We start from the raw sequence: 288,358 nt of genomic DNA, 5'->3' as shown, positions 1-288,358 counted from the left end.
GTGCCCAGTTCGTCCTTGAACACTAACTCATGGTTCATCAGCACTTCTTGCAGTGCCTCTGTACTGTCCTCCATTTTATTCATTGCCTGCCAGTCCACACTCAACTCACTGATCCACCCTCGCCCTAACAGGTTTGGCCCTGACCCTGCTACCACTAACACCATAAGCTCTTTGGTGACTCCTTTGTGTTCCACTTGTACTTCGGCCGCCCCCAAAATGTCCACCTTCTGTCCTGTGTAGGTTTTGAGACTAATGGGGCATGTACCTAACTCTGGTACTTTTGCTTCCCCCCATAGCTTGGCGTACTCAGTCTGCGACATTATGGTTACACTACATCTGGTGTCAATCTCAAACTTTACTTGACCTCCGTTCACTATCAAATACTGAGTGAGAGGGGGTACGTTGGGCCTTGAAGTGTCTATACTGTATATAGTGAAAACCTCCTCACTAGACTCACTAGACTCTTCCTCCTCTTGTATGTAATTTGCCCGCTTTGTGTACTTCTCCCTTCTCCCTTTAGCATGCTTTGCCCCTTTAGCACTGCTTCTCTCACTCACTGCCCTTTTACAGACTTTCTTTAAGTGCCCTATTTTTCCACAATTGTGGCACTTTGTCTTTGCAAACCTGCAGTCCTTTGCATAATGGCTCATCCCGCCACATCGGTAGCAATCCCCAACCCCGACTGGTGGACTTTTCGCGCCAGCTTCCATCTTGAAAACAGCTCCTCCCACTGGTTTACTCCATTTCTCCTTGCTCATACTGTTTAAGTCCTTAATGTCCTTGTTAGCCGTCTCCATGGCTTGTGCTTTTTTAAGTGCCGTCTCAAACGTTAATCCTTCTTCTGACAGCAACCTTTGCTGTATACTGTCGTCATTAACTCCGCATACTAGTCTGTCCCTTAACATGACTGTGAGCGCATTTCCAAAATTACAGTCCTGTGCGAGCTTCCGAAACTCCTCCACATACTCAGTAACGCTTTCTTCCGGCCTCCTAATCCTCGAATTGAATTTCCATCTCTGTACTATTTCACTAGGTTTCAGATTGAAATGATTCTTTAGTAGACTCACCAACTCGTCAAAAGATTTTTCTCCTGGCCGCTCCGGGCTCAGCAGATTCCTCATCCGTGTATAGGTTTGCGCTCCCACACAACTCAGTAAAATGGCCCTTTTCTTTTCAGCACTGTCCACCTCGTTTGCCATAAAGATATGGCCCAGTATTTCACAATACTCCTCCCAAGACTACGACTTGCTGTCAAAAGGTGCCACGGAGCCTACCGTTCCTGCCATCCTTGGAGTCTGGTCACTTCAGCCAAAAAATCAAACTCCGTTTCGACTCCCGCGGCCTAGCCTCGTGCTTTTCTGACTAGTTTGCTAACCAACCCGAGCACCTCTTCCGAATACTCCAAAACTCTTCCGTCCTTTATTCTCGTCGCCATATGTGGTATCTTGAGGTAGCCATAGATGGAGACAGACACAGGTTAACTCCTTAACATGGTTTAATCAACACTTGCACATAAAAGCTTCTGCCATGAGGCAGCAAAAACAAAGAGTACAACCAGTACAGATCAGACTTAACTCAGGAGAGCAATTGCCACAGCACCACCTGGTGGATCAGGTTACTCATAACCTCCCAGGTTACTACAATGAACAAAATAAGCAACCACCTGCACAGAACCATAAAGGTTGCCTGCTTCCCCGGAAGCTCCCAGGTGCTTTCATTTAAATATCTTTCCCATCTTATTCAAAGAGGAATGAAGAGCTAGGGATACCAAGGCTACCCTTTGTAGCCATGGCTTATGATAATCAAATACCACCTATAGACAGAAGCAGAGCACAGGTACAACAAAGCTCACGATAATACCAGAATTATTATCAAACATTTCATTAGGATCATGAAGCATCACTTCACATGTCTAGATCCACAAGATTTCACGATAATTACAGATGAAAAAATTATTTGGCTCTTTTTAATTCATCCATTCAGAGAGTCATAGTCATAGAGTCATAGTGGGGTAAAAATTCAGTTGTTTGCACCTCCCGTTAGCACATTAAGAGGGCGCTAATGGGGCGCAAAGCAACTAGTGCCCGGGCGCGGCGATGTTTGCGCCACTCGCGAAATTAACTAGACAGGGGAGCACGGTGGCATAGTGGTTAGCACTGTTGCCTCACAGCGCCAGGGACCTGGGTTCAAATCTGGCCTCGGGCGACTGTCTGTGTGGAGTTTGCACATTCTCCCTGTGTCTGCGTGGGTTTCCTCCGGGTGCTCTGGTTTCCTCCCACAGTCCAAAGATGTGCGGGTTAGGTTGATTTGGCTATGATAAATTGACCCTTAGTGTGAGGAGATTAAATACGTGGGGTTACGGGGATAGGGTGGGATATGTGTCGGTGCAGGCTCGATGGGCCGAAATGGCCTCTATCTGCATTGGTGATTCTGTGATTTTGCGGCGACGCTAAACTCTATCGCCACGATCTCCTGCGCCGGCAGATTGTGACGTCAGTCGAGTGCGCAGCGCCCCGTTAGTGCCCTGGATCAGATATTGAGTGGCGCCCCCTGCCTTACCACCTGCCGCTAGCAACGACAGGTTGAGGGGAGCATTATGCTGTCAGAAAGGGACTAGAGGAGCGCTATTTAAAGGCGACCGCTTCGTGCCTTTTTTTGTTGGTGACATTTTTGTACCACTCATTCTGAGAGAGAGAGAGAGAGAGAGACTTCTGGAGAGATTCAATGCTGTGTGAAGGAGTTTTGAGTACTGAGCAGCACCTTGCAGGTTTATTTTGATTTGCCCTTCCTTGCTTCGCCAGCAGTCTGAGGTAACGCCTCGCTCCTCGGCCTTTGCGCCTTAAGACAGGTGTGAAGTGCCTGATTTAGTGCTCCAATCACCTCCAGGGGCGATAAAAGCCAAGTTTGCTGTCGAAGACGATAATTAGCGCCAGGCGCGAAACTTTGTGCACGGCCGATAATGGAGCCCTAAATGGCGAATTTTTCCCCCATAGAGTCATACGGCACAGAAGGAGGCCATTGAGCCCAGCGAGTCCATGCCGGCTCTCTGTAGAACAATCCAGAGATCCTAACATTCAGCTGTTAGAGCATCCAATTCAATTGTTCCTTAAATGATTTCCAGGTTTTTGCCTTCACTACTCTATCTGAAAGATTGCCATTGCTTTTATGTGCTCAAAACTGTACTATGTAACTATGGTCTAAGGTGTGAACAAGTTCAACATTACCTCCTTGCTTTGCATCCTATGCCTCTAGATGTAAAATCAAGGATTCCATTCGCCTTTTCATGGCCTTATCTACTTGTGGTGCCACACTTAATGACTTGAGTCCTTGCACACCAAGCTACTTCTGCTTTTCCACTTCATTTTAAATCTTCCAATTTAAGGTGTACTCCCTTCTTCTATTCTTGTTTGCAAAATATTTTGGCCCAGATATTCTGGTCAGCAGTGAAGTGACTGCGCGCGCCGCTGACCTTGAAGAAAGCTGCCCACAAACATATAGCGGGCTCTGTAGCGTCGATTTTACCTTTCCCAACATTAATTAAGTTCTGGCTCCATCTACAGGGGATCTCTAGCGTTCAGCAAAAGTGATGTCATCAAGCAGGCTAAGTAGCCAATCACATTGAACAATTCTCAAAGACAGCAAGCCAGGAAGTAAAAAGCAGGTTTTATCATTCATTTTTTAATAATTTGACAGAAAGCAAAATAAAGATTGGGACATACACAGGGATTAAGGCAGAAGCTGAAATATCATAAACAAACTTTGAAAAAATAAAATAATTTTTTTTTAATTATTTTAAAAATCTATGGAATTGTTGTCATGGAATGGAGAAAATAACACTTCACAAATATAAAATTAGTTTTTCAGGGCCAGAGAGGTTGTTCAACATTGATCATAACTTAGTACGCTGTTAAAAACTCAGTTACTCCTCATTCAACAAGGCTTAATTTTTTCGGGGTTTTTTACAGCCAGAATAGAGCGTAAAAAGTGGAAGATCACATCACTTCAAGTGATTTCTATTTGATTTTCAGCTGCGAGGACTGCAACTGGAGCAGGGTATCACTGACAGCAACTTCGGGAATTCTACGTTTTAAAGCATATGTGCAGACTCCAGAAGTTGCTATCAGTTTTACAGAGTAATGACAGCGAATGCTGACAGTTTCACCATCACTACAACCACAAATTCCGAGCCATTACTTCACACTTCCCTTCATTGAACTGCATCTGCCACTGATCTGCCTGTTCATCGAGCTTACCTATGTTCTCCTGCAGTCTTTCATAGTCGCACCAGTCACTGAAAGTAAGCATGCAGGTGCAGCAGGTGGTTAAGAAGGCAAATGGTATGTTGGCCTTCATAGCGAGAGGATTCGAGTACAGGAACAAAGATGTCTTGCTGCAGTTGTACAGGGCCTTGGTGAGACCACACCTGCAGTTTTGGTCGCCTTATCTGAGGAAGGATGTTCTTGCCATGGAGGGAGTGCAGCGAAGATTCACCAGGCTGACACCTGGGATGGCAGGAATGACGTATGAGGAGAGATTGGGTCGATTGGGATTATACTCGCTGGAGTTTAGAAGAATGAGAGGGGATCTCATTGAAACTTATAAAATTCTAACAGGACTAGACAGACTAGATGCAGGAAGGATGTTCCCGATGGTGGGGGAGTCCAGAACCAGGGGTCACAGTCTAAGGATAAGGGGTAAGACATTTCGGACAGAGATGAGGAGGAATTTCTTCACCCAGAGAGTGGTGAACCTGTAGCATTCTCTACCACACAAGGCAGTTGAGGCCAATTCATTAAATATATTCAAGAAGGAGTTAGATATATTTCTTAAGGTTAAAGAGATCAAGGGATATGGGGAGAAGGCAGGGACAGGGTACTGAGTTTGGATGATCAGCCATGATCTCATTGAATGGCGGAACAGGCTCGAGGGGCTGAATGGCCTACTCCTGCTCCTATCTTCTATGTTTCTATGTCCTCATCACAATTTAGTATCATCAGCAAATTTAATATTGTTCCCTCGATTCCTAAGTCCAGTTAATTTCAGTATATAATGGCCTGGAACTTGCAGATGGAGGCTTACCGCCTGTGTACGCCTCTGAACCACAAGAAAACTTCGTACTTACCTTGTGTCTCCGGAGCTTCGGACTCTTGCATAAGCCTGCGTAAAGGCCCACGCATCCCAGGGGCGCATACGGTTTGCAAGCGTCCCTGTGATCATGTGGGCCAGGCCAACCAATGACAAAGGGGGATTGCTATTACACTTATAGGGATTCTATTTATGAATGGAATCCCCATAAGCATAATAGAAATCACCCAATAAATACAATTTCACAACACTGAAATAAAAATAAATGATCACAGGTTCAAAATTAGTTAAAATACTCTTTAAAATAAAAAATTTATTTTTTGAAAAATAAATTTAAACATTTTTAAAGGGGACAAAAATAACCTAAACTAATTTTAAATGTAAGTGAATGTTTAAATCATTTAAAAAATGTTATTTTAATATTTATTTTAACCCTTACACTGGTAAAAGTAGGCCATACGCCTGCTTTTACCAGGCGTAAGGGTTTTGTGGGTGTTCACTGGGCAGTAGTTGGGCAAATAGCCCAACTTTGTGCCAGCGGAAGTGAATTCACAGCAAATGCATACGATCTGTCAAGGAGAAACTAGACAGGTTGCAAGTTCCGGGTTTTCGTGCATGCGCATCACATACAGGAACCCGGAACTTGTGAGGCACTTACAACAGTGTGCGCTGTCATGGGCCCCATAAAATCTGGTCCATTAAATACAACAGCCCTGTGGATCCAGACTCACTGAATTTCCGATCAGAGGTTTCCTGTGTGTGGATGCCTCCAATCGGAAAAAATCTACACACTTACCTGCCGGCTCCGTAGGTCCCGAGACTTGCGATCTTGGGCCACTGCTCTACGAAATGGGTAGCGGCCCAGGTATCCCAGGGGCGCAGGTGGTTTGCAAGTGTCCCTGGGATCACGTGGGCCATGGGGAACCAATCAAAGAAGGGAATCCCCATTTACACTTTTGACAGATCTCTAAGCATAGATCTGTCAAAAGTATGAATGGGGATCACTTAAAAAACAGTTAAACATTAAATAACTTTTTTTAAATCATGTACTTAAAATTAGTTAAAATTACATTAAATTCAATATTTTAAACAAAAATTTAATTTTTTGAAAAAAGTAATTAATGTTTTTTACGGAGCTAAAAATAAACTTACCTTTTTTAAAAGTATTTTTAAATTATAAATGAGTGAAAATGTTTTATTTTTTTAAACTCTTATGCTGGTAAAAGCAGGCCTTACGCTTTTATCAGGCGTAAGATATTTTAAAGGTTTTCTGCGGCGGAAGTTGTGCAGAAAGCGGAACTCTCCACCCGCAGAGGCCCTTCTCCCGGGCAGGTGGATGAGCTGTCAAGAGGATTCTTGACAGATCGGAAGTGCCGGGTTTTAGCGCATGCACTTTGCATGCCTGTAACCGGCACTTGCAAGGCCCCTACGGGTGTGTACACACCTCGTACGCACCCGTGGGGGTCGGAAAATCCAGCCTACTATCTTTCTATTCCTACAAACTTTCATTCTACCTTTTATTTTATGCCCTCCAACTATCTGCCTATCAATGAGTAGGGCAAAAAGGAAGTGTCAGACTAGCTTAGTTGGTAACATCTGAGTCAGAGGGTTGTAAATTCAAAGCTCAGTGCAGAATATGAGCACATAATCTAGCCTTACACTTCAGCACAGTACTGTGGGGGTGCTACATTGTAGGAGGTGCTGTCTTTCGAATGAAATGTTTAACCAAGGCATGTTTGTCTGTTCACATTGATGTAAAAGATCCCATGGTACTTTTTCAAAGAAGAGCATGAAGTTCTCTTTGTCCTGGTTACCATTCATCCCTCAACCAACACCACCAAAGCAGATTAATTTTCATCTCATTTCCATTTGAGGGAACTTGCTGTGTGCAATTTGGCTGCCACGTTTGCCTACAGAACAAAATGATTACACTTCAAAAGTAATTTATTGGCTGTAAAGCACTTTGAGATATCCTGAGGATTTGAAGGGTGCTACATAAATGCAAGTTGTCTTTTCTTCTAACTCTTTGGTCACATCCTCTAATTCCACGTGCCATAAGTTATGTCATTAGTTATGTGGTACCTTATCAAATGCTTCTTAAAAATTTATATAAACCACATCCAGTGTGTTTCCCTTATCTATCTCCTTTATTTCTTTGAAGAATTCTATCAAATTGATCAAATCTGATCTGCCGTTTAGAAATCTATACTGACTGGCCCTAATTAATTCATGATTCTCCAAGTGCTTAGTAATTGCATCCTGTATTATAGACTTTAAAACTGGGGTTTTTCCATTTCTACACTCGCCAGCCTGTGATTATCTGCCCAGTAAAGTGAATGGGTAGAGAATCATTGGCTGGTGAGTACAGAGGCATCAATTCCCGGGAAAGTAATTAACCAACAACTGAAGCAAGACTAACAGGTCTATAATTCTCATAAATTAAACAGTCTAAGAACTTGATTGCCCCGCATGTTGTAAGCACAAATACTTTTTACTCTTAAGCAATAGTACTTACATATTTCTCTAAACACAGAACACGTACCAGTCATATTACAGTTTCTCTAACTTAAGACATTTAGAAGAGCTTGGGCTCCGAGGAGGTGATCTGTAAAACAGAATAGGTTCACCCCATTGTAATTTTCTTCTACATACCAGTTGCTAAATAACTCCTGGACTTGTGCACAGACAAAATTACAGACCAAAAACCTGTGCCAATAGGAGTAAAACAGAGGAAACTCCAAAATCATGTTGAATGGAGCCAAGCTAAGGCTGGCAATGTGCCCACATATAACTCTCTTCAATGTCCACTGAGAACGTACACACTTATTTTCACTGTTCTTTTTTAATCCAATTTACATATTTAGCTTTAGGCTCCTAACAGTCAAAAGGGAAAAAAACACTCATTTTTGAAGAGTAAGCTAATTTGTTTTCATTTGTTCACTGTCAACGAGAAGGGGAACATTGGATCCTTAGAGCTTTCTAACTAAATAAATAGTTAAATTAAAGCCTGTAGTCTGTAAAGAAAGATGTTTCTGAATATTAGAATGCATGTTGTTTTTCACAGAGAATTTTCGAGGATTTTATTCCAGCTGCCACTTCCCTTTCTTCTAACTGCGCCTAACATGAGATATGGAATTACCGCTGATATTAGGGTTGCTGTTTAAAAGCTGGCTAACAAGCTTTAAGACTTTCAGTTGCGGACTTCATACTGACTTGACAGCAGTTCATAAAACAAGCAAAAGCCTAATTAGAATCAATGGGAATCAGGGTGGTAGCACCAGACGGCATCAACCATATTCTGAGCAGTGAAATCAGCACTAGCATTGGCTTTGATCCTAATGGAGCTGCAAACATGGACCCCAGCTGATGCACTTCTCAATTTTATTTTATCAAACATATTGGTATTAACAAAAACAGACATTACCACAGAGATTTACCTTCTGCTTTTCGAAGCACAAATCCACAGTGGGATAAGATACTATGGAGCAGTTATTCTACAAGGGAATAAATAAGAATGGAATAAAAATGAGGCGAAAATAAGAAACAGGACTTGATCCAACAGTAAGCAATCAGTTTACCTAATTTTGGACAAAAGCTTCTCTTCTCCTCTCTTTGCATCATCAAGATTATAAACTCCTTAAGAGTCCTGCACGCTATTGTCTTGCTTCACTTCCTACTTTCCACACTTTACCATAGTAGGATTAACAATTAGGTAAGCAATGCTTGTGTATAGTTCTTTTATTAACAAAACATGCTCATTGAAGGTGGTCTTCTTCTTCTTAGGCAGTCCCTTGGAACCGAGGATGACTTGCTTCCACATTAAAAATGAGTTCTCAGGTGACTGATGAGTCCAAAGCGGGACCTACAGTCTCTGTCACAGGTGGGGCAGACGGTGGTTGAGGGGGTGGGTGGGTGGGGTGCTTGGGTTGACATGCGCTCCTTGCGCTGCTTGCGCTTGGCTTCCGCTTGCTCCCGGCGAAGAGACTCGAGGTGTTTGGCACCTTCTCGGATGCTTCTGCTCCACTTTGTGCGGTCCTGGGCCAGGGATTCCCAGGTGTCAGTGGGGATGCTGCACTTTTTCAAGGAGGATTTGAGGGTGTCCTTGAAGCGTTTCCTCTGCCCACCTGGGGCTCTCTTGTCATGCCAGAGCTCCGAGTAGAGCGCTTATTTTGGGAGTCTCATATCGGGCATGCGGACGATGTGACCCGTCCATCGGAGCTGATCGAGCGTGTTCAAAGCTTCAATGCTGGGGATGTTGTCCTGAGCGAGAACACTGACGTTGGTGCGCCTATCTGTAGGGGGGCATCTTTTCTGGGGTTTATGGTAATTTACCTGGTCAGCAGCCTTTGCCTGCACTGTGACCAATTCCAATCTTTTACCTGGTTTACGGTAATTCACCTGGTCAGGCAGACTTTTGCCACTGCACCTTTGACCAATCCCAAACAGCGGTTTTGAATCGCTAAACCCCACCTTCCAGTTCTAACTGGAGGAACTTATAATTAATGATATATTAAAAACGGACAACTGGTCTGGATGTGAGAAAGTCAAACTTTATTAAACTAAAGAAAACTACACCACACCATTACAGTAATCACTGTAAAATTGCTTAAAAGGGGGAAGGCAGATGGCAAAAATGAGGGATAAATGGCTACAATGTTAATTAAACAATCTTAGCAATTTCCCTTAAATTCCCAGCCCTCTAACTCCTTACTAGATTGCCTTGCTGAGGAGTCAGAAACCTGCTCACCTGTGGTCCAAAGAGAGAAGAGCTCACCTGCTGTCCCAGGAAAATAAGAGAGAGAGAGAGCTTCTGAGAAGCTATCTTTATATCCTGTGAGCTCCTGCTGTTTTGGCACTGAAGAGGTCTGTGTGCAAATTCATGCCGAAAAGTTCGAATACACAAGAGAAAGGCCCTGATTGGCTGATTCAAACAGGCTATTTCCCAGTGGCCAAACTGCTTCCTTTGTCTGGAATGGGTTTTGAATAAAGCTTGGAGTGGTTTGAATGTGTCTACATTCTGGGGCCGAAATGTTCCCGCCCACATGCAGAGTTCATTTGGCTAAAACAAAAGGGACCCAACTGCCCTATTGTCTGAGTAATGGGTGATTCAAACCCATTCAATTCTTAAACTGTTCCTTTCAAAAGTCTCTTCCGTGGTTTAGGTGTGTCCCATTGTCTGCTGGGCTTTGAATGGAGTTGGATTACTATGTAAACAGAAACCCATTCATTGTGGTCACTGAAACTGCAGTCTCAAGTGGTTTAATCCCTTATGTCAACATCCTGCAGTTTCTTGTAAACAAACATTGCCTCTGTAGGGAAGGGAAACTCCCTGGTTTTGACTGACACAATCTGACTGCCACTGCTTGATCCTCCCACTTTTCACAGATATCCACGAGCTGCTTTCCAAGCCCCATTGTCCCTGCCATGCTTTTCTGACGGCCATTTTTTAAACCCCTTTGCAATTTACCAAACTCAAGGGAACAATTTTATTAATAAAAATGTACTGTCTTAAAGTGTGCAAATTTTTCCACTAAGTTCTTCGATTCCGGTGTTGTCCACGTGCTGCCCTGCCAATGAGCTTTTCAATGCAACCCTTTTCAGTTCTGGGTATGTTTTAAAACATTGTCTAACCCAGAGACAATTTAAATTCCATGAATCTTCGTCCATGATGTAGATTAATATCTCCAGTATCTTCGGGGCTGAAGGATTTTGCGAACCCCTACATTCCCCACTTTGTATACTACCAACTTGCTTGTAGCATCCATTTGAAGAAAGTGAGCAAAACTTTCTGACCCCCGACAAACAACCATCCCCTGTATTTACCTATAGCTACCTACCACTGATCCCCCGACCCGTCCATTCCCCTCAAATTTGAGAAAAACCGTGGTACAGTAGGCATCTACAGATACATCAACTACAAAATGTTGCAACAAGGGGTCTCATACCTCTGCACCACTTGTTACATTATAACATATTACAAAATGTTGCAATCTTGGTTATACAATGTAATCAAAATGATCCCAAGCACGGAGAGGGTCCTACGCCTCTGCACAGCTTGGAACTGTACAACAAAATACAAGAATCTCCATTAAACATATGAAACAAAATGCTGAAATAAACCCCGACCATCACGTGCCAATGATGGGTCATGAAATTTGAGTGGGTATTGCTCCTCCCACCTGGGAAATGTTCCTTCCAGCCCCCTTTAATGGTCTCAAACTTTTAAAACATGCAGAATGGATTTTACAGAACAGTCTGCTCCGCCAGCCCCGAGCCGTTCCCTTGTCCCTTTGTGGAGGCGGGGTACCCCTCACGTTATACAGACCGAGACCGGGGAGTATGGGATCGCGACTCCCAGTCCCTCCCCCTCCCGTCTTCCCTCGACTGGCTGCAGAAAATGATGGGTGCCTGTGTGGCGGCTCTCACTGGCCCCACACTCAAACTTGGATCCCAGGTCCGGCCACCCACTCATCCTCCCCAGCCACACTTACACTCTAACTTTGCCCGTGGGCCCCCGGGTGAGTTCCTCCCTTCCCCGAATGCACCCACGCGACTCTTGGGACTCCCTCTCCCCTTTAGAATCTTTCCCGGGCCATCACCACCCACTCCCGGGGAACGCATCCCTATCTGCCAAGGCGCCCGCGCTTCCCCACCATGACTCCTCAATAGTGAGGTCTCCCACAAGTGAACTTCGGTCAGGATAGTGCTGGGTTGGGGGCCGTGCCTCACCCAGCTGGGGCCATCTCTTCCGTGGAGGATGATTAGGCAAGTTCCTCCGGGCCCTGTCCAGTTTCTCCCGAAGGTCGCTGCGGGGTCTGCTCCTGGATTCGTCCAGTGGCGAGGTGATCCCCAACAGTCTGTGTCTTCATTCGATGCCCAGCTCGGGCTGGGCGAACAGGGCTGCTCCTTGGTCCACTCTCCTGTAAAAAGAACTTAAAAGGACATGCAGCCAGGTCTGTCACTGACCTGCTGCCTTAGGTGGAGACATGGTCGGGTCCCTCGACCTCGGACCAAAGTACAAGCATTTGGCACACTTATAAACTTAAACTTTATACTTAAAGTTACATTCTAAACTTACAATTTACTCCTTAAAAGCAAGCTACAAACATTGGTTACTTAACACAAAGCTATAATACAAATGCCACCCATCTCCGGATGGCCAGGCTAATCTCTGGTGTCAGTGTTGCAGATTACTGTTGCCTGCAGTGAAGCTGGACTGCCTCCTGCTTCTTGTCCCTGGCAGCTTATGGCTGCTAGTTGGGGACCTCTGTGGCCTGTTTCCTCCTGGGCTCGGGAGATTGCTCTTTGTGGCAGGTACCCTGGTGACCATCTTTCCTTGGGCTTGCGGACCTGCTGAGACCTTCTGAGGGGCGTCTCTGTGGGGGAAACTTTGGCTGACGGACCCTGAGCCTGGGTCACAGCCCTAGCTGGCTGGGAACCTTCTCCCCCTGGTGCAAACAGCCCAGACTGTATAATGTACCTGGCAGCCTTCCGGTACTCCGGGTTTGTCTCCTTTTCCCGACCCACTCCTGTACTGGGGGCAGGTATCCCCTCACCACCCGCTGCTGATGGCTGAAAATCTTCCTCTCCAGGTCCAAAACCTGGTACTGTCTCCCCTGCAAGAGGAATTGCTATCCCTTCCTCCCCAGGGTCCCACACCATAGGGGGAATCACTCTAGAAGTGGGCTGGGAAGCTTGTCCCTTTAAACAGGCGACAGCACCTGCGCGAACCTCCTCCCTGGAGTCCCACGGCAGAGGCTGTGAAGCCTCTGTCTTCAAACAGGTGACTGCGCCTGCGCAGGGAAACCGAAGAGGAGCCGCTGTGGTCCCGCAGGCAACTGCACCTGCACGAACCTCCTCCCCGGAGTCCCTCGGCAGAGGCTGTGAAGCCTCTGCCTTCAAGCAGGCGACTGCGCCTGCGCACACCTCCTCCCTGGAGTCCAACGGCAGAGGCTGTGAAGCCTCTGTCTTCAAACAGGCGATTGCGCCTGCACAGGGAAACTGTGAAAGAGCCGCTGTGGTCCCGCAGGCAACTGCGCCTGCGTGAGCAATCTCTTCGCCGGGCTGGGGAACCGCTACACTATCACAGGCAACCGTGCCTGCGCGTTTGATTTCTCTGAAAAGGGTAGGAAGAACTGCTGGGTCTTCCAAGCAGGCTACTGCGCCTGCGCATATAGACTGAGAAGCAGGGATCTTTAAATGGCCGACTGCGCCTGCGCAAACCTGGTGTTGGGAATCCTCTCCCTTCAGGTGCACGACTGCGCCTGCACGAACCTGTTGTTCAGAAGACTGGGGGATTCCTGTCTCCAGATCAGCGACTGCGCATGCGCGGGCAGTCTCCAAGCGATCTTCTGTGAATGAACTGGCAGCAGCCTGCTGATTTCTACTCTCAGGCTGCTGTTTCTCTGTTTCTGAGCCAAATAACTGGTTCAAATTTAAACTTTGACCAAAACTTAGGTCCCACTGGGGTGGGGAAGTGTCCCAATTGGTGGGCCAGACAACTTTTCCCTTGGAACAAGCCACAGTGCCTGTCTTTACAGCCTGTGAACTTGAACTTGTATGTTCAGATTTATACAATTTACCTGATTTTCCCTGTGTCCCATCCCTGCCTGTAATCGCTGCCACTGGCCCGGACTCATATGGGTCCCAGAAAGTGCCTGTACGTGCACCCTCCTTGGCCAGCTTACCGGCCAGTCATTGTGGGGAGGCAGAGGTGGGCAAGGGGGCTGCAGCACCACTGATGGCTGCTACCTTCCCCTGACTTGCCCTGAGGAAAGATTGTATCGACTCCATGACGGACTCGATTGTACCGGGAGGAGTTTCTGTCTCTTCGTTTTGAGTTGGGGCTGCGGGGGTCCTGGCTTTATCATCTCTCCCAGGCTTTTTACAATCCCTGCACCAATGGCCCTCCTCCCCGCACCTGTAACAAGTGACCTTGTTCTGGGAGGGATGGCTCCCCTCCTGGCGCCACTCTTTCTTATATTGAGCCCCAGGTTTGACCTCGTGGACCTTACCCTTTTGCTGGGGGGTCTCACTATTCCTACCGTTCCTATATGCTGCCGTGAGCTGCCGGATTACAGTCTCTTCGGTTGCTAGGGGGTCTCGGGGGTCAAACCAAGTATCAGCCTTTGCTTTTATCTGGGGCAGGCAATTGTACACCAGGCAACGAAGCCATTGGATCCGCTGCTGCTGGTTCAGTTGTGCCCTATTTTGTCCCCCTGTACACGCGCTGTTGTAGACTGGCCACAGCCTGTCTGCAAATGCCTGTGGGGTCTCCCCTTCCTTCTGCAGTGTTTTCCCTATGCGATCGAACGGATTGCCGTCGTTCGCACCCATGGCTTCCAGTATTTCCTCCTTTAGGTCCTCAAAACCTTTCTGCCCTCTCTTAGCCTCATCTGAAAGGGTCTGATAGAGCGTACTATCTACAGAGAAAAGCAACATTTTGGCTTTCTCTTCCTCATCACAGCTGTTAACACAGGCTGCCTGTTCTGTCCCCTGGAAGTGCACTGAGGGGTCTCCCTTTTCAGAGAGCAGGGGAATATGTTTCACCAGGCCTCTGAGCTGTTGGGCATCATAGGCCACCAGATAGGTATGCTGAACAGCCCCTGGGTCATTATCATTTACGGGCGGACCATACCTCCGTTGTCGGAGGGGGTACACTTGTCCTGGTCCCCGCCTACCTAGCGGGACCTGCTGGCGTTCTCCTACCACCCCATTGTCCACCCCTTCTTGTTGCCAGAGCTCCTCAAAACTCGGAGCTGTGGGCTGCTGTCTTGGGATCTCTAATTCCCTAGCCAGCTTTTCCCTGGGTGTTGCCTGTGGGGCTGTTTTGCTTAGGTTGCCAGTAAATTCTGGCTGACCTGCCTTCAGGCTGATCAGACAAATCATCCCCTTTGCTCTTTTTAAAGCCATGTTAAGGCTTTCTATCTCTGCCCTACAGGGGCCATGATCTGCTTCCTCAAACCTTTGGTCGCAGGCCAGCTTATAAGCTGCCTTTACCTCCCTAACCATTTCCTCCTGCTCTGTTACTTCTGAGGTGAGGTGGGCATTCTCTTCCCGCAGTCTTATCTCGTTACTCCTTGCTTCTGTAAACTGGCACTTTAGGAACTCTATCTTGTGCCTCGCATGGCTTTTTCCCTCGCTAGCTTCTTGGGTGAGGTGTGCGTTTTTCTCCTGTAGCCTCATCTCACTGTCCCTAGCCTCTGTGACTTCCTGCACAAGGCGCTCTATCTCTGCCTGGCATTTTGTGACCTCTAGTGTGAGGCGTGCATTCTCTTCCCGCACCCTCATCCCACTATCTCTGGCCTCATCTACCTCCGCCTGGCATTTTCCAAGCTCGGACTCCCGATTCTCGGCATCTTTAACCTGGCCACCTATACTATAATAGGTCAGCTTACACACTGCCGCTACCTTCCGCAGGACTGCACACAGACTGAGAGCAAGAAAAGCAACAGCTGATGCTTTCTCCAGATCCAGACCACCTATCATATCAAAAACTGCCTCCAGTCCTGCCGCAGTCGCCAATTTGTAGGGGGCATCTTTTCTGGGGTTTATGGTAATTTACCTGGTCAGCAGCCTTTACCTGCACTGTGACCAATTCCAATCTTTTACCTGGTTTACGGTAATTCACCTGGTCAGGCAGCCTTTTGCTACTGCACCTTTGGCCAATCCCAAACAGCGGTTTCGAATCGCTAAACCCCACCTTCCAGTTCTAACTGGAGGAACTTATAATTAATGATATATTAAAAATGGACAACTGGTCTGGATGTGAGAAAGTCAAACTTTATTAAACTAAAGAAAACTACACCACACCATTACAGTAATCACTGTAAAATTGCTTAAATAGGGGAAGGCAGAGGGCAAAAACGAGGGATAAATGGCTACAATGTTAATTGAACAATCTTAGCAATTTCCCTTAAATTCCCAGCCCTCTAACTCCTTACTAGATTGCCTTGCTGAGGAGTCAGAAACCTGCTCACCTGTGGTCCAAAGAGAGAAGAGCTCACCTGCTGTCCCAGGAAAATAAGAGAGAGAGAGAGCTTCTGAGAAGCTATCTTTATATCCTGCGAGCTCCTGCTGTTTTGGCACTGAAGAGGTCTGTGTGCAAATTCGCGCCGAAAAGTTCGAATACACAAGAGAAAGGCCCTGATTGGCTGATTCAAACAGGCTATTTCCCAGTGGCCAAACTGCTTCCTTTGTCTGGAATGGGTTTTGAATAAAGCTTGGAGTGGTTTGAATGTGTCTTCATTCTGGGGCCAAAATGTTCCTGCCCACATTCATTTGGCTAAAACAAAAGGGACCCAACTGCCCTATTGTCTGAGTAATGGGTGATTCAAACCCATTCAATTCTTAAACTGTTCCTTTCAAAAGTCTCTTCCGTGGTTTAGGTGTGTCCCATTGTCTGCTGGGCTTTGAATGGAGTTGGATTACTATGTAAACAGAAACCCATTCATTGTGGTCACTGAAACTGCAGTCTCAAGTGGTTTAATCCCTTATGTCAACATCCTGCAGTTTCTTGTAAACAAACATTGCCTCTGTAGGGAAGGGAAACTCCCTGGTTTTGATTGACACAATCTGACTGCCACTGCTTGATCCTCCCACTTTTCACAGACATCCACGAGCTGCTTTCCAAGCCCCATTGTCCCTGCCATACTTTTCTGACGGCCATTTTTTAAACCCCTTTGCAATTTACCAAACTCAAGGGAACAATTTTATTAATAAAAATGTACTGTCTTAAAGTGTGCAAATTTTTCCACGAAGTTCCTCGATTCCGGTGTTGTCCACGTGCTGCCCTGCCAATGAGCTTTTCAATGCAGCCTTTTTCAGTTCTGGGTATGTTTTAAAACATTGTCCAACCCAGAGACAATTTAAATTCCACGAGTCTTCGTCCATGATGTAGATTAATATCTCCAGTATCTTCGGGGCTGAGGGATTTTGCGAACCCCTACATATCCTGCCAATGAATTTGCAGGATCTTGCGAAGGCAGCGTTGGTGGTACCTCTCCAGTGCTTTGAGGTGCCTGCTGTACATGGTCCATGTCTCTGAGGCATACAGCAGGGCGGGTATCACTGCTGCTCTGTAGACCATGAGCTTAGTGTTGGGTTTGAGGTCCTGGTCTTCTGACGGAAGGCTGCACTGGCACACTGAAGGCGGTGTTGGACTTCGTCATCAACGTCTGCCCTTGTTGACAGTAGGCTCCCGAGGTATGGAAAGTGGTCCATGTTGTCCAAGGCCTTGTCATGGATTTTGATAATCGGGGGGCAGTACTGTGTGGCAGGGGCAGGTTGGTGGAGGACCTTTGTCTTACGGATGTTTAGTGTAAGGCCCATGCTCTCGTATGCTTCGGTGAAGGTGTTGACGATGGTTTTGTGTTCGACCTCTGAGTGAGTGCAGACGCAAGCGTCGTCTGCATACTGTAATTTGACGACAGAGGATGGGATGACCTTGGATCTGGACTGGAGGTGACGGAGCTTGAACAGTTGCCCGTTTTTTCCGTAAATTAGCTCCACTCCAGCGGAGAGCTTACTGAGGATGAGATGGAGCATTGCAACAAGGAAAATCGAGAACAGCGTTGGTGCGATGACACAGCCTTGCTTGACCCTGGTTTGTACGGGTCTGTGGTGGAACCATTGGTCAGGATGACAGCTTGCATGTCGTCGTGAAGCAGGCGGAGGATGGTGACAAACTTTTGAGGGCAGCTGAATTTGAGGAGGACACTCCATAATCCCTCACGGCTGTCAGTGTCAAAGGCCTTTGTGAGATCAAAGAAGGCTATGTACAGTGGTTGGTGCTGTTCCCTGCATTTCTCTTGTAATTGATGTGCGGTGAAGATCATGTCCATTGTGCCCCTTAGTGGGCGGAATCCGCATTGCGACTCAGGGAGGAGCTCTTCGGCCACCGGGAGAAGGCGATTGAGGAGGATTCTTGTGATGAGTTTCCCTGTAGCAGACAGCAGGGAAACTCCTCAGTAATCACCGCAATCGGACTTGTCACCTTTCCTGAAGATGGTCACAATTACGCTGTCTCTGAGGCCCCTGACATGCTCTCCTCCTTCCAGATAAGAGAAATGAGTTCATGAATTCGCCACAGTAGTGCCTCAGCGGGGATTCTATCTGATCCTGAGGCCTTGTTGTTTTTCAGTTGTCAGATGGCCTTTTTAACCTCATGCCGGGCTGGGGTTGTGCTGAGATGGCGGCGGGTAGCATGTTGCGGGATGGAGTTGAGGACACTCGCGTCGAAGACACAGTCTCAGTTAAGGAGATCTTTGAAGTGCTCTTTCCAGCAGGCACTGACTGCCTCTCTGTCCTTGATGAATACCTCTCCGTTCTTGGCCCGCAGTGGGGTAGGACCTTAGGTGCTTGTGCCATAGATGGTCTTGACATCGCTAAAGAATCCACGCACGTCGTGGTTGTCAGCTAGTTGCTGGATCTCCTGCGATTTCTCCACCCACCATCTGTTCTTTAGGTCGCGAGTTTGTTGTTGGACCTCGGCCTTCAAGCATCTGTAGAGCTGTTTTCTTGCTCTCGAGTTCTGTTGCTGTTTCCAGATCAGGAATGCCTTGTGCTTGCGACTTATTAGCTCCTGGATCTCCTGGTTGTTCTCGTCGAACCAGTCTTGGTGTTTCCTGGTCGAGTGACCGAGCATCTCTTCACAGGTGCTGATTATGGAAGCCTTGAGTGCAGACCAGGCGCTGTGGACACTCTGTGTCTCTGAATTACTGGGAGTCGTCAGGTTGTTTGTGAGGTACAGGCTGAATAGGGCCTTCTTAGCGGGGTCTTTGAGTGCTCCAGCGTTGATTTTCCTGTGGCATTGTTTCTGTTGCCGCCGCTGTTTTGGGCTACATTGATGGAGATGACAGAGCAGATTAGGCAGTGGTCGGTCCAGCAGTCGTCAGCTCCTGTCATGGCGCGGGTGATGCGGACATCACTCGGATGATGACGTAGCCTAGCAGATGCCAGTGCTTGGAGCGAGGGTGCTGCCATGAAGCCTTGTACTTGTCTCTCTGACGGAACAAGGCGTTGGTTATGACAAGGCCATGTTCTAAGCATTTCGACAGGAGGAGGGTACCGTTGGAGTTGGCTTTCCCTACCCCCTCTCTGCCGATCACACCTCCCCAGAGGTCTGTGTCCTTTCCAACTCTGGCGTTAAAGTCGCCAAGGAGGATCAGCTTGTCGCCCATTGGGACTTGGGACAGGGATTGTTCAAGGCTGCAGTAGAATTCCTCTTTGATCTTGTCTGTGGCTTCCAGTGTTGGGGCGTACGCACTGATGACCGCAGCACACTGGTTCCGGGTTAGGGTGAGCCGAAGAGTCATGAGCTGCTCGTTTATACCGCTAGGATAGTCTCTGAGATGCCCAACTAGTTCATTTTTTATGGCGAAGCCTACCTCATGGAGGTGGCGTTCTTCTTCAGGTTTGCCTTTCCAGAAGAAGGTGTAGCCACCACCTTGCTCCTTGAGCTGGCCTTACCCTGCCCGCCGAGTCTCACTTAGGACGGCGATGTCAATGTCGAAATGTCTGAACTCCCGGGCAACGATAGCAGTATGGCGGTCCGGGTTGTCACTGTTGGGGTTGTCCATGAGGGTCCTGACATTCCAGGTCCCGAACTTCACTTTAAATGGTGGAAGATGCCTGTGCATGAATTCTTTTAATGCGGGCTGGCCGTTGCACACCAGCTACCACACGGGCTTGACAGAGCAAGGTCTTGGTCCAATCACAAGGGGATCCAAGATGATTGGAGACCAGGCTCTGCTACAACGGCCTAGCACACACACAAACATAATGCTACTGTCCTCCTCCCTCCTTCCCACAGGTCCTCTCTGCCTGGGTTTTGTAGGATGCATTGTGGTCCTCCCGACCTCGCTGTTGGCCCATGCCGCACCTTCCCTGGGCCCCGACCCCGCTGCTGGTCCACGCTGCACCACTCCTGGGCCTTGACCTCGCTGCTGGGCCCCGGCCTCACTCCTGGGTCCCGGCCTCGGACATGAATGATGTTGTCTCTCACAGGATCAAATTAGCACTGATATTCTCGCGATCGCTGGCCCCGAGTTCCACTCAAAATCCACTAGTCACTAGATCACTAGTCTAGTGGAGAAGCGTAGTCTTGATGGCAGAGGCATCTGGGAATTTGGGAGCTAAGTTTAAGTGAAGAGCCAGTGCTCACTGAGAACAAAGAACAGGCATGGTCGGGGGATGGGCAGTGGGTTCAGGTAACTTTAACCTTGCAGCTTGACCTTGCAGTTAGAGATAAAATGCACCCACTATTAGAGCCGGGGAACTTAATCAGCAGAAGAGAGGAGACTGGGGGGGAAAGAGCAAAGGGTGGCAACGGATAACCAAGGATGGCAAAGGAGCTCCCTAGGGAGCTGCCAGCCCAGGAGCCATCTTGTTCAAACTCCCTGCTATGTACCAGATCATGGCAGACTCACTGACCACTGCAATTTTTGCATTACTGAGACTTTTCAACACTCTAATGACCATGAGTTTCATAATTGTGATAAATCCATGTCGTGAGACAGGGACTTGAAGAGACGATATCGTAGAATTAGCACGAGTACTTTATTAACAAACAGAGTAACAAACATCATGCCTGCATCCTGGCATTTCACCTTTGCTGACCTTGACAGGAAGCAAACCTCTGACCTTAACAGGAAGCAAACCTCTGACCGTAGCAGCAGCATTGGCTACAGCACCACCTGGTGGATAACCTTAATCATAACATCCCAGATTACTATATCCCTCCTCCCTTAAGATTTCAGTGTGAATTTCTTAACAAACAACCATTCCTGAGGGTCACATAAGGAGTCTCCATTCATCATGTTCCATACTTGACGAATCTAGCAGTTCAGTATCAATCTCTCTGGTGGCTTGCGACTCCTTTGTGAACGTCTGACATTAAAGTCCCTGCTTGTTTGTGGTGAAGCCACCAGCTGCTCCTGAGCAGTGCTCAGAGTATCTGACTCTGCAACGATGGTTTCCTCTTGACGAATAGGTTCCTGTGGAATTGGCTCTGACCCTGGTGGTGGCACCACAGATGCACTTGGATAACTGGGGGCAACCCTGTCTTCAGTCATTGCATCTGGAACCTTCATTTCAATTTCCCCTTGTCTGGGAAGTATCTGATCTACATGTCTGCGTACTACCCTACCATCTCCCAACATGACCTTGTATGATACTGGATCTGTCATTGAGTCTATGAAGCCAGGAATCCACTTGGGTCCATAACTAAAATTCCTGGTAAGGACCGCATCTCCTTCTCCAAAACTTTGGCTCTTTGTTCTTTTGTCATGGTTCTCTTTTTGTTTGTTTTGCCTGTTTTCCATTTTCCTTTTTAGTTCTGGGTGGACAAGGTCAAGAGTGGAGCGTAGTCTATGACCTAATAACATCTCAGCAGGAGAGAGTCTTGTGGTGGATTGAGGTGTTATTCTGTAGCTGAACAGAACCCATGACACTTTGGCTGCTAAACTCCCTTCTGCACTTTTTTTCATCATCTCCTTAAATGTTTGTACGGCTCTCTCCGCAAGTCCATTCGAGGACGGATGATATGGAGCCGAGGTCACCTGCACTGTGCCATTTTTTCTCAAGAACTCTTTTGTCTCTGTACTCACAAAACAAGTGGCATTGTCACTCACTATGATCTCTGGTAGCCCTTGATTACTGAAGCTCCGATGCAGGCAGTCTATAGTAGTAGTGGCGGAAGCAGAATTTACAGGATAAACATCCATCCATTTGGAATGTGCATCAATGATTATGAGGAACATCTTCCCCATGAATGGACCCGCATAATCTAAGTGCAATCTTCTCCATGGTTTATCCGGCCACTCCCAGGGGTGTAGAGGAGCCGCTGCTGGTGCCTTCCGGTGTTCCTGACAAGTGTTGCATGTCCTGACTAGATTTTCTATCTCCTCATCTAGCTTTGGCCACCACAAGTAACTCCTAGCCAAGGCTGTCATACGCGAGACCCCAGGATGACACTGATGTAGTTGCTCTAGGATAGACTGTCGTGCTGGCTGTGGAATAATCACTCGTGCTCCCCACAACACGCAACCATCCTGCACACTCAGCTCTGTTTTCCTGACACTGTAGGGTGTGAAGTCAGCCCCTTCCGGATGCTGTGGCCATCCCCTCACCACATATTCTCGAACTATAGGAAGTATTGGATCCTTACCTGTCCATGTTCTTACTTGCTCTGCAGTCACAAGTGCCGTGTCAGTGTCCTCCAACATCAAAACTCTGTCCTCTGGAGCTGCACGGATAGGTGTGCCTGGCAGTGGAAGACGGCTCAAGGCATCTGCGTTCCCATGGTACTTGCCTGCCTTGTAGACGATGACCTACTCATATGCCCTCAATGTCACTGCCCACCTCTGGATCTGGGGTGACACCATCTGTGGAACTGCTTTCATTTCATTGAAAAGAGAGAGAAGAGGTTTATGATCGGTGCATATGGTGAACTTCCTGCCATATATGTACTTGTGGAACCTCTGTAACCCAAACATTACTGCTAACCCCTCTTTGTCTAACTGGGAGTAGTTTTTTTCCGCTGGTGTTAGAGTTTGGGACATAAACCCTATTGGTCTTTCAGTTCCATTTTCCATGCAGTGTGAAAGAATTGCCCCCACCCCATAAGGTGAAGCGTCACAAGAGAGAATGATGTCTTTCTCTGCATTGTAGTGAACCAGCACATCTAACGACAGCATCAGTTTCTTGGACTGTTCAAGTGAAACCCCCTGCTCCTCTCCCCACTGCCACTGTGTCTCCTTGCGCAGTAGTTTGTGAAGAGGTGCTAACACAGTTGACAAGTTTGGTAAAAACCTGTTATAATAGTTCAGCAGTCCCAGGTAAGCTTTTAACTCAGCCACATTTGTAGGAGCAGGGTCATCCTGCAGTGCTTGTACCTTCTTCTTGAGTGGATGGAGCCCGGTGGCGTCCACTCTGTGTCCCAGGAACACTGCCTCATTCCCCAGGAAAGTGCACTTACTCCTCTTGAGCCGGAACCCTGCCCTCTCCAATCTCTGTAGTACCTCTCTCAGAGTGCTCAGATGCTCCTGGTCGGTTCTTCCCATCACCAGAATGTTATCCAGATAGATGGAAACATGTGGAATCCCTTGCAGTACACCTTCGATTGTCCTCTGGAAGATAGCTGGACTAGATGAGACACCAAACGGTAAGCGGTTATATGTAAACAAGCCCTTGTGTGTATTTATGGTGACATACTTCTTTGATTCGTCATCCAGTGTAATCTGCAAGTAGGCATGACTCATATCCAACTTTGTGAATTTCTTTCCTCCAGCCAGGTTTGCAAAGAGATCCTCTGTTTTGGGAATCGGATACTGCTCTAGTTTGGACACCCGATTGACTGTCAATTTATAGTCTCCACAGAGTCTTACCAAATTGTCCGGTTTTAAAACAGGTACTATGGGAGCTGCCCATTCCGAACATTTCACTGGCTCCAGTATGTTCTCTCTCAATAGATGGTCAAGCTCAGCCTCTACCTTTGGCTTCATGGCATAAGGCACAGGTCGTTGTTTAAAAAACCTTGGCGGTGCCTCCTTTTCTACATAAATCTTAGCTGGGGGGCCATTAAATGTGCCAAATTCCTCCTTGAACACATTCTCATGTTCACTCAACACTTCTTGCAAAGTCAACTGTTTGCCCGCATCTATTTGATGTACTGCTCCCCAGTCTAATTTAAGTTCTTTTATCCAGCCCCGACCTAACAGGTTTGGTCCGGTACCCGATACTATAACTACAGGAAGCTGTTTCACTGTGTCCCTGTGTTGCACAGTTACATTAGCTGTACCTAATGTCGCTACTCGTTCACCTGTATATGTTTTAAGATGCAGGGAGCAAGGCTTTAACTCTGGAACTTTTGCACGGTTCCACAATTTTGAGTACTCTGCCTTGTTCATTATGGTCACGCCGCACCCTGTATCCACTTCAAAGTTCACCTTAGAGTCATTTACTGTCAGTTGCAATGTGATCGGAGCCACTTTTGGAATGTTCTCTAACATGCTATACATTATGAACATGTCCTCTTCTTCCTCAGCTTCCCTGCTGATGTGGTGTGCTCCATGTTTTTTCACTTCTCGCCCTTGGTTTTGCTGTCCTCCTCCTTTTGGTTTGGATTCCTCCACAGGTGATTTCGCCCTGCAAGTTCGTTTTATGTGTCCTTGTTTCCCACACTTGTAGCACTTTTCCTCCAGAAACCGGCATTCACTCGCCAGGTGACCGCCCTTGCATCTATAAAATGCCTTCACATGCTCACGTTGTGGTTTCTGACACATGTTCAACTTGTGCACAACAACCTGACCTGCAACTTGCATAGCATTAGCTCTGTCTGAACCCTGCATTTCTTTTACATCTCGGTTCACTGTCTCTATGGCTTGAGCAAGTTCCAATGCTTTTTCATAAGTAAGCCCAGTCTCGGATAATAATCTACGCTGCATTCGGTCATCCATAATTCCGCAAACTAGCCTATCTCGCAGCATTTCCTTCAGGTTGTTCCCATAATTGCAATCTTGTGCTAATTTACGCAACACTGCTACATAGTCCATTACGCTCTCTTCCTCTTTCCTGTTCCTTGAATTAAACTTGAACTGCTGTACAATCTCACTAGGTTTAGGGTTGAAATGTTCTTTTAGCAAAGCCACTAATTCAACAAATGATTTGTCTCCAGGCTTTTCAGGACTGAGCAGATTCTTCATCAAACTGTAGGTTTGGCTTCCCACTGAACTAAGCAGAATGGCTTTCCTTTTTCCGGCATCATTCATTTCATTTGCTTCAAAAAAATAACCCAACACTTCACAGTATTCCTCCCAGGTTTGTGCTTGACTATCAAAAGCGGAAACCGTTCCTACCGTGGCAGCCATGCTCTCTTCCAACTGGTAGCTAACTTTAGCTTGTGATTTTGTGTTTAAAATGTCCTGGCAGACTTCGCTTCTTAATCCAAGGTCCTTTTTACCTCGTCGCCAAATGTGATAAATCCATGTAGTGAGACAAGGACTCGAAGAGGCGATATCGTAGAATTAGCACGAGTACTTTATTAACAAACAGAGTAACAAACACCATGCCTGCATCCTGGCATTTCACCTTTGCTGACCTTGACAGGAAGCAAACCTCTGACCTTAACAGGAAGCAAACCTCTGACCTTAGCAGCAGCATTGGCTACAGCACCACCTGGTGGATAACCTTAATCATAACATCCCAGATTACTATAATAATGGAATCTGATTATACGGGTGGCACTCTTTACTCTGCTCACCTGTTCAGTTCAATTCCATTCCGTTAGATGGAAGCCCGTTGGTTGAACATAAATTTGGAAAGGCTCGTTGAAGGTAGTGTAGCTGTGCTCTCGCTCTCCTTTAGTACTGCTGTGTAGTATTATTATCAACATGTCAAAAGACCTGTACTATGTATAGGCCAATTTACTGTGGTGCATTGTGCTGATTGTTTTCACTGTAGAATGTAAACTCAATTATAAAACGAATAATAAAATGAAAGTAAATATCAGTGCTGAGTGCAGTGTGATTCTACAGATGCAGTGCCACACAATGCTATTACCAACTGTGCATCGGTAATTTGGTGAATTCACAGTAACAAACACATAGTTATTATCATTATGAGTACATCAGAAAGATCTCTCTAAGAGATTATCACCTGGAACTTCTGTTTCCTGCCATAACTGTTGAAATATCAGCAGTATTCCTGGAGAAATGGAGTAAACCGCCTCTTACACAATTTCTCAGCATTTTCTCTGATCGACCGCTGAAGTTATGACAGAGATGGAAATTCTCCCTCTATAGACATTAAACAAATCCTATATGTTTTTATTTAAATTCCCTGGACATTGATGACTGCAGTCTTCTAAACTTTGCCTAAATGCCAATCAAAAAATGCATTTTAATTTTAGAAGTTATGAAGAAAAATGATTAGAACAAAGTGACAATATTTTTTTTATCTTTGCTAACTTTCTGTGTTAAACAAATAAAGATTAGTATGGCATCATTAAAATTAGATTCCACTGGAACCACAAGTATTATTATTTTTTTCTGGAAATTGTGCAGCTAATAACTTTGATATTAATTCAAAAAGATTGAATATATGCATAGAAATGTCAGCTTTTCACCCCCTCTGTGTAACCATCCTACATTTCTATTCACATGCAGACAACTGAGTCTCACAGAAATCCCTGTGCAAAAATCCTTTGGGAATCAAACATCCATTTTTAAAGGATTAAAAAAAAGAAAAATAAGTAGAATTATTCATTCTCAGAGAAAGTGTGTTCATTATGAAAAGATAAAAGAAGGGATCTGTCTCTTTGTATTTTTCAGACTGATGGGATTATGTCAATGTAGACAATGTCAGCTTAATGGATTAAGTAAGAACATATCTTACAATTCTCTCCTGATACGTGTTCTGATGATAATACCACATTGATCTATAAATTACATAGATCTGCAGATCAGATTTTTGGATGTAAGAGCTCGCTTTGTCCTAACTGATAGATTCTTGTGGCAAATCTAATTGTATCTTATCTGGTGGCCAAAATTAAAACTATTCCAAAGTACAGTGCAGGTAAGTGAAAATAAAGAAGTGAAGTGAACAAGGCCCCACAATGGAAACCCAACTCATCAGCACACTTCACTAATATAGTCAGTCTCCGTAAAAGGTAACTCCGGACTCAATATCGAGTTCAACAATTTCAGATCATAACCTCGGCCCCTATCATAGTTTTATATATTTCTTATCCACACTTTTGGTTTGTGGCTTTTCCTTTTTTTTTCTCTCTCCCACATGGCAGCTGTCTTTCATTCTGCCAGCACATTTCACACTTCATCTAGAGCCATCCTTTGTCTATTTACTTGTCCTATTACCATCTCATCTCTTGCCTTGAATATCTCTTAATGTCTCCTCACCCCTCCCAGACCTTCCCTTTTGTTCATTCATCCCCTCCCCCATTTCCCAGCCCCCTAACTTACTTCTTAACCTGTTTCATTTCTTGCTTTTTTTCTCAGTCCTGACGAAGGGTCTTCGACCTGAAACATTGACTCTGTTTCCCTCTCCACGGATGTTGCCTGGCCTGCTGAGTTTTTCCAGCATTTTCTGTTGTTATTCTGTAAAAAGTAATCTTTCCTTACTTCAACTATAAATTTGTAAACCTTTTATTTTTGATTAACCAATATAGAATTAAACTTACACTGATATTAATGAGAGGGAACAAAATGAGTTCTTATTTAAATAAACTTATATATGCTTTATTCTCACATAGTGCAATTAAATTATACAGACAGAACATGATAAACTGCCTTGTGAGCCATCATATGGTGAAATTTCATAGATTTCCCTGACGACAGAAGCTGCTGTTTTTTTATTCAGTTTTCCCCCCTCTTTCAGCTATAGCTGCAGCAAGCCAGGTGAACCAGTCTATTAGTGAGCCTCCTGATTGACACACTCCCGGACAATTCTATCTGTTTCTATCTGCCATAAATAATCTCACCATTAGTCTTCCTTTCAGTTTTCCACTTATTGCCTTTCTACCAGACATGTCTAGTTCTCAGCAATGCTTTTAAATGCACTGGAATGGCCTGGGCAACCTCTCTTTTTTGAACACAACAGCAAAATACTGCGGATGCTGGAAATCTGAAATAACAACAGAAAATGCTGGAAATACTCAGCAGGCCAGGCAACATCTGTGGAGAGAGAAGCAGAGTTAATGTTTTAGGTCTGGGACCCTTCATCAGAACTGGAAAAAGCTGGAGATGTAACAGATATTAAGCAGGTGCAGAGACAGCGGGGGGGGGGGGGGCGGTGGGGTGGTTTAGGAGGGGAGGAAGGAATTGAAAGAAAATCCTGTACTTTTGTAAGAGGCAGGAAAGATAAAATGTTGCAAATGGGAGTGACAAAAATCATACAGCATGAAAAATAGGGGCAGGGATAATTATCTGAAATTGTTGAAATCGATGTTGAGTCCGGCAGGCTGTAAAGTGCCTAATCAACAGACGAGGTGCTGTTCCTCGAGCTTACGTTGAGCTTCATTGGAACAATGTAATAGGCCGAGGACAGAGAGATCAGAGCGGGAGTGAAGCGGTGAATTAAAGTGACAGGCGACTGGAAACTCAGGGTCAACCTTACGGACTGACTTACGCAAAGCGGTCACCCAATCTGCGTTTGGTCTCCCCAATGTAGAGGAGACCGCATCGTGAGCAGCAATTACAGTATATTAAATTGCAATAAGTACAAGTAAATCGCTGTTTCCCCTGGAAGAGGTGTTTGGGGCCCTGGACAGTGGGAAGGGAGGAGGTAAAAGGGCATGTGTTGCATCTCCTACGCTTGCACGGGAAGGTGCCAGGCGAAGGAGAAGGGCTGTTAGGGGTGATTGAGGAGTGGACCAGGGTGTCGTGGAGGGAGCGGTCCCTTCGGAATGCTGAAAGGGGAGGTGAGGGGAAGATACATAGAAACATAGAAGATAGGAGCCGGAGTAGGCCATTCGGCCCCTCGCGCCTGCTCCGCCATTCAATGAGATCATGGCTGATCATCCAAATTCAGTACCCTGTCCCTGCTTTCTCCCCATATCCCTTGACCCCTTTAGCCTTAAGAAATATATCCAACTCCTTCTTGAATATATTTAATGAATTGGCCTCTACTGCCTTCTGTGGTAGAGAATTCCACTGGTTCACCACTCTCTGGGTGAAGAAATTCCTCCTCATCTCTGTCCTAAATGGCTTACCCCTTATCCTTAGACTGTGACCCCTAATTCTGGACTCCCCGGCCATTGGGAACATCCTTCCTGCATCTAGTCTGTCCAGTCCTGTTAGGATTTTATAAGTTTCAATGAGATCCTCTCTCATTCTTCTAAACTCCAGCGAGTATAAGCCCAATTGACCCAATCTCTCCTCATACATCATTCCTGCTATCCCAGGTATCAGCCTGGTGAATCTTCGCTGCAATCCCTCCATGGCAAGAACATCCTTCCTCAGATAAGGTGACCAGAACTGCATACAATACTCAAGGTGTGGTCTCACCAACGCCCTGTACAACTGTAACAAGACATCCTTGTTCTTGTACTCGAATCCTCTCACTATGAAGGCCAACATACCATTTGCCTTCTTAACCGCCTGCTGCACCTACATGCTTACCTTCAGCGACTGGTGCACACGGACACCCAGGTCTCATTGCACTTCCCCTTCTCCCAATCTATTGCCATTCAGATAATAATCTGCCTTCCTGTTTTTGCCACCAAAGTGGATAATCTCACATTCATCCACATTATACTGCATTTGCCATGCATTTGCCCAATCACCCAACCTGTCCAAATAATACTGGATTTTCTCGGCATCCTTCTCACAGCACACACGCTCACCCAGCGGACCCTTCGGAATGCTGAAAGGGGAGGTGAGGGGAAGATGTTCTGGCTTGGGCCGATAAGTGGCAGGTAACATTCGTGCCGTACAAGTGCCAGGCAATGACTATCTCCAACAAGCGAGGGTCTAACCACCACCCCTTGACATTCAATGGCATTACCATCACCGAATCCCCCACCATCAACATCTGGGGGTCACCATTGACCAGAAACTTAACTGGACCAGACACATAAATACTGTGGCAACACGAGCAGGTCAGAGGCTAGGTATTCTGCGGCGAGTGTCTCACCTCCTGACTCCCCAAAGCCTCTCTACCATCTACAAGGCACAAGTTAGGAGTGTGATGAAATACTCTCCACTTGCCTGAATTAGTGCAGCTCCAACAACACTCAAGAAGCTTGACACCATCCAGGACAAAGCAGCCCGCTTGATTGGCACCCCTTCCAGCACCTTAAACATTCACTCCCTCCACCACCGGCGTACCGTGGCTGCAGTGTGTACCATCTACAAGATGCACTGCAGCAACTCACCAAGGCTTCTTCGGCAGCACCTCCCAAACCCGCGACCTCTACCACCTAGAAGGACAAGGGCAGCAGATGTGTGGGAACACCACCACTTCCAAGTTCCCCTTCAAGTCACACACCATCCTGACTTGGAAGTATATCGCCGATCCTTCATTGTCGGTGGTTCAAAATCCTGGAACTCCCTCCCTTACAGCACTGTGGGAGTACTTTCACCACATGGACTGCAGCGGTTCAAGAAGGCGGCTCACCACCTTCTCAAGGGCAATTAGGGATGGGCACTAAATGCTGGCCTTGCCAGCAACGCCCACATCCCACAAACGAATAAAAAAATGTTATTCCTCTGCTACCCTTTCCTAGCTTACTTCATACGTGCAAAGGAGCTCTTAAACCAGTGGCTACTGTGGAGAGGAATCTTCTGCAAAAGATTCTTATAACTGCTGAACACACAGAGATTTCACGGGTCAGAACAAAGATGAACATTTTATGCACAGCTCTTGCATATGGATGTAAATAAGCGAGGAAGCTAAATTTTCTTTTACATCATTTTTATATTCTTGCCAGTGTTTGTGTGCCAAAAGGAAAACAGACATCTTTTGTTCTGTGTTCCCTAGCTTGTCCCAGTTGATTAGTTTTTAATTATGCAAAGGATAGTAATGGTGATTGGATCCTGCATAGATATACCCATACTGCTAATGAGGAGTACAAGCTAACAAAGGAAATAGATGAAATGATGGGAGAGTAACAGAGAGATACCTGCATGATTACTGGAGACCAATCAGTTCTAATGGCAGTAATTATAACACAGTCTGCCACTTATTCCTCAGCCTTCCATGTTGACACAATTCTAATATCAGATGCAGTGAAAAGTTGAAGGGGGAAAAAAAAAGTCTGATTCTAGCAATGAAACCGGGGGTCTTAAAAATTGACAACTGATTTTAAAAATGTACGAAATTTGAATTCCTTTCCCATTCACTCCAAGTGGGATCAAGGAAATCCTCCTTGCTTTAATGTGGTCTTTCTGTTCCTTTGGACAGCATCCAGTACTTATCAAGCGTTCCTGTATTGCAGACTATCAAAGATTAAACACCGGGGAGAAATTCCCCTCGAGTGCCATTTGGGGGGCTAAGTCAAAAATGTTTGAAAAGTTAGCACCAGGCATTAATCTTTTCAAACATTTGAGAAATTCCCATTTTTTTGCTCCAAGAGGGAAGTGAACGCTAAATCAAGTGCTCCACTTGCCCCTTGGAGCGCAAGAGGTGGGGAATGTCTGATCCGGGGCGATGTGCTCAGCAGCGCCATGTGTGGCCACGCGTGGCACTGCCGCGTTGCAGGGGCTCTTCCCTCAATTAAAGGGAAGGGCTCCCCGCTGCGAGCACTGCCGTTTTTTTGGCATCTGCTGGAGCGGGTGCGGGAGTGCCGCGCGATCAGCCTGGCACTCAGAATTACTTTTTTAAATCGCCGATTTTTTTCATCTCGGCCGGCCAGCACGTCTTTAAGTTGCGCCTCGCGAGCGGCCAGCCTCACTGTTCGTGACCCCTGCAGCAATCGGTAACATCGCCTGGCGCTGCTGTGGGGCGTGAGGGGTGAATTTTTCTCCCGTGGTGCTACCAGGGCGCTGCACCCGGAGATGATGTCATGATCTCCAGGCGCAGAAGATCGGGGTGGTAATCGGTAGCGCCGCAGCTAACCTCCTGCGGATTTCACGGGAGGCGCTGTTATCGCCTCGGGGCAGGGGGACGAAAAGCCATTTGCACCCCATTAACGCCTCCCCCAAGAGTGTGGCCACCAGGACCCAGCTTGAGAGTGAAAGAAAACCTGCTCGTTCCAACATATCTCTGGGAAATGTTAAAAAAAGAGATAGCTGGAAATCGTAAGCAAAATTAATTTTCATCTCTTAGATGTAATAGTTTAGCTGGAATGAGCAGGTTTTCTTTCAGTCTCAAGCTGGACCCTGGTGGCCACTCTTTGTCTTTGATAGTCTGCAATACAGGAACACCTGACAAGTGCTGGATGCTGTCAAAAAGAACAAAAATACCACATTAAAGCAAGAAGGATTTCCTTGTTCCCACTTGTTGTGAATGGGGAAGGAATTCAAATGGTAAACCATAAGTTGCCACACTGTAAACCTTTGAACCTTTAAACCTTACACAGCAGCCTGGGGAAACCTTTCTATAAGATTACTGTGTCCACTAGTTTAAATAAGGTGTTAACTAATTTACTTTAAATAGATTAACACTGCTGTTAAAATAGTGAGCAAAGTAATTTCATTCAAACGTATTAAGCACACGTTAATATTGAACAGTTTAATTCCTCGGCTACATTCTATAGAGCAGAAAATCATACAAAGACAGTAAGTCCACAGCGAGGAATGAATTTGAAGACTGAGATAAGAAATGGTTTGTTTTCTATCTATATTACTGAAACTTAGCAGAACAGAATGTGACGTGAAAGCACAGAGAAATGTTAATAGAAAATAACATGATGGGGCGGGTGGTGAAAGAGAGAAAATCGAAAATACTGTATTGTTGATAGAAGGAATGATTGAAAGTGGACTAGGGGTAATATAGCCCAGTTGAGAATGTTGACATTGCCAAGGCTGACATTTACAAGAATGTACACAGAAAGCATAGTGTTATGGTGCTGAGGGATCTCATTTGCTGCAGGAATTGCAGTTCAGAACAAGGCTCAGAATGCATGGTGTGGTGACAATAACCCCTGCTCCAGTGTGGTTGTATGGTTCACCTTAATGCTCCTGCTTTAGAGCTCAGTTGTTTGAAATCAACCTTGCTTTATTCATTGAGAGTTGAGCTTGGTAAAAAGCAGTATTGCCAACCTAATCACCTCACAAATCAATGGACAAACTCTTAAAAATCATGGCCCAGAAATTCGGGTATCCACGGGTGAGTACGCACGGGGTACTCACCCGTAGGCCCAATGGAAGTGCCGGTTTCCTGCATGCACTGCACATGTGCGGGAAACCGACACTTCCGTTCCCCTGAAATCAGGGGTTCAGAGGTCAAACGTGTGCGCGGGAGAGGCTGTGCGTGCGCATCGAACTTCGTTTTTTTTTTACAGGTTTTCCCGGGAAGGTAAGCCTGCAGAATTTAGAAATGTAAAAAGCAGGCGTAAGGCCTGCTTTTTACAAGGTAAGTGGTGAATTAATTAAAATTAAAACATTTTTTCCACAGGTTTATTATTTTTAAATACTTTAAAGCAAGGTAAGTTTATTTTTAGCCCCGTTAGAAAATAAAATTATTTCATAGTTATTTCATTTAATTTATAGTTTATTTAAAAAATGTGATTTTTTAAACATTTATTTGAAGATTTAGTGATGTTTTGTAAGAAGAAAGGGCCCGTAGTATTTCTAAGTTTGACAGCACTTCCTGTCAGACTTATGAATGGAGCATTCCCTGCTCCGATTGGCTGCCCATGGCCCACGTGATCCCAGGGGACGCTTCAAACTAACTGCGCCCCTGGGATACGCAAGCACTGCGCGCCGGCAGCTGGACCAGGCCCCGGATCGGAATTCCACGGGGGCCCACAGCTCAACAGCCGGCGTGCTAGGTAAGTGCAGATCGGGGGCTTGCACCCGCGGGAAGCTCCCGACCCGAATTTCTGGGCCCATGAGATTTAGTGTAGAAATCATGAGTTGCTATTTTCTTCGAATCTAAACCAATATAGATTGACAGTTGGTATATGAACCTCATTAGTGGCTTTAATTAATCGCTAAGAGGTCACAGCTCTTTACAGAGACTATATTTATTGCATCCGAAAAAGCTTTACAAAAAACGTTTTAAAAATCTTACCTGTTACCACCACGTTGCTATGTTTGAGTACTCCTCTTGCGCCTCGGATGGTTGATTTTTCAGTATCAGGAAAGTGCAAAATGATTCTACTCTAAACATAAATTGAAACTTTGTAATGCCTGGATTTTCACCTGAGAGAAAAAACACAAGATTTCGCTGTTAAATCGCGAGTTGGGTTAAATTTAAATTAAAAATTGCATATTTCACAATGAATTCACGAGAGTTGGCATTAATGTAAAAGGCTACTCTCAATGAGAATATCTTCCTCTAACTTGGGATCATTTGGAGGTGAACATGGCAACGAAGGGACTATTATATCATCTAAAACAATGGCCCAGATTTTGCAGTTAGCAGTGCTTGTCGCTGACCTCGAAGAAAGCTGCCCACAAGGCGGGCTCTGTGGCATTGATTTGCCCCATTCTGACATCAGTTTCAATTTGGCACCATGTATAGTGGAGCTGTGGTGTCCAGGAACAGTGAAGTCATCAGGCAGGCTGAGCAGCCAATCAGATTGAAGAATTCTCACAGACAGCAAACCAGGAAGTAAAAAGCACTGATTAATCATTTTACAGAGAGTGAAATAAAGATTGGGACATACACATGGGATTAAGTTAGAAGCTGAAATATCATAAACAAACCTTAAAAAAATTTTTTTTTAATTATTTTAAAATTTATGGAATTTTTATCATGGAATGGAGGGAATGACACTCCACACTTATAAAATTAGTTTTTCAGGGCTACAGAGGTTGTTCAGCAGTAATTATGACTTAATATGCCGTTAAAAACTCAGTTACACCTCAGTCAACAAGGTTTAACTTTTTCAATGGTATTTACAGTGAGATTAGTGTGTAAAAAGTTGAAGTTCCCCCTGTCAAATCACTGATTCTGTGTTGATTGCATCGGCAAAGACTGCAACAGCGCAACCTGTGGAGGAGCAGGGTATTATTGACAGAAACCTCCGGATTTCTGCATTTAACTGCGCATTTGCGGATGCCAGAAGTTGCTGTCAGTTTTATGCAGTAATGACGGCAAGTGCTGACAGTTTCGCTATCATTACAACCACAAATTCCTGGCCAATATGTACCTAATGGAAAAGGTACAAAGAAAAGCAAAATAATTTGGATACTGCAGGAAAGAAAGGAAAGCAAGTTATAAGGTAACTTTAGCCCTGAAATCCCATGGGCATTCTCCCAGTCTCCCATGGTGCTCTGGTAGAAAACTCACAGCACCCCAGGGAAATGGCATTAATGGCCATTAACACCATATTCCTGGGGTTCCTCTGCCCTCCTGCCAGAGTTACAGCAGAAGACCAGGTGAAATCCCACAGAATTTCAGGGCTCTTACGTTAAAGTAGAAACATTTAGAGATAGGAGAGAGCGGAGTCCTGAAAGTACTAAAAGGAATTCCTGGAAAGATCTGAAGGGTCTGTGCAGTTAGTTGCATATATATAAAAAAAGAAAGACTTGCATTTATATAACACCTTTCATGACCTCAGAACGTCCCAAAGCGCTTTACAGCCAATGAGTACTTTTGAAGTGTAGTCACTGTTGTAATGTAGGAAACACGGCAGCCAATTTGTGCACAGCAAGCTCCCACAAGCAGCAATGTGATAATGACCAGAAAATCTGTTTGGTGATGTTGAGTGAGGGATAAATATTGGCCAGGATACCATGATCAGTTCCATGATTCACACCTGGATTTTGGCCTTAAGACTTTTCCCATTAAATAAGGTGGATTAGCTATTAAAAGCAATGCCATGTGTTCCAATAAAGTGCATAATGTTCCTTTGTAAGTCAGAACCTGCACTTTAAGGTGTCACAACACATAACTGTAAAGCAATTCATTGTTTAAAATGGTGAGTTTTATATTATAGTTACCACATCAATTCGGTCTTACTTTCTAACATTTCACCTCATTATTCACATTGGGGAGAATTTTAACCTAAATAAAATGTGGGTTTGGAGCGTAGGGGTAGTTAAATTGTTAAAAATCAGAATCCCATCCTGAACCTGTCTCCAACCCACCCACTTCCAGTTTTAACGGAGGCGGGACGGGATGCGGGACGGGGGCAGGCAGCCAATCCACTGCCAGGAGGCGGGACATCAATTTAAATATTATAATGAGGCTGGAAGCCTCTTCTTCAACCTCTATTTTGTCTTTAACTGTAGTTGGTTGGGTTCTACACACCTCGTAAAACCCAGCAGTTACAGCAATGCAAGGACTGCTGAATCCAGGAGATAATTACCTTTACACCTACCCCCGGACCCAGGGTCCCTATTTAACCCACCCTCCGCATTCAGAGACCTCATCCCACGAGCTCCCCGATTACCACCAGCCCCCCACTGCTCCTCTGGCCTTCTCCGTGCTCCTCTTGGCCCCGATCTTCTGCAAACCCCCCCTTGCTCCTCCAGCTGCCACCCTTCCCTCGGTAATCCTCAACCCACTCCCCGATCTTCCTCGCACCCCCCCCCGATGATCCTCGCACTCTCACACAGTAATCCTCGCACCCGGCCCCCAATGATCCTCACCCCCCCCTTTGTTCCTCGCACCGCCCCCCCCCCGATGATCCTTGCACTCTCACACAGTAATCCTCACACCCGGCCCCCAATGATCCTCACCCCCCCACCTTTGTTCCTCACCACCCCCGCCCCCCCAATGATCCTCACACTCTCACACAGTGATCCTTGCACCCGGCCCCCGATCTTCATTTTCCTCGCACCCGCCCCCGATCCTGAGCACCTCCCGTGCTCCTCCGGCCGACCCGTTCCCCCCACCATCCCTTCTTCTCTCCTCTGTGTGGCCCAGTGCCACAGGCCTACCCGCCCGCAGCCAGCCAGCCTCTCCATCTGACTGGCCGCGGGTGGGAAACTGAGGCTTCAGATGCAAATCAGGCCCTGACGTTAAATCTGGCAGGGCCTGCGGGAAACCCATTCGCCCAGGTTTCCCGACCACATCGGAGCCCCCTGCCTCCAACCCACCGTCCCCATTAATATCCAGCCCAATTGAATTAGTAAACTTCTTAGAACACTGTCTTCTTAACACTTAGAAATCATTTATTTTCAATATTAAAATCAATAAAGTGATGCTTAATAATGGATGTAAATGAAAAACAACATCTCAATAAAGCAAGTGACAACTCTGTTACCCTTTCACCCCCTCCCACCCTTTGCTATTGTGGATGTCTTTTAAAATTCAAAGCAGCAAATCAGCTGCTAATATTAAGCCAAACTAATTGACCAGAATCAGGTACAAATGTTTCATGCATGTGACTCTTGTAAAGTCTAATCACCTGTAAGATTGGGCTCACTGATCCTACTTCTACAATTTAAATAATAGCAAATTCTAATAAATTCAGCCTTCAAAGTGATAAACTCATGGACCACATCCCAGTGCTTAAATACCATAGGGTCAATGTCCCATTTTAATTTTAATCTTAACATACAACCATGTGGAAAATGGCAATCCGGGCATTAGGTTCTTTTGGGCTGTGTGTGCTAGTTTGAAATTTATGATGTAGCTTTAACATAACAGTAGTGGGGAGAAATTGGGCTCTGTAGTGCCCGTTTTTAAAGTCGTTACACAACCTCCTAATGCTTGGAAATGGCGTCCGAGATGCGCGTGCAAACTTCTGATGGGAAATGCACAGGACGGCATCTTGGTAAAGGGGTTTGCAGCGCCACCAGTGACCGCCAGCAACATGCAGAGCAGGCACATTATGAAGTCAATCAGTGAGCAACACTGATTTGTCACCACGCTGCCATTTTTGAACTCCATGCTCCAGCCTATGCCCTGTCTTAACCTCACACAGCTGAACACGGCATTAAATGGCATGAAGGACCCCCCACCGGTGCTACTTAAAGGGATCATGAACTACTTACAGGTTAGTTGCTAGATTATATCTTCTGGCTGCTGGTGAGTTTTTGGAGGTTTTCTCTACTTGCCTATGGTTTCAGTAGTCTACAGGGAGTGGTCTGGCTGGTGCTGAACTACTTTTTTGTTGATTTAAAAGCTTGTGCTGAAACAAGTTGCTTCCAGGCATGGGTGGCCTGGTAGACCTTTCTCTTGGAATTGAGCATGACTGGGGGAATGAAGAGAGGCCACGCAGAGCAGGACAAGCTGCTAGAAGAGGGAGGTGGAGGAGGGTGAAGGGCTTTCAGCAGGAGGCCATCTCCTACCTCAACTTCAGCGAGGACAGATGCTTGAGATGTCTTCGCTTCACTAAAATGGTCATGACTGAAATTTGCCAACTGCTGCAGCCACAACTGCAAAATCTGTTGGTAGAAAAGATTTAGTGGGAGAAACTGGCTAACCCCGAAATCAGGCGTGGAGATCGTGTTACGCAATTAACTCACGCCTGTTCATTGCTGCTTTATATGATTGTTGTGTGCAGCCAGTGCTACCCGCATTGTTCATCGGCTGCATGCATCAGCAGGGGGCCCGATATCATGAGTGGCTATCGCTACTTAAAGGCAGCCTGCACCTCTTAAAGGGAAGGTGGCTGCAAAAGACCAATAACATCTATTAAGCAAATTTCTAGAGTGGTTTGGCAATTATCTTTGTGCTCAGTTGCCTCACTAGCCAACAGATGTTTGTGCCAATCACTGCTGGCAGTCCAGCAAGATTCTCCCACAATTTCAAGTTTGGATATCAGAGACTCATTTTAGTTATCTCTATTTAACTTACTGTGAAGACCATAAATTATTCTTCCACCCCAACCCTTGCAAATAACAGTAAGTGAAATATTTTACAATGCAAATAATGTAACTGTGACACTACTATATACATCACTAGCTGGGGGTGCCCGGCGGTGCCGAGACTTTTTTGAGGGCATGTTGTTGTTGGAAGAGAGAGAGAGAGCGACTGGGGGGAAGAGAGAGCGACTGGGGGGAAGAGAGAGCGCGACTGGGGGGAAGAGAGAGAGTGACTGGGGAGAAGAGAGAGAGCGACTGGGGGAAGAGAGAGAGCGGTTGGGGGAAGAGAGAGAGCGACTGGGGAGAAGAGAGAGAGCAACTGGGGGGGAAGAGAGAGCGCGACTGGGGGGAAGAGAGAGCGCGACTGTGGGGGAAGAGAGAGCGACTGGGGGGGAAGAGAGAGAGCGACTGGGGGGAAGAGAGAGAGCGACTGGGGGGGGAAGGGGGAGGAAGGGGAAGGGGGAGGAAGGGGAAGGGGAGGAAGGGGGAGGAAGGGGAAGGGGAGGAAGGGGAAGGTGGAGTGGGGAGGAAGGGGAGGGGGGGAGGAAGGGGAGTGGGGGGAGGAAGGGGGGAGGAAGGGGAGGGGGAAGGGGGGGAGGAAGGGGAGGGGGAGGACGGGGAGGAGGGGAGGGTGTGGAGGAAGGGAAGGGAGGGGAGGGGGAGGAAGGGGAGGAGGGGAGGGGAGATGGGGGGTAGGGGAGGAGGAGGGGAGGAGGGGGGAGGGGAGGAGAGGGGGGAGAGGAAGGGGAGGAAGGGAGGGGGAGGAGGGGGAGGAGGGGAGTGGGGGAGGGGAGGGGGGAGGAGGGGGTGAGGGGAGGGGGAGGGAGGGGAGGAGGAGGAGAGGGAGAGGAGGGGGAAGGAGAGAGTGAGGGAAGGAGGAAGAAACCGGGCAGCCCAGACTAAAGCTGGAACCGTTGTTCCCCACATTGAAGTGCCGCCATGATCAAAGATGGCGCCAGGAGGAAATTGTCGTGCCGCCAGGATCAAATATGGCACTGTTGTTTCCCCACATTGAAGTGCTGCCATGATCAAAGATGGCGGCGAGCGATCTGGTAGGTGCTGACTGGGAGTGTGTGAGAGAGTGAGAGAGGTCAGGCGTGGCTGGGCAGGAGAGGCCCAGGCTTTGAGGCCTAGGCTTTGAGGCCTTACAAAAACGGGAAAAGGTAGGAAAAAGAATCATCAGGTTAGAGAAAATAATTACAAATGAATGAACTTTTTTTAAAAACAGTTTAATAAAAGCAATTTTTTTTTGCTGGAAATGTAGATTTGAAAAGAAACACGCAGAAAGCGGGAAAAAGAATGGAAGCAAGATGGCGGCTACTCACCTCCATTCAGAACGATAAGGCCCGCCCACACACACACTGATTGGTCAATCGTCCTGTCACCGAAGTGTAGGATTGGTCAATCGTCCTGTCGCTTGACTCTAGGAGGGCCCGCCCACACGCGCGACGAACCCGCCCCCGCCACGCAGCGATTGGTCGACCGTCGGGTCGCTCGACCGTACGATTGGTCGACCTTAATGTCACTCTATGCTGTGACTCTATGCTAATGAGTGGATAATGAGCGGAATTTTGAACGCTTTTTGGATACTGCGGCCGCAATTTTTGTTTCGCCGAAACGTAAATACGCTTATGACCGTTCCGGAATCGTAAGCTTTCTTTTGATGTAACGCACGTGTAGGTACGCTCTATAACTTTAGAGTGTATAGCCGGACAGACACACCGAAGGACAGACAGATAGACAGACAGATAGACAGACAGACAGACAGACAGATGTATCCTTTTATATATATAGAGATAGATATGCATATCATATACCACATAAGATTAGAAATTTAGGTCACTGTTTGGCGGTTTAATGAAGATCTTATATGTGAGTAATATACACAGAGATGTCAGGGAGAGTAAGGCCTAGAAATTCAGTGGCGCCCCGTTTGGCGCTACTCGAGGCGCCCCGCATCCCTCTAGGGGCGCTGGAACTCAATATTGCTGCGCAACGTGCCACAGCGCCACACGCTGCGGCACGGCGCGCTGCGGTACTGCAGCCCTTCCTCCCCTTCTTAAAAGATCACGAGTGCCAGCAAAAGAGCCCGGCACCGAGGAGAAGTGCCGGGCTCTTGGAACACAGCCGGCACTCCGTGGGGGGGGCCTCAGGAGGCCGGGGACGGCTGCGCGGAGAGGTGCTGGCAGGCGGCCAGCAAAAAAAATGGCCGCCCTGCACCTCAGTGCCTCTACCACCGCAGGTAGGCCCCCCTGAACTGGTCGCAAATAGCGACCGGCATTAAAGCAGGGGGCGCAACTAAATTTTGCGATCGGGGCGGTAGCGGGGCGCTGCGCACACCGATGACATCATCAGTGGCGGTGCAGTGCTAACGGCTAGCGCCGCCATTAGCGTACCGGTAAATTTAGCGGGAGGCGTGGCCAGTGGTGTCCAACCCACTAAGTGCCCTCTCAAGGTGCTAACGGGTGGCGCAGCCCACTGAATTTCTAGGCCTAAGACTTTAAAGGGATCTTTTGGAGCTAGTACATGCATGCATTAAAATCAAAGGTCCTGATAGTCTGAGCCCTATAATCCACTACCGGAACAGTGGTGGGATGGGACTCTGCCCACCCTACAGTTCCAACAGGGGCATCGAACAGCTCTGTCCTAGATGGTGCCAAGTTCCTTGAGTGCTGTTGTAGCTGCACCCATCCAGGCAGGTGGTGACTAATCCATCACATTCCTGCCTTGAGCCATATAGATGGTTGTGGGGTCAGGAGATGAGCCATGGTGTTGATCTGGCTGGTCCATTTCAGTCGGTGGTGACAATCAAGAGGTGGGGACTCGGCGACGGTAATGCCGTTTCTGGTCAAGGGGAGCATGCGGCCCTTTCTCTTGTTTGAGATGGCCACTAATTAGCACTTATGTGGTGTGAATGTTATCTGCTACATGTTTGCCCATGCCTGGATATTATCCAGATCCTGCTGTAGGCCAGCACGGTGTGGTAAACCACTGTATTGTATATTGCCACCTCTGGGTGGCGCTGTGTATGGAGGCATGCCTCAGCTGACTCCACCCACCACTGTGTGGGTTTCGTTCAGACTTGTTCAGTCACTCACGAAGAAGCATGGTCTCTTCTTAGCTAATAAAAGCCTTATTCATCTCTTCTTTCGACTCATCATCTCTTCTTCGACTCATCACCTTTTATGAAGTAATTGATAAGCGTATCAATTTTATTAGCTAAAAGTTAAATGGCGACACCTGAGGAGCAACAACAGCAACGGATACAGCAGACATTGCTGAGAGCCCTCAGACCACCACGCCTGGACCTCGACCCTCAAGATGTGGGTGCATCAGCCAAGTTTGAACACTGGCTGAGCTGCTTTGAATCCTTCCTCGCAATCTCACAGGTTACAGAGGAGGATCACAAACTGAAAATTTTGACCGCCCAGGTGAGCCATCAAGTATATATGCTAATCCGGGACTCTAATACGTACGTGGCGGCCCTCGAGCTACTAAAAGGGCAATATACGCGCCCAGTGAACACAATTTACGCCCGACACCTCTTGGGATCCCGCAGGCAGCAACCGGGAGAATCGGTAGGGGCATTTGCACGGGCGCTACTGGCACTCTGCAGAGACTGCGATTGTAAAGCGGTAACGGCTGTGGAGCACGCGCAGGGACTCGCCTGTGATGCCTTCGTCAGGGGCCTCCAGTCAGACCACACCCGGCAGAGACTGCTAGAAAGCAAGGAACCCGACCTGAAGACGGCCATTGCCCTTGCACTCTCGTTAGAGGAGGCCCACCGAAACCTCGAGGCATACCCCCGTAACGGCGCCGAGACATGGCAATCGAAACCGTGGGACACGGGACCGCCGCCCCCGGCACCAACCGCTGCAGCGACCCAACCGAGACAGCAGCCTCCGGTAAGAACTGCTTCGATGCCCAGTAACCAGGCCCAAAAATGCTATTTCTGTGGCCAGTTAAAACATCCCAGAGCGCACTGCCCAGCTAAGACAGCTACCTGCTCGGGCTGCGGGAAGAAAGGCCATTACGCTAACGCCTGCAAGGGGAAGCCAGCCAGCAGCGCAGCGTGCGGGCCGTGGGAGCAGCCATCTTATCCGCCATTTTGTGTACCCCCGGCCGCATGGCATCCGCCGCCATCGTATCCAACGCACTCAACCGCCATTTCGTCACCGGAACCGACCACCGTCTCGGCGGATGACTATAGTGACTCACTAAGCCACATACTGGCCTCCGTGACGCTGGATCAAGCCCTCCCTCACCATCTATCCAGCTCCATGATGGATATCGCGGTAAACGGCCGCGCCACCAGTTGCCTGATCGACAGCGGGAGCACAGAGAGTTTCGTCCACCCCGACACGGTACGTAGCCACTCCCTCACGATTCTGCCAACGCACCATCGCATTTCTATGGCGTCCAAGTCCCAGTCAATGGACATCAGCGGCTACTGTGTGGTGACCCTGTCAGTAGGGGGCACTGAATATAAAAAATTTAAACTGCTAGTCCTGCCCCGTCTTTGCGCTGCCGTCCTGCTAGGGTTGGATTTTCAGTGCCACCTTAAGAGTGTCACACTAGCATACGGTGGACCCCTCCCCCCACTCACAGTCTGCAACCAACAACTTTTAAATCGCCCGCTGCAAACCACCTGCAGCCTTTCCACATTAAAAGTCCCCCCGCCTCCCCTGTTCGCTAACCTCACCCGCGACTGTAAACCCATCGCTACCAAAAGCAGGCGGTACAGTGCCGGGGACAGAGCTTTTATCAGCTCTGAGGTGGAGCGGCTCTTGAAGGAGGGCATTATCGAAGGTAGCACTAGCCCTTGGCGAGCCCAGGTTGTAGTCGTTAAAACCACTGCAAAACGCCGCATGGTAATCGACTACAGCCAAACCATAAACCGGTACACCCAGCTGGACGCGTACCCCCTCCCTCGCATATCTGATATGGTCAATCAGATTGCGCAATACAAAGTATTCTCCACCATCGACCTTAAGTCAGCGTACCACCAGCTGCCCATCCGCCATGAGGACCGCCAGTATACTGCCTTCGAGGCAAACGGCCGCCTCTACCACTTCCTTAGGGTCCCCTTCGGCGTCACCAACGGGGTTTCGGTCTTCCAAAGGGAGATGGACCGAATGGTTGACCAGAACGCGCTGCGGGCAACCTTCCCCTATTTGGATAACGTCACCATCTGCGGCCACGACCAGCAGGACCACGACGTTAATCTAGCAAATTTCCTCCGTACGGCCCAACGGCTGAACCTAACGTACAATAAGGAAAAATGTATGTTTCACACCAAGCGCCTGGCCATCCTCAGCTGCGTGGTGGAGAACGGAGTCATCGGGCCCGACCCCGACAGAATGCGCCCCCTAATGGAGCTACCCCTTCCCCACTGCCAAAAAGCACTGAAGAGATGCCTGGGGTTTTTCTCCTACTACGCCCAGTGGGTGCCCCTCTATGCAGACAAAGCCAGGCCCCTCATCAAAGCCACCTCCTTCCCCCTGACACCAGAGGCGTGTGCAGCCTTCACTCTTATCAAGAACGATATCGCGAAGGCCGCAATGCACGCGGTGGATGAGTCCATCCCCTTCCAAGTGGAGAGCGATGCCTCCGACTTCGCCCTAGCCGCGACCCTTAACCAGGCGGGCAGACCCGTGGCCTTTTTCTCAAGGACCCTCCAGGGCCCCGAGACGAGACACTCCTCCGTCGAAAAGGAGGCCCAGGCTATTGTAGAAGCGGTGCGTCACTGGAGGCATTACCTGGCCGGGAAACGATTTACCCTGCTCACTGACCAGCGTTCAGTAGCTTTTATGTTTAATAATAAGCAGAGGGGTAAAATCAAGAACGACAAGATCTTGAGGTGGAGAATCGAACTCTCCACCTACAATTATGATATCTTGTATCGGCCAGGGAAACTCAATGAGCCCCCAGATGCCCTATCACGTGGTACATGCGCCAACGCGCAGAGTGATAGGCTGCAGTCCCTCCACAATGACCTCTGCCACCCGGGGGTCACCAGGTTTTTCCATTTTATCAAATCCCGTAACCTGCCCTACTCCATCGAGGAGGTCAGGACCATGACCAAGAGCTGCCAAATCTGCGCCGAGTGCAAACCGCACTTCTATAGGCCGGACAGAGCAAGCCTGATCAAGGCCACCCGCCCCTTCGAACGCCTGAGCGTCGATTTTAAAGGGCCCCTCCCCTCCGCTGACCGCAATGTGTACTTCCTCAACATAGTTGATGAGTACTCCCGTTTCCCCTTTGCCATCCCTTGCCCAGACATGACCAGTACCACGGTCATCAAGTGTCTGAATGACATCTTCGCTCTGTTTGGGTTCCCCAGCTATATACATAGCGACAGGGGCTCATCGTTCATGAGCGACGAACTTCGGCAGTACCTGCTAACAAGAGGTATCGCCACGAGCAGGACCACCAGTTACAACCCCCGGGGGAACGGCCAGGTGGAAAGGGAGAACGCGACGGTTTGGAAGGCAGTCCTCTTAGCACTAAAATCTAAGGGCCTTCCGACCTCCCGCTGGCAGGAGGTCCTCCCTGCAGCGCTCCACTCCATTCGGTCACTGCTTTGTACTGCCACTAATGCGACCCCTCATGAGAAAATGTTCGTTTTCCCCCGGAAGTCTACATCGGGAACCTCGCTACCGGCATGGTTGACTTCTCCTGGGCCCGTCCTACTGCGGAGGCACGTGAGGACGCATAAAACGGACCCCCTGGTCGAGCGGGTGCACCTCCTACACGCCAACCCCCAGTATGCCTGGGTGACATACCCAGACGGGCGGGAGGACACAGTCTCCATACGAGATCTCGCACCCTCGGGTACCCCTGAATTACCACCGTTATCCCCCTTACCACCGTTATCCCCCTTACCACTGTTATCCCCCACCACCCCTCCCAACCCAACCCTTGCAGACGGCATGCCAAAGCCCCAGGAATCTTCGCCAACCACCCAGACACCAGACCCGACGTCGGATGCTGTAACACCACCGCCGCCACCACGACGATCAGGACGTCAGACAAGGCCTCCTGATAGACTTAACTTGTAGTACCCTTCACCCCGCCGGACTTCACATTAAACAAGGGGTGAATGTGGTAAACCACTGTATTGTATATTGCCACCTCTGGGTGGCGCTGTGTATGGAGGCATGCCTCAGCTGACTCCACCCACCACTGTGTGGGTTTCGTTCAGACTTGTTCAGTCACTCACGAAGAAGCATGGTCTCTTCTTAGCTAATAAAAGCCTTATTCATCTCTTCTTTCGACTCATCATCTCTTCTTCGACTCATCACCTTTTATGAAGTAATTGATAAGCGTATCACACGGGCTGCTTTATTATCAGAGGAGTTGTGAATGGAGCCGAATGCTGTGGAATTGACAGCAAACAAACGGACTCCTGAACTTATGACAACCCAATCCTGCATCAACTATAACAAATGTGGTTGCCCTGGTGAACAGGCCATTAACTAATTGCCTTATGCAAGAATGGACAGCAAAATGACTGGCCTGCAGCAGTCACTTGTTGGCCCTTGGAATGTTCCAGTGGTCTGGAAATGAAGCATTTTAAGTGACTTTCTGAGCACAATAATCATTATCCTGGTTCTTGAGGAAGTTGGAAGATCTCCCTATTAGAAGGAGCAATGCTCTTCCAGGGCTTCTCAGCTGACCCACAGCCTTCCTGCACATGAATGCAGGGTGGTCTTCTGAGTCTATGGGCTCGATTTTCCCAGCCCCGAGGAGGCGGGTTTGGAGGCGTGCAAGTTGTTAAAATCGCCAAAACTGGCAGGCGGGCCCGTTCCCGCCTCCACCCCGCTTCCGAGCAATTTTCCCAAGTGCGTGTTTTCTGACCTGCTTTCCATCCCACCTCCAAGCAGCGGGATAGGCCCTTACGGCCATTAACAACCACTTAATTGCCTCTATAATCCCATTTTGAGAGGCCTTTCCGATTTTAACACATTTCCCCCATCCTACACACTTACTCTGGAACACGCCAGGTAATCCTGGTGACCTCACTAGTGGATTGCTTATGAACAGCTGCAGCTCCACCATTACAAAGGAGTTTTCACCAATCATCATTTGCAGGTGGCAGAACTTTGTTGTTTCAGGTCTGGGGGAACTTTTAGCAGCCATACTCAGTGTTGTGGAAGTTTGGAGCCTGACACCCATCTCCAGTGTGACCTCCTTGGAAACCCCTCTCCCCACCTTGACTAAACGCTTCCTCAACTGAGGCATATACCAGAGGCATGGCGACCATTTAATTCCTTTCCTCCTGGACATCAGATTCGGATGAAGGCCAGCCACGGCAGCAGCAGAACCATGAACTACAGCAGCACCAACAGCAGGAGCATCAACAGGAGCACCAAGCTGCTAGTCACCCACCTGAAGATGCACAGGCCAGAAGGCACCAGCGCGCGACCACATTGCTGCCCGGGATGCAAGGGACGCACTCATCCTGGCCAGATTTGCTTAGCCTGCACAATCAAACACTTTAGTCTTGCTCCTTCTTACCAGATCATCGACAATGGAAAAGAACCTACGGAGTCCTATCACTCTGACCATCATTCTAATAATCGCAAGGCTCCCTAAGCCCTCAATGTGAAAGTCCCATTTGCGAAATGATACAGGCCACAACGTCAACAGTTTGCCATCAAAACACTTTATAATACAATCACGATGATGGCTGGTCCAAAAACAAAACAACACAGCACCCAAATGACTACCCTTGTGACTACTTGTGCTTTATCTTCCTCTTACGCGTGCTCCTACGTGGTGCTTCAGTAAGCTTCGCAAAATTTCCACATTTCCCCCAAAGTTATTAGTAAAAGGGACCCTGCATGGACATTTTTAAAAAAGGGTACCCAAAGATGGCGTCCGCACCTCGTGACCAAAAGCCTGCAAGATTTTAAAAGCTTGGACTCTGTGGCAGCACAAGCAGCTTTTGGGGAAATCGAAACCTAAAATGCAGTTTCTGTGAAAAAGGACTTTGTATTTTGGAAAACAGTCACAGGACTTTGAATATGCATTAAGCCAGATCGTAGACAGAGCAAAACCAGTTAGGCCTATACTTGAGGCCATCAAGTTGTCTGCATAAATAATCGGAAACAGCTTAAGGAAGCCATCGAGGCTGGACAGGCCGATTAGGATGCATTAATAACAATACAGCTCAGACATCAGGCCATTAGGTGCAATAAACGGCCATCTAAAAACAGTTAGTTTAGCTTGCTACAATCATTTAAACTAGCCCGCCAAAATTGGAACAATGAACTAACCTGATTTGGCGCGCAGATAAGGGTTTTCGTAAAGAGTATAGCTGCAGGCCCCGGGTAGCAATCTCTCTCTGCTCTCTTGCTCGCTTGCTCTTGCCCTTGTCCCTGCTCTCGTGGCTCCAGCCTCTTGGGCTGCCGCTCGTACTCGTGCCCTGGCCTCATCGCGGGTTCTCTCCTCGCTCCCCGTAGCAGATTTTCAGTAACCAATTACACCATACCAATCACGGGGCAGGGGAATGAGACCCAAGTCCATCGCCATCCAGGATGCCCAGGCCGCAAAAGGGGCGAGACGAAAGTGAGTAGGCAGTTCAGGACTTGTATAGTAACCAAACGAGACAAGACGTAAGGAGACGAAGAAGACAGTAACAACTCGATAAGGGCAGAGCAGGGCAGCGAAAGACATATTGATGAAGCCAAGCGTCTAGTTATAAGCTGGTGCTTGGTGAGACGAACATTCCTTGTTGAACACTGCGAAAACGCAGGTGGCCACGCCACGACGAATAGACTGGCGTTCTTAAGCTTGGGTAGGAAAATCTAGGCAATTAAAACTGCCAACTGCCCTATAGGCACAACGTTGCCGCCGCCGACTGCCCGAGGGAGAAGAAGAGGGGAACCCACCGTGATGAGACGGCGACGGCAGCGGAGGGGAAGAAGGTGTGTCGCAGCAGCAGATCCAGCACCGCGCCCCTGAAGACCACATGGCAACGGGGTACCTAGAAGGACCAAAGACCAGACCTCAAAACTCACACTCGTTAACAGTTGGCTTTTTCTTTGGATTGGTGAGCATGAATTCTGGCCCCTCATGGCTTAATCTAGTTAGGTATAGGGGGTGGGATAAGGATAAGGGGATTGTTAAGATAGTTTGCTTCCCCTCGATGTGCTGTGTGTTCCCCATTCCCTGTATAAGTATAGTCATTTTGTATTTGCCTGTATTGTTATACTAGTAGCTTCTCATAAGACTGTGTTAATTTCTGTTTTAATAAAATCTTAGTTTTCTTACATCCAAACCACCTGTCTACTCGAGTCTTTCTGTATCGCTGCCTGTACCTAAGTCCGGTGTCTAAAACCCAGGGGCATGGGAGTGATTCGAACTGCTCACAAACCATCAGGGGCATAATTGACTGGGCGCACGCGCCACACCCAACCACCCCCTACACTTCCCCTGTGGCTTCAGCAGATGTGGAGGCCCCTTGCTCGTTCTCTTGCTGCTCCTGTCTCAACATCTTTGGCGGGCATCCTCTGGGATGGCGAACCTGTGCGGGCTCGCCAACAGTCTGCTGCTCCTACGGCTGTACAGGGGCTGAGATGGCCATCTCATTTGGGTGAGGACTCTGACCGAGGGCTTTGCTGTGGCATGGTTGTGTGAGCGCTTGGAGAGGAGCCCCCACTTCCTTGTTGTCTGCCACCAACATCCCTCTCATGGGTCAGCCCTACTTCAGAGGTAGCAAGTGGCTTGATAGCACCTTGCTGCACTGCAGGGGGATCATGAGGACCCATTTCTGCACTGGAAGTCCTACTCCAGAGGACTTGCATGAAGGTCTGCTTTTTTTGCCCAATAGCTGACCATCGCTCCTCAAGAGATGTCATTCTATTCTGAACAATGACCATGTTTTCAATACCCTTGAGACGAAGCTCCTCCATGGACCATGGAAAGAGTGAGTGTAGTAAATGCATAGCATAGATGCTTAGAAGGAGACAAAGGGCCCTCCCTGTGTGTTGTAAGTTGCTGTCATGGCATCACAGTGATAGAAAGTGTGAGGGCTGCATGGTCGAAAAGTTAAGTGAATGTGACCATAGAGAGAGAGGGAATGGGTAAGGGTGCAGGGATGTAAGTGTCAAGTGGGATCTGGAGGAAGAGGTTGGCAAAGCAGAGTGCTGGTGAGGAGAGGCGATGGGGATCAGATTGAGGGTGATGGGAAAGTCATACTCACTTTTCCGGTGCGGAGAAGGTCATGAAACCTCTTCCTGCATTGTAGTCAGGTTCTGCGGCTCATTGAAATGGAGTTGACAACCTGGGCCACTTGTAGCCACACCACTTTTGTCTGCTGGGGTGGCTTTTTTCTCCCTGAGGAAGGGAACAGCACCTCCTTATTACAGCTGACTCCATACGCCAGAGCTTGGAGGGAGCGTTCATCAAACCGAGGAGCACAGTTTTGCTTGATCATTGACATTTTCCACAATTCAACTCCTTCATATAAATTGCAGAGCCTTTGCAGTCTCCAGAAGAATCAAGGCTGCTTGCAGGCCTTAAATCCAACAGCATTGATGACGTCATCAGAGGCGACTTTCTGTATGAAAAGACGAATTGGGCCAGTGGTTCCCACACACAGGAAATCAATTGGCCAATTAGGGGAAAATCGCACTTTTTCAACACTTCACTTAGGAGTCGGGATCCTGACACGATTTCCACCTGACACGCCCCAGCCCGCCCACACTGACAAAATCCAGCCCTATACTTGCTGGTAGCTGTAATGTCCGTGTGTAATTGAGACACGGACTGCAGAAGTTGGTTATAACAGGTGTTTACTGAATGGAGACAAAACTGGAACTACTATACAAAGTTACTTCACAGGCTTATATACAGGGGTGGTCACTACTGGTACTGCAGTATACAGGGGCTGCAGAATATAGTTCCTTCTTCAAGGTACATACACTACAATTCCTCCCCTTTTAGCTAAACAGTACATAACATTCGATTAATAATTAAATAACATATTTACAATTACAGTTGCTATATACATTAGCTGAAGTTAATCAATTATAAATTCAGTCTTTGAGGAGGCTTCCTGATTCTGTCCGGATAACGCCCCTTTGGGGTATCAGGTTCTTCTGGCAAAGTTGATTCGGGATCAACGTCGTTGTTTGGTTCGTCTGCTTCCAATATCACCGATTCTGAGGTAGATGCAATTGGTACTTCGGTTTCATCACCAGGTGTATAGGATCGTGGTGTAGATTTGACATTTTCCAGTGACTCTAGAATCTGGTCAGCATGGCGTCTTACAATGCTCTCTCCAATGTCCACGGTATACATTAAAGGTCCTTGCTGTGTGCAGATCGTTCCTGGCTGCCATTTCTCTGTGCGGTAGTCCCGGGCCAAAACTGGTTGACCTATCTTGAAACTCCTGGTCGGCCTTTCATTCATATTCTGAAACTGCCTGTTTTCCACATCTCTTCTGATGTTTGGCTTAACCAAATCCAAGCGGCATCTTAGTCTTCGATTGAAGAACATCATGGCTGGAGTTTGGTTGGTAACCGCATGTGTCGCATTCCGGTAGACAAACAAAAAGTTATCCACCTTGTGTTGTAGGGGTATGTCTTCATTACACATTGCCTTGATAGCCTTCTTGAATGTTTGAACGAACTTCTCAGCCAATCCATTGGTGGCTGGATGATATGGGGCGGATGATTAATGCTTAACACCATTGTTCTTTAAGAACCTCCGGAACTCTTCAGACACAAACTGTGGTCCATTGTCGGAGCAAATCTGTTCAGGCAGCCCATTTTTGGCAAATATGGTTCGTAAGACTGTGATAGTTTTTTCTGTGGTGGTTGAGGATATTTTTATTACCTCTGGCCACTTCGAATGTGCATCCACCGCAATTAAAAACATCGAGTCCATAAATGGACCAGCAAAATCAATGTGTACCCTTTGCCATGGAGATGAGGGCCACTCCCATGGATGTAGAGGGGCTTGTGGTGGGGCATTTTGGACCTTCTGGCATCCTGTACAGCTCTTGGTCATCTCTTCGATTTCTCTATCGATTCCCGGCCACCACACAAACGCTCTGGCTAAGTTTTACATTTTTACCCCTCCCAGATGAGCCTCATGAAGCTCATTGAGCACTCTATCCTTCAATTTGGGTGGAATTACTACTCTGGATCCACACATCAAGGTTCCTCGGCACACTGACAGCTGTTCTCTTCTCGGCGAGAATGCTGGCAACAGTGGTTCGCCATGTGCTGGCCATCCCTTCACCATTAAATCATAGACCCTGGAGAGTGTCGGGTTATTTCGTGTTTCCTTTTCTATGTTTGCATTCGTCACAGGTAGACATTCGACTATGGTCGAGTGGAATATTTCCACAGGATCCACTGCAGGTGCTTCTTCCACCGTCGGCAACGGTAGGCGCGACAATCCATCAGCATTCCCATGCTGTTTAGTTCCTTTGTACTCTATGTCATATTGGTGTGCCCCTAGGAAAAGGGACCACCTCTGTAGCCGTTGTGCTGTCATTATCGGGACGCCCTTCTTAGGGTTGAAAATGGAGACAAGAGGTTGATGATCAGTTTGTAGAGTAAATTTCTGTCCGTGCAGGTAGTGATTGAATTTCTTCACCCCCCACACCAGGCTGAGGGCCTCTCTGTCAATCTGGGCGTAGTTACGCTCGGCTGAAGTTAACGAGCGTGACGCAAAAGCTATCGGCCTCTCTGAACCATCAAGGAATTTATGTGACAGTACCGCTCCAACGCCGTAGGGAGACACATCGCACACCAGTGTTATCGTTAGTGATGGGTTGTAGTGAGCCAATACTTCTCTTGAAGTGATCAGATCTTTACACTTCTGAAAGGCCCGCTTACATTCATCGCTCCATTTCCATGCTACTCCAGTTTGTAGCAGGGCGTTCAGTGGGTGCAGAATTGTGGACAAATTCGGCAAAAACTTATGGTAGTAATTCACCAATCCGAGGAATGACCTCAGTTGCGACACATTTTCAGGCGCTACAGCCTTAACTACCGCTTCAATTTTGTCTGGGGACTTATGTAACCCCTCTTCATCAATCACGTGGCCACAATACGATATTTGTTTCTTTAAAAACTCGCACTTGGGGCGATTGGCTCGTAGCCCATGTTCTCTTAGTCTAGTGAGCACCTGCTCTAGGTTGGCAAGGTGTTCACTGTCATTTTCACCTGTCACTAGGATGTCGTCCAAGTAACACTGAGTCCCCGGAATCCCTTGCAGGACTTGTTCCATCGCTCTTTGCCATATAGCCGGAGCTGATGCTACTCCGAATACCAGTCAATTATACTGGTAAAGACCTTTGTGAGTGTTTCTTGTGAGATATTTCCTAGAGGATTCTTCAACCTCCATCTGCAAATATGCTTGCGCTAGGTCAATTTTTGTAAAACGTTTCCCTCCAGATAGTGAGGCGAAAATATCTTCTATCCTCGGAAGAGGATACTGTACTGTGTGAAGGACTGGGTTCACAGTCACCTTGAAGTCCCCACAGATGCGAACCTTCCTTGGCTCCTCAGACTTATTGTTTAATGTTTTCTTCATGACAGTAATGATGGGTGTCGCCCACTTGCTCCAGTCTACCTTAGATAACACACCTGCATTCTCCAGATTCTCCAGCTCTGCCTCGATGGCTGGGCGAATTGCATACGGTACTGGTCTTGCTTTGAAAAACTTGGGAATTGCATTCTCTTCTATTTTTATCGAGGCGGTTACGCCTTTAAGAGTTCCCGGTCCTTGTTGAAATACCTCTTTAGCGTTAGCTAAGATTTTTGACAATCGTCCAGGTGTGACGTCGTCATCCTTTTTACCAGCCACAGTTAGTGCCTGAATGGAGTGCCAGTCTAAACTTATCTTTCTGAACCATTCACGTCCCAATAACGGTGGTCCACCATCTTGCAGTCTGTTCAGATACAATTTCTGTATTTCCTTGCCGTTGTATTCGACAGGCACCCTTATTTTCCCTCTGGGGTATACTTTCTGCCCCGTATATGTCTTCAAGACAATGGATGTGTCTTTCAAGGGTATGTGTGAGAATAGCCGCTCGTAGTCTCGTCGATTCATGACGGTCAGGGCTGATCCTGTATCCAATTCCATTTTGACTTGGATCCCTGCTATCATGAGGGTGACCCAAATGGTTCGGTGATCCTCTTTTGCGATTACGTTGTGTAGTTTGAGACAGCTTAGTCTCTTGTTCTCGGATTCACTATCGCTCTTCTGGTCTTCGGAACTACTTTCCATCATCTTTTGTACTTTCCTGTACTTTTCCTTAGTAGTCTTTTTGTTGTCGTTAGTCTTCTTCCTGGACCTGCAAACTCATGCAATGTGTCCCATCTTTCCGCATTGCCTGCATGTTTTGTCCTTGAACCAGCAGTCCTTCTGGTCATGGGTTGTTCTGCCGCAGCGATAACATTTTTCAAATCCCCGTGTCATTTCATGGGTGCCGTATTCCTGTGGCTTTTGCTGTATTTCCGCAGCTCCCCTTGCTGCTGCTTCGTACGATACTGCCACGCTGAAAGCCTTATCTAGCGTCAGCTCTTTATCTGAGAGTAACCTCTTCTGGGTTCCTTCACTCAGGAGTCCACAGACAAATTTGTCCCGTAGGGTATCTGCCAGTCCTGCTCCGAACTGGCAGTGCTTTGATAGCTGGCATAGTTCCGTAAGGTAATCAGCATTGCTCTCATCTTTATGCTGATTTCTCTTGTGGAATTTAAATCTTTCTGCTATCAGCAGCGGTGCAGGATTTAGGTGTTCCTGTAGGATATCAACAATTTCGTTAAAACTCTTCTCCATCGGTTTGACTGGAGTGATCAGGTTCTGCAATAGGCCATACGTTCTTGCGCCCATTAAGTTTAGTAGTACCGATGCCTTTTTCTCATCGGCGACTTCATTTGCCTTGCAATATACTTCGACTCTTTCCACGTACGTGCTCCAGTCTTCTATTTCATTATCGATGGCAGTGATATTGCCAGTCTTCGGCATCTTGGAGATCTAAGATGGCGTCTCCCACGCTTTGCCTTCTTCCCCGATTGAACAAAATGGCGCCTCCCGCGTTTTGCCTGCTTCCCCGCTGGATTAAGATGGCGCCTCCCACGCTTTCTGTCTTTTCCGCTGCTGCCAACGCTGTTGCTGGCGTTTTTATGCCTTGATGGCGACACCCTATGGTCTTCGCGCGCTTCCCCCCGCGCTGCTGCCAACGCTGCTCTCCGCGGTCCCCGTGGCAAACTGCAGCTCCTCGCGGCTTTCTGCGCTTCTAATTTCCTTTTCTTTTATTTTAATTACTGGTCCATCATCAGAGCAGACCCTATGGGACACTTTCCTCCCTCTTCTCGGGTCTGTACACTGCCCGGCTTCGTAGCACCGGCTGCGCCCTGTTTGCTCCACCCTCTCTCTCTCTCTCCTCTTCCCGACAACGCTGCTCGGCCCCGTTGAAAAGCCACCCGATCGAGCTCTAGCCCGCTGCAGCCCAGGAAGGATCAGTGTACTACCTGCCACCAGCCCGATTAGCTGGAACACCATAGACTGGAGAACCAAGCCCAGCTCTCAACAGCCTCTCCTGCAAATCTTTGAATTCGATGAATCAGAGGGCGGTTGCCCACGGTCGACGCCCGTTTCTTCTGTTTGTTTTTTCTTTTTGGATTTCTTCCTTCTGGCTTCGACCTCTAATAACTTCGCTTCAGGGATGGATCCCCGTGAGGTGGTGCAGAACTGTAGGTAAGTTTGGATCTGTTCATCGTCAATGTAATGTCCATGTGTAATTGAGACACGGACTGCAGAAGTTGGTTATAACAGGTGTTTACTGAATGGAGACAAAACTGGAACTACTGTACAAAGTTACTGCACAGGCTTATATACAGGGGTGGTCACTACTGGTACTGCAGTATACAGGGGCTGCAGAATAAGAACATAAGAACATAAGAAATAGGAGCAGGAGTAGGCCAATCGGCCCCTCGAGCCTGCTCCGCCATTCAATAAGATCATGGCTGATCTGATCCTAATCGCCAATCCACTATCACATAACCATCTCCTGAATCTAACAGAATTTGACACACGAAATAGGAGCAGGATCAGGCTATACGGCCCCTGGGCCCGCTCTGCTACCCACAGGGCCATGATCGATCCGAACCTAGACTCATGTCCAAATTCCTGCCCGCTCCCCATAACCCTTAATTCCCTTTACTTCTAGGAAACTGTCTATTTCTGTTTTAAATTTATGTAATGATGTAGCTTCTACAGCTTTTTGGGGCAGCATATTCCATGGACCTACCACCCTCTGAGTGAAGTAGTTCCTCCTCATCTCAGTTTTGAAAGAGCAGCCCCTTATTCTAAGACTATGCCCCCTAGTTCTAGTTTCACCCATCATCGGGAACATCTTCCCCGCATCCACCCGATCCAACCCCTTCACAACCTTATATGTTTCAATAAGATCGCCTCTCATTCTTCTGAACTCCAATGAGTAGAGTCCCAATCTACTCAACCTCTCCTCATATGTCCATCCCCTCATCCCCGGGATTAACCGAGTGAACCTTCTTTGTACTGACTCGAGAGCAAGTATGTCCTTTCTTAAGTATGGACACCAAAACTGTACGCAGTATTCCAGGTGCGGTCTCACCAATACCTTGTACAACTGAAGCAATACCTCCCTATTTTCATATTCTATCCCCCTAGCAATGAAAGGCAACATTCCATTGGCCTTCTTAATCACTTGCTGTACCTGCATACTAACCTTTTGAGTTTCGTGCACCAGGACCCCCAGATCCCTTTGTACTTCAGTATTTTCCAGTTTCTTGCCATTAAGATAATAACTTGCTCTACGATTTTTCCTGCCAAAGTGCATAACCTCACACTTTCCAGTATTGTATTCCATCTGCCAAATCTCTGCCCACTTACTTAGCCTGTCTATGTCCCCTTGCAGGTTTTTTATGTCCTCCTCACTCACTACTTTCCCTCCCATCTTAGTATCATCTGCAAACTTTGATATGTTACACTCGGTCCCCTCCTCCAAATTGTTAATATAGATTGTAAAGAGTTGGGGACCCAGCACTGACCCCTGCGGAACACCACTAGTTACTGATTGCCAGTCTGAGAATGAACCATTTATCCCAACTCTCTGCCTTCTGTTAGATAGCCAATCCTCTATCCATGCCAGGATATTACCCCCAATCCCGTGATTTTTTATCTTAAGCAATAATCTTTTGTGTGGCACCTTGTCAAATGCCTTTTGGAAGTCTAAATACACTACGTCCACTGGTTCCCCTTTATCCACCCTATATGTTACTTCCTCAAAGAACTCCAGCAAATTTGTCAAACATGACTTCCCCTTCATAAAACCATGCTGACTTTGTCCTATTAAATTATGATTATCCAAATGTCCTGTTACTGTCTCCTTAATAATGGACTCCAAAATTTTACCTACCACAGATGTTAGGCTAACCGGTCTATAGTTTCCAGCCTTCTGTCTACTGCCCTTTTTAAATAAGGGTGTTACATTAGCAGTTTTCCAGTCTGCCGGGACCTTTGCCGAGTCCAGGGAGTTTTGGAAAATTATTACCAATGCATCCACAATCCCTACCGCCACTTCCCTCAAGACCCTAGGATGTAAGCCATCAGGTCCAGGTGATTTATCCGCCTTGAGTCCCATTATTTTACCGAGTACCACTTCCTTAGTGATTTTGATCGTGTTTAGCTCCTCCCCCCCTTAACCCCCTGTTTGTCCAGTGTTGGGATATTCTTAGTGTCTTCTACTGTAAAGACTGATACAAAATATTCATTCAGTGTTTTTGCCATCTCCATATTTCCCACCATTAATTTCCCAGTCTCATCCTCTAAGGGACCAACATTTACTTTAGCCACCCTTTTTCTTTTTATATAACTATAAAAACTCTTACTACCTGTTTTTATATTTTTTGCTAATTTACTTTCATAATCTATCTTCCCTTTCTTAATCAATCTTTTTGTTATTTTTTGCTGTCTTTTAAAGTTTTCCCAATCCTCTATCCTCCCACTAGATTTGGCTGCCTTATATGCCCTTGTTTTTAGTCGAATACTATCCTTAATTTCTTTACTTAGCCACGGATGGCTGTCTTTTCTTTTACACCCTTTTCTTCTCAGTGGAATATATATTTTTTGGAAGTTGTAAAATAACTCCTTAAATGTACACCACTGATCATGTATCGTCTTACCCTTTAATCTATTTTCCCAATCCACTCTACTCAATTCCGCTCTCATACCTTCATAGTCTCCTTTATTCAAGGAGTTCCTTCTTCAAGGTACATACACTACAGTAGCTGGGTATCTTCCAGAGGGTCTGGATCTCCTGCAATGTTGCCTTATAAGCCTAGCATCCCAACTTCTCAGCTGTTCCTCCCCAAACAAAAAACAGTCTCAAGGGAATATTCCAAATGCAAATGCTACATAAAACCTCTCCAAAGTGAAGTTATGACACTGTTCACATTTAAGAATCTAGCATTACCCTTTCATAGTTGCTGATCTAAGTTAAAACATCTGGAAAGCCTTTTCTTTATTGCAGATATCAATGGAGCATGTGGCAGCTCCATTACAGTCTGTGACTGTTCTGCTCCCAGAGAAGTGGCCCAGGACAAGTCGGTACCTCCTTATTGGAAGCACAGACTACACCCTTTCAAACCCCTGGGGATAGATTTGAGAGAGCACTGTATTCCAGCTCTCAGACACTTGGGGCTGGGTTACAGGAGGCACTGAACCCAAATGCGATCTCACTGATGACCTCTGCCACTGACCCCACGTAAGAGGCCTTTTAAGGTAAGCTTTGTTTACTTTCCTCGTGGGACGTGGAGGAGCTGGGCTGCTCTTTTAGGCCCCACAAGGAAAGTGTAGGCCTCCCCTGCCGTGGGCTCCCCTCACTTCCCTCCTGCGAGACCCTCCTGGAACTCCTTTCCCCACATCTGCATGCTGGTGGGCAGCCATGGGCCACATGATTTTCTGCAAATGGATACAAGGAACCTGAATGAATGAATTGATATATTAGAATGAGCACTTAGTTTGAACTTTAAATCGGAAATGATTTTTTTTCAACCGTTTCACCTTAATTCCTAAAAACTTTTCAATTCTAACCACCTTAACATAAGATAAAATGTATAGCGAGAAGGACAAATGTCCCTCTGAGTAGATATACTGTCATTTTCTAAGCATTATCATTAGTTTCACTATATCCTGGCTGCACTCCTGAGCTAAGGTTTTCCTCATCTATATTTATTTTGTGCTCTTGTGAGTCAGAAAGATGTTTCTTTTTTTTATTTGCAATGTTTTCCATCCTTAGGGTCTACTCATGGAATAGGAATCAGTCCATCTCTCACAATGTGAGCTATGTATTTGTTTCCCTGGCTGTAATGGCCAGCTGATTAGTCGAAGAGAGGGTATGGGTCCCATACGTGGTGGTGTAGAGGTGAAAGTGCATTCATATTCCACAATAGTGTAGCTGCAGCAAGTGTATCTAGGTTATGTTATGGCCTCTGGAGGCTCTCATATTGATCTGTAGCACTGGAATCAGATCATTGTTTTTAACTTTGCAAAACTTAAATTTTACAAGCTCCAAAATGAAAACTGTAAAACCAAACATCATAAGATGGGGGCAGTGAGAGAGAGAAAGAAAGAGAGAGGGAGGGACTGGAATTCCAGGTAATCAACCAAAAACAGGGACTTCAACTTCTTCCAGACAAACACCAAATGTGGGTATGTATGTAGAACAATTTGTATGCACTAATAACTGGGAACAATAGTATATGAGTCAGCAATGCAACAGCACATCACCTTTTGCCTCTCTACATTTTACACAAAGCGTTATCAATTTGATTTTTATACCCAACGTCAGTCTCCCTTCTCGCCTTCTCTTCCCCAGAGGTGAGAGGAGCCACAAGTCTACCGTTCCATAGCTTCAAAATCATTACATTTCAGTTTCTGACAGAACCTTAGAGTTAAGCAAGATCACAACTGGTATGGTAACTAAGCTAAAAGGGTCAACAATACTTGCTTGTCTTTTTCTGGGACAAAGGGGCGTGAGGACAAAGTATTCTAACCATCAGAGCTTTCCTCAGGCCACAAAGCTTTAACAATCTGCCCTGACCCTTATAGGGTCATGAGGCTTAGCCCGCGATTTTGCTGGCTTTGGCGGGTCCGTGGCGGGTGACGTCGGTGGTGGGTCCTGGCACCACTGCTGTCTCCATCCCAGCCTCTGAAATGAATTTCCCTAGATTGGGCTTGTTAAGCCCGCCCAGCGCGTTTGTCGGCCTATTAGAGGAAGCGGGTATGGTGACGTCATCTGATGACACGTCATCAGCCAGTTTCCTTATAGGGACCATGGCCAACTTTATTTTGTCATTTGTACTGTCAGTGTTCTACAGCATTGACGTGCTGCAAACACTGACAATAACTGCACAAAGGTGCACGGCTGCACCCAGGCTCTGCCATGACTTCCTCCACATGCTTATGGAGGGAGTCACAGCACGCAGGGAGGTCATCATCCTTTCCCATGGGTGGAAGAGACCTCCCAAGTAGATCAACACAGCCTGGTTGCACATGCAGAGGAGGGCACAAGCAGGGATGTGGTCAGGAGGATCTGGGTGCAATGCCACAAACGTTTCAATGATCTCAGTAGATCGCGAAACATTAGATCAAAGCCACACTCAACCTGATCCTGCTGTGCCTCTCATCACATCCTCATCACTCTGCCTTCTCTACCCTACTCTTGCACATCCTTACTCACACCAACTTACCTTGCACCTCTACCCATCCCTCTCTATCTACATTATCACATCCCCATTTCACTAGCCACCCCTCACACTCACTCTCATCCTAGTGCAATCATACCAACTAACAGTAAAAAGGGTGTTTTATGCAATATTCAGGTAAGGTTTCTGTTAATGTGATGTCAAACATTGAAACCTTTATTTTCAACACTTTGCATTCTTGGACAGATTTGTGTGCAGCTTTAGAAGTGGCTTAGTGGGTTGCAGTGAATGGGGAGACATAACGATGCCCCCACAATGGTCATGAGTGTGAAAGGAATGGCTTGGGCATTGTAGGGATGCTTTATGGTGTTGGTGTGGGGTGGTGCCAACCTGGCGTCAAGTGTACAGTGTCAAGTGAAGTAAATCTGGCCATGGTGAGGCCATCCCTGGCCTCCCGGGCAGTAATGTGGTTGGGTGCTGATGCCCTGTGCAGCATCAGTTGATTGCAGAGAAGGTTGGTGGTGTTGTTGGTGCTGCTGGTGTGCCTAGTGCTGCTGGTGTTGGGGCTGATAATGGTGGGATTCTGAGGACCAAGGTGAAAGAGTATAAAAGGCATCCATGCTGATGGAATAGCTGGCAGGACAAGTAGGGATGACAGAAGCGATCTGTCAATGGTGAGAGAGGTAATGAGGTCAGACTGAATGGAGACTTGTGTAAAGACTTGCAGCATGGTGAATCTGTTGTGGAAATGTAATGAGGAAGTGTTTGTGGCTGAGGGATGATATCTCTGTAGAGCTTTTATTGTACATTTGAAGCTGTCAACTCAACAGCTGATTCAATAACCACTGAACTCCCACCTCAGCTTGACAGACGTGGTCCACGACCAGCGTGGACCCCATGGCTGAGCTGCCAAATGCAGAAGGTGAGCTGAAATTCATTCTTAAGTGGCTCTAAACAAGCCACTAATGACCTGAATTGGGTCCCCCGCTGTGAACCCACTGGTGCGTGTCGGGTCTGCTTAGCACTGACAGACTCGACATCGGGGAAAGGTGTATGGCAGCAGGTTCACAGCGGGGTCCCGAACCTGCTGGGAAAAAAAAATACTTTCCCAACCGACCCGCCATCGATCATGCCTGCTGACCCCCCGGAAAATGCAGCCCTAATTGTTAAACTGTTAACAATAGTTGTATGTTCTTGCACTGATAACTTCATGAACAGTATGGGGGTAGTTTTACAATCTGCATTGTGTGACACAAGAGGGTAATTGTACGAGTCTGAGCTGCTTGGCACATGGACATCATTTTAGCTGTGTCTGCTTACTGATACTCAAGTATAATGTTACGAGACTGTGCTGCTGGCGGGTGAGGCTATAAAGAAACTGCGGCCGATTTATCTGTTCCTGCACCTGGGTGTATTGGATCACCAGGGCACAGTGAATAGAGGAAACTTGCATGGGAGGCTCACATGCCCATAAGGGAGTCTGACAGATTTTCCATCCATTATTTTAAATAAACAGAAAATTGGGTGGGCTGCTTCACAGCTGTCCAGTCCTGACTGCCCAATTTTCTTCTAAGTGCTGCACTAATAGACTCACACGCAGAAACAGGAAAATCTACCTTACTGTGAGGCAAACTGGATTCTTCCCAAGTGTTTGTAAATTATTCTCTTCCCACTACCAATTCTTTTCTTTAGTGTCAGCTGTGGCTCAGGTGGGTAGCACCCTCACACTCAGAGTCATGAAGGTTGTAGGTTCAAGTCCCACTCCAGAGACTTGAGCACAAAAATCTAGGCTGACACTCCAGTGCAGTACTCAGGGAGTACTGCACTGTCAGCAGGGGCTGTCTTTCAGATCAGGCGTTAAACCGAGGACCTGTCTGCTCTCTCAGGTGGATGTAAAAGATCCCATGGCACTATTTTGAAGAAGAGCAGGGGAGTTATCCTCGGTGTCATAGCCAATATTTATCCCTCAATCACAAAAAAACAGATTATCTGGTCATTTTCACATTGCTGTTTGTGGGAGCTTGCTGTGCACACATTGCCTGCTGCATTTGCTACATTACAACAGTGACTACACTTCAAAAAAAAATGTAATGCACTTTGGGATGTCCGGTGGTTATGAAAGGTGCTATATAAATGCAAGTCTTTCGTTCTTTCTTTAAGCTCCCTTCCCCCACCAAACAACACCATGATGAGTTAAAGCGAGCTCAGTTAAATGCTCCTGGAATTTTCAAAACATCTTGTGGTGCATGAACATTCAGGTGGCATCTTAAAATCCTCTGCACAAATGTCAAACTATTTTATATTCCTTTGCGCTCAAGTGATTTTAAGAAACTGCCTTTACACATCCCATTGGGACGAATCTGTTATAGAACAGACCACACAAGATTCAGAACCTCAGTGTGCAATTTGGCAATCTAACTGAAGGAGAGTTGGACAAGATGTTTCTTAACCTTAAAAGAGCATGACAAGAAGTTGAATACTTGTTAGTGTTCACTTTCAAAGCTGCACATCCTGAAAATGAAAGATCAAAATTTGAGAAGCTTTGCCAAATGATACCACCACTGCTTTGTAATATTAACCAAGAGTTTATTTTCTATCTATTAGGAAAAAGAGAACCACACAGAAACAAATTTTCAGATGAACTACTTTTTTTTAATTTGTTCATTGGGCAATGCAGTTATTGCCCATCCTTAGTTGTACTCAGAAGGTAGTGTTGGAGCTTCACCGACCACTGCTGCAATCCTTGTGGTGACAGTGCTCAGAGCGGCTGCAGAGCATTTTGGAAGGGGAGGGTGAACAGCCAGTTGTCGTGGTGCATATAGGTACCAACGATATAGGTAAAAAACAGGATGAGGTCCTAAAAGCTGAATATCGGGAGTTAGGAGGTAAATTAAAAAATAGGAACTCAAAGGTAGTAATCTCAGGATTGCTACTAGTGCCACGTGCTAGTCAGAGTAGAAATAGAAGGATATTTCAGATGAATACGTGGCTAGAGGAATGGTGCAAGGGGGAAGGATTCAAATTCCTGGGACATTGGAACCGGTTCTAAAAGGTCTAAGTGTGTTAAAAAAACAAGCCTGAAGGCTTTGTGTCTTAATACAAGGAGCATTCACAATAAGGTGGATGGATTAGCAGCGCAAATAGAGGTAAATGAATATGATATGACTGTTTATGAGAGTTTGGGATGTCCGGTGGTTATGAAAGGTGTTATATAAATGCAAGTCTTTTGTTTCTTTAAGCTCCCTTCCCCCACCAAACAACACCATGATGAGTTAAAGTGAGCTCAGTTAAATGCTCCTGGAATTTTCAAAACATCTTGTGGTGCATGAACATTCAGGTGGCATCTTAAAATCCTCTGCACAAATGTCAAACTATTTTATATTTCTTTGCGCTCAAGTGACGGAAACATGGCTCCAGGGGGAACAAGGCTGGGAACTCAACATCCAGGGGTATTAAATTTTCAGGAAAGATAGGCAAAAAGGAAAAAGAGGGGATTAACACAATTGTAAGGAAAGATATTAGCTCTGATGATGTGGAATCTGTATGGGTAGAACTGAGAAATACCAAAGGACAGAAAATGTTAGTGGGAGTGGTGTATAGACCCCTAAACAGTAATGCAGAGGTTGGGGGTGGCATTAAAAGGGAAATTAGAGAAGCGTGCAATAAGGGCACAGCAGTCATCATGGGTGACTTTAATCTACATATAGATTGGGCTAACCAAATTAGTAACAATAATGTGGAGGAGGAATTCCTGGAGTGTATACAGGATGGTTTCCTGGACCAATGTGTCGAGGAACCAACTAGGGATCAGGCCATCTTAGAATGGGTATTATGCAATGAGAAAGGATCAATTAGCAATCTTGTTGTGCGAGGCCCCTTGGGTCGGAGCGATCATAATATGATAGAATTTTTCATTAAGATGGAGAGTGAAGTTGTTGATTCAGAGACTAAGGTCCTGAATTTAAATAAAGGGAACTATGATGGTATGAGACGTGAGTTGGGTAGGATTGATTGGGTAATGTCACTCAAAGGGTTGACAGTGGATAGGCAATGGCAAACATTCAAAGATCACATGGATGAACTACAGAATTTGTTTATCCCAGTTTGGCATAAAAATAAATCAAAAAAGGTGACTCAACCATGGCTAACAAGGGAAATTAGGGATAACATAAGATCCAAAGAGAGGACATATAAATTGGCCAAAAAAAGCAGCAAACCTGAGGATTGGGAGCAGTTTAGGATTCAGCAAAGGAGGACAAAGGGATTAATTAAGAGGTGGAAAATAGATTATGAAAGTAAGCTTGCAGGGAACATAAAAACTGACTGTAAAAGCTTTTATAGATATGTGAAGAGAAAAAGATTGGTAAAGTCAAGCGTAGGTCCCTTACAGTCAGAATCAGGGGAATTTATAATGGGGAACAAAGAAATGGTTGACCAATTAAATACATATTTTGGTTCTGTCTTCACAAAGGAGGACACAAATAACCCCCCAGAGAGGTTGGGGAACATAGGGTCTAATGAGAGAGAGGAACTGAAAGAAATCAGTATTTGTAGGGAAATGGTGTTGGGGAAGTTGACGCGATTGAAGGCCGATAAATCCCCAGGGCCTGATAATCTACATCCTAGGGTACTTAAGGAAGTGGCCCTGGAGATAGTAGATGCATTGCTGGTCATCTTCCAGAATTCGATAGACTCTGGAACAGTACCCATGGATTGGAGGGTAGCTAATGTAACCCCACTATTCAAAAAAGGTGGTAGAGAAAAAGCGGGGAATTATAGACCGGTAAGCCTGACATCGGTAGTGGGGAAAATGCTAGAGTCCATTATAAAAGATGTAATAGCAGAGCACTTGGAAAGCAGTGACAGGATCAGACAAAGTCAACATGAATTTACAAAAGGTAAATCGTGCTTGACTAATCTACTGGAATTTTTTGAGGATGTAACTGGTAAAATAGATAAGGGAGAACCAGTGGATGTGGTGTGATGTAAGAAAAAGGAGACTTACCATCAAGTAACTTTAAAGTAAGCTTTAAGTAACTTATAAACACACTATATACACAAGAGAGGTCTTTACCACGCCTCTGGTAGAAGCCTCTTACAATACTGAACAGACCAGTATTTATACCAGTCCAACAGGAAGTGACATGACAGGAAGTGAGGTATGTACACAGTTCATAGTTCATAGTTCACAGGAAGTGATGACATAACTTCCCGGAAGTTATCATTTTTATCACATTCTTCCCTCCTGCAGGATTAGGAGGCTGTGGTCTACCTTTTGGTCCGCAGCCGCCGAACAAGGAAGAGTCGCACCCGTTTGGATTCCCGTCGTAGAGGGTCGCTGGTCCGCTTACATGCGATTGGCCATTGGTCAGAGTCTGTGTGGCCTGGATTGCCCTGTGAAGGGTCGGGGAGATCATGGCTTCGAGTACGAGCCCCAATAGGTTCAAAGTCGGACTGCCTCTGTTCAGAGGGAAGTGCAGAGCTGGTCTGTGGCGGATCAGTACTTTCATGCGCGGTACTGGGAGGGTCGCAACCTTGAGCACGGGGTTCTACCGGCACCAAGCTAGTTGGTGTCCGATCAGGATCCTGGAGAGGGGTACCCGATAGGTCCCAAGAGTTTCCTGGTGAAATGCCATCACCCGATGTCCCACTAGGTCCTGGTGGGCAGGGAGCCAGATCCCGTAATGATACGGTAGATTCTCGGCCGTCGGAATATCGTATGTTTGCATAGGTGGGGTTGGCATCGGTTAGTTCGACCTCGTCTACAAGAGGGTCATTTTTAGACGTCCGAACGTATCTTCGGAGTAATACAGGTCCAGGAGTAGTTAGCCATGACGGGAGTGATGTCCCATGAGATGAGCGACGCTGGAATCCAAAGAACCGCTCATGAGGTGTAGTATTTGTGGCTGTAGAAAGCAGGGACCGTATAGAGTGCAATGCATCCGGAAGCACTGTTTCCCATTGCTGGTCTGGTAGGCTCCGAGATCTTAAAGCGAGACGTATGGAATTCCAGATGATACCGTTATACCTCTCTACCTGCCCATTTCCGATGGGATGGTATGGTGTTGTTTTGCTTGTAGCAATTCCCCGTTCTGAGAGGTAGTCCTTGAGTTCCCTTGACATAAAGGATGGACCCCGATCTGAGTGAATATAAGCCGGCATGCCACAGAGAGAAAATACCTGCTCAAGGCAGCAGATTACTGTGGACGCCAGCATATTGGAGCAGGGGAAGGCAAACGGAAAACGTGAATATTCGTCGATCATGGTGAGCAAATATGTGTTCCGAGTTGAAGAGGGCACTGGGCCCTTAAAATCGATGCTAAGTCGTTGCATCGGTTGGGTTGCATGTATGAGTATACCATCTGAGGGGCGGAAGAACTGAGGTTTTAATTCCGCACAAAGCCGGCATTCTGAGCATATTTTCTTTACATCTCCAGTGGAAAAAGGGAGATTCCGTGATCGTACGAAATGTAGCATGCGCGTAACGCCAGGATGACACAAACCATTGTGGACATCCATGAGAGTGGAGGATGACATAGTGGAGCAGAATGCCCGTGTGAGGGTGTCCGGGGCCACATTCTCCTTGCCAGGCCGATAGAGAATGGTATAACCAAAAGAGGCCAGTTCCATCCTCCAAAGTTGTATTTTATTATTCTTAATTTTGGTTCGTTTTCGATTATCGAGCATGAAGGCGACTGATCGTTGGTCCGTGATCAATGTAAAGTGCTGGCGAGCTAGAAAATGGTTCCACTTCCGTACTGCCTCTATGATGGCTGTGGCTTCTTTCTCAACCGGAGGATAATGTAGCTCGGCACCTTGTAAGGTCCTGGACATAAATGCTACAGGACGACCTTCCTGATTCAGAGTAGCCGAGATCGCCACCTCCGAGGCATCACATTCAACCACGAAAGGGAGATTCTCATCAATGGACTGAAGAGCCGCTTTCTCCAACTGTTTTTTGAGAAGGTTAAAGGCTGCAACAGCCGCTGTTCCCAGTGGAAATGATCTAGCATGCAGCAAGGGTTGGATTTTGTCCGAAAAATGAGGAATCCATTTAGCGTAGTATGCAAACAGACCGAGAGCCCGACGTAAAGAAGCCGGATTCTTAGGTGACGGGAGCTCTTGGAGCAGGCGAAGTCTTTCTGGGTCTGGCTTAATGATACCATTGCCTACGCAGTAGCCAAGGATGTTGATGGTCGGTTGCGACTCAACAGATTTGGATTCATTCAGGGTCAAATTACGGCGATGGAGGGCATCCCGAAATTTTTGGAGGTTGGAGTCGTGTTCCTGTTGATCGTGACCTGCAATGGTAATGTTATCAAGATAGGGAAAAGTGTCCCTTAGGTTTTCCTGCTTAACCAGGCCATCCATTGCCCGTTGAAAGACAGCCACTCCATTAGTAACCCCGAATGGGAGGCGACGAAATTGGTACAGCCGTCCATTAGCCTCAAAGGCTGTGTACTGCTTATCTGAGACCTTCAAGGGTAACTGATGATAGGCACTTTTTAAATCGTAAGTTGAGAACACTTTGTATTCGGCCAGTTTATTAACCATATCATCAATGCGTGGCAATGGGTAGGCGTCCAAGTCGGTATATTGATTGATGGTTTGCGAATAATCGATGCATAGTCGCTGTTTGTGAGGTTTTAGAGGGTTCTTGACAATGACGACTTGAGCCCGCCAGAGCGACGAACATGGTTCAATGATATCCTCTGCTAGAAGTCGAGAGATTTCAGCCGCAATAAAAGATTGGTCTTCCTGATTAAAGCGCCGCAATTTCGTTATTATTGGTTGGCATTGAGGCGGAATACTGGCAAATAATGAGGGTTCATCAAGTGAAGCTGCTGATAATGCACAAAATGGTAATTTAGATGGTATATTAGAAATAGTAAGTCCGGGTTTGGATCCACCAAACTCAATGGTGAGTTTCTTATGCTGTTTTTGGAAGTCCAGCCCTAAGAGGAGATCACTACATAAGTCTTTGAGCACCGAAAGTCGGGTGGAGGGATACATACAACCATGAAGTGTCATATCAACAACACAAAAGCCGGAGATTCTGGTATTAAGTGATGACTGGGCCATCGCAATTGCCTGGTCCGATGGGAAGACATGTAGTTTCAATTTCGCAACAATCTGTTCCTTAATGAAACTATCAGTACTTCCTGAGTCAATTAAGGCATCTAAGGTATGCCCTTTAATTGAAATTTTTGTGGCTGCCTGAGACAGGTTCTGTGGGCAAGCAGCTGTAATTGGTGTCGTTGCACAGAGAGTGGCTAAAACTCTCGGTGTGCTTCTTCGGGAGAGAGCTCGAGAGGAAGCTTGATAGGTCCTAGCTGGAGCATCTTGATAGGCCCTAATTGGGGCAGTTCGGTAGGCCTTAGCTGGATTGGCCCTCGTAGAGGCCCTTGATAGGCAAACTTTAGCAAAGTGTCCTTTTTTCCGCAATAACTGCAGATTGCATTGCGAGCAGGGCAGGTTTTCCTAGGGTGAAAAGCATCTCCACAAAAGAAGCATTCCTTCCTAGATTGCCAAGAGGCTGCTAAAGTGGGGTCGTCCTCCTCTTCTTCATCAGAATTATCAGAATTAGATTCCCCCATGATAGGGTTCACCTGAGACCGCTTGAATTGTCTGGTTGCAGCTACAGCAGCTGATCGAGATCTGGGCAGCTGATAGAGGTCTGCATTTCTCTTTGCCAAATCCAGTGAACAAGCTAGGTCAAAAGCTTTTTGTAGCTCAAGTGTTTTACTTTCTAGTAGACGCTGGCGTATAAATGGAGAGGCAATCCCGCAGATGAAAGCATCACGAATCATTTCTTGGCGGTACAGCTCAGCTGAGGCTGCCTGAAAGTTAAAATCTACGCTGAGCCTGCGAAGTTCTTGCAGGAATTCGTCAATTGATTCCCCTGGCCCTTGTCGGGCTGTGGCCAGTAGATGTCTAGCATAGACCTCATTTGGGGTCTTCGCATACAGTTTCTTAAGTGCCCGAATCACCTCTTCGTAATTATCCCAGTCATCAACATATTCGAACACTTTTGGGGCCACATAATTGACAAGTATCTTCAATTTAGCAGGAGCATCTGCTTTACATTCATCCAGAAAATTCTCAAAAGTACGATACCAATGCTTCCATACCCTGCCAGCTGCTGGTGTATTCGGGTCCAAGTCCAGACGAATAGGTCTAAGGATTTTCTCCATGATGGGTGGTTCCCTGGATCCTTAACTTCTGAGTTTGTCTGAAGGTTTAGTATTTGTCAGTGTAAATACTAAGTTACTTAAATTGATGTAAGAAAAAGGAGACTTACCATCAAGTAATTTTAAAGTAAGCTTTAAGTAACTTATAAACACACTATATACACAAGAGAGGTCTTTACCATGCCTCTGGTAGAAGCCTCTTACAATACTGAACAGACCAGTATTTATACCAGTCCAACAGGAAGTGACATGACAGGAAGTGAGGTATGTACACAGTTCATAGTTCATAGTTCACAGGAAGTGATGACATAACTTCCCGGAAGTTAATCATTTTTATCACATGGTGTATTTGGACTTTCAGAAGGCTTTCGATAAGGTCCCGCATAAGAGATTAGCGTGCAAAATGAAGGCACATGGGATTGGGGGCAAGGTATTGACTTGGATAGAGAACTGGTTGGCAGATAGAAAGCAAAGAGTTGGAATAAACGGGTCGTTTTCCGAGTGGCAGGCAGTGACTAGTGGGGTACCGCAAGGATCGGTCCTAGGACCCCAGCTGTTCACAATATATATTAATGATCTGGACGAGGGAATTGGATGTAATATCTCCAAATTTGCAGACGACACAAAGCTGGGTGGGAGGGTATGCTGTGAGGATGATGTCGTGAAACTCCAGTACGATTTGGACAGGTTTGGTGATTGGGCAGAAACATGGCAAATGCACTATAATGTGGATAAATGTGAGGTTATCCACTTTGGTGGCAAAAACAGGAAGGCAGATTATTATTTGAATGGCAATAGATTGGGAGGAGGGGAAGTGCAACGAGACCTGGGTGTTCTTGTGCACCAGTCGCTGAAGGTAAGCATGCAGGTGCAGCAGGCGGTTAAGAAGGCAAATGGTAGGTTGGCCTTCGTAGCAAGAGGGTTCGAGTACAGGAACAAGGATGTCTTGCTGCAGTTGTACAGGGCCTTGGTGAGACCGCACCTTGAGTATTGTGTGCAGTTTTGTTCGCCTTATCTGAGGAAGGGTATTCTTGCCATGGAAGGAGTGCAGCGAAGATTCACCAGGTTGATACCTGGGATGGCAGGAATGACGTATGAGGAGAGATTGTGTCGATTGGGCTTATACTCACTGGAATTTAGAAGATTGAGAGGGGATCTCATCGAAACCTATAAAATTCTGTCAGGCCTGGACAGGCTAGATGCAGGGAGGATGTTCCGATGGCCGGGGAGTCCAGAACCAGGGCTCATTTAAGACTGAGCTGAGGAGGAATTTCTTCACCCAGAGAGTGGTGAACCTGTGGAATTCCTGCCACAGAAGGCAGTGGAGGCCAGTTTATTAAATATATTCAAGAAGGAGTTGGATATATTTCTTAAGGCTAAAGGGATCAAGGGATATGGGTAGAAGGCAGGGACAGGGTACTGAATTTGGATGATCAGCCATGATCTCATTGAATGGTGGAGCAAGCTCGAGGGGCTGAATGGCCTACTCCTGCTCCTATCTTCTATGTTTCTATGTTTCTATGTTCTGGGGGAGGTGGGACCAGTACAAACTGGACAGTTTGCAACTGGGCAGGACCGGGACCAATGTCCTAGGGGGAGTGTTTGCTAGTGCTCTGGGGGAGGGTTTAAACTAAAATGGCAGGGGGTTGGGAACCTGAGCAGGGAGACAGAGGAAAGGGGAACAAGGATAGAAGCAAAAGACAGGAAGGAGAAAAGCAAAGGTGGCAGTCAGAGAAATCAAGGGTTTAAATCAAACATGGCCACAGTAAATAATAATTCTAAAATGTCTAAGAGTGTTAAAAAAAAAAGCCTGAAGGCTTTGGCCTAGAAATTGGGTTGGGGCGCCAAAGTGGCGCAAAAGTCGCCTGAGTGCAGGATTTAGGGCAGCGATCGGAGTAATACCGATTGCCAGAAATTCAGTTTCAGTGCCCCTCGAGGGACACGGGGCGAGGCTTGAGGTGCTCCGCATCCTTCTTAGGGCGCTGAAACTGATTAGCGCAGCGCAACGTGCCGCAGTGCCACACGCTGCGGCACGGCACGCTGCGGTACTGCAGGCCTTCCTCCCACTGTTAAGGGGGAGGTGCCTGCAACAGTGCGAGCCCCGATCGCGGGTGCCGGCAAAAGAGCCCGGCACCAAGGAGAAGTGCCGGGCTCTCGGGAAACAGCCGGCAATGCCGCGGGGGGCGGGGGGTTAGGAGGCCGGGGACGGAGGTGCTGGCAGGCGGCCGCCGAAAAAGCGGCCGCCCCGCACCTCCACCTTAACTTGCGCCGCTGCCGGCACAGTAAGGCCCCGTGAACCGGGCGCGAGTAGCGAATGGCGCAACTGCGGCGTTTGCTACCAAATATCGTGAACAGGGCATGAATGGGGCGCTGCGCACACCGATGATGTCATCGGTGGTGGAGCAGCGCAACAGGCTAACGCCACCATTAGCGCCCCACCTGAATATCGCGGGAGGCGCAGCCAGTGGCGCTACAGCCACTGCCTGCCTCTTTAGGCGCTAACAGGTGGCGCTACTCACCCAATTTATCCCCCTATGTGTCTTAATGCGAGGAGCATTCATAATAAGGTGGATGAATTAGCTGCGCAAATAGAGGTAAACGGATATGATATGATTGGGATTACGGAAACCTGGCTCCAGGGTGACCAAGGCTGGGAACTCAACATCCAGGGGTATTCAATATTCAGGAAAGGCAGGCAAAAAGGAAAAGGAGGTGGGGTAGCATTGCTGGTTAAAGAGGGGATTAACACAATTGTAAGGAAGCATATTAGCTCTGATGATGTGGAATCTGTATGGGCAGAGCTGAGAAATAACAAGGGGCAGAAAACGTTAGTGGATTGGTATGCAGACCCCCAAACAGTAATGTGGAGGTTGGGGATGGCGTTAAATGGGAAATTAGAGACACGTGCAATAAGGGCACAGCAGTTATCATGGGTGACTTTAATCTACATATAGATTGGGCTAACCGAATTAGTAACAATACTGTGGAGGAGGAATTCCTGGAGTGTATACAGGATGGTTTCCTGGACCAATATGTTGAGGAACCAACTGGAGGCCAGGCCATCTTAGGCTGGGTATTATGTAATGAGAAAGGATTAATTAGCAATCTTGTGCGAGGCCCCTTGGAGCAGAGCGATCATAATATGATAGTGTGGCAAAGCCATCAAGAGACTCTTGCAGTAATGTATATAATTGCCTTTAACAGGGGCTTGTTACCTTTAAGTGTTTGCTCTGTATAAACAGCGCGGGCTCGGTAAAATGGTGATGCAGCGCGATGACATCATCACGCAGGTCACGTGACGTTCCCAACAGCGGGAAATGTGATGACGTCATGACGTCAGAGGGGAGAGGCGTTCCCCCTCTGTCCTCGTGGAACCAGTTGGTGTACAGACCTGTATAGAGTTTCTCCTGCGTTTTTATTTGTAACTTTTACTAATGCATTAAACCACGTTTGGTTAACTGCTAGTTTCAGTCTCAGTACTTTCGTTAGGAGTTCAAACACTCCTACATTGGTGACCCCGAATCCTCGTGGACGTTCTTCGCAGCGGAAACGGAACGCAGGGCCATGATGGAAGCCAACGCAGTGGCTTTGAAGTTCCCCCAATTTTGGGAACAACAGGCGGCCTCCTGGTTCGTACAAGCGGAGGCGCAGTTCGAGCTCCGCAATGTCGTGCAGGATCAGACCTGTTATCATTACGTGATCTCCGCACTCGACAGCTCGACAGCGTCGAGGATCATCAGCCTACTGGAGAACCCCCCGGCCACCCACAAGTATGTCGCCATTAAGGCACGGCTAATGCAGGTATTCGGCCTTACGAAGGCAGAGCGTGCACGCCGCCTACTCACGCTGCCCGGGTTAGGAGACTCCAAACCATCGGAGTTGATGAGCCAGATGCTCACACGCCTGGGGTCTGAACCGCAATGTTTCCTGTTCCGCGAACTGTTCCTCAGTCAACTGCCCGAACAGGTGCAGGCGGCCCTCGCCAGATCGGATGCCGGGGACTGCATAGCGCTCGCCGAAGAGGCGGATAAAATATACGCGGCCCGACAAAAATACTGCGCCGTCGTGAGACGTCCCGCCCCAAAGGGCCCTGCCTCGACGCCTCCAACAAGCGGTTTCTGTTATTACCACACTCGGTTTGGCGTGAAGGCCAGAAACTGCCGTCCGCCTTGCAGTTTCGTGCCCAAAACACCGAACAAGCAACTGCGCGTCAAGAACACCGACTCCGGGGCGTGCCCCGTGGCCACGATGGCAATCGGCGATTCCGGGAAACTACTTTATTTAACCGACTCCATCTTGGGCCGTCGTTTTTTGTGCGACACAGGGGCGCAGTGCAGCATCCTTCTCACGTCAGTCCTCGACCTTCGGTCCGGCAGGTGTGGTTCTCCCCTCCAAGCTGCCAACGGGGGTGCGATTCGTACTTGCGGGACACGGCGGGTCCAGGTCTGCTTCAGTGGCCAACGCTTTATATGGGACTTCATCACCGCCAAAATTTCACAGGCACTCCTAGGCGCCGACCTTTTATGCGCCAACGGCCTGTTCGTTGATTTTAAAAATCGTCGGCTCGTTCACGCCGCCACGTTCGACTGTATTCCCTGTGTGCGTGGCACGGTCGCACCGCACTCGGTCTCTGCGCTCGGCCACCCCCCGACATTTTCTCCCGCCTCCTCGGGGACTTTCCAGCGCTAATTAAGCCCACCTTCTCGGCTTCGACCACCAAACATAGGGTGGAGCACCATATAACGATGACCGGCTCTCCCGTCTATGCCAGGGCACGGCGGCTAGAGCCCAGTAAACTCGCGGCTGCTAAGGCGGAGTTCGCCGCCATGGAAAAGTTGGGGATTATTCGCCGGTCGAATCGTCCCTGGTCCTCGCCTCTCCACATCGTCCCTAAGCCCGGGGGTGGATGGTGGCCCTGCGGCGACTACCGCCGCCTCAATGATGTCACGACCCCCGACCGGTACCCCATACCGCACATACCGGATTTCTCCGCACACTTGGCGGGGAATTCGATCTTCTCCAAGATTGACCTCGTCCGTGGGTACCATCAGGTACTGGTGCATCCCCAGGACGTCCAAAAGACAGCGGTCATCACCCCTTTTGGCCTGTTTGAGTTCCTCCGCATGCCTTTAAGACTTAAAAATGCGATGCAGGCATTCCAATGCCTAATGGATTCAGTGCTGCAGGATCTCAAATTTTTGTTCGTCTATCTGGATGACATACTGATCGCCAGCACCACAAAGGAGGACCATCTCAAGCATCTGCGCATTCTCTTTCGTCGCCTTCAGCAGCACGGCCTCATTGTCAACCCAGCCAAATGCCAGTTCGGCCTGCAGCAAATCGACTTCTTAGGCCACCGCATCACTTCAGAGGGGGCAATGCCGCTTCGGGCTAAGGTGGAGGTGATCGCCGCATTCCCGCGGCCACAGTCCGTGAAGGCACTCCAGGAGTTCCTGGGTATGGTAAATTTTTACCATCGTTTTGTTCCCAGGGCTGCACAGCTCATGCGGCCGCTCTACGAGGCCCTCAGAGGGAAGCCGGGAAAGGAGCCCGTAGTTTGGACGCCGGAAATGGACCGCGCTTTCAGGGACATGAAGACCGCCCTCGCGAATGCGACAATGTTGGCACACTCCCTGCCAGGAGCCACCATCGCTCTCACGACTGACGCCTTGGACTACGCCATAGGGGCCGTCCAAGAGCAATGGGTTGACAGCACGTGGCAACCACTGGCGTTTTTTAGCCGCCAGCTGCGACGGCACGAACGCCAGTACAGTACCTTTGACAGGGAGCTGTTGCCGTTGTTTTTGGCCATTCGCCATTTTCATTTTCTGCTCGAAGGGCGCCACTTCACTGCGTTTGTCGACCACCAACCGCTGACATTCGCGATGGCCAAGACTGCCGAACCGTGGACGGTTCAACAGCAGCGACGGCTTACATTTATTTCTGAATTTACCACCGACATCCGGCACATGGCTGGCAAGGACAACGCGGTAGCGGATTGCCTTTCCCGCGCCACCATCCAAGCCGTGCAGTTGGGGATTGATTATGCGAGACTGGCGGCCGACCAAGCTGCCGACCCGGACACTCAAGCCTTTCGTTCTGACTCCGCCAGCCTTCAACCGAAGGATGTGCCGTTCCATTCAGCGGTCACCACTTTACTCTGTGACGCCTCCTTGGGAGACCCCCGTCTGATTGTTCCGTCCACCTGGCGTCGGAAAGTTTTCGACGCCATACACGGACTTTCGCATCCTGGTGTGAGGGCAGGAAGCCTGACATCGGTAGTGGGGAAAATGCTAGAGTCCATTATAAAAGATGTAATAGCAGAGCACTTGGAAAACAGTGACAGGATCGGACAAAGTCAACATGGATTTACAAAAGGTAAATCGTGCTTGACTAATCTACTGGAATTTTTTGAGGATGTAACTGGTAGAATAGATAAGGGAGAACCAGTGGATGTGGTGTATTTGGACTTTCAGAAGGCTTTTGATAAGGTCCCGCATAAGAGTTCAGCGTGTAAAGTTAAGGCACATGGGATTAGGGGCAAGGTACTGACTTGGGTAGAGAACTGGTTGGCAGACAGGAAGCAAAGAGTTGGAATAAATGGGTCTTTTTCCGAGTGGCAGGCAGTGACTAGTGGGGTACCGCAGGGATCGGTCCTAGGACCCCAGCTATTCACAATATATATTAATGATCTAGACGAGGGAACTAGATGTAATATCTCCAAGTTTGCAGATGACACAAAGCTGGGTGGGTGTGTGTGCGGCGAGGAGGATGCCGAGAAACTCAGTATGATTTGGACAGGTTGGGTGATTGGGCAGATACATGGCAGATGCAGCATAATGTGGATAAATGCGAGGTTATCCACTTTGGTGGCAAAAACAGGAAGGCAGATTATTATCTGAACGGTAATAGATTGGGAGAAGGGGAAGTGCAACGAGACCTGGGTGTCCTTGTGCACCAGTCACTGAAGGTAAGCATGCAGGTGCAGCAGGCGGTTAAGAAGGCAAATGGTATGTTGGCCTTCGTAGTGAGAGGGTTCGAGTACAGGAACAAGGATGTGTTGCTGCAGTTGTACAGGGCCTTGGTGAGACCACACCTTGAGTAATGTGTGCAGTTTTTGTCATCTTATCTGAGGAAGGATGTTCTTGCCATGGAGGGAGTGCAGCGAAGATTCACCAGACTGATACCTGGGATGGCAGGAATGACGTATGAGGAGAGGTTGGGTCGATTGGCTTATATTCGCTGGAGTTTAGAAGAATGAGAGGGGATCTCATTGAAACTTATAAAATTCTAACAGGACTAGACAGGCTAGATGCAGGAAGGATGTTTCCGATGGCGGGGGTGGCCAGAACCAGGGGTCACAGTCTAAAGATAAGGGGTAAGCCATTTAGGACAGAGATGAGGAGGAATTTCTTCACCCAGAGAGTGGTGAACCTGTGGAATTCTCTACCACTGAAGGCAGTTGAGGCCAATTCATTAAATATATTCAAGATGGAGTTAGATATATTTCTTAAGGCTAAAGGGATCAAGGGATATGGAGAGAAGGCAGGGACAGGGTACTGAGTTTGAATGATCAGCCATGATCTCATTGAATGGTGGAGCAGGCTCGAGGGGCCGAATGGCCTGCTCCTGCTCCTCTCTTCTATGTTTCTATGTTATGTTTGCCGCAATGGCGTTAAGTGGGGAATTTCAAGATTTTGACCCAGCAATGATGAAAGAATGGCAGTATATGTCCAATTCAGATGTTTGTGACTTGAAGGGGGACTTGGAGTTGATGGTATTCCCATGACATTGTTGCTCTTCTCCTTCTCACTGGTAGAGGTTGCAGGACTGGGAGGTGCTGTTGAAGTAAGTTTGGTGAGCTTCTGCAGTGCATCCTCTAGCTGGTGTATACTACGGCCACAGTGCAGTGCTGGTGGAGGGCTTGGAGATTGAGTCCAGTGACAGGTGCCAATCAAACACTGATCTAATAACTGTATCTCAAGATTTTAAGTCTAAATAATGCACACAAGGCTCAGCTTTGCCTTTATTCTGCCCTTAGTTCTAATCATGGAAGGTAAGTAGTTACAGCTCTGATCAAGTGAAATCGGAGAGCTGCAAAGTGAAAATTGCATCCATATCACTGTGAGAGGGCAATGAGCAAGGCTTCCAAATAGGGAAAATCATGCACCTAATGTTTTGACACACGTCGTCCAGTAGGGATTGCTGGATTTGGAATCAGGAACATGAATGCTGTTTGAGTTTCCGCTCTTTAATCTAGAGTACTTTAATTGTTACCCCGACAATACGCTGACTGAGATCTGCTAACTAAGCACAGTCCAAGTATTGAATCTGGTACTTTTCCAGTCTGAATGGCTCAGCTACTCACTGGTCTCAATAAGCTAAGCCATTAGAGAGCTTCTATCTGGCATAAAAGTTTTAAAAATCCCACTCTACTAAGTGCGGTGGCATACACACCTGAAAGCTCAGGACCAGCTTTCCGAGTGTGACTCAAGCTTCACGGTCAACAAAGTTAACAACAGCTGTTACATTATAACAGTGTGAAAGACCATAATGCCCAGCATAACATCTTGAGAATAAGGCAGTTTATCTCTGAGTCTCATCACCTTTCGACTGCAACAGGACATAGAAAGGTTAGCAAAATGGGCAGACAAGTGGCAGATGGAATTTAATGAGAAGTGTGAGGATACAGGGGGGATGTGAGGGGAAACTTTTTTATGCAGTGAGTGGTGAGGACCTGGAACTCGCTGCCGATGGAAGTGGCTTCACTCAATGTTTTCAAGGGGAGACTGGATAGGCACTTGAGGGAAATAAACTTGCAGGATTGTAGGGATAGAGCGGGGGAATGGGACTGGCTGGATTGCTCTACAGAGAGCCAGCACGGTTTTGATGGGCCGAATGGCCTCCTTCTGTGCCGTTATGACTCTATGACCTTCACCTTCTTGTCTGTATATCTCTGAATATCCACCAAAATTAAAAAGGTACTGGCCAAATAAAGCACTATTTGTGTGTCTGAGTCTATCAACTATTGCTTCAACGCAATTAACATTTTCCTGATAACATTTTGTTTGTATGTGAAGTGCATTGATGGTGTCTGGTACTCACACAAACACTACTACTTGTTACAATAGCAAAATACTGCGGATGCTGGAAATCTGAAATAACAGAAAATGCTGGAAACACTCAGCAGGCCAGGCAGCATCCGTGGAGAGAGAACCAGAGTTAACATTTCAGGTCTGTGACCCTTCGTCAGAACTGGAAAAAGTTAGAGATGTAACAGGTTTTAAGAAGAGAAGTGGAACTACAACTTGTTATTTGGATTTGGCACATGTCTACAGTGTGTTGATTACTGGATCTTTAATTTGAAACCAAAACCAATGCTCTTTCTGACAACATCAAGTATATTACAAAGAAACAGACAGCATTCTCTGCTTTGAAGTGATTCATTCTCATGGGAGTACAGAAAAATAAAATAAAAATGACAGGGTACAGCAAATTCATTATTAAAGACCATCTTTTTCAATATTTGCCAGTGCAGCAGAAATCTATATTTGGCTCTTGTCCAAAGATTTTCAAACATACCGTGACTGCCTTAGTGCCTTCAAACTGAAAACAAAGGAAATAATTTTAGCAAACAGAAAACCTTCTACAATAAATCATCCTTTAGCTTTTAGCTCAGGGCAGGTAATGAGTATCCTCCTTGGCTATGACAAAACTGTAGATTAAGCTATGCATTTTCTTATAGATAAACAACTTAACTGTATTGGAGTTTTGTATATAATATCACCAGTTCTTTTGCTACTGGATCCTGCAGACCGTGGGATACATTGCATAACTTATTTCGAATAAATGTGACACCTGAATTAACAATCTACAATATCAGGGATATTAATAAATATTGCAATGACTAGTCAACATCAAACCTTAAATCATATCCACAACAGAATCAGAGATATACTTGAATGGTTCCTTATTTTACTTTTAATTACTAAAGATAACAAACCAAAAATAATTTGCTGTTACTTTAAGATGCTAATTCACTTTATTCTGGTCTTAGTTTATCTGCCTAATGAATGATGTTGTTTATAAATAAATCTGCACGTTACACAGAATGGCTGCCTAAGGTGCAACATAGTTTTCTTTGGCATGAATAATACACCTGTGGAGTGAAGTGATCATGCTCAAAAATGATAGAAAAATAAATCATTTGTTTTAACTGTGCAACTGTAAAAGTTAGGCTTACAAAAAAATGGAACGTTTACTCAATTTCACCCTATTATGCTGCATCAAGCAATGTAGGATTGGAAGTATTTATGAGAGTGTTGCAAATTACATAGAATTACGTAGAATATAAAACACAGAAACAGGTCATTTGGTCCAACTAGTCTGTGCTGGAGTTTATACTCCACACGAATCTCTTCCCATTCCACCTCATCTCAGCCTTTCAGCATTTCTTTCTATTCCCTTTTCTCTCATGTATTCATCTACTTTCCTTTTGAAAGCATCTAACCTATTTACCTCAACCACTTCCTGTGGTAGTGAGTTCCACATTCTAAACACTCTGGGCAAGATTTTCATTGGGCCATGGAGGTGGGATTAAAGGCATGTGGGGGGTTAAAATCTCAAAATCAGGGGGCATGAACCCATCCCGTCTCTATGCCAGTTTCAAAGGAGGCGGATACCCGACCTGTGCTGGGAGCCGCCTCCCCGAGGCGGGAAGGGGATTAGTGCCAATTAACTGCCTGTTAACAGGTAGTTAACAGGCAGTTTTTAGCCTAATCCCTATTTTTATTCCTGAAGTGTGGGATTCCCGACGGCTCCAAACCACGCTAAGTTAGCAAGGTGGACCGTCGGGCTGAAGGGCTTGGAGGGTTCCAAATGTCTGTTGTTCAGGTGAGTGATGGGTGCATGACTGCAGAGGTAAGTGTGTTTGGTGTGTGTAAAGTGTTTAAAGAAGTTTTACTTACATTTTCTTACCTTTACAGCCTTCCTTCCTTTAGGTCTCGGGAGTCCCTCATCTCACCGGCACAAAAAGCAGAATGGCTGCGAGCTGTCAAAAATTGCAGCATTCAGCTTTCTGTTCTGGAGAGATCTCTAAATCAGCTTGAGTGGAAGGAATTAACTTGGAGTAAAGATTGTCAGTGTTTGACAGCTTCAAAGAGCTGTCAAACGCTGATATTTTATCTGTCAAACGCACTTGACAGATGAAATGTCAATCTGTGACATCACCTGTTGCCGGGTGGCCCTTAATTGGCCTGCTGAGCCTGCTGGGCGGGCTCAACAAGGTCAATCAAGTGAAAATCGTGTGGGTTGGCCACAACTCGATGGAGACGGGACTACAACCCTGAAAGTTGTAGTCCTGCCTCCTACATGCCTCCAGTATTAAAATCCAGCCCTCTGAGTAAAGAAATGTCTCCTTATTTCCCTATTGGATTTATTAGTAACTATCTTGTGTTTATGGCCCTTAGTTTTGGATTCTCCCACAAGTGGAAACATTCTCTCCATACCTACCCTGTCCAACCTATTCCTAATTTTAAAGACCTCTATCAGATCTCCACTAAGTCTTCTCATTTCTAAAGAAAAAAGCCCCAACCTGTTCAATCTTTTCCAATAGCTGTAATCTCTCAGTTCTGCTACCAGCCTTGTAAATCTTTTTTGCACTTTCTCCAGTGTTTCTCTGTCCTTTTTATAGTATGGAGACCAGAACTGTGCACAGTGCTCCAAGTGTGGCCTGACCAGGGTTCCATACAAGTTTAACACAACTTCACTACTTTTGAATTCTATTCCCCTAGAAATAAATCCCAGTACTTTGTTAGCATTTTTAATTGCTTTGCTGACCTGCGATGTTGCTTTTAATGATGTGTTCACCTGTATCCTTAGATCCCTTTGCTCCTTCACCCCTTTTAGTTTCTTATTTTCTAAGGTATAGGTGCTGTTTCTGTTTTTTCCTACCAAAGTGCATCACCTTACACTTATCTATTTTAAAGTTCATTTGCCACTTAACTGCTCAGTGTACAAGTTTTCTAATGTCTTCTTGTATTATGTTGCATTCTTCCTCAGTGTTAGTTATATCCTCCAGTTTGGTATCATCTGCACATGTTGATATTGAGTTACTTACTCCTGAGTCCAAATCATGAATGTAAATTATGAATAACAGTGGTCCCACCACTGATCCTTATGGAACATCCCTTTCTATTTTCCTCCAATCTGAATAACTACCCTTTATCCATACTTTCTGCTTTTTTATTGACAATTTGCTATCCATTTAACTATTTGTCCCCTGACTCCACATGCCCTACCATGTGGTACCTTATCAAAGGCGCTTTGAAAATCCAAGTATATGACATCTACTACATTACCCTTGTCTACTCTTTCCATTAGCTCTTCAAAGAATTCTATCAGGTTAGTTAAGCATGACTTAGCCTTTTGGAATCCTATTTTTTATTATATTTTTTGTCTCTAGATGCTCTTCTATCATTTCTTTTAGTATAGATTCCAGTATCTTTCCTATCACTGACATTAAGTTGACTGGTCTGTTGTCCCCAGGTTTTGATATAGCTCCTTTTTCTATATAGGAACAACATTAGCTGTCCACCAGTTCTCTGGCACTAATCCCTCTTCTATGGAACTTTTATATATATATACTAGCTGAAGTGCCCGGCGGTGCCGAGGCTTTTTCGAGGGCATGTTGTTGTTGGAAGAGAGAGAGAGAGCGACTGGGGGGAAGAGAGAGAGCGACTGGGGGGAAGAGAGAGAGCGACTGGGGGGAAGAGAGAGAGTGACAGGGGGGAAGGAGAGAGAGAGAGAGAGACTTGGGGGAAGGAGAGAGCGAGAGAGAGACTGGGGGAAGGAGAGAGCGAGAGACTGGGGGGAAAGGAGAGAGCGAGAGACTGGGGGGGAAGGAGAGAGAGGGGGGAAGGAGAGAAAGAGAGAGAGGGAAGGAGAAGGAGACAGAGAGGGGGAAGGTGAGAGTGAGGGAAGGGGCTGGACTCAGAGCCCGGTGGGTGAAGGGCGGCCGCCATTTTGTGAGGTCGGCGGGATGGTTGAGACCGCGGGGAAGGGCTTGGACTTAGAGCCCAGCTGCGGTGACCGTGGGTTATATTGCGATGACCGTGTTATAGGACAATGAAGCCAGCTACCCTCTGACCAGAGGAATCAGGAGCAACTTTCTTAAGGCTTTTAATCTGCGATTTAATAATTTCAAAATACTGTTACTTGTTCCACATTTAAATTTTAAGTAGTTTAAAATACTTCTAACATTGAATATAATTCTGGTTAATATTTGGGATCCAGGGTGTAGTTAGTAATGCTTGAAGTCTTACATTGCAGCTTCTGACTGCCTGTGTGAAGCAGAAACTCAGACATAGTTTGATGCTGAATCTTTGCTGGTTGTTCGAATGATGCCAATAAATCTGTATCCGTTTCTGTGACTTTTTCTTAATTAGGAAATGCCCCTAATTGATGAAACGCCGACTCCCTCCTACCTCTTCCCCCCACCTCCCACCTCTTCCCCCCCTCCTACCTCTTCCCCCCCCTCCCCTCCTACCTCTTCCCCCCCTCCCCCTCCTACCTCTTCCCCCCCTCCTACCTCTTCACCCCCCCTCCCCCTCCTACCTCTTCCCCCCCCCTCCCCCTCCTACTTCTTCCCCCCTCCCCCTCCTACCTCTTCCCCCCTCCCCCTCTTCCGCCCCCTCCCCCCCACCTCTTCCCCCCCTCCCCCTCCCACCTCTTCCCCCCCCTCCCCCTCGTACCTCTTCCCCCCTCCCCTTCCTACCTCTTCCCCCCTCCCCCTCCTACCTCTTCCCCCCTCCCCCTCCTACCTCTTCCCCCCTCCCCTCCTACCTCTTCCCCCCTCCCCCTCCTACCTCTTCCCCCCTCCCCTCCCTCCCTCTCCCCTCCCCTCCTCCCTCTCCCCCTCCTCCCCTCTCCCCTCCCCTCCTCCCTCTCCCCCTCCTCCCCTCTCCCCTCCCCTCCTCCCTCTCCCCCTCCCTCTCCCCCTCCTCCTCCCTCTCACCACCTCCCTACCCCCTCCTCCTCCCTCTCACCACCTCCCTACCCCCTTCCTCCCTCTCCCCCTCCTCCCCCCTCTCTCTCCCCCCTCTCCCTCTCCCCTGACCGAGCCCTCATCCCCCGCTCCAATCCCTCTTTCCGCCCCGGGGCCCGGGCCTCGGCACCTGGATGAACGCGTTCCCTTGGACGCTTTTGGCGGCCTCGGCCGTCACCCTGATGCCGTTGGCCGAGGTGAACACCTGCAAAGACATGGCCCAGCCAAGTCCAGCGCCCCGGTCAGCTCGAGGTCCGCAGCCGCTGTTCGGCCACAGGCCACCAAGCACCCGAGCCCAGCGCCGGCGATGTGCCCGCCCCACGCACTGACATGGCCCCCGCCCTCCCGAGCTGGCTTGAAGAGCGCCGATTGCGGCTGTGAGGGACGGCCGGCGGGCCCCGGTTGCCGGGGTAACCCTTCCCGCTCTCCAAGCCCCGCCCGAGATCAGCACTCCCGAGAGCCCCACCCGAGCCGAGCGGGGGAACAGAGAGAGACGCCGCGTCTCAGCTGCTCCTGCTGCGCGCGCACCCTTTACTAAGGGAGCGGCGCTCGGCTGAGGCCCGCCCCTGCAGCCTTCACAAAGATGGCGGCGATCGGGGCCCGCTTGTTGACTGGAGCCGGGAGGTGCCTAGCTCGGGCGTGGGTGTGGAGGAGAGGCCGAGGCTTCGAGGCCTACCTGGAAAAACTGGGAAAGGTAGGAAAATTAATGAGATTAGATAAAAGATTTAGAAAGTAATTAACTTTTATTAAAAACAATATGTGTTTTAAAAGCAACGTTTTTTTGCAAGACGCAGAAAGCGGGAAAAAGAAAGGAAAAGTTTGGAATCTAGATGGCGGCGACTCACCTCGGTTCAGAACGATAAGGCCCGCCCACACACGCACCGATTGGTCGACCGTCAAGTCACCAAAGCGTAGGATTGGTCAATCATCCCGTCACTTGACCGTAGGAGGGCCTGGCCGCACGCGCCAGGAACCCGGTGTACGATTGGTCGACCTCGAGGTCACTCTGTCACTAATGAGCGGATAATGAGATGCTAATGAGCGGAATTTTGAATGTTTTTCGGATACCGCGGGCGCGATTTTTGTCCGGCCGAAACGTAAATACGCTTACGACCGTTTCGGAAAGGTAAGCTTTCTTTCGACGTAATGCACGCGTAGGTATGCTCTATAGCTTTCGAGCATATAGCCGGACAGACGCACACGTGAGGACAGACAGACAGAAGGACAGACAGACAGAAGCACAGACAGATAGACAGACAGACAGAACGATCCGTTTATATATATAGATACTAGCTGGAGTGCCCGGCGGTGCCGAGGCTTTTTCGAGGGCATTTTGTTGTTGGAAGAGAGAGAGAGAGTGTCTGGGGGGAAGAGAGAGAGCGACTGGGGGGAAGAGAGAGAGCGACTGGGGGGAAGAGAGAGAGCGACTGGGGGGAAGAGAGAGAGCGACTGGAGGGAAGAGAGAGAGCGACTGGGGGGAAGAGAGAGAGCAACGGGGGGGAAGAGAGAGAGCGACTGGGGGGAAGAGAGAGAGCGACTGGGGGGAAGAGAGAGAGCGACTGGGGGGAAGGAGAGAGAGAGAGACTTGGGGGAAGGAGAGAGCGAGAGAGAGACTGGGGGAAGGAGAGAGCGAGAGGCTGGGGGGAAGGAGAGAGCGAGAGACTGGGGGGGAAGGAGAGAGAGAGGGGGAAGGAGAGAAAGAGAGAGAGGGAAGGAGAGAGAGACAGAGAGGGGGAAGGTGAGAGTGAGAGAAGGGGCCTGGACTCAGAGCCCGGTAGGTGAACAGCGGCCGCCATTTTTGTGAGGTCGGCGGGACGGTTGAGACCGCGGGAAAGGGCTTGGACTTAGAGCCCAGCCGCGGTGACCGTGGGTTATATTGCGATGACCGTGTTATAGGACAATGAAGCCAGCTACCCTCTGACCGAGGAATCAGGAGCCACTTTCTTAAGGCTTTTAATCTGCGATTTAATAATTTCAAAATATTGTTACTTGTTCCACATTTAAATTTTATGTAGTTTAAAATACTTCTAACATTGAATATAATTCTGGTTAATATTTGGGATCCAGGGTGTAGTTAGTAATGCTTGAAGTCTTACGTTGCAGCTTCTGACCGCCTGTGTGAAGCAGAAACTCAGACATAGTTTGATGCTGAATCTTTGCTGGTTGTTCGAATGATGCCAATAAATCTGTATCCGTTTCTGTGACTTTTTCGTAATTAGGAAATGCCCCTAATTGATGAAACGCCGACTCCCTCCTACCTCTTCCCCCCCTCCCACCTCTTCCCCCCCTCCCCCTCCTACCTCTTCCACCCCTCCCCCATCTACATCTTCCCCCCCCTGCCCCTCCTACCTCTCCCCCCCCTACCTCTTCCCCCCTCCTACCTCTTCCCCCCCTCCCCCTCCCTCCCCCTCCTACCTCTTCCTCCCCCCCTCCCCCTCCTACCTCTTCCCCCCCTCCCCCCCTCTTCCCCTCCCACCTCTTCCCCCCCTCCCACCACTTCCCCCCCTCCCCCTCCTACCGCTTCCCCCCCACCTCTTTCCCCCCTCCCCCTCCTACCTCTTCCCCCTCCCCCTCCTACCTCTTCCCCCACCACTCCTACCTCTTCCCCCCCTCCCCCTCCTACCGCTTCCCCCCCTCCCCCTCCTACCTCTTCCCCCCTCCCCTCCTCCCTCTCCCCCACCCTCTCCCCCTCCTCCTCCCTCTCACCACCTCCCTACCCCCCTCCTCCTCCCTCTCACCACCTCCCTACCCCCTTCCTCCCTCTCCCCCTCCTCCCCCCTCTCTCTCCCCCCTCTCCCTCTCCCCTGCCCGAGCCCTCATCCCCCGCTCCAATCCCTCTTTCCGCCCCGGGGCCTGGGCCCTCGGCACCTGGATGAACGCGTTCCCTTGGACGCTTTTGGTGGCCTCGGCCGTCACCCTGATGCCGCTGGCTGAGGCGAACACCCGCAAAGACATGGCCCAGCCGAGTCCAGCGCCCCGGTCAGCTCAAGGTCCGCAGCCGCTGTTCGGACCGCCAGGCCACAAAGCACCCGAGCCAGCACCGGCGATGGCTCCACGGAGCTCCGTGCCCGCCCCACGCACTGACATGGCCCCGCCCTCCCGAGCTGGCTTGAAGAGCGCCAATTGCGGCTGTGAGAGATGGCTGGCGGGCCCGGTTGCCAGGGTAACGCTTCCCGCTCTCCAAGCCCCCGCCCGAGATCAGCTCTCCCGAGAGCCCTGCCCGAGCCGAGCGGGGAACAGAGAGAGACGCCGTGTCTCAGCTGCTCCTGCTGTGCGCGCACCCTTTACTAAGGTAGCGGCGCTCGGCTGAGGCCCGCCCCCTCCAGCCTTCACAAAGATGGCGGCGATCGGGGGCCACTTGTTGACTGGGGCCGGGAGATGCCTAGCTCGGGCGTGGGTGCGGAGGAGAGGCCGAGGCTTCGAGGCCTACCTGGAAAAACGGGGAAAGGTAGGAAAATTAATGAGATTAGATAAAAGATTTAGAAAGTAATTAACTTTTTTAAAAAACAATATGGCCTAGAAATTCAGTTGCGTTCACCAGCCATTAACGCCATAAGAGGGGTATATTTCCAGCGCTAGGCACTTAGCGCCCGGGTGCAGGCGATCTGCGCCCGCCTACGCCCAAATTCAGTAGACATTTAGCGCCGGCGCAAAGTGTTTGTGCCCGCTCAGCTGCGCGCGCAGCTTATGATGTCATTTCGTCGTGCAACGCTGTTTGTGCGCCCCAAAACCAGAAATTCAGTGGTGCCCGCCCAATGTGGGCGTGGCGCTGTTAAGAACTGTGAAGTGGAACGCAACAGAGGCCCTGTGGGCCTCGGGGAGCGCTAATTAAAGGGCACTTACACTGACCTATAAAGCCCAGCCATTTTGCTGCAATGACTTTACTGCTTTGGATTTCTGGACAGAGACCAAGGAACAGAGCTTACTGATTTGGGACAACATAGGAGAGGTATTTTTGGCTTCTGGCCAGAGCTTTGACATTTGAATCATTGTGATTTCACTGTTTGCAAGTTTATTATGGGGGCTGTATTGGGTTCCAACCCTCAGTTGCAGCATTATGTGCGAAGGGCTCGCAGACGCTGTGTGAGAGGGGCAGCCATGCCTAGACGCAGAGGGGCCATCAGGCATCGGCAACGTAGGCCTTACCCACTCAGGCAATACCGGCAGCAGGTGTCCTATCTCACCATGACTGCGGCGCATTGTGTTAAGAGGCTGCGCTTCAGAAGGGAGGTGGTTGCAGAGATCTGCCAGCTGCTTCACAGAGATCTGCATCCACAGCTGATGTGCAGGACGTCTCTCTCGGTGGAAGTGAAGGTCACGGTGGCTCTGAACTTTTATGCAAGCGGCTCCTTCCAAGCCGTTGCTGGGGACATAGTGAACATCTCCCAGTTCGCCGCGCATCGCTGCATCCGGCAGGTCACCGATGCACTTTTCACGAGGAGACACCAATTCATCTCCTTCCCCATGACCCTAGAGAGGCAGGAGCAGCGTGCAGTCGGATTTGGCAGGATCGCGGACTTCCCCATGGTGCAGGGCGCCATTGACTGCACACATGTGGCTATGCGGGCACCTATCGACAATGCCGAGGATTACCGCAACCGGAAGGGCTACCATTCCCTCAATGTACAGCTGGTGTGTGACCACAGGCAGCGCATCCTAGCTGTCAATGCCCGCTTTCCAGGAAGCAGCCACGATGCATTTATCCTGCGCCAGACTACTGTGGCTGACATGTTCGAGGCACAGCCTCCACCAAGGGGATGGCTTATTGGGGACAAGGGCTACCCTTTGTGTACATGGCTCATGACCCCGCTCCACGCGCCCAGGACCCCAGCGGAGGAGGCATACAACGAAAGCCAACAAGCCACAAGAAACATCATAGAGCAAACGATTGGCGTCCTCAAGCAACGGTTCCGCTGCCTGGATCGTTCCGGCGGATCTCTACAGTATTCGCCGGATAGAGTCTCCCAGTTCGTCGTCTGTGCTGCATGCTGCACAACCTGGCTATCCGCAGGACTCAGGCACTGCCACCTGACATTGCACCACCACCTCAGGAGGACGAGCAGGAGGATCATGAGGAGGAGGAGGAGGAGGAGGAGGAGTACCAGCCCAGGAGGGAGCCACAAGGTCCAAGGGCCGTCCGCCGGCGGCTTATTGAACGACACTTCTAGGCCCCCTGTCAGGGAATGGCCTGTGGCAATGAACGCACCTGAATGCAGCCGCTCCGCAAGCCCTCAGCCGGTTAACGCAACAACCACTTGAAACATGACACCTGGACATGCTGAATAAATAAAAAGCTTTATTTTACAAACTCAGGGCCCTTCCCACATGAAACAGAAAAACAGACGAGACCCCCAAAAAACAGTCAAAAACATCTGTCACCCCCACAACCTGGGGAGGAATAACAAAACTTGCCCATCCAATTGGCCTTCATCATCGGCCTTACAAAAATAAGCCCCCCCCTCCACAACACAAACACCCCCATAAAAACAAAAAATGCCTTCATCTTCGGCCTTACCAAAATAAGCCCCCCCCAGAACACAAACACCCCCATATAAAAAAAAACGCTATCACCCCACTCTACTGGGTGTGCCGAGAGGGCGAGTCCTTATGCAGGCTTCTCTGGCCCCTGCCCGACCTGCTGCTCCGCCTCAACCTGGGCCCTGTGGGTGTGGCAAGGCTGGGGGAAGGCTCATGAGGGCCACAATGCGTGACGGCAGATGCCCTTGGGGATCGGCCTAGACGAGGCCCGGCCCAGGAGGGGCCGGCTGCTGACTGCTGCAGCTGTGGCTGGCCAGCATCAGTCTCAGCAGCAGCTCGTCGCACCTTGGCTGGGGGAGTGGCAGTGTCGGCTGCACCAATGGGGGCAAGCGGGCTGATGCCAGGCGCGCGCTGTTCGCCAGAGACACTGGCACTCGGCCGGGCTGGCAGTGCAGCAAGCGCAGCAATCTGGTGGAGGCCAGACCGCTGTGCTGCAGCAGGGCGGCGGGTGCCCTGGCGATGCCTCCGTGCCACAGCGAGTGTGGCAGAAGTGAGTGCCCGAACTGCCCTGGTATGTGCCCGCATCAGATCTGCCAGTGTCTGGACGGCACCACTCATGGACTCGCGACTCGCGTCCTGCGCTGCCGCGAGTTGCTGGACACCCCTGTCCTGCGCTGCCACGAGTTGCTGGACACCCCTGTCCTGCACTGCCGCGAGTTGCTGGACACCCCTGTCGTGTGCTGCCGCGAGCTGCTCGACCCCCCTGGCCTGTGATTCCCCGAAAGCAACCACACTATGAGCCAGGGACTCAATGGCCTGAGGCAACTGTCCCACAACCCCCATGAACTCCTTGTGGCGCCGCTCCGACGCCGCGGACATCTCATCAAGGAGGCGCACCTCCTGGGCGAGGACCGTCTCCGGACTGGAGGGCGGACTCTCCCTCTGGGGAGAAGGCCGCCGAGCTGCCCGACCCTTCCCGTGTGCCTCGACCCCACTGGGTCCAGGAACTGCCCTCCCCTGCAACACTTCCCCCCTCTGGGGAGAAGGCCGCCGTGCTGCCCGACCCTTCCCGCGTGCCTCGACCCCACTGGGCCCAGGAGCTACACCCCCCTGCAACACTTCCCCCTGCCTCTCCTCCAGGCCAGACGTCTCCCCTCCATTGCCATCCCCTGGCGCGGATGAGGGTTCCCCCGATGTGCCGCCTTCCTCCTGGTCCTCGTCGTCCTCCTCCTCCAAGGGCCTGGCACTCTGAGCTTCAGGGACCACCTCCTCCTCACCAGCTGAAAGCAGGAAGGCACAAGAGTAGCTTTAGAGTGAGGACAGGGCGTCAGCGAGGGAGGCATGAGTGGTGGCATTATGCGCATTGGTCGGACAGTGGGAAAGGATGTAGATCTGAAGCGCAAGGGCAATGAGAGAGGTCCAACCGGTGCCACGCATGAGTCGAGCCACGCTCTCCTCCAGCTCACTGAGCGCCTGGTACTGGGGACGGCCTCCCCCGGTGGCAGACTGGCTCCTCAAATTCCGCGCCAGCTTGGCCTGCAAGAGAAAGGACGGCCTCTAAGTACAGTGTGGTGCCCTGTTGCTGTGTGCACTGCCTCCCATGGTCGAATAGCTTGGCCAGTGTGGTGCCCTGTTGCTGTGTGCACTGCCTCCCATGGTCGAATAGCTTGGCCAGTGTGGTGCCCTGTTGCTGTGTGCACTGCCTCCCATGGTCGAATAGCTTGGCCAGTGTGGTGCCCTGTTGCTGTGTGCACTGCCTCCCATGGTCGAATAGCTTGGCCAGTGTGTTAAGTGCAGAAAGTGCTATTGATGATCATGCCAGTGCCATTGCTGCGGGAGGAGGGCTGCCCATTCGTCCTTTGAGGTCCCTTTGCCCATAATGTGAGGTGCAGATGCAAGGATGAGGAGGACACTGGAAAGGGTACTCACCTTCACCATCCGAGTGAGGAGTGAGGTCGTTGTACTTCTTGCGGCATTGGTCCGCACTCCTGGGGACATCGCTGGTGGATGACACCCTGTGGGCGATTTTCTTCCAGGCTCTTCTGTACTGCCTCCTGGGAGCCTTCTTGCCACTGTCCGGGCACAAGATCTCTCTTTTCTTTTCCACACCATTAACCAGCACCCTCAAAGCATGCTGGGAGAAGCGCTGCGCTCGTTCACGGGCCTTCTCCATGGCTTCAGGCGCTATTTGGGTCCACCAGCAGTGTTGAGGCCTAGCTGCAGGGCTCCACTATGCAGGGCGTGGCAGCAGTCAAAGTCGACCCTTCCCCCTTTAAGAGCTGGCCGGCGTCAGGGTGTCTGCTGTCAATCAAAACATGACCGCACCTGCGCTGCGCCCAGCCTCGGCGTTATCAGTCCGCATCGCCGGCTTAGCGCCTGAAGATAGCAGTGCAACGCCAGTTTCAGCGCTCGTCCAAACTCTTGGCCAAATCTACTGAATTTCGGCGAAGTGGCCTACACTTTCCGGCGGGCGCTAACTTTAGCGACCGCCCGACTTTACCGCCCCAAAAGTGGCCAGACTGAATTTCTAGGCCTATGTGTTTTAAAAGCAACGTTTTTTTGAAAGACGCAGAAAGCGGGAAAAAGAAAGGAAAAGTTTGGAATCAAGATGGCGGCGACTCACCTCGGTTCAGAACGATAAGGCCCGCCCACACACACACCGATTGGTTGACCGTCAGGTCACCAAAGCGTAGGATTGGTCAATCGTCCCGTCACTCGACCGTAGGAGGGCCCGGCCGCACGCGCCAGCAACCCGGCGTACGATTGGTCGACCTCGAGGTCACACTGTCACTAATGAGCGGATAATGAGATGCTAATGAGCGGAATTTTGAACCTTTTTCGGATACCGCGGGCGTAATTTTTGTCCGGCCGAAACGTAAATACGCTTCCGACCGTTTCAGAAAGGTAAGCTTTCTTTCGACGTAACGCACGCGTAGGTACGCTCTATAACTTTCGAGCACATAGCCAGACAGACGCACACGTGAGGACAGACAGACAGAAGGACAGACAGACAGAAGGACAGACAGATAGATAGACAGACAGAACGATCCGTTTATATATATAGATATATTTATAAAGTAGTGCCTCCACTACCTCTTCCCTTGTTTCCTTGAGTATGCTTGGGTGCATACCATCTGGACCTGGGGTTTTAGTGTTAGCTAATTTGTAAATTAATTTTACCTTTTCTCTCCCAACTGTATTAATATTCTTCTTCAGCTCATCCTCTAGTGAAGTGTCTGTTTCGTTATTTTCTGTAATAAAAACTGAGGCAAAGTAGTTATTCAATACTTCTGTCATTTCTCTGTCATTACCTGTGAGTTTACCTGTGAAATAGGCAACCAATTTTATATTGTCCACACATATTGCTTTTAAGTCATACAAAAATAAATCTTCCCATGTATTTTATGTAATTTATTTATTATATAATAAGCTGTAATTTATATTTCTAAAACAATCTTCTGTTGTTGTGCAATAACAGCGACAAGTTGTGTTCACCTTTCAACTTTCAAAGTTCTGCACAGACCCATAGCTGTTGCACATTTGCTGCCATGTTCAATAGCATGTTCTAAGAATTGAAGGAATATTAAAGGGCACCATCTTTGGCTGTCTTCCTGAAAAATAATATTGTACACATTATTCTTTGTACTTGCAGGCACTTAACCTAATGATGTGAATCATATTGAAATGCATCGCTGCATCATCTGGCTTGTTTTCCCACATCAAAAAATGATTAGAATGATTTCATGAAGCCAGCACTCCTATAAGAACATATTTGTCCACTCAATGCACGTAACTTTTATTTTAACGGTACAGTCTGCTCTATTTCAGTAAGAAATATTTCAGTAATGTAATCACACCAGTAATCAAATTATTCAAATGAAAATTAACATAACAATATTTAAAGCATTCATTTTAAGTTCCCTATTCTGCTATTTAAACAGAGGAATTAATCCATTTAAACTAGTGGACAAAGAAATTCCATACATACAGGTTAAGCAGTCATGCATTGATCTCACAGAATGTAATTTCAAGGTCATGGTCATTTGAGAAGTTTTTTGAATCTGTTGAGCAGAAATCTACCTTTTATCACAGCATATTTTCAACACAATTGAGACACAGTTTTTTCTGTGCTCTGTGGTATTATTCGGGTACTCAGCTGTTGACTTATTGCTTTGCAGTGTTTGTCCTACATAGGTTTCCTCTGAGCTTCCTCATTATAAAAGAAACATGGCTATTAACCAATATGCCTGGTGCCAGTCCCTGAGCTGGTGCCTACTACGGTCAGATCGAGCGATGTTGCATCTTCAGGAAGGCTGGCCTCTTCCTGAAGTGGCTCAGGGGCCTCAACATTTTCAGCACCTGAAATGAAAGAGTGGATCAAGGGTTAGTTTTTAGTGTGAAGGGAGAGCAGAGAGAGATGAGTGGCTGATTAAAGCATCTGCAGTTTGTCCTGCAGAGTGTGTAAGCTGAGATAGAAGTAAGAGGGAAAAAGAGGATAAGTTGTGAAGATATCCTATGTGGTGTCTCCTCCAGCATTGCCACTCACCACAGCCATGACCTCCACCCTGTCCTTGATGGCCAGAGGGGAAAGGGTGTGGAGGTGTGCTCGATCTCCTGTGGTCACAGCCCCCTGCAGCAAGTTGTAAGAATTCTCCTGTGAGAAGGAGGGTGCCTTGTGAGGTGCTTTGAGAATGTTTCTTTCATGGCTGAATAGTTTGCATGGAAAATGTGAGGTGTGAGGAAGTGAGGGTTGCAATAATGTTGAGAGTTGGAGGTGCAGAGTGTGTGAGTAGGAAGCTAAGGAGGTGGAGTGAAGTGTGGTGCAGTGATTGCAGGAAGGTGAAGTGCAGCGGGGGAAGGGGAGTATTGTGAGTAGTGAGGCTGCAGGTGGTGGAGGTGTGAGGAGTGAGTAATTGAGGTGAGAGGTAAGATTCTTACCTTGACAACTCTGGTGAAGTCATTGAGCTTTTTTGTGAATTGCAGCCATGTCCTGGGAACTAAGCTTCTGGTATTACCCTCTTCTGCAATCTTTTCCCACTAGCGACAGAGGTGTTGCCTCTTGGGCTTTCTGGCCCAAAGCGCAGGTAGTGCAGGCTGCATGCCTGACCCATTGTAATGAGCTGGCAGCACCAATTTCACATGGCTCCTGCAGCCGCGTGAACAGGTGCATGCAATGCATGGCCTGCCTCCTGCGCGCTCGTTTCTGGGCGTGATTGAATTTCTATGCCATTTATTTTTAAATAACTGGCTATATATTCTATGAGGGAGCATTTAGTCGCTACACAATCAACTCCTAAATTTCGTAAATTTCTTTGACAAACCTAATATAACTGATGAGTTGTAATTGTAATTTGACCAGATCATCCTATTAGATGCAGAGGTAATTAGTAATTTATAGCACTAACAGACTTTGATTCCTAAGGCTCTGTATTTAATTAATGAGTCCTGCACAAAATTAAATGGGTAATTAAATTCACCACTGTGTCTCAGTAGTACAGACTTCTAGACACAGGTAATCGGGACAGAAACCTTCTCCAGGATATCTTGGTGGATGTAGCTGCTTTTCATTTTGTTTACAGTTTCACTATTAGATTCCTGTTTTATAACAGGTACTTTATAGTTTTCAGAAGCATCAAAGAAAACACTGTACTCAACAGTCAACTTAAATTATTTTTATTAATTTACTAAATAAAAAGCATCACTGTGTAATGGTATTAGGGCTCATAGGGGTGACTAGGTGTGTGGATGAGGGTAGTGCAGTTGATGTAGTCTACATGGACTTCAGTAAGGCTTTTGACAAAGTCCCACATGGGAGACTGGTCAAGTAGGTAAGAGCCCATGGGATCCAGGGCAATTTGGCACATTGGATCCAAAATTGGCTTAGTAGCAGGAGGCAGAGGGTGATGGTCAAAGGTTGTTTTTGTGACTGGAAGCCTGTGTCCAGTGGTGTACCGCAGGGATCGGTGCTGGGCCCTTTGCTGTTTGTAGTGTATATTAATGATTTAGATATGAATGAAGGAGGTATGATCAGTAAGTTCGCAGATGACACGAAAATTGGTGGAGTGGTAAATAGCGAGGAGGGAAGCCTCAGGCTACAGGACAATATAGATGGGTTGATCAGATGGGCAGAACAGTGGCAAATGGAATTTAACCCTGAAAAGTGTGAGGTGATGCATTTTGGGAGGACTAACAAGGCAAGGGAATACACAATGAATGGTAGGATCCTAGGAAGGACAAAGGATCAGAGGGACCTTGGTGTGCATGTACATAGATCCCTGAAGGCAGCAGGACAGGTAGGTAAGGTGGTTAAAAAGGCATATGGGATACCTGCCTTCATTAGCCGAGGCATAGAATTTAAGAGCAGGGAGGTTATGATGGAGTTGTACAAAATGCTAGTTAGGCCACAGCTGGATTACTGTGTGCAGTTCTGGTCACCACACTATAGGAAGGATGTGATTACATTGGAGAGGGTGCAGAGGAGATTCACCAGGATGTTACCTGGGCTGGAGCGCTTCAGCTATGAAGAGAGACTGGCCAGGCTGGGGTTGTTTTCCTTAGAGCAGAGAAGGCTGAGGGGGGACCTGATTGAGGTGTACAAAATTATGAGGGGCATAGATAGGGTAGATAGAAAGGAACTTTTCCTCTTAGTAGAGGGGTCAATAACCAGGGGGCATAGTTTCAAGGTAAGGGGCAGGAGGTTTAGAGGGGATTTGAGGAAAAACATTTTCACCCAGAGGGTGGTTGGAATCTGGAACTCACTGCCTGAAAGGATGGTAGAGGCAGGAACACTCACAACATTCAAGAAGCATTTAGATGAGCACTTGAAACGCCAAAGCATACAAGGCTATGGACCAAGTGCTGGAAAATGGGATTAGAATAGACAGGGCTTGATGGCCGGCACAGACACTATGGGCCGAAGGGTCTCTTTCTGTGCTGTATAACTCTATGGGCTGGATTTTCATTCAGGTGCGGGTTGGTGTCGTGTAATCCGCATTTTTTGTTATCCACATGAATCTAATTCGATGTGGGAGATTGATGCTATTTTAACTAAATTGTCCAATTGAGTTCCAGCGTGTGGGAACCCATGGCAAATGAGTTTCTCCAGTCTGAAAGTCGCCTCCGATGATGTCATCATTGCTGCTGCATTTAAGGTCTGCAAGAAGCCTTGCTTCTTCTGCAGACTGCCAACCTTTTGGCATTTGCTGATACACTGAGCTGGAAGCAGAATGGTCAGAGAAAGACTGAGGTCTGCACCCCATTTCGACGACGTTGCCTTGCAGGCTTTAGTGGAGTGAGCGAGAGCTCAGAAGGAGGTGCTCTTCCCTTCATCAATGAGGAAGAAGCCTCCCCAGCAGACAAAGGCTGCATGGCTGCTAGTGGCAGAGGAGGTCAACTCCTTATCGGCTACCCGCAGAACCTGGATACAGTGCAGGAAGAGATTTCATGACCTTCAGCGCACTGGAAAAGTGAGTATGAATTTCCCATCACTCTCAATCTGATCCCCATTGCCTTTCCTCACCAGCACTCAGCTTTAGCAATCTCTTCCTCCACATCCCACTTGACACTGACATCCATGCACCCTTACCCATTCTCTCTCTCTCTATGGTCACATTCACCTAACTATTCGACTATGCAGCCCTCACACTCCCTATCACTCTGATGCTATGAAAACAACTGACAACACACAGGGAGGGCCTTTGGTCTTGCCACCTCACTCCATCTTTTTCTCCTTCTAAGCATCTATGCTATGGATTCTCTACACACACTCCTTCATTCTCACTCAACCTCCACCTGTCTCCCTCATTGCAGGAAAAGAGAGCTCACAATAAAAGAGAACGAGCGAGGACAGGAGGAGGGCCACCATCAGTAGCCCACCTCACCCCCTGGGAGGAGGCGGTCCTGGAGATCATAGGAGTGGAGGACGATGCGCATGTGGGGGACGGACAGACGGGTGAAACACAGCAAACTGGTGAGAGAATAGTTTTCCATCGCTCTCATTGATCTTGCATGTAACCTTGGCATCACATCTCTGACTCTTTCCTTTACTCCCCCACAGGACCATCGCAAGCACTCGTCAACACTAGCCAGGAGGAGCAGGCTGAGCCTCCAGACTCCTCAGAGGAAACTGCAACCTCTGAGGGCGCAGCGTCAGCAGAATTCAGCGCACCCAGCACCAGCACAGACACTCACACCACGGTGGGACCTTCGGGACATAGAGTAGTGTTGTCACCTGGTGTATCACAGCTCATAAGTGAGCATCAGCAGATTGTGGAGACAGGGGCAGCAGTGGAGACTCCTAGTTGGAGGGTGCAGGACTCTGCCAGCTCGGCTCAGCTGCATGTCGACCCTCTGCCTCTGGGTCCATCCACAGTATCAGCGGTGATCGCACTCCCGGAAAAGCTGCAGGGGTCTCTGACAGGTTTTGTCTCCAGGGTCGCTGCAAGTGTGGAGCGAATAGAGGAGTCCATAGCGAACATGAGCAGAGCTTTTGTGGAGTCATTGGCGCATGAACGCATCACCACGGAAAGGATGACTACCTCCGTGGAAAGGATGGCTACAGTAGACGAGAGGATGGCTACGGCCAGGGAGGATCTAAGTTGCCAGAGTGTTGAAAACATGTTGAGTGTTCAGAATAGACTGACATCTCTGGAGGAGCGATGGTCAGCTATTGAACAGAGAAACCTGCTGAAGCCACAGGGGAAGCACCACGTAGGAACACGCGTAAGAGAAAGATACTGCACAAATAGTCACAAGGGTAGTCACTTGGGTGAAATTTGATGTTTTATGTGTAAAAGCCATCATATGAGTCATATACATAAAAACTCTGATGGCTACTGCTGTAGTGGTGTGTGTCATTTCGCGAATGGGACTTCCACATTGAGGGCTTAGGATTACTTGCAATTGTCAGTATGGTGGTCAAATTGCTAGGAATCAGTTCGTTCGTGGCCATTGTCGATGCTCAGGTAAGAAGATGCGAGGCAAAAGTGCTTGAGTGATTAGGCTAAGCAAATCTGGCCAAGATGAGTGCTTTCCTTGTATCCCGGGCAGCTATGTTCTCACGTACTGTTGCCGCTGGTTGATGGGCCTCTGCAGGATGTTCATTTTCGCTCTCCTCCTCCTCCTCCTCCTCCTCATCTGAGGAGGATATGTGAGGAGCCACTTGGTCCTCAGGAATCGGCAAGCCATGACGCCGTGACATGTTGTGAAGTGCACAGCAAACCACGACGATTCTGGAGACCCTGGCTGCTGAGTACTGCAGGGCTCCACCTGATCTATCCAGGCATCTGAAGCGCATCCTCAGCAAACCGATGGTCTGCTCGATTATGGCTCTGGTGGACATGTGGCTGGAGTTGTAGCTCTCCTCAGCTTCATTGGATGGTCTCCTCAACAGCGTCATTAGCCACGTCCTCAGGGGATAGCCCTTGTCTCCAAGTAGCCATCCATTAAGTTGGTCTGGTGGACTGAATAGTGGAGGCACACTAGACTGATGCAGTATGAAGGAGTCATGGCAACTGCCAGGGTACTTGGCGCAAACATGCAAAATTTCCTTCTTGTGGTCACACACCAGCTGAACGTTAAGGGAGTGGAAGCCCTTGCGATTGACAAAAATACCTGGATTGCGATGGGGTGCCTTAAGGGCCACATGTGTGCAGTCAACGATGCCCTGCACCCTTGGAAAGCCTGCCAGATGAGCTAATCCAACCGCACGCGCCGTGACACTTGCTCGATCCTTGGTGAAGTGGATGTGATTGTGCGCAGGGGCAAAGAGAGCATCGGTTACCTGCGTGATGCAAGTGTGTGCGGCCGCCTGGGAGATGCCGCTGTTGTCTGCTGCTGATCCCTGGAATTAGCCTGAGGCAAAAAAGTTGAGTGTGGTGGTGACTTTGACGGCCACTGGTAAGGGTTGTCCACCTGGTCCTCTGGCCTGCAGGTCTTGTTGCAGCATTGCGCAGACGTCACCCCCCTACCTCTCGCGAAAGTCGGAGCCGCCTTTGGCATTGCTGCTCAGACATGTTGAGATAGCTGACCCTGTGTCTGTAGGCTCTGTTTGGGGGGTATCTCCTGTGCCGATAGGCTTCCATGCGCTGGCCCCTTCTGGCCTGTGCACCTTCAGGTGGGTGAGCAGCAACTTGGCGCGCCTGTTGTTGCTGCTGCTGTTGGGGCTGCTGTTGTTGTTGCTGCTGTTGTTCGGCCTCATCTAATATCCAGAAGGGAAGGAAATAAATGGCTCCCATGCTTCTGGTAGATGCCTCAGTTGAGGAAGCGCTCAGTGAAGGTGGCGAGAGGGGTTTCCCAGGAGGTCACACTGGAGATGGGTGTCAGACTCCAAACTTCCACAGCTGTGGTTATGCCTTCTAAAAGTTCCCCCAGACATGAGACTACAAAGTCCTGCCACCTGCAAATGATGGCTGATCAAATCTCCTCTTTAATGTTTGATCTGCAGATGATAGTCAGCAATCCAATTGTGCTCCCACCAGGTTTCACCGTCGTGTTTCAGAACAGGCGTGTTTCACATGGGAAAAGGGTTAAAATCACAATAGCCATTCAAAATAGCATTATAGAGGCAATTTAATGCTTGTTAAGGGCCCTAACGGCCTATCCCGCCTCTTGGAGGTGGGACGGAGACGGGACCATCAGACACGAATTTTTGAAAATTGCATGGAGGCGGGATGGAAGTGCGGTCGGGCCCGCCCGCCTGATTTTGTAATTTTAACCACCCGCACACCTCCAATCCCACCTCCACGGCCCAATGAAAATCCTGCCCTATGACTCTATGGGCTGGATTTTCATTGAGGAGTCGGGTAGGAGGCGGGACTACAACTTTTGGGGTTGTACTCCAGCCTCCATCGAGTTGTGGCCAATCCATGCGATCTTGACTTGATTGACCTTGTTGAGCCCACCCAGTGGGCTCAGCAGGCCAATTAAGGGCCACCCGGCAACAGGTGACGTCACAGGTTGACATTTCATCTGTCAAGACCTTTTGACAGATGAAATATCAGCGTTTCACAGCTGTTTGAAGCTGTCAAACACTGACAGTCTGTACTCCAGGTTAATTCCTTCCTCTCAGGATGATTTAGAGATCTCCCTGGAACAGAAAGCAGAGGCTGCAGATTTTGACAGCTGGCGGCCATTCTGCTTTCTGTGCCGGTGAGATGAGGGACTCCCGAGACCTGAAGGAAGGAAGGCTCTAATGGTAAGTAAAGGTTAGTAGAACTGCTTTCAACACTTTACACACATCAAACACACTTACCTCTGCACTCATGCAACCACCACTCACCTGTACGCCGGACACCTCGAACACCTCCAAGCCCTTCAACCCGACGGCCCGCCTCGCTAACTTGGCGTGGTTTGGAACTGTCGGGAATCCCACATTTCAACAATAAAAATAGGGATTAGGCTAAAAACTGCCTGTTAACTACCTGTTAACAGGCAGTTAATTGGCACTAATCCCCTTCCCGCCTCAGGGAGGCGGGTCCCAGTGCGGGGCGGGTACCCGCCTCCTTTGAAAATAGCACGGAGGCGGGTTGGGGGCGGGATGGGGTCGGGACCCCCAATTTCGGGATTTTAAACCCCCACATGCTTCCAATCCCGACTCCACGGCCCAATGAAAATCCAGCCCTATGACTCTATGAGGGAAAAATTCAGTATCGCCCCGTTTGGGGCGCCATTTTCGGCCGTGCGCAAAGTTTAGCACCTGGCGCTAATTATCGTCTCCGCTGGCAAACTTGGCTTTTATCGCCCCTGGAGGTGATTGGAGCGCTAAATCAGGCGCTTCACACCTGTCTTAAGGCGCAAAGGCCAAGGAGCGAGGCGCTAACTCACAGCGCTGGTGAAGCTCATGTGATGTCAGTCAGCAATGGAACACAGACACACTGGCACCATCCAATTCTTAAAGCGGAATTCTGACGAATGGTCATCGAACTGAAACATTAACTCTGTTTCTCTCTTCACAGATGCTGCTTGACCTGCTGAGTTTCTCCTGCATTTTCTGTATTTATCTTAAAGGGGAGGGTTGATCTTGGTCTCCATCCACATCCTGCTCATTGCAGCCTCGAATCTCGGCCTGAATCTCGGCCTGGAGACACCTGTACATCAAATCTGTTGGAAAGAACAACGGAGAGAGCCAGGGAAAGAGCTCAGAGTGCAGCCCCCACAGTCTCTTCTAAATCGATACAAGGAAGGGCAAATCAAAATCAACCTGCAAAGTGCTGCTCAGTACCCAAAACTCCTTCACACAGCGTTGAACCTCTCCAGAAGTCTCTCTCTCTCTCTCTCAGAATGCGTGGTGCAAAAATGTCACCAATAAAAAAAGGCAGGAAGCGGTCGCCTTTAAATAGCGCTCCCCCAGTCCCTTCCTGACTGCAAAACGCTCCCCTCAACCTGTCGTTGCTAGCGGCAGGCGGTAAGGCAGGGGGCGCCACTCAATATCCAATCCGGGGCGCTACCAGGGCGTTGCGCACTCGACTGACGTCACGATCTGCCGGCGCAGGAAATCGTGGCGGTAATGTTTAGCGCCGCCGCAAAATGTCTAGTTAATTTCACGAGCGGCGCAAACATCGCCGCACCCAAACGCTAGTTGCTTTGCGCCTCATTAGCGCCCTCTTAAGGTGCTAATGGGAGGCGCAGACAACTGAATTTCTCCCCCTATGAGTTTCTGAGTTAAATTAATAAAACCTGTGAAAACACCAAGAATTATGGGGTCAAAAACAAACAAAATATTCTTACCAGGAGCTTGCGATAATTCCAGCAGTCTGACTTTAGAAACTGCACAAAGAAACACGTCACTATGAGGTTCTCAGTCATTCTTTTACCTGGTTAAACTTTCTTAAACCACATTTGATCCTCATGGACCTTTGCTTTGAAACAAAATAAATTTTGGTAAAAATAAAAAAAAATAAAAGCAGAACAAAATTACTGCCAAATCCAACACAAAAACTGGGGAAAAAAAACGAACTAGTTCAGAACAACATGGTTGGGTACAAGATTCCAGGCATCATCCGAAGGAAGGTTAAATATGGAACCACAATGAGGGAAAGTGGTTGTAGAATGAAGCGTCCATATTCGGAAAATAAGCCATCTACTTTTCCCATCTTTTGATCAGGCTGCTGGATGAAACATCCTGTGATAGTGAAGGGCTTATATATAGGGTTGGGCCTGTTGTTTAAGATGGATGCTTCTTTCTGCTGTGATCGGATTGGCAATAAGAACATCCTCCACCAGGACAGCCTGAGGGCGCTCCACTTCTTCCTTGAACAGAGGCCCAACCAGTCCCCATCCACCACCACCCTCCTCCACCTGGCTGAACTTGTTCTCACATTGAACAACTTCTCCTTTGACTCCACTCACTTCCTCCAAATCAGAGGTGTTGCTATGGGAACCCGCATGGGTCCTAACTATGCTTGCCTATTCATGGGATCTGTGGAACATTCTTTGTTCCAGTCCTACCCGGGTCCCCTCCCTCACCTCTTTTTCCGGTACATTGATGACTGTATCGGTGCCGTTTCCTGCTCTCGCCCTGAACTAAAAAATTTAATTCACTTTGCTTCCAATTTCCACCCTCACCTTCACATGGTCCATCTCCAACACTTCCCTTCCTCGACTTCTCTGTCTCCATTTCTGGGGATAGGTTATTGACAAACATTTACTATAAGCCCACAGACTCCCACAGCTACCTGGACTACATTTTCTCCCACCCTGCTTCCTGTAAGGACTTTATTCAATTCTCCCAGTTTCTCCGTCTCCATCGCATCTGCTCTGACGTTGCCACCTTCCTTACTAGTGCTTCCGACATGTCTTCCTTTTTCCTCAATCAAGAATTCCCCTCTACCGTGGTTGACACGACCCTCGACTGTGTCCGTTCTATTTCCTGCACTTCTGCTCTCACCCCTTCCCCTCCCTCCCATGACCACGATTGGGTTTGTCTTGTCCTCACCTTTCACCCCACCAGCCTCCACATTCGACTTATCATCTTCTGCCATTTCCACCACCTCCAGTGTGATCCCACCACCAAACAAATCTTCCCCTCCCCTCCCCTTTCAGCATTCCAAAGAGACTGCTCCCTCCGCCACACACTGGTCCACTCCTCAATCACCCCCAACAGCCCTTCCCCTTCCCACATCACCTTCCCGTCCAAGTGCAGGAGATGCAACACCTGCCCTTTTACCTCCTCCCTTCCCACTGTCCAGGGCCCCAAACACTCCTTCCAGGTGAAACAGTGATTTACTTGTACTTCTTGCAATCTGTATTCGCTGCTCACGATGTGGTCTCCTCCAAATTGGGGTGACAAAACGCAGATTGGGTGACTGCTTTGCGGAACACTTCCATTCAGTTCCGTAAGCATGACCCTGAGCTTCCGGTCGCCTGTCACTTTAATTCTCTGCTCCACTCCCACTCTGACCTCTCGGTCCTCGGCCTCTTACACTGTTCCAACGAAGCTCAACATAAGCTCGAGGAACAGCACCTCATCTTTCGATTAGACACTTTACAGCCTTCTGGACTCAACATCAAGTTCAACAATTTCAGACCATAACCTCGGCCCCTATTTTTTTTCACATGGCAGCTGTTGATGATTCTGCCATTCCCATTTACACCTCCTCTAGACTCATCTTTTGTTTCTTAACTTGTCCCATTACCATCTCCATTTGCCTTGCGCCATCATCCCTTTTGTCTTTTAATCTCTCCTGCCTTCCATCCTATCACAGACCTTCCCTTTTGTTCTTTCCTCCCCTCCCCCCTTTCCCTGCCCCTGCACTTGCTTAAAAATCTGTTACATCTTTATCTTTTTCCAGTTCTGATGAAGGATCATCGACCTGAAACATTAACTCTGTTTCTCTCTCCACAGATGCTGCCTGACCTGCTGAGTATTTCCAGCATTTTCTGTTTTTATTTCAGTTTTCCAGCATCCACAGTATTTTGCTTTTGCTTCAAGATTAATGGGTTCAGCTTGCTTTAAAGTTATTCACCATTAATGGAGGCTATTTCCCTTCTTCCTATAACTAGCATTACTGACAGGATGTCTGAAATATTATGGGTAGAAATTGGGCCTTGTAGCACATGTATTGAGGGTGTAAAATGAGCGCAATGAGGGTCCATTTTGAAGGCCAATGTCCTGCGCTCTAATTACACCTAAAAGACATTTGTCACAATATTGAGATGGGCCATTTTTCAGGTGTCCCTGGCGGCTGCTAAAACATGCCTTACATATGTAAATAAGTGGCCCAATGCCTGTTTTAGGCCTCCTTGCAGATATTGGTACTGGGCTTGCTCCACTCAAGATTCTTCAGCAGCCGCTGTGGCCTAAGCAGCACTCGCCAAAGGTATTTTTTTTTAATAATAATTTTCTGAAAATGTTGCTGTAGAACCAGATGGATCAGGAGAGCTTCCCCGCTTCCATAACACTTGCAATCAGCCCTCCCGCATTGCCGCTCCACTCCTCCTCTCAGGACTTACCTTAGGGCTGCTGCCGGTGAGTCAAGCAGCCTGACATTCATCTAATCAAAATGGCGCGCTGCCGGTGCCTTCGTAGGCAAAGAATGTACATGAGGCTCGAGGCCCAATTTTGGGTCAGACTTGGGCCTCCCGGTTCGGGCCCGTGGTGATGGTGTGGCGCTGGTTACGCACTCGAAAGCGTGTCATAACCAAACATTTCCCCATGGGAGTTTTTAAAACTACTTATTGCGGTGAAGATTTGGTTTGTACGTCCTAATTAAACAAAAAACAAAATCATAAAAAGACGAATGACAACTTTGGAAATTGAATATCTCAGAGTACTATGAATGTAAAATGTGCTCTAACTCCATTAAGATAATGAAGTCAGTTGTTTGAAATGTGACAGCAATAAAACTCATTTTCAGAATCCTTATCAAATTTAGTGGCTTGTCTAATGAACTGTGCTGTGAGATATTGGCCCAGAAATTAGGTTCGGGGGCTTGCCGCGCATGCAAGCCCCCGATGTGCACTTACCCGGCGCGCCGACAGCTGATGCCTGGGCCTGCTTGGGATTCCTGTCACTGGCCCGGTTCAGCTGTCGGCGCACTGTGCTTGCCTGATCCAGCGGCGTAGTTAGTTCGATGTGCCGGCTGGGATCAGGTGAGCACTGGACAGCCAATCAGGGGAGGGAAAACTTCAGTCATGAGTTTGATAGTAAGAACTGTCAAACTCATGAAAACTACGGGCGCCTAAAACACTACTTAAACTTTAAATAAAATTTTAAAAAACATCCCACTAATTAAATGAACTATAAATAACTTTAAAAAACTATTTTAAACAATTAATCACATTTTTGAAAAAAATAATTATTTAAGAAATCGGGTCTAAAAATACACTTACCTTACTGTAAAGTCCTTAAAAACAATAAAGCTGTGGAAAAAATGTCATAATTTTAAATGATAGGCCACTTACCTTAAAGAATCAAGTCCTTACGTCTCCTTTTCACATTTCTAAAAAGTTGAGGCCCTTACACACGGGCAAACCTGTCAAAAAGAAGGAAGTTCAACACGTGCGCGCAGAGTCCTGCGCGCACGCGTTGGACCTCTGAACCCCTTGGAGGAAATGCTGGTTTCCCGCGCATGCGCTGTGCATGCTGAAATCCGGCACTTCCAACGTGCCCACGCGTGAGTACCCCGTCCGTACTCACGCGTTGGGATCGGAATTACTGGACCTCTGTGTTTATGAGTGAAAATTTGACATATTGCAGGGTACGCATCTGCCTATCGCTGTCAGTAATATGTCAGAAATCCTATGCAAGCTATTGAGAGGAGCTGTTTTGAATCATTAATAGAAGGCTAGAAGTGAGTCTATATCATAGAACTAAAATGTATTCCATTTCCTTAAAATACTTACAAAATGACATATATTTAAACCATTACGGCACAGATCACCACCTGACATGTTTCATTTGAAGAGGCATGACCTGGCACACATGGCATGTTGTTTTACTTTATTCTGTCTCTCCTGATTAAATTATACAGACATTTCCTATGACAGAAATACCTCTACACATCTTCTTGGGGATGAATGCAGTAGGTGTTTTAATTGCTATGGGCTGATTTTAACTTGTTAAGATTGGCATTAACTGGGTGGGAACTGCCTCAAAATGGAGTTGTTAATCCCAATGCCTTGCCCACTGCCATTTTTATAGGGGGCTACCTCTGGGCAGCCAAAGTGTCTGCCTGCTTCAGGTGGTAGCCCCTTTTAATATGCAAGTTGGGGTCCTATGACGTACATAGGGCCGCCCAATATTGCGCCGACCTGAATCTAGCGAACGGAATCAGAATGCCTTTTTGGGGTGGGCAGCTCAACGGCTCTTTTTCAAAATAGTTCTGCACTCTGCCGCCCAACAGTTAAAATCGAGCCCGTAGATTAGACGGTCAATCTGCAAAGACCAAAAAGGGACAATGAAAACTCAACTTAGGTCATTCTAGTAATTGAGATGGAAAATCATAGAACAAAAAAGGTGGTGTTGCATTTTCTTACACCGTCAACTATAAGCCATTCAATTACTTAATATAAAATCATCCTTCATTCATTCTACATGAAACGTAGATTTGACATTGACATTACAACAGTAACATTACATTAATGTTTCCAACATTACAACAGTGTCTACACTTCAAACATACTTCATTGGCTGTAAAGCAATTTGGGATGTCCTGAGGTTGTGAAAGGTTCTATATAAATGCAAGTCTTTCTTTCTTTGTTTCTTGCCAACATTGAGTCTGAACTTCTTAACTACCTTGAGATAATTTATTATAGACTGTAACTCATATTGAATTCCATCCCGGCATTTTGGAGGTGCTCTGTGCCACTCTGCAGTTATTCCACCTTAGATTAGGTTTGACTGGAATTTTAGTGCTAATAGTTGACAGTTCTCTTGTTGCTTAATCCTAGCTACAATGTGTATTATAGAGGGTCGTAATCCAAATGTCCACTAAAGCAGTACAGTGGCTTCACTGTGGACATTGTGGGGCATCCTTTCAGAGAAAGAAAGTTGCAAATATCGCTCATTGGATTACTTGATTCCATAGTTTCATTGCATGTTCCTTTAACACTAGTGGAAAAAAATGACCAATTTAGCTCAAATGAACTTAAATCTGCCAATTATTTGATAGTTAACTCCTATGCCATCACATTAAGGCAAAAGGGTCACAGCTGAGGAAAGTGGGTTGAAACTTGAGTGGTCACAAAGGGGCGGAAGGAAGTAACACCCGTCAAGTCAAAGCTCCATCCCAGGAGGAAATGTGTCAAATGCCATGCATGTTTTCCATCTGCGTTTGAAATGGGAATAGAAAACTGGCTTGAAAAGAAGAAAAAGAAGACACGAGAGAAAGGAATCAGCAAACAATTGTTTAATCAGATAACCAGATATATTTTGTAAGTACATTAATACTATTGGAGTATTTTCAATATACCTGTATAGATATAAAAGTGCAGTTAACTTTTGTAGGGATTTCGCAATAATTTCGAGATTTCCTACAGTTCTGAAGATTGAATTTTGATTAAAGAATACCTGGGTAATATACCTTTAAAAATCCAGGAATCAAAATGGCTGCCAGACCGCATGGCAGAAGACAAAAGGACTTGAAAAGGCAGCCTGCCGTGTCTGTGAAAAAAAAAGGTTCAATGGAGCAGTCAAACTGCCAATCAAGGCAGTTCAGGGAGTTCCCCTCCCTGCAGCAGACAATTGATGTGTTTATAGAAACTGCTACAATGTTTACACAAAGGATTACTACGGTTTCAGTCTGACCACAAGGACAATGACTTTTGTTTACACTACTCAAGCAATCAAGGAAATAGACATGCTTTTTTTTCAAACCACGGCAGCTTTATTCAAAAGCCCATCACAGACAATGAGGACACATTTAAACTGCAGCTTTATTCAAAAGCCCATCACAGACAATGAGGACACATTTATACTGAAAAAAAATCAGTTTAAACGAATGGGTGATTCATCTAAACCCATTACAAGACAATGAGGACAGTTTGGATCCTTTTTGTTTAGCCCAGATACATCCGGATTTGGGCGGGCCCCAAATGGGGTATAAAAGATAGCTTCTCAGAAGCCTCTCTCTCTCTGTGGCCTCGCCTCCGTGCTCTCTACAACGTGGGAGCCTGCCTAAAGGAGTGGAACACCAGCAGTTTACTTTTAAAATACTGGGGTGTTTTTACTTCGGGGCAGTGAAGATCAAAGATCGCAGGGCACGGAGCAGGTGTTCTTCATTGGTGAGCATATATTTTTCTGGCCCATTACAAGGCAACTTAGAATAGGTATGGGGTGGGAATTAAGTGGGAATTTTGTTAGAACTGTGATTTTAGTTGATTTTCCCTCATTGTGTCTGTTCTCTCCTCCCCTATTTATGTAACAGTGTTGCACTAGCAGATAAGGCTGTAGTGAACACTGAGAGTAGCTGTACTAAAGTGCTGTTTTTAAGTAAAAGCCACTAAGCAAAGGTGCTGTAGTGAGCAAGGTGTTTCTATATTAAAAGTGCTATTAAAAAGGGGGTTGCAATAAGCAGAGAAGTGCTTCAGTGGACACTAAGGGTTCTGTATTAAAGTGCTGTTTTTAAGTAAAAGCCACTAAGCAAAGGTGCTGTATTGAGCAAGGTGTTTCTATATTAAAAGTGCAATTAAAAGGGTGTTGCACTAAGCAGAGAAGTGCTTCAGTGGACACTAAGGGTTCTGTATTAAAGTGCTTTTTTTTTAAGTAAAAGCCACTAAGCAAAGGTGCTGTAGTGAGCAAGGTGTTTCTATATTTAAAAGTGCTGTATATTTAAATAAAGGAGTGTTGCACTGAGCAAAGAGCGCTCTAGTGGACACTAAGTGTACTGTGTTGAGTAAAAGTGCTGTATCGAGCATAGGAGTGTTGTATTGTTTATTTTTAAGTTGTTTCTTTCTTTTTGTCTCAATAAATACTGGTCTGTTTTGCACCCAAACCACGAGTCACGTTTCCTGTCTACATCGCTACCAAATAAGTCCAGCGGTCAGAACCAGGAATAGGGGAGTGCTTCGAAACCGCACGGGGGTCCCTGGAGCAGCTCAGAGGCTTCTGACTGGCCAGAGACAATAACCCCAACCCCGCTGTTAATTCCTACAAAATGGCAACCACAGCAGGACATCGGCAACGGTGTGTGATGTAGCAGACGGTGCTTTGAGTCTGGAGAGAGCAGCAGTTATTGGATTTCTTTTTATCCCACTGGTTTGTTTGTGGTTAGGTTCCCGCAGGCTTGGGGAGGTTACCCGCAGGCTTAGGGAAGCCAGAGCAGAGAGTTGGGACAGGGAAAGGGAGGTCGAAGAATACCAGGCCAAGGTAGAGCGCCTGGTAGTTCAGTTTAGTGAGGGCAAAAGCCACATGAGGCACGGGTCAGAGTACCTGAAGTGCCTAGTGGCAGAGGCCAAGAACAATGAGATGAGGGTGTGGGAGGAGAACGCTCACCTCATACAAGAAATAAAAGAGCAGGAGGAGTAGGTTAGGGAAGTAAAGGCAGCATATAAGCTGGCCTGCGAGCAGGGGTTTGAGGAAACAGATCATGGCCCCTGTAGGGCAGAGATAGAAAGCCTGAAGATGGCTTTAAGGAGGGCCAAGGGGATGATATGTCTGATCAGCCCGAAGGCAGGTCTGAGCTTTCAGGAGCTCTGGCAGCAAAAGGGGATGGAGGATAAGGTGGTAGAGACAGGAATTTCCCCCCCCCCCTGGGTTGAGTCACTATTGGAGGCAGTGCAGTCTCTTCTGACTGGCCAGGGGAGCGTAGTGACCCAATCTGCCCCATCCCACTCCCAGCAATGGCCAGAGCCAGCGCAGCCTGTTGACCTGTGTCCCCGCGAAAATGCTGAGGGGTGCAGCCCCTATGTTGAGATGGGGGTGGAGATGGTGCAGGGGAGATATTCAGTGGACACTGGAGCCTCCAGCACGGTGGTCCACTCGGAAGACCTGACCAATTCACCCCGGTCTAATGGGGTCCCATCTATCTTAATGGGATCCACAGGGAAACAGGCAGCTGGGAGTGAACCTGAGAATAGAAATCCCCAGCCCACAGCAGGTACAAGTTCACAGGCTGCACAGGCAGGTGCTGTGGCTTGTGTTAGGGGAGGAGCTATTCATGATTTTGAACAGGATTACTGGCAGGCAGCCAGTTATATCAAACAATGCGGGTTGTTTAAGCAGGGGACAGGGGACCAGGCAGCTGGGATTGTAGAAGCTCCCCAGCACTCACCCCGAGCAATTCCCCCTCTCTTGTGGGACTCTGGGGAGGAGCCTGAACCAGGTTTTAGACCTGAAGGAGAAGGCTCTCAGCCACCGGCAGCCGGTGGCAAGGGATTGCCTGTCCCCAGCCTAGGTTTGGGAAGGGAGGGACCCAAAGGAGGAGGTCCCCAGCCAGCAGGGAGTGTGACCCGAGCTAAGGGTCTGCTCGCCAGGGTAGCCCCACTGGCAACACTCCCTAGGAGATCTCTTTGGGTACCCCAGCCCAAGAAAGTATGGTCACCCACTTTCCAGTGGAGCATGCGGTCTCCCGAGTCAGGGAGAGGCCAAAAGGCAGAGGTCCCCAACTAGCAGCCATAAGCTGTGAGGGACTAGAAGCTGGAATCAGTCCAGCCATGCCACAGGGAGCAGCCTGTGGTAGCCCAACCAGGGATTAAGCTGGCCGCCCGGAGATGGGCGGCGCTTGTATATAGCTTTGTTCAAGTAGTGTGTATAAGGTTAAGGTAGAACGTGTGTTAAGGTAGAACGTGTTAATTTTAATTTTTATATTGCAATTAATATTAGTGTATAAGTTTTAAGTATGGTACCGTCCCAGAATTGTATTGTGGATCAAGGTCAGGGGACCTGATTACACCCCCCCCTCCCGAGTCAGGGGACCTGGCGAGATGTTGTTTTTTTAAAGTTTTTTTCAGAGTTCCGGAAGGCACAGAGGACCAGCGTGTCGAGGAGTGCTCAAGGAAGGAGCACTCCCAGCCCACGAAGAAAGGGGTCTGCAGGAAGCGAATGCCCACAACATTTAAACTGTTACTGATAATCCCATTAAGATTAAGAATTTAATTTTACTGCTTGTTTGGAGTTAAGGGAACAAATTGCATATGCCTAGGAATTGTTGTGTTTGCATTGTGAAAATTTTAAATACATTTCTGGCTGGAGAATAGTGCCATTTAATAAAGTGCCAGGCAATTGCAATGTAGTAAAAAGAAGGGGAAGCTCATTGTCTTCCATGTGTATTTTCAGCAGATATGTTGGCTGGGTGACATTCCCATTAAAGATGTTGTATCATGTTAAAATTATGTTACAAGTGGTGCAGGGGCATCGGACCCCTCCATGCTTGAGTTACTGTGAATATAAGTGGTGCAGGGGCATTGGCCCCTCCGTGTATGGATTATTTAATTAATTTTGGTTTTCTGTCGATAGATGCCTACCGTACTGCGATTCTCTCTGGGCAGGGGAGATGGAGGTGTCGGGGATCAAAGATAGATTTAGATAAGTAAAAGGGAAGGTTGTTTGTGGGGGGTCAGAAATTATTGCTCACCTTTGGCCAGGATACTACAAGCAAGTTTTAGTATCTGATGGGGGACTGTAGGGATTTCGCAATAATTTTGAGATTTCCTACAGTTCCGAAGATTGAATTTTGATTAAAGAATACCTGGGTAATATACCTTTAAAGATCCAGGGATCAAAATGGCCACCAGACCGCATGGCAGAAGACAAAAAGGACTTGAAAAGGCAGCCTGCTGTGTCTGTGAAAAAAAAGGTTCAATGGAGCAGTCAAACTGCCAATCAAGGCAGTTCAGGGAGTTGCCCTCCCTGCAGCAGACAATTGATGTGTTTACAGAAACTGCTACAATGTTTACGCAAAGGATTACTGCGGTTTCAGTCTGACCACAAGGACAATGACTTTTGTTTACACTACTCAAGCAATCAAGGAAATAGACATGCTTTTTTTCAAACCACGGCAGCTTTATTCAAAAGCTCATCACAGACAATGAGGACACATTTAAACTGCAGCTTTATTCAAAAGCCCATCACAGACAATGAGGACACATTTAAACTGAAAAAAACCCAGTTTAAACGAATGGGTGATTCATCCAAACCCATTACAAGACAATGGGGACAGTTTGGATCCCTTTTGTTTAGCCCAGATACATCCGGGATTGGGCGGGCCCCAAATGGGGTATAAAAGATAGCTTCTCAGAAGCCTCTCACTCTCTGTGGCCTCGCCTCCATGCCCTCTACAACGTGGGAGCCTGCCTAAAGGAGTGGAACACCAGCAGTTTACTTTTAAAATACTGGGGTGTTTTTACTTCGGGGCAGTGAAGATCAAAGATCGCAGGGCATGGAGCAGGTATTCTTCATTGGTGAGCATATATTTTTCTGGCCCATTACAAGGCAACTTAGAATAGTATAGGGGTGGGAATTAAGTGGGAATTTTGTTAGAACAGTGATTTTAGTCGATTTTCCCTCGTTGTGTCCATTCTCTCCTCCCCTATATATGTAACAGTGTTGCACTAGCAGATAAGGCTGTAGTGAACACTGAGAGTAGCTGTACTAAAGTGCTGTTTTTAAGTAAAAGCCACTAAGCAAAGGTGCTGTAGTGAGCAAGGTGTTTCTATATTAAAAGTGCTATTAAAAAGGGTGTTGCACTAAGCAGAGAACTGCTTCAGTGGACACTAAGGGCTCTGTATTAAAGTGCTGTTTTTAAGTAAAAGCCACTAAGCAAAGGTGCTGTAGTGAGCAAGGTGTTTCTAGATTAAAAGTGCTATTAAAAGGGTGTTGCACTGAGTAGAGAAGTGCTTCAGTGGACACTAAGGGTTCTGTATTAAAGTGCTTTTTTTTAAGTAAAAGCCACTAAGCAAAGGTGCTGTAGTGAGCAAGGTGTTTCTATATTTAAAAGTGCTGTATTTAAATAAAGGAGTGTTGCACTGAGCAAAGAGCGCTCTAGTGGACATTAAGGGCTGGATTTACCTAAGCCCCTGGAGTCGGGTTGGAGGCGTGCGGGCGATAAAAATCGGAGATCCGGGGGTCCTGACCCCATCCCGCCTCCAACCCGCCTCCATGTCAATTTCATAGGAGTCGGGTTGCCAACAAGTGCTGGAACCCGACTCCCAGAGGTGGGAAGGGATTAAAGGCAATTAAACTGCCTGTTAACAGGTAGTTAACAGGTAGTTTTTTGCCTATTCGCGATTTTTATTGCTGGTTTGTGGGCTTCCTGACAGCTCCAAACCACGAAAAGTTTTTGAGGCGGGACATGGGTCTGAGGTCTTGGAGGGATCGAGATGCCCAGTGTTCAGGTGAGTGAGGGGTGCAGGAGTGCAAAGGTAAGTGTTTTGCAAGTGTTTAAAGTGTTTAAATAAGTTTAACTTACTTTTACTTACCTTTACAGGAGTCCTGCATTCCGGTGTCGGGAGTCGGCTGCAAGAACCACAGAAGCTCCGATTTAAAAAAAAAAATCAGCTTCTTTGTTTCTACAGCAAAATGATTTTAAAGTTATCCTGAAAAAGGACTGAGGCTGAATTAGCAGTTTTTCAGTGCTTGACAGCTTCAAACAGCTGTTAAACACTGATATTTCATCTGCCAAAAGCTTTTGACAGATGAAATGTCAATCTCTGACGTCACCTGTTGCCGGTTGGCCCTTAATTGGCCTGCTGAGCCCACAGGGCGGGCTCAACAAGGTCAATCAGAGGAAAATCCAGTGGGTTGGCCACATCTCCATGGAGGCGGGACAACAAGCCCGAATGTGGGTTTCCCACCTTCAACCCGCCCCCGTAGCAAAATCCAGCCCTAAGTGTACTGCGTTGAGTAAAAGTGCTGTATCGAGCATAGGAGTGTTGTATTGTTTATTTTTAAGTTGTTTCTTTCTTTTTGTCTCAATAAATACTGGTCTGTTTTGCACCCAAACCACGAGTCACGTTTTCTGTCTACATCGCTACCAAATAAGTCCGGCGGTCAGAACCAGGAATAGGGGAGCGTTTTGAAACCGCATGGGGGTCCCTGGAGCAGCTCAGAGGCTTCTGACTGGCCAGAGACAATAGCCCCAGCCCTTCACTATAATTAAACTTGCTCTACTCTTAAATTTGATGTGGTTTTTAAGTAGTTTTCTGTGTTTTTTCTGATCTTCATCAAAGATTAACCTGGACACATTTGTGAATCTTTATAGTTCTGGTACTCAGTTGATGGAAAGTGGCTCTTGGGAGCTGGTTTTCAGCAGATCATAGGTAATTTTTTCAAAATTGCTCCTAACTCCAAAATAGGTGGTGGAATCCAGGTGGCACAGAAAACAAGGTAAGTGAATTATCTTAAAGTTTTATTTTAGAAACAAAACAGATGCAAAAAAATGAAAGATTATAATAGAAAAAGTAAAGAAAAAAAAAACGGTGAGCAGTGTAAAGTGGTCACAATTTTTTATTTTTGTTTAAAAAAATAGAGGGTGAATTGCTGCTGTTGAGGTGTTTAACAATATATGAACACTTTTTGAATGCTGCTATATATAGAACCACAGCTATTCTTTCGCATATGTGATTATTTCAGTGTTTCAGGGTTAGTCGTACTGCATTTCAACAGCGCTATTGATGTCATTTTAGGTTTCATTTTTGCAACACAACCAGTGAGCTGAAAAACTACAAAAAATGTAGCAGGACATTTATCAAGGAATTTTCCTGAGATCATCAGTAAAATGGTGGCCGAGACTTCCGACTGTTTACGTGATCCCGCTGGTACCTGATCACATTTTCCTGAGGGCAGGTTGCATAAACTTGGCTTGTATTCCCTTAAGTTTAGAACATAAAAGAACATAAGAAATAGGAGCAGGAGTAGGCCATTTGACCCCCCGAGCCTGCTCTGCCATTTATTTGGCTTCAACTCCACTTTCCTGCCCGCTTCCCATAACCTTTGACTCCCCTGTTGCTCAAAAATCTCGCTATCTCAGCCTTGAATATATTCAATGACTCAGCTTTCACAGCTCTCTGGGGTAAAGAATTCCAAAGATTCATGACCCTCTGAGAGAAGAAATTCCTCCTCATCTCCGTCTTAAATGGGTGACCCCTTATTCTGAGACTATGACCCCTCGTTCTATATTCCCTGACTAGGGGAAACATCCTCTCTGTATCTACCCTGTTCAACCCCCTCAGAATCTTATATGTTTCAATAAGATCACCTTTCATTCTTCTAAACTCCAACGAGTATAGGCCCAACCTGCTCAACCTTTCCTCATAAGACAACCCTTCCATCCCAGGAATCAACCCAGTGAACCTTCTCTGAACTGCCTCTAATGCAAGTATATCCCTCCTTCAATAAGGGGACCAAAACTGTACGCAGTACTCCAGGTGTGGTCTCACCTGCACCCTATACAGTTGTTGCAAGACTTCCCTACTTTTATACTCTATCCCCCTTGAAATAAAGGCCAACATTCCATTTGCCTTCCTAATTTCTTGCTGCACCTGCATGTTAACTTTTTGTGTTTCATGTACGAGGACACCCAAATCCTGCTGTACTGCCGCATTCTGCAGTTTTTCTCCATTTAAATAATATTTTTATTTTCTATTCTTCCTACCAAAGTGGATAACTTCACATTTTCCCACATTATACTACATCTGCCAAATTCTTGCCCACTCACTTAACCTGTCTATATCCCTCTGCAGACTCTTTGGGCAGGATTTTCATTGAGCCGTGGAGGTGGGCTTGGAGGCGTGTGGGGGGTTAAAATCGCAAAAACTAGCGTGCGGGACCCCCCCTGCCTGGTTCCCGACTCCGAGCAATTTTAACTCGGGCGTGTCTGATGACCCCGACTTCGTCCCGCATCCAACAGGCGGGACTGGTAATTAAGGCCAAGCTTAATCACCACTAAATGGCCTCTATAATCCTATTTTAAAAGGCCCTTGCAAATTTAACCCTTTTCCCACGTGAAACACGCCTGGTGGGAAAAACAAATGTGAAACCTGGTGGGAGCACTATTGGATTGCTGACTACCAACTGCAGGTCAACCATTAAAGAGGAGATTTGATCAGCCATCATTTGCAGGTGGCAGGACTTAGTGGTCTCAGGTCTGGGGCAACTTTTAGAAGGCTTAAACACACCTGTGGAAGGTTGGAGCCTCACACCCATCTCCAGTGTGACCTCCTGGGAAACCCTTCTCGTCACCTTCACTCAGCGCTCCCTCAACGGAGGCATATGCCAGAAGCATGGGAGTCATTTTTTTCCTTCCCATCTGGGCGTTAGAGGAGCTCGAGCATCAGCCGTGGCAGCAGCAGAACCAGGAACAACAGCAGCACCAGCAACAGCAGCAGCAGCAGGAGCACCAGGCTGCTGCTCACCCACCTGAAGCTGCACAGGCCAGAAGGGGCCAGCGGCTGGAACCCCGTCGGCGCAGGAGATAACCCCCAAACAGGGGCTACAGACGCAGGGTCAGCTATCTCAACATGAGCAGCAGTGCCAAAGGCGGCTCCGACTTTCGCGAGAGGTAGTGACTGACATCTGCGCAATGCTACAGCAAGACCTGCTGCCCAGAAGATCAAGTGGACAAGCATTACCAGTGGCCGTCAAAGTCAACACCGCACTCAAATTTTTGCCTCAGGCTCATTCCAGTGATCAGCAGCAGACATCAGCGGCATCTCCCAGGCGGCCGCACACACTTGCATCACGCAGGTAACCGATGCCCTCTTTGCCCTCGCGCCAAATCACATCCATTTCACCAAGGATCGAGCAAGAGTCACGGCACGAGCAGTTGGATTAGTTCACCTGGCAGGCTTTCCAAGTGTGCAGGGTGTTGTTGACTGCACACATGTTGCCCTTAAGGCACCCCATCGTAATCCAGGTATTTTTGTCAACCGCAAGGGCTTCCAGTCCCTTAACGTTCAGCTGGTGTGTGACCACAAGAAGGAAATTTTGCATGTTTGTGCCATGTACCCTGGCAGTTGCCATGACTCCTTCATATTACGCCAGTCTAGTGTGCCTCCGCTATTCAGTCCACCAGACCAACTTAACGGATGACTACTTGGAGACAAGGGCTATCCCCTGAGGATGTGGCTAATGACGTCATTGAGGAGACCATCCAACAAAGCTGAGGAGAGCTACAACTCCAGCCACATGTCCACCAGAGCCATAATCGAGCAAACCATCGGTTTGCTGAAGATGCACTTCCGATGCCTGGATAGATCAGGTGGAGCCCTGCAGTACTCAGCAGCCAGTGTCTCCAGAATCGTCATGGTTTGCTGTGCACTTCACAATATGGCACAGCGTCGTGGCTTGCAGATTCCGGAGGACCAAGTGGCTCCTCACATATCCTCCTCAGATGAGGAGGAGGAGGAGGAGGCCGAAAATGAACATCCTGCAGAGGCCCATCAACCAGCGGCAGCATTACGCGAGAATGTTGCTGCCTGGGATGCAAGGAATGCAAACATCCTGGCCAGATTTGCTTAGCCTAGTCAAATAAACACTTTTGAATCGCAGCTTCTTACCAGAGCATTGGCAATGGCCAAGAACCAGAGGATTCCTAGCACTCTGACCACCATACTGACTGTTGCAAGTATGCCTAAGCCCTCAATGTGGAAGTCCCACTAGCGAAATGACAGACGATAACGTTTATTTCGAGAATTTAAGTGAAGGGTAAATTTAATTTTTTGAAGTAAGTTTAATTTATTAAAGTAAATTAAACTGTTGGGGAGTTTAAACCGGAAGTAGAATCCGGGTTTAAAAAGGGGTAGGTCGAGTGCGGCAGCATGAGTGCGGTCGGCGTTGAGTGTAAGCGAGAGTTTGGTAAGTGAGAAAAGTTATTTAAGTTTATTTAGAGAATTTAAGTGAAGGGAAAATTTAATGTTTTGAAGTAAGTTTAATTTATTAAAGTAAATTAAATTGTTGGGGAGTTTGAACCGGAAGTAGAATCCGGGATTAAAAAGGGGCAGGCCGAGTGCGGCAGCGCGAGTGCAGTCGGCGTTGAGTGTAAGCGAGAGTTTGGTAAGTGAGAGAGTTCGGGCAAGTGGGAGGGGAGGGGGTGTTTTTGCCCTGTTTTGTTTCCCACTCTCAGGCTTAGCCAGCACTGCGGAAGCGGAGCAGCGAGACGAATCAACCTAACAGGCCCCACAGACAGCATTCAAAAGGGAGGTAGGTGATCAGCTGGTTGGTAGGTCCTCTTCCTTCTCTTTTATACCTTTATAAGTTGGTAAGTACTATTAAATAGTGGTGTGATATTATCATCTATATCGGGGCAGAGGGTCTTCATAACTAATAATAAGAAATTTAATTAATTATACAGAATGGGTGAGCAGGTGATGTGTTACTGCTGCAAAATGTGGGATCCGGTGGACCCCATTGAGGCTCACGGTGATTATATTTGTGACAAGTGTCTGCTGCTGGAGGAACTCCGGCTCCGTGTTGATGTGCTTGAGGCCGAGCTTCAGACACAGCGACACATCAGGGAGGAGGAGAAGTAGCTGGACTCTATGTTTCAGGAGGTAGTCACACCTATGAAATTAATTAATTCAGATGTAGTCCGTGGTCAGGGACAGGATGGTGTGGCTATGAGTGAGGTAGGTACGGGGATCCAGGAGGTAGTGTTGGAGTGAGCTGCAGCCCTTGCGCTTGTCAAACAGGTTTGACGTTCTTACTCCCTGTGGGGGCAGGAGCGGGGACTGCAGGGAGGATGAGCAACCTGGCCACAGCACTGTGGAACAGGGTGCCCTTCAAGAGGGGGGAGTAAATAGAAATGTTGTAGTGGTAGGGGATAGTATCATTAGGGGGATAGCTAGGGTTATCTGCAGTTGAGAGCGGGAGTCCCGATGGCTGTGTTGCCTGCCCAGTGCCAGGGTTAAGGACATCTCTTCTGGGCTGGAGAGAAACTTGGAGTGGGAGGGGGAGGATCCAGTTGTCGTGGTCCATGTTGGTACCAATGACGTTGATAGGACAAGGAAGAAGGTTCTGTTAAAGGAGTATCAGCAGCTAGGGGTCAAATTAAAAAACAGAACCTCAAGGGTAATAATCCCTACCTGAGCCACGAGCGAATTTGGCTAGGATAAATAAAATTAGAGAGTTAAATGCGTGGCTCAAAGACTGGTGTGGGAAAAATGGGTTTTGCTTCTTGGGACACTGGCACCAGTACTGGGACAGGAGAGAGCTGTTCCGTTGGGACGGACTTCACTTGGCCAGTGCTGGGACTAGAATCCTGGCGAATCATATAACTAGGGCTGTAGAGAGGGCTTTAAACTAATTAGTGGGGGGGAGGTTTCTAGAGAGCAAATAATAAAAATGACAATGGAGAAGGTCATAGACCTAGGTAGCAGTGGGGGAATTAAAAAACCAGAGAGTGTCAGGAAGGGACAGAGTGTATGGAGTAAAAGGTAAAGTAGTAAAAGGGGAAAAAGCAGGAACTAAGTGTCACAAAACGTATTTGAAAGTTCTTTATCTGAATGCACATAGCATTCGTAACAAAATGGATGAGTTAATGGCACAAATAACTACATATGGGTATGATCTTGTGGCCATTACAGAAACATGGCTGCAGGGTGACCATGACTGGGAATTAAACATATGAGGGTATTTAACAGTCAGGAAGGACAGGCAGGAAGGAAGGGGAGGTGGGGTGGCTATGTTAATAAAGGAAGGAATCACTGCAATACAGAGAAATGATATTGGGTCAAAGGATCAGGATGATGAAACAGTTTGGGTGGAGATAAGGAATAATAAGGGGAAAAAACACTAGTGGGCGTAGTCTATAGGCCTCCTAACAGTTGCAACTCTGTTGGACGGAGTATTAATCAGGAAATAGTTGGGGCTTGTAATAAGGGAACAGCTATAATTATGGGGGATTTTAACTTTCATATTAACTGGGCAGATCAAATTGGGCAGGGCAGCCTTGAGGAAGAGTTCATTGAGTGTATTAGGTATGCGTTTCTTGAGCAGTATGTAACTGAACCGACCAGGGGGCAAGCAACCTTAGATTTGGTCCTGTGTAATGAGACAGGATTAATTAAAATTGTCCTAGTAAAGGATCCCCTTGGAATGAGTGACCATAACATGGTTGAATTCCATATTCAATTAGAGGGTGAGAAGGTTGGATCTCAAACAAACGTACTGAGCTTGAATAAAGGAGACTATGAAGGTATGAGAGCAGAATTGATTAGTGTGGATTGGGAAAATAGATTAAAGGGTAAGACAGTACATGATCAGTGGTGTACATTCAAGGAGTTATTTTACAACTTTCAAAAAAAATATATTCCACTGAGGAAAAAAGGGTGTAAAAGAAAAGACAGCCATCTGTGGCTAAGTAAAGTAATAAAGGATAGTATCTGACTAAAAACAAGGGCATATATGGTAGCCAAATCTAGTAGGAGGATAGAACATTGGGAAGTCTTTAAAAGACAGCAAAAAATAACTAAAAGGTTGATTAAGAAAGGGAAGATAGATTGTGAAAGTAAATTAGCAAAAAATATAAAAACAGATAGCAAGAGTTTCTATAGTTATATAAAAAGAAAAAGGGTGGCTAAAGTAAATTTTGGTCCCTTAGAGGATGAGACCTGGAAATTAATGGTGGGAAACATGGAGATGGCAAAAACGCTGAACAAATATTTTGTATCAGTCTTTACAGTAGAGGACACTAAGAATATCCCAACACTGGACAAACAGGGGGCTATGGGGGGGAGGAGCTAAATACGATTAAAATCACTAAGGAAGTGGTACTCGGTAAAATAATGGGACTCAAGGCGGATAAATCCCCTGGACCTGATGGTTTACATCCTAGGGTCTTGAGGGAAGTGACGGTAGGGATTGTGGATGCATTGGTAATAATTTTCCAAAACTCCCTGGACTCAGCAAAGGTCCCGGCAGATTGGAAAACTGCTAATGTAACACCCTTATTTAAAAAGGGTAGTAGACAAAAGGCTGGAAACTATAGACCAGTTAGCCTAACATCTGTGGTTGGTAAAATTTTAGAGTCCATTATTAAGGAGATAGTAACGGGACATTTGAATAAACATAATTTAATAGGACAAAGTCAGTATGGTTTTACAATGGGGAAGTCATGTTTGACAAATTTGTTTGAGTTCTTTGAGGACGTAACATACAGGGTGGATAAAGGGGAACCAGTGGACGTAATGTATTTAGACTTCCAAAAGGCATTTGACAAGGTGCCACACAAAAGATTATTGCTCAAGATAAAAAATCACGGGATTGGGGGTAATATTCTGGCATGGGTGGAGGATTGGCTATCGAACAGAAAGCAGAGAGTTGGGATAAATGGTTCATTCTCAGACTGGCAATCAGCAACTAGTGGTGTTCCGCAGGAGTCAGTGCTGGGACCCCAACTCTTTACAATCTATATCAACGATTTGGAGGAAGGGACCGAGTGTAACATATCAAAGTTTGCAGATGATACAAAGATGGGAGGGAAAGTAGTGAGTCAGGAAGACAAAAACAACCTGCAAAGGGACATAGACAGGCTAAGTAAGTGGGCAGAGATTTGGCAGATGGAATATAATACTGGAAAGTGTGAGGTTATGCACTTTGGCATGAAAAATCACAGAGCACGTTATTGGCCCAGAAATTAGGTTCGGGGGCTTGCCGCGCGTGCAAGCCCCCGATGTGCACTCACCCAGCGTGCCAACATCTGAAGCCTGGGCCTGCTTGGAATTCCTGTCACTGGCCCGGTCCAGATGTCAGCGCGCTGTGCTTACCTGATCCAGCGGCGTAGTTAGTTCAATGTGCCGGCTGGGATCAGGTGAGCCCTGTGCAACCAATCAGGGGAGGGGGAACTTCATTCATGAGTTTGATAGTAAGAACTGTCAAACTCATGAAAAGTACGGGCGCCCAAAAGACTAGTTTAACTTTAAATAAAATTTTAAAAAACATCCCAATAATTAAATAAACTATAAATAACTAAAAAACTATTATAAACAATTAATCAAATTTTTGAAAAAAATATTTTTTTAAAAATCGGGTCTAAAACTACACTTACCTTACTGTAAAGTCCTTAAAAACAATAAAGCTGTGGAAAAAATGTTATAATTTTAAGTAATAGACCACTTACCTTAAAGAATGAAGTCCTTACGTCTCCTTTTTACATTCGTTAAAAGGAGAGGCCCTTACACACACGCAAACCTGTGGAAAAAAAGGAATTTCAGCGCGCACGCGCAGACTCCTGCGCGCATGCGTTCGTCCTCTAAACCCCTTGGTTCAGAGGACAGGAAATGCCGGTTTTCCGCGCAAGCGCTGTGCATGCTGAAAACCGGCACTTCCATCGGGCCCACGCATGAGTACCCCGTCCGTACTCACGCGTTGGGCCCGGAATTACTGGGCCATTATCTTAATGGTAAGAAACTGGAAAGTACTGCAGTACAAAGGGATTTGGGGATCCTGGTGCACGAAACACAAAAAGTTAGTATGCAGGAGCATGAGGTGATCAAGAAGGCCAATGGAATGTTGGCTTTTATTGCTAGGGGGATGGAATATAAAAGCAGGGAGGTATTGCTGCAGTTGTACAAGGTATTGGTGAGACCACACCTAGAATACTGCATACAGTTTTGGTGTCCATACTTAAGAAAAGGCATACTTGCTCTCGAGGCAGTACAAAGAAGGTTCACTCGGTTAATTCCGGGGATGAGGGGGTTGACATATGAGGAGAGGTTGAATAGATTGGGACTCTACTCATTGGAGTTCAGAAGAATGAGAGGCGATCTTATTGAAACATATAAGATTTTGAAGGGGCTTGATCGGGTGGATGTGGTGAGGATGTTCCCAATGATGGGTGAAACTAGAACTAGGGGGCATAATCTTAGAATAAGGGGCTGCTCTTTCAAAACTGAGATGAGGAGAAACTTCTTCATTCAGAGGGTGGTAGGTCTGTGGAATTTGCTGCCCCAGAGAGCTGTGGAAGCTACATCATTAAATAAATTTAAAACAGAAATAGACAGTTTCCTAGAAGTAAGGGGAATTAGGGGTTATGGGGAGCGGGTAGGAAATCGGACATGAGGCTAGGTTCGGATCGGTCATGGCCCTGTGGGTGGCGGAGTGGGCCCAGGGGCCGTGTAGCCTGGTCCTGCTCCTACTTCTTGTGTTCTAATTCTGTGTTAGATTTCAGGAGATGGTTCTATTCACAGGGATTAGTGGAGACCTCGGGAACAGGTTGCCAGCTAAGAGTCCTTCAAGAGTAAATTGGGCCTGTTCCTGGCTGGGGTGGAGATCACCTCTTACAGAAGGTAAGTACTGCAGGAAATACAGGGACAGAGTGATCACCTGGACGAGTTTCGATCGCCTAGATGGGTCGGAGAGGAATTTCCCAGTTTTTTTTCTCCCAAATTGGTCATTGGGTTTTATATCTGGTTTTTCACCTCTCCCGGGAGATCACATGGGTTCGGGTGGGATGGAGAGTGAAAGTAGATTTGAGGTTAGGATCAGATCAGCCATGATCTTATTGAATGGCGGAGCAGGCTCGAGGGGCCGATTGGCCTAATCCTGCTCCTATTTCTTATGTTTTTATGTTCTTATGATACAACTGCAACATTTGCCATCAGAAATTTTACATACATTAACGAATTGATGGCATTTTTGCAGTAAACACACAATTGCACCCAAGTGACTACCCTTGTGACGAATTTTCCTCTTACGCGTGCTCCTACATGGTGCCTCCCCTGTGGCTTCAGCAGATGTGGAGGCCCCTTGCTCACTTTGCTGCTGCTCCTGTCTCGACACCTTTGGCAGGCGTCCTCTGGGGTGGCGAGCCTGTGAGGGCTTGTCAACAGTCTGCTGCTCCTGTGGCAGTGCAGGGGTTGAGACGCCTATCTTACTTGGGTGTGGAATCTGGTGGGGCTCTGACCGAGGGCTCTGCAGTGGCATGGAAGTGTGAGCGCTAGGAGAGGAGCTTCCACTTCCTTGAGGTCTGCCACCAACCTCCCTCTCAAGGGTCAGGTCCCCCTCAGCGCCTGCAAGTGGCTGTAGAGCACCTTGCTGCACATCAGGGGGGCCATGGGGACCCATATTTGCAATGGCAGTCCTACTCAGAAGGACTTCCATGAAGGTCTGGTTTCCCTGTTCAATAGATGCCCATCGCTCCTCAACATAGACATAGAAACATAGAAGATAGGAGCAGGAGTAGGCCATTCGGCCCTTCGAGCCTGCTCCGCCATTCAACGAGATCATGGCTGATCATCCAAACCCTAGCACCCGGTCCCTACACCGACAGCCATCCCACACAAGCCCTATCCCCGTAACCCCGTAACCCCACGTATTTAATCCCCCCTAGCACTAAAGGCCAATTTTTTTATCATGGCCAATCAACCTAACCCGCACATCTTTGGAATGTGGGAGAAAACCGGAGCACCCGGAGAAAACCCACGCAAACACGGGGAGAATGTGCAAACTCCACACAGACAGTCACCCGAGGCCGGATTTGAACCCGGGTCTCTGGCGCTGTGAGGCAACAGTGCTAATCACTATGCCACCGTGCTGCCCTCTAGAGATGTCATTCTATTCTGAACAATGACCATGTCTTCCATACCCTGGCGACTAAGCTCCTCCATGGCCGTAGCCATCCTCTCCTCTACTGTAGCCATCCTCTCCCCTATGGTAGCCATCCTTTCCACGGAGGCTGCCATCCTTTCCGTGGTGATGCGTTCATGCACCAATGACTCCACAAAGGCTCTGGTCATGTTCGCTATGGACTCCTCCATTCGCTCCATACTCGCAGCGACCCTAGAGACAAAACCTGCCAGAGACTCCTGCATCTGTTCCTGGAGTTCCATCACCGCTGATCCCAGAGACAGAAGGTCAACATGCTGCTGAGCCGAGCTGGCAGAGGCCTGCGCCCTCCGACTAGGACTCTCCACTGCTGTCCCTGTCTCCAAAATCTGCTGATGCTCACTTGTGAGCTGTGATACACCAGGTGACAACACTACTCTATGTCCTGAAGGTCCCACCGAGGTGTGAGTGTCTGCGCTGGTGTTGGGTGCGCAGATTTCTGGTGACGCTGCGCCCTCAGAGATTGCAGCTTCCTCTGAGGAGTCTGGCTGCTCAGCCTCTTCTTCCTGGCTAGGGGGAACGGATGCTTGTGATGGCCCTGTGGGGGAGTAAAGGAAAGAGTCAGAGATGTGCTGCCAAGGCTACATGCACATTGCTTTTTGCATATGCTCATATGTCCATCTGTTAGAGCTTCACAATCATTATCAGTGACTCATGCAATGTCAAAGAGAGATGGGAAACTTTTCTGTCACCAGCTTGCTGTGTTACACCCGTCTGTCCGTCCCCCACATGCGCATCATCCTCCAGTTCCACTATTTCCAGTGCCGCCTCCTCCCAGGGGGTCAGGTGGACTATAGAGGCTGTCCCTTCTCCTGTCCTCGCTTGCTCTCTTTTGTTGTGAGCTCTCTTTTCCTGCAATGAGGGAGACAAGTGGAGGTTGAGTGAGAATGAAGGAGTGAGTGTAGAGATTGCATAGCATACATACTTAGAAGGAGACAAAGATGGAGTGAGGTGGCAAGACCAAGGGCCCTCCCTGTGTGTTGTCAGTTGTTTTCATAGCATCAGAGTGATAGGGAGTGAGGGGTGCATAGTCGAATAGTTATGTGAATGTGAGCACAGAGAGAGATGGAATGGATAAGGGTGCATGGATGTCAGTGTCAAGTGGGATGTGGAGGAAGAGATTGCTAAAGCTGAGTGCTGGTGAGGAAAGGCAATGGGGGTCAGATTGAGGGTGATGGGAAATTCATACTCACTTTTCCAGTGCGCTGAAGGTCATGAAATCTTTTCCGGCACTGTATCCATGTTCGCCGTGTGACTCCCAAAGAGTTGACCTCCTCAGCTACCTGCATCCACACTGCGTTAGTCTGCTTGGGAGGCCTCTTCCTCCCTGAGGAAAGGAAGAGCACCTCCCTGTTGACCCTAGCCCCATCCACCAATGCCTGCAGGGCCACCTCGTCGAAACGAGGAGCTGATCTGTGCCTCCCGCTTGTCATCTTACCTGCAGGTCCCTCTGACACCAAATGGAGAAAGCTTGGAAGCCTGCAGAAGAAGCAAGGCTTGCTGTGGACCTTAAATGCAGCAGCAATGATGACATCATCGGAGGGGAGTTTCAGTCATGAAAAACCCATTTGCAAAGGCTTCCCACACGTTGGAAATCAATTGGCCACTTAAGCTAAAATTGCATCAATCTCCCACATCCATTTAGATTCATGTGGGAAACATGAAATTCGGATAACACGACACCATCCCGCACCTGAGTTAAAATCCTACCTTTTATGTCCTCCTCACAACTTGCTTTTCCACCTTTCTTTGTATATTCTGCAAATTTGGCTACAATACACTTGCTTGCTTCATCCAAGTCATTAATATAGATTAAAAATAGTTCAGGCCTCAGCACAGATCCCTGCGGCACCCCACTAGTTACAGATTGCCATCCTGAAAATGACCCATTTATCCCGACTCTCTGTTTTCTGTTAGTTAGCCAATCCTCTATTCAATCTAATATATTACCCCCAACACCATGAGCTCTTATCTTATGCAATAACCTTTTATGTGGCACCTTGTTGAATGCCTTTTGGAAATCCAATTGGGGGAGATTTTAAACTAAGATGGCAGGGGGTTGGGAACCTGAGCAGGGGGACATAGGAAAGGGAAACAAGGATAAAAGCAAAAGAAAGGAAGGAGAAAAACAAAAGTGGCAGTCAGAGAAATCAACGGTTTAAATCAAACATGGCCACAGTACATAATAATTCTAATAGGTCTAAGAGCGTTAAAAAAATAAGCATGAAGGCTTTGTGTCTTAATGCGAGGAGCATTCGTAATAAGGTGGATGAATTGGCTGCGCAAATAGAGGTAAACGAATATGATTTGGTTGGGATTACGGAAACATGGCTCAAGGATGGCCAAGGCTGGGAACTCAACATCCAGGGGTATTCGATATTCAGGAAAGATAGGCAAAAAGGAAAGGGAGGTGGGGTAGAATTACTGGTTAAAGAAGGGACTAACACAATTGTAAGGAAGGATATTAGCTCTGATGATGTGGAATCTGTATGGGTAGAATTGAGAAATACCAAGGGGCAGAAAACATTAGTGGGAGTGGTATATAGACCTCCAAACAGTAAGGCGGAGGTGGGGGATGGCATTAAAAGGGAAATTAAAGAAGCGTGCAATAAGGGCACAGCAGTTATCATGGGTGACTTTAATCTACATATAGATTGGGCTAACCAAATTAGAAACAATACTGTGGAGGAGGAATTCCTGGAGTGTTTACGGGATGGTTTCCTGGGCCAATATGTCGAGGAACCAACTAGAGATCAGGCCATCTTAGACTGGGTATTATGTAACAAGAAAGGATTAATTAGCAATCTTGTTGTACGAGGCCCCTTGGTCGGAGCGATCATAATATGATCAAATTCTTCATTAAGATGGAGAATGAAATAGTTGACTCAGAGACTAGGGTCCTAAATTTAAATAAAGGAAACTACGATGGTCTGAGGCTCGAGTTGGGTAGGATTGATTGGGGAATGTCACTCAAAGGGTTGACGGTGGATAGGCAATGGCAAACATTCAAAGACCTCATGGATGAACTACAGAAAATGTTCATCCCAGTTTGGCACAAAAATAAAACAAAAAAGGTGACTCAACCGTGGCTAACAAGGGAAATTAGGGATAGCATAAGATCCAAGGAGAGGACATATAAATTGGCCAGAAAAAGCAATAATCCTGAGGATTGGGAGCAATTTGGGATTCAACAAAGGAGGACAAAGGGATTAATTAAGATGGGGAAAATAGAATATGAGAGTAAGCTTGCAGGGAACATAAAAACTGACTGTAAAAGCTTTTATAGATATGTGAAGAGAAAAAGATTGGTGAAGTCAAGCATAGGTCCCTTGCAGTCAGAATCAGGGGAATTTATAATGGGGAACAAAGAAATGGCAGACCAACTAAATACATATTTTGGTTCTGTCTTCAGAAAGGAGGACACAAATAACCTCCCAGAGATGCCGGGGAACATAGGGTCTGATGAAAGGGAGGAACTGAAAGAAATCAGTATTTGTAGGGAAATGGTGTTAGGGAAATTGATGGGATTGATTGGCTGATAAATTCCCAGGGCCTGATGGCCTACATCCTAAGGTACTTAAGGAAGTGGCCCTACAAATAGTAGATGCATTGCTGATCATCTTCCAACATTCGATGGAATCTGGAACAGTACCCATGGATTGGAGGGTAGCTAATGTTACCCCACTATTCAAAAAAGGTGGTAGAGAGAAAACGGGGAATTACAGACCGGTAAGCCTGACATCGGTGGTGGGGAAAATGCTGGAGTCCATCAGAAAAGATGTAATAGCAGAGCACTTGGAAAACAGTGACAGGATCGGACAAAGTCAACATGGATTCACAAAAGGTAAATTGTGCTTGACTAATCTACTGGAATTTTTTGAGGATGTAATTGGCAAAATAGATAAGGGAGAACCAGTGGATGTGGTGTATCTGGACTTTCAGAAGGCCTTCGATAAGGTCCCACATTAGAGATTAGCATGTAATGTTAAGGCACATGGGATTGGGTGCAAGGTATAGACTTGGTAGAGAACTGGTTGGCAGACAGAAAGCAAACAGTTGGAATAAAGGGGTCCTTTTCCGAATGGCAGGCAGTTACTAGTGGGGTACCGCAGGGATCGATCCCAGCTATTCACAATATATATTAATGATCTAGACAAGGGAACTAGATATAATATCTCCAAATTTGCAGGTGACACAAAGCTGGGTGGGTGGGCGTGTGTGTTGTGAGGAGGATGTCGAGAAACTCCAGGATGATTTGGACATGTTGGGTGATTGGGCAGAAACATGGCAGATGCAATATAACGTGGATAAATGTGAAGTTGTCCACTTTGGTCGCAAAAACAGGAAGGCAGATTATTATCTAAATGACAATAGATTGGGAGAAGGGGAAGTGCAACGAGACCTGGGTGTCCTTGTGCACCAGTCACTGAAGGTAAGCATGCAGGTGCAGCAGGCGGTTAAGAAGGCAAATGGTATGTTGGCCTTCGTAGCGAGAGGGTTTGAGTACAGGAACAAGGATATCTTGCTGCAGTTGTACAGGGCCTTGGTGAGACCACATCTTGAGTATTGTGTGCAGTTTTGTTTGCCTTATCTGAGGAACGATGTTCTTGCCATGGAAGGAGTTCAGTGAAGATTCACCAGGCTGATACCTGGGATGGCAGGAATGACGTATGAGGAGAGATTGGGTCGATTGAGCTTGTACTCGCTAGAGTTTAGAAGAATGAGAGGGGATCTCATTGAAACTTATAAAATTCTGACAGGACTGGAGAGACTAGATGCAGGAAGGATGTTCCCGATGGTCGGGGGTCCAGAACCAGGGGACACAGTCTAAGGATAAAGGGTAGGCCATTTAGGACAGAAATGAGGAGGAATTTCTTCACCCAGAGAGTGGTGAACCTGTGGAACTCTCTACCACAGAAGGTGGTGGAGGCCAGTTCATTGAATATATTCAAGAAGGAGTTGGATATATTTCTTAAGGCTAGGGGGATCAAGGGGTATGGGGAGAAAGCAGGGACCGGGTACTGAATTTGGATGATCAGCCATGATCGCATTGAATGGCGGAGCAGGCTCAAGGGGCCGAATGGCCTACTCCTGCTCCTATCTTCTATATTTCTATGTTTCTATCCAAATACACTACATCTACTGGTTCCCCTTTATCCACTCTGCTCATTACCTCCTCAAAGAACTCTAATAAATTTGTCAAACATGATTTCCCTTTCATAAAACCATGTTGACTCTGTTTGATTGTATTATGATTTTCTAAGTGCCCTGCTACTACTTCCTTAATAATGGATTCAAGCATTTTGCCAATGACAGATGTTAGGCTAACTGGCCTATAGGTTCCTGCTTTCTGTCTCCCTCCTTTTTTGAATAAGGGCATTACATTTGCGGTTTTCCAATCTGCAGGGACTTTTCCAGAGTCAAGGGAATTTTGGAAGATTACAACCAATGCATCCATTATCTCTATAGCCACTTATTTTAAGACCCTCGGATGCAGACCATCAGGTCCAGGGGACTTGTCAGCCTTTAGTCCCATTAGTTTGCCTAGCACTTTTCTCTAGTGATAGTGATTGTTTTAAGTTCCTCCCTCCCTTTTGCCCCTTGATTTTCTGCTATTGCTGGGATGTTTTTAGTGTCCTCTACTGTGAAGACGGATACAAAATATTTGTTCAATGCCTCTGCCATTTTCTTGTTTTCCATTATTATTTCCCCAGTCTTGTTCTCTAAGGGACCAATGTTTATTTTAGCTACTCTCTTCCTTTTTATATACTTGTAGAAGCTCTTACTGTCAGTTTTTATATTTCTTGCTAGTTTACTCTCATAAGCTATTTTCTCCCTCTTTATTATTTTTTTAGTCATCCTTTGCTGGTTTCTAAAATTTTCCCAATCTTCTGGCCTACAACTAATCTTTGCAACATTGTACGGTTGAAGGATTGAGGTGCTTAAAATGATAAAGGGATTCAATAGTGTAGATGCATTGGGCCCATGCCAGTTTTGTAGCCAGCTCTAATTTAAATGAATCTGGCACCAAATGTGCTCCCTTTAGGTAGCTCGTCGATCTAGCGGGTGGGAGATATGGACGGGTGGCTGATTTCAAAGACTCAAATACCCACAGGTGGCAACAGTAAAAATGAGTGCCTGTTTTCCGCCGGGTTGTCAGGGAATAAAATCGGCCCTAAAATATCCTCCCACAGGTAGTATTAGCGCAGTTTATGAATAAGCAGTTGCATTGAAAGCTAATGTAGCCTTCACCATCAGTGAACATTGTCACAGAAGAGCACATAAACTGTACAAAGCTGTTTTTGTACTCATCGGATAAATCCAGGTCACAGAAGCCAGCAGCATATTTTTTAAACTCTCATTCAGAGTATTAACATAACAGCTGCACGCGGGTGAGAAGAACCATTTGATTTCTCACAGAATAATCAGTTTACTAAATATTGAGTGGTATTCATATAATTAAATTGGATCTTAAATTGGCAAAATACTGATTTTCCTATTATGTTGCATTTTGGGGTTACCACCAATTCACATGAAGCAATGGATTTATTGACACATGCGCTTAAAGGCAACATCAATAAATGAAAGCAAGGTATTTCTTCCACACTGTAAGCTTTAAATTATTACAATTATAGTTAATTGCATGTTATAATGACCTTCTTTCTCTTGTACTTGACATGCATATATTAAAATCATTTGGCAGACATTTACAAAAGTATAATTCTGCACCACAAGCTGGCAAAAATCCCCACTTCTTTTTATAGAAGTCACTAATGGATGTTTTATGATCAGTTAACTAGCTCAATCTATTATGAATTAATTTGGGCTAGCAAGCAACTATGACAGAAAAGCACTTAAGGATTTTTCAGATGTGTAGTCAGTAATTTTATCAAAAGTAGCCACCAATTAGCACTTGGTTAGAGCCACAGAGGCAAGGGTAAGCAATCTTCTTATTAAATGTTTTAATTTATCCAATTGTCTTGAATGAAACATCCAACTACTGGTGATCTATTGAGTGGCCTTCCAATTGCTGTCACTCTAGTTATGGATTATGCACTTCATCCCTTTTTATTACTTTAATCTCTGGCAATGTAGTTGGGATTTCAGTTCCATGCCCATCTTTATCGCAACTGCCAGTTTAAATCCCTACAATCAGTTTTGCACCCCTCCCATATCATCAAAATGGCACTAACCAAAGTTGCAAATACGATATCTGGGACTGTGATTTTGGTGGATAATCTCTCTTCATTCTCCTTGACCTCTCTGCAGCCTTTGACGATCAACTGCACCTTTCCTCCCTTGGCCACATCAATGGGACTGCCCTGGCTTGCTTTCACTCTTGCCCATTATACATTTCACCTGTTTTTTGTTTCCACTGAATTCAATGTAAATGAAAATTGGGAGTGGTAAGTAACGGGTAGCTGATCCAATATTTCCCATTTTATTCTATCACCCAAAATTAAGATTACGCCATTAGATTCTTATTCTAAATGGTTTGAAGTGGTTCCGATGTCATCAACAGGCAATTGACGTATTACGATATTTATTTGCCCAATATGGAATGGTGTGTCTCATGTTAGAACATAAGTGTAATGATATGCAGTAACATGTCATTCTAGAATGGTACACTAGGTGTAGCTGCATGTTTTAGTAGTGAGCTACATCTATATGGGTTGCCTTGTTTAACACGAGGCACTGGTCGAGAGAGTCAACATGGCTACTGTATGCAAGTCAACATGGCTGAATAAATGACTAACAAGCTAGCTGTTCATAATAAAAACGTCTATTTATTTATGAACATAACATGGTACAAGGAGTGGTAATATCTGCTGAATATTGCGAAACGCGACATGGAGAATTTGAAGCCAACGGAGGGTTTGAAACTCACGGGGAATGTCGACTGCAATTGGCGGACTTTCAAACAACAATTCAAATTCTACATTGCCTCCATCGGGTTCGGTACGAAGCCAGACGCAAGGAAAATAGTGTTGCTGCTCACGGTTGCAGGCCAGCAGGTGATAGAGGCATTTAATACATTTGTATTTGATCAAGAGGAGGACAGAGAAAAAATGGACGACGTGCTAAAGAAGTTTGATACACATTGTTCTCCCAAAAAGAATGAGACCCATGAGAGGTACGTGTTCCGTTCACGGACACAGCAGCAAAATGAGACTTTTGATAGCTTTGTGACCGATCTGAAACTGAAAGCACAGACATGTAATTTCTCTGAACTGAAATCATCCATGATTCGTGACCAGATTGTGTTTGGTATTCATGATAAAAAGGTCAGGGGACGTCTGTTGAGAGAAACCAAACTAACATTGGAGGATGCTGTGAAAATATGCCATGCCAGTGAGCTAGCTCAGCAGCATGCAAAGACTTTCAGTGAAATTAATAATGGTGTGACTGTAGTGAGTGACAGTGCAGCTGTCGGTGCTATGTCCTGCAAGGGGAAGAAACATGGGCAGAACAGGAATGCAAAGCAATCGGAGGATGGAACTTTCAATTGTAAACGCTGTGGTTACCAGCACCAGTCAAGAAAATGCCCAGCATTTGGGAAAATGTGCACAAAATATAATGGAAAGGATCACTTTGCCAAACAATGCTTTTCAAAAGTAAAAACAAAGAAAGATCATAACGTTAACGCAGTAAAAGAGGACACTGATTTAAGTGAGACATTTTTTGTAGGAGTGGTGTCATGTGACAATATAGAAAAGCATACAGAAAATGTGCAGCCCTCAGGAATGGACAATGCTGAACATAAACTTAATGCAGTAAAAGAGGACAAATGGATGATGCCACTGCAGGTAAATGACGCATTAGTTACATTGAAACTAGACACTGGGGCAAAAGCAAACTTAATCAGTATGAGTGATATTAAAAATATGAAAGAAAAGCCCAAAATACAGAAAAAGTCAGTACTACTGAAGAACTATAATGGACAGAAAATAGATAGCTTAGGTGTATGCAGACTTAAAGTGACAGTCAAAGACAAAGTGCATCATCTCATGTTTTCTGTTGTGGCTGAAGGACTTGATTCACTACTAGGTGACAAAGCTTGTGAGGGCGTAGAACTGGTCAAGAGAGTCTACTGTATAAACTGTGCCATAAGCAGACCAGATGACTCAGTGGATTCTGTAGTGAGCAATTTCCAGGATGTGTTCAAAGGATTTGGAGTTCTACCATTCACTTACAAGATCCAGCTAAAGGAGGATGCTCAGCCAGTGGTACATGCTCCACGGAGAGTTCCAGAACCCCTGCGTGACCAGCTCAAGAAAGAACTGGACAGAATGACCACACTAGGAGTCATCAGGGAAGTCGAAGAGCCAACAGACTGGGTTAACTCCATGGTATGTGTAAAGAAAAAGAACAATGATCTAAGAGTATGCATGGATCCAAAGGACTTAAATGCAAACATAAAATGTGAACACTACCAGATTCCCAAGCGAGAAGAAATCATCAGTGAAATGTAAGGTGCCAGATACTTCACAAAGCTCGATGCCTCACAAGGATTTTGGCAACTAAAACTGGATGAAGAGAGCACCAAATATTATACCTTAAACACATCATTTGGCAGGTATTGTTTCCTCAGAATGCCTTTCGGGATAATATCTGCATCTGAAATCTTTCATAGAGTGATGGAACACATAATTGAAGGTCTGGAAGGAGTTCGGGTCTATGTTGATGACATCATCATCTGGGGCTCCACACTGAAAGAACACAATGAGAGACTGACTAAAGTGCTACAGAGCATATGCCGGAATGGACTGAAGCTCAACAAAGCCAAGTGTCAGTTTGGCGTCCGGGAAGTCACTTTCCTAGGAGATAATCTATCTGGTAAAGGAATAGAGCCAGATATGGAAAAAGTAAATGCCATACTCAACATGCCCCGACCCACTGACAAAAAAGGAGTGCTCGCATCATGGGGATGATAAACTTCATTGGAAAGTTCATTCCTAACTTGTCAGCCAAGACAGCCTGTCTGCAAGACCTGCTACATAAAACAAATTAGTTCGCATGGACAGAAAGACATGAACAAGAGTGGATGAACCTCAAAACAGTGCTGACAACCACACCTGTACTCACCTTCTTTGGCCCAACAAAGAGAATCAAAGTGTCAACGGATGCATTAAAAGATGGCCTAGGCGCGGTCTTGCTACAAGCAGAGGGTGAAGATTGGAAGCCTGTTGCCTATGCCTCCAGGTCTATGACTGATTCTGAGTGTCGATATGCCCAGATTGAAAAGGAATGTCTAGGCTTGGTAGTTGGACTAGAAAAGTTCCATGGCTACACATATGGACTTCCCACCTTCACATTTGAGACAGACCACTGCCCATTGATTGCCATCATAAAAAAAAACCTGAATGAGATGTCTCCAAGGATTCAACGACTTATGATGAAGCTGCAAAGATATGACTTTGAACTGATCTACACACCAGGCAAACACATAGTGTTAGGAGATGCACTATCCCGAGCACCCATAATGAGTCATGTGAGCTCTACGTGGATGTTCATGTGAGTATGGTCACTGCTGCGCTGCCCGTGTCAGACACAAAATCAAAGCAAATAGCAGAAGAAACAGTAAAAGATACAGTGTTACAAACAGTAATAGAGAACATTCATCATGGTTGGCCAAAAGGTTCCTGTCCAAAGTACTATCACATCAGGTCAGAGTTGAGTGTTGCAAGTGGACTATTACTAAGACAGAACAGAATAGTCATTCCACAGGCTCTACGTCGAGACATGCTCAAAAGGATTCATGAGAGGCACCTCGGAATTGAAAAATGCAAAAGGAGAGCAAGAGACACTGTTTATTGGCCTGGCATAAATAAGGACATTGAGAACATGATAGGCAAATGTGAGACATGTCAGAAACACCAAAACAAACAAGTAAAGGAACCAACGATAGTAGCTGACTTACCAACAGCACCATGGCAAAAGGTTGGTATGGACCTTTTTCATTTGAATGGTAAAGACTATCTATTAGTGATTGACTAACTATCCTGAGATGGCGCTGCTCTCAAGCACATCAGCAAGCAGTGTCATAATGCAGGTTAAATCCATCTTCGCTAGGCATGGGATTCCCAGGATTGCTGTTAGCGACAATGGTCCGTGCTTCAACTGTAAGGAGTGGCAACAGTTTGCAGCACATTATGACTTTCAGCACATCATATCCAGTCCTCTGTATGCTCAGTCGAATGGTAAGGCAGAGAAAGGTGTTCAAGTTCTCAAACAGCGACTGAAGAAAGCAACAGAAAGCAAGTCTGATCCTTATCTCGCCCTGCTGAGCTACCGAGCCTCCTCTTTAGACTGTGGTTCTTCACCTGCTGAACTCCTAATGGGTCGCAAGTTGCGCACCACGCTACCCTGCTGTGCAAAAGAAAAGCAGAGTAAGGAACTGAGACAGAGACTTCAACTGTTAAAGCTGAAACAGAAATCACACTATGACAAGTCATCCAAAACTATGAAACCATTGATAAGGGATGATGTTGTCAGGATTGAGGATCCAGATGCATGGAAAAGGAAAGCTACAGTTCTTGAGGAAGTAGGACCAAGGTCATACACTGTTAGAACTGAGGAAGGACAGATTCTCAGGAGGAACCGCCGTTCCCTCCTGAAAACACAAGAAACTATCCAAGAGCAAATCGATGACAATGCCGCAACTGAATCTTGTCACTCACCACCAGAACAATCTAACACAAACACACATACAGGCTCTCATGCAAACACATCAGACTTACCTGTGCTGAGAAGATCCACACGTAAAGTAAAAAAGCCTGATAGACTTAATCTTTGAGTACAAAGAAAACTATAATAAAAGAATGAAAAGCTTAGAGTTCATAAAGTAAAGCTTTGAAGATGTGTTGACTGTTGTGAAGATGATTTTTTTTTAAATGTTTGTGTCGTTATGTAAAAAAAAAACAAGTTCATTCGAAGGGTTATAGAGCACTAACAAAAGTGTTACTGATATCATCTTTATCGTTTTTCTTGAAAGTTGATTGATATTGATTTTGTTTAACCTCAAAGGAAGGGGGATGTAATGATATGCAGTAACATGTCATTCTAGAATGGTACACTAGGTGTAGCTGCATGTTTTAGTAGTGAGCTACATCTATATGGGTTGACTTGTTTAACACAAGGCACTGGTCGAGAGAGTCAACATGGCTACTGTATACAAGTCAACATGGCTGAATAAATGACTAGCACAAGCTAGCTGTTCATAATAAAAATGTCTATTTATTTATGAACATAACAATAAGAACGTAAGAAATAGGAGCAGGAGTAGGCCATTCAGCCCCTCGAGCCTACTCCACCATTCAATAAGTTCGTGACTGATCTTTTACCTCATCTCCATTTTCCTGAACTATCCTCATATCCCTTGATTCCCTTAATATTCGAATATCTATCGACCTCTGTCTTGAATATACTCAACGACTGAGCCTCCACAGCCCCCTGGGGTAGAGAATTCCAAAGATTCACCACCCTCTGATGAAGAAATTTCTCCTCATCTCCTCAATCCTAAATGGCCGACCCCTTATTCTGAGACTGTGACCCCTGGTTCTAGACTCCCCAGCCAGGGGAAATATCCTCCCTGCATCTACCCTGTCAAGCCCTGTAAGAATTTTATATGTTTCAATGAGATCATCACTCATTCTGCAAGGTTCTCAAAATTCCAACATTCCCCGAAGTTATTAATCAAAAGGGACCCTAGATGGACTTGATTTTAAAACCAGGGTACCCAAAATGGCTGCGGTAAACCTCGTGACCAGGCCAAAATGGGATTTTAAAACAAAGGTTCTGCAAAACAAACAGGTCAAGGAGTTCAAGTTTTAAACTAATCAAAGACTTTGTAAGGACTGATAAAATGAACAAAATACTGTACATTCCAGTCATTAAGTTGGAATGGGCTCCATCAAGCCATTAGGCTTTCTGCATTTTAAATCGGGAACCGCTCACCAGAGACAATGGCCCTGAAATTAGGGTCGGGAGCTTGCCGCGCGTGCAAGCCCCCGATGTGCACTCACCCTGCGCGCCGACATCTGAAGCCCGGGCCTGCTTGCATTTCCTGTCACTGGCCCGGTTCAGATGTCGGCGCAATGTGCTTACCTGATCCAGCGGCGTAGTTTGTGCGATGTGCCGGCTGGGATCAGGTGAGCACTGTGCAGCCAATCAGGGGAGGGGAAACTCATTCATGAGTTTGACAGTAAGAACGGTCAAACTCATGAAAAGCATGGGCTGCCAAAACACTACTTAAACTTTAAATAAAATTTTAAAAAACATCCCACTGATTATTAACTATAAATAAGTTTTTTTAAATGTTTTAAACAATTAATTGATTTTTTGAAAAAAATAAATTTTTCAAAAATAGGCTCTAAAACTAAACTTACCTTACTGTAAATTCTTTAAAAATAATAAAACTGTGGAAAAAAAAATTCTAAATTGTACTAAAAGCCCACTTACCTGTAAAACTAAGTACTTACGTCTGGTTTTTCCACGCGTAAAAACCGGAGGCCTTTAAACTCGGGCAACTCTGAAAATAAAAAGGAATTTCACTGCGCACGCACTGCCTGTGCAGTCGCACGCATTCTGCCTCTTAACCCCTTGGGTCAGAGGACAGGAAATGCCGGTTTTCAGCGCATGCACTGTGCATGCTGAAAACCGGCAATACCTCCGGTCACACGCGTGAGTACCCCGTCCGTACTCACGCGTTGTGACAGGAATTACTGGGCCATTACGCCTGAATGGGAGCAATTCACAACTTGTCTTTAACAACGGCCAGTGTTTCGAGGCTACTTTAGACATAACGACTATCACTCTACAGGTCATTTTTATAAACGTTTTTAAACATTTGAATGAGCTCACCCAAATCAGACAAAGGACTGAACTGATTTGCCGAGCAGATAAGGGCTCCCGATGGGGGTATAACTATGGGCCCATCAGGAAGACTCTCTCTCTCTTGCCTCTTCTCTCCTGCCTCCTGCCTCTCAACTCGCTGCCAGATTACAACCAGGACGGGTTGTATGAAGAAGACTGCGTGGGGCTTCGAATAAACGGGCCCTCAGTCCAGCTCATTCAACCCAACAGGATCAACCAAGGAAGAACATCAACTGAAGAAGAGCCCGTCCTGCGAGGTAAAATACCCAGACAGAGATTTTAATATTGGGGTATTTTACCTGGACGGCACCCTTGCAGCGCGCTGGAACCACGTGACGTCAGCAGGCCACAGAGTGCACAAGGAGTGAACCCAAAGCTTTCAATTGTTTTTTTTTTAAACGTAATAAGTTCTTGGATTGGTGAGCATGAAGTTCTGGCCCCTCATAGTCTAATCTAGTTAGGTATAGGGGGTGGGAATTAAGGGGATTGCTAATATAGCTGTTTTCCCTCGATTGTGCCGTGTGTTCCCCATTCCCTTTAAGTATAAACATTTTATGTCTGTAGTGTATCAGTAATTTTCTCGTGTAAGATCGTTATAATTTTTCAGTTCAATAAAATCTTGGTTCTTTTACACCAAACCACTTGTCTACTCGATTTTCTGTATTGCTGCCTGTATCAAAGTCTGGTGTCCAGAACCCAGGGGGCGAACGATTCGAACCGCTCAAAGAAGGTAGTCAGAGGCAAAGCTGACTGACCAAACACGCCTGTGCAAACCCCTACAGAAATGGCAACTGCGGCAGGACACTGGCAACAGGGTTGCGATACAGTAGCTAATGGTTTGGATGAGTGAACCGTGATGGAGGAAAGGATTTCAGATTATGTGTTTAAGAAGGTGAACATCACCAAAAGGTGGATCACCACTCTGTTAAGGGCTGGGTGTCCGGTAGATGCCGCAGCCAAGTGGACAGAGGGTAAAGAGCATAAGAAGTCTATAGAAAAGGCAGTTTGGCTGATGTGCTACAAAAAGCAGGTCCAGCTTTTGGACAGAGTTGTTGCAGCACAGGCAGCCAAGATCAAAGAGTCAGCCCTGGAGATTCAGGATAAGGCCCTAGCAGGGGAGAAATTATTGGTAGCGCTCCAGGCTTTAAATCAGGAAAGGGTACAATTAATGGGGAAGCACCAGGCCAAGTTAGAGTACCTGGAGTGCCAGGTCACCGAGGCCAAAAGTAACGAAGTGAGGTTGTGGGAGAAAAATGCCCATCTCGCACAGCAAGTGAGAGAGCAGGAGGAGAAAGTTAGGGAAGTTAAAGCAGCTTACAAGCTAGCATGTGATTGGGGTTTTGAGGAAGCGGATCATGGCCCCTGCAGAGAGGAAATTGAAAGTCTAAGTATGGCCCTAGTAAGGGCAAAAGGCATGGTGTGCCTCATAAGCCCAAAGGCAGGTCAGGCAGATTTCATGGGGAACCAGGGGAGAACGGTTCCACAAGAACCAGTTGGGGAAACGAAGGTTTCACGGCCACCACCCATAGCGCCGAGCTTTAGTGAGGCCCGGCAGCAAGGGGGGGGTGGAAACAGAAGTAGAAGTGGAGGTAGAGCAACCCCCGTTAGAAAGGTCGGAGCCGGGGCCAATGTGCCCCGCCTGGCATCGAAGGTTCGGCCCGCCCATTGATGGCGACGGTGACGGACCCCTCCAAAACCAGTTCGTGTTACCACATATCGCCCAACAGCTTAGGGCCATGGTGAGCCATATTCCAAAGCTGACCGAGACAGGGGACCCCTTGGTCCACTTCAGGGAAATAGAACAGGCGGCCGGCATCAACGTGTGCAATGATGCCGAGCAGGCCAAAATTTTGCTATTTTCCCTGGACAGTAGGCTCCTCCAATCCCTCTCTGACGAGTGTAAGAGGGGGCAGAGTGGGTATGAGGAGCTCAGAGACGAATTTCTGGAAGCCATGGGGATGAATGAGGGCAGTCCTTTCTCCGGTGTGGAGAGGACTGTGCAGCTTGCAGGGGAAGCCCCGCAGGCTTTTGCGGACAGGCTGTGGCCAGTTTATAGGAGCACCTGTCCTGGAATGCCTGACCGGGCATTCCTGAACCAGGATCAGCTGACCCACTGGCTCCGTTGCCTGGTGGCGAACAGCTTGCCACAGGTCCGGGCCAAGGCAGAGGTCTGGTTCGACCCCAGAAATCCCCAGACCACCGAACTTACGGTGATCAGGCAGCTAACCCTAGCTTACAAAAACAGCAGGGGAACCGATGCACACCCACTTAACGGGAAGGTGCATGAGGAAAAACCCGGAGTGCAGAGTAGAAAGGAATGGCATCAGGAAGGGAATCACCCTTCCAATGCCAAGCTCAATTGCTATGGGTGCGGGAAAGACGGTCACTGGAGAAAAAACTGTAAGAATCCCTGGAAAGACAACAAGGGAACGAATCCCACAGCCCCAGTCCAAAAGGTAGAGACAGGAATTCCTCCCACTATGTTGAGTCACTATTGGAGGCAATGTGGTCTCTTCTGATTGGCCAGGGGAGAATAGCAGCCACCACCGGTGCTTTGACCCCGTCTGCCCCATCCCACTCCCAGCAATGACTAGAGCCAGCGCAGCCTGCCGACCTGTGTCCCCGTGAAAACGCTGAGGGGAGCAGGCCCTATGTTAGGATGGGGGTGAAGACGGTGCAGGGGAGATATTCGGTGGGCACTGGAGCTTCCAGCATGGTGGTCCATTCGGAAGACTCGAACAATTCACCCCGGTCTAACAAGGTCCCATTTAGCTTAATGGGACCCACAGGGAATGAGCAGGCTGGGGAAAGGTCTAAACCTTTGGCCATATGTTTAGGATCCCTCCATACCACGTGGGAGGGTAACCAAAAGACCGACGAGGTGGCCAAGCAGGGGGGCAGGGAAAGAGAGTTCTGGGATCCCTGTAGAACAGGCCCGGTAGCCGCAATCCAGGACAAGGGAGGCACACAGGGGGTAGCTTTGGCCCCAGACCAAAAGCCGGTCCAAGCCCAAGGTCCCGCCTTTAAGGCCGCCCCGGTAAGGAGAAAGAATTTAGAACAGGGTTACTGGCAGGCTGCTAGTTATATTAAACAATGTAAGTTGTTTAAATCCGAAAAGAAAGAGCAGCCAGTTGGGACAAGGTCTGAGGATAGAGATCCTCAGCCTGTAGTGGGAACAAGCTCACAGGCTGCACAGGCAGGCGCTGTGGCTTGTGTTAAGGGAGGAGCCATTCCGCCCACCGTTCAGGACACTCCCTCAATTTTTTGGGATTCAGATGGGGAGGAGCCCGAGCACAAGAATCTCGCCCCCGACCCAGGTTTGGAACCTGGGGGCGGAGACTCTCAGCCTGCAGTGGCAGGCGGCAAATGGTTACCTGCCATCAATCCAAGTTTGGGAGAGGTGAAATCTGAGGGAGAGGACCCCCAGCCAGCGGTCGTGGAAAACCCACAGACCGCACTAGCGAAGGCTGCGGTCTGAGCAAAAGGTCCACCCGCCAAGAAAACCCCACCCGAAGCACCTCCTAGAAGGTTCCCTCGGACACCCCAGCCTAGGAAACCATGGTCACCGGCTCCCCAGTTTAAAAGGGCAGCCTCCCGAGTTAGGGTTAGGTCAAAGGATAGAGGTCCCCAGCCAGCAGCCACAGGCTGCGAGGGACCGGAAGTGCAGATCAGTGCGACCACGCCGCAGGAAGCGGTGTGCCGCAGCCCAAACAGGGATTAGGCTGGCCGCCCAGAGACGGGCGGCGGATATATATAGTTTAGGTAGTTTAAGTTTTAAGTTTATATAGTGTTAAGTTTAGGGTGTTTAATTTAATTCAATAATATAGAGGTCCCGTCGTGGATCAGACTGGCCTCCCACATTCTTGTAACTTGTCAGTTAGGGATAGTGCTGTACCTAGTATGTATCCATTGTCTCTGGATTACTCCTGGTGCCACATGCTAGTGAGTATAGGAATAGGAGGATAGAGCAGATGAATGCATGGCTTTAGTTTCCTGGATCACTGGGCCTGCTTCTGGGGAAGGTGGGACTTGTACAAGTCGGATGGGTTGCACCTGAACCAGAACGGGACAAATATCCTTGTGGGGAGGTTTGCTAGCGCTGTTCGGGGGGGTTTAAACTAACTTGGCAGGGGGATGGGATACAGAGTGGAGCTATAATAGGTGGTGATGTACAGCCAAATATAAAGGATAAAATAAGTCAGACTGGAAGGCAGAGCAAATATGTAATGGCACAAGGGAGTAGGGCAAGGCTAAATGGCATTTATTTTAATGCAAGGAGTCTTACGAATAAGGTAGATGAACTGAAAGTGTTGATGAACACATGGGAGTATGATATTGTTGCTATCATGGAGACATGGTTGAGGGAGGGGCAAGACTGGCAGCTCAATATTCCGGGGTATAGAATCTTCAGGCGAGACAGAGGGGCGGGGGGGGTAAAAGAGGAGGGGGTGTTGTAATATTAATTAAGGAGACAATTACTGCTGTAAGGAGGGATGATATATTAACAGGTTCCTCTAATGAGGCCATATGGGTTGAACTTAAAAACAAAAAGGGGGCTAGCACTTTGCTGGGAGTGTACTATAGGCCCCCAAACAGCCAGGGGGAGATAGAGGAACAGATATGTAGGCAAATCTCAGAGAAATGTGCGAATAATAGGGTAATTATAGTGGGGATTTCAACTTCCCCAATATTAACTGGGATAGTCAGAGTGTGAAAGGCTTAGAGGGTGCAGAATTCTTAAAGTGCATCCAGGAGAGCTTTTTGAGCCAGCATGTAGAAAGTCCTACAAGAGAGGGGGCGGTACTGAACCTAATTCTAGGGAATGTGGCTGGGCAAGTGGTAGAAGTGTTAGTAGGTGAGCACTTTGGTGACAGTGACCATAATTCGGTGAGATTTAAGGTAGTCATGGAAAAGGACAAGGATGGACCGGGAATAAAGGTTCTAAATTGGGGGAAGGCCGATTTTAATATGATAAGGCAGGATCTGGCTAATGTGGACTGGGATCAGCTACTTGAAGGAAAATCCACATCGGAGCAATGGGAGTCTTTCAGAAAGGAAATTGAGAGAGTACAATGGCAACATGTTCCTGTAAAGGTCAAGGGTGGGACCAACAAGCCCAGGGAACCTTGAATGTCAAGGGATATACGAGAATGGATTAGGAAAAAAAGGTGGGGCTTTTGGCAGATACAAAGGACTAAAGACAGAGGAAGCCCTAGAGGAGTATAAAAAGTGCAGGGGATACTTAAAAAAGAAATTAGGAGAGCGAGGAGGGGCCATGAAATAACACTGGCGAGCAAAATAAAGGAAAATCCTAAGGTGTTTTATAAGTATATTAAGGGCAAGAGGATAACTAGGGAAAGAGTAGGGCCCATTAGGGACCAATGTGGCAAACAGTGTGTAGAGCAAGAGGATGTAGGTGGGGTTTTAAATGAATTTTTTGCATTTGTGTTCACTATGGAGAAGGACGACGTGGACATAGAAATCGGGCAGGGGGACTGTGATAATGTGGTAAACCACTGTTGTTGTTGTTGTTGTTGTTGTTGTTGTTGTTACACACTGTTGTACCTATGCATGCCTCAACATGTCTCGGCTGGCTCCACCCACACAGGCCCAGGTATAAAGGTGATTGACCTGCAGCCCCCTGCCTTCTTGGAACCCAGTCAACCACGAGAGGCATGCTCTGTTCTTTGCTAATAAAAGCCTTTAGTTACTCTCTTAACTCTCAGTCTTTTATGAGTAATTGATAGCGCATCAGATATACTTGAACATATTGGCATCGAGAGGGAGGAGGTACTAGCGGTTTTAGCAGGCTTAAAAGTGGATAAATCCCCAGGCCCGGACGAGATGTATCCCAGGCTACTATGTGAGGCAAAGGAGGAGATTGCAGGGGCTCTGACACAAATTTTCAGAACCTCTCTGGCCACAGGGGATGTGCCAGAGGACTGGAGAACAGCTAACGTAGTACCATTATTCAAGAAGGGTAGTAGGGATAAACCAGGGAATTACAGGCTAGTGAGCCTAACATCAGTGGTAGGGAAATTATTGGAAACATTTCTGAGGGACAGAATTGGTCTCCAATTGGAGAGGCAGGGATTAATTAGGGATAGCCAGCATGGCTTTGTCAAGGGAAGATCATGTCTGACCAATTTGATTGAATTTTTCGAGGGGGTGACTAGGTGTGTGGATGAGGGTAGTGCAGTGGATGTGGTTTACATGGATTTCAGTAAGGCTTTTGATAAAGTCCCGCATAGGAGACTGGTCAGGAAGGTAAGAGCCCATGGGATCCAGGGTGCCTTGGCACATTGGATCCAAAACTGGCTTAGTGGCAGAAGGCAGAGGGTGATAGTGGAAGGTTGTTTTTGTGACTGGAAGCCTGTGTCCAGTGGTGTACTGCAGGGATCGGTGCTGGGTCCCTTGCTGTTTGTGGTCTACATTAATGATTTGGATGTGAATGTAAAAGGTATGATCAGTAAGTTCGCAGATGACACGAAAATTGGTGGGGTGGTAAATAGCGAGGCAGGAAGCCTCAGGCTACAGGACGATATAGATGGGTTGGTCAGATGGGCGGAACAGTGGCAAATGGAATTTAACCCTGAAAAGTGTGAGGTGATGCATTTTGGATGGACTAACAAGGCAAGGGAATACACAATGAATAGTAAGACCCTAGGAAAGACAAAGGCTCAGAGGGACCTTGGTGTGCATGTACATAGATCCCTGAATGCAGCAGAACAGGTGGATAAGGTGGTTAAAAAGGCATATGGGATACTTGCCTTCATTAGCCGAGGCATAGAATATAAGAGCAGGGAGGTTATGATGGAGCTGTACAAAACGCTGGTATGGCCACAGCTGGAGTACTGTGTGCAGTTCTGGTCCCCACACTATAGGAAGGATGTGATTACTTTGGAGAGGGTGCAGAGGAGATTTACCAGGATGTTACCTGGGCTGGAGCGCGTCAGCTATGAAGAAAGACTGGACAGGCTGGGGTTGTTTTCCTTGGAGCAGAGAAGGTTGAGGGGGGACCTGATTGAGGTATACAAAATTATGTGGGGCATAGATAGGGTGGATAGAAAGGAACTTTTCCCCTTAGTAGAGGGGTCAATAACAAGGGGGCATAGATTCAAGGTAAGGAGCAGGAGGTTTAGAGGGGATTTGAGGAAAAACTTTTTCACCCAGAGGGTGGTTGGAATCTGGAACTCACTGCCTGAAAGGGTGGTAGAGGCAGGAACCCTCACAACATTCAAGAAGCACTTGGATGAGCACTTGAAATGCCATAGCATACAAGGCTACGGACCAAATGCTGGAAAATGGGATTAGATTAGACAGGGCTTGATGGCTGGCGCGGACGCGATGGGCCGAAGGGCCTCTTTCGGTGCTGTATAACTCTATGACTCTATGACTCTATGTAAGAGAAAGGGTCACATATGGGAATTTAGAAACCAAGAGATTTGGAAGGAACATTACATTTGGGTGGAAGGAGATACACCCGCTTAAGTTCTGTTTTGTATCATTAAATCATCATTGTTGTTTTGCCGTGTTATAATGCTTAAAGGTTGTTTTTGCATGTTCCTTTTATTAATTTTAATATAGATGTTTGAAGTATGGTGTTTTAAATAAAGATATGTGTGTACCAAGTGGTGCAGGGGTGTTGGACCCCCTCCACACTTGGATGTGCGTAACTGACTGTATTCTATCTATGGATGCTTAATGTACACTACGTTTCATTCTAGATTGGGAAATGCATGTGTCATGGGATTGTAGATAGGTAAATAGAGGGGGAGGCTGATTACGGAGGGTCAGAAATTTTGCTCACCTAGTAAGTATGATACTTCAAGCAAGTTTTAGTATCACAGGGGGGACGTAAGGTTCTCAAAATTCCAACATTCCCCGAAGTTATTAATCAAAAGGGACCCTGGATGGACTTGATTTTAAAACCAGGGTACCCAAAATGGTTGCGGTAAACCTCGTGACCAGGCCAAATGGGATTTTAAAACAAAGGTTCTGCAAAACAAGCAGGTCACAGAGTTCAAGTTTTAAACTAATCAAAGACTTTGTAAGGACTGATATAATGAACAAAAGACTGTACACTCCAGTCATTAAGTTGGAATGGGCTCCATCAAGCCATTAGGCTTTCTGCATTTTAAATCGGGAACCGCTCACCAGAGACATTAAGCCTGAATGGGAGCAATTCACAACTTGTCTTTAACAACGGCCAGGGTTTCGAGGCTACTTTAGGCATAACGACTATCACTCTACAGGTCATTTTTATAAGCGTTTTTAAACATTTAAACGAGCTCACCCAAATCAGACAAAGGACTGAACTGATTTGCCGCGCAGATAAGGGCTCCCGATGGGGGTATAACTATGGGCCCATCGGGAAGCCACTCGCTCTCTTGCCTCTTCCTTCCTGCCTCTCAACTCGCTGCCAGATTACAACCAGGATGGGTTGTATGAAGAAGACTGTGTGGGGCTTCGAATAAACGGGCCCTCAGTCCAGCTCATTCAACCCAACAGGATCAACCAAGGAAGAACATCAACTGAAGAAGAGCCCGTCCTGCGAGGTAAAATACCCAGACAGAGATTTTAATATTGGGGTATTTTACCTGGACGGCACCCTTGCAGCGCGCTGGAACCACGTGACGTCGGCAGGCCACAGAGTGCACAAGGAGTGAACCCAAAACCTTCAACTCTTTTTTTTTTAAACGTAACAAGTTCTTGGATTGGTGAGCATGAAGTTCTGGCCCCTCATAGTCTAATCTAGTTAGGTATAGGGGGTGGGAATTAAGGGGATTGCTAATATAGCTGTTTTCCCTCGATTGTGCCGTGTGTTCCCCATTCCCTTTAAGTATAAGCATTTTATGTCTGTAGTGTGCTGTACCAGTAATTTTCTCATGTAAGATCATTATAATTTTTCAGTTCAATAAAATCTTGGTTCTTTTACACCAAACCACTTGTCTACTCGATTTTCTGTATCGCTGCCTGTAACTAAGTCCGGTGTCCAGAACCCAGGGGGCGAGCGATTTGAATCGCTCAAAGAAGGTAGTCAGAGGCAAAGCTGACTGACCAAACATTCCTGTGCAAACCCCCTACAATTCTTCTAAACTCTAGACAATATAGGCCTAGTCTACTAAATCTCTCCTCATAGGACAATCCCCTCATCCCAGGAACCAGTCTGGTGAACCTTCATTGCACTCCCTCTATGGCAAGTATATCCTTCCTTAGGTAAGGAGACCAAAACTGTACACAATACTCCAGGTGTGGCCTCACCAGGGCCCTATATAATTGCAGTAAGACGTCTTTACTCTTATACTCCGATCCTTTTTTAATAAAGGCAAACATACCATTTGCTTTCCTAATTGCTTGCTGCACCTGTATGTTAACTTTCAGTGATTCATGTACAAGGACACCCAGGTCCCTCTGAACACCAACATTTACCAATGTCTCACCAGTTAAAAAATACTCTGCTTTTCTATTTTTCCTACCAAAGTGGATAACTTCACATTTCTCCACATTATATTCCATTTGCCATGTTCTTGCCCACTCACTTAGCTTGTCTATATCCCCTTGAAGCCTCCTTGCATCCTCCTCACAACTTACATTCCCACCCGCACTTCTCCACCCACACACAGACAGTCAAAAAGGGGAAATTGAGAGAGTTGTACATTCAAAACTTCTCTAAAGACGGTGTTACAAGATCCTGGCACTATGGACTCGATTTTACCAGGCCCGAGGAGGCGTGTGAGTTGTCAAAATCGCAAAAAATGGCGGGCGGGCGAAATGACACAGGCCACAACTTCAACAGTTTGCATCAAAATTTTCATCACAACAAGCAACTGATGACATTTCAAAAATAAACACAACATAACACCCAAGTGACTACCCTTGTGGCTACTTGTGCATTATCTTCCTCTTACGCATTCTCCTACGTGGTGCTTTGCCTGTGGCTTCAGCAGATGTGGAGGCCCCTTGCTCACTTTCCTGCTGCTCCTGTCTTGACACCTTTGGCGGCCATCCTCTCGGGTGGCAAGCCTGTGAGGGCTCGTCAACAGTCTGCTGCTCCTGCGGCTATGCAGGAGTTGAGACGCCGATCTCTGTTGGTTGGGACTCTGGTGGGGCTCTGACCGAGGGCTCTGCAGCGGCATAGAAGTGTGAGCACTTGGAGAGGAGCCCCCACTTCCTTGTTGTCTGCCACCAACATCCCTCTCATGGGTCAGCCCACTTCAGAGCTAGCAAGTGGCTTGACAGCACCTTGCTGCACTTCAGGGGGTCCATGAGGACCCATTTCTGCACTGGAAGTCCTACTCCAGCGGACTTCCATGAAGGTCTGGTTTCAATGCTCAATAGCTGACCAGCTCTCCTCAAGAGGCGCCAGTCTATTCTGAACAATGACCATGTTTTCAACACTCTGGCAACTTAGCTCCTCCATGGCCGTAGCCATTCTCTCCTCTACCATAGCCATCCTTTCCACGGAGGTTGCCATCCTTTCCGTGGTGCTGCGTTCATGCGCCAATGACTCCACAAAGGCTCTGCTCATGTTCGCGATGGACTCCTCCATTCACTCCACACTTGCAGTGACCCTGGAGACAAAACCTGCCAGAGACTCCTGCACCTGTTCCTGGAGTTCTAGCACCGATCTCCTTCTGGATGGACCCGGAGGCACAGGGCCGACATGCAGCTGAGCCAAGCTGGCAGAGTGCTGCGCCCTCCGATGAGGACTCTCCACTGCTGTCCCTGTCTCCACCATCTGCGGATGCTCACTTGTGAGCTGTGATACACCAGGTGACAACACTACTCTTTGTCCCGAAGGTCCCACCGAGGTGTGAGTGTCTGCGCTGGTGCTGGGTGCGCTGAATTCTGCTGATGCTACGCCCTCAGATGTTGCAGCTCCCTCTGTGGAGTCTTGAAGCTCAGGCTGTTCCTCCTGGACAGTGGGGACGCGGGCTGTCGCTGGTCCTGTGGGGGAGTAAAGGAAAGAGTTAGAGATGTGAGGTAAAGGTTGCATGCACATTGAATTGTGCAGATGATCATAAGTCAATTTGTTAGAACATCAGAATCATTATCAGTCACTCATGCAATGTCAATGAGAGAGATGACAAACTATTCTGTCACCAGCTTGCTGTGATGCACCCGTCTGTCCATCCCCCACTTGCGAATCTTCCTTGACATCGGTGATTTCCAGGGCCGCATCCTCCGAGGTGGTGAGCTGGGCTACTGAGGGTGGCCCTCCTCCTGTCCTCGCTCTTTCCCTCTTATTGAGGGCTCTCTTTTCCTGCAATGAGGGACACAAGTGGAGTTTGAATGAGAATGAAGGAGTGAATGGAGGGAATCCATAGCATAGATGCTTAGAAGGAGACAAAGGGCCGTCCCTGTGTGTTGTAAGTTGTTGTCATTGCATTACAGTAATAGGGAGTGTGTGGGCTGCATTATCGAATAGTTAAGTGAATGTGACCAAAGAGAGAGAGGGAATGGGTAAGGGAGCAGGGATGTCAGTGTCAAGTGGGATGTGGATGAAGAGGTTGGCAAAGCAGAGTGCTGGTGAGGAGAGGCGATGGGGAGCAGATTGAGGGTCATGAGAAAGTCATACTCACTTTTCCTGTGCAGAGAAGGTCATGAAACCTCTTCCTGCACTGCAGCCAGGTCCTGCGGCACATAGAGATTGAGTTGACCTCATGGGCCACTTGCATCCACACAGCTTTAGTCTGCTGGGGAGGCTTTTTCCTCTCTGAGGAAGGGAAGAGCACCTCCTTATTTGATCTTGCTCCCTCCACCAGAGCTTGGAGGGAGGCTTCATCGAACCTTGGAGCAAACTTTGGCCTACCGGTGGACATAGTTGCTGAATGAAGCGATCACAACAATGGGCATAAAGTTTAAAGTCTCCAGAAGAAGCAAGGCTGCTTGCAGACCTTAAATCCAGCAGCATTGACGACATCATCGGAGGTGACTTTCTGTATGAAAAGACTCATTGGGCCAGGGGTATCCACACGCTGGAAATTGTTGTGTCTGGGTATAATAAGATACAGACTGCAGCAGAAACGGTACAACAGGTGTTTACTCAACGGGGCTCACAGTGGAACTGACTATACAGATTACTACTCAGTGCTATATACAGGTGTGGTCACTGCCGGTACTACAGTGTACATGAGCTGTAAAAAGTAGTTCCCCCCCTTAAAGGTATATACATTACAATTCCTCCCCTTTTAGATTAACAGTTCCATAACACTCATTTAACAATTAAATATCAAACTAATTACAATGAACACTTTTAACATGCAACATTAGCTGAAAATAGTCTATTTATATATTCAGTCTTTGGGGAGGCCTCCTGATCCTTTCTGGAAAGCGCCTTTCCCGAGTGTCTTGCTCTTGGTGCGGAGGCGATTCTGGCCCCCTGCCGTCGGTTGGTTCATCAGCTTCCGATGCTACTGTTTCTGGGGTAGATGCGACCTGTACGTTGGGTTCATCACCAGGTACGTATGGGCGAGGCATGGGGTTGACTTGTTCCTGTGACTCTAGGATCTGGTCAGCATGGCATCTCACGATGCTCTCCCCAACGTCCACTGTGTACATTAGTGGGCCCTGCCGTGTGCATATCGTTCCTGGCTGCCATTTTTCTGTTCGGTAGTCGCGGGCCAAGACTGGTTGCCCTATATTGAAGCTCCTTGTTGGCTTCTCATGGATGTGCTGGAATTGCTTACTCTCAACATCTCTTCGTACGTTTGGTCTGAGCAAATCCAGGCGAGATCTTAACCTTCGGTTAAAGAACATCATGGCTGGGGCCTGGTTGGTGACTGCATGTGTCGCATTCCGGTCGGCGAACAGGAAATTGTCCACCTTGTGCTGCAGCGGAATGTTGTCATTGTACATAGCCTTTATTGCCTTCTTAAAGGTTTGTACGAACCTCTCAGCCAATCCATTTGTGGCTGGATGATACGGGGCGGATGTGTAATGCCTTACCCCATTCTTTTTCAAGAACCTCCGGAACTCTTCGGACACAAACTGTGGTCCGTTGTCGGAGCTAATCTGTTCTGGCAAGCCATTCCTGGCAAAAATGGTCCGTAGGACTGCAATAGTTTTCTCCGTGGTGGTGGAGGACATTTTGATGACCTCAGGCCATTTCAAGTGCGCATCCACAGCTATTAAAAACATTGAGTCCATGAATGGACCAGCAAAATCAATATGCACCCGTTGCCATGGAGATGAGGGCCACTCCCATGGGTGTAGAGGGGCCTGTGGTGGTGCATTTTGGACTTTCTGGCATCCTGAGCAGCTCTTGGTCAGGTCCTCGATTTGTTTATCGATTCCCGGCCACCACACATAAGCCCTGGCTAGGCTTTTCATTTTTACCCCTCCCAGATGACCCTCATGAAGCTCATTGAGCACTCTATCCCTTAACTTGAGTGGAATTACCACTCGGGATCCACACATCAAGGTCCCCCGGCACACTGACAGCTGTTCTCTCCTTGTCGAGAATGCTGGCAGCAGTGAGTCGCCATGTGCTGGCCATCCCTTCACCGTCAAATCATATACCCGAGACAGTGTCGGGTCATTTCGGGTTTCCTTTTCGATACAAGCGTTAGTTACCGGTAGGTATTCAACTATAGTCGAATGGAATATTTCGACAGGATCCACTGCTGGTGCTTCCTCCGCAGTAGGCAGTGGTAGGCATGATAGCCCATCAGCATTTCCATGCTGTTTCGTGCCCTTATATTCAATGTCATAGTGGTGCGCCCCTAGAAAAAGTGACCATCTTTGTAGTCGTTGCGCAGTCATCACCGGAACGCCCTTCTTCGGATTAAAAATGGAGACAAGAGGCTGGTGATCAGTCAGCAAGGTGAATTTCTGCCCGCGCAGATAGTGATTGAACTTTTTCACTCCCCACACTAGGCTGAGGGCCTCCCTGTCAATCTGGGCGTAGTTACGCTCGGCTGAGGTTAGTGATCGTGACGCAAAGGCTATTAGCCTCTCTGAGCCGTCCGAGAATTTGTGCGACAGCACCGCTCCAATGCCGTAGGGTGACGCATCACATGCCAACCGAATTGGTAATGCCGGGTTGTAATGGGCCAATACCTCTTTCGATGTGATTAGTGTTTTGCTCTTCTGGAAAGCTCGTCTACATTCGTCACTCCACTTCCATGGCACCCCAGTTTGCAGTAGGGTGTTCAGTGGGTGTAGTATTGTAGACAAATTTGGCAAGAACTTATGGTAGTAGTTTACCAGCCCGAGGAACGACCTCAGTTGTGACACATTTTCCGGTGCTGGAGCCTTGACTACTGCCTCAATCTTCTCTGGGGACTTATGTAACCCCTCTTTATCGATAACGTGGCCACAATACGAGATCTGTTTTCTAAAAAACTCGCATTTGGGGCGGTTAGCTCGGAGCCCATATTCCTGCAATCTAGTGAGCACCTGCTCCAGGTTGGCAAGGTGATCACTGTAATTTTCGCCCATGACCAGGATGTCGTCCAAATAACACTGGGTCCCTGGGATCCCTTGCAGGGCTTTTCCATTGCCCTCTGCCAAATAGCCGGAGCTGATGCTACCCCGAATACCAGCCGGTTGTATTGGTAGAGACCTTTATGGGAGTTGATTGTGAGGTATTTTTTTTTGATGCTTCTTCTACCTCCATTTGCAGATACGCCTGGGCCAGATCAATCTTAGTGAAGCGTTTCCCTCCAGATAGTGAGGCGAAAATATTTTCAATCCGCGGAAGTGGATATTGTACGGTGTGAAGGACCGGGTTCACTGTTACCTTAAAGTCCCCACAGATGCGAACCTTCCTTGGTTCCCCAGGCGTGCTGCTCAACGACTTTTTCATCACAGGGATGATGGGTGTAGCCCACTCGCTCCAGTGTACCTTGGACAGTACACCTGAACGTTCCAGACTCTCCAGCTCTGCTTCGACGGCTGGGCGGATTGCATAAGGTACCGGTCTGGCCTTAAAAATTTTGTGCTTGCGTTTTCTTCAATTTTAATCATTGCTGTCATGCCTTTTAGTGTTCCGAGTCCTTGCTGGAACACTTCTTTCGCGTCAGTTAGGATCTTGATCTTTGACAGTCGCCCAGGTGTGACATCATCATCCTTTTTGTCAGCCACAGTCAGTGCCTGTATGGAATGCCAATCCAGTTGTATTTTCCGGATCCATTCACGTCCCAGTAATGGTGGTCCTCCATCTTTCAATACATACAGGTCTAGTTTTGGTGTTTCCTTACCGTTATATATAACGGTCACCCTTATTTTTCCTTTGGGGTAGACTTTTTGCCCTGTGTACGTCTTCAAAATAATTTTTGTGTCTCTCAAGGGTATGTGTGAGAATAGCTGCTCGTAGTCCCATCGGTTTATGACTGTTAGGGCTGATCCTGTGTCCAATTCCATCTTTACCTGGACTCTTGCTATCTTGAGAGTGACCCAAATGGTTCGGTGATCCTCCGTTGTGATCACATTATGTAGTTTCAGACAACTCAGTTCCCTGCTTTCGGAGTCGTTATCACTCTTTTGTTCGTCTCAACTATTCTCCGTCATTGTATGTACCTTCTTGTACTTTCCTTTGTTAGGTTTCTTATTGCTGGTTTTCTTTCCCGACCTGCAGACTCGTGCTATGTGTCCTACATTTCCACACTGTCTGCACACTTTGTCTTTGAACCAGCAATCATTCTGGTCATGTGTTGTTCTGCCGCAGCGATAGCACTTCTCTGTTCCATATGACATTTCGTTTGTGCCATATTCTTGTGGTCTCTGTTGTATCTCTGCAGCGCCCCGTGCTGCTGCTTCATATGATACCGCAATGCTGAAAGCCTTTTCCAGCGTAAGGTCCTTTTCAGATAAAAGCCGTTTCTGGGTTCCTTCACTTTGAAGCCCACACACAAACTTGTCCCTTAAGGTATCTGCCAGTCCCGCTCCAAACTGGCAGTGTTTCGATAGTTTGCGCAGTTCTGTTAAATAATCAGCATTGCTTTCATCCTTATGCTGGTTCCGTTTGTGAAACTTGAATCTTTCTGCTATCAGCAGCGGTGTGGGGTTTAAATGTTCCTGTAGTATCGTTACTATGTCTTCAAAACTCTTTTCCATTGGCTTCGTTGGGGTTACTAGATTTCGTAATAACCCATACGTCTTTGCACCCATTAAATTTAACAATACCGACGCTTTCTTGTCATCGGACACCTCATTTGCCTTGCAGTACACCTCTATTCGCTCGACATATGTAGTCCAATCTTCGACTTCATTGTCAAATGCGGTGATACTGCCACTCTTCGGCATTTTGGGTGTGGTTTAAAATGGCATCTCCCAATGGCTTAAAATGGCATCTCCCGCGCTTTCCTTCCTCCCCCGCTGCTGCCAACGCCGCACTCGGCAGTCCTCGTGGCAATGGCGGCGCCTCGCGGGTTTCTGCATGTCTCTCTCTCCCTCTCTCCGACGCTGCTCGGCCCCTGAACACCGGCTGCGCCCTGTGCGCTCTGCCCTCTCTCTCTCTCTCCCCCATCGACACTGCTCGGCCCTTTGCTGTGCCGCTCGGTCGGGCTCTAGCCCGCCACTGTCCGGGAAGGGTCTGCGCACTACCTGTTGCCAGCCGTTTCGCTGGACCACCTCGACTGGAAAGCCAAGCCTGGCTCTCGACAGCCTCGCCCGCAATTCTCGAGTCTCTGCTGGATGACTGGGCGGTTGCCCATGGTCGACGCCCGAGTCTCTGGCCTTGACCTCCAATCCACTGATCTCCAGGAACGAATCCCCGGGAGGTGATGCGGACTTGCAGGTAGGTTCGAACTTGCCTCGTCGTCAATGTTGTGTCTGGGTATAATAAGATACAGACTGCAGCAGAAACGGTACAACGGGTGTTTACTCAACGTGGCTCACAGTTGAACTGACTGTACAGATTACTACTCAGTGCTATATACAGGTGTGGTCACTGCCGGTACTACATTATACATGAGCTGTAAAAAGTAGTTCCCCCCCTTAAAGGTATATACATTACAGAAATCAAGTGCCCAATTAAGGCAAAATCGCACTTTTTTCCCACTTCACATCGGAGTCGGGGTCCTGACACAAAAACCACCTGACACGCCCCAGCCCACCCCCAATGGCAAAGTCAAGTCCTATGCATCTGAAGTTAGCTATGTTTCTTTTGAGTTATCGTACAACACCTCATACCATTACACATATGACACCAGCTGAGTTATTCACTGGAAGGAAGTTACATATTTGTTTTGATATTTTTAATCTGACTTAGAAATATCAGTGTCAAGAAGAAAACTTACTTTGTAATGTTGGATCGCCAACTTTGAAGCAAGACCGCGTGGGAGAAAGAGTATTATGTCTTGATTTAAGTGGGAATGTGATAAAATGGAATGTTGGTGTTACTGAACAGAAGTTTGGAGCTGTTACATTTTTAATTCCGGAAGATGGCCTGCTGTGGAAGCATCATTAGGATCAATTACAAGAACTGCATCGACGCAATTGTACCAAACTATAATGTTGCCTGGCCTGACCTACCGCCAATGCCTATTCCACCTAAGGAAGCAGCTGTTACCATGCCTCAGAAAGTTTCAGATGGATCACCTATTCCCATGTATAACAAAGCAACCATCTCCCAGGACGTTGTCTGTGCTCCCAACTCCAGTGTGAACTATCCAGGAAGGTTTCCAAAGAAAATTGTGAACCTGACAATTTTGTAGCCAAACCTGAGAAGTTCCCATCTACTGTTCCTGTTATTAATCCCAGTGTACCCATTGTCAATCCTACTTGAAGATATCCATAAGGATCAAGGAAACCTCCAAATTGTTTAGACTTGTAGTTAGTATTGAGTATAATGGTTTTCATTATGTTTCAAATATTGGCATAGCTTGCCGTTCCTGCATACTACTGAGAGAGTGCTATGGTTATTGATTTTAATCACATTACTTTAAGATGTGGTTGCTGAATTTCCTTAATTAATGTTTTATAGCTGTTACTGAGGCTCATTCTTGGTGATGATTATTTTCACCTTGTAGTTCTGAGGGTGGAAAATGATATGCATGGTACTTGCATATCTAGACTTGACTATTCCAACGCACTCCTGGCTGGCCTCCCACATTTCACCCTACATAAGCTTGAGGTCATCCAAAATGCGGCTGCCCGTGTCCTAACTCGCACCAAGTCCCGTTCACCCATCTCCCCTGTGCTCGCTGACCTACCTTGGCTCCTGGTTAAGCAGCGCCTCGATTTCAAAATTCTCATCCTTGTTTTCAAATCCCTCCATGGCCTCACCCCTTCCTATCTCTGTAATCTCCATCAGCCCCACAACCATCCCAAGATATCTGCGCTCCTCTGATTCTGCCCTCTTGAGCATCCCTGATTATAATCGCTCAACCATTGGTGGCCGTGCCTTCTGTTGCCTTGGCCCTAAGCTCTGGAATTCCCTGCCTAAACCTCTCCGCCTCGCCACCTCTCTTTCCTCCTTTAAGACACTCCTTAAAACCTACCTCTTTGACCAAGCTTTTGGTCACCTGACCTAATTTCTCCTTATGTGGCTCAGTGTCAAATTTTTTGTCTTATAATACTCCTGTGCAGCGCCTTGGGGTTTTTTACTACGTTAAAGGTGCTATATAAATACAAGTTGTTGTTGCATATTGTTAACTGATCACTAGATGGCCACCTGATGAGAATAAGCACATTGTAGCAATTGCACTCCAAGTTCTCCCTTGTATTACTTTGTTATTTTTAGACAGAATATTCTAGAGGGCCTGGAAATAAAAGCAGCGTGTTATTACCACACCAATTTGCATGTCCATTTGGAAGTAACAGTGGACACATGTCCCCTGGTTACAGGAGGCTTATAGAAATGTTCTTGCCAGACTTGAGTCTGAACTAGTATAGTGTTACTCAGACTTCATATCAGCAAATTACTGACAATAATGAAGTTCTGCTGCACAGTGGGCACAGCTGAATCATTTAAATCCTGATTAATTCATGCTAGTCCTTGTTCTCTCAGGTCCATAGACTGAGTAAATTGGCAACTATTTAGTACCGTAAACAAAGCTCTTTTAGCACAGCAGATTAAGAGACAAGTATCAGCCGACACCCACATTAAGGTATTGTATTAGTATCGTTCCTAAAACCAAATTGCGTGTTTACTGTAATATTTTAAGATTACACCTAATGATATGGGTGAATCAAAAAAAAAACCTATAGGGACCTTCATGGTATGCCCAGGGAGATGGCAAACACTTAAAATTCTCTACAACAAAAGTTAAAGTAGCATTGAATGCTAAAAAGGCAAAATCGCTAATGGAAATTTTATATAACTGTGTGTGTAACATCTAATATTCATGAAAGCATTCCTTGTTTCATGCCTGTCACATGATGTGTATAAGAAAATGCAACTAAAAATTGAGCTGCATTTTTAAATATCAAGCAGCTTTGTCAAGTAGAGCATGAATATTTGGTTGTTATGGCAACTTAAGTAAAGCACTGTAAGTCTTCAGATACCACTTGATGAAAAAGAAAAATTAAAGTCTCCTTTAAAAACTATCAGTTTTACCACCAAACCTGTCAGCATTATAGGATTATGATCGTTAATAACCTTTGTGGTGCAATTGTGGCATTTTAAATAACAAACTCATTTTTAATTTTTGTAAAATCTGATAAAAGAACAATATCGTTGGCTCCTGAAAAGAGTTAGTTTAGGTCTGAGTGACTGCCTTTCATTGTTTCATTTATGAATAATTCAATCTTACAGGCATTTTCATTTCTATGTAAATTTATGACTTTTATTTAACTTATTAAGAAACTGAAAATAACATTTCAAATTAAAAGATCAATTGAGGAAGAAATTGGAGTTAAAATACATCAGGAAAAGCTGTGTAAATTAAGATAATGCAAGTTACTGCATTGAAGTTTGGCAGACTAGTTCCTCCCACTGGTACAAATCAATAGCAATCCCATAATGTTACACATTTTCACTATTTTTCATAAAAGTTGTCTGGGATGATGGTAGCAATAGGTAGTAAATAAAATGTAAAAATATTTTAATAAGGAACAATTCTCATTGACATTGACACAAATAACTTATGACCGTTGTCTTGTCGTAAGTCATGGAATATATCCCAGAATGGAATGAAAATGGCATCGCATCCGTTTTGGAATTGTACTGCGGCTCCAGCACTGAGTGTCACATGCACGATCTGAGTCACAATCACATCGGGGGCCCAAATGACATTATCGGACACTGGCATTTAAATATTAATGAGGCCCCCACCTGCCTGCAGCGGGCACCTTCCCTGTGACTGGAATAGGTGGGATTAAAATGGCGGCAGGTGGTAAACACGTCGGGGGCAATATGGGAAGCGCCCAACCGTCATTCTAGTCACCCGCCCATCCTGTTCCCGCTGGCCAGGCAGGGTTAAAATTGGGCCTTACTAGATTCGAGTCCAGCCCAGGCTGATGGGATAAAACTCTTTTCCCTCTGCTGCTGTAAGGTTCCTACGGGAAATGTGTTTGTGCAGTCTGCAATTCCTGGTGGGCATGGGGCCAAAGCACAAAAGCTGTCTATCATTTGGCAAAATTCACACTGATGAAGTAGGAGAGGTTTTTGTTTTGAGGCTGCAGTTGGAACAGATTGGTGGGGTGGAGCAGTGGGCAATTAACTCCACATCTGGTTGTGGTGTACTGTATCTAGGAGTACTTCATGCTCAAACTGTGGGCCAAAAAAAGGAAAGGTTCTCCATTTCCCAGCACAGGCATCCATCCACTTACTGACTACAGCAAAACAAAGTTTAAAAAAAAAATTAAATTAACGAAAAGTCAATTATTTTTAAAAAGCCCGACAGGGTAGAATTTCCACAGGGGTTCTCCTGATCTTCCACCGTATCTTCAGTGGAGACCTCAGAGAAACGATGGTTTGGATTTTGCAGGCAGCGGTGAATGAAAGGCGCTCGCCGCTCACTACACTTACAGCTGCCCACAGACGTTTCACGGGCTTTTGAGCAGCAACTTGCCGTCATCGGGCCTCTGATCCAGCGCGGCGCCCTCTAAAGGGGATCTATGGTGTGTGTTAGCAGGGAAAGCAACAGCTTGGCTTTTCAAACAATCAGATTGAAGAATCCTCACAGAGCCACACAGAGTCTAAACCAGGAAGTATAAATTAGAATATTTAATTCATTGTAAAATCATGTACAGAAAGTGAAACAAAGAGAGGGAAAGAAAGATGGGATTAAGAGTGAGAGATGAAAGAGACAGGAAGAATTATTTTAATATTTAATTTTTTTTAAATCTCCAACAATAAGTAAAATCTGAAGGAATGAAACTCTACACTTGTAAAATTAAATTTTCAGTGCCAGAAAGGCTGTTTGGCAGTAATTAAGACTTATCACGCTGTTAAAAATTCACTTACACCTGAATGCACCAGCCCTAATTTTTTCTTGTGCGTTCAGTGGGTAAGTAAGTGTGGGTAACTTCATGCCTGTACATGGATTTCAACGGCGAGTCTGTCGGTGAGGTGCCAGTGTAGCGAAGCTTGTGGAGGAGAAGGGCAAATCGGACAGCAACTTCCAGATTTCTGCATTTAACTGTGCATGTGTGGACTCTGGAAGTTGCTGTCCAATTTATTACATAGCGCTGTTAGCCTCACCATTATTCTTAATGCAAAATCCTGGCCAACAGTAGACAGAGTTTATGCCAATCTGTCACCAAAGTTACAACGGGAGATTGGGAGAATCCCAGCAGTACATGTCTACCAGAAGTTTCCAAAGCTCCTTAAAGCCTTAAAGGTATCCTCCATCCTTCACAACAGCCATATAAAAGATGATTAAAATTTCTACTCCTTGAAATTTGTTTACCCATTCCAGCCCAAAGGAGAGGCTTTTTCTTGAATGCTACAATTTGTGATTGCAGTTATGTTACCAGTGATAGCAGAGAGTAGGGGTAAAAGGTAACGGGCCGGATTTTCCGATCGGAGGCTTCCTACAGGCGGATGCCTCCGATCGGAAAAAATCTATGCACTTACCTGCTGGCTCTGTAGGTCCCCAGACTTGCGATCCTAGGCCTCTGCTCTGTGAAAATGCGCAGAGGCCCAGGTATCCCAGGGGTGCCTGCGGTTCGCAAGCGAATTCTTGACAGATCGGAAGTGCCGGGTTTTAGCGCATGCACTTCGCACGCCTGAAACCGGCACTTGTGAGGCCCCTACGGGGGCATACACACCTAGTACGCACCCGTGGGGGTCAGAATATCTAACCCAACAATTCACAGTGGCAGAAGGTGTTCCACAAGGATCAGTGCTGAGGCCACTGTTGTTCACAATTTATATTAACAATTTAGACTTTGGAATCAAAAACACAATTTTTAAATTTGCGGATGACAGTAAATTGGGGGGATAGTCAATATTGAGGAGGGCTGCAACAAATTACAGGAGGACATTAATAAACTTGCAGAATGGGCATATAATTGGCAAATGAGGTTCAACACAGATAAATATGAGGTATTACATTTTGGTAGGAAGAATAGGGAGGTTACTTATCACTTGGAGGGTGCGAGTCTAGGTGGGGTAGAGGAACAAAGGGATCTCGGAGTACAAATACCCAAATCACTAAAAGTAGAGACACAGGTTAGCAAGGCCATAAAAAAGGCAAAGCAAGCACTAGGGTTTATTTCTAGAGGTAAAGAATTGAAAAGTAGGGAAGTTATGCTAAACTTGTATCGAACCTTGGTTAGACCTCACTTAGAGTACTGCATACAGATCTGGCCACCATATTATAAAAAGGATATAGAAGCACTGGAGAGGGTGCAGAGAAGATTTACAAGGATGATACCAGAAATGCGAGGGTATACCTATCCGGAAAGGATGAACAGGCTGGGTCTCTTTTTTCTTGATAAAAGGCTGAGGGGTGACCTAATAGAGGTCTTTAAAATTATGAAAGGTTTTGATAGAGTGGATAGAGAGAGAATGTTTCCACTTGTGGGGAAGAGCATAACTAGAGACCATCAATATAAGATAGTCACCAAGAAATCCAATAGGGAATTCAGAAGAAACTTCTTTACCCAAAGAGTGGTGAGAATTTGGAACTCGCTGGCAGAGGGAGTGGTTGAAATGAATAGTATAGATGCATTTAAGGGGAGGCTAGACAAGTATATGAGGAAGAAGGGAATAGAGGGTTATGCTGATAGAATTAGATGGGGAAAGATGGGAGGAGGCTCGAGTGGAGCATAAACGCCGGCATGGACTGGTTAGGCCGAGTGGCCTGTTTCTGTGCCGTATATCCGATGTAATCCTATGCAATCATATGTTACTTTACTTCATGAAAAACAGTTTGGCAAATAGTCACTTTTTAAAAATTTACAATTAGTTTTCCATTTTTTGCTGCACTTAACCACTAATGCTCAGAAACGCATACTCCAATCTCCATAATAGCTTTATTCATCTTCTTATTTATTCAACAATGATGTACATCAAGTTGACTTTTTCTTTGTGAGTTCAAAGCCATTTTCTTTATGTTAATTCACTAGGAAAGATCTGGTTTTACAACATGTGCAATAATGGTAGTGGTACTGTGGAGTTTTCCACCATATACGGCAACTCCAAAAGAGAACATCTCATGAGTAACAGCAAGTTTCAGCCACTCATGCAAAAGGCCATAGTAATAACTCATTCACTCCTCCTTGCCAATTTTGTACTTATGAAAGAACTGATGTAGCTTGCTGTCACCGTTGAGATGTCCTCTGTGTGATACAGTCTGACATAGCACAGTGATCTACATCGCTATTGTTATAACTGACACCTTAATTCATGCAGTAAAGCTTTAGTGAAGAAGCTATTTACATCAATTATTAGAACATTTGATGGGAGAAATGCTGTAGTACTGTGTGTGACAGGGTGGAATTTCTCCTGCCAGTTTCACCTGCTGTCAAGCCATTCTAAATCCTGGACACAGGATTATTTAAATAATGGGAGCTTCTTCAAGGAGGTGAATCAAAAGGGCTAAAGAAACTAGCAATAATTTTTTTACTTCCCCTGAGGGAGTCTTGTGCATTGCTGAGGACTTCCCTAGGCTCAGAACAGGAGTGACACCTATTCTCAGCAGATGTAAGTCTCACTGGGACAATCCCGTATTTCTGGCACAATTCTGGGCATCCTGGGAATGCCCCCAAAGTGATGGCCATAAATAAAGAGGTGGCAGAAGAATTGCCCCCTCCATTCCTATTGAGATTCCCTCTGCAGCTTAAACAGGGCAGAACCCAAACGATCAGGCTATTGCTTCAATTGAAATCACTGACAAACAACTTTGCCGGAATTCCATCCCCAGGGTGGAATTTCTACCCTTTGGTGTATATTTTAGAGGTTTATAGGAATAATAGCATTTTACATAACTGTCTTGGATGGGTTTATTGAGTCATTAAAATGAATTAGTTTAGTTTGTTGATGGCTAAAGAAATGTGGTAGAAATCAACCAAATAAGACAATATTTAGACCAATTGTTTTACTCCACAGAATGAAGTATAACAGCCCTGGGCTGATTCAAATTGTTAAAATAAATAAGGCACATTGAGACTAAACAGTTAATGTAACTGGACCTCTAGTGATGGGCCCACATGCCGTTAAAAGGTAACATTGAGCAAGTTATGCTAGTTTCAATTGAACAAGGACACTATAATGTCATTTTGAAGGTAGACCCATCACTAGCAATCTTGAGATAAATGCCCATGTGTTGTATTTCTGTTGTGTGCTAAATAATTTGCATTTGTTTGAAGGGATTTTTACTAGTCCTAGCCCCTTTAGGGCTATCCCAGATCAAGCATATTTCTCAGACGTTCACTTTCAACTAAAGGTTGAGGTAGCTGAATCCTAAAGATGCTTAATTGGGTCTAAAGGTCCGGGCTATCTCTCCCTAAAGGAAAGGAACAACCCGAGAATGTTACCATCCTCCTGATAGCACTTTTAATAAGTTTAGCTAGACTGTAACGTCCCGGATATTGTGAGTGTCCGGAGAACTCCTTCAGAATTCTGTAACTCTTCACCAAAGAGTGTACAGAGATTGGGTGCGTGAGTTATTGATACAGAAGACTTATGTGAGACAATTCTAAAAATATATAGAGATTTATTAAACGAACTGACATGCAATTTACAGTTGGTGAATCAGTCAATCGCAACGTTAACAGTTTTAAAAAGAGAAAAAATACTGTCTTATTATTAACAGAGAATCTTACTTTTAAATCTTAACTTTGCTACAGTATTACAGTTCTTAAAGTTTTCTATACAGGATATCCATCAATATCAAATATCTTTGATCCCCGAGGTACAAAGAGTTGGAGACCACAGAGCTGCCTCTGTGGTCGAGAATCGCTTTGCCCTATTAAAGTGAGTCTGATATCCCATTTGAAACTTCAATATTTATACCCTTTTCCAGTTGTATTTCCTTTAAGGTTTTCTGCTAATGCAAGTTAATGATCCCTATTCATCTTTCTGCTGGCCTCTGCAATTCGTACTGCTACATCAGCTTGCAATATTCCAGAATCTTGTCTTTCTCTAGGTGTAAAACGATGTGAAGAGCAGGTGTTCCTTATTTTGTCATCTTTACGAAGTTTAAATTAAAACACCTTAATCCAGTATGGATCATTGTTTTGTTCCCAAAAGGTCAGCTTGTCGGAGCCATGCACCTCCTGTTTCAATAAGGTTATTTATTCAGGGTCAACAACTGTCTTATCTCAATAGCCAGAATTCTTTCATAGCTATTTCATCGTTAGGTTTCTAAATTTCCAAACCCAGTTTGTCATGTTTTAATAAAGCCAGAATTCTTTCATAAGATAGTGTATTTTTCTGAGTAGGTTATATGGCTTATTCCTTCACATGTTGTCAATGAGGTCATTGAAGTATTGCAATACAATTGCCTAATGCTACAACAAATGGTAATTGGCTCCTAATGCCTTTGCAGTGCATTGATCTATGTGGTTGATGTAGACAGCAGGTGAGACACTGTCCGCTGTTGAAATGACTGAAGGGCCAGGACATAGTGAAGCATTGGCTGATCGTGATGGATGTTCAGAAGCCTACTGTCAATGATGAAAATAGATTTGAAGTTCAGTCCAAGTAATTACCTTGCGATATCTCATGACATGTACTATCTGAATTGCTACTCCAAAGGATCCAATTAGTTACGGTTGTGTGGAATAAATTGGACAAGGCTGCTGACTTGTAAGCAATAAACAGATAAAGTGGCAAACAGCACGAGTATGCATGACAGAATTTGTTGGCAACAACCTAATCTCAAAGGTTTTTCTTGTGAAATGCTTTATTTTCAAAATGTATAAAAATGTATTTTTTGCTGACTGAGATGTAATTTCTGAATAATATAGAATTATCAAATAATTGCGCATGTTGAGGAAAACAAGTAGCATGATGAGAATAAAGGAATTAAGAATATAAGAATTAGGAGCAGGAGTAGGCCATACGGCCCTTCAGGCCTGCTCCGCCATTCAATGTGATCATGGCTGATTTTGACCTCAACTCCCATCTTTCCTGCCTGATCTCCATATCCCTTGATTCCCCAGAGTCCAAAAACCTATCTCTCTCAGCCATGAATATACACAACGATTCAGCATCCACAGCCCTTTGGGGTAGAGAATTCCAAAGATTCACAACCATCGGAGTCTTAAATGGCCGACCCCTTATTCGGAGACTTTTCCCCCCTAGTTCTAGTCTCTCCAGCCCGGGGAAACAACCTCTCAGCAGCTACCCTGTCAATCCCCTTCAGAATCTTATATGTTTCAATGAGATTAACTCTCATTCTTCTAAACTCCAGAGAGTATAGACCCATTCTACACAATCTCTCCTCATAGGACAAGGCTCTCATCCCAGGAATCAATCCAGTGAACCTTCATTGCACCGCCTCTAAGTTAAGTATTTCCTTCCTCAGATAACGAGACCAAAACTGTGCACAGTACTCCAGGTGTGGTCTCACCAGAGCCCTGTACAATTGTAGCAAGACTTCCTTACTCTTATACTCCAACTCCCTTGCAATAAAGTCCAACATGAGATTTGCCTTCCTAATTGCTTGCTGTAACTCGCTGTGTTTCCGGTACGAGGACACATAAATCTCTCTGAACACCAACTTTTAATAGTTTCTCACCATTTAAAAAATATTCTGTTTTTCTATTCTTCCTACCAAAGTGAATAACCTCACATTTCTCCAAATTATACTCCATCTGCCACCTTACTGCCCACTCATGTAACCTATCTATATCCCTTTGCAGGCTCTTTGTGGCCTCCTCGCAGCTTACTTTCCCACCTTTCTTTGTATTGTCAGCAAAATTTGATACATAACACTTGGTCCCTTCATCTAAGTCATTAATATAGATTGTAAATAGCTGAGGCCCAATCACTGATCTTTGCGACACCAGTAAAGTGATGAAAGATGTCATTGACAGTGCTATCAAGCAGCACTTACTCACCAATAACCTGTTCACTGATGCCCAGTTTGGGTTCTGCCAGGATCACTCAGCTCCAGACCTCATTACAGCCTTCGTCCAAACATGGACAAAAGAGCTGAATTCCAGAGGTGAGGTGAGAGTGACTGCCCTTGACATCAAGGCAGCATTTAACCAAGTGTGGCATCAAGGAGACCTAGTAAAACTGAAGTCAAAGGGAATCAGGGGGAAAACTCTCCACTGGCTGGAGTCATACCTAGCACAAAGGAAGATGGTTGTGGTGGTTGGAGGTCAATCATCACAGCCCCAGGACATCGCTGCAGGAGTTCCTCAGGGCAGTGTCCTAGGCCCAACCATCTTCAGCTGCTTCATCAATGACCTTCCCTCCTTCATAAGATCAGAAGTGGGGATGTTCGCTGATGGCAGCACAGTGTTCAGTGCCATCCGCAACTCCTCAGATAATGAAGCAGTTCTGGTCGCCTCACTATAGGAAGGATGTGATTGCTTTGGAGAGGGTGCAGAGAAGATTCACCAGGATGTTACCTGGGATGGAGCGCCTCAGCTATGAAGAGAGGCTGGACAGGCTGGAGTTGTTTTCCTTGGAGCAGAGAAGGCTGAGGGGGGACCTGATTGAGGTGTACAAAATAATGAGGGGCATAGATAGGGTAGATAAAGAGGAACTTTTCCCCTTAGTGGGGGGGTCAATAACAAGGGGGCATAGATTCAGGGTAAGGGGCAGGAGATTTAGAGGGGATTTGAGGAGGAACTTTTTCACCCAGAGGGTGGTTGGAATGTGGAACTCAATGCCTGAAAGGGTGGTGGAGGCAGGAACCCTCACAACATTCAAGAAGCATTTGGATGAGCACTTGAAATGCCATTGCATACAAGGCTATGGACCAAATGCTGGAAAATGGGATTAGACTGGACAGGGATGGATGGGCGGCGCAGACACGATGGGCCGAAGGGCCTCTTTCTGTGCTGTAAAACTCTATGACTCTATGACTCTATGCCTGCATGCAGCAAGACCTGGACAGCATTCAGGCTTGGGCTGATAACTGGCAGGTAACATTCGAGCCACACAAGTGCCAGGCAATGACTATCAAATCAATCAAATCAAATCAAATCAACTTTTATTGTCATTGTTAGTGCACAAGTGCAGTACAACGAAATGTAGGCTTGCGGCTCCCGAGAGTGTACATTTGGATTAAGACATTTAAACATTCAACATACATTTGGCTTGTAGTATATTAACATAAATATAACCATAATAAAGTGCATTGGCAGATGTGCAGGCTTTAGAGTTTATTTGTGGAGTTCAGTAGGATGACAGCCCTGGGAAAGAAGCTGTTCCTAAATCTGGTCGTACGGGTACAAATGCATCTGTAGCGTCTCCCAGATGGCAGGAGGGCGAACAGACTGTGGCCGGGGTGGGTAGGGTCTTTGATGATGGACCGTGACCTCCGTAGACAGCGTTTCTGGTATATGTGCTCTATGGTCGGTAGCCGGGTGCCGGTAATGCGTTGGGCAGTTTTGACTACCCGCTGCAGGGCTATCTCCAACAAGCGAGCATCTAACCACCACCCCTTGACATTCAATGGCATTACCATAACCGAATCCCCCATCATCAATATCCTGGGGGTCACTATTGACCAGAAACTTAACTGGACCAGCCACATAAATACTGTGGCAACAAGAGCAGGTCAGAGGCTGGGTATTTTGCAGCGAGTGTCTCACCTCCTGACCTACCAAAGCCTTTCCACCATCTACAAGGCACAAGTCAGGAGTGTGATGGAATACTCTCCACTTGCCTGGATGAGTGCAGCTCCAACAACACTCAAGAAGCTCGACACCATCCAAGACAAAGCAGCCTGCTTGATTGGCACCCCATCCAGTACCTTAAATATCCACTCCCTCCACCACCGGCGTACCGTGGCTGCAGTGTGTACCATCTACAAGATGCACTGCAGCAACTCGCCAAGGCTTCTTCGACAGCACCTCCCAAATCCGCGACCTCTTCCACCTAGAAGGACAAGGGGAGCAGGTGCATGTGTAAGATTCGAAATTTTCAGCAATAATCACGCAAGAAAACAGGATAAAATAAGACAGTTTATTGACCAAAGTAAGCTTGCACAGAAAAACCTTTGATAAAAGGGCATACAAAATGGCCACCGGGCCTTGTGATCAGTTTCTGGACCATTTGATTTCTGTTACTGCAAGCCAGACAGGCTTGTGGAGTGAAGACAGTAAGCCCGCGAAAGCCAGTATCGGGAAACCGAAACTCAGGGAAACAGCATACATATTCAATGGATTCTAAGTACAAGACAGTTTCAGGCAAGCAGGATGGGGCCCATCAAGATATGGGCGGACAATGCATGAACACTTAAACCCATTTAATGTACAAAGGAGAAATTGTTTAACAGCCATCAAGGGAAATCTCCAGACCGATCAATATGCGAACCGAGTCACGGTGACAATGTAAAAGACATTAAAAGACATTATCGGCCAGGAAGGCCAGTTAAGTTATCACAGACAAAGCGCCCCTGCAGAGATTTCTGCCCGCCAAAATCTTACAAAGACTGGACTATGATCTGGCGGGAGATAAGGCTGGCCCAAAAAGGTTATAAATATGGATTTTGAAAAGTCCATCAGCGCCTCTTCTACCTCGGTAGCTTCGGAATCGATCAAGACGCTTCTTCTTTTTAAAGACGCTTCGGACGGACAATTTCGGTGAAAAGACAACGTGGTCGGTGTTCAGCCAGACAAGGCTCGGCCACGACAGGACGACGACGAGGGTGGCCCGGGTGCTGTTGTCGGGAGATCGTCGATGACCTAGGCCGAAGGAGAAGACACCCTCGGGAAAACGACGATCCAGGCCGGAGAAAAGGACACTCTGGGCCTAGCACTTCCGTGCCTCAACATCCCATCGAGGTGTTGTTCTGTTCCATGAACCCAAATCCACAACAGACTTAGTGGATTTCAGCCATGACGAGCGCTCACCGAGGCTGTGTCCACTGCCTCATCGCCTGAGAGAGAGAGAAAAACAAGCTGCACCAGAAGTTTCCAAATCCACGTGACGACGGAAAGCTGTGCCAGAAAGGCTGCGAACCCCTCCTTTTGCGATTCTGATAGTGGTGAGCATGATCCCGAGTTCCTCAAGTCGAAACTTAGTTTAGGTATTAGGGGAGGGAGTAAGGTTAAATCGTAATGTGTTTCCCCTTTTTCGACGTGCCGTGTGTTCCCCATTTCCATAGAGTCAAGTGCATACATTTGTGCATGATTGTAGTTACTTTAATCTGTGCCTATGACATGTATTTTGTAATGCTTCAAACTGTTTAAAAATAAAAGCATCCATTTCGTGCTATTCAACCTGGTCTATTGAGTCCTTTTCTCTGCACTACAGTTCTCTGCATCTAAGTCCAAGGTCTAGAACCGTAGGGGAGAGTGGGTCGAACCACTCAAGGGTAATTATTGCACAAAGCCTGGCAGGAGACCAGAACGAGCAAGAGAAACCCCCTACACATGGGAACACCACCACCTCCAAGTTCCCCTCCAAGTCACACACCATCCTGACTTAGAAGTATATCGCTGTTCCTTCATTGTCGCTGGGTCAAAATGCTGGAACTCCCTCCCTAACAGCGCTGTGGGAGTACCTTCACCACACGGACTGCAGCGGTTCAAGAAGGCGGTTCACCACCACCTTCTCAAGGGCAACTAGGGGTGGGCAATAAATGCTGGCCCTGCCAGCGACACCCACATCCCCATAACGAATAAAAAAACGAAACACTAGTTACAGACTGCTAACCTGAAAATGACCGATTTATCCCTACTCTCTGTTTTCTGCCCATTAACCAATCCTCTATCCATGCTAATATATTACCCCCAACTCCATGAGCCCTTATTTTTTGTAACAACCTTTTATGTGGTAACTTATCAAATGCCTTTTGGAAATCCAAATATACTATATCCACTGGTTCCCCTTTATCTACCCAGCTAGTTACATCCTCAAAAACTCTAATAAATTTGTTAAACATGATTTCCCTTTCATAAAACCATGTTGTCTCTGAATTAAATAATCGTATCTTGAAAAAGATATTTATGATGTAGCTACATACTGCGAACCAGAACAATTTCACCCATGTTGTTCTTTAACCTGAGATGTAATGTGATTATTTGATTCCTTTACTGCACTATGATTTTGCTACAAATCGCAACCAAAGCTTCTTCCATGGATACACAATGAACAAAATCATTACCAACTTCCTTGGAGCAGTTATTTCAAGCAATGGTCGCAAATCCACAAAGTGATAATGGGTCTTTACAAGGGACTGGTATGGACACGTCTCGCGTACTGTATACAATGCCAAATACAGTATTTCAGCAAGGATATCGAGGCAGTAAAGGCAGTGCAGAAAAGGATGAACTAACTGATACCTAACCTTAAGACTTCTAAGCAATGTGGAGAGGTTGAAGGATCTGGGATTATTTACTCTGGAGAAGAGAATGTTCAGGAATGATATTATTTAAATATTCAAGATTCTTAAAGGAATAGATAATATTCAACCCTGATAGTATGCTTGAGATTATCAGAAGACCAGGGGATATTGGCTCAAGCATAAGAGAGGAAAGGTTCACAGATAGTTTGGGTTTAATTACTTTAAGCAGAGGGTGGTGAACGTGTGGAAGGTATTGCCCAAGGAGGCAGTGAGGCTGGTAGTGGTGAAAAATCTAAGGGCGAATTGGATAGATATTTGAGGAAGTGGGTCATTGAGAGGTATTTGAGGAAGTGGGTGATTGGGAGGTGTTCGTGTTTGGGAGTGACTGATAGGTATTTGAGGAAGTGGGTGATTGGGAGGGGTTCGTGTTTCGGAGTGACTGATAGGTATTTGAGGAAGTGGGTGATTGGGAGGGGTTCGTGTTTGGGAGTGACTGATAGGTATTTGAGGAAGTGGGTCATTGGGAAGTGTTCGTATTTGGGAGTGACTGATAGATATTTGAGGAAGTGGGTGATTGGATAGGTAATTGAGGAAGTGGGTCATTGGGAGGGGTTCTTGTTTGGGTGTGACTGATACATATTTGAGGAAGTGGGTGATTCGGAGGGGTTCGTGTTTCGGAGTGACTGATAGGTATTTGAGGAAGTGGGTGATTGGGAGGGGTTCGTGTTTGGGAGTGACTGATAGATATTTGAGGAAGTGGGTCATTGGGAGGTGTTCGTATTTGGGAGTGACTGATAGATATTTGAGGAAGTGGGTGATTGGATAGGTAATTGAGGAAGTGGGTCATTGGGAGGGGTTCGTGTTTGGGAGTGACTGAATGGACAGCAGTCTTTTCTGCAACAAAGAGCCCAGCTGCCCTCTGCTGCTTCTGCTAAGCTGTCGTCCCATATTGATAAACTGTGATGCACTCTCGAAGAGAAAATCTGTGCGGTGTCGGATGCAGTATCACACCCGCACTGACATTGCATTGTTCAACAGTGGCACCCTGGCAACATCGAGTGGCAAAAAAAATTAAAGCTCTGGTGACTTTGATAATCACTGGCAAAGCAATGCGTGTAAGGGCTTGTGGTTGAAGGTGGGGCTCCAAATGGTGGCAATTTCATTCAGCAAATGTTTGGTGCAACTAATTTGGGGCAAACACAACTTTTCCTGTCCAGATATGAGCGGCAGGATCTGTAAACGTGACGGCAGGGACACCATGGGTAGGTTGGCACTTCCTCCCTGTTGGCTTGTACACCTTTCTCTCCATTCGCTCCTTCCGTTCCTCCTCTTCCATCAAAGTGCTCAAGAAAGATATCCCCATAGGAAGCTATAATCTGAACCCTCCTGTGGTAAAAACAAAAGCAACTCTATAAAATTCTGCACGCAGTATCTGTGTGAAGGGCTAAGTGGCCAGATCTGCAGGCTAAGCATTATTCAAATCGGCATCCAAATAGCCTTTCAGCAAAATAAATTTCTAAGTTGCCTCGAACGCCTGTAAGGGGCTTTCTCTTGCTAGGTCTCTCTCTCTGGTGGGACCTCTCTCTCTTTTGCACAGTAATTTACCGAGTGGTTCGACCCACTCACCCCTTAGGTTCTGTACACTGGACTTTGAGGCAGGAACTACAATGCAGAGAATACTCTGTAGACCAAGTTTAATGAAACAAAGTGAAATTTTATTGCATAAAGGAAAAATTGAATGTAAGCGAAATAAGGTACATGGGAGGGAAAAACAAATCATAATACAATACTAACCAATATGTCTACAGGCATATTATACTTTACACGGTTCACCATGAAATAGGGAAACACACGGAACATCGAGGGACAACAACTCATTGTTAATTATCCCGTAAAATGCCCACCCCCTAAACCTAGCTAGATTAGATTATGAGGGTCCAGAAACATGCTCACCAGTCCCAGTTAGAAAATAGAGGTTTTGAAGTCTGCGTTTTGGTCCTTTCAGGCGTCCTGTCTCCACGTGGTCAGCGGAACGCAGCAGGCTGCGACACACTCTTTTCTCCCTCGAGGTAATGGACACGGACAGGCTGGATGTTAGCAGGCCTGGACGTCGGCGTGGAGAGAGCCCATCTGTTTGATTATGTTCATAAGGTTTCCTCTTGGAGGGTCGTCGTCTTCTCGTCTCGTCAATGGTCTGGGGCTTGTCGATGATCTCCCGATAGCTACCCCGAGTCTGGACGCTGACTCAACCTGAACCACCAATGGCTACTCTGAGTCTTCAAAACGTCTCCGATCCCAATCGTCTACCGAATCGTCTTCTTCTTCCGAGTCTGAGCGGCCTCTCTACCGAACCTGAACTCCTAACCGAACTGCACCTTCTTCGGACCCCCGAACGATCTCTCGAAAATGATCTCTACAATGCTCTTTCTCGATCAACTCTCTCGATCATCTCCCGATAGCTGCCTCGGGTCTCCAGTTACACTTCTCATGGAGGCCCTTAGCTCCCGCCATATCAAGATTAGTCTTTGTTTAACTTTTGGCGGGCTTGTAGCACAGAGGGGTAGTCATTGTGTTTAAAGTACTTTCGGGATGGCCGGTAACTGCCATCTCTGGTCTGGAATGACCTTGTATTGTCTTTAATGGGTCTTGATGTTCCCCTTTGAATTTGAAGCTGTTTCCCCTTTGTCTGGGTAAACATTTTGATGGCCTTTATCTACAGGCCGATCTGATTGGATCTGCATCCAATCCATATGTATGGGGTTCGGTCTGGTTTCGCATTCTCCGAAATTGCATTCCAGAACTTACTGTGGGCTGAATCCACAAAAGCTCTCTGTGGACTGCAGGAACCATTTTAAAATGTCCCAAAAAGCTGGTCACGGGGTCTGGTGGCCATTTTGTGTGCGCCTTTTTCTGGGCTTCTGTTTAAACAGTCTTTAAAAATTAAGGGCTTTTCTGCCAATAGACCCTTATAGGACAATGTTCAATTTTGCAAATCCTACAGTCCCCCCTGATGATAATATAACTTGCTTGAAGTATCATAATTTTGGGTGAGCGCAATTTTCTGACTCTCCATAATCAAACCATCCCCTGTATTTACCTATCTATGACCCCACGACACCTGCATTTCCCATTTCAGAAAAACCCACAGTGTATATTAAGCATCTATAGATGGCAATACATTGGAGTAAAAATCTGACACACATAATAAACTTCAATAAAAATAATAAAGAAAGAAAATACACACAAAATCACACATGAACACTATCAAAAATAGAGGAGGGAGGGAAACTCTAACTCTATACATAGCAGCAAAATTTAAACGGGTGTCTCCTCGTCTACCCGTACATAACGCTCCCTCCAATCTCCTCTGTTCTCATACTTCTGGAAACATTTGTCATTCTTACAATGTACAAAGAGTAAATAAATCACAATAAAAATCTGACATACTACGAGGATGTGGGAGGCTATCCTAATCCATGAAGGGACTTCTATATTAGTGAACAGGTCCCACCACTGTGGGGTCACTATATCTAATATGTCTGCCCCTATTTCTAATGTCTTCTGCTCCAGCATGTAAAAATGTTTCTGTGAAACGGCAACGGCTTTTAGTATCTTGGTGAGGTGTTCAGGAAGAGGGGGAATGACGTAGCCAAAATGTGCAATGAATCGTTGCAGATCGGTGAAATTTTCCTTGACAGTGAGGTGAACAGTGGAAGGTTCAGGAATAGGGACAATTCGCTCTTGGGCCACTTGAACTTCTGCCTTGGGTTTGAAGCAGAAACTGCTGTCACTGACCGGGCACCAGCCGTGCTGTCCATGTTGGTAGTGGGGCGCTGCAGTGGTGACACAGTATGTCCCACCTCCTATATATGCCACCTGCGGGGACACATGGCTTTGTGCCATTGCCTCCATGGTGCAATTTAGAGGCTTCGCGCCAGCAGCTCTGAACCCGCACTGTGGTTTCGAATAGGCATTCAAGTGCTGGGGACACAGGATGATGTGTGCACCCCGGCTCCAGCAAACCGAGAGGTCGGTACCCATCATTGCATGCTCCCATCGAATGACGTAAGGTGGGACCGCAGTGTAGCGAATGTGTGCACCCCCTTGAATGACTCCAATGTTCTCCACCCTGTATACCGGGGCGGGTTTAGCTGTTTTTTCCATAACCGGCATTCTTACCACTATACCCATAATGGTGTGATTAGACCGCCCACAGTCCACTGGGACTGGATAGGCCTCTGAAGCTAGTCTAAGCTGGCACGAACTTAATGCGTTCTCAAAAGGGTGGAGGGCTGCGAGGTGCTTATTGCTGATCCAGGAGGGGACCAAACCTTGCTTTAAATCCTCCAGATTACTGCGGCCCTCGCCCAGTAACCACGCCCTGTACAGCACGCACGCCTCGTTCTGCGCAGCCTGATCTGACGCATTCCGATCCTCTCTGATGAGAGCATTTACCATTTTAGCGTGTTTCTCCAGCTCAGCTATGATTTCTTTTAAGTGTAGTGTCATGGCCTGGTCCTCATGTAACTCAGAAACCACTACCTTATTCTGGTCCGTCAGTATCTTTCTTAATTGCGCTTTTAAACCATTGATCTGGGTCTGCAGCTCCACGTCATCCAGAGTGTTGATGACAGAAGTCCCTGTGTTAAAGGCGGTAAAAATATCATTGACTGTACCCCTTCTTTGTCTCCCTACTCTGTCCAAGACCTCATGTGGTGTGGTGTATAATCCGGCTGTTTTGACATCGGCAAAGTCGAACTCATAAAATTGCCTGAACATATTTGTTAACAGGACCTGGTACAATTGCTCCGTTTCCTTGGGGCACCACTCTGGCAATCGCACCTCGGTGAGGTTTAAAATCACCGAGGCTACCGCGTAGTGCACCCCTTGGTACAGCACCTGATCTGTGGGTACCAATACCAGTCCATTCCCGGGCCCCTTGGTAGTGGCGGGGCACCCTTCCTTGCGGGCTTTGGCTACCGGAATCGTGGGCAGGGGCTTGCGGGGGCGGGTGATGAGCTCAGTGGTATTCACCAGGATTGGAGAGTATGGGACTCCGCACGCCCGCGTGCTGACGTCCCACCTCATCCCTTTCCCAGCATCCTGCCACTGTCTCTGGAAAAAGATGGAGATGCCTGTGGGGCAGACGCGTTCTGAATCCCACATGCAGATGTAAATCCCCACATCTGGTTCCCACCATTTATCCCAACAGACACTCAATCCCCCATGAGTCCCCATAATAGTCCGATGAGTATTGTTACCCAGTCGCTCCCACTCGACCATGGAGTTTTTCATGGTCTTACTCAGCTTCCGAAGCCACCACCTTCTGTCCAAAGGAACATGTCCGTTGCATACTAAACAAATCTTCCTCCCGACGGTTACTCTGACTCTGGGTGTGATGATCCTCACCCTGGGACACATTAGAGAAGTCTCTCCGTATGCAAACCCGGACTGGCTGGAGTATTCCATAGAGTTCGACCCCAGCCATCCTGGCCACCTCCCTTCGTGGAAGTAGGTGGCTGTTTCCTCAACGTCCCGTTCACCTGTCCCATCAGTCGCGATGGGGGCTGTGTCCCCGGAGCATCCATACACGATGGAGTCCTTGGTGTAGCCCTGATAGGCCAAGCTACACCCGATCACCGTGAACACGATGAGAATCCTCTCCATGGTACCTTTGGTTCCTGCGACAGATTAAAATGATACAGCCAGGCTCCCGAGAGATTCTGGCCTAGGTGAAGGCATGATCGGGTCTTTCGACCTCGATCCAAAACAAACATACATGCTGGGCAGATTCCAAAACTATTTCTTATAACACCCATCACCTTAAAAATTTACACACCTTATACTTAACCAAACTTAAACTTAACTAAACTTATGTACAGCGCCGTCCGTCCCCGGGCGGCCTGCCTAATCCCTGTTCGGACTGCAGCTCACCGCTCCCTGTGGCGGGGCCGCACTGACCTGTAGCTTGAGTCCCCCGCAGCCTTTTGCTGCCAATTGGGGACTGCGTCTTTCTAGGGATTTCCCAAGTCGGTGTCTGCTGAAGTAGGGGGAATCGGGCCAGAGCTTTATTGGCTGAGGCGTCCGAGACGACCTGCGAGGGGGTACTTTGGGCGAGGCTCCCTTTGTGAGTGGACCTTTGGTTGGGACTTTAGCCCTCACAGCCCGTGGCTTCTCCACGACTGTCGGCTTCGGCTCCCTTCCCTCAGACTCCGCCCCTTTGGGATTTGGGTCTGTGGTAGACGACTCCTCCCTACCTGTCCCTACAGGTGGAGATTCTCCGCCCCCAAGTTCTACCTCCCCTAAGCTTGAGCCGAGGGCGGGACCTCCGTCCTCCGACTCCACCTCCTCCAGAATCGTGTCAGGGGCGGGTCCTAGCTGTTCGGGCTCCCCCCTAACTGTGCTCGGGTCAGGGGGAGGGCCTTGGTCTTCGGGCTCTTCCCCGTCCGAGTCCCAGGCCAATGGGGAAACCTCCCAGGTGGGTGGGATAGCTCCTCCTCTCAAGCAGGCAGCGGCACCAGCCTGTGTGGTCTGTGACTTTTTGCACGCCTCAGGCTGAGGATTTTTACCCTCAGACCTGGCCTCGGCTGTTGGCTCTTTTGCACCCGGCTTAAATAGTTTGCACTGGTTTACGTGAAACCATTTAGTGCACCGGGGCAACTTCACTGCGTATACCATGGGGCTGGCTTTATCTACAATACTGTAGGGCCCCATGTACAGTAGTTCTAAACTCCCCACTCGGGCGTAGTTTCTCACCATGACCTGATCTCCAACTTCCCACTCCTGTGTCTTACGGGGCTCGAGCAGCAGCCGGTTGCCCTGATGCTGCTTTCCCATGTTCCCAGCCGTTTGCCCATAAATCTGTTTCAGGCGCTCCAAAAGGATCCGGGCAAACCTGTCCCGATTTACCTCTTGGAGCTGACCCTCAGTGAGCACCGGGGCTAGTACATGGATGGGGGTTCGCATGACTCTCCCAGTCATTAATTCGTGCGGGGAGTACCCCGTACTTTTATACTGGCTAGCCCGGATCCCCATGAGGACTAAAGGCAAGACTTCCGCCCATTTCTGGGGCGAGTCCATCGTCTCTTTCCTCAGTTTTTCTTTGAGGGTGCGGTTCATGCGTTCCACAATCCCGGATGACTGAGGATTGTGGGCCACGTGCCACTTCCCTTCGATGCCTAAGAGCATGAGGGTGTCCTGCATCACTTGGCCGGTGAAATGACTCCCTTGGTCAGACTCCATGAATCGTGGTAGTCCCCACCGCGAGAACACTTCCCGGACCAAGATCCTGGCAGTACTAAGTGCCGTGGCTGTTTTGCATGGGAAGGCTTCTACCCATTTGGTGAACACATCCACCAGGACAAGGCAATACTTATAGCCTCCCTGGGCGGTGGGCAGGGGCCCGATGTAGTCGACCTGTATCGACTGCCATGGTCCCTCTACTCTCCTGATGTGTCCCATGGGCACCTTCCTTTTCTGGGGGTCTGGGTTGTTTGCAGCGCACACAAGACAATTAGCACAGAACTCGCGGACATCGTCCCGAAGTCCCGGCCACCATCCCGCCTGTTCTACCCGTTGCCAGGTGACCTCAGGCCCAGGGTGTCCCGCTCCTGGACCCTCATGGGCCAGTTGAAGGAATTCTCTCCGGTGCTGCTGCGGCACAACCCGCTGTTCCCCTCGGAACAGCATGCCTTCCTTGATGGAGAGGGCTGCTGTACCGTACGGACCCTCTACTTCCTTGCCCTCAGTGATGGCATTGAGGACTGTTTTTAGGGCAGGATCTAGGGTTTGGACGGTCTTGAGGTCTGGGGGCAGTGTTACCCCTGTGGTTCCCTGAGTCCCATCCCTGCCTCGGATTACTGCCACAGGTTTGGGCCCATAGGGATCCCAGAAAGTGCCGGTGCGGGCACCCTCCCTGGCTAGCGTATCCGCTCGCTGGTTACCCTGGTTGCGGGGTTCCGTGGAGGAATGGGCCTTCACCTTGTGGATAAAGACTTCCCCTTCCTCCCCCACTGCGGCCAGGATCTTTTCTAGTAGGGGCTTTACGGTCAAGGGTCACCCGTCCGCAGAGGTATATCCACGGCGAGACCAGATGGCCAGGTACCCCGTACACGAGTTGCACGTGAACATGTTAGGGGGGATTAAATACGTGGGGTTACGGGGTTACGGGGATAGGGCTTGTGTGGGATGGCTGTCGGTGTGGGGACCGGGTGCTAGGGTTTGGATGATCAGCCATGATCTCGTTGAATGGCGGAGCAGGCTCGAAGGGCCGAATGGCCTACTCCTGCTCCTATCTTCTATGTTTCTATGTTTCTATGCTGTCCGAGCAAATCGTGTATGTGGTGGGGAAGATCTCGGGGTGGGTAACCACGTACGCCACCGCGGACAGTTCAGCCTGCTGGGCGCTCATAGTGCTGGGGAGCTTAATCGCCAGGGCAATGTTTGCCGCGGGGTCATAAACTCCACACTCTGTGAGTTCTTCGCCAGCGGATACCGTGCTGGAACCGTCTACGTAGATCTCGCGGCCCGTGGGATGTATCCCGGCCCGTAAACCTACGTTCACTTCCCATACCCCTTCTACGGAACACCGATGGACTGTTCCGGGATATACCATGTTGGCCGCGAGCTTGGGCCCGCAGAGACCCTTCACCTTCAGATCCATCTGGGAAAGGAGGAGGGTCCAGCGCGCAATGCGGGCACTGCTTACTGTCCCATCCTTAATCCTTCCAACCAGAAGCATCCGAGTGGGTGTGTGATGGGTGAGGAGAGTGATGGGCGAGGTGCCTGTGAAGATCAAAGACCTTTTCACAGCTCAATGCGTGGCCAAAAGATGCCGCTCGCAATTGGAAAAGCTCCTTTCCATATCTGTGAGCACCCTGGAGGAGTGAACCACCGGCCTTAGCCTGCCGTGTCGCTCTTGGAGCAGTACAGCGCTCAGGCTATCCCCGTTAGCTGCTACCTCCAGGAAAAACTCTTTTCCCCCATCTATGGCCCCCAGAGCTGGCACGGTCTGCAAGTCCCCCTTGAGTTTTTCAAATGCTGTCTGGCAACCCTCATCCCAGGACCACTCCACTTCTTTGTGTAGGAATCGGAGCAGCGGGGCTGCTGTGGCTGCATAGTCCTCAATGAAGTCTCTGCAGTACCCGGTCAGTCCCAGAAAGGACCTCACACCCGATACGGTGGTGGGGATCGGTAGATCTTGCACCGATTCCCGTCTAGCCTTGTCTATGGCTCTCTCTCCAGCGCAGATGGTCAGACCCAAGAATTTTACTTCCTGCTGGCCGATCCGTGCCTTCTTTGGGTTCACCTTGAAACCCTTTCTGTCTAACAGCTCCAATAGCTCGGCCAATAGTGGGCCATGCCCCTCTCTGGAATCTGTGAACAGGAGCAGGTCGTCCACATACTGCACTAGCTGATTGGGCTGGCTGAACTCTTTTAAGCTCCCTGCCATACATTGATGAAAAATGCTGGGGCTGTTATGGAAACCCTGTGGCAAGCAGTTCCAGGTGTACTGTTGCCCTTTAAAAGTAAAGGCAAACTTGTACTGATCCTCCCTCCTTAAAGGGATGGACCAAAACCCATTGGAAATATCCAGCACCGTGAACGTGGTCGCGGATGCTGGGATACTCCCTATCAGGTCGGCAACTGCTGCTACCATCGGCGCGCAGGCTGGGATGTTACTATTGAGGACTCTGTAGCCCACCGTGGCTCTCCAGGAATTGTCCGGCTTCTTCACCGGCCACAAAGGAGAGTTTACGTGAATGGCTATCGGCCTCAACACGCCCTGCTGCACCAGTGAAGATATTGCTGTCTCCATGTCGGGCTCCGCTTCCCTGGGGAAGTTGTACTGTTTTTGGGGTCAGGCCATGGGGTCCCCGTCTACTCTGACCTCAAACCCAGTGACCCTCCCGCAATCGTGTTTGTGAGTGGCAAACGTAGTCAGGTGGTCTGACACGAATGCCTGCAGATCTTCTGGGGCGCTGGCGACCATGAGCTCGAGGCTGTAGCCCTCTTTTGGCTTCACGGTACATAGGGTCCCTTTCCCTTCCTTCCCTGGGATGATGACTACCTCGCCTTTCTTACCCGTACTCGCTCCCCAGAGACAGTGATTTCTAAGATCCATGAGGATCCCGTGTTCTACTAAGAAATCGAACCCAAGGATCCCTTTTCCACCCTCCACCTCCCACTTCATCAGTACACACTTCCATGTGGTGCGGAGTGGTCCTAAATGAATGGAGAGGGGGATGGAGAATGCGCCAGCCTGTTCTTTGCCCGTGAAGCCCGACAGAATATATGGAACCCCGGTGGACAGAGGCAAGGTGGTAATGTTAGCTGTGTGGATCACGGTGCACGATGCCCCCGTATCCAACAGATAGGTCCCTTTTACCTTCTCTACCTCCATCTCCACGAGGGGTCGCCTCCATAAATCATATTGCAACGAACACAGGTAAACGGGCTGCGCAGGCGCCAGTCATTGGGGTGAAACGGTCGGGGCTGTGGGAATGATAGGACCGGTGGTGACTGCTATCTTCCCCTGTGAGATCATAAGAGACCGCATTGTCTCTAAAATTGATTCTATCGCAGCGGGATCTATAGCTGCACCGGCTCCTTTTTCTGGGACGGGGCTGCGGCTTGGACCTGGACTCGTGCTGGGGCGGCGGTCTGGGCTTGGGCTTGGGCTGCGGGAGATTTTCCCTTATTATCCTTCCACGGATTTTACAGTCCCTGCGCCAATGTCCATCCTTCCCACACCCGTAACAATTGAGCTTGGCCTGGGGAAGGTGATTCCCCTCCTGATGCCACTCCTTTTTACTTGGGGCTGCAGGTTTTGCCTCATGCACTGTTCCCTTAGAGGGAGGTGCCTCCTGACCCCTGCAATTCTTATACGCAATGGTGCGCTGTCGGAGCACTGTCTCCTCTGTGGTACCGGGACCTTGGGGGTCAAACCAAGATTTGGCTTGGGCCTGTATCTGCGGTAAGCTGTTGGCAACCAGGCAGCGGAGCCAATGAATCCACTGGACATCGTTCATTGCGACCCATTCAGGCATGCCCGGACAGCTGCGCCGATACACTGGCCACAGACTTTCTGCGAAAACCCGTGGGGGTTCTCCAGTTAGCTGCACAGTCCCTTCCACACGGAGGAACGGGTTGCTGTCGTCCACTCCCATAACCTCCAGGACCTCGTCCCGGAGTTCCTCATACCCTTTCTGCCCCCTCTTACTCCCGTCTGAGAGGCACTGAAGGATTGTGCTATCCAGGGAGAATAGCAACATCTTAGCCTGCTCTGGACCATTGCAGTCATTGACGGCAGCTGTCTGCTCTATCTCCCTGAAATGGACTGAGGGATCTCCCTTCTCAGAGAGTTTTGGGAGGTGGCTCACCATTGCTCTGATTTGTTGGGCATTGTGGGGCAGTATGAGATGGTTCTGGAGGGGTCCGTCATCGCCATTTGCGGCGGCGGGACCGTACCTCTGGTGCCGAGCAGGACACATTGGTGCCGGCTCCGGCTTCACTACCGGGGGTTGTTCTTCCTCTGGTTCTGCCTTGGCTTTCTCCTTTTCTACTACCCCTTCTTCGGGCCAAACCTCCTTATAGCTCGGCGGTGCTGAGGGTTCAGTGGCTGGTGCCACAACTACTTCACATGGAATCGGTTTCTTTGGATTCCTTCAGGAAGTCTATGTGACTTGCCTTTGGGTTTACGAGGCATACCATGCCTTTTGCCTTAGCCAGGGCCATTCTTACGTCTTCTACCGCCTTCTGGCAGGGGCCGTGGTCTGCGCTTTCAAACCCCTGCTCGATAGCCACCTTGTAAGCTGCCTTAACCTCCACTACTTTCTCCTCCTGCGCTCTTAGCTGTTGTGCGAGGCGAGTGCTTTTCTCCCGTACTCTCGCTTCATGAATCTTTGCCTCAGTAACCTGGCATTCCAGGTACTCTACTTTAGCCTGATGTTGGCTGGCTACAGTTTGACGTTCCTGATTCAGCGCGTGAAGCGCTGCGATCAGCTTTTCCCCAACCACGGCCTTTTCCTCTATTTCTGATGCCTGGGTATTGATCTTGGCTGCCTGCGCTGCAACGACTCTGTCCAAAATCTGGACTTGTCTTTTGTAGCACATCAGCCACACTGCCTTCTCTACTGACTTTTTATGTTCTTTACTCTCTATCCACCTGACGGCTGCGTCTACCGGACGCCCATCCAGTAAGAGATCAGAAATCCACTGCTTAGTGAGATTTACCTTACCAAAAACATAGTCCGCTATCCTCTCATTCATAACATTTTGTCCATTTAAACCTGGGTCTAATACATTGCAATCCTGCTGCCAATGTCCTGCCGCGGTCGCCATTTTCTGTAAGGGGTTTTCTCTTGCTAGGTCTCTCTCTCTGGTGGGATCTCTCTCTCTTTTGCACAGTAATTTACCGAGTGGTTCAACCCACTCACCCCTTAGGTTCTGTACACTGGACTTTGAGGCAGGAACTACAATGCAGAGAATACTCTGTAGACCAAGTTTAATGAAACAAAGTGAAATTTTATTGCATAAAGGAAAAATTGAATGTAAGCCAAATAAGGTACATGGGAGAGAAAAACAAATCATAATACAGTACTAACCAATATGTCTACAGGCATATTATACTTTACACGGTTCACCATGAAATAGGGAAACACATGGAACATCGAGGGACAACAACTCATTGTTAATTATCCCCTAAAATGCCCACCCCCTAAACCTAGCTAGATTAGATTATGAGGGGCCAGAAACATGCTCACCAGTCCCAGTTAGAAAATAGAGGTTTTGAAGTCTGCATTTTGGTCCTCTCAGGCGTCCTGTCTCCACGTGGTCAGTGGAACGCAGCGGGCTCCGACACACTCTTTTCTCCCTCGAGGTAATGGACACGGACAGGCTGGATGTTAACAGGCCTGGACGTTGGCATGGAGAGAGCCCATCTGTTTGACCATGTTCATAAGGTTCCCTCTTGGAGGGTCATCGTCTTCTCGTCTTGTCAATGGCCCGGGGTTTGTCGATGATCTCCCGATAGCTACCCCGGGTCTGGACGCTGACTCAACCTGAACCACCAATGGCTACTCTGAGTCTTCAAAATGTCTCCGATCCCAATCGTCTACCGAATCGTCTTCTTCTTCTGAGTCTGAGCGGCCTCTCTACCGAACCTGAACTCCTAACCGAACTGCACCTTCTTCGGACCCCCGGACGATCTCTCGAAAATGATCTCTACAATGCTCTTTCTCGATCAACTCTCTTGATCATCTCCCGATAGCTACCCCGGGTCTCCAGTTATACTTCTCATGGAGGCCCTTATCTCCCGCCATATCAAGGTTAGTCTTTGTTTAACTTTTGGCGGGCTTGTAGCACAGAGGGGTAGTCATTGTGTTTAAAGTACTTTTGGGATGGCCGGTAACTGCCATCTCTGGTCTGGAATGACCTTGTATTGTTTTTAATGGGTCTTGATGTTCCCCTTTGAATTTGAAGCTGTTTCCCCTTTGTCTGGGTAAACATTTTGATGGCCTTTATCAACAGGCCGATCTGATTGGATCTGCATCCAATCCATATGTATGGGGTTCGGTCTGGTTACGCATTCTCCGAAATTGCATTCCAGAACTTACTGTGGGCTGAATCCACAAAAGCTGTCTGTGGACTGCAGGAACCATTTTAAAATGTCCCAAAAAGCTGGTTACGGGGTCTGGTGGCCATTTTGTGTGCGCCTTTTTCTGGGCTTCTGTTAAAACAGTCTTTAAAAATTAAGGCCTTTTCTGCCAATAGACCCTTATAGGACAATGTTCAATTTTGCGAATCCTACAGCCTTTAAATAAATTATGTTTGTGCCCAGGTCAAAAAAAAATAATGTTCTGTAGCTCTTTACTCACTAACTCAGTGAAGGCATAAACACCCAGCCCTCAGGAAAAATAAATGTTCAAAATCAGCCTCTAACTTGCCTGCAAGTTGCAGAAATATTTGTTCCTTGGTGTCCTATTTGATCTCAGCTGAGCTTGCAACCCTGTATCTGCTCCATCACAAAGACTACCTACTTCCACCTCCATAACATTGCCTGGCTCTGGCTCCAACTCAACCCATCTGCTGCTGAAAACATCATCCACTCTTTTGTCATCTCCAGACTCAACTATTCCAATGCCCTCCTGGCTGGCCTTGTATCCTTCACCCTCCGTAAACTTCAACTCATCCAAACCTCTGCTGCTTGTATCCTATTCCACACCGATTTCCTCTCACCCTCACTGAACTACATTGGTTCCCAGTCCCCGAATATCTCAAATGTAAAATTCTCATCCCCATGTTTAAAACATTTCACACCCTCCATTTATCTTAAACTCCTTCAGCTGCTGTCGCCATTTTTCTTCCCCTAAAAAGAGATGGTGCATGAATGGCGCTAGCCGCTCTTTCCATGCTGTTGATGCTGGGAATTCCACTCACAGCGTCAGCGCTTTCCAAGCTTATCACACACAATAGCGGTAATTTTGACTTTGGGCGATAATGTAAAATGAGCAATATCAGATCAGCCGGGCGTTATACATCTCTCCAAATTTTAATTTCTATTGGAGTCTCTGGAAATGAAAATCAGGAGAGATGTATAACAAGCGACTGAATTGATAGCACCCGTTTTACACTGTCGCCCTAAGTCAAAATGACCCCCAATGTCTTGCAGCAACTGTACCAGGACTGCAATAATATGGCCCCCTCCCCTGTGTAGTCCATTTCTCCCATGAACACAGATTTCTGAAATAATAAACTAAATTTCCCTAATTCAATGAAGGGAATTATGTTTCTTAAGCCTAAAAGAAGATTGGATCCAATGTCTGTAATGATATCAGCAAATAGTGATGGTATTTGCCTGTTTGATTATTTATGCCTTACCAGCATATTTGCCTGATTGATTATTTATGCCTGACCAGCAGAGGGCATGTGAGAGACAAGCAGTTTAGTTTTAGTTTCGTTTTAGATGGATCTCTAAGATGGTGTCTCCTGTAATGCTGTTAACTGAGTTGAACATACTTTAGATAAAAAGTCATTCTCTTTCATGAATGTGTCGTCATTGAACCCACATACAAATCAATACATGGTGTCAGAAGTGATTGAAAGAGATGAAGAGGAAAAATCTGAAGTGAAATCAGCTCTCCACATATTAGCAAGCCAAAAGAGAACATCGTTACTTACCATTGGAGAATAGCTAACGAAGTGAAAAATGGAAGGTTTACACCCACCGGCGAAGCTTCAGTTGACAGGTAATGTGGCTGAAAATTGGAGGAGGTTCAAACAATGTTTGGAGTTGTATTTAGCGGCAATCGGAGCTGACGAGAAAAGTGATAAAATGAAAGCGTCAGTGCTCTTACATGTCGTGGGTGATGAAGCGCTGGAGGTGTATAATAACTTCACATTCACTGCTGATGGAGACAAAATTAAGTTGGATAAAATAATGGAACAGTTTGAGGCCTACTGCATACCTAAACGTAACGTGACGTTTGAGAGGCACAGATTTTTCACATGTGTACAGAAAACGGGAGAGACTATTGATCAGTATGTGACTGAACTGAGAAACAGAAGCAAATCGTGTGAATTTGGGGGACTGACAGACTCGCTGATAAAAGACAGACTGGTGTGTGCTATTCCAGATAATGGTCTAAGGGAAAGACTGCTAAGAGAGCAAAATCTAGACCTGGGAAAAGCCATAGCACTGTGTAGGGCTACAGAGACTGTGAAGTCGCAGGCAAAGGAGCTGTTCAGTGACAGTAGCTGCAATGTGGATGCAGTGAGAATGAACGGACACAAACCGTTTAACAAAAAGAGCGCCAATGTGAAAAAAGAGGCGTGGCCAGCGAACAAAAATGAAAGGGGCAATCGAAAGTCATGTAGTCGATGCGGTACACAGCATACACCAAAAAAGTGTCCAGCATATGGTAAAACATGCAATAGTTGCAACAAAAACAACCATTATGCCCGTTGCTGTAAGAACCAAGCGCAACATGCAGTAGATGAAAGCGAGATAGAGGAGTTCTATGTAGATGTCGTATCTGAAAACAAAAAAGAAAAAAGAGACTGGATGTTGACACTAAAAGTGAATGACATGCACATTCCATTTAAATTGGATACTGGAGCACAAGTTAATGTGATATCAGAGACTGATTTTAAGAAAATTAGACCCAGACCAAAGATACATGGAATAAAAGTGAAAGTGACAGGATACTCAGGTACTGATATACCAGTGAAAGGAAGATGCATTGTCAAAGTGACACACAAGGACAGAGAGCACACGCTAGCATTAATCGTGGTGCCAAAGGATGTGCAAGCCATACTAGGTTTAAAAACCTGTGAGAGACTGAACCTGGTAAAGAGAGTCCTCGTTGTGGAAAGCGAAGGAGAGACAGTCTATGATGAACTCATGAAAGAGTACAAAGACCTATTTCAGGGTCTAGGCTGCCTTCCAGGAGAACACACGATCAGAGTAGATAAAAGTATGCCAACGGTCATACATCCATGCAGAAAAGTTCCGTTTGCTCTTCAAAAGCAACTGAAGGCAGAGTTGGACAGGATGGAAAGCCTGAACGTGATTCGGAAGATAGATGAGCCAACTGAGTGGGTGAGTTCCCTCGTCGTTGTGGACAAAAAGAATGGAAAGCTCAGAATTTGCCTGGATCCAAGAGATCTAAACAGAGCTATAAAGAGAGAGCACTTCAAGCTTCCTACACGTGAGGAAATCATGTCACAGTTTGCAAATGCAAAGTATTTCAGCAAGTTAGATGCATCATCAGGATTTTGGCAGATGAAACTGGATGAGGCAAGTTCAAGACTGTGCACGTTCAACAGTCCATTTGGCAGTTACAGATTCCTAAGGTTACCATTTGGCATTGCCTCAGCTCCTGAAGTGTATCACAAAACTATCCATATGATCTATGAGCACCTGGAGGGAGTTGATACATCAATGGATGACATCATAGTATGGGGAACCATGAGAACTGAGCATGACGAGAGACTGAAAAAAGTGCTGGAAGCAACAAGGAAAACAAACCTGAAGCTGAATAGAGAGAAATGCCAGCTCGGGGTGACAGAACTGACATTCGTGGGAGATATCCTTAGCAGTGAGGGCATCAGACCAGATCCCAGAAAGGTGTCCGCCATTGAGAATATGCCAAAGCCACAATGCAAAAAGGACGTGCAGGGGTTTAATGGAATGATCAACTACATGGGTAAATTCATGTCCAACCTCTCAGAAAAGATGGCACCACTGAGACGGCTAACTGAAAAGAACATAGAATGGGAATGGAATCATGAGCATGAGAAGTCATGGAGCGATCTAAAGAAACTGCTCACAGAGGAACCAGTTCTGAGGTTTTATGACCCAGCGAGACCCATCAAGATATCACCAGATGCATCGCAGAGTGGGCTCGGTGCCGTTCTTCTGCAAAAATATGACTACTGGCAACCTATTGCATATGCATCACGCTCAATGACAGACGCGGAGACGCGATATGCTCAAATAGAAAAGGAGCTGCTCAGCATCACATACGCCTGTGAAAGATTTCACCAGTTTGTGTCAGGACAAGCAATCAGTGTAGAGACTGACCATAAGCCCTTGATTGCATTGTTCCAAAAGCCACTAAATAGCTGTCCGCTTAGAATACAAAGAATGATGATCAGGCTGCAACGCTATGCACTGAATGTTGCGTACACACCGGGTAAGCTGATGTATACAGCAGACACGTTGTCCAGAGCTGTTGACCCAAGAGAGCCCGCAAACGCCAAAATGGATGAAAAAGTGAACGCCTACGTGGACATTATCACAAGTGCACTGCCAATAGCAGATGCAAAAATGGAGCTCATAAAGACTGAGACAAACAAAGATGAAACACTGAGACGACTGAGGAAAAGCATCTTGGATGGATGGCCCAACATGAAGCAAGACTGCTCACCTGACATGGCAGAGTACTGGAACTGCAGGACGGAACTATCAGTGGTCGAAGACATCATCTACAAAGGAAGTAAAATAGTTATCCCAAAGAGTCTGAGAAAAGAGATGCTAAAAAGGATCCATGGAGGACATCTGGGAATCGAAAAGTGTAAGAAAAGAGCACGAGAGGTGATGTACTAGCCACGAATCAACCAAGATGTGACAAATGAGGTGTCAAACTGCACAATATGGCTGAAATATCGAGCAAGCAATCCGGCAGAACCACTAAAGCCACACCCAGCACCAGACAGACCTTACCAGAAGGTAGGCGCTGACCTATTCGTATGTCAAGGGAAGGACTATCTTGTAGTCACAGACTATTACTCCCTGTATCCAGAGGTTTGTAGACTGTACACCACCACTGCAGATGCTGTGATAACATGTATGAAAGCCATATTCTCCAGACATGGCATGGCAAGCGAGGTCTTCACAGACAACGGACCCCAGTTTTACAATGCAAGTTTCCGACACTTTGCCAAAGAGTGGGACTTTGTCCACACAACGTCAAGTCCTCACTTTCTACAGTCCAATGGACTAGTGGAAAAATCGGTCCAGACAGTGAAAAGACTGATGTACAAGGCAAAAGACAGTGGAACTGACTTCTACCAGAGCATGCTTGGAAACCGCACAACGCCGCTCGAGTGTGGTATGTCACCAGCCCAACTCCTTATGGGACGTCTGCTAAGGTCAAACCTACCCATCCCGGAGTACCTCCTGAAAACAAAAGAGGGGGAGAAAGCGAGGAAGTTCAAAGAACAACAGAAAGAAAAGCAAAAGTACTACTATGACAGAGGAACACAAAACCTACCTGAACTCCACACTGGTGACCAAGTAAGGTTCAAAGACAAAACAAACATATGGACTCAGAAGGGAACTGTCCTGAGTGAAGTTCAACCAAGATCATACACCATTCAGACAGATGAGGGTGCTGTTCTGCGAAAAAATCGTCGAGATCTTCTCATGGGACCAGCCACAACAGGTCAAAAGACTGATACTGTTGAACAACCTGATCACACAGCAGGTCAAAAGACTGTTACTGTTGGACAACCTGATAACACAGCTGAGAACACATCATCTGAGGCAACAACTCAGATTCAAGGACAATCAATCAGAAAATCCTCAAGATGCGTGAAACCTCCTGAGAGACTCATTGAGCAAGTTTAAGGACTCTTGTTATAGAAGGAAGTAATGTTATCTTATTCTTTCTTCAAGTTCTAGTGTATTTACATATTTCATGTGAACACACAAAACAAGGTTAAAAAACCTTGATAATGATAATGATAATGTAAGTTCATTAAGGTTACAGTTAAAATGCAGAGTAATACAAAGAAAACATGTTGTTAGATAAAAGTAAAATACTTTTGTTTTAAGAAAGGGAGATGTAATGATATCAGCAAATAGTGATGGTATTTGCCTGTTTGATTATTTATGCCTTACCAGCATATTTGCCTGATTGATTATTTATGCCTGACCAGCAGAGGGCATGTGAGAGACAAGCAGTTTAGTTTTAGTTTCGTTTTAGATGGATCTCTAAGATGGTGTCTCCTGTAATGCTGTTAACTGAGTTGAACATACTTTAGATAAAAAGTCATTCTCTTTCATGAATGTGTCGTCATTGAACTCACATACAAATCCATACAATGTCCACATTGAGAGCCATGCAAAGTCCTTTTATAATGAAAACTCCAACAGTTCATGAGACCAGTGGTGTCACAGGAAGGGAATCCCTGGGTTTTCTTTACAAAGTTCAATTTTACCAGTATTTGACAGACTCACAGCACTTATAAGTTAAGATTGGATCCAGTTCATTACTAAAAAAAGGTTTGCATTAGACATTGGGCCGGAGTTTGCTCTTAGCGGTGAAGGAACGGCGCTCACCATTCACCTTGCTGACAGCTGCCGACAAACTTTCACGGGCTTGTCCGTGGACATTTCTTCTAATCTGGTGTCCTTACCAGCGTGGCACCCTCAACAGAGGCTCTGTGTCGTCTGTGAACAGGGAAAGCAACAGCGAGGCTCTTCAACCAATCAGATTGAAATATCATCACTAAGACACGCTGGGGGGAGTTTTAACATCAAAGAGTGAGTGGGTTTGGGAGCGTGTGAGTAGTAAAATGCGCTGAAGTTGACAGCGCGTCAGGAAGCAAGTTCCAACCCGCCGATTTCCGCACTTCATTGGAGTGTGTTCGGCAGCGTGCGAGAAACCCCCTCAGGAGAGGCAGGTTACCAATTGAAAGAAATTAAGAGGTAGTTAAGAGGTAGTTAGCAGGTTTTTTTAACAGCTTTTTCAACTTTCACTGTGGGTCCATGGGTTTCCCGAGCTTCCTGGACCTCGCCAGTGAAAGCAAGGCGAGAGCCCAGCGGCAATTCAGGGGGCTGAACAAAATACAGGCAAAAAATATCATAATACTGAGACCTCATACCTGCTTCCTTGCCTAAGGGAAAGGCTTTTGCTCACAGCACTTGTTCTAAGAGTTTGCTTTCATTACTTTGCAGGTAATTTCTACAATTTTGAAGGTAGTTTCTATTACTTTGGAGGTGACTTTCACTACATTGGAGGTCAATCTCACTATTTTGAAGGTGACTTTCAATACATTGGAGGTCATTCTCACTACTTTGGAGGTTTGTTCCTCTGATCGCCACTTTCCATCTGTCCTATAACAGATCAGCATGGGTGCTGCTTATGCTGTTTTACCTTGGACCTCAGATGAGGACCAAGATGAGCAACAGCACATCAACAGCACCAGCAGCGGTGTACATTGCTGTCCGGGATGCCTGGGATGGACTCATCATGACACGATTTAGGTAGGTTGCACCACTGCACCTATCTGGCAGCCACATATTAGAGTAACTCAATAATTTTGATTCATGAAGCTAAAGTGATTCCCAAAATCATTGAAATGGAATGGAAAAATAAATATATTTGTGTTGAAGGTATGTATATGTCTATAATTTCTCTGCTTAGTTAAGTGCTTGTGTTGTCTTTTTCAAACGTTTTTCTGTTTTGTAAATTGGTCATCCTTTTCTTTTTTCTTTAATGTCCATGGATTTCCACAATTTAGTTTGGTTATTTTACAACTGATTATCTCATCAGTCATATTCCACCATAGAAAAAGTTCTCCAAGATAAGATCCCCTTGACCGTTTCCCACCCGAAGTGGATGTTTGAAGCTGGCTGCAGGCCTTTACCCTATGCTGGTTCTGAGCATTCCAGCCTTGGTTACTTTGAACAGAAGCAGAGTTTAAAAAATGTTGTTTTAAAACAAAATCTGTTACCTCTGCCTGATTATAGTGCAAGCTTCACTGACCTTCAAAATACAATATAAAGTATTTAGAACATTGATGTAAGCAAAGTGCACCTTTTTAAAAATTAGTTTATGGGATGTGGGCGTCGCTGGCAAAGCCAGCATTTATTGCCCATCCCTAATTGCCCTTGAGAAGGTGGTGATGAGCCGCCTTCTTGAACCGCTGCAGTCCGTGTGGTCAAGGTACTCCCACAGTGCTGTTAGGTAGGGAGTTCCAGGATTTTGGCCCCACGACGATGAAGGATCGGCAATATACTTCTAAGTCAGGATGGTGTGTGTCTTGGAGGGGAACTTGGAGGTGGTGGTGTTCCCATGCGCCTCCTGCCCTTGTCCTTCTAGGTGGAAGAGGTCGCGGGTTTGGGTGGTGCTGCCGAAGAAGCCTTGGTGAGTTGCTGCAGAGCATCTTGTAGATGGTACACTGCAGCCACGGTACGCCGGTGGTGGAGGGACTGGATGTTTTAGGTGGTAGAGGTGGTGCCAGTCAAGCGGGCTGCTTTGTCCTGGATGGTGTCGAGCTTCTTGTGTGTTGTTGGAGCTGCACTCATCCAGGCAAGTGGACAGTATTCCATCACACCCCTGACTTGTGCCTTGTAGGCGGTGGAAAGGCTTTGGCGAGTCAGGAGGTGAGACACTCGCTGCAAAATACCTAACCTCTGACCTGCTCTTGTTGCCACAGTATTTATGTGGCTGGTCCAGTTAAGTTTCTGGTCAGTGGTGACCCCCAGGATGTTGATGGTGGGGGATTAGGTGATGGTAATGCCATTGAATGTCAAGGGGCGGCACTTCTGTGGCGCGAATGTTACCTGCCACTTATCAGCCTAAGCCTGAACATTGTCCAGATATGGAGAGTGTCCTGTGCTTACTAGGATCTTAGGCTTGTTTACTTGTTGAGCTTTTGTGGTGGGCAGGGGCCCAATGAAGTCTATTTGTATAGAACGCCATGGTCCCTCTACCCTCCTAACGTGTCCCAACTGTGCCTTTCTATAGTGGGGGTCTGGATTATTCGCAGCGCACACTAGGCACTCACTGCAATATTCCTTCACCTCTTCCCTGAGATGAGGCCACCAACCCACCTCCTCCACTTTCTTCCAGGTAGTTTCCAGCCCTGGATGTCCAGCTCCCGGATTCCCGTGAACCAGCTGCATAAAATCCTCCCGGTAGTGTGTGGGCACGATCCACCTTTCCCCTTTAAACAGCATCCCCTCCTTGACCACCATATCTGCTGCTCCAAAAGGAGCCTCAATTGGTTCCCCTTCTACCCTTTTCTTAATCATGGTTTTTAAAACCACATCTTGTGCTTGAACCTGGGTCAGTTCTGGGGCAACTGCAGCTCCTGTGGGCCCTCCATATCCCTTATGACCGCGATCTGTCCAGATCGGTACGGGTCCCAAAATACTCCCTCCCTGGCCCCCTTTTTTGCCAACTCGTCGGCCTTCTGGATACCTTTCCATTTAGGCTCGGTTTTTGAGTGCGCCTTTACTTTTTGAATGTAATACTCCCCTTTATTGCCCGTAACGCCCAGGATTGTGTTCAGCAGTGGGGCGATTACTAACGGTTTCCCGTTGGCGGACTTGAATCCTCTTCTAGCCCATATTGCCAGATATTCGGTGCAGGAAATGCAAGTGAACATAGAGTCTGAGCATATTGTGTGGGGGGTTGGGAATTCCTCGAGATGCGTGGCCACATAAGCTACAGCCGCCAGCTCGGCCTGCTGTGCGCTCAGTGTGCTGGGGAGTTTGATGGCTTTCTCTATCTCAGACCCTGGGTCATAAATTCCACACCCTGTCCTATGCTCTCCGTTTGTCACCGAGCTGGACCCATCCACATATATATTTCTCCCTGTCGGATGTTGCCCAGCCCAGAATCCCACATCTACATCCCATACCCCTTCTACCGTGCACACATGATTCGTCCCTGAATAAATCATGTTCAAGGCCAGCTTATGTTCCGCCAATCTTTCCACCCTCAGGTTTATCTGGGAGAGTAGCAATGTCCAGCGGGCAATACGACTGCTACTCACTGTCCCATCTTTTATCCTCCCACCCAATAGCATCTGTTAAGTCCGTGAATGATTTAGACACGGACTAGCAGGAGTGAAACAAAGAGATGTTTACTGGTGGAAGTCCATAACGAATCTAAACAACAGAGGCTCTCTAGCGCCTTTTATACAGGGGTGGTCACTGCCGGTACTGCAGTCTGAGACCAGTTATTCTCTTAAAGGTACATACACAACAATTCCTCCCCTTTTAGATAAACAGTACATAACATTCATTTAACAACTAAATGATAACGAATTACAATCACAATTACGGTTACTAGATACAGTGGTTAAGTTTAAGCAATTATAAGTTCAGTCGTTGAGGAGGCTTCCTGATTCTGTCTGGATAACGCCTCTTTGGGGTAACAGCTTCTCCTGGCAATGTTGAGTCGGAATCAATGTCGTTGTTTGGTTCATCTGCTTCCAATATTACCGGTTCTGCGGTAGCTGCAATTGGAATGTCGATTTCATTACCAGGTGTATCAGATCGTGGTGTGGAGTTGACGTTTTCCAGTGACTCTAGAATCTGGTCAGCAAGGCATCTTACAATGCTCTCCCCAACGTCCACGGTATACATGAGAGATCCTTGTCGTGTACAAATCGTTCCTGGCTGCCATTTCTCAGTGCGGTAGTCCCGGGCCAAAACTGGTTGACCTATCTTAAAACTCCTGGTCGGCCTTTCACTCATATTCTGAAACTGCCTGTTCTCCACATCCCTTTGGACGTTTGGCTTAACCAAATCCAAGCGGCATCGTAGTCTTCGATTGAAGAACATCATGGCTGGAGTTTGGTTGGAACCGCATGTGTCGCATTCCGGTAGGCAAACAAGAAGTTGTCCACCTTGTGTTGTAGGGGTATATCTTCATTACACATTGCCTTGATAGCCTTCTTGAATGTTTGGACAAACCTCTCGGCCAATCCATTAGTGGCTGGATGATATGGGGCAGATGTGTAATGCTTAACACCATTGTTCTCTAAGAACCCCCGGAACTCTCCAGACACAAACTGTGGTCCATTGTCAGAGCAAATCTGTTCAGGCAGCCCATTCCTGGCGAATATTGTTCGTAAAACTGTGATAGTTTTTTCCGTGGTGGTTGAGGACATTTTTATTACCTCTGGCCACTTTGAATGTGCATCCACCGCAATTAAAAACATCGAGTCCATGAAGGGACCAGCAAAATCAATGTGCACCCTTTGCCATGGAGATGAGGGCCACTCCCATGGATGCAGAGGAGCTTGTGGTGGGGCGTTTTGGACCTTCTGGCATCCTGCACAGCTCTTGGTCATCTCTTCGATTTCCCTATCGATTCCCGGCCACCACACAAACGCTCTGGCTAAGTTCTTCATTTTTATCCCACCCAGATGACCCTCATGAAGCTCATTGAGCACTCTATCCATCAACTTAGGTGGAATTACTACTCTGGATCCACACATCAAGGTTCCTCTGCACACTGACAGCTGTTCTCTTCTCGGCGAGAATGCTGGCAGCAGTGGTTCGCCATGTGCTGGCCATCCCTTCACCGTTAAATCATAGACCCGTGATAGTGTCGGGTCATTCCGTGTTTCCTTTTCTATGTTTGCATTCGTCACAGGGAGACATTCGACTATGGTCGAGTGGAATAACTCCATTGGATCCACTGCAAGGTCTTCTTCTTCCACCGTCGGCAACGGTAGACATGACAATCCATCAGCATTTCCATGCTGTTTAGTTCCTTTGTACTCGATGTCATATTGGTGTGCCCCTAGGAAAAGGGACCATCTCTGCAGCCGTTGTGCTGTCATTATTGGTACGCCCTTCTGAGGGTTGAAAATGGAGACAAGAGGTTGATGATCGGTTAGTAGAGTAAATTTTTGACCGTGCAGATAGTGATTGAACTTCTTCACCCCCCACACTAGGCTGAGGGCCTCTCTGTCAATCTGGGCGTAGTTACGCTCGGCAGAAGTTAACGAGCGTGACGCAAAAGCTATCGGCCTCTCCAAACCATCAAGGAATTTATGTGACAGTACCGCCCCAATGCCGTAAGGAGACGCATCACATGCCAGCCTGATTGGCAGTGTTGGGTTGTAGTGAGCCAATACTTCCTTCGAAGTGATTAAGTCCTTACTCTTCTGAAAAGCACGTTTACAATCATCACTCCATTTCCATGCTACCCCCGTTCGTAGCAGGGCGTTCAGTGGGTGCAGAATTGTCGACAAATTCGGCAAAAACTTATGATAGTAATTCACCAACCCGAGGAATGACCTCAGTTGCGACACATTTTCAGGCGCTGGGGCCTTAACAACCGCTTCAATTTTGTCAGGGGACTTATGTAACCCCTCTTCATCAATCACGTGGCCACAATACGATATCTGTTTCTTAAAAAACTCGCACTTGGGGCGGTTGGCTCGCAACCCATGTTCCCGTAGTCTAGTGAGCACCTGTTCTAGGTTGTTAAGGTGTTCACTGTCACCTTCACCTGTTACAAGGATGTCGTCCAAGTAACACTGAGTCCCCGGAATCCCTTGCAGGACTTGTTCCATCGCTCTTTGCCATATCGCCGGAGCCGATGCTACTCCGAATACCAATCGATGATACTGGTAAAGACCTTTGTGAGTGTTTATCGTGAGATACTTCCTAGAGGACACTTCAACCTCCATCTGCAAATATGCTTGTGCTAGGTCAATTTTTGTAAAACGCTTCCCTCCAGACAGTGAGGCGAAGATGTCTTCTATCCTTGGAAGAGGATATTGTACTGTGTGAAGGACAGGGTTCACCGTCACCTTGAAATCCCCACAGATGCGAATCTTCCTTGGCTCTCCGGACTTATTGCTTAACGTTTTCTTCATGACAGGAACGATGGGTGTCACCCACTCGCTCCAGTCGACCTTAGACAACACACCCGCCTTCTCCAGACTCTCCAGCTCTACCTCGACGGCTGGGCGAATTGCATATGGTACCGGTCTCGCTTTGAAAAACTTGGGAACTGCATTCTCTTCTATTTTTAACGAGGCGGTTACGCCTTTAAGCGTGCCCAGTTCTGGTTGAAATACCTCTTTGGCGTTAGCTAAGATTGTTGACAATCGTCCAGGAGTGACGTCGTCATCTTTTTTACCGTCCATCGTCATTGCATGAATGGAATGCCAATCTAAGTTTATCTTCCTGATCCATTCCCATCCCAATAACGGTGGTCCACCATTTGGCAGTATGTAGAGATACAATTTCCGTATTTTCTTGCCATTGTATTCGACAGGCACCCTTATTTTCCCTCTGGGGTATACTTTTTGCCCCGTATACGTCGTCAAGACGATGGATGTCTCTCTCAAGGGTATGTGTGAAAATAGCCGCTCGTAGTCTCGTCGATTCATGACGGTTAGCGCTGATCCTGTATCCAATTCCATTTTAACTTGGGACCCTGCTATCGTGAGGGTGACCCAAATGGTTCGGTGATCCTCTTTTGCGATTACATTGTGAAGTTTGAGACAGCTTAATCTCCTGTTCGCGGATTCACTATTGCTCATCTGGTCTTCGGAACTACTGTCCGTCATCTTTTGTACTTTCTTGTATGGTTCCTTAGTAGCCTTTTTGTTGTCGCTGGTCTTCTTCCCAGACCTACATACTCGTGCAATGTGTCCAATCTTCCCGCATTGTCTGCATATTTTGTCTTTGGACCAGCAGTCCTTCTGGTCATGGTTAGTTCTGCCGCAGCGATAACATTTTGCAAATCCCCGTGTCATTTCGTGGGTGCCGTATTCCTGTGGTTTTTGTTGAATTTCTGCAGCTCCCCTGGCTGCTGCTTCATACGATACTGCCACGCTGAAAGCCTTATCTAGCGTCAGCTCTTTTTCTGCGAGTAACTTCTTCTGTGTTCCTTCACTCAGGAGTCCACAGACAAATTTGTCCCGTAGGGTATCTGCCACTCCTGCTCCGAACTGGCAGTGCTTTGATAGCTTGCGTAGTTCCATAAGATACTCAGCATTGCTCTCATCTTGGTGCTGAGTTCTCCTGTGGAATTTAAATCTTTCTGCTATCAACAGCGGTGCAGGGTTTAAGTGCTCCTGTAAAACAGCAACAATTTTGTTATAACTCTTCGCCTTCGGTTTGGCTGGAGTAATCAGATCCCGCAATAGGCCGTACGTTCTAGCGCCCATTAAGTTTAACAATATCGATGCCTTTTTCCCCTCCTCTATATCGTTTGCCTCGAAATATACCTCTACTCTTTCCACATACGTGGTCCAGTCCTCTAATGTATTATCAAAAGCCGTGATACAGCCAGTCTTCGGCATCTTGCAAATCTAAAATGGCGCCTCCCGCGCTTTGCCTTCTTCTCCAATTTAACAAAATGGCGCCTCCCGCGCTTTGTCTTCTTCCCCGCTGTTGTTAGCGCTGCATTCCACGGTTTCTTGCGCGTATTCTTTTTCTTTTATTATTTTCCCGTCGTGGAGCGGACCATCTGAGACACTTCCCTCCCTCTTCTGAGGTCCGAACGCTGCCCGGCTTCGAAACACCGGCCGCGCCCTGTATGCTCCACCCTCTCTCTCTCTCTTTGCTTCCCGACTCGCTGCCCGGCCCCGTTGAAACGCCACCCGATCGAGCTTCAGCCCGCCGCAGCCCAGGAAAGATCAGAGCACTAGCTGCCACCAGCCCGATTAGCTGGGAAACCACAGACCGAGGAACCCAGCCTGGCTCTGGAAAGTTGCTCCTGCAAAACCTTGAACTCGATGATTGACGGTCGACGCCCGTTTCTCGAGTTTCAATGGCCTCTATTTTTTTTCTCTTTCTTCTGGCTCCGACCTTCAACAACGTCGTCGGAGCTGCTGCTGAGTTGCAGGTAAGTTCGTTTCTTTACTCGTCGCCAGTGTTAAGTCCGTGAATGATTTAGACACGGACTAGCAGGAGTGAAACAAAGAGATGTTTACTGGTGGAAGTCCATAACGAATCTAAACAACAGAGGCTCTCTAGCGCCTTTTATACAGGGGTGGTCACTGCCGGTACTGCAGTCTGAGACCAGTTATTCTCTTAAAGGTACATACACAACAGCATCTGTTTTGGGGTATGACATGTCAGTAAGGTTATTAAAGATGACCCTGTGGCGGAGCCACTAAGGGACTCCGATCAATTGCATATAATTCCCTTTAATAATATGTTAGCTACAGCCTGAGTCTGTATCTTTGTTTTCACTGTTTACATGTACAGAGCGCAATCACTTTAATAGCGCGGGTAAACATGATGACGTCATGACGTCAGCCATGGGACCACCCAAGCAGTCCTCATGGAGCCTCCGAACTGACTAGACCTATATTCGATGTTTTCCTGTAGTTATCCGTTAAACTCTGTTAGTTTTCATTAAACCTCGTTTATTTGATCGGCTGAGTGGACCTCATTCTTTTGGATAGGAACTAGACATTCCTACATTAGTGACCCCAACTTTTTCGAACAGTTTTCGCAGAAGTTACTGAACATGGAAATGAATGCCGTTGCTTTGAAGCTACCACAGTTCTGGGAGCAACAGCCAGCCGCGTGGTTCATCCAGGCTGAAGCCCAGTTCGCAATCAGAAACATCGTTGTGGATCAGACCCGTTACTATTACGCGGTCTCCGCCCTCGACAGCGCCACAGCCTCACGGATCATCAGCCTGCTTGGTAATCCATCAGAAGATCGCAAGTATGAAACGATAAAGGCGCGGTTGTTACAGGTCTTCGGGCTCACGAAGTCGGAGTGCGCTCGCCGGCTGCTCGCTATGCCTGGCCTCGGGGACTCCAAGCCGTCCGAGCTCATGAGCCAAATGCTCACGCTCCTGGGCTCTGAACCGGAATGCTTCCTCTTCAGGGAGCTATTCCTCTGCCAGCTACCAGAGCAAATTCAGGCTGCCCTAGCCAGGTCGGAAGTCACAGACTGCGCAGAGCTGGCTGCTGAAGCGGACAAGATTTTCGCGGTGACACAGCAGTACTGCGCTGCCACGAGGTGCCCATCCCACACAGATGCTGCTCCTGCCCCTCAACCTGCGGGGTTGTGCTCCTACCACGCCCGTTTTGGCGCGAAAGCAAGATGCTGCCGCCCTCCATGCAGCTTTTCGCTCAAAATAAAAAATCAACAGCAACCCTGTCGAAAGAGGACCTGTTGTAACGAGCACCCCGCGGCTGCGATGGCAATCGGTAATTCGGGAAAACTCCTCTTCATCACCGACTCACTATCTGGTCGACGTTTCCTCTGCAACACTGGGGCGCAGTGTAGCATCCTACCCACGTCAAATCTTGATATACAAGCCGGGGGGCACGACCTCTCCCTCGAGGCGGCTAATGGCGGGGCCATTCGGACCTTCGGAAGATGGCGGGTCCAGGTGTGCTTCTGCGGCCAGCGGTTTTACTAGAATTTCATCACGGCCAACGTCTCTCAAGCCATCCTCGGGGCAGATTTTTTGTGCGCCAACGGCCTCCTGGTGGATGTAAGGCACCGCCGGTTGATCAATGCGGCCACTTTGCACTCCATCCCGTGCCACCACGGTAATGTAAGGGGTTTTCGTCCTCAAGAGGTTTCCCAGAGGTTTCTCTCTCTAGAGGCCTCTCTCTCTTGCACAGTAAAACCTTGAGTGGTTCGACCCACTCGCCCCTTAGATTCTATACTCTGGACTTAGGCGCAGGAACTACAATGTAGAGAAAACTCGTGTAGACCAAGTTTGATGAATCAAAATGAAATTTTATTGCAAATGGAAAAATATATCAAATCAAATGCAACACAGATAAGAGTGCGGTACATGGGAGGGAAAAACAAACACAAACAAATCATAACGACATTATACTAACTAAAGCAAATACAGGCATCTTATATTCTACAAAGATCATCATGAAATAAGGAAACACACGGAACATCGAGGGACAACAACTCATGTTAATTGTACCGTTAAATCCACCCCCTTATTAAACCTATCTAGATCTGATTGTGAAGGGCCAGAAACATGCTCACCAATCCCACTAGGAAGTGCAAGGTTTTGAAAATGAGTCTGTGTTTGGTCCTTTCAGGCGTTTCATCTCCACGTGGATCGTGGAGCCCCTGCGAGCTGCGCCACATCTCTCTCCTGAGGTGGGGGTCGGGGGCAGCTGGACACCAGCGGGCCTGGATGTCGGCGGGGTCGAGGATCGTTGGCTCGACCCTGGTCAGAGGAGCCTTCGGCTGGCTCCCATCGCTTCTTCAGGTTCCTTTCCTCTCTTCTACCGAGCCGTGGTGGCTGGAAGGTTTCTTCACTTGGGACCTTTATTTTTTTTGTTTCTTCTCCCAAGCTGAGTCTATGGCCTCTCGTTCCGGCAACGGCCCGGGAATGGTCGATGATCTCCCGATGTGCTTCCCCGGGGCGGAACGCCTGCGATTGACTGCTCCTTCTTCTGGGTGTCCGGATTCAAGTTGCGTGTTTCCAGCTCTCCAACCCGGCGTGTCTGTGTTCAAGCTGCAGGCTTGCAACTGTCTGCCTTCCAACTCGCTCTGGCCTGCCTGTCCCGACTGCTTCCGAGTGCTTGCTTGTGTCTTTAACTGCCGAAAAGTCTCTCCAGCTATACCTTTCTTCCCGAGGCCTCACTTCCCGCCCAAAATCAGGTTAGTCTTTGTTTTAACTTTGGCGGGCTTTGAGCACAGCGGGGCAGTTATTATATTTAAAATCATTTGAAGCGGCTGGTAACAGGCCCATCTCTGGTTGGAAATGGCTTTCATTGTTTTGAATGTCCTGCTGATCTCGTTACCGAGCCCTTGGTGTTGTCCTCATGAATATATATTGTCCTCTTTCGTCTGGGTCAACATTTAGATGGCCCCTGTCTCCAAGCCGATCTTGAGTGGATCTGCATCTAATCCATATGCATGCCTGTGGGTCTGGTTTCGTTCTCTCCAAGACGGCTTCCAGAACTTACTGTGGGTTCAATCCACATAGCTGTCTGAGGTTGCGCAGGAACCATTTTAAAGTGTCCCAATGAGCTGATCACATGGTATGGCGGCCATTTTGTATGCCCCTTTTTCTGGGCTTCTTTTAAAACAGTCTTAAAAATCACGGCCTCTTCTGCCATTTAACCCTTATTGATATGAAATCCAATTTTGCGAATCCTACAGTAACGCCGTGTCGCGCACTGTCTCCTGTGCGTTCCCACCTCCAGATGACTTCACTTGCCTCCTCGGAGATTTCCCAGACCTCACCAGACCCACTTTCTCTTCCACGGCCACGAAACATGGTGTCGAACATCACATCACCACTACTGGCTCCCCGGTCTACGCACGGGCCCGGCGCCTCAAACCTGGCAAGCACGCGGCTGCGAAAGCGGAGTGCGATACGATGGAGTGGCTAGGGATTATTCACCAGTCGAATAGTCCCTGGTCTTCGCCTCTCCGCATTGTTCCGAAACCTGGTGATGGATGGCGGCCTTGCGGCGACTACAGACGCCTGAACAACGCCACTACTCCTGATCGGTACCCGATCCCTCATATTCAGGATTTCTCTGCCCATTTGGCGGGAAATACCATTTTTTCAAAAGTCGACCTTGTCCATGGCTACCACCAGGTCCCCGTGCACCCGCAAGATGTCCCGAAAACTGAAGTCATCCCCCCATTCGGCCTGTTTGAATTTCTGCGGATGCCGTTTGGATTGAAGAATGCTGCACAGGCTTTCCAGCGCTTGATGGACTCCGTGCTTCGGGACCTCAAGTTTCTATTCGTCTACCTCGACGACATCCTCATTGCCAGCCCTAATAAAGAGGAGCACATCTGCCATTTACGCACCCTCTTTAGACGCCTCAGTCAACACGGCTTGATCATCAACCCGGCCAAGTGCCAGTTCGGCCTGCAGCAGATTGATTTCTTAGGTCATCGCATCACATCGGACGGCGCAATTCCCCTGCAAACGAAGGTGGAGGCAGTTACTTCTTTCCCGCGCCCACAGACCGTCAGGGCCCTGCAGGAGTTCCCTGGGATGGTAAATTTTTATCACTGGTTCGTCCCTAATGCAGCGCTGCTCATGCAGCCCCTGTACGAGGCCCTCAAGGGCAAGTCCGGCAAGGATCCACTTAGCTGGACGGTCGACATGGACCAGGTGTTCGTCGACACAAAAGGCGCCTTAGCCAACGCGACCATGCTGGCGCACCCGCTGCCAGGTGCCACCATCGCCCTTACCACTGACGCGTCAGACTACGCCATCGGCGCAGTGCAGGAACAGTGGGCCAATGGGACATGGCAACCGCTGGCGTTTTTCAGCCGTCAACTACGGCGAAACGAACGGAAGTACAGCACGTTCGACCGGGAGTTGCTGGCCCTTTTTCTGGCCGTCCGCCAGTTCCGGTTCTTGCTAGAGGGCTGTCCATTCACGGCTTTTGTGGACCATAAGCTACTAATGTTCGCTATGGCCAAGACCGCCGAACCGTGGTCAGCTCGGCAACAACATCAGTTGGCGTTTATCTCAGAATTCACCACTGACATTCAGCATGTGTCTGGTAAAGACAACCTGGTGGTGGATTGCCTCTCCCGTGCGACCGTTCATGCAGTCCAGCTCGGCATCGACTATGCCCTCATGGCTGCGGATCAAGCCACGGATCCGGAAGCACAATCTTACAGAACCAACCCCTCTAGCCTCCAAGCGGCCGACGTCAAATTCCATGCTGCGGGCACTACACTACTCTGCGACGTCTCCATAGGAGATCCTCGCCCTATCGTGCCGGTCGCCTGGCGCCGAAAAGTTTTTGACGCCATACACGGGTTGTCGCACCCTGGCATGAAGGCCTCGCAATGGCTGATGTCATCCAAATTCGTGTGGCAGGGCATGCACATGGATGTCCGCGACTGGTCCAACACCTGCGTGGTCTGCCAAAAGGCCAAGGTGCAGCGTCACGTCAAGGCTCCATTGGCCACTTTCGCTGTTCCGGAACGTAGGTTTGACCATGTGCATGTGGACCTGGTGGGGCCACTTCTGCCTTCGCATGGGTTTACTCATCTTCTTACAATGGTGGACCGCACCACTAGATGGCCTGAGGCGGTTTCTTTGGCATACACCACTTCCGCAGACGTCGCCAGGGCATTCATCTCCGCTTGGGTCGCCCATTTCGGGGTACCAGCGGACATCTCGTCTGATCAGGGGCCGCAGTTTTCTTCTGAGCTCTGGAATGCTGTGGTTCAGGGGCTTGGCGTCAAGCGACATCGCACCACTGCCTACCATCCACAGGCGAACAGCCTGTGTGAACGATTCCACAGGTCGCTCAAAGCCGCACTGCGAGCCAGCCTTCAAGGCGCGGGCTGGGTGGACAGGCTTCCATGGGTCCTTTTGGGTCTTCGTACGGCACCTAAAGAAGATCTTCAATCGACCTCGGCGGAGCTCGTATATGGCCAGCCGCTACGCGTACCAGGGGATTTCCTTCTGACTCCAACAGAGCCATGGTCTGCATCCCAGCAGCTCATCAGCCACCAGGAGGCAGCCAGAAGTTTCGCTCCAGTGCCTACGTCGCATCAAGGCTTGCAGAGCTCCCACGTCCCAGCTGAGCTGAAGAACACCGACTATGTGTTTATCCGCCACGACGCTCATCGGGATCCGCTCAAACCCCCTTACACTGGTCCTTTCCGTGTGCTAGAGCCAGGAGACAAAACTTTTTCAGTCGATTTCGGAGGTAAACCCGACCACATTTCGGTTGACCGGTTGAAGCCGGCACACTTAGACCTTGACCGCCCAGTCGAGAGCGCACAACCGCCGAAACGTGGCCGACCACCCACAGTCGCCGTGCCAGATCACACACAACCGCCCGCCAGCTCGCCCGCCGTCCATCAGCTTCCACTTCAAGGCTACAGAAGTCGATCTGACAGGCTTGCCAGGCCTCCTCGCCGTTTTACTTTTGCTGTTAAAGACAATTCTGGTGGGGTGCATGTGGCGGAGCCACTAAGGGACTCCGATCAATTGTATATAATTCCCTTTAATAATATGTTAGCTACAGCCTGAGTCTGTATCTTTGTTTTCACTGTTTGCATGTACAGAGCGCGATCACTTTAATAGCGCGGGTAAACGTCATGACGTCATGACGTCAGCCACGGGACTGCCCAAGCAGTCCTCGTGGAGCCTCCGAACTGACTGGACCTATATTCAATGTTCTCCTTTAATTATCCGTTAAACTCTGTTAGTTTTCATTAAACCTCGTTTATTTGATCGCCTGAGTGGACCTCAGTCTTTTGGATAGGAACTAGACATTCCTACAACCCCGTAAATAATTGGAAACATTTGACGGCCCAATAGCTCGCCAAGAGGTGTCTTTCACAGTTCGAGTAACCCCTCTCTACATCTGTCAGGACTCGGGAGGCATAAGCTACTGGCCTCAACTTGTCATGCCGTTCTTGGAGCAACACTGCACTCAAACTATCCCCAGTAGCTGCTACTACCAGATAAAAATCTTCATTCCCGTTTATTGCTCCTAGTGCGGGTGCAGTTTGTAAATTTTCCTTTAGGCAAGTAAATCCCTCCTTACAACTCTCATCCCATTCCCATCCTACTCCTTTCATAAGGAGTCTAAGCAAAGGGGCTGCCGTGGCTGCACAGCCTTCAATAAAATCCCTGCAATACCCTGTCATACCAAAAAAAGATCTCACCCCAATTACACTCTTTGGAGCGGGTAGTTCCTGTACTGCCCTCCTCTTCACCTTGTCTATAGCCCTTTCCCCTGCCCTAATCGTCAATCCTAAGAATTTCACTTCCTCCTGTCCTATTTGGGCTTTCTTGGGGTTTGCCTTAAACCCTGCCTCCCCCAACAGCTTTAGCAGCTCATCCAGTAGTGGCCTGTGGTCCTCTGCACTTTCTGAGAATAATAATAGGTCATCCACGTACTGGATCAACTGGCTAGGCTGACTGAAATTCTTTAAAGCATTAGCCATACACTGATGGAAAATCGAGGGACTATTATGAAACCCTTGTGGGAGGCACGTCCACATATACTGTTGTCCTTTGAATGTAAAGGCAAATTTATACTGATCCTCCTGTCTTACTGGGATAGACCAGAACCCGTTAGCTATGTCCAATACAGTGAACGTCGTTGCCACCGCAGGGATGTTCCCTATTAGATCAGCTACTGTTGCTACCATGGGCGCGCATGCTGGATACCTTTATTAAGAACCCGATAGTCTACCGTGGCTCTCCATGACTGATTGAGCTTCTTAACTGGCCACAGGGGTGAATTTACATGGGCCGCTATCGGTCTCAGTGCCCCTTGTTCCACGAGGGAGCTCAGTGCAATACCCAAGTCTTTCTCTGCCTCCCGGGGAAAACTATACTGTTTGTGAGGACGCAACATTGGGTCCCCGTGTACCTCCACCTCTACCCCCATTACCCTACCACAGTCATGTCGGTGAGTGGCGAACACTGCGAGATTATTTTTCACATACCCCAGATACCTTTCCGGGATGCTACGGACCAATTGTTCCAAGTCATAGCTACCCTTCGGTTTCATAGTACAGGCGCTACCTTTCACTTTCTCCGCCTTGGGGATAACTAAAACTTCCTCAGGTTTATCTGCACCAACCGCCCCCCCATAGACAGTGGTTTCTCATGTTCACGATCACATAGTGGACCAGCATAAAATCATCTCCGAGGACCCCCGCACCGGGCTGATCCCATTGCATCAGTACGCATTCCCACTTAATGACAAGGGGTCCTAAACCTATAGACAAAGGTTTCGATACCACCCCAGTCTGCTCGTTCCCTGTGAAACCCACTAACTTAAATGGGACCCTGCTCGACCATGGAGAAGTGGTCGGGTTTGGTGAGTGTACCACCGTACTGGAAGCTCCGGTGTCCACTAGATACTTTCCCCGAACGGCCTCTACCCTGATCTCTACACAAGGTCTGCCCCACTCATCATAGGTGAGTGGGCGCAGGTACTCGGGCTGGGTGCATCCTAGTCATGGGAGAAGTGGGGGCGCGCTGGACTTTTCACTGCATACGGCAGCGCCCAGCTTTCCCTGGTCTTTGCCCATAACCTGCCGTAACGCGGTCACTAGAAGTTCCACCGGGTCTTCTACCCTCTCCTTCTCCGCCTCTACTACCTACGGTTTTGACCCTGAGGGACCCCCGTATCCTGGTTTTTCCCTTTTTGGGAACTTGCACTCCCTGTTCCAGTGTCCCATTCTCCCTCAGTTAAAGCATGCCTGGGATCTGTCCACCTTACCCCACTCCTGCTTCCATTCGTTTCTACCATCCATGCTTCCCTTCATCTCGTGCACTTTTCCCTTTTGTTTATTCTCCTCCCCTTGGTCAGATTTAAAAGCCAGAGTCAGTTTCCTTAACATGCCTGGCTCTGTATTATTAACATCCTCGGAGTCGAACTATGATTCCGCCCTAGCCCTGATCAATGGTAGGCTGTTAGCCACTAGGGTCCTCAACCAATGAATCCTGGGAGCCCCTAACAACTGTGCTCGGGCTAGATTTACCCCCATCACTTTCAGATACACGGGCCACACCCTGTCTGCGAATGCATCCAATGCCTCGCTAGCCAGCTTATCTGGTCTGCTCGACCTGCAAGAACAGGTTGCCCTGGCTATGTCCCAGCGCCATTAAAATTTCGTCCTTTAACCTGTCCAGGGTACCCCCTCCTAACTTAGTGGCTGCTGACAAACCCTGGTACAGCTTCCCATCTAGAGAGAACAGTATCAGCTCTTTCTGTTCATCATCGTCACAATTATTGATCCCTCGTTTCTGCTCTGCATTGGCAAAATGAACAGAGGCATCCCCTCCGTGCTTCAGTTTCGGCACACTGGCCAGCATTTCCTGCAACTGAAGGGATGTATAGGGAAGCATATAATTGCTCTGCAATGGCCCCTGACCGCCGCCCTGTGGGGGTGGACCGAACTTTTGCTGTCGCAGGGGACACATCGGTCCCGGTGGTTCCTGTGCTTCGGGAGCTGGTCGAACCTTTATATACTGGATCCCATCATCGGGCTCCTTTTCCTCCTCATCCCAGTCTACCCCAACTTCCCCTGGTGCCATGAGACAAACCATACCCCTGGCCCTGGATAATACTCGGGTCAACTTACGGATTTTTTAATTACAGGGCCCGTGATCGGCCTCTTCATGTACCCGGTTTTTGGCTACCCTGTATGCCCCCTTTATATCTTTTAACTGCTCCTCGGCCTTGTCAGCTCTCTCTGAGTTCCTATTACCTTCCTCACGCTGAGCCTGACACTGCCTTCTACTTTCGGTGACCTGACATTGCAGGTGCTCCAATGTGTTTCTAGCTGTTTCTTCCTGCGCTTTTCTCTTCTGCCTTCCAAAGCTCAAACCTTCTGTTAGCCGGTTCACTACGGCCTCTCTCTCTCCTGCCCTACTTTCTGATTCCTGTTTCTCTTTTCCTAAACACTCAACTTTCTCTGTGAGCATCTGAATTTGTTTTCCTTTGATTTCTTATATATGCTACCCATCCACGCTATCGCTTTCTCATATGGACTGTCAGAGTGTAACATTTCCCGCACCCAGTGCTCAGAAATGTTTACTTTCCCAAACACATACATGGATATCCTAACTACCATCACGGGTTTCTTGCACTTAACCCTGTCCATAATTTTGTTCTAAACCTTGACGTCCTGCTGCGGTCGCCAGATTCTGTAAGGGGTTTTCTCCGATACTGTTCCCCCATTACACACAGTTCTTGGACATCAGGATTTATAAGAACAAAATACACATGGCACAGGGTTTTGGTTCAACCTTTGATTCATTTGTTTATTGATCACACACACACAATTACTTCCCCAATATAAATCCCTACGATTTATATCAGGCTAACAACCCCAAAATACACATCCCTACGCAAGGGTCATTTGCATTGACACAATATGACACAGTTAAGCCCGCAATTTGACTGTTACATATAAAGTTACACAGACTCAATCACAAAGCCCTTATTGTGATCTGGCTGAAACTCACAAACTTACTCAGACTCAATCACAAAAATCCCCTCTACGTTTTGACTGAAACATACAATCACCACTCCCGATCGGCTGTCCCTTGGAGTTGATTGCAGGCCCGAATCTTTCTGTTCGCTGTTCTGCCGTTGGCTTCCCACACCACTGTCTTCGAAGTGATCTTTTACTTAAAACCAACTTGCAATCTTGAAACACATATCCTGGCCCCTCCTATGCACACGTAGGCTGTATCAAAATGTGTGAATTGTCCCTCGCGTTGTCCATTCATTAGAGATACCGTTCTGACAATGCAACCTTCCCAAGGTGACTGCATATGTGAAGTTGTTGGTTCCTGTTAGCATTCGTATTCAAATGGTTCAAGGCCCAGGCCATTGTCTAGGCCTGCACTGATACTAGTTGTTCAGGGGCCATGCTCTTCTTTAACAATGTAACCCCTTAAGGTAAATGAATATGCGAATGTTCTTGTTCAGAATCATTCGTATTTTAGATTGTCTGTGATCCAGTCTTAGTTTCAGCTGGAATGTTTGAATTAACCCTTTATTGCCGAGTCCTTTTTGCGGGCTCTGCAGTTCTGGGTTTTTATATTTCATAGTCCAATTTTTACTGTTGGGGGGGGAGGAATGGATCCTACAGCTTAGAAGAATGAGAGGTGATTTCATTAAAACATACAAGATTCTGAAGGGGATTGACAGGGTAGATGCTGAGAGGTTGTTTCCCCTGGCTGGAGAGTCTAAAACTAGGGGGCATAGTCTCAGGATAAGGGGTAGACCATTTCAGACTGAGATGAGGAGGAATTTCTTCACTCAGGGGGTTGTGAATCTTTGGAATTCTCTGTCCCAGAGGGCTGTGCATGCTGAGTCTTTGAATATATTCAAGGCTGAGATAGATAGATTTTTGGACTCTTGTGGAATCAAGGGGTATGGAGATTGGGCTAGAAAGTGGTGTTGAGGTCGATGATCAACCATGATCTTATTGAATGGCAGAGCAGGCTCGAGGGGCGGTATGGCCTACTCCTGCTCTTATTTCTTATGTTCTTATGTTCTTATAAGAGTAAAGACATCGTACTGCAATTACATATGACCCTGGTGAGACTACACCTGGAGTACTGTGCACAGTTTTGGTCTCCTTATCTAAGGAAGGATATACTTGCCTCGGAGGCGGCGCAACGAAGGTTCACTAAACTGAGTCCTGGGGTGGGGGCAGTGTCCTATGAGGAGAGAATGAGTAGATTAGGCCTATATTCCCTAGAGTTTAGAAGAATGAGAGGTGATCTCCTTGAAACATATAAAATTCTTACGGGGCTTGACAGGGTCAATGCTGGGAGGTTGTTTACCTTGGCTAGGGAGTCTAGAACTAGGGATTGCAGTCTCAGAATAAGGGGTCGGCCATTTAGGACTAAGATGAAGAGAAATTCCTTCACTCAAAGTGTTGTGAATCTTTGGAATTCTTTACCCCAGAGGGCAGTGAATGCTCAGTTGTTGTTGTTACATTCAAGACAGAGATTAATAGATTTTTGGATATTAAGGGAACCAAGGGATATGTGGGGATAGTGCGGGAAGGTGGAGTTGAGGTGGAAGATCAGCCATGATCTTATTGAATGACTAAGCAGGAACGAAGGGCTGAATGGCCTACTCCTGCTCCTATTTCTCATGTTCTTATGTTCTTACACACTTGCCCCCTGCCCCTGCACAAAGCAGTTCTGCAATCAACAAAGCATCCCTTTCACAGACACCCATTGCTCAGATTTAAGTCTTGTCTTACCATTCAACAGAACTGAGAAGGCCAGTTGCCAGGCTGCAGGTAAAAATGGGCAAGACTGGAAAGTGGTGCAAAGAAATAATTTTATATGTCGATCAAAACTTGTACATTAACTTACCATTGTGAAATGTCTAACACGCCCATGTGGATATCCTTGTGCAGCTACTAATCTTTCATCTTCCTTTTCCTACAACTCCTATGACGTGCAACCCCTGTGGCTTCAGCAGAGGTAGAGGCAGGCTGGTCACATCCCTGCTCTGACTGCTCAGATCCTCTTGGCCAGCGTCCTCTGGGTTTTGGACCCCGTGAGGGTCCCGTCAAAGACTGCTCCACCTGCAGGGACAGATTCGACTATCGGGCCTCGAGGCAGCATGTTGGACACTGACTGGGGGCGGGGGGGTGGTGAGAAGTGGAAATGCTTGTAGCAGAGTCCCCACTTCTCTGTCCTCTTTCACCACCATCTCTCTCACGGCTCACTCGCGCTTCCCTGCTAGCAATGAGCGGAAGAGCACCTTGCTGCACATCAGTGGGGCGCTGAACGGCCAAGTCTTAGGTTTTGCTCTATCCTAGTTAATGTGGCAGTTAGAGTGTGCAACCATTGGTGAGAGCAAGCATGCGCCCATTTCACTGCCATGCTTGATGTTCCATGCAGGTGGCCACTCTTTCCATGGATGAACACATCATAGTTAAGGCCTGCAACATCATGCCACTCATGCTTGAGACAGAATCCTCCATTCTCTGTGCAAGTGTGCACAGTGCGGCAGGAATCCTGCCAGAGCCTCACGCATTTTTTGCTGCTCCTCCAGAATCATCCTCTTTGTTGACGGCCCCCAAGATTCAGCTTCTGTGTCCAGCTGAGCAGAGCCTGGTGTATCATACGGCCTTCGACGCGAACTCTCCACTGCTGTCCCTGTCTCCACCATCTGCTCTTGCTCACTTGTGATGTGTAAGGCACCAGGTGACAACACTAATCTGCCTTGATGGTCCCACCGATGTGTGTGTATCTGTGCTGGTGCATGATGTGCATGCGTCCTGTGACGGTGCACCCTCAGAGTTAGCGACCTCCTCTGAGGAGTCATCTTCCGCCTCCGGTTCCACCACTTGCGGGACACTTGATGGGCCTGTGGGAGATTAAAGATATGAATTAGAACTGCCATGGTAAGAGTGTTTAAAATTAACATTATGCACATGATCATATTTCACTGGCTGCTGACATCAAGTCAACATGAGTGACAGTTGTATGTCATGTGGCTGTGTGATATTTACTTCTGTCACCAGGTAGCTGGGAGCTCCTCGTATCTCCATCTCCCACTGCCCCACCGCCAGGTACGCCGACACTCCACTTATCTGAAGTGCATCCTCCTCTGCTGCTGTGAGTGTGGCGATGACTGGAGGGCCACCTCTGGTTCTCTGCCTCTCCCGGGTGTTCTGTGCTCTCTTCTCCTGCAAGGAGGGAAACAGGAGACCTTTGAGTGAGTGTTGTGGAATGAGTGGAACGGATGGATGGACAACATCGATTGAGGGCGGCTATGAGGGAGAGACCTTACATTGCATTAAGATGAGGGTGAGTGTTAGTGGTGGATGGTCAGATGGGGATGTGAGGAAGTGCATCGACACAGAGGAATGGGTGCCTCTGCAAGGTAGGTTGGTGTGAGGAGTGATGTGCAGGAGTAGGCTTGGGAAGGCAGAGTGAGGGGGTTGGCGGTAACACGCCATCGGGATGTAGTTGAATGTGTCGTTGCACTCACCTTTCCTGCCCTCATGAGGTCATTAAATCACTTCCTGCACTGTATCCAGGAGCGTGGCACCACACTCCTGCTGCTAACCTCCTCTGCTATCTCCAGCCAGGCCTTCTTCGTCCATGAGGCTGGCTTCTTCGTCCCATCAGCAGGGAATAAAACCTCCCTGCGGGTCCTTACACCTCGCAGCATGAGGTTCAGGGAGGCATCACTAAAGCTAGGTGCAGCTTTAGAACGCTGTATGCAGCTAGCTATCTTTCTCCCAACTCCACAATCCTTCAATGGTCATCTTTGCAGTGCTCCTTTAAATACCTCCGTTGAAATAGACCCTTGCATGTCATCATCACGCCCGCTCCCAGCAATTGGTCGGGAAACCTGAAAGTCAGATGCAAATGCAATGGCTGGGTTAAAAATCCACTGACAGACACGCTGCAGCTACTTACGGGTTTCCCACACGCTACCGGACCCTCTGTGCCCAGTGCATCACCAGGTAAATATTCTGGCCGCAATGTCCAAATCAGGAAGTATAATGCAGGAAATATAAATTAGATTTAAATGATGTATCGAAAGCAAAATAAACACTAGGCAAGACAGATGGGATTAAGGGAGAGAGTTAAAAGAGACAGACAGAAAAAGTAATACAACTTTTTTTTAACCTCCAAAACTAATTTTCTTCTGAGGGATTGAGACTCCACACTTGTAAAATTAATTTTTCAGGGCCAGAGGGGTTGTTCAGCAGTAATTATCACTTATCATGCTGTTAAAATCTCACATACTCCTGAATGCACCAGCCCTAACTTTTTCAGACAATTTTAGTGCAGAACTAATGGGCAAGTACAGCACATTCACGCTGTTGCAGTGATTTCAATGCCGAGTCTATCAGCGAGGACTGCAACAGCGCACTCTGTGGAAGAGCAACTTCTGGATTTCTGTGTTTAACTGCACATGAGCAGACTCCAGACGTTGCGGTCAGATTTCCTCCATTATAACAGTGAGCACTGATAGCCTCACCATTATTCTCATCGCAAATTCCTGATTCTCTACCTCTTGGAACAAAAAATGTTGTGTATTGTTTCTTAATTTAAATTCATTTTGTAATGTAAAGCTAAAGGCTCCTGGCTTTCTTTGTGCTCTGTAGATCAGAGTGAGGATCATCTCACCGCCTGTTTCTTAACATCTGTTATCCTGTACATGAGAGGAGAAGCTAAGGAATCATGCCTTGGGATACGTAGTCGATCTAGGCCCATCACATCATCCAACACATCTGGCAAAGAGCCATCCACAAGGCATTTATGTTTAATCTGCACATAACCAGATGGGCAGCTAAGTGTTGGCACAAAATGTGATAAATCTTGCGATTCATTTCCATTAGTTTTGAGAAGAACAAGCTGATAATTTGATAAATATAGGTGGGAATATGGTTGTTGCTGACCTGGATACAGGAAGACATAATTTCAACTAAAGGGACCAATAATACGATCTTAGGTACACATAGCGTTGCTGTGTATCAGGCACAGGCTCCCCACATTGCGGGGCTCTGAGGTCTTCTGTGCGCCGAGCGCACAGGGCACCTTGCAGCATTACTCAGGAGCATTTGTAGCACTTAGGAATCTGTGTGCTATGCTTATTAAGGTCCCAAATTTTACGAAAAGTAGGGGAAAATCCCATGATGTATTTGGAACATATGAACAGGATTACAATGCTTAGCACCAACATTAAAATGGGTGCTGCTCAAACACTTCTTCCCTTCAGCTGGGAACTTGCTGTTAAAGGTGTCTCCCTGTTTGTCACTCATTGCTTCGGTGCTGTCATGCTTTTGAGGGAGAAAGGAGGTTAGTGAAAATTATTGGATCCTTACTGACAGCTGCTTAAACTTGCACCCATATCTTTTATCTGTGCCTGTTTCCCCAGGGAATGGCCATTGTGTGCTGCTTTGAGAAGAGCTACTATTCACCTCGCTCTATCTGCAGGTTCTAGAGGAACAGGAGGAGAGAATCCCAGTGGACATGACAGACAGGTGCATTGTTTCTCAGGAGATCAGTGAGGGCCCTGCCTTACATCGTCAGCCCTGCGTACAGACCCAGGAATTTATGCCCGGGTATGTCATATGAAACCTGTATATGAGGAGACTGTAAATTAACTTTATACAGTTAGAGGCGCGTCAGATACGTCAGCTTGCCCACATCATTTAGAAAAGGCCTGAGGCCCAATCTTGGGGCCTCCCACAGCCCCTGTTCCTCTTGCTCCATGCTGAGAATCTCCAGGGCCCTCTCCTCATAAAGAGTCCGGAGTCATATCTTAGGTGGGCCGCTCCTGTCTGCACTCCATAGAGCTGGTTACTCCTACAGAAAATAGAACAGGGACATAAGTTGCAATAAGGAATATGAGAGAAGAATGCCTAGACTAGCAGCCAGTGAGTGTATGTGGCAAACTGTGTGAACTCCCTCTGACCCTGTGAACCTTGGTGGGGTCAGCGATGGAGGTCCGAGGTGGGTGCATCTGGGATTTTTAGCACCAATATCTGCTGCATTGCCTTTATCTATTCAATTGGTCATTTCTTCAACAAAACTATTACATTTGCTAAACACGACTTGCTTGCTGTACTTGATTATGCATCTCTCAATGCCCGCTAATTTGATCCTGAATTACACGATGCGATCTGCCACCACCTCCATGTACTGGTCTGTTAATCAGGTTCGTTGATGTCCAACCATAAGGATAGTATTGCTTTTCCTTTCACACTCTACAACTGGCTCTTGCAGTGATTACCAGGCAATTTAGTTCAATATGAAATGTGAAACTGGCATTATTACTGGTGTGTCATGATTGGACTGTTTACTGCTGTTTCACGATCAGCTCTGCCTTACACAAATTCAATGGCAAAAAACTTCCTGCCACCTGCCATTTTCTTTGCAGGGTGATTTCTGCACCGCCTTTTTCTGTGCATGTGCATCCGTTTGGGACCAGGCATGTGCAATCGATGTGGTCACTCATGGGCAGTACCAAACGGTGAGGCAACTGCGGGCTGTACCACCACGCTTTCCTCGGCTCCGTGCAGAGAAGGTCAGGGGATCGAAGGGGGAGAGAGGAGAGGGGATTGAAGGGGAGAGTGGAGAGGGGATTGAAGGGGAGAGAGGAGAGGGAATAGAAGGGGAGAGAGGAGAGGGGATTGAAGGGGAGGGAGGAGAGGGGATTGAAGGGGAGAGAGGAGAGGGGATTGAAGGGGAGAGAGGAGAGGGGATTGAAGGCGAGAGAGGAGAGGGGATTGAAGGGGAGAGAGGAGAGGGAATTGAAGGGGAGAGAGGAGAGGGGATTGAAGGGGAGAGAGGAGAGGGCATTGAAGGCGAGAGAGGAGAGGGGATTGAAGGAGAGAGAGGAGAGGGGATTGAAGGGGAGAGAGGAGAGGGCATTGAAGGCGAGAGAGGAGAGGGGATTGAAGGGGAGAGAGGAGAGGGGATTGAAGGCGAGAGAGGAGAGGGGATTGAAGGAGAGAGAGGAGAGGGGATTGAAGTGGAGAGAGGAGAGGGGATTGAAGAGGGAGAGAAGAGAGGGGATTGAAGGGGAGAGAGGAGAGGGGATTGAAGAGGAGAAGGGATCGAAGGGGAGAGAGGAAAGGGGATTGAAGAGGAGAAGGGATCGAAGGGGAGAGAGGAGAGGGGATTGAAGAGGAGAGAGGAGAGAGGATCGAAGGGGCGAGAGGAGAGGGGATTGAAGGGGAGAGAGGAGAGAGGATCGAAGGGGAGAGAGGAGAGGGGATTGAAGGGGAGAGAGGAGAGAGGATCGAAGGGGAGAGAGGAGAGGGTATTGAAGGGGCAAGAGGTAAGGGGGAATCGAAGAGGGAGAGCGGAGAGGGGATTGAAGAGGAGAGCGGAGACGCGATTGAAGGGGAGAGAGGAGAGAGAATTGAAGGGGAGAGAGGAGAGGGGATTGAAGAGGGGAAGGGATCGAAGGGGAGAGCGGAGAGGGGATTGAAGAGGCGAGAGGAGAGGCGATTGAAGGGGAGAGAGGAGAGGGGAGTGAAGGGGAGAGAGGAGAGGGGATCGAAGGGGAGAGAGGAGAGGGGATTGAAGGAGAGAGAGGAGAGGGGATTGAAGTGGAGAGAGGAGAGGGGATTGAAGAGGGAGAGAAGAGAGGGGATTGAAGGGGAGAGAGGAGAGGGGATTGAAGAGGGAGAGAAGAGAGGGGATTGAAGGGGAGAGAGGAGAGGGGATTGAAGAGGAGAAGGGATTGAAGGGGAGAGAGGAAAGGGGATTGAAGAGGAGAAGGGATCGAAGGGGAGAGAGGAGAGGGGATTGAAGAGGAGAGAGGAGAGAGGATCGAAGGGGCGAGAGGAGAGGGGATTGAAGGGGAGAGAGGAGAGAGGATAGAAGTGGAGAGAGGAGAGGGGATTGAAGGGGAGAGAGGAGAGAGGATCGAAGGGGAGAGAGGAGAGGGTATTGAAGGGGCAAGAGGTAAGGGGGAATCGAAGAGGGAGAGCGGAGAGGGGATTGAAGAGGAGAGCGGAGACGCGATTGAAGGGGAGAGAGGAGAGAGAATTGAAGGGGAGAGAGGAGAGGGGATTGAAGAGGGGAAGGGATCGAAGGGGAGAGCGGAGAGGGGATTGAAGAGGCGAGAGGAGAGGCGATTGAAGGGGAGAGAGGAGAGGGGAGTGAAGGGGAGAGAGGAGAGGGGAGTGAAGGGGAGAGAGGAGAGGGGATCGAAGGGGAGAGAGGAGAGGGGATCGAAGGGGAGAGCGGAGAGGGGATTTAAGGGGAGAGAGGAGAGGGGAGTGAAGGGGAGAGAGGAGAGGGGAGTGAAGGGGAGAGAGGAGAGGGGATTGAAGGGGAGAGAGGAGAGGGGAGTGAAGGGGAGAGAGGAGAGGGGAGTGAAGGGGAGAGAGGAGAGATATTGAAGGGGAGAGAGGAGAGGGGATCGAAGGGGAGAGAGGAGAGGGGATTGAAGGGGAGAGAGGAGAGGGGATTGAAGGGGAGAGAGGAGAGGGGAGTGAAGGGGAGAGAGGAGAGGGGAGTGAAGGGGAGAGAGGAGAGGGGATCGAAGGGGAGAGAGGAGAGGGGATCGAAGGGGAGAGAGGAGAGGGGATCGAAGGGAGAGAGGAGAGGGGATTGAAGGGGAGAGAGGAGAGGGGATTGAAGGGGAGAGAGGAGAGGCGATTGAAGGGGAGAGAGGAGAGGGGATTGAAGGGGAGAGAGGAGAGGGGACTGAAGGGGAGAGAGGTAAGAGGGAATCGAAGAGGAAGAGAGGAGAGGGAATCGAAGAGGAAGAGAGGTGAGGGGATCGAAGGGGAGAGAAGGAAGGGGATTGAAGGGGAGAGAGGAGAGGCGATTGAAGGGGAGAGAGGAGAGGGAATCGAAGAGGAGAAGGGTTTCGAAGGGAAGAGAGGAGAGCAAATTGAAGAGGCGAAGGGATCGAAGGGGAGATAGGAGAGGGGATTGAAGGGGAGAGAGTAGAGGGGATTGAAGGGGAGACACGAGAGGGGACTGAAGGGGAGAGAGTAGAGGGAATCGAAGGGGACAGAGGAGAGGGGATTGTAGGGGAGAGAGGAGAGGGAATCGAAGAGGGAGAGAGAAGAGGGGATTGAAGAGGGAGAGGGAAGAGAGAATTGAAGGGGTGAGAGGAGAGGGAATCGAAGAGGGGGAGAGAAGAGGGGATTGAAGAGGGAGAGAGGAGAGGGAATCGAAGAGGGAGAGAGAAGAGGGGATTGAAGGGGAGAGAGGAGAGTGGATTGAAGAGGGAGGGAGGCGAAGGGATCGAAGGGGAGAAAGGTGAGGGGACTGAAAAGGAGAGAGAGGGGAAGAGATCGAAGGGGAGAGAGGAGAGAGGATCGAAGAGGAGAGAGAGGAGATGGAATCGAAGGAGGGAGAGGAGAGGGGATCAAAGGGGGGAAGTGGAGAGGGGATTGAAGGAGGGAGAGGAGAGGGGTTTGGAGGATGGAGAGGAGAGGGGATTGAAGGGGGAGAAAGGAGAGGGGTTCAAAGAGAAGAGGGGTTTAAGGAGAGAGAGGAGAGAAGACAGAGGGGGAGAGAGAAGAGGAGATCGAAGGGGGTGAGTGGAGAGGGGATAAAAGGGGGAGAGGGTCAGGAACTCGGCGGGGGGCGGTGGAGAGAAGCTCAGGAGGGGAAGGTCAGGAAGTCGGTGTGAGAAGGTCAGGAGCTCGGGGAAAGCCATGAACTTGGGGAGAGAATGTGAGGAGCTCAGGGGAAGGTCATGAGCTGTAGGCCCAGCTCAAACCCCGGAGCCTCTTCACAGGCTGTAGGCCCAGCACAAACTCTGGAGCCTCTTCACAGGCTGTAGGCCCAGCACAAACCCCGGAGCCTCTTCACAGGCTGTAGGCCCAGTTCAAACCCCAGAGCCCCTTCACAGGCTGTAGGCCCAGCACAAACTCTGGAGCCAATTCACAGGCTGTAGGCCCAGCACAAACCCCGGAGCCTCTTCACAGGCTGTAGGCCCAGCTCTAACCCCAGAGCCCCTTCACAGGCTGTAGGCCCAGCTCAAACTCTGGAGCCTCTTCACAGGCTGTAGGCCAAGCTCAAACTCCAGAGCCCCTTCACAGGCTGTAGGCCCAGCACAAACCCCGGAGCCTCTTCACAGGCTGTAGGCCCAGTTCAAACCCCAGAGCCCCTTCACAGGCTGTAGGCCCAGCACAAACTCTGGAGCCAATTCACAGGCTGTAGGCCCAGCACAAACCCCGGAGCCTCTTCACAGGCTGTAGGCCCAGCTCTAACCCCAGAGCCCCTTCACAGGCTGTAGGCCCAGCTCAAACTCTGGAGCCTCTTCACAGGCTGTAGGCCAAGCTCAAACTCCAGAGCCCCTTCACAGGCTGTAGGCCCAGCACAAACCCAGGAGCCTCTTCACAGGCTGTAGGCCCAGTTCAAACCCCAGAGCCCCTTCACAGCCTGTAGGCCAAGCTCAAACTCCGGAGCCCATTCACAGGCTGTAGGCCCAGCACAAACCCCGGAGCCTCTTCACAGGCTGTAGGCCCAGCACAAACCCCGGAGCCTCTTCACAGGCTGCAGGCCCAGCACAAACCCCAGAGCAGAGGATGAGAAGGATGCTCAGCAGGAGGCCTTACCCACCTAGGGTCTTCCGAGAACAATTCTCTGACCTTAGCCTGAGCCAGGAGCAGTGTGTGAGGCGTCTGCGCTTTATGAAGGAGGTGCTCACAGAACCCTGCCAGTTCTTGCAACCAGACCTGCAGCCTCACACTAGGGCAAGGAGATTGCTGCCAGTGGCTCTGAAGGTGACTGTGGCCCTGAATTTCTTTGCGTTGGGCTTTTTTCAGGCTGGAGCAGGCGACATCTGTAACATCTCCCAGTTCGCTGTTCACTGCTGTATAAGAGAGGTGACAGACACTCTTTATGCCAGGAGAGGGGATTTCATTGTCTTCTGTCTGACCAGGGAGAAGCAGGTGGAGCGTGCACGTGGCTTTGCTAGGATCGCGGGCTTCCCCACGGTGCAGGGCACCATCGATTGCATGCACATGGCTTTGCGGGCACTGCATCTAAATGCTGAGGTGCACCACAACTATGCTCTACAACCTCGCCATCATGAGGCCACAGCCCTTGCCACCAGGCATATGGCGACCAGCTGAGGAGCAGGAGGAGGAGGAAGAGGAGGAGAACAAAGCAGAAAAGGAGGAGGCGGAAGAGAAGGAAGCGGAAGAGGAGGAAGCGGAAAAGGAGGAAGCGGAAGAGGAGGAAGCGGAAGAGGAGGAAGCAACCCAGACAGCACTTTTCTGCCCAAGCTTTCTGTGATCGGCTTGTCCAACTGCGGTTCCAGTGAACACAACCCCAATTCCCCATAGAGTCATAGGGGGAAAAATTTGGTTGCTTTGCACCTCCCGTTAGTGCCCTAAGAGGACGCTAATGGGGTGCAAAGCAACTAGTGCCCGGGCGCGATGTTGTTTGCGCCGCTCGCGAAATTGACCAGACATTTTGCGGCTGCGCTAAACACTACCACCACGATCTCCTGCACCGGCAGATCGTGACCTCAGTTGAGAGTGCAACGCTCCAGTAGCACCCCAGACCGGGTATTGAGTGGTGCCCCCTGCTTTTCCGCCTGCCGCTAGCAACGACAGGCTGAGGGGAGAGTTTTGCAGTTTGGAGGAAAGGACTGGGGGAGGACTATTTAAAGGCGACCGCTTCCTGCCTTTTTTTGTCGGCGACATTTTTGCACCACACATTCTGAGAGAGAGAGAGAGAGAGAGACCTCTGGAGAGATTCAATGCTATGTGAAGGAGTTTTGGGTACTGAGCAGCACTTTGCAGGTTCATTTTGATTTGACCTTCCTTGCATTGATTTAGAAGAGGCTATGGGGGCTGCACTCAGCTCTTTCCCTGGGCCCCTCCATTGTTCTTTCCAGCAGATTTGATGTACAGGTCTCTCCAGGCCGAGATTCAAGGCTGAAATCAGCAGGGTGTGGATGGAGAGCAAGATTGACCCTCCCCTTTAAGAACTGGCCGGCGCCAGTGTGTCTGTGTTCCATTGCTGACTGAGATCACATGAGCTTCGCCAGCGCTCTGAGATAGCGCCTCGCTCCTCGGCGTTAGCGCCTTAAGACAGGTGTGAAGCACCTGTTTTAGTGATCCAATCACCTCCAGGGGCGATAGAAGCCAACTTTGCAGTCTGAGGTGATAATTAGCGCCAGGCACTAAACTTTGTGCCCAGCCGATAATTGCGCCCCAACCGGGGCGATCCCGAATTTCTCCCCCATAGAGTCATAGGGCTGGATTTTCCAAGCCCCGAGGAGGCGGGCATGAAGGCGGGACAGCCCGTAAAATCGGAGAAAGTGGGGGCGGATGGCAACCCCGCCCCCATCCCGCCTCCGTGCCCTTTTGCCAGGAGGCGGGAGGGTGTGCAGCTTCGGGTCCCGTCTCCTGGAGGTGGGAAAGGCTTTTAATCCTTTTAACTGACTGTTAACAGGCAGAAAAAAGGATTAGTGCCATTTTACCTTCACACGTGAAGGCTTCCTGACCTCGGAGAACCCCGTCGGGTTCAATCCCTTCAATCCCCACTTGTCTGCCCATTCTGCTAGCCTTTCTATGTCCTGTTGCAGTCAATTGGTATCATCCTCACTGTTTGCCACACCCCCAAGTTTGGTGTCATCGGCAAATTTAGAAATTCTACTTTGTATTCCAATATCCAGGTCATTTATATATATCAAATAAGCAGTGGCCCCAGCACTGACCCTTGGGGAACACCACTGTCTACCATCCTCCAGTCTGAAAAACAGCCATTTACCACAACTTGCTGTTTTCTGTCCTTAAGCCAATTCCTTATCCCAGCTGCCACTGACCCACCTATTCCATGAGCCTCAGTTTTGTTAACCAGCCTTCTATGTGGTACTTTGTCAAATGCCTTCTGAAAATCCATGTAGACAACATCCATTGCATTCCCTTCATCAATCCTCCCTGTTACTTTATCAAAAAAATTAATTAGATTAGTCAAACATGATCTGCCTTTTACAAATTTGTGTTGGCTCTCCTTAATTAGCTTAAACCTCTTCCAAGTGCCCGTTAATTTTTTCCTTGATTATTGTTTCTAAAACTTTACCCATCATTGATGCTAAACTGACTGGCCTGTAGTTACTAGGATTGTCCTTCCACCCTTTCTTGAACAATGGTGTCACATTTGCCACTTTCCAATTCTCAGGCACCTCCACCGCATCTAGGGTAGATTGGAAAATTACGGCAAGCCCTTCCGCTATCTCCTCCCCCAATTCCCTTAGCAACCTGGGATGCAAGCCATCTGGACCAGGTGACTTGTCCACTCTAAGCATACCCAGCCTTTCTAGTACACCCTGTCTATCAATTTTCACCCCTTCCATTGCTTCTACCTTTTCCACTGTGACCGATATTAACAAATAGTCCCACACCTTACCATCCCTCTGATACGGACCATCACAGTGTCATCTTGGCCACAATGCTGAAATGAAAGCCACCAAAAAACAAACATTCCAATTCAACTTTATACACCAATCCATCTAATATTATAATACAAAGTCAACTCATCACCCTTGTGCATTCTCTTAGTGCCTGACTTCCGTGAGCCTTTGCTTGTCCTGGTGCTCCTACAAAGTGCTTCCCCAGTGGCTGCAGCATGGCTGGTGGAAGGCTGCTGACTTTCAGTGGAGGAGACTACAGATGGCTTTGCAGGATGACCTCAAGCAGCTCTGGGCCTAGAAGGCCCGGCTGAGGACTGCACCACCTCGGCATGGGTGGCAGCAGTCTGGGCTGGCTGGCTGACAGCCAACAGCAAGGGCACTGGCGGAGTGGCAGTGCTGGGAGGATGAATGCTGTCATTCTGAGAGAGGACAGCAGGTTCGTGCTCCATGGAGCCACTGCCACTCCCCCAGGGCAGCACCTCAGCAATCCTAGTAATCGGTTGGAGGACAGATTGCTGGACTGCTGTGAGACCCTGCAAGCCCCTTTCCACAGTGGTAAATGCAGTCACGCTGGCAGCAGTCTGAGCTTGTGTGGCAGCAAGCTGAGCCTGCATGAGAGAAGTCTGAGCTTCCACTGCAGCACTCTGACATTGGGTGGCTTCTGCCTGTGCTGCAATGGAAGCTGAGACATTGGCCATCAGACACTGCATCATGGTTGGGTCCACAAGTGCGGTAATGGAGTTGGCCATCAATTCCATGCTGGAAATCATGGGCTCTGAGCTCTGCGCAAAGACATGTGCAAGGTTGGTGCCGGACTCCTCCATGCTCCTTGACATTGCACTCAGGCTTTCTGGCAGGCCTGCCAATGCACCAAGCATTTCATTGGGCACACCCATCAGTTTTCTTCTGTAGGCCGTTCCATCGAAGTCCTCATGTGAGTCCTCTGCAGCAGAAGACTGTTGTCGTGTGCGACCTCACCCTCCGGGGTGCTGGGACCTGTGCTACCCTTTCCCTCTGCACTGGCTGCAGGCCACTCGTGTCTGGTGTCTCACCACGTGCAGATTCTGCCCCTAAGCTATCCTCCAAAGTACACAGTGTGCCAGTATCTGAGCTGGTGGCTGGGAGTGCGAAGTCGAGTGACGGTGCTGTGTCTTCAGCATCACTGCCTTCTTCCTCTTCCATTTCCTGCTCCTCCACCAGTGCCTGGCCAGGTGGCAGTTCTTGGCTATCTTAAAGGAGAAAGGCACAAGGGTAAGGTTGTGGTGATAGGTGGGGGGGAAAGCAAGAGGTGCATGCTTATACCATGTTCAGCTTCTATATCAGAAAGATTGTGGATGAGGGGAAAGTGGGATATGAGAAGGAGGATTAGGTATGAGGATACCGTCATCTGTATTGTATCAGCCTCGCTGCTGGCCACGGGCTCAGCGATGGCCCTCCCAATAATGGACAGCACAGTTTCCTCCATCGGGGTAAGGTTATCCAGGCATGTCTTTTCCCCACTGGTTAGCTCCTGCTGCCTCTGGTTGTGAGCCACCTTGTCCTGCAAGAGAAAGGGAAGTGTGCCAGTGAGTGTGTTACAATGTGTTTCGGTGATGTCGCTGTCATGGTTGAATAGCTGACAGTGTGTGTAAGCTGTGAGATGTGGGTGTGAGGCTTGCAGCAGTGTTACGTGTGTGAGCATGAGGTGAAGCTATGAATGTGAGCTTTGAGTTGTGTTTGGTAGAGATTTTTGGTAGGTGAGTGATGGGGGTGTGGTGCATTGAGCAGTGTGTGAGGCTAGTGGTGCAACTGGTGGGATATGGCATTTGAAGATGAATTCACTGACTTTGATCACTTGTGTGATGTCATTAAACTTCTTGCGGCACTGCTCCCATTGCCTTTTCCAAATTTGCCTGGAGGGCCTCCTGGCCCATTGTGGAAACAGGACCTCTCTCCTCCTGTCCACCTCCTGCACCAAGGCCTCCAGTGCTGCGTCAGAGAACTTTGGAGCATGCTCTCTCCCCTGTTGTACCATCAGTACTACTTCTTCCTGCTCACATTCTGTTCCCCAGCCAGTTGAATGAGTTGCTGCAGCCAGAATGCACCTCCCCTTTAAGAGGTTATGAATGCCTTTAAGAAGTGCAGGCTAGCTTTAATTGGTTCAAGCCTCGCAGGAACTTGGGCACCCTGCAGCGTGTTCAGTGCTGGGCTGCACGCAGCAAGCATGTTAATCAGTAGGCAGCACGAAGTTGGTGTGCTGCCTGCATTACTTTGAACGGGCATGGGTTGATCTCGCATCGCGATCCCCGCGCCCGTTTTTGGGAGCAATCGAATTTTTAGCCCGTAATGTTCTTTTGTTACAATTGTATAACAAAAGTTTTTTGGGGGGTTTTGAATTATGCAGACATGCTGTCTATCGAGTGTCACTTAACTGCAAGGTGTTATCCTATTGAGAAATCTGAAAAGCAGTCATGCAGAGTAAAAAAAACATTGAAGTGACACAGAGTTGACAGATGCCTTTGCAAGAAACCAGTTTTTTTTTTGTCTACCTGCAATGACGTGCTTATGATGAGGCCAGAACATATCCGAGCATCGATGCCATTTACAAGAGCCACCTCCATTGTTATGACTCTTTTCAGAAGAACGAATTGAAGAGGTCTGATAACTTCACTCAGAAAAAGTTATCACCAAGCAACCCGAAAGGCAGACTTGCTGAACATAATTGATAGATTCTTGTATACTGTGGAACCGAGTGCTTGAGTGTGTCAAAAATAGGCAACAGAAACAGAAAATAGAAAATCACCTTCTGTGAAATGTGAAAGATTAAATATGACCTATATTGGCAGACAAGCTGCATTTGAAGAGAAGTCAAATTGAATGCAGCATGTCTACAACCTCTTGATGTCACCATGCTGTCTAGTCCATGTATTTTAACTTTGAAGATTTTTTTCCATTCCCATTATTTTCACATTTTCTCTTTTTTCTTCCTGCTCATCATGGACCGTGAACCTCTGTTGACCCGTGTTCATCCATCATGGTTCAAATAGGGAAAGTTTTGGATCATTTTCTCATCAAAATCAACTAAGTGTCTTCTATTGGCGCACTGTCAGCTGAGTTACCCGATCTAGGTAGGCAAATCTGAATGATTGGTGACACTGCTAGTTAACTATCTAACCTTGGTGTTGGGGGACAGCACAAGGCCATACAGTTACCAATCTTTCTTGATGCAAATGCATGTTACAGTAACATCGCACATACAATAATTTCTGAGACTTCCCTAAAAATTCTGCATTGTACAAATGCCTGTAAGGAAAATTAATAACTATTATGACAAATGACATAACAAAATTATAATAAAAATCTCAAATAATGTATTAACTAATTGACCTTGGGCCAAATATGGCTTAAATAATTCCTTGAGGCTCAAGGATCGGAAAGTGTACAGGAAACAAGAATGAAAACATAACTGGTTCATTTTTGAATAAAAAATTGAACAATTGTAGATTTGAATGAATTTGGATCTGCAGGGGTTCTGAGGTATGTAAAATTATCTCCACCAATTAAGAGGATTTTCTGAATTTCTGTTTCAAATTTCAATGAACTACCCGGACTGTACCACTGCAGCAAGTTTCATTGGCCAGACCGTACCACTGCAGCAAGGTTCAATGTCCGGACTGTACCACTGCAGCAAGTTTCATTGGCCAGACCGTACCACTGCAGCAAGGTTCAATGTCCGGACTGTACCACTGCAGCAAGTTTCATTGGCCAGACCGTACCACTGCAGCAAGGTTCAATGGCCGGACTGTACCACTGCAGCAAGGTTCAATGGCCGGACTGTACCACTGCAGCAAGGTTCAATGTCCGGACTGTACCACTGCAGCAAGGTTCAATGGCCGGACTGTACCACTGCAGCAAGGTTCATTGGCAGGACTGTACCACTGCAGCAAGGTTCATTGGCCGGACTGTACCACTGCAGCAAGGTTCAATGGCCGGACTGTACCACTGCAGCAAGGTTCATTGGCAGGACTGTACCACTGCAGCAAGGTTCAATGGCCGGACTGTACCACTGCAGCAAGGTTCAATGGCAGGACTGTACCACTGCAGCAAGGTTCAATGGCCGGACTGTACCACTGCAGCAAGGTTCAATGGCAGGACTGTACCACTGCAGCAAGGTTCAATGGCCGGACTCTACCACTGCAGCAAGGTTCAATGGCCGGATTGTACCACTGCAGCAAGGTTCAATGGCCGGACCGTACCACTGCAGCAAGGTTCAATGGCAGGACTGTACCACTGCAGCAAGGTTCATTGGCCGGACTGTACCACTGCAGCAAGGTTCATTGGCCGGATTGTACCACAGCAGCAAGGTTCAATGGCCGGATTGTACCACTGCAGCAAGGTTCATTGGCCGGACTCTACCACTGCAGCAAGGTTCATTGGCCAGACCGTACCACTGCAGCAAGGTTCAATGGCCGGATTGTACCACAGCAGCAAGGTTCAATGGCCGGACCGTACCACTGCAGCAAGGTTCAATGGCCAGACTGTGCCACTGCAGCAAGGTTCAACGACCGTACTGTACCACTGCAGCAAGGTTCATTGGCCAGACCGTACCACTGCAGCAAGGTTCAATGTCCGGACTGTTCCACTGCAGCAAGGTTCAATGGCCAGACTGTATCACTGCAGCAAGGTTCATTGGCCGGACTCTACCACTGCAGCAAGGTTCATTGGCCAGACCGTACCACTGCAGCAAGGTTCAATGGCCGGACCGTACCACTGCAGCAAGGTTCAATGGCAGGACTGTACCACTGCAGCAAGGTTCATTGGCCGGACTCTACCACTGCAGCAAGGTTCAATGGCCGGACTCTACCACTGCAGCAAGGTTCAATGGCCGGACTGTTTCACTGCAGCAAGGTTCAATGGCCGGACTGTACCACTGCAGCAAGGTTCATTGGCCGGACTCTACCACTGCAGCAAGGTTCATTGGCCGGACTCTACCACTGCAGCAAGGTTCAATGGCCGGACTGTACCACTGCAGCAAGGTTCATTGGCCGGACTCTACCACTGCAGCAAGGTTCAATGGCTGGACTGTACCACTGCAGCAAGGTTCATTGGCCGGACTCTACCACTGCAGCAAGGTTCATTGGCCGGACTCTACCACTGCAGCAAGGTTCATTGGCCGGACTCTACCACTGCAGCAAGGTTCATTGGCCGGACCGTACCACTGCAGCAAGGTTCAATGGCCGGACTGTACCACTGCAGCAAGGTTCATTGGCCGGACTCTACCACTGCAGCAAGGTTCATTGGCCGGACTCTACCACTGCAGCAAGGTTCATTGGCCGGACTCTACCACTGCAGCAAGGTTCATTGGCTGGACTGTACCACTGCAGCAAGGTTCAATGACAGGATGGTACCTCTGCTATAAGACAAATGCAGAAAATTTGCAAATTTAATTTATGTCAGTATGGCAGGTTTCATGCAGGTCTGTTCCCAATAAATGATTTAGCATTGCCCTCAAAACTACTTCAGCCTTGTATTTTCTACTACCAATGTCATCAGATATTTTTAATGTATACATGATAACTTAAAGGTTTTCCCTGCTCTGGCAGCCACATTATATTCTGCCCAAAAGAGCTTTTCAAAAAGGTTACAATGCATTAAATAATCAACGGGCTCTTATAAAATTAGATTTTGCCTTGACTCAGTGGTAACACTCTTGCCTCTGAGTCAAGGTTGTGGGTTCATGCCCACTCCAGAGACTTGACCACATACTCTAGGCTGACAATTCGGTACAGAACTGAGGAAATGCTGCACCGTTGGAGGTACATCTTTCAGATAAGACATTACACTGAGACCCCATGTGCCCTCTCAAGTGGATGTAAAAGATCCTATGGCACTATTCGAAGAACAGCAGGGAGTTCTCCCCATGCCCTGGCCAATGTTGATCCAGCAAACAACTTCACTAAAACAGAATAACTTGTCATTTATCTCATTGCTGTTTGTGGGATCTTGCTGTGCACAAATTGGCTGCTGTGCTTTACTGCATGAGAACAGTTACAGATAAATAATGGTTGGCAATCAAGAGAACTCCTGTGGAAACTCTATCCATTGCTTTCTATCAGTGCTGCTACTAGAAAGAGAAAACTATAAAGACACTGGGTGTAAAGTCTGTGGGTTATATGGTGAATTAATACACAGACTACAAGAGTAACTTTAACAGGACTTTACTATTCGAAGGTCAGGGCGAATCTGCCCAATAAATCCTTACACAGCACTTATATACCGGTGTGGTCACTCCCGGTATTACAGTATACAGCAGCCAAGATAAAGTAGTGCAACACCTAAAATAGTTCTCTTAAAGGTAGAACGGTTACATACACTACAATCCTCCCTTTTTAGCTTACAACATACTTATTCCCCATTAAACATAACATATATCCAACTTCATGTAAAAACAGTTCACAGATGTAGTCTCTGCGGAAACAGTTCACAGATTCAGTCTCTGCGGGAAACAGTTCACAGATTCAGTCTCTGCGGAAAACAGTTCACAGATTCAGTCTCGGTGTAGTCGGTTCACGTTGCTGGAGTGACTCATCCAATAGTCCTTCACTGGATTTAACAGCTTGAACTTCCGTCACTTCTGAACCAGCATTGTTGACTTTTAAAAGCTTGAGTACCTTGGGAAGTTTATCTACTTCCAAACTGATTTGGCTCTGTACGGAGAGACCACATGCGTGACCTGGTAGAGGTGATAATGGTTCAGATGGTCATCATCTTCTGCTTCGTCTTTTCCTTTTCTGCTTCTTGGAGACTCTCTGGGCTCCACTGTCAGCTGCCAGCTGCATGCACCGTTCCTCCTTCTCGTCCTCCTTTTTCCGTAGTAGCGCCACCATCTCCCGATGTTCCTTAGACTTTAGGTGATTCTTCATGGTTTCTGCACTTTGGGAGTTTTCATCACAAGCTGGGCAGAGCAGGTCATCGTAATATTCGGTGTCGTCCAACAGGTCATGGTAATATTCGGTGTCGTCCTGAGCTAGGCCAGCGAGAGGGTCTTCTATTTCCTCCATACCCAGCTGGACGTTAGCCAGCTTTTGTTCCAAATCCAGACATCTTTCCTGAAGAGACTTCTTCATGCGTTCAGTTTCATCCAGCTTTTTCTGGGCTTCCTGCAAGTCTTTTACTAATGACCTCATTCGTGATTTCAATACTTCAACTTCATTGGGAGATTGATTGATTGTATTATTCAATCCCTCTACTGGAGCAGCTGTTTCAGCATTTTGTTGTTCAACATTGACGTGAATCAGCGTACTTTTGGCATCCAAGGTTTGCTCTGCTGCCACCTTCTCAGTCTGTGTTGCAACCTCAGCTATTCCAATAACTTTTGGGAGCTCCAAATCCCTCTCCTTTGAAGATTTAGACTCATGTCCAAATTGTTCCCATTTCAGAGTCTTGTCCCTCAGCATATGAAGGAGTTGGCTGACCGTTGACTCTTCTGACCTCATCCGTTTCCAAGTAGCTGCAGGGCTGTTTATAACCTTGCCCTGGGGCTCCTTTGCTGTTTCTACTTCGCCATCATCCGCAGCCTCCACCATTCGAATTTCCACAAATGAATCGTCCGGTGATGCTGCACCCAACTTCAGTAGGAGCTCGGAATTCATGGCGACCAACTCAGCCTTTTCTGCCTGCAATCTGCTAACAAGCGCCTTCAGTTGCTGAACATCTTGCTCCACCAGATTAGAGCACGCACCTTCAGAAACCGAATCAGCTTTGATTCGTTTGGCCTCCTTGCGCAGACGGTTTGTGTGCTCCTGCTCCCTTTTCTCCCTCAGCTGTTTCTGTTGTCTTTCCAGATTCTCCCACTCTGTGTCAAAGAACGTTTTCATTGCTTTTATCTCTTGCTCAAGACGGCAACTCAATTGTTCTAATTGCTGTTGTAATTTGAAATGGAGTTGAGTTCGAGCCCGGTGTTCCTCAGACTTGTGCATGTCTGTAAACTGGACAGACTCAGAATTCTCTGCCAAACTATGTTGTTGTTGTTCAGTGGAATTCTGTTCTGAAACTTTGTTCTCCTTTGAAGCATCAGTATTTATGCACTCCTTCGTTTTTCCAACCTTAGTCAGCAAGTCCATTTTAGACTTGTCTTTCGCACCTGGGCTGGTCTTGTCGTCATCCGTTTCAGAGTCTGAGTTGATTGTCTTCACCGAGTTCTCACTCGTTATTGCTTTTAGGTAGTGCCATTCCATGTTTATTTCCCTGATCCACTCCCATCCCAGAAGTGGTGGACCTCCCTCAGGAAGTACATATAAGTCCATTTCTTGGTGTTCTTTGCCCCTGTCTCTCACCTTGACTTGTATCTTTCCCATGGGGTATACTTTATGCCCCGTGTATGTCTGCAATACGATCTTGGTATCTCTCAAGGGTATATGTGAGAATAGCCGGTTGTAATCCCTTCGATTTATGACTGATAGGGCTGATCCTGTGTCCAATTCCATTTTCACTTGGACTCCGGCTACTTTTAGTGTGACCCAGATAGTTTGTAGGTCAGCTTCCTTACTCACATTGTGAATTCTCAGACTACCCAGTTCCTGGCCGTTCGGGTCTGAATCCGAATTCTGTTCATCTGAACTCTTCTCAGCCACCTTGTGTACCTTGCTGTACTTTTCCTGCGGTGACTTTTCTCTGTTGTTGGTCTTCTTTCCTGACCGGCATACTTTAGCTATGTGACCAAGCTTGCCACATTTTCTACATTCCTGGTTTTTAAACCAGCATTGGTTCTGGTCGTGTGTTGTCTTCCCACAACGATAACATTTTGTTGTACCCGAAGTCATTTGATCCACGCTGAGTACCGCTGCCTTCAGCTGCATTTCCGCAGTGCCTCTCGCGGCTGCTTCATGTGAGGCTGCAATAAGGACAGCCTTGTCAAGTGTAAGATCGTTCTCTTCGAGCAGTCGCTTATGTGTTCCTTCCTTCGACAACCCGCACACGAACTTGTCTCTCAATGCCTCTGTCAGATTTTCCCCAAACTGGCAGTATTTCGCTAGTCTACGCAGTTCGACCAAGTATTCCGCGTTGCTTTCCTCTTTCCGTTGCGTTCTCGCATAAAATTTGAATCATTCTGCCAACCTCAGCGGTGTGGGGTTCAAATGATCCTTCAGGACAGCAACAATATCAGCGAAAGTCTGATCCGCCGGTTTAGCTGGTGGTAGAAGATGCTTCAATAGCCCGTATGTCTTCGCCCCCATTGCGTTTAATAAGGTGAGAGCTTTATCATCATCTGCTATTTTATTGGCCTCACAATATATCTCGATGCGTTCTACGTGCGTGGCCCAATCTTCCACCTCAGAATCGAAGTTGTTGATGTTACCATGCTTAGGCATCTTCACTATCTTTTTGAGAAACCACAACGAATTTGTTCGTTACTTTTTTTTTTCCAAAAATGGCGGTTTCCCGCACTTGTCTTCTTCCCTGCCCACTTTCAAAATGGCGGTTTCCCGCTTCTGTCTTCTTCCCCGCCTACTGGTGGCTTCCCGCGTTTCTTCCCCTGGCGGGAGGGGTAAGCTTTCCTTCGGGCGACGACCGCTGGCTTTCGGAGTTCGCAGCCTGCGTGCCGGCTTCAGTTCATTCCTTGTTCCCTTTTCTCGGCAGGGCAACCGGCGCTGGGGACAACCCGTTGACGGCGAACAGTTCCAGCCGCTGGCTGAATCTCCTCGGTCTCCCTCGCTCGGCTCTGTCTCTCCCGCTCGCTCGGGCTCTGTCTCTCCCTCAGCGGCTTCCAATCGTGCCTCCCAGCCCTCTCGCAGTCCAGTCCTTTCCACCCAGGCTGCGGCTGAGTTCTCCGCGGTTTCTTATTTTTATTTCTTCCCGCGCCTTACGATCCCGGTCGCAGCGCCTCGCGGCCTCGGTAGCTGCCCGGCCTTTCGCCGGTCGCGGTCGAGCTGTCTCACGATGCTGTTGCGTCTCCCAGCCCGCTTGTATCCCGGTCTCTCACACCGGCTGCATTCCCGCTTGTACCGTGGCTTCTGTGCCCTACGCTGCCCCAGTCTCAGCGCCTCTGGGCCCGACTTCTGTCCGGCTCCTTTCCCCCGACTGTGGTCGAGTTCACCGCCCTTATCCTCCGTTTCTTTTTATTTTCCCCCTACTCACAGTCAACGTGGCCGACTTGCTTCTCTTGGCTGATCGGCTCACTCACCGCCATGGCAGAAGGGACAATAACAGCCTGTTGCTGATGGAAGGCTTCGTGTCTGAATCCTTCCTTCTTCCTTGCTCTGCAGACTCGAGTCTTCTCTCAGCAGAACGACGAGGGCGGGTGCCTCTTCTCAACGCTCATTAACTGCTTCGGGTGTGTCGCTGCCGCAGGGTAAGATCGAACCCGTCGCCACTGTAAAGTCTGTGGGTTATATGGTGAATTAATACACAGACTACAAGAGTAACTTTAACAGGACTTTACTATTCGAAGGTCAGGGCGAATCTGCCCAATAAATCCTTACACAGCACTTATATACCGGTGTGGTCACTCCCGGTATTACAGTATACAGCAGCCAAGATAAAGTAGTGCAACACCTAAAATAGTTCTCTTAAAGGTGGACGGTTACATACAACAGTTCTCTTAAAGGTAGAACGGTTACATACACTACACTGGGCAGCAACAAACTCTCATTTGATCTAATGGCAGGGCTGAGAAAATGATTGTGCTAATAATGTCAGTGGTTATTGTATAGAATAGAATCTGACAGCACAGAAGGAGGTCATTCAGCCCATCATGCCTGTGCTGGCTCTTTGAAAGAGTTTACCAATTAGTCCCTGCAATTTTCTCCCTTTCAAGTATTTATCCAATACCCTTTTGAAAGTTATTGTTGAATCTGCTGCCACCACCCTTTCAGGCAGTACATTCCAGATCACAACAACTCGCTGCTTAAAAAAATTCTCCTCATCTCACCTCTGGCTCTTTTGCCAATTGATGGCAGCCAAAAAGAATATGGCTTCTTGTGTGTTGGTAGACATAGAATAGAAAAAAATCGAATATAGGTTTACTGAGCTTTGGTGACCAATCATCAACTTTGATGTGCATGTCAATACATACTAGAATTTTCAGCTGGTAGTTATATAGGGGGAAAAATTCAGTTGGTTTGTGCCTCCCGTTAGCGCCCTTAAGAGGGAGCAAAGCAACTAGCGCCCGGGCACGGTGATGTTTGCGCTGCTCGCGAAATTAACTAGACATTTTGTGGCGTGCTAAACACTACCGCCACGATCACCTGCGCCGGCAGACCGTGACATCAGTCGAGTGTGCAATGCCTCGGTAGCGCCCCGGACCGGATATTGAATGGTGCCCCCTGCCTTACCACCTGCCGCTAGCAACGACAGGTTGAGGGGAGCGTTTTGCAGTCAGGAAGGGACTGGGGGAGCGCTATTTAAAGGCAACTGCTTCCTGCCTTTTTTTGTTGGTGAAATTTTTGCACCACATATTCTGAGAGAGAGAGAGAGAGAGAGACTTCTGAAGAGATTCAACACTGTGTGAAGGAGTTTTGGGTACTGAGCAGCACTTTGCAGGTTCATTTTGATTTGCCCTTCCTTGTATCGATTTAGAAGAGACTATGGGTGCTGCACTCTGAGCTCTTTCCCTGGGTCCCTCCATTTGTTCTTTCCAGCAGATTTGATGTACAGGTCTCTTCAGGCCAAGATTGAAGACGGCAATGAGCAGGATGTGGATGGAGAGCAAGATCGACCCTCCCCTTTAAGAACTGGCTGGCGCCAGTGTGTCTGTGTCCCATTGCTGACTGACATCACATGAGCTTCGCCAGCGCTCTGAGGTAGCACCTCGCTCCTCGGCCTTTGCACCTTAAGACAGGTGTGAAGTGCATGATGTAAGTTTCGCAAAATTCAGGCAGTTCCCCCCCCCCTGAAGATACCCTGGTTGGACTGATTTTAAAAGTCCAGGGGCACACAAAATGGCTGCGGTCAACCTCGTGACCAAAAGCCTGTAAGTTCCAATTGTGGACTCTGTGACAAGCTAACAGCTTGGGTATTTTTGATGTCTGCGAGATTACGAAACCAGACAGAACTTTTACATTTATGTATTGAGAGCAAACTCAGTTGCATTCAGGCCCCCGTTTACAGGCCATCAAGCTTGTTGACTCAAACGATCCAAACGATCAGCGGAGCCACCCAGGTTAGGCTGGCCCCATCAAGGAATCTGTTGAACAAAGGAGAGCAGTTATGGGACCGTTAGAGACTATCACCGGCCATCTAAGTCAATGGGCCAAGATCGACACCTTTTGTTCAATTCCAACCCGCTCAAATCAGACAAAGGATGAGCTGATTTAGCACGTGAGATAAGGGCTACCGAGAGGAGTATAACTATAGCCCCTCAGGAAGCCATGCTCTCTCTCTCTCCTCGCCTCCCACACCCTGCCTGCCACCACCCCAGGAAGAGGACCTACGAAGAAGAGCCCGTCCCGAGAAGTGAAATACCCTGCCAGAGACTATTTTATTACTGGGGTATTTTCACCTGGACGGTACCCTGTGCAGCATTGAAACCACGTGGCATCAAAAGGCAGCAGGGCAAAGAAGCAAGATTCTCATCTGTTTAAATGGCTCGGACTGGTGAGCATGGAATTCTGACCCCTCATAAGATAGCCTAGCGAGATTTAGAGGGTGGGAGTTAAGGGGATTGCTAAAATTGTCATTTTAGTCATTTTCCCTCGATGTGCCATTTATTTCCCATCCCTGTTAAGTGTAAGTGCACTGCATCCATATTATCCTTTGTATAGAATCATTCTCTGGTAATAAAATCTTGGTTTTTCTTTACACCAAACCACTGGTCTGCTCGTTTTCTATATCGCTACCTGCAAATAAGTCCGGTGGTCAGAACTCAAAAAGGGGCGAGCGATTCAAGCCACTCAAAAGGGGGTAGTCAGAGGCATAACTGATGAACCCAAGACACCCACACAATAAAATCCCTTACAGAATGGCAACCACGGCAGGACCATCGGCAGCAGTAAGCGATATAGCAGACAGTGGTGCGGAGGAAGGAACAGCTATGGAAGAGAGGTTGTCCGATTATGTTTTTAGAAAGGTGACTATCACCAAGAAGTGGATAAGCACTCTGTTAAAGGCTGAGCGTCCGATAGATGCCGATAGACGACAGAACCAGGGGCCACAGTCTAAAAATAGCGGGCAAATCATTTAAAACAGAGATGAGGAAGAATTTCTTCACTCAAAGAGTGGTGAGCCTGTGGAATTCCCTGCCACAGAGGGCTGCGAAGGCTAATTCAATAAATATTTTCAAGAGAGAATTGGATATATTTCTGAAGGCTAAGGGGATTAAGGGTTACGGAGAAAAGGCGGGGACGGGGTACTGAACTGGTAAGATCAGCTATGATCTCAGACGAAGATCAGCCATGATCTCATTGAATGGCGGAGCAGGCTCGAAGGGCCGAATGGCCTACTCCTGTTCCTATCTCTATGTTTCTATGTTTCTATGCTGCTGCCCAGTGGACAGAGAGTAAGAAACATAAAAGGTCAATAGAGAAAGCAGTGTGGCTAATGTGCTACAAGAAGCAGGTCCTATTGTTGGACGGAGTTGTAGCGGCACAGGCTGCCAAGCTTAAGGAAGCAGCCCTGGAAGTCCAGGATAAGGAAATAGAGATTCAGGATAAGGCCCTAGCGGTGGAGAAATTGTTAATTGCCCTTAAGACGCTAAATTAGGAATGAGCGCAGACGGCAAGGGAACACCAGGCCAAAATAGAGCGCCTGGAGCGCCAGATTAGTGAGGGCAAAAGTAACATGAGGCACAAGCTGGAGTATCTGGACTGCCAGGTTACTGAGGCCAAGAATAGTGAGATAAGGTTGCGGGAGAAGAATGCCCGCCTTACCCAAGAAATACGAGAGCAGGAGGAGAAAGTTAAGGAGGTTAAGGCAGCGTATAGGTATGCGAGAGAACAGGGGTTTGAAGATGCAGATCATGGCCCCTGCAGAGAGGAAATTGAAAATCTGAGCCTGGCCCTAAGGAAGGCAAAAGGCATGGTGTGCCTCATAAGCCCGAAGGCAGGCCAGTCAGACTTTACCGGCAACCCAAGCAGAACAGTCCCGCAGGCAGCGCCTGGGGACGAGCTAGTCAGGGAACCAGAGGTTTCACGGCCACCACCCATTGCACCGAACGTTCAGCAGGTCTGGCGGCAAAGGGGGGTGGAAGATGAAGTGGTAGGGGAGGTACAGCAACCCCCATTAGATAGGTCGGGACCGGGACCGATGTGCCCCATCCGACAGCGGAGGTATGGCCCGCCCGGGGAGGATGATGATCTCGGGGCCATCCAAAACCAATTCGTCTTACCTCATGGCACCCAACAGCTCAGGGCCATGGTGAGTCATATCCCCAAGCTTTCCGAAACGGGAGACCCCTCACTGCACTTCCGAGAGGTAGATCAGGCAGCCTGTGTCAATGATTGCGATGACGCAGAGCAGGCCAAGATGTTGCTATTCTCTCTGGAGGGTAAGCTCCTCCAGACCCTTTCGGATGAGTGCAAAAAAGGGCAGAAGGGGTATGACGATTTGAGAGATGAGATACTGGAGGCCATGGGTATGAACGACGGCAGTCGTTCTCCCGAGTGGAGAGGATGGTACAGCTCACAGGGGAGGCCCCGCAGGCATTCGCAGACAGGCTGTGGCCAGTTTACAATAGCCCGTGTCTGGGAGTGGTGGATCGGGCATTCCTGACCCAGCCGCAGTTGACCCACTGGCTTCGTTGCCTGCTGTCGAACTGCCTACCCCAGATCTGAGCCAAGGCCGAGGCCTGGTTCGACCCCCGAAGCCCCCAAACTACCGAAGAGACCGTAATCCGTCAGCTCACGGTAGCCTATAAAAACGGCAGAAGTAACGAGGCGCCCCAGCAAAAGGGCAAAGTTTATGAGGTTAAACCTGGGGTCCAAAATAAGAAAGAGTGGCACCAGGAAGGGAACCGTCCCTCTCAAATCAAGCTAAATTGCTATGGGTGTGGGAAGGACAGCCATTGGCGCAAGGATTGTAAAAATCCTTGGAAGGATAATAAAGGGAAGAATTCACCACCCCCAGCCCAAAAGGCAGAGGCAGGAGTTCCCATGGCCGAATCACTGTTAGAGTTGATGCAAGTTTTGCAGATCAGCCAGGGAAAAGTAGCAGCCACTGTTATGTTCATTAATAAATGGACATTGTTATTATGAACACAGCTAGCTTTTGCTAGTTACTTTATTGAGCCATGTGGACTTGGTACAGTATCTGTAGAGATGCAGCATTGTGCTCCTGTGTGCAGGCTGTCATCTTGACTGTTGCCTTCTGGGTAGCCTAGCCTCATGGGTAATGTAGTCTTAATATATATATAGCTGGGTAGTGTAGTTTTATACATACAGCTCTATACAGCTCCACTGCTCCACCTAGTGTCCACCACAGAATGACATGTTATTGATCACTACATCCCCCTTTCTTTGGAGGTTTAACAAAATCAATATCAATCAACTTTCAAGAAAACAATAAAGATAATATCAGTAACACTTTTGTTAGTGCTCTATAAACATAAACATTTTCAAAACAGTCAACACATTTTCAAAGCTTTACATTGTACTCAAAGATTAAGTCTATCAGGCTTTTTTACTTCACGTGTGGATCTTCTCAACACGGGTAAGTCTGATGTGTCTTCATGAGATTGTTCTGGCGGTGAATGACAAGATGCAGTTGCGGCATTGTCATCAATCTGCTCTTGTATAGATCGAGGTCTCCTTGCGATCTTTGCTTGGAGAGGGTTTCAGTGTTTCCTTCACTCTTCATGCCATAACTCTCAATGTAGTCAATGCACTCTCGAAAAACTGCTGGCAGCTGGATCCCATCATACAGCATAGTCCTCTCAGCAGCCTCGGCTAATGGAACATCAAAGATTGGCCTGAGGGAAGAAGGAGTATCCACCGGAACTGCTTCCTGCTCTGGTGCAGGCTTCTTCTTTTTCTTTTTCTCTTTCCACTGCTTAACAACATCTGCTGCGGTTATGTCTTTGGACTTTTCCTCCTTGTGTTTTTCCTCTTTGTGCTTTTCTTCCTTTGGCTTCTCTTTGATCTTGAAGTCTTTTTCTTTCTTCTTGGAGAAACTAGGCTTTTTGAAGACATGGATACCCTTTGGCTTTTTCATCCTTGATGGGCTCTCTGTTTCATCACCTGAGTCATCTGGTCTGCTTATGGCACAGTTTATACGGTAGACTCTTTTGACCAGTTCTAAGTCTTCACAAGCTTTGTCACCCAGTAGTGAATCAAGCCTTTCAGCCACAACAGAAAACATGAGATGATGCACTTTGTCTTTGACTGTCACTTTAAGTCTGCATACACCTAAGCTATCTATTTTCTGTCCATTATAGTCCTTCAGTAGTACTGACCTTTTCTGTATTTTGGGCTTTTCTTTCATATTGTTAATGTCACTCATACTGATTAAGTTTGCTTTTGCCCCAGTGTCCAGTTTCAATGTAACTAATGCTCCATTTATCTGCAGTGGGATCATCCATTTGTCCTCTTTTACTGCATTAACTTTATGTTCAGCATTGTCTATTTCTGAGGGCTGCACATTTTCTGTATCTTTTTTGACATCGTCACATGACACCATTCCTACAAAAAATGTCTCACTTACATCAGTGTCCTCAATCACATTAACTCGTTGCCCTTTCATCGTTTTTACTTTTGAAAATCATTGTTTGGCAAAGTGATTCTTTCCATTACACTTTGTGCACATTTTTCCAAACGCTGGGCATTGTCTTAACTGGTGTTTGTAACCACAGCGTTTACAATTAAAAATGTCATCCTCCGATTGCTTTTCATTTCTGTTCTGCCCATGTTTCTTCCCCTTGTAGGACACAGCACTGACAGCAGCATTATCACTCATTACATTCGCATCATTATTGATTTCACTGAAAGTCTTCGTGTGATTTCGAGCTAGCTCGCTGGCTTTGCATATTGTCACAGCATTTTCCAATGTTAGTTCGGTTTCTCTCAACAGACGTTCCCTGACTTTTTTATCACGAATACCAAACACAATCTGGTCACGAATCATGGATGCTTTGAGCTCAGAGAAATTACATGTCTGTGCTTTCAGTTTCAGATGAGTTATAAAGCTATCAAAAGTCTCATTTTGTTGCTGTGTCCGAGAACGGAAGATGTATCTTTCATACGTCTCATTCTTTTTGGGAGAGCAATGTGCATCAAATTTTTTTAGCACATCTTCTAATTTTTCTCTGTTCTCCGCTGGATTAAATACAAATGTATTAAATACCTCTATCGCCTGTGGGCCTGCAACCGTAAGCAGCAATGCTATCTTCCTTGCGTCTGGCTTCGTACCGAATCCGATGGCTGCAATGTAGAGTTCGAATTGCTGTTTAAAAGTCTGCCAATTGTAGTCGATTTTTTCTGTGAGATTCAAACGCTCTGGTGGCTTCAAATTCTCCATGTCGCTTTTCACAATTTTCAGCAGATCTTCACCACCCTGGTACCATGTTATGTTCATTAATAAATGGACATTCTTATTATGAACACAACTAGCTTTTGCTAGTTACTTTATTGAGCCATGTGGACTTGGTACAGTATCTGTAGAGATGCAGCATTGTGCTCCTGTGTGCAGGCTGCCATCTTGACTGTTGCCTTCTGGGTAGCCTAGCCTCATGGGTAATGTAGTCTTAATATATATATAGCTGGGTAGTGTAGTTTTATACATACAGCTCTATACAGCTCCACTGCTCCACCTAGTGTCCACCACAGAATGACATGTTATTGATCACTACAGCCACCACCGGTGCTTTGACCCTGTCTGCCCCATCCAACTCCCAGCAATGACTAGAACCAGCGCAGCCTGTCAACCTGTGTCCCCGCAAAAATGCTGAGGGGAGCAGGCCCTATGTTAAGATGGGGGTAAAGACGGTGCAGGGGAGATATTCGGTGGACACTGGAGCTTCCAGCATGGTGGTCCGTTCGGACGACCTGACCAATTCACCCTGGTCTAACAAGGTCCCATTTAGCTTAATGGGATCCATAGGGAACGAGCAAGCTGGGGAAAGGTCAAAACCTTTGGCTATAGATTTAGGATCCCTCCATACCACATGGGAGGGTAACCAAAAGACCGACGAGGTGGCCAAGCAGGGGGACAGGGAAGGAGAGTTCTGGGACCCCTGTAGAGCAGGCATGGTAGCAGCAATCCAGGACAAGGGAGGCACACAGTGGGTAGCTTTGGCCCCGGACCAAAAGCAGGTCTACGAGCAGGCAGCAGGGAGCATGGGGAAGCAGCATCGGAATAACTGATTGCTGCTCAAACCTAACAAAAGTCACCAGTGGGAGATAGGGGACCAGGTAATGGTGAGGAACTATGCCCGAGTGGGGAGTTTAGAGCCACTGTACATGGGACCCTATAGCATAGTGGATAAAGCCAGCCCCATGGTGTATGCAGTAAAATTGCCCCGGCGCACAAAATGGTTTCATGTAAACCAATGCAAGCTGTTCAGGCCGGTGGCAAAGAAACAGGCAGCCGGGATCCAACCCGAGGTTAAAAATCCCCAGCCCGCAGCAAGTTCAAGTACACAGGCTGTGCAAGCAGGTGCAGTCACGTGCGTCAGGGGAGGAGTCACCCAGCTCCCTGTTCAGACCACTCCCCCCATCTTCTGGGATTCCGGTGGGGAGGAGAAGGAGCCTGAGCCAGATGACCCCGCCTACAACACAGGTTTTGAACCTGAAGGCGGAGACCCTCAGCCACCGGCAGCCGGCAGCGAGGGATTACCTGTCCCCAGCTTAGGTTTGGGAGGGGTGGGACTCAAGGGAGAGGACCCTCAGCCAGCGGTCGTGGGAAACCCACAGGCCGCGCTCACAAAGGCTGGGGTCTGAGCAAAAGGTCCACTCACCTAGGTGGCCCCACCAGTAGCCCTCCCTAGAAGGTCCCCTCGGACACCCCAGCCCAGAAAGGTATGGTCACCGGCTCCCCAGCTTAAAACGACAGCCTCCCGAGCCAGGGAGAAGCCAAAAGACAAAGGTCCCCAGCTAGCAGCTACAGACTGCAAGGGACCAGAAGTGCAGGTCAGTGCGGCCACGCCGCAGGGAGCAGCCTGCAACAGCCCAGACAGGAATTAGGCTGGCCGCTCGGAGACGGGAGGCAGATGTATATAGCTTTAGTAGTTTAAGTTTATAGTGTTAAGTTAGGCTATTTTAATTTAATTCTAAGTAAGGAACAGTTAGTTTCGATTTAAGTATGCAGCCGTCTCAGAGTATTGTCCATGTGAGTCGAGGTCGCGGGACCCGACCATACGTCACCCGAGCCAGCGAGTCTCCAGGTAACCTGGCTAGATGCCTTTATGTCTATTGCAGGAAATTTCGGAATGTACGGAGGCATAATCCTGCTCGCCCTGCTCGGGCTGAGCATCGGTAGGAGAGGGGATGTCGAGGACCACCACATCTTCGGGTGCTCGGGGAACAGGGCGCCGGTGGCAGTTGACGGTAGCGGCGTACGGGAGGCGGTGGAGACCACCGCTTATTTCCACGAGGGAACGTAGCCGGGGTGGCTGGGGTCCAATTCGTCCCAGTACTCCAGCCAGACCGGGTTCACCAACGGGGAGGACTCCCTCCTGTGCCCCAGGATACGGATCGTTACTCCCAGGATTAGCGTCACCGTGGGCAAAAGGATATGTTTAACATGCGAGGGACACGTTCCCCTGGATAGGTGGTGGTGGCTCAGGAAATTAAGTAAAGGCATGGGGAACCCCAGAGTTGAGTGGGAACGGTTGGGCAACGACACTCACCGGACTATCACAGGGGCCCATGGGGGGTTAAGTGTGTGCTGGGATAAATGGTGGGAACCGGATCAGGGGACCTATGTCTGTAGGTGGGGATCAGAGAAAGCCTGCCCCACAGGCATTTCCATCATTTTCTGCAACCAGTGGCAAGATAACGGGAGGGGGATAGACTGGGAGTCTCGCCTGGGCACATGCGCGATCCCATACTCCCCAATCTCAGTTAATGCCACTGAACTAGTGACCCACCCCCGACAGCCCCTGCCCACAACCGCGGCATCACGGACGATAGTAGAGGGATGCCCCGCCACCACCAAGGGACCAGGGAATGGCTTGGTGCTAGTACATACAGACCAGGTGCTGTATCAAGGGGTGTACTACACGGTAGCCTCCGTGATTTTAAACCTCACCGAGGTACACCTACCCACGTGGTGCCCCACAGAGTTGTATCTGTATCCCCAGTTGTATCAAGCCCTCTTAAAAGATATGTTCCGTAAATTTCATGAGTTTGACTTTTCAGATGTTGACAGAACCACACTATACACCCACGAGCTTTTGGATGGGATTGGGAGACAAAGAAGGGGTGCTTTTACCAGATTCCCCCTCTCCCAGAACACCTCACCAAATTGCTGAAAGCTGTTTTAGTGTCACAAAAACACTTCTATACTCTGGAACAGAAGACTTTCCAGGTAGGGGCCGACATTTTAGATATTACAACCCCACCCTGGTAGGATGTTTTTGAAAATATAGAGGTCCCATCCTGGATCCGTATGGCATGCCACATCCTGGTGGTGTGTCAGTTAGGGATAGTTCTCTACCTGGTGTGCATCCAGTATAGGAGAAAGGGTCCCAGATTAGAGTTTAAAACTCAAAAGTTGTGGAAGGCACATTATGCCCGGAAGAAGAGACACCCGTTTGAGTTTTGCGTCGCATCACTTAAATGTGATGGTCGTTGATTGTTGTTTTCAATAAAGATTGTTTCTTTGTTTTATTGCGTTATTTTAATAAAGATTGTGACTGTTTGATACTACAGAATAAAAACATTTGTAATGTACCAAGTGGTGCAGGGGTGTTGGAACCCCTCCGCACTTGGATTTTGTAATGAACCGTATTTTCATCTATAGATGCCTATTGCACACTGCGCTTTCTCTAAGTACGGGAAATGCATGTGTCAAGGGATTATGGATAGATAAATACAGGGGAAGGTTGTTTATGCAGGGTCAGAAAATTTTGCTCATTTTTGGAACATGGATACTGCAAACAAGTTTTAATATCCTAGGGGGGACTGTAAGTTTCACAAAATTCAGGCAGTTCCCCCCCCCCCCCCCGAAGATTATTTAATTAAAAGAGACCCTGGTTGGACTGATTTTAAAAATCCAGGGGCACACAAAATGGCTGCGGTCAACCTCGTGACCAAAAGCCTGTAAGTTCCAATTGTGGACTCTGTGACAAGCTAACAGCTTGGGTATTTTTGATGTCTCTGCGAGATCACGAAACCAGACAGAACTTTTACATTTATGTATTGGGAGCAAACTCAGTTGCATTCAGGCCCCCGTTTACAGGCCATCAAGCTTGTTTACTCAAACGATCCAAATGATCAGCGGAGCCATCCAGGTTAGGCTGGCCCCATCAAGGAATCTGTTGAACGAAGGAGAGCAGTTATGGGACCGTTAGAAGCTATCACCGGCCATCTAAGTCGATGGGCCAAGATCGACACCTTTTGTTCAATTCCAACCCGCTCAAATCAAACAAAGGATGAGCTGATTTAGCACGTGAGATAAGGGCTACCGAGAGGAGTATAACTATAGCCCCTCAGGAAGCCATGCTCTCTCTCTCTCCTCACCTCCCGCACCCTGCCTGCCACCACCCCAGGAAGAGGACCTACGAAGAAGAGCCCGTCCCGAGAGGTGAAATACCCTGCCAGAGACTATTTTATTACTGGGGTATTTTCACCTGGACGGTACCCTGTGCAGCATTCAAACCACGTGGCATCGAAAGGCAGCAGGGCAAAGAAGCAAGATTCTCGTCTGTTCAAACGACTCGGACTGGTGAGCATGGAATTCTGACCCCTCATAAGATAGCCTAGCGAGGTTTAGAGGGTGGGAGTTAAGGGGATTGCTAAAATTGTAATTTTAGTCATTTTCCCTCGATATGCCATTTATTTCCCATCCCTGTTAAGTGTAAGTGCACTGCATCCATATTATCCTTTGTATAGAATCGTTCTCTGGTAATAAAATCTTGGTTTTTCTTTACACCAAACCACTGGTCTGCTCGTTTTCTATATCGCTACCTGCAAATAAGTTCGGTGGTCAGAACTCAAAAAGGGGCGAGCGATTCGAGCCGCTCGAAAGGGGGTAGTCAGAGGCATAACTGACGAACCCAAGACACCCACACAGTAAAAGCCCTTACAACGATTTAGCGCTCCAATCACCTCCAGGGGCGATAAAAGCCAAGTCTGCAGTCGGAGGCGATAATTAGCGCCAGGCGCTAATCTTTGCGCCCGGCTGATAATTGCACCCCAAATGGGGCGATACTGAATTTCTCCCCCATAAAGTTTTATCTAAACTACTTGAGAAAAATATTAAAATAGAAACAAGACAGCTAAGGAGCTGATCTTATATTTAAAGGTATTACACAATCACATGAGTCTGGAGCGACTATTTTGGGTTATACAACTAATGCAAGTACTCGTTGGAAGTTACCAAGCTTTGAGACTGAAATCATGTTTTCCTTCATACCTGTATGATAAAGCCATGGAGCAACAATTCTAAGTAGAGTCATGGAGAGATGGCTTATTTCCCCAATATGAAGGACGATCATGAAAGTCATGGCATGCAGGGAACTCGGGCAGCCAGCTTGTGCTCAGCCAGGTCTCACAAACAGCAATGAGCGAAATGATCAAATAATCTGTATTTTATTTTAGTCATGTTGGTTGAGGGATGCACACTGGCCTGGAGGCCAGGAGAACGCTGCTCTTTGAATGCTTTAAGAGCATAATAGATTGTGGCAATCATTGGGTGATGTGTGCAGCAACCTCTGCACCATGGCAACAAGTGTGAAGAAGCCCACACCCCGAATGTTCGAGGTGCTGATGCGTGGTATTGAAAGCATACAGACTTTGAGTGAGTGGCAGGCGCAGAGCCATCTCCTGTACAGCTTCTCACAGACGAGGCCCTTTTAGTCTTATGTTCTGTCATAAATGCTCAGACTGCTGCAATACAGGGCTTCCACTGCACTCTGGCAGCCTCTGTGGACAGGCTCATAGTAAAGGTAGCTCAGACAAGCCGGTAACTCAAACCTGCGCCGGGTGCCCTGGAAATCCTGTCATGGAGTCTGACAACCCGCAGACCTACAGGCAGAATGGCAGAGAGGCAAGGAGAAGGGGAAGGTTGGAGCAAACTGTCGAATGTTAGCGCTGTTTCTCAAGAAGGCTTCACATCCACAGCTTTCAGTCTCCTCCCTGCACCCCCCAACTGCACAAGAGCCTGAAAGCAGACAAGGCCACGGCAGCTGCTAAGATACAGGCTGAAGCTGGCCCATCTAGTGTGTGAACTCACAGAGACTTAGAGCTATCTCAGCTCCTGGTGCCTGACAGTGACACACAGACTGCCTCCTCCTGCTCTGCTCCTGCCTCGGGGGAACACAAAGCACTAGTTAACTGAGCGTGAAAGACATGTTACTGTTAGAAAGGGGAAGCACTGTGGTGGAAAGAATTAGATTGACAGTCATAATTGGATGTATGTGCAATAAATGTGGAATGAAAGAAAGATCCTAGAACAGACTCTCCAGTCATGACAGCAATATTCAGGTCCTGGACAGAATTGGGCTTTATATAGCATTAAGATCTGATGAGAGAAAAGAAGTGTTCAGCACAAGAAAGGAAACCGAGCTTCTTGGAGTTAATTTTAGTATTGGAAGAGATTTTGGAGACTGATTTTAGGCAAGGAGCCATCAATTGTAGGAGGTGGTAGCTGTTTGATACATGAGCAAGGTTTTATCTTTGAAGAACTGAAAGGACAAATATTTTCACAGCCTCGTTTACGGGCCTATTGCAATGTTTTGATTCTACATTGCACTGCGAGAGGACTGGAGATGGGACCACAGAGGGTGTGTGATCTGAATGGAAGTTGATGAACATAGATGGAAATCATCAGCAAGAGTTCTGACAAAGGATCCACACCTGAAGTGTTAACTTGTACGTTCTCTCCACAGATGCTGCCTGACCTTCTGAGTGTTTCCAGTGTTTTCTGTTCTCGTTAGCGATTGCTTGGGTTGGGTAATGAGTAGAAGATGCCACTGGTATGAAGAAGAAACAGATATATCGGAGCTGGCCTAGTCAGCCAATAGTATGGAGACATGATTAACAGGCAATTTATGGTTTCAATTACACTACCAAATCTGAATAGAAATCAATATTCTTAATATAGCAGCATAACACTGTGACAATCTACCACAAACTAGCAGTGGTTCTCCTGCTCTCCCAACATAACTTCAGTAAGGGATTGGTGGAATCTCCGGAGAAATGGCACAAGAGGTTATAAACAGCTGTTTGCACCTTTTCCCCAGGGTTTCTGCAGATCTTCTGCCAAAGTTATGGTGGGAGATTAAGAGAACCCTGTTGAAATTCTTCCCCAATAAATCAGATTAGTAAGTTGTCTTTCAATCTTAAAACATTTGTTGGAAAATTACATTTCAACCTCTGAGTTGCAGTAGTTTCCAAACTCACTAAACCACTACAACAACAACAGCTTGCATTTTTATGGTGCCTTTAACATAGTAAAACGTCCCACGGTGCTTCAAAGGAGGGTTATTAAACAGAATTTGACACCAAGCCACATAGGAGATATTAGGACAGATGACTAAATGCTTGGTCAAAGAGGTAGGTGTTACAGAGGATCTGTGTCAGCTGTGGCTCAGTTGGTAGCACCCTTCGCCTTTGAGTCAGAATAGTTGTATGGTTCAAGTCCTGTTCCAGAGACTTGAGCACAAAAATCTAGGCTGACACTCCAGCACTGAGGGAGTGCTGCACTGTCAGAGGTGCCATCTTTTAGATGAGATGTTAAACTGAAGCCCCGTCTGCTCCCTCAGATGGACATAAAAGATCCCATGGCACTATTTCGAAGAAGAGCAGGGGGGTTATCCCTGGTGTCCTGGCCAATATTTATCCCTCAAACAACATCACTAAAAGGGATTATCTGGTCGCTATCACATTGCTGTTTGTGGGAGCTTGCTGTGCGCAATTTGGCTGCCGCGTTTCCTACATTACAACAGTGACTACACTTCAAAAAGTACTTAATTGGATGTAAAGCGCTTTGAGACGTCCCTTGGTCGTGAAAGGCGCTATATAAATGCAAGTCTTTCTTTTCTTTCTAAAGGAGGAGAGAGAGGTAGAGAGGCGGAGAGGTTTAGGGAGGGAATTCCAGCGCTTAGAGCCTAGGCCTAGGGGATGCGCAAGAGGTCAGAATTGGAGGAGCACAGCAATTTCGGAGGCTTGTCGGGCTGGAGGAGATGACAGAGATAGGGAGGGGCAAAGCCATGAAGGAATTTGAAAACATGGATGAGAATTTTAAAGTTGAGGTGTTGCTGGACCGGGAGCCAATGTAGGTCAGCGTGCACAGGGGTGCTGGGTGAAGGGGATTGGGTGCGAGTTAAGATACGGACAGCAGAGTTTTGGATGAACTCTGGTTTATGTAGGGTGGAAGATGGGATGCCAGCCAGCAGTGTATTGGAATAGTCAAGTCTAGAGGTAACAAAGGTGTGGATGAAGGTTACAGTAGCAGGTTAGCTGAGGCAGGGGGGGAGTCGGGCAATGTTACGGAGGCAGATGATGGAGCGAATATGTGGTCGGAAGTTCATCTCGGGGTCAAATACGACACTAAGGTTGCGAACAGTGTGGTTCAGCTTCAGGCAGTTTCCAGGGACTGTGATGGAGTTGGTGGCTAGGGAATGGAGTTTGTGGTGGGGACTGAAGACAATGGGCAGGATTTTCATTGGGCCGTTGAGGCGGGATTGGAGGCGTGTGGGGGGTTAAAATCTCAAATTCGGGGGGCACGCAACCATCCCGCCCCCAACCCGCCTCCATGCCAGTTTCAAAGGAGGTGGATACCCGACCTGTGCTGGAACCCACCTCCCCGAGGCGGGAAGGGGATTAGTGCCAATTAACTGCTTGTTAACAGGTAGTTAACAGGCAGTTTTTAGCCTAATCCCTATTTTTATTGCTGAAGTGTGGGATTCCCGACGGCTCCAAACTACGCCAAGTTAGCGAGGCTGAAGGACTTGGAGGGTTCGAGATGTTCAGGTGAGTGATGGGTGCATGAGTGCAGAGGTAAGTATGTTTGGTGTGTGTAAAGTGTTTAAATAAGTTTTACTTACATTTACTTACCTTTACAGCCTTCCTTCCTTCAGGTCTCGGGAGTCCCTCGTCTCACCGGCACAGAAAGCAGAATGGCCGTGAGCTGTCAAAAGTTGCAGCATTCAGCTTTCTGTTCCGGGGAGATCTCTAAATCAGTCTGAGAGGAAGGAATTAACTTGGAGTACAGATTGTCAGTGTTTGACAGCTTCAAACAGCTGTCAAACGCTGATATTTCATCTTTCAAAAGCTTTTGACAGATGGAATGTCAATCTGTGACGTCACCTGTTGCCGGGTGGCCCTTAATTGGCCTGCTGAGCCCGCTGGGCGGGCTCAACAAAGTCAAGCAAGTGAAAATCGCATGGGTTGGCCACAACTCGATGGAGGCAGGGCTACAACCCCGAAAGTTGTAGTCCCGCCTCCTACACGCCCCCTCGATGAAAATCCAGCCCTAGGCTTTGGTCTTACCAATATTTAGTTGGAGGATATTTCTGCTCATCCAGCACTAGACTGGAAAACATTTTTCTTTAAAGTGATAATTTATAAATGATAGAAATTATAATTTTACTGATGCATTCTGCCTCTCATCCATGTCTGTTGTACTTTACTATTTGTGTTCAGATACTCTGGGTTTCTCTTCACTTAGTAATTCCATTTGTTTCATAAAATTGTTATGAATAATTGAAAAAAATTAACATTCTTCATTATGTCTATTAAATTTCATCATTCACACAATTCAGTTGCTTGATAACTTGAAAAAGAATTCATGGCCCTCTTTTATGAATGTTGGCAATCTGTGACCTGGTGCCATGTAGCTACTGGGAGACTTGGCATTAATTACATTTAGAAATATAGTTCCTATATTTATATAGTGTCTTTCATATCCTCCGGGCATCCCAAAAGGCTTCACAGCCGACAAATTATTTTTGAAGTGTCATCACTGTTGATTTGTAGACAAATGTGGCAGCCATGTTGCCCACAGTAAGTGTGATAAATGACCACATAATGGGGGTAATTTTGATTTTGTGTGATAGTGTAATGGGTGATTGCGAATTGGCAACCTGTTTTACATCTCCCCCGATTTTTATTCCATTGACTTCATGGGATGTAAAACAGGCTGCCGTTTCGCTAGTGCCTGTTTTACACTATTGCCCAATCTGTTTTTTGTGGTGTTGGTTGAGAGAGGTCTGCTGGTCACAATACCAGGAGAACTCTCTGTTCTTCTCATATTGCAATGGGATCTTTTGTAGCCACCTGCACAGGCATATGGGCCCTCAATTTGACGTCTCATCCATAAGACTTCTGACAGTGCAGCAGCACCTCAGTATTATACTGAAATGTCAGCCTAGATTAGAAATCTTGGAATGGGGCTTGAACTGAGAGTCTCCTGACTCAGGGGGGAGAGTGCTATCAACTGAACCATAATAGGTGATGTTAATACATTTTCATTTGACTTAGAGGAGCAAGGTGAAAGTATAATCCAGTGATGGCAGAGGAGAAGAACCAGTACTTAGCACTGTGAAAAGGTATAGGCCCCAAAATACATTTGAACTGTGTCATCGGCACAAGTGTCACGGAGCGCCTGGGTAAAGGGAAGGTCATCCAGTTCAAATATGGCCAGCAGGCACCCAAGTCACCATGGATGTATCTTGGGCACCCACCAGAAGAAGAGTGTGGGAAATGTAGCCCTTGTCAGCCACTTGAGCAGCTGCCAGCACATTGACCCCCTCCCCCCACCACCCGCACCCCCCAGCCATCCTTTAACAAGGGGGCCGATTTACAGAAAATGCTGCCAGATATTTCTGGGAGTCCAGGTCTGGACCCACAGTGTTGTGTCCCCATTTACACCCCTCCGAGTGATGGTACACCTGGTTCATCCCAGTGTATCGGCTGCTCGATGGAAAGCAGACCAAGATGCGGAAATTCCCAGCCTCAGAAATCTGGCCTCCTTCTGTGCCATGTTTGGGGTGGGTGGAGGTTCTGCCCGAACAGGGACCAAGGGACAGCATCTGGCATCTCCGTGTTCTGGCTGTTTCTCTGTCCCAAGCACTGCACTCCTGACTAACGATTGGCTTACCTTAGGAGTGCCTGGCAAAACAATCACTGACAAAGTAAATGCTGCATTCAGCACTATATAGAGCTGTGAGGAGGTCTGCAAGAAACAATCCAGAAGAGACTATGAAGGTAAGCCAAGGACAGCCCCTTGGGATAGCAAGCAACAAAATGAAAGGGTAGGGAACCATATTAGGAGAAGCTGTTAAAAGATAAGATTTAAAGATACAGTTTTACAATTATACTTCTAATAAAGAATGCTGTAAATAAAATATTGATCTGTTTGGGAAATTCAAGCTGTAGTCACATTGTGAGAGCACCAGAATTCAATAACTTTGAGTACTGGAATGAATATAATCATCTATCCTGTACACACCGATGAGTTGTGACATCTACGTTTTCTCTCTGTATTGAGCCATTTTTAAATAATGTTTATTTTTACCTACTTCATTCAATAGTGCCATTCATGTTTTTTTTATCCTTTAACAAAATCTAAAGTAACTAGGCATGATATAATGTGATGATATGGCAGTGATTTATTTAAGTAATATCTTTCACTTCAGCATTACCTGAGGAATTGCTTCTGTCTTCCAGACCAGCAGTTTTGCAAAAAGAGATTCATCACTACTCTCTTGGCTGCACACGTTTTACAACGCACTCACCATCTGCCACATGTAAGAGACTTTCAACCATGACAGTCCTAAAGCCTGACTGAAATATAAAGATTTATGACAATTTAATAAGGATTTCACCTGATGGCTACTTTGACGTGCTGCCTGCAGGCAAAAGAACTGGCTCAGTTTGAACGCAGCATCTGAAAAGGAAATGCTGTGTGATGGCGTGATTAAAAATGACCGCTATCCATTTGTAATTAAAAGTAATAATGTTAGTTGGAGCAAAGAGTGCTAAAATCAACATTGCTACCTGAATATTTAATAATACTATTTGCCTGTGCATGGAATTTTAATGCTATACATGTCAGTAGTGTATGCTTAGAACCAGGTTGGTTCATTGAACACACCTAAGTTAAATTCATTAAGAAACTGACATAGGGCTGCAGAGGAAATATCATAAATAACAGGCTGGGCAAAAATGTTCCTATAAATGGCACTTTGTGCTGTCGTCAATGCAAATTTTGGCAGCGACAGCTCGAAGCACAAGCCAGCGTTTTAACATATTATTTAAATTAACAAGTGTTTGCAACACTGGTTGTTATGAATTTAACATCAATGCGAAAACAGATGATAAACACAGAAACGAGGTAAATATGTATCACGCCCACTGTTTTAGGGCCATCTGTTCAACCTGAAGTGGGAACCCATCATGAACCCGTTTAGAATTGGTAAAAATATTCCCTCCTTGTACTGTGTTAAAAGCACTTCTCAGCAGGTATCAAATATCTAATTGCTAGAGAACAAAGGACGCTCTTTTCCAGAATGTGAAAGTCATGATCCCATCTTGTTCTCATTCAGCCAGCTTTCATGTACTTTACAAATGTTACTTTAGAATCAACTTGCAGGAGGTCAAACATACCATGGCTGCAAATGGTGGTGCAAGAGATTCACTGGTACCTCGACAAGGTCTGAAGTACCCAGAGTACGTTTCACTGCTTTTCTCAGCTAGATTGTCAACATTTGTTTTCATAATCAAAGGCCCTGAAGTTCTGCACCAATTTTGGTGTTTCTGGAGTCTAAAATTGGGCAATCTTCTTTTCCTGGCCGGCAAATTGGGATGGACGCTGTCCTTAAATTGTCTATTGAACTGTATACTAATGGCAGCTAACAGATGATAATGTCACATTTGCCCTCAGTTATTAGGGGTTGGCGTCGGGATCGGGATCGAGGCAGGTGATCGAAGCCAAGGGTCGGGTCTGGAATCGCAGGGCTGGAGATTGCAGGGAATGTCATATGATTGCACAAAGCTAATGTCGCAAACAATAACTGCAACCTATAGTGACCTTTTATTGAAGAATAGGTTTATTTATTAAGGTAAACATTCTAGAGGCAGCTTTGTACCACCAGAAGTGCAAAGGGGTAGAATTTTGATCCACTGCTTTAGCCTCCCTATTACCCCATCCTAAATCCAAGGATAGGATCATTAACGTAGAAGGCATGGGGACTCACACCAGCGGCTGTGCAACTAGAGTCCGTACCTAGTGCCCTGAATAAAATATCGGAGCGGTACCCTGCTGATCTGAAAGGGAGGGCAACAGGCTTGTCTGGCCAAAGATTTAAGATGATCTATGGTACTCTTATTCAGCTCCCACACTAGGAAGTCAACATTGCAATTGCCCACTTTTGGCTCAGAATGGCACCTGTGCAGGCTCTCAGCGAACATACTGGCTCTGGGAGTTCTCAACATTGACTCTGGACCTCATGAAGCCTCATAGCATCAGGTCAATCATGGCAAAGGAAACCTCCTGCTGATTGCCACCTACCGCCCTCCCTCAGCTGATGAATCAGTATTCCTCCATTTGGAAGAGTCACTGAGAGTAGCAAGAGCACAGAATGTACTCTGGGTGGGGGGCTTCAATGTCCATCACCAAGAGCGGCTCGGTAGCACAAACACTACTGACTGAGCTGGCTGAGTCCTGAAGGGCATAGCTGCCAGACTAGGCTTGCGGCAAGTAGTGAGAGAACCAACATGAGGGAAAAACCTACTTGACCCCATCCTCACCAATCTAGCTGCCACAGATGCATCTGTCCAAGACAGTATTGGTAGAAGTGACCACCACACAGTCTTTGTGGAGACAAAGTCCCGTCTTCACAGTGAGGACACCCTCCATTGTGTTGTGTGGCACTACCACTTTGCTGAATGGGATAGATTCAGAACGGATCTAGCAGCTCAAAACTAGGTAATCATGAGGCACTGTGGGCCATCAGCAGCAGAACTGTATTCCACTACAATCTGCAACCTTATGGCTCAGCATATCCCTCACTCTACCATTACCATCAAGCCAGGCGACCAACTCTGGTTCAATAAGAGTGCAGAAGAGCCTGCCAGGAGCAGCACCAGGTGTACTTGAAAATGAGTTGACAAACTAGTGAAGCTACAATACAGGACTACCTGCATGCTAAACAGTGGAAGTAGCATGCTATAGACAGAGCTAAGCGATCCCAGAATCAATGGATCAGATCAAAGCTCTGCAGTCCTGCCACATCCATTTGTGAATGGTGGTGGACAATTAAACAACTAATGAGAGGAGAAGGCAGAGCCCAGGATGTGAGTGCAAAAGACAAGGCTGAAGGGTTTGCAACCATTTTCAGCCAGAAGTGCCGAGTGAATGATCCATCTTGGCCTCTTTCTGAGGTCCTTAGCATCACAGAAACCAGTCTTCAGCCAATTCGATTCACTCCACGTGATATCAAGAAATGGTTGAGCACACTGGATACAGCAAAAGCTATGGGCCCCGACAACATCTCGGCTGTTGTGCTAAAGATTTATGCTCCATAGCTAGCCGCATCTCTAGCTAAGCTGTTCCAGTACAGCTACAACACTGGCATCTACCCAACAAAGTCGAAAATTGCCCAGGCATGTCCTGTCCACAAAAAGCAGGACAAGTCCAATCAGCCTACTATAATCAGCAGCAAAGTGATGGAAGGTGGAATCAACAGTGCCATTAGGCGGCACTTACTCACCAATCACCTGGTCACCAGTGCTCAGTTTGGGTTCCACCAGGATCACTCAATTGCAGACCTCATTACAGTCTTGGTCCAAGCATGGACAAAACATCTGAATTCCAGAGGTGAACTATGCCTCAACATCAAAGAAGCATTTGACCAAGTGTGGCACCAAGGAAAATTGAAGTCAATGGGGATCAGGGGGAAATGCTCCACTGGCTGGAGTCATACATAGCACAAAGAAACGCGGTTGTGGTTGTCGGAAGCCAATCATCTCAGCCCCAGAACATCACTGCAGGAGTTCCTCAGGGCAGTGTCCTAGGCCCAACCATCTTCAGCTGCTTCATCAATGACCTTCCCAGCATCATAAGGTCAGAAGTGGGGATGTCCACTGATGATTGCACAGTATTCAGTTCCATTTGTAATTTCTCAGATAGTGAAGCAATCCATGACCACATGCAGCAAAACCTGGACAACATCTAGGCTTGGGCTAATAAGTGACAAGTAACATTTGCACCACACAAGTCCCAGACAATGACCATCTCCAACAAGAGAAAGATTAACCACTTTCCCTTGACATTCAATGGCATTACCATCATTGAATCCCCACCATCAACATCCTGGGGATGAACATTGACCAGAAACTTAACTGGACCAGCCACATAAATACTGTGGCAATAAGAGCAGGTCAGAGGCTGGGTATTCGCCAGCAAGTGTCTCACCACCTGACTCCCCAAAGCCTTTTCACCATCGACAAGGCAGGAGTGTGATGAAATACACTCCACTTGCCTGGATGAGTGCAGCTCCAACAACACTAAAGAAGCTCAGCACTTTCCAGGACAAAGCAGCCTGCTTGATTGGCACCCCATCCACCACCTTAAACACTCAATCCCTTCACCACTGGCGCACTGTAGCTACAGTGTGTACCATCTACAAGATGCACTGCAGCAACTCACCAAGGTTCCTTCAACAGCACCTCCTAAGCCCGTGACCTCTACCACCTAGAAGGACAAGGGCAGCAGGCGCATGGGAATGCCACCACCTCCAAGCTCCCCTCCAAGACACACACCATCCTGAATTGGAAATATATTGCCGTTCCTTCATCGTCGCTGGGCCAAAATCCAGGTACTCCCTCCCGAACAGCACTGTGGGAGTATGTTCACCACACGGACTGCAGCACTTCAAGAAGGTGGCTCACCACCACCTTCTCAAGGGCAATTAGGGATGGGCAATAAATGCTGGCCTGCCAGCAACGCCCACATCTCGTAAATGAATCAATTACAAAAAAATAGCTACTGCTGAGCATATCAGAAGCATTTATTCCTGATTTCTTTGGATAGGCTGTGAATGCCCACAGACAAAACCCCAAACTACTGTTGGGACTTTGGAGGGGTGGGGTGCAAAGGACCACCCACCTCCCCTGATAAAATTTATTAAATAGAAGCATAGAAGATAGCAGCAGGAGTAAGCCCCATTCGGCCCCTCGAGCCTGCTCCGCCATTCAATGCAATCATGGCTGATCATCCAAATTCAGTACCCTGTCCCTGCTTTCTCCCCATATCCCTTGATCCCTTTAGCCTTAAGAAATATATCTAACTCCTTCTTGAATATATTTAATGAATTGGCCTCAACTGCCTTCTGTGGTAGAGAATTCCACAGGTTCACCACTCTCTGGATGAAGAAATTCCTCCTCATCTCAGTCCTAAATGGCTTACCCCTTATCCTTACACTGTGACCCCTGGTTCTGGACTCCCCCGCCATCGGGAACATCCTTCCTACATCTAGTCTGTCTAGTCCTGTTAGAATTTTATAAGTTTCAATGAGATCACCTCTCATTCTTCTAAACTCTAGCGAGTATAAGCCTAATCGGCCCAATCTCTCTTCATACGTCATTCCTGCCATCCCAGGTATCAGTCTGGTGAATCTTCGCTGCACTCCCTCCATGGCAAGAACATCCTTCCTCAGATAAGGCGACCAAAACTGCACACAATACTCAAGGTGTGGTCTCACCAAGGCCCTGTACAACTGCAGCAAGACATCCTTGCTCCTGTACTCGAATCCTCTCGATATGAAGGCCAGCATATCATTTGCCTTCTTAACCACCTGCTGTACCTGCATGCTTACCTTCAGCGACTGGTGCACAAGGACACCCAGGTCTCGTTGCACTTCCCCTTTTCCCAATCTATTGCCATTCAGATAATAATCTGCCTTCCTGTTTTTGCCACCAAAGTTGCTAACCTCGCATTTATCCACATTATACTGCATCTGCCATGCATCTGCCCAATCGCCCAACCTGTCAAAGTCATACTGGAGTTTCTCTGCATCCTCCTCACAGCACACACGGCCACCCAGCTTTGTGTCGTCTGCAAACTTGGAGATATTACATCTAGTTCCCTCGTCTAGATCATTTATATATATTGTGAATAACTGGGGTCCTAGCACCGATTCCTGCGGTATCCCACTAGTCACTGCCTTCCACTCGGAAAAAGACCCGTTTATTCCAACTCTTTGCTTCCTGTCTGCCAACCAGTTTTCTATCCAAGTCAGTACCTTACCCCCGAATCCCATGTGCTTTAACTTTGCACGCTAGTCTCTTATGTGGGACGTTATCGAAAGCCTTCTGAAAGTCCAAATACACCACATCCACTGGTTCTCCCTTATCTATTCTACCAGTTACATCCTCAAAAAATTCCAGTAGATTAGTCAAGCACGATTTACCTTTTGTAAATCCATGTTGACTTTTTCCGATCCTGTCAATGTTTTCCAAGTGCTCTGCTATTACATCTTTTATAATGGACTCTAGCATTTTCCCCACTACCGATGTCAGGCTTACTGGTCTATAATTCCCCATTTTTTCTCTACCACCTTTTTTAAGTAGTGGGGTTACATTAGCTACCCTCTAATCCATGGGAACTCTCTGCATCAAATACTTCACTCTCCATCTTAATGAAGAATTCTAACCTATTATGATCGCTCCTCTCCAATGGGCCTCGCACAACAAGATTGCTAATTAATCCTTTCTCATTACATAATACCCAGTCTAAGGTGGCCTGCTCTCTAGTTGGTTCCTCAACCTATTGGTCCAGGAAACCATCCCGTATACGCTCCAGGAATTGCTCCTCCACAGTATTGTTACTAATTTGGTTAGCCCAATCTATATGTAGATTAAAGTCACCCATGATAACTGCTGTGCCCTTATTGCACGCATCTCTAATTTCCCATTTAATGCCATCCCCAACCTCAGCATTACTGTTTGGGGGGTCTGTATACAACTCCCACTAATGTTTTCTGCCCCATGGTATTTCTCAGCTCTACCCATACAGATTCCACATCATCAGAGCTAATATCCTTCCTTACTATTGTGTTAATCTCCTCTTTAACCAGCAATGCTACCCCACCGCCTTTTCCTTTTTGCCTGTCCTTCCTGAATATTGCATACCCCTGGCTGTTGAATTCCTAGCCTTGGTCACCCTGGAGCCATGTCTCCGTAATCCCAATTACATCATGTCCGTTTACACCTATTTGCGCAGCTAATTCATCCACCTTATTACGAATGCTCCTCACATTAATACACAAAGCCTACAGGCTTGTTTTTTTAACACTCTTAGACCTTTTAGAATTATTGTTTACTGCAGCCATGTTTGATTTACACCCTTGAGTTCTCTGACTTCCACTTTTGCTTTTCTCCTTCCTGTCTTTTGCTTCTATCCTTGCTTCCCTTTCCTCTGTCTCCCTGTACAGGTTCCCAACCCCCTGCCATTTTAGTTTAAACCCTCCCCAACAGCACTAGCAAACACTCCCCCTAGGACATCGGTCCCGGTCCTGTCCAGGTGCAAACCGTCCAGTTTGTACTTGTCCCACCTCCCCCAGAACGGGTTCCAATGTCCCAGGAATTTGAATCCCTCCCCCTTGCACCATTCTTCTAGCCACGTATTCATCTGAAATATCCTTCTATTTCTACTCTGGCTATTTCTACTGCTTCGTGAATGGAGTGATAACCCAGCAGAGCTGGGCACTGCCCTAAATCCCGTTGTCTCCATGACGCCTGCAGCAGAATTCCATCCCAAGAGGGAAGAGAATTTCCATTCTGCTCTAACGGAAGTCTTGGAGATCAGTAGCAGAAGCATCAAGTGTAGCTTCAGCATGATAGGGCTAGATTAACAACCCCAGTGCAAACACTTTGTTGATCTTCAGTTGAGCTGGGTTCCAAATATTTACCAGTTGAGTTAAACTGCAGTCTGAATGCAAGTTAATGAAAAGCTGTAAGAGATTCCCATGTCTTCCCATTTATACATCAGCTCTAGGACTTCAATGTCTTATTTTGTTCCATCTCTTTCTTAACATGACCAACACATAGGAAAGGGTTGGAATGGTTTGTTGTTCTGTACATGTAGTCATTACTACAACAGGGAATTATTAGTTTCAGGTTAGTTATGGAGCTCAGGGTGAGTTTGGAGAGCTAATACTTAAGGTTCCTATTTTGCAAGTTTCATAACCAAGCTTCCAGAAAGCTTGAAGCTAGTTCATGGTGTGATAACATTTACTTTGTTGAAAATCTCTAATTAGCTTCAGACTTATAATTAGTGATTTTCTAATCTAGGTGACAATTCATAAAGCATAACTCATAATTCAAATAAACCTGAAGCAAATTTAGGGCTGTGTTAATAGGGTGCATTTTATAATTATTACAACTACAATTGCAACTTGACAATTAATTTAGGCTACATTGCTAACGCATTGAAACTGCAGTTAAAGGCAACAGTAATTAGGAGTTGTTAGATCAGTTTGAATGTTTTTGGAACAAAGATGTAATAGTAAGATGATGAATATAATTATATAGGCAACCGAGGTGACAGTTTCCTGATGTGTAGACATATGTTATTTTATGAATATGATCATATTTAATTAGAGGTATCAGCACATTTTTAGTAACCTTTCCTTTTCTGTGCTGGCTCAAGTGCTAAATAAAACACTTCGATTGAACATCCAATATTTGCAAGCAGTTTTTTAAAAAGACAGCTCCACCATAATTATGATGGTGACTAACCAGAAGGGCACTTAGCATTTTAGCTCAGTGGTGTGTGCAAGGGAATAAAGCTGGAGACTGTCAGTGGGCACCTGTGTTTTTGAAAACTCAACACTCAAAAACACCCCAAGACTGTCCTGTTGGCTTTTTTATCATCTGTAGTTTTGTCATTTCCTTCTATTGGTAGGAAATATTGTTCTAACTATTCTGTTCACTTAAAAAAACTACCATCTCACGGATACAGTTAGGAGGAATGGCCCCCCTCTGAATGAAAATGTCAATGTCTTTATGAATTCTGGAGCATCTCCATTAATTTTAATGGGATTCAACACGCCAGGTGAGGCTGGAGGTTAATATGAACTGGCTGGGCACTGCTGCAAAATTCTACCAAATGCACCATTTAAAATAAATACAATTGTTGTGCGTAGGGTGTTGACTTCCAGACAGTAATCCTTCAATTCTTGTATTAACCTACACATCAAATAACAGACTTCACTTATCTTACTTTCATTCCCTGAAAGAAGCTGTCCGCTAAACAAAAGCCATTAAATTACTTACCTTCACTGACAACAGTTTAGTGCTTCATTATACTGTACATAAACATTAGTGATCCAACAGCAAACACTTTTGCTTCATCTTGCTATTGGATCATTGATCAGGACTGGCAAAGACTTTGAAATATTGTTAAAATCTATTTACTCTGTGATTTCTGGCTGCCAGTAATGACACTTTTCATCTCTGCCGGTAGCGGTGACAGGAAACCATGATTGCTTAACTTAAATAAGAACCTTAGCACTCAGCAACTGATGTATGGAGTACCAGTTGGCACTAAATGAAGCAACAATCCGACTGACCTTGTCATTCTCATTGGCAGCAAATATTGTTAAGTTTCATTGAAAATTTACAAGAGAATATAGAGACTTGTGCGGAAATTTTCCAGTGTATTTTTTCCCTTATTGGCCCTGGGATTTTTCTTTGTTTTTTTGCCTCAGAGATGACATGGCTGTGGGGTGGGAGTGGAGGTGGGGGTAGGGTGTGTGTAGGGAGTGTCTAGTCATGATGCTCCAGCCATTGTGACTGTGGGGCAAGTTTGATAGGCCAGCTGGTCTTTTCCTTTCCATCATTTGCGGATGTTCATAACTGATGAAGAGCTATGCCTGAAATATCGACCGCTTTACTTTCTCCACAGATGCTGCCTGACTGGCTGAGTGTTTCCAATATTTTCTGCTTCTTGCTCAATATCATTTCCAACCTCGGTTTGCAACTTTATCCTGCCGGGGCTGAAACTCCACAGGCATCCATGTGACAGTAAATTGGGAGATTTTCACTATCAATTTAAAAAATATTTCCACAAGCTATGATCCCTGCAACTTTAGTTTTACACAGTTAAAATCTGATTAAATTCATGACATACAGAAATCAGTCAATGCAATTTCCTTCTTGTGCAGTTGATTTTAACCCCCTTTGTTCTGCTCTCTGTGAAGTGTGAATTCACTCTGTATGATAAGAACATAACAAGAAATAGGAGCAGGAGTACGACATTTGGCCCCTCGAGCCTGCTCCGCCATTCAATAAGATCATGGCTGATCTTCTACCTCAACTCCACCTTCCTGCTCTATCCCCATATCCCTTGATTCCCTTAGTATCCAAAAATCTATTAATCTTTGTCTTGAATATACTCAACAACTGAGCAGGGGAAACATCCTCCCAGCATCTACCCTGTCAAGCCTTTTAAGAATTTTATATGTTTCAATGAGAGCACCTCTCATTCTTCTAAACACTAGGGAATATAGGTCCAGTCTACTGAAATTTACCTCATAGGATAATCCCCCCATCCAGGAATCAGTCTGGTCAACCTTTGTGGCACTCCCTCTATGGCAAGTATATCCTTCCTTAAGTAAGGAGACCAAAACTGTGCACAGTACTCCAGGTGTGGTCTCACCAGGGCCCTATATAATTGTAGTAAGACTTCTTTAATCTTATACTCTAATCCCTTTGTAATAAAGGCTAACATATCATTTGCTTTCCTAATGTCTAGCTGTACCGGCATGTTAAATTTCTGTGCCTCGTGTACGAGGACACCCAGGTCCCTCTGAATACCAACATTTCTCAGTCTCTATGCTGTGTCAGCTGTGATTCAGTGAGTAGCACTCTCACCTCTGAGTCAGAAGGTTGTGGGTTCAGTCCCACTCCAAAGACTTTGAGCACAAAAATCTGGGTTGGCACTCCAGTGCTGTACTAAGGGAATGCTTCACTGTCAGAGGTGCTGCCTTTTGGATGAGGCGTTAAACCGAGACCCTGTTTCCTCTCTCGGGTGGACGTAAAAGATCCCAAGGCACTTTTTTGAAGATTGTGCACAAGGGTACTGCTGGAATTTAAACAACTAAAGCCGGTGTAAGCAGATGAGTTATTAGCAATTGACAAGCATAATGTTATACTGTTATACGCACCTGTCTAAGATGGAGGCCAATGAACTTTGAACTTAAGTATAATGGAAGCTAACCCTTACAGTATCAGCAGCTTTAGTTAGTCAATGCTTGTGTGAGCTGATCAATTTATTGAGGACATGCAGGTACCAGTGTTCTTAATTGGGTCATGCCTGTGCAAGTTAAATGCCGAGCTTAGATGAGAATGAATGCACTAAAATGTAGAATTAAAACTGGAATGTAGTATCAATGTACTGAGGAAATGTGGAATTAAAAACAGGTAGACTTGTGCTCAGTAGATCCATTTGGTTGGACAGTCATTAATTCCAGAAAGAGAGTGCTGTGTGATAAGATAATAGAAATAAGGGATTCTATTCATCTTGTCAACTGAACTGTAGATAGATATATATTTGCTTGATAGTTAGGAATTCAGCTTGTTAGCTGAACTGCAGATAAGGTATATGTTTGCTTATTAGTTTCTCCTTCTATGGAATTATTTTGAACTCTTTTGGTATAAACGTGAAAGGGGTAGATGTGCCACTGGTCACGTGCACCTGGGACCTTAGAGTTTGTAAGGTGAGAGTTTGAGCAGCTCCGTGAGTACAACCCTTGGAAGAATGCATGCAAGCTGAATTTAGTCCAGGTTAGCAGATTTATTCATGTCTCCCAGATGGGTAATATATGGTCTGTTCTTTTTGGTTTATTGAAGATAGTTTGTTTACAGGACATTGCAGGTTTTTTTCTGTTGAATTTGTGACTTACCAATAATTAATAGGATAATGTTGTGGAGTGCCTTCACTGAGAGTTTTGAACCAAATTGGAAGCATATAGTTTGAAGACCGATCTGACAAATTAGTCTAAAACCACATAGCTTACCAGTACAAAGCACAAGTAAGCTGCAGGCTGCTTGCCCAGCTAAAACCTGGAGCTAAATCTGACGAATCCCAGCCTCAGTGACAGATCTACCCCTCCTGGTTTCATTAGTGAGCCTGGCTAGCTGGTCAATCATTAACAGTGCCCTGGAATACTGTAGACTTGCCTGGTTCGGATTAATGAGTCTGCCATAGTAGTTTGACTAAGCTCCAAACTTCCATTGCCACTCTTGTCATCTTGGAGCCACCTCAACCCCAAATAAGCCCTACTACCCTCCCCCTCAAGGAGATTAGTCACTAGTTAGTCATTGGACAACTGACAAGTGGGCATTTGAGCCCTTGCTAAGTGGACAGCAGTGCCATGAACTTCTCACAGTTGATGTGAGCACTGCAAAACTGATAAAATCCAAGAGGTAGGAGGAACAGGTAGAAGTCAAGAGATCAAATATAACTACATACTTTCATAAAGAATCTGCTAATTGTTCCACATGCTCTGCAACAGTACAACAGAATAATCTATCCATGTAGCAACAGACCATATCATGAAGTTGCTTAGACATGATTTTTCCGAAAATCAAATTAGAAAGCCATTAATTTTATTTACTAATTCTAAATGTCAGGCAAGCTTAAAATCATTGCTCCTCCGGGGAATTTATTTACCACTGTCTTATTCTATTAAGACGGATACATTTTCTAATTATGATTAATGCTAATTCTCAGAATTAAACTATCATACATTTTCAGCCCAACCTTCATGTTTAGGTAACTGCATCAGTCATATTTTACTGATTAATGGGAAGTGTTGCGTTCAAGAATTTTGCATAACTTCAAATAAATTCCTGTTTTAGCAGCAGGCTCTTTGAAAAGTGACAGTTGTCAGGTTCCTTATCTGCTTTTAAGCTATACATAGCACCGACGTGAAGCAAAACTACTGTATATCGAAGCTGCAATTATTGTGTAAATTATAGTGCAAATGCAGCCTGAATCCGTAGTCACACGACAACCTGACACCATAGTAAAGAGCAGTGAGACCCCACTTGAAGAAGGAGTCTTATTCCCCTTCACTTTGGAGCCAATTCAGGCATTGACACCCAATTTACAAACCACACGGTGCACCAACACTTAACTTGTGAGGGCGATTGTCCTCTCATAGCTGTCGTTGGGTACCGAACAAGTGCAGTGTCTAGAAGGTGCACTGAGCCTGGGCAGGTCCAACCCCTGGCAGAGCCTTCTGCTGGGGTCAGGAAGTAGGAACAGACACTTTCAACTGTGGTCCTGTAAGATTCGCAAAATTGATATTGTAGTAATAAGGGTCGAATGGCAGAAGAGGCCATGATTTTAAAGACTGTTTTAAAAGAAGCCCAGGAATAAGGGGCATTCAAAATGGCCACCAGACCCCATGACCAACTTATTGGGACACTTTAAAATGGTTCCTGCAGTCCTCAGACAGCTTTGTGGATTCAACCCACAGTAGGTTCTGGAAGCCATTTCCGAGAGAACAAAACCAGGCACCCACACATACATAAAGATTGGATGCGGATCCAGTCAGATCGGCCTGTAGATAAAGGCCATCTAAATGTTTACCCAAACAAAGGGGAACAGTTCCATATTCATAAAGAACGCATAAAGGACACGTTGAAGACATCAAGAAGACGTTAAAAACAATGAAGATCATTCCAGAACAGAGATGGCCCGTTACCGGCCATCCAAGAACAGTTTAAAATATAATAACTACCCCGTTGTGCAACCAGCCCGCCAAAATTAAAACAAAAGACTAACCTGATTTGGCGCGAGATAAGGGCTTCTGCTGAGAAGTATAATTGGGAGACACCAGGGGTAGCGAAAGAGGCTTCATCTTAGATATTGGGAAGAGAGAGGTTCCTTTCTTCATCATCTTCGTGGGATCTTCGGTAATAGCCGTTACCTTCGATAGCAGCTGGAGTTAGGAGAAGAAGACGGTCCGAGCCGGCGTCCCGCCCCGGGGGTAAAACATCGGGAGATCATCGACCAACCCCGGGCCGTTGACAAAATGGGAGGTAGTAAAAATACTGAAGAAACCTATATGAAAGCTGGCTAGGGGCTTCCAACCGTGGTCAAGCAGATGATCTCCGCCGACATCCAGGCCCGTCAGTGTCCAGCCTGTCTGTGACCTTCACCTCAAGAGAGAAAGAGAGTGAGGTGTGGCGCAGCTCACTGTGGCTCCACTGACCACGAGGAAACAGGACGCCTGAGGGGATCAAAACACAGACCTGGTTCAAAACTCTATACTTTTCCAACTGGATTGGTGAGCATGTTTCTGGCCCTTCATAATTGGATCTAGATAGGTTTAAGGGGGTGGTCATTTTGGGTATAATTAACATGAGTTGTTGTCCCTCGATGTTCCGTGTGTTTCCCCATTTTATGATGATCTTTGTAAGGTATAATATGCCTGTATCCATTTTAGTTAGTACTGTATTGTTATGATTTGTTTTTCCCTCCCATGTACCCTCTTATTTGCTTGCATTTGATTTGTTTTTTCTTATGCAATAAAATATCATTTCGTTTCATTAAACCTGGTCTATAAGAGTGTTCTCTACATTGTAGTTCCTGCACCTAAGTCCAGTGTCTAGAATCTAAGGGGTGAGTGGGTCGAACCACTCAAGGTTTTTCTGTGCAAAAGAAAGAGAGAGAGAGAGAGAGAGAGAGGCCTCTGAGAGAGAGTAACCTCTGCGATCTACAGAATCTCTAGAGAGAGAAAACCCCTTACAGTCCTGACCTCTGGCATTTTGGCCGGATGATCTTGCTATGGAGAGGTGGAGGTTAAAGGTTAAAACATACCTCTTACCTCCCAGCACCCTTGCAGTGTGAATGCCAGGAGCTCTAGGGAGATCCAAACTCTCAGGCTCGGCCATGTTTTTAAAAATAGTTTTCATTTCATGTATATTGCTGAATGTAGTGTATGTGCCTTTAAGTCAGAACTACTTTTACAGCTCCTGTATACTATAGTACCGGCAGTGACCACACCGGTATATAAGCTTTGCGCATTCCTCTGTACCCCCAGTCTAGAGACTACCCTCCTCCAGTAAAGACCTGTTATTTGTTAATGTACAGCATCCGTGTGATTATTTAATAATAGCATATCCACTGAACCACGGATCCAACAGTGGCGACGAGTGTCGATTCGAATCTACCTGCAACATAAAAAATAAAAAAAATAGTCGAGGCCAGGAACACGGGCGTCGACCATGAGCAACCACCCAGCAGTCAGGCAGAGATCCAACTTCGCAGGGGAGGCTGTGGAGAGCCGGGTTTGGTTCCCCAGCCACAACGAGCAGTAAGAGACCGACGACAGGTCCAGCGCAGACCCTTCCCGAGCAGCGGCGGCTGGAGCCGACCGACGGCGGAGAGAAAGCCGAGCAGCGTCGATGGGGTAAGACAGAGGGTGAAGAGCGCAGGGCGCAGCCGGGGGTTGAACACTGAGCGGCGTCGAGAAAAATAAAACAAACCGGAGAGAGAGAGGGTAAGGAACAGTCGATTTCTAGACTGAGCGGCATCGAAAAATATAAAAAGAAGAATGCGCAGAGCACATCCAGTGCTTACGGGCTGAACAGGGTCCGCGGGGCGAAGAAAGGGGAGACGCCATTGAGCCGTGGAGAAGAAGGAAGAGCGCAGGAGGTGCCATTGAGCCGCGGAGAAGAAGGGAGAGCGCGGGAGACGCCATTGAGCTGCGGAGAAGAAGGAAGAGCGCGGGAGGCGCCATTTTTAGAAGCCGCAGCGGAGAAGCAGGGCGAGCGTGGGAAGGAAGGAAAGCGCGGGAGATGCCATTTTGTGCCAGCGGAGAAGAAGGGGAAGCACGGGAGGCACCATTTGTGATAGTTAACGCACACCCAAGGATGCCGAAGAGTGGCAGTATCTCTACGTTCGACAATGAAGTCGAAGATTGGGCGACATATGTGGAACGTATTGAGGTGTACTGCAGGGCGAATGAAGTGCCAGATGCTAATAAAGCACTGGTTCTGTTAAATTCCATGGGTGCAAAAACTTATGGGTTACTGCGAAATCTAATAACCCCAGAGAAGCCGATAAACAAGAATTTTGAAAGCATAGTAGAAATCCTACAGGACCACTTAAACCCCACACCGCTGCTGATAGCAGAATGATTTAAGTTCCATAAAAGGAACCAACACAAAGACGAAAGCAATGCTGAGTACCTAACGGAACTGCGCAAGCTATCGAAACACTGCCAGTTTGGAGTGGGACTAGCAGATACGTTAAGGGACAAGTTTGTGTGTGGGCTACAAAGTGAAGGAACCCAGAAACGGCTTCTATCAGAAAAGGACCTTACGCTGGACAAAGCTTTCAGTATGGCAGTATCACATGAAGCAGCCGCAAGGGGCGCTGCAGAGATACAACGGAGACCGCAAGAATATGGCACCAATGAAATGTCCTATGGAACAGGGAAGTGCTATCGCTGCGGCAGAACAACACATGACCAGAAAGATTGTTGGTTCAAGGACCAAGTGTGCAGACAGTGTGGGAAAGCAGGACACATAGCAAGAGTCTGCAGGTCTGGGAAGAAAACCAACAGTAAGAAATCTCCACAGGAGAAGTACAAAAAGGTACACCAGGTGATGGACAGTGGTTCAGACGAACAGAAAAGTGACACAGACTCCGGAAGCAAGGAGCTGGGTTGTCTGAAACTACATAATGTAGCTGAAATGGAGGATCACCAGACTATCTGGGTTACACTCAAGATAGACGGAGTCCAAGTGGAAATGGAATTGGACACAGGGTCAGCTCTAACAGTCATAAATCAAAGAGACTACAAGCGGCTATTTTCACACATACCCTTGAAAGCTACAGAGATTGCCTTGAAGACGTATACGGGGCAAAAAGTCTACCCCAAAGGAAAAATAAGGGTGAAAGTGACATATAAAGGCCAGGAAATACCTAAAATGGATATATATGTATTGCCAAATGGGGGACCACCACTGCTAGGACGTGAATGGATCCGGAAGATACAATTAGATTGGCATTCCATACAGGCACTGAAGGTTGAGGCCAAAAAGGATGACGACGTCACACCTGGACGACTGTCAAAAATGCTAACGGACGCAAAAGAAGTGTTCCAGGAGGGACTAGGAATACTAACAGGAATAACAGCAACGATTAAAATAGAGGAAAATGCAAGCCCAAAGTTTCTGAAGGCCAGACCAGTGCCTTATGCGATCAGACCAGCTGTTGAAGCAGAGCTGGAAGGGTTGGAACGTTCAGGAGTACTGTCCAAAGTGGACTGGAGCGAGTGGGCTACACCCATCGTTCCTGTAATGAAGAGGTCATTGAGTAATACGCCTGGGGAACCAAAGAAGGTCCGCATCTGTGGGGATTTTAAGGTGACAGTGAAGCCAGTCCTTCACACGGTGCAATATCCGCTTCCACGAATTGAGGATATTTTCGCCTCGCTATCTGGAGGTAAACGCTTCACCAAAACTGATCTAGCCCAGGCGTACTTGCAAATGGAGGTAGAAGAAGCTTCAAAACATTACCTTACGATCAACACTCATAAAGGTCTCTATCAATACAACCGGCTGGTGTTTGGAGTAGCCTCGGCTCCGGCTATCTGGCAAAGGGCGATGGATCAGGTCCTGCAAGGGATTCCAGGGACCCAGTGTTATTTGGACGACATCTTGGTCATGGGCGAAAATGACGGTGATCACCTCGCCAACTTGGAGAAGGTGCTCACCAGATTAAAGGAGTATGGGCTACGAGCTAATTGCCACAAGTGCGAGTTTTTCCAGAAACAGATCTCGTATTGTGGCCACGTCATCGATGAAGAGGGGTTACATAAGTCCCCTGACAAGATTGAGGCAGTAGTCAAGGCTCCAGCACTGGAAAATGTGTCACAACTGAGGTCGTTCCTCGGGCTGGTAAACTACTACCACAAGTTCTTACCAAATTTGTCTACGGTATTACACCCGCTGAACAGTCTACTGCAAACAGGGGTACCATGGAAGTGGGATGACGAACGTAGACGAGCTTTCTGGAAGTGTAAAGAATTGATCACATCAAAAGAGGTGTTGGCCCATTTCAACCCAGCACTACCAATTCGTTTGGCATGTGATTCATCACCCTACGGTATTGGAGCGGTGCTGGTGCACAAATTCCCAGATGGGTTGGAGAGGCCAGTAGCCTTTGCGTCTCGGTCACTAACCTCAGCCGAGCGCAACTACGCCCAGATTGACAGGGAGGCCCTCAGCCTAGTATGAGGAGTAAAAAAATTCAACCACTATCTGCATGGGCAGAAGTTCACCTTGCTGACTGACCACCAACCACTTGTCTCCATTGTTAATCCTAAGAAGGGCGTTCCAGTGATGACTGCACAGCGGTTACAAAGATGGTCCCTGTTTCTAGGGGCGAATCAATATGAAATAGAATATAAAGGCACGAAACAGCATGGGAACGCTGATGGGCTATCGCGCCTGCCACTGCCTACTGTGGAGTAAGCACCAGCAGTGGACCCTATCGAGATATTTTATTCGTCAATAATTGAACGATTGCCAGTAACAAACGCGGATATGGAGAAGGAGACCTGCAATGATCCAACGCTGTCACGGGTATATGAATTGACGGTGAGGGGATGGCCAACACATGGCAACTCACTGTTGCCAGCATTCTCATCCAGAAGAGAACAGCTGTCAGTATGCCAGGGGACAGTGATGTGTGGATCCAGAGTGGTGATTCCACCCAAGTTAAGGGAGAGAGTGCTAAATGAGCTGCATGAAGGTTATCTGGGGGGAGTGAAAATGAAAAGTCTTGCTAGGGCGTATGTGTGGTGGCCGGGAATCGATCAACAAATTGAAGACCTAACTAAGAGCTGCTTAGGATGCCATAAGGTCCAAAATGCACCACCACATGCCCCTCTACACCCATGGGAGTGGCCCTTCTCTCCATGGCAACGGGTGCATATTGATTTCGCTGGTCCATTCATGGACTCAATGTTCTTAATAGCAGTGGATGCTCATTCAAAGTGGCCTGAGGTGATAAAAATGTCTTCAACCACTACAGAGAAAACGATTGCAGTCCTACGGACCATATTTGCCAGAAACGGTTTGCCAGAGCAGATTTGCTCTGATAATGGACCACAGTTTGTGTCCGACGAGTTCCAAAAATTCATGAAAAGGAATGGGGTAAGGCATTACACATCCGCCCCGTATCATCCAGCTACAAATGGATTGGCTGAGAGGTTCATACAAACCTTTAAGAAGGCGAAAAAGGCCATGTGCGACGATGAAATTCCACTACAGCATAAGGTGGACAATTTCTTATTAGCCTACCGAAATGCGACACATGCAGTTACCAACCAGACCCCGGCCATGATGTTCTTTAACCGAAGGTTGAGATCTCGTCTGGACTTGCTCAGACCAAATGTGCGATGAAATGTTGAGGACAAACAATTCCAGCACATCAATGAGAAGCCGACAAGGAGCTTCAATGTAGGGCAACCAGTCTTGGCCCGTGACTATCGAACAGAGAAGTGGCAACCCGGAACGATATGTACAAGGCAGGGGCCATTAATGTACACAGTGGATGTCGGGGAGAACATTGTGAGATGCCACGTCGATCAGATCTTAGCGTCACAGGAACGCGTCTGTAAGAGCCATAAAAGCTTAAGAAAATACTTTAAAATATTGGTTAAATAGCATAATACAGTTAATTTACCTGATTGATTTATTGTATTAAGAAACCCCCTATTTTCTTGCTCCAGTAGTATAGTCCGAGACACCCCCTTCATTCTTGCCACAATGGTACAGTCCCTAAGCCACACATGGTATGCAGCCATTTTACAGTTTAAACTCCACGTGGCTGAAGGAGGCAGAAGTTGTGAGGTTTGGGGCAATACAGTTTTTGACCGTGTTCGTTTATATGTGTTTGCTTTGTAATTCCGTTTGTGAAGTGTTATAGTAAACAGTTTAAAAGACAAAGCTACGTTTGGGAACGTTTTATTTCGACACACGTCTACTCGTTGTTAACAGCCCCACAGCTCAGTGGCTGCCTGTTTGGAAACTAAGAAGCGCCACTACATTAGTCAAAAACTTGCTCCCTAAGAAGGAAAGGATGGAATCGTCGGCGAACGTATACATGAATGGTCACGGAGCCAGACGACAATATAAGAAAGCGAAGGTACAGTGACTGTTACTTGCTTTGTTCATTCTACTGAGAAGCTAAATAAGAGCTGCGGGTAAAATGGCCGAGGCCTTACGGAGCCAGGAGCTTCCCCCAGCCAGAAGGATTGCTGGCCAAAAGAGGGAAGTAAAGCTCCCCCCAAGGCAATGGAAGAGAAGTTACATAGAAGCATAGGTGCAAGGAAGGCTAAATTAGCTCAGATAACTGGAAAAATGAAGATAATTGATCATCTCATGGAAGATAATGCTAATATTAAGAAAGCTGAAGACATGGGGCTAGATTTTCAGTTTAGGCAGTTTTGGGGCGCTAGCTTTAGCGCCCGCCCGAAGTTAGCGCCCGCCCCAAAGTAGCGCCCCGTTGCCGGGAATTCAGTGGCTTCGCCCTAAGAGGTTGGTGGAGCGCTAAAAGAGGCGTTCCACTACTCTCTTTAGGCGCTAAGCCGGCGGTCCAGAGGGATAGCGCCCAGGCGGGGCGCAGCACGGGTGCGGTCATTTTTGCACTGACAGCAGACCCCGTGGTGCCGACCAGCTCTTAAAGGGGGAAGGGACGAATTAGTCTGCTGCCACGCCCTGCACACTGCAGCCTTGCAAAGAGGCCTCAACACTACTGCTCAGCCCCAGGGAGTCATGGCAACGCCAGAGAAGGCCCGTCAGCGTGCCCTGCGCTTCTCAGAGGGTGATCTGGACATCATGCTCACAGCTCTGGAGGTGAGGCGCAAGATCTTGTTTCCAGACAGTGGGAGGAATCCAACCCACCACGACTACACCAAAGCCTGGAAGCAGATCGCCCAGAGGGTGACATTCACCGGCGAGGCCCCCAGGACCCACACACAATGCCGTAAGAAGTACAACGATCTGACCAGGATTGTGAGGGTGAGTAGCCTTTCCAGTCTCCTCCTCATTCTTGCATGTACACCTGACATGATGGGCAAAGGGACCTGAAAGTCCTTTTGGCCAGCCCTCAGCCAGCAGCATTGGGACAGTCATGAGCATCAAATGGCCATTCGGCACTCTACACTTTGGCCAAGCTATTCCACCATGGGAGGCAGTGCACACTACATCAGGGCTTCACTCTGTCCAAGCTATTCCACCATGGGAGGCAGTGCACACTACATCAGGGCTTCACTCTGTCCAAGCTATTCCACCATGGGAGGCAGTGCACACTACATCAGGGCTTCACTCTGTCCAAGCTATTCCACCATGGGAGGCAGTGCACACTACATCAGGGCTTCACTGCGCCCTTACAGCCCGTCCTTTCTCTTGCAGGCTAAAGTAGCGTTTAATCGCCAGGCCCGTGCCAGGGGTGGCCGCGCCAAGCTGCAGAAGCTCACTCGGCTGGAGGAGCGCGTGTGTGTGCTCATGGGAGCACGTGTGATTGTCCCCACAGCGTGCGGTGTATCCGACCCTCCACTGCCCGGCAATGGTAAGGACCTCGCCTTTTGGCCCTCTCGCGTCGCACTGGCCCATCCGAGCTACCTCCTTTGCCACTGTCCCACCAATGCGCTGAATCCCACCAGTCCTAACTCCCTCGCTGACGCCGTCTCCTCACTCTGAAGCTACTCTTGTGCATTCCTGCTTTCAGCTGGTGACGACCAGGACCCTGAGGCTGCCAGTGACAGCACCTCCAACCAGGAGGAGGAGGAGGAGCAAGCCGGACCTTCGGGGGAACAGTCACGTCCCGCAGGAGAGGAGGAAATGCTCGACACCTCCTCACTGGACGAGTGCCTGGAGGAACTGTCGCAGGGCAATGCAGCTTCTGGGACCAGTGGCGTCCAGCCACCCAGCAGCCGTGCGCGTGGCCCGCGGCCTTCCCCCCAAAGGGGGGAAGGATCAGAGGGGAGTGCTGCTGCTCGGCACACTCGCCGTCACCAACGCGGCAAGGGTCCCCTAGTTCGGCCCCCTCCTCCCCAGCGGGAGAGTCGCGACTCCAGTCCGGACACCTTCACTTCGGAGGAGGTGCGGAAGCTCGATCAGATGGCCGACGACTCGGACCGGCGCCACACGGAGCTCATGAGCGTGGTGGGGCGCATGCCTGAGGCCATCGAGTCGCTGGCGACCAGTGTGCGTGAGTTCGGGGCAGCAACTGCCGCGACTGGCCGCATGCTAACTGATGCCGTCAAGACCCTGGCGGATGTGATGCGCGCGCACACCAGGACCAGAGGGCCACTCACTGCTGCCACACGCGCTGTCTCAGGCAGGCATCGCCAGGGCAGGCGCCGCGCTGGACCATCCCAGCAAGCCGGCCGTCGGCTGATTGCTGCGGATCCTGCAGTGCGGGCCCGGCCGAGTGCCACCGCGCCACAGCACCAGCCAGCGCATCCCAGACGCCAGCTGGCCCACATTGCACCATCCGTCGCCGCCATTCCCCCTCTGGGGCGTCAAGGGCAAGCGGCTGCAGCTGATGGTGGCCAGGCTCAGGCGCGCCACTCAGGAGACGGCCCCTCGAGGCCCAAACGCCGTGTAGGCCGCCCCCCAGCGGCATCTGGCGGAAGGGCATCTGAGCCTCAGGCGCCTTCCCCCAGCCTCGCAGCAGCCACTGGGCAGAGCTTGCGAAGGAGCAGCAGGCAGGGCAGGGGAGGCAAAATGCTGGCCAAGGTCTCGCCCTCGCGGGCCACTCAGTAGAGGGTGTGGCCAGCTTTCCTTTAATATGGCGGTGGCCATCTTTATTTTGCCCATGGTTGTGCTTTTGGAGGGCTTTTTTTTTGCGTTAGGCCGACGTTGAGGCCCGGTTTCAATAAAGGTGGAGTGGCTCCTCCCCAGTTTGTGGGAGTGAGTCGTTTGTTGGGCTTTTTGTGGGGCCCGTTTATTGTTTTTGGGGATTCATGTGGGAAGGGCTTTTCATTTTTGTTTAATAAAAAATTATCTTTATTCATGCAGTCTCCATGGTTGTTCTTCTTAGTGTTTGTTGGCTTCGCCGGCTGAGGGCTTGCGGAGCGGCTGCATTCATCTTCCCTCATGGCCCCTGGCCATTCCCTGACAGGGGGCTTAGAAGTACCGTGTAATAAGGTGGCGTCGTGCGGCCCTTGGCCCTGGTCGCTCCCTCCTGGGAACGTACTCCTGCTCCTCCTCCTCCTCCTCCTCCTCCTCCTCATGCTCCTCCTGCTCCTCCTCCTGAGGTGCTGGTCCAACGTCAGGTGGCAGTGCCTGAGTCCTGCGGATAGCCAGGTTGTGTAGCATGCAGCAAACCACCACAAATTGGGAGACCCGGTCCGGCGAATACTGGAGAGCTCCTCCGGAGCGATCAAGGCAGCGGAACCGCTGCTTGAGGACCCCAATAGTTAGCTCGATGATGTTGCGGGTGGTTTGATGGCTCTCGTTGTAGGCCTCTTCAGCAGCGGTCCTGGGCGCGCGGAGCGGGGTCATGAGCCAGGTGCACAAAGGATAGCCTTTGTCCCCGAGTAGCCATCCTCTTCGGGTAGGCTGTGCCTGGAACATGTCATGCACAGTACTCTGCCGCAGGATAAAGGCATCGTGGCTGCTGCCTGGGAAGCTGGCATTGACTGCCATGATGCGCTGCTTGTGGTCACAGACCAGCTGCACATTCAGAGAATGGTAGCCCTTCCTGTTGCGATACTGCTCGCCATGCTCCAGAGGGGCCCGCAAAGCCACATGCGTACAGTCAATGGCGCCCTGCACCAAGGGGAATTCCCCGAGTCTGGAAAATCCCAATGCGCGCTGATGCTGGCTCTCCAGGGCCATGGGGAAGGAGATGAATTGGCTTCTCCTTCTGAACAGTGCTTCGGTCACCTGGCGGATGCAGCGATGCGCGCCGTACTGGGAGATGTTTGCTATGTCCCCAGCAGCGTATTGGAAGGAGCCGGTGGCATAGAAGTTCAATGCCACTGTCACCTTCACTTCCACCGACAGAGACGTCCTGCACCTGAGCTTTGGCCGCAGATCTCGGCGAAGCAGGTGGCAGATCTCTGCAATCACCCCCTTCCGGAATCGGAGCCTTTTAACACATCGCGCGGCACTCATGTTTAGGTAGGAGCGCTGCTGGCGGTATAGCCTGACTGGGTAAGGCCTACGTGGCCGACGCCTGTAGCCCCCTCTGCCTCTAGCCAGGGCTGCCCCTCTCACAATACGTCTGCGAGCCCTACGGACATGGAGCTGCAGCTCCGCGTTGGCACCCCATGCAACCCCCATCAAATCCTGGCAAACACTCTAATTTCCAAATGGCCACTTGCAGCGCTGTTGCCTGAGTCCAAAAATACCTGGCTCTTGCTGCTTGAAACCAGTTAGCTATCCTCCTTGTTGTGTCTCCAGAAATGCGTTGCACAAGACTGTTTTCTGAAATAATGGATGGCCTTTATACTGGAGAGGACGTTCCCTTTAATTAGCGCCCCCCGGGGCCCGCGCTGGTTGTGTTGCGTTCCTTTTTCCAAACGCTCCGGCCGCCCGCCGCACAATGGGGCGGTCCGACTGAAGTTTGCAATCGGGGCGGCCAAAGGGCGTTGCACGAGGATGTGACGTCATTTTCTGCGCGCGCATCCGGGCGGGCGCTAAACTTTGCGCCGGCGCTAACGGGCAACTTAATTTGGGGCGGGGCGCAAACTGCGCTGCGCCCGGGCGCTACACGCATAGCGCCCGGAAATCACTTCTCTTAAGGCGCTAACTGCTGGCGCAAGCAACTGAAAATCTAGCCCATAATGTATTACGATTTCTCCAAGCTGCATGAAGAATTTAATGTACTCAATGAAGATGTATTAGCACTTCTGTCTGAAGAAGAGGGAAACGCTGATCAGCACAACTGGTTTGATCTTAAATCAACCAGCATTAAGGACTATATCAAGGCCACAGAACAGTGGATGTTAAAGATTCGCCAAGATGCTGATACAGCAGAGAAAGATAAAGTTGACGATGAAGTCGGACCAGACGATAGCATTTCAGAGACTTCCGCCAGACTGAGCAAAAATCGAAAAGAAGGTAGCTCTGTTTCTGGACGCAGGTCAGTCGCTTCTACCACAAGCTCGTCGCGACGCATGAGAGAGGAGGTTGAACGGGCGGCGTTGATGGCGCGCACAGCATCTTTAGCGGAGAAGCAAGCTCTTGAACGGGAAGAGGCCCAACTGCAGGTCCAAGAGGCCCAACTGCAGGCCCAACAGGCCCAACAGGCCCAACTGCAGGCCCAAGTGCAGGCCCAACAGGCCCAACTGCAGGCCCAACAGGCCCAGGTGCAGGCAAAGAAAGAACAGCTGGAGATAAAAACAGCTATCGCGGTCTCAGACGCCAGGTTGAGTGCGTATGAAGATTATGAAGGCTCACGGGACGGCGGGAGCGAATACTGCCAGTCAATGTTGTCACATAGAGTTGGATCCAGGGCACCTTCAAGAGTTACAAGAGAGTCCGAAGGCAATCCCCTGGCATTACAGCGTGGAAGAGTGGCCTCTCCACTAACAGGAGCACGTGATGCTACCCCAGACGTCAGACGGTCTAGACTAGACCCTGCTGATGACCACCAGAGGCCTGAAGACACAGGGAGAAGCCTATACCGAGTGATGCAACATCAGAACGAAATTACAGAGATGCTTGTAAAACAACAGAATCTGTTTCGACTCCCTCAAAGAGACATACCAGTGTTCCAAGGCGACCCACTCAAGTATAAGCCCTTCATCAGATCCTTTGAACAAGCCATTGACTCCAAAACAGAGAGCAGCAGTGATAAGTTGTACTACCTGGGACAGTACACCAGTGGTAAACCACAAGACCTGGTCAGAAGCTGTGAACACATGAGACCGGACCGGGGATACATAGAAGCCAGGAAGTTGCTGCAGGAGCACTATGGTAACGAGCTGAAGATAGCCACTGCATATATTGAAAAGGCTACCAAGTGGCCACAGATCAGATTGGAGGACGGAGAGGCATTGAACGCATATGTTCTTTTCCTCATAGGATGTCGCAACACCATGGAGGATGCTGAATTCATGGAAGAGATGGACAATCCTACGACTATGAGAATCATCATCTCTAAGCTTCCTTACAGGATGAAAGAACAATGGAGAAGAACAGCCTTTGAGATAATGGAGAGACGGAAAAGTAGAGCCAGGTTTGCAGACTTAGTGAATTTCATAGACAAACAGGCTAAAATTGCTAGGGACCCATTGTTTGGAAACATCCAGGACGCCAGCCCGACCACCGATGGAAGAGTGAAAGCCAAGCCTGTTGAATCAAAGACTCTCAGGAAAGGTGGTTCCAGGGGAAGCAGCTTTGCAACTATCATCACTCAGGCCGAGGAAGAAAGGCCCCAGAACTCATCTCGCAAAAAGAGCAGCACAGTGACGCCTGCTAATGCCTTTCAGAAGCTATGCTTATTCTGCCAGAAGAATCATACATTGGATTTCTGCAGCGACATCAAAGCACAGCCACATAAGGACAGAATCGAATTCCTGAAGTACAACAGCCTGTGTTTTGGATGTCTCTCTCAGGGGCACCTGAGTAGAAACTGTAAGCAAAGAACAACATGCAGAGAGTGCACTCGGAAACATCCCAGTCTGCTGCATATCCATAAAGAAGAACAAGTCTCTAAGAAGAGTGAAGAAAACAATACCGACGAGAAGGTTGTTTCAAGTGCTCTGGTGTCGCTAGAACCAGAGACTTGTGGACTCACTGGGGCCGGTGACAGTGATTGTATTCTTGCCATCGTACCAGTAAAGATCAAGTCTAAGAGGAGCGAGAAGCTTGTGGAGACTTACGCCTTCATGGATCCAGGTAGTTCAGCAATGTTCTGCACAGAATCACTCATGCGACAGCTGAACGTTAGAGGCAGAAGAACAGAAATCCTATTACGCACCATGGGTCATGAGAAGTCAATGCAAAGTTATATCCTGTCAGACTTAGAAGTGTGTGGACTTGAAGAGAAGGACTTCATAGACCTGCCTAATGTTTTCACACAGAGGGAGATTCCTGTTAGAATAGGGAACTTAGCCCTGCAGAAGGATGTGGATAGATGGCCTTACCTAGAAAAGGTGCGTCTCCCATACATCGAAGCAGAAATTGGCCTATTAATTGGAACCAATGCCTACAAAACTATGGAGCCATGGCAGGTGATAAACAGCAAGGATGACGGACCCTACGCCGTCAGGACAGCCCTTGGATGGGTAGTCAATGGACCGGTAAGGAGAGATGATGGCAACAAGTCGAACAAGGAGGAACGACAAAATGTCACAGTTAATCGCATCTCTATCGCAAGCATTGAAGAGCTGTTGATACAGCAGTTCAACGCAGACTTTTCAGAACGCAGCTGTGAGGAAAAGACAGAGATGTCACAAGAAGACCATCAGTTCATGGATTTGATGACAAGGTCTACACAGTTCATTGATGGCCACTATCACATTGGTTTGCCACTGAGAAGACAGACCGCGAAGATGCCGAACAATCGCTGCATAGCAGAGCAACGCGCCATCAGTCTAAAGAGAAAGCTGAACAAGAACCCCGACTTTCACGAAGACTACAAAGGCTTCATGAGAAACATCATAGCGAAAGGCTATGCTGTAAAAGTGCCCGAGGAACAGTTGAACAGAGACGATGGAAGGGTCTGGTACATTCCTCATCACGGTGTGTATCACCCAAAGAAGAAAAAGATCCGTGTAGTGTTTGACTGCGCCGCCTCATTCAGAGGAACTTCACTGAATGACCAGCTGCTTCAAGGTCCTGATCTTACTAATACCCTCATTGGCGTCTTGACTAGGTTTAGACAAGAGCTCGTTGCCATGATGGCAGACATAGAATCAATGTTCTACCAAGTCAGAATCCCTGATGAAGATGCTGATCTTCTGCGTTTCCTTTGGTGGCCAGATGGCGACGTTAGTCAAGCGATGGTGGAATGTAGAATGGCCGTACACTTGTTCGGAGCCACATCATCTCCCAGCTGTGCAAGCTACGCTCTCAGAAAAACTGCAGAAGATGGCAAAGGCAAAGCACCATCAGAGGCTGTGGAGACAATCTTCAGAAACTTTTATGTCGATGACTGTCTGAAGTCCGTGTCAACAGAAGACGATGCCATCGCACTGTCAAGAGACCTTAGAACTCTGTGTTCGAATGGAGGATTCCATCTGACTAAGTGGATAAGCAACAGCAGAGCAGTTCTAGCTTCTATCCCAGAAAAGGAAAGAGCCACTGAAGTCAAAGATCTGGACCTGAGCCACGATGTCCTTCCTATCGAGAGAGCTCTTGGTGTACAATGGTGCATTGAGTCAGACACGCTCAACTTCAGGATAATGGTGAACGAAAGACCACCCACAAGACGAGGGATTCTCTCCGTGGTCAGTTCCATCTATGACCCTCTTGGATTCCTGGCACCACTCATTCTGCCGGTGAAGCTGATGCTACGAGGGCTGTGTAGAGACAAGAGAGGATGGGATGAAGATATCCCAGAAGGTCGAGCTCAGAGATGGCACAGATGGTTGACAGATTTGCAACAACTTTCTAGCTTCAACGTCAGTAGATGCATCAAGCCCGTGAGTTTTGGAGTTACAAAGACGGCTCGACTACATCATTCCTCGGACGCCAGTGAGGACGGCTATGGCACGGCTACTTACCTCTTGCTGACAAATCAACAGGGCCAGAAACATTGTGCCTTCCTCATGGGGAAATCCAGGGTGGCTCCGCTGAAGCAGGTCACCATCCCGAGACTGGAGTTGACGGCAGCGGTTGTTGCAGTTAAAGTTGACCAGGCGATGCGGAAAGAGTTACAGCTCCCACTAGAAGAATCTGTCTTCTGGACGGATAGCACGACGGTGCTGAAGTATATAGAGAATGAGAAGATACACTTCAAGACCTTCGTAGCAAACAGAATCTCATCCATTAGAGAAGCTACACAACCATCTCAATGGAGGTATGTAAACACCTCATTAAACCCAGCAGATCAAGCCTCACGGGGATTGAAGGCTGAAAACTTCATGAGGAGTGTAACTTGGATACAAGGCCCAAGTTATCTGCTGGAAACAGAGAGATTATGGCCAGAAAGACCAGATATGTCAAGTCAGATTGCTGAAGACGACGTCGAAGTCAAGAGATCAGTCACAGTAAATCTCATAACTACAAAAGAGAACTTTGACACAGTGAACAAGCTTGTTAACCATTTCTCAGGATGGCACCAGTTGAGGAAAGCAGTTGCATGGTTTCTAAGGTTGAAAGAGTTGCTGCTACACTTGAGCGGTAAGAGAAAAGAGTACCGAGCCACTATCAGTCAGTCTGAAAGTAACCCCGATAAGCAGAGAATGCTTCTACAGCAGTATATGCATCAGCACAAGACCACATTGGGTAAGAATTCATTGACCGTGGAGGATTTGGCCAAGGCTGAGATGGAGATAGTTTGCTTCAGTCAAAGACAAAGATACCCAGAAGAAATCGAAGCTTTACAGCGAAATACTCCAATCAAGAAAGGTAGTCATATCTACAAGCTGGACCCTACACTGCAAGATGGAGTACTGAGGGTGGGAGGGAGACTAAACAAATCTGCTATGCCAGAGGAGGCCAAGCATCCTGCTATCCTTTCTAAGGACCTCCGGGTTGCTACTCTCATTCTTCAGCATATACACCAGAGTATTGGACACAGTGGGAGGAAGCACGTGCTTGCGAAGCTAAGACAAAGATACTGGATTCCAGGAGCTAATTCTGTAATAAGAAAAATACTCTCTGAATGCATTGTTTGCAGACAGTTACACGCTAGAGCTGGGGAGCAGAAAATGGCAGACCTGCCTGAAGACCGTTTGTTACCAGACAAGCCCCCATTTACAAACGTAGGGGTGGACTATTTCGGGCCTTTCGAGGTAAAGCGAGGACGGAGCCTTGTCAAGAGATATGGTGTGCTTTTCACTTGTTTGACCATCAGAGCAGTTCATATTGAGGTGGCACACACGCTTGACACTGATTCCTGTATTAACGCCTTGCGGCGCTTTGTCTGTAGAAGAGGTCAGGTGTCCATTATGCGTTCTGATAATGGCACTAATTTCGTCGGAGCGGAGAGAGAACTACGGGAAGCTATTGAAGGTTGGAATCGGCTTAAAATACAGGAAGCCATGATGCAAACAGGAATTAAGTGGATCTTCAATCCTCCGGCTGCATCCCACCATGGAGGTGTCTGGGAAAGACAGATACGCACCGTAAGAAAACTACTCAGTCCTGTACTGAAGCAGCAAGCGCTCGACGACGAGGGACTCCAAACCGTTCTGTGCGAGGTCGAAGCCATCATTAATGACCGACCGATAACTAAGACATCAGATGATCCCAATGACCTCGAAGCCCTGACTCCGAACCACCTGTTGTTGTTGAAAACACAGCCAGCCATGCCCCCGGGAGTCTTCAAAAAGGAAGATCTGTATGCCCGTCGGAAGTGGAGGCAAGTTCAGTATATGTCAGACCTTTTCTGGACCAGATGGACAAGAGAATACTTACCTCTGCTACAGGAGCGTCAAAAATGGTCCAAAATAAAGAGGAACTTCATTGTCGGAGACATTGTCTTAATCGTGGATGATTCAGCCCCTAGAAATTCTTGGTTGATGGGAAAAATAATTAAGACCATGCCAGACTCCAGAGGCGTCGTTCGTCGCGTTTGTTTGCAAACCAAGACCAGTACCCTGGAAAGACCGATCACAAAGCTCCGCCTGCTACAAGAAGCAGCGTGAAAAGTTCCTGAACGAAAAAAGTGGACACTTATATTGTAAATATGTTGAACTCATTAGTTTATGACTCTTAATGTTTGAGTAATTGATACGCTTCATGTGCCTAGTCAATTAGGGGCCGGAATGTAAGAGCCATAAAAGCTTAAGAAAATACTTTAAAATATTGGTTAAATAGCATAATACAGTTAATTTACCTGATTGACTTATTGTATTAAGAAACCCCCTATTTTCTTGCTCCAGTAGTATAGTCCGAGACACCCCCTTCATTCTTGCCACAATGGTACAGTCCCTAAGCCACACATGGTATGCAGCCATTTTATAGTTTAAACTCCACGTGGCTGAAGGAGGCAGAAGTTGTGAGGTTTGGAGCAATACAGTTTTTGACCGTGTTCGTTTATACGTGTTTGCTTTGTAATTCCGTTTGTGAAGTGTTATAGTAAACAGTTTAAAGGACAAAGCTACGTTTGGGAACGTTTTATTTCGACACGCGTCTACTCGTTGTTAACAGCCCCACAGCTCAGTGGCTGCCTGTTTGGAAACTAAGAAGCGCCACTACAACGTCAACCCCATGTCTTGAGTACCTGGGGATGAACCCGACATACCGGTAGCATCTACTTCAGACCCAGTAGCAGTGGAACCCGATGAACTACCCGATAAAAAGGGGTCAGAATCGCCTCTGCACCAAGAACAAGAACCTCTGGAAAGGCGCTATCCCGAAAGGGTCAGGAAGCCGCCCCAAAGACTGAATCTATAAATGGACTTTTGTTGTTTAATGTACATGTTGAAATGTTAATTGTTATTTGAATATTAGGGGTATTACTAATCTAAAAGGGGAGGAATTGTAGTGTATGTGCCTTTAAGTCAGAACTACTTTTACAGCTCCTGTATACTGTAGTACCGGCAGTGACCACACCGGTATATAAGCTTTGCGCATGCCTCTGTACCCCCAGTCTAGAGATTACTCTCCTCCAGTAAAGACCTGTTATTTGTTAATGTACAGCATCCGTGTGATTATTTAATAATAGCATACCCACTGAACCACGGACCCAACACTGAACAAAACATAGTATTACATTAATAATGCTACTCGAGTGTCAAGAGTAGTTATATAATGGTGATAGCTTTTGTTGGCAGAGGAGAGCTGAATATGAGTAAGAGTTTTCTTGCTCTATCACTATAACTTTCACAGAAGAGCCATAGGGGGAAAAATTCAGTTGTTTGCGCCTTCCATTAGCGCCTTAAGAGGGCGCTAATGGGGCGCAAAGCAACTAGCGCCCGGGCGCGGCGATGTTTGCGCCACTCGCGAAATTAACTAGACATTTTGCGGCGGCGCTAAACACTACCACCACGATCTCCTGCGCCGGCAGATTGTGATGTCAGTCGAGTGCGCAACGCCCCTTTAACACTCCGGACCGGATATTGAGTGGCGCCCCCTGCCTTACCACCTGCTGCCAGCAACGACAGGTTGAGGGGAGCGTTATGCTGTCAGAAAGTGACTAGGGGTGCGCTATTTAAAGGTGACTGCTTCCTGCCTTTTTTTGTCGGTGACATTTTTGCACCACGCATTTTGAGAGAGAGACTTCTGGAGTGATTCAACGCTGTGTGAAGGAGTTTTGGGTACTGAGCAGCACTTTGCAGGTTTATTTTGATATGCCCTTCCTTGTTTCGCCAGCGCTCTGAGGTAGTGCTTCACTCCTCGGCCTTTGCGCCTTAAGACAGGTGTGAAGCGCCTGATTTAGCGGTCCAATCACCTCCAGGGGCGATAAAAGCCAAGTTTGCTGTCGGAGGCGATAATTAGCGCCAGGCACTAAACTTTGCGCACGGCCGATAATGGCGCCCCAAATGGGGCGATACTGAATTTTTCCCCTAGAATCCCTGGGAAAACGGTGTAAACAGTGGTATTACATTTTTTCAGTGTTTCCTTGGTTCTTCCATCAAAGCTGAAGAACCCTGCAGAAATTCTTTCCCCGAGGAGTGGAATCTGCCAGGCGGAGATCGAGTTTGTATTGAGGCTGAGCTGACGAAGACAGGGAGCTGGAGCTCAGGTGAACTCCTTTTGAAGCAGAGATACATTCGGAACATTAAAGGTTGCTCCAATTATCTGTCATAACTATGTCAGCAACCGTCAGCAGATGATAACTGGTGTGGAGAAACCCATATTTGCATTGTGTTGATGCATGGAATTGAAACAACATAGTCCATCATGGTACATGAGGCAGTTCCAGGGACATCTATGGCAGAGCTCCCATGGCAGAGCCTACGGCCAATTGTTGCATCTACTATTGAATGCCCAAACTGTTGCCATAGGGTGTTGAGCTTCAATGTGCAACAGGCTTTTTTCTGCACCTCGAACAAGGATTGCATGAATAGAGCTGTTGGCAAAAGTTTTAACAGTTTCTTTGCTGTTGCTAGGTTTGCTATCATGCATATCTGTAGTCATGGTGAGACAGTGCCTGGTTACAGTATGGAATGAGCATGGATAATATTGTTGTCTTTCAGGATGACAACATATCCATATTCTTCCATCACACCTCCCTCTGGTGACGTGGTGTTAGCCATGGTTCAGTGGTAGTAATTCTGCCTCAGAGTAAGAAGGTTGTGAGATTCAAGTCCCACTCCAGGTTGTGGGTTCAAGTCGCACTCTTCCCTACCCATAGACACTCACCAGGATCTACAGGCCAGTTAGGCCTTACTTAGGATGAGAACCCAGAATATTCAATAAATAAAGACTGGCTCAACAACTAAAATCACTTCAAATTTGCCTGCTTTTGCAACACACCCACACACCTCACAAGGTCCCGCACTTTCGAAGACATCTCCCAAGGTCTTTCATTTTATATTGAATAGTTCTGTGAATGCAGCCCGATACTGAACAACCAGAATCTGGCGAGCTGCCTCTGGATGCCTGTTTCAGGCGGGCAGCTCACCAACTACATTTAAATGAGGCCTGGCTGTTAAAATGGACCGGGCCTCCTGCAACACCTTCAGGGCGGTTGGCCTGTGCATACTGCCGGTTTTCCGCCTGAGAGTTAAAATCTCCCCCCTTACATTTCTATCCTATTGAAAGCTGGACGGGTGAGTAAAACATGTGTACATTTTCTCTGGCTTCAGCTAGTATAGTGCAGTGACAGGTAGGCCTGTCCAGCTCCATCAAACCAATGTGGGTGGCTGGAGTTATTCTAATACAGAACTACACAACTTGGTTCTCTATGGCACAGACAGAATAAATTACACCTGTAAAAGTGGGCTAAGAACCTAGGGAACTGGAAAATTTAGCACTTTCACAGTAGACAAGATTATAGTGGTGTCTAATGCACATCGTAGGTGAAGAGAATGGGAGAAGGGGAAAGTAGATTTTCTTAATTTCCCTAGCAAACGTAACAGCGCATTACACAAAACTTTCAGAAGACATAGCTTTCTTGAATTGTTCATCATCAGAAAAAAATACTACCATTCTCCAAAAATAAGATTTGGGCCGGGTTTCTAACTCACAGTGCAGAAGATCACACAGTTTCATCCAATCCAGTTTTATTTAGTAAAAACATAAAATGGTGGAAATACACAGCAGATCATTCAGCATCTATAAGGTGTAAAGACAGATTGGGACATTTCAGGTGTGTACCCTGTTGCAAATGAAGGCTTTTACCTTGCCTTATTGCACTCTCATTAAAAACTCATGTTGGGTCATCCAGCAGAGAACTTTCTGTCTGGATTTAGGATGGTTTAATATTGTATACTTTACAAAGACCTGTATCTTCATATTCAGATGAATTCTCAATGCATAATACAGCAGGTGTCAGAATAGCAATCCATCTGGTTAAAAAAAATCTTCAGTGATGTTCAATAGTTCTGTAATGTAATTACAGTAATTTATTAAATATTGTCCCTGAGGCTACACTTTTTTTTAACAGATACTCTGTTCCAAATGGATCACAAGTCTCACAGCCAGCTCTGGATTCTTAACATATTATTTATAGAATTAATAAAACATTATTTTTTATTCCACGGGAATAATTGGTGTTCCTAAGAGGGGGAAAAAACCTGTAAATGTTGCAAATCTGAGATAATAACAGAAAATGCTGGAACTACACAGCAAGCCTATTCAAAGAGAAAAAGATAGATTAACATTTCAAGAGCCTTTTCATCAGAATTGGAAGATAAAAATGTTTAACAATAAGGAATGCTAACCACTATTAGCATTATAGTGCTAATAATACATGAGTTTATTTGCCTGCAAACAAGTTTTTTAAGCAGCTGAAAAGAAGAGGCGAAGAAGTGTTGGATGTAATTCAATGACCGTATCAGTCAAGGCTTGGACCTGAAAGGAAATTAAATGGAATATGTACTTATCTAGCTTCCCCTTAAATGCATCTATGCGATTCGCCTCAACTACTCCTTGTGGTAGCGAGTTCCACATTCTCACCACTCTCTGGGTAAAGAAGTTTCTCCTGAATTTCTTATTGGATTTATTCGTGACTATCTTATATTTATGACTCCTACTTTTGGACTCCCTCACAGAGGCAGAGATTAAACATAGATTAAAATATGAGGTCCAGGTAAAGAACTCAGTGTTCCTCATATTCTGGCCTCTTGTGCATCCCCTACTTCCTTCGCCCCACCATTGGTGGCTGTGCCCTCAACTGCCTAGGCCCTAAGCTCTGGAATTCCCTCCCTAAACTGCTCCGTCTCTCTCGCCTCCTTTAAGATGGAACTAAGAGAGTCTGCCTTGTGTCTGATGGCTCACGAACATTGGCAAGGGTCAGTTTTGTGAGGCCCCACACTGGCAGTCAGGGCGCTGGTGCCAGCAACGCATATCAGAGAAAGAAAGGCAGAATGCCCCTGATTTTTCTGATGTGTGCTGGCGATGTGCGAGGCTCCATCAGTGGCAAGGAAGCTCACAAAATCGACCCAGTGCCATGCTGAGAAATAATACACAGGGAATAAACCATTACCATTCAGTCCACTACTGTGACATAAAACCAGACATCAATATAAACACATAGGGGAATCACTAAGCAAAATACAAATTTGCCAGGTAATTTATCTTTAAGGGCAGATGCATGCTCAATTTACTGACATTTTTTATTTGGCCAAAAACCCATATCCTGGCTCAATTATCTACTCGCAGTCACTACCTGTAATCAGACAATACTCAATCACCAACCACGAGATAGTCAGTTGCCTTTCAGCTATAACGAGCTATTATTTTGCTGCCCAGCCGTGTTTTTGAAACTGCCCAAATGAATAGATTAAACACTTTTGATCATTATAAACTTTGTAGCTGGTAGCTCACGAGAGCCATCAGTTGAGTGGATAAGCCTCAAGGCTGCATAATGAACCAAATCAATTCTCCGTAGACCTGCTTTTGGAATACTGTCATTTGTCCGGTTCCATTGGGAAAGCTAATTGCAGCATATGCAGTAGTTTGCTTCAATTTACTGACAGGATGCCAATTTTGAAAGAGAACTAATTAATCAATTGCTGGATCTGCTAAAGAGTTCTCACTGTTGCTGTGGGCCTTAAGCCCGCGAGTGTGCTTTTTTCCTCACAAGTAACCCTTCTCGCCAGAACCATTTTTTGCTGTAAATTTTTATTGCTGCTAATGAACGAGTTTAGCTTGAAGGTGTGATACAATGAATTAGTTAATCCATTTGTTCTTTGTGTTTTGATTTCGTGAGCTAACTGAGCAGTGACCTCTCTTCATATACAGCATTTGTTTTTTTATATTGACGGTGAATTGTTGCCATCAATCATGGAATATAAAGACATAATTAACAGTAAAAATATTAAATGTGTCTTTTATTGTAAACTACCTGTATATAATTGAAAGTAATATTAAGCATTGGACAGATAATCATCAAAGGAAATCTGAAAAATAGATGTTATCAGCCTTTAATGCAATCTTTAACCATCTGCGATGAAATAATTTAAGGTTTCTTTGCTAGTTTACTGCTCGAGTTCTAAAATAACTGCATTCAGGCTTTTTTACTGAGATGATGTACAGATGGCATTTTAAATTTCAAAAGAATGGAGGATTGGCTGATATTAAGTACTTGGACAGGATTTGTGAAAAAAGAAGTAAGAAGATGGTCACTTTTCAGCCTTGAACACTTTGGGCAGGATTTTAGTATGTGTGCACCAGTGCTACATGTATCTACTGGCATGATGTATGGCAGCTAATGTTTTAATGCAATTACAAATCAGATACTGTAATGTTCATATGTGTTATTTATTGGCTGCATTAGTTTAATGTTATGGACAGATGGGCATCAGTCAGCAGTTCGAAGGAAATATACTGAGGAAAGATAAGAACAGAGCCAAGGATTCTTCGACAGCACCACCCAAAGCCGTGACCTCCATCTAGACGGACAAGGGCGTCAGATGCATGGGAACACCATCACCTCCAAGTTCCTCTTCAAGTCACACACCATTCTGACTTGGAGATATATCGCCATTCCTTCATTGTTGCTAAGTTAAAATCCTGAAGCTTCTTACCTAACAGCACTGTAGGAGCACCTTCACCACCATGGATACAGCAAAGGCTATGGGCCTCGACCACATCCCGGCTGTTGTGCTGAAGACTTGTGCTCCAGAACTAGCTATGCCTCGAACCAAGCTGTTCCAGTACAGCTACAACATTGGTACGTACCCGACAATGTGGAAAACTGCCCAGGTATGTCCTGTCCATAAAAAGTAGGACAAATCCAAGCCAGCCAATTACCGCCCCATCAGTCTACTCTCAATCATCAGCAAATTGATAGAAGATGTCATTGACAGTGCTATCAAGCATCACTTAATCACCAATAACCTGCTCACCAGTGCTCAGTTTGGGTTCTGCCAGGACCACTCAGCTCCAGACCTCATTACAGCCTTGGTCCAAACATGGACAAAAGTGCTGAATTCCAGAGGTGAGGTGAGAGTGACTGCCCTTGAAATCAAGGCAGCATTTGACCGAGTGTGCCATCAAGGAGACCTAGTAAAATTGATGTCAATGGGAGTCAGGGGGGAAACTCTCCACTGGCTGGAGTCTTACCTAGCACAAAGGAAGATGGTTGTGGTTGTTGCAGGTCAATCATCATCTCAGCCTCAGGACATCATTGCAGGGGTTCCTCAGGGCAGTGTCCTAGGCCCAACCATCTTCAGCTGCTTCATCAATGACCTTCCCTCCATCATAAGATCAGAAGTGGGGATGTTTGCTGATGAATGCACAGTGTTCAGTTCCATTCACAACTCCTCAGATAATGAAGCAGTCCATGCCCGCATGCAACAAGACTTGGATGACATTCAGGCTTTGGCTGATAAGTGGCAGGTAACATTCGCACCACACACGTTCCAGGCAATGACTATCTCCAACAAGCAGGAGTCTAACCACCTCCCCTTGACATTCAACGGCATTACAATCACTGAATCCCCCACCATCAATATCCTGTGGGTCAGCATTGACCAGAAACTTAAGTGGACCAGCTACATAAGTACTGTGGCAACAAGAGCGGGTCAGAGACTGAGTGTTCTACGGCGAGTGTTTCACCTCCTGACTCCCCAAAGCCTTTCCACCATCTACAAGGCACAAGTCAGGAGTGTGATGGAATACTTTCCACTTGCCAACAACACTCATAGAAACATAGAAGATAGCAGCAGGAGTAGGCCATTCGGCGCCTCGAGACCGCTCCGCCATTTAATGAGATCATGACTGATCATCCAAATTCAGTACCCTGTCCCTGCATTCTCCCGATATCCCTTGATCCCTTTAGCCTTAAGAAATACATCTAACTCCTCCTTGAATATATTTAATGAATTGGCCTCAACTGCCTTGTGAGGTAGAGAATTCCACAGGTTCACCACTCTCTGGG

The sequence above is a fragment of the Somniosus microcephalus genome, chromosome 12 (assembly GCF_052327205.1).
Source record: "Somniosus microcephalus isolate GS21.2 chromosome 12, FLI_Smic_1.0, whole genome shotgun sequence".
Lineage (NCBI taxonomy): Eukaryota > Metazoa > Chordata > Chondrichthyes > Squaliformes > Somniosidae > Somniosus > Somniosus microcephalus.
The sequence above is the reverse complement of the archived record's forward strand: the minus strand, read 5'-3'. Positions refer to the sequence as shown.